Here is a 232,104-nt window from a genome sequence, read left to right on the forward strand (position 1 = left end):
CGCACTGGAGCTCAGATCAGACGAACCGAAGAAGCAGTACGAGTTGGCTGGCTACATGGAAGGTAATAAGGCTTTCCCGTTTGCTGAGACAGGTCTTGACACTCATGCTGTGTCAAAACACACATTCCACACTGAAATCATTATCCAGTTCACAGCTCATTTTGCCGCCTTGTTCATATAACTGTCAACTTTGATTTATTACCAATTAATGTGATGTTTGAAAGTTGGGGATTTTGCAGAGTTTGTGGTATCAGACCTATAAAGCTGGCATTTATATTTGAGTTAGAACGGTAAAACCAAACTGTAAACGATAAACCAAAATGCCTTTCACATAATAATGAACAATGGTGGTTTATAGTTCTGCTATTAACTTGGGTGATTATAGACATTGTAATGATCAGGTACGTTTCTGTGGTTTAAAGGCACACTCCACTTTTTTTGAAAATAGGCTCAATTTACAACTCCCCTAGAGTTAAACAATTGAGTTTTACAGTTTTTGAATCTATTCAGCTGATCTCCGGGTCTGACTGTAGCACTTTTAGCATAGCTTACATAGATCATTGAATCAGATTAGACTGTTAGCATCTTGCTCAAAAATGACCAAAGAGTTTAGATATTTTTCCTATTTAAAACTTAACTTATTTGTAGTTACACCGTGCACTAAGACCGACAGAAAATGAAAAGTTGCTATTTTCTAGACCGATATGGCTAGGAACTATACTCTCATTCCGGCGTAATAATCAAGGAACTAAAAACTTGCTGCACTCTGTGCAAGCAAGTGGTCTCGTTGGTTATGTTGACAGAAGTTAGCCTATTTTCAGGCACTGCATAATATCATTGTGCCTGCTGCACCCATGGTACGGCAGCAAAGTTCCTTGATTATTACACCAGAATGAGAGTATATTTCCTAGCCATATCGGCCTAGAAAATGGCAACTTTTCATTTTCCTTCGGTCTTAGTACACAGTGTAACTACAGAAGAGTCAAGTTGTAAATAGGAAAAATATCAAAACTCTTTGGTCATTTTTGAGCGAGATGCTAACGGGTCTAATCTGATTCAATGATCAATGCTAAAAGTGCTACCGCCAGACGCGGAGATTGGCTGAATGGAATCGAAAATGGTAAAACTCAACTGTTTAACTCTAGGGGAGTTGGAAAATGAGCCTACGTTCAAAAAAAGTGGAGTGTTCCTTTTTAGGGTACAGAATTTGAGTGCAGTGATACAGATAAACTGATAACAATGTTCATGTTATTAGATAAAACACTTTTTTTTGTGTTCAGAAGAACACAAGAAGTTTTATAACATTATTAGTGTCTGTACAGTCAATTTTGATCAATTTAATGCATCCTTGCCAAAAAAAAAATCTTAATCACCCCAGACCTTTAAATGGTGTATAATAGTGTATAATTGTGAATGATATAAAATTATTAGATTTATATTTTTCAGCCAGTGTTTAACTTCAAAGTTAAATTAAATATAAAAAAAGGCTGAAACTAATGTGCATGCACAATTAAATATTCAGTATCACCCAATATATTGACCAATACAAATTTAACCTAGAAACTTAGAAAAAAAAATATAGATATCGTTAGTAATGACATCTTACTCAAACACACCTCAACTGCATTCTGTAATTCAAAATATCAAGGGGATCGTTCGGTTCTCTGACCCTCTATAGACAGCAAGGGTACTTGCCACGGTCAACAGAAATGTAGTAAGGACATTGTTAAAATAGTCTCTATTTTTTCTTTTCAAACAGTAAGTATTCTCGTAGCTTCATAAAATTACAGTTGAACCACTGATGTCACATGGACTATTTAAACAGTGTCCTACTACGTTTCTGTGCCTTGACCGTGGTAGTACCCGTGCTGTCTATGCAAGGTCAGAAAGCTCTCCGATTTTATCAAAATAACAAAAAGTCTTATGGGTTTGGAACGACATGAGGGTAAGTAATTAATGCCAGAATTTTCATTTTTGAGTGAACTATCTCTTTAAGGGTACTGAACAGAATGTATTAATGACAAAGTGATAATTGTGTGTTGCAGACTTAGAACTGGGGAATGTTCTGCTTTTTCCTATTGATGACAAACAGTCAAGGCTCAGTGGAAGAGACTATGTAAGTTGGCAAGCTGTTTGTGTCTTTAATCTGCTGTTAATTATTTTAATCATTAATTTATTTAATCATTTTGTGCCTCCTGTTTCTCTAGCTGGCACTGATAGTTGCTCAGCAGAGGGATAAAGCCAACAATTTGTCAGGCATTCGGCTCACTGCCTTGGATGAGGGCCTCAAGAAGATCTACAGAGAAGCCAAACAAAAGAAGGGTACTTAGCGCTCATTTGTAAAACTAGTTGGTTGCAATGACGTGGCTTCTTTTGTTCACCTTATAAACAAATGGATTTGGGATTGAAATCTGTTGGAGATGGGTATTACAGCTACCATTGAAGTGCACATCTGTGCTGTAAACCTAAGTTCACTGCACACCCCTTTTTAGTTATCATAAAGGTTTGATGTGATTGTTTCCAAGAGGTGGATTAATTTCAAAACACTTAGAAAAGCTAACTCCCAAGGCATAATAAAAACATCTATATTATCTTCAGATTTAAGATGACTCATATGCAACTATTACAAAAGGTTCAAATGCTCACTGATGCTTCAGAAGAAAACAGTGCATTAAGGGTGAAAACCTTTTGAATTTGAAGATCAGGGTAAATTTAATTTATTTTGTCTTCAGGAAAACATGTAAGTATCTTAGCTTCTGAAGGGCAGTACTAAATGAAAAAAATGTGATATTTAGGCAAAATAAGAAAAATGTACTTCTTCCAAAAATCTTCATTCCATACGAAAGTTTACACCCCCCGGCTCTTAATGCGTCGTTTTTCGTTCTGAAGCATCAGTGAGCGTTTGAACCTTCTATAATTGTTGCATATGAGGGCCTTAGTTGTCCTCAGTGTGAAAATTTTCAAATACACAAAAATGGGTATGAAAAATGTGGGACCTGAAGGATTTTTCTAAAGAACAGTGGGCAGTTTAACTGTTTAGGACAAACAAGGGACTCATGAACAACTATCACTAAAAAAAAAACAAAAACAAAAAAAAAAAAAAAACAGCTGTGAATCATTCAGGTAACAACACAGTATTAAGAATCAAGTGTATGTAAACTTTTGAATGAGGTCATTTTTATAAATTCTATTATTTTATAAAACTTATTTTCTTTTGTGGACTATATGTAAACATCTTTTATGTGAAATATCTTATTCAGGTCAGTACTAAATAAAAAATAATATGAATTTTGTATGATCCCTTTTATTTTGGTAAAATAATGAACATTTTGCAGATTCTGCAAGGTGTATGTACACATTTGACCTCAGCTGTATGTAATTTAGCAGCTGTCATTTTAAATGGCTGATCAAGCCTTAGGGATCTTTTACACAGGCTGTGTTTTTATTCAACTATGCTGCTTTTCCATAGTTTTTCTGTGTAAACATGCACTGGGCAGACATATTTGCCCATTAGAGTCTGTGCATGACGGCACAAACTCTGCGCTCAACTAAAAAGAAGTTAAACTTTGAAGAAAACGTTCTGTCTAAATGTCTATTTAGTAAACATTTTCTGTGTTTTGTTCAACAGCAAGTGTCCATCTGCCTCGGATTGGTCACTCCACTAAAGGCTTCAACTGGTATGGTACAGAGAGACTCATTCGCAAGCACCTGGCCACCAAAGGCATCTCCACGTTTATGTATCCTACCCAGAGAAGAATTGAATAAATTGCCCTAATTTTTCTTAAAAAATGCATGCTAGTTGTGATGAGTGGGGCAGGGCCGAGAGCCGTGGGAACGGAACAAGGCTGGTGGAGTATAACGATAAGGAGCGACACCTGCGCCACTCGTCACACTAGTAAAAACGATGAACTAAAGTTGTGCTTTCCTCTTAATAACAAAAAAAAACAGCAGTTAAGAAAGCATCTATTAATAGTGACGGCACTCCAGTCAAATCTTGTCATTTATTTATTATTTTGTCACTTTTAATTAGAATTACAATTTCAGTTTTACTGTAAAGCAGCTCTCCAGGTTAGTTCATGTTTTTACTCGCATCTGGCCTTGAAAAATGAATCGGAGAACATTTCCACACCAAGGTAGGCGGAGCCCCAGAACACACCTGCCTGTTACGTAATCTCCACAGACGAATAGTAGTTTGAAGGTGGCAATTAGTTGGCATAAACTTCACTGGAAAATTTACTTTGGCAGAATGTTTTGAACTCCCAAAACGAATTCCAAATTTAGTTTTGCCTGATTTTGCGTTTGATTGAAGCAACAAGCATCTTTTGTTATCCTTGACTTGTTTTTCAGCTACTATTATAAACGAGCCACTTCACACTCATCTACAGTTTCTTCCTCCACATGCACAGCTACTCCATCAACATCACACTCAGACCCAGCAGCATCCTCGCCATCTGGGTCCCCACACTCCTCCAGTCCCCTTGGTAACACCGAAGACCTTTCAAAGTTATCAAAACTCTCTACTACATCACACGAAGGTCAGGGCGCACCAGGGTTGGCTGATTTCATGAGAGGTGTTCATGTTTACTTCTACAACATGGCTGCTACAGAGAAGAAGAAGCTTGGCCGATACCTTATCGCATATCTTTTCACATTCCAAAGCAACCAAACCACAACACTAAACCTGTCTTTATTATATTATAAGCTAATAAGTGTATTCTTTAACATTTCTGCACATATGACGGTGATGAAGAGGATCTCATGAGCTCACATGTTACTCATATTGTAGGAGAGGTGGAAAGTCCTATCCATAAACAGGTAGTTCAATCAAAACTAACTTTTAAAAGAGATTTTAATTTGCCTAATCGAATTCATTGAGATTATAATTTTGGCTAGATTTAGTAACCGCAATATGCCATGCATTGTTTTTCTCTTTCAGGAACTGCAAGATCTATTGTATCGGTACCCTCAGGCTCTGCTTGTAAAGAAAAAGTGGCTGGAGTCTTGCTTTGCTAGCCAAAGGAAAGTCAGTGTGTCTAAATATGTAATTAGGTTAACCTGACAAAGCTCCTCCTACGTTCCTGAGAACTGACTGATCAAATCAGTTTGCCTTAGGTTTATTTACAATCACATTTATTATCTATTTAGAGTTTGAAATGAACTGGCCTGTTCCAGTATATCAAGTTACGGCTATTATCTTAGTATCATAGTGTGGATCGAATAATGCTTTTTATTTAAAGGGAAATAACAGCAGGGGTTTCACACTTTTACAGTATTTACTCTCAGTGCATGTAAAACTTTTACATTATTCAGCCTTTTTCTATGAAAAAAAAGAATGCAACATCTGTATTACATACTGTTATAAATCAAATTCGCAGATGAAGATGTAAAAGCTGTTCAGTGTCAGATCTCAGATGTCAGTTTTACTCAGAAATGCATTGCACTAAAAACCAAACCACAGATGTCTACGATAACGTGAGCGGTATCAGATGTCTGTGACAGCTTGTGTTTCTGGAAAGTCTTTTTGGCCTTTTCTTTTAATAATAATAAAAGGAACCTCCATGTCGTTTATCCTTGTTTTAAACCACAGTGATATAGTCCTAGTAAATCATGTTTTTGGGCCCTATGGTTTGTCATTTTAACAACATCTGTTCACTTTCTGGTCTAAGACAAAGTGTGACTCAAAAATAAATTCTTGGTGCTGCAGTTTACCTTTCATTTTTAGTGAAATTGTACATATCTGTATAGATGTCAAATGCTGTTTTTAGTTTTCAGACAGTATTGTAAACTAAATTAGCAATATTGTGGTCAGTAACGGCAACTAATATATTAATAGTCGAATCAGAATGTTAATTATTTATCATATTAGTTATTATTGGTATTGTCGCCAATTTTGTTCTTAACTCAAAAGTCAAACACACAGATTTACAAACACACTGCGATTGGCTTCTTCAGAATAATTACAAAGAATCTGATTAAAAGAGCAAATCGTTCATCACTAGTTTTTGTTTTGTTGAAGGCAGACAAAAAAACCGCTCTGGGTTGAGGATGTGCTTTCTGGGAAGTGGGCGGAATTTGCGGTGTGAATAGGCAGGTGTTGAGAAACTTCCAAACAGTATGTACTGCGACTGCTAACATTACAGCTCGTGTGCTTTATGTAATGTCCAACGGTTTTGTTCACTGATATTCCAGAGTTATTGAAATTAAACATTTCACACGACAAAATTTGCTGATCAGCCTACAGGTATGTACGTGTTTTATCTGGCTTACGTGACGTCAGCGTACAGTTCGTCACGGACAACGTTGACGTGTAATAATATAAGAGCTGAGTGTGACTTTTATACACGTGTTGTCTTTATTATGTCGTATTTAAGCTTTTAATTTTATAAGACTTTAGTTCTGGGAGGTGTTACCTGTATAGTAATGTAGTACAAAGTTAGAGCGAAATGTGAGACTTTTTTTTTTTTTTTTTTTTACCCGAGTATGTTATGTAGCCCTGCGGCAGTGACCGTTTTAACTAACCTGAACTAGACACGTTGAGAACACGAAATATTTACAAAATAAATAAAATAAATAGAATATCTTATGCAATGTATTATGACATAGAGTCATTTACTGTACAACTGTTCAGAAAGAAGAATTACATGAGTTTTTGTAACTCACTGTTGTCAGTATGCATTTCTATGTTTTAGTCAATGAAGAAATGATGTATTATGTATTTTTTTGTTGTTGTTTTTTTCACTGTTATGCTAATGAAAGACATTATGTATATTAGTATCCTCTCCCCATTTGTGATACCTGTGATTTCCCATGTCTCATTTTGGTTTCCACTGCACATTAAGGTGTTTTCCACTGATGATGTAAAGTGCACTATATTTCATACTGTAAGTTAAGAGAAAAAGCTAGAGAGAGGGAGAGAAAAAAAAAAATCCCCTTTGCATAATTGTGGGTTCCTGTATTTCAGTAGCGAAAGGTTTTTCGTTTTTCATAAATGCAGTTTTATTTAACAGGGGGATCATCGTTCAAGTCGTTACCTGTGTTCATTTCTTATTAATTTATTGCAGATTTGTGTGCTGACTGGGGATATGGAATGGCTGCATCTCTTTTGTGTTAGGCACAAGAATGATGCCTTCATCGCAGTGCTTACAATATAGGTAAAATATACATCTCACAATGACATAATTGTTATTAAGGTACTCTATATAGACAAAAAGTATTGGAACACAAGTCTTAATTGTATTCAGGTGCTCAATATTTTGAGTCTGAAGCACCTTGAAAAATTTGGCACAGTGAATTCAAGTGTGGTAATGTGATAGGATGCCTCCTTTGGGATAAAACTGTGAAATTTCATTCCTGCTAGATTTTTGACGGTCAACTGTAAGTAGTATTTTTTTAAAAAAAAAATGTAAGCATTAGGAACAGCAGCGTAAAGCCACGGTGCAGGAAAGTCACCAACACTGTGCTGATTTGATTTCATAGTTGAAGAGTTCAGTGGTTGGATGTCTGAGTTTGGTGTGGAAGAACTTGACTGGCCCACACAGAGCTCTGACCCCAACCCCCCTTGAACACATTTGGGATTAACTGGAACAGAGATTGCAAGCCAGGCCTTCTCGTCCCACATCAGGGCCTGACCTCACAAAGGCTCTGTGAATGGGATGAATTGGCAAAAGTTCTGACAGAAACACTCAAATCTTGTGGAAAGCCTTGCCTTAAGAATGGAAGATGTTGAACAGTAAGATTTTTAATTTTTTTAAGTCTCTTCTGCTCACCAAGCCTGCATTTTTTAAATCCAAAGTACAGCAAAAAAAAAAAGTAATATATTAACTATTTAAAATAACCTTTTTCTATTTAAATATATTTTAAAATGTAGTTTATTCCTAAAATTTCAAAGCTGAATTTTTAGCATCATTACTCCAGTCACATGATCTTTCAGAAATCAGTCTAATATTCTAATTTGCTGCTCAAGAAAAAAAAAGTATTATTATTATTATGCTGAAAACAGCAGAGTAGAATTTTTTCAGGTTTCTTTGATGAATAGAAAGTTCAGTTTAATACTGATAATAATAAAACACGTTTCTTGAACAGCAAATCAGCAAATTAGAATGATTTCTGAAGGATTATGTGACACTGAAGACTGGAGTAGTGATGCTGAAAATTTAGAATAAATTACATTTTAAAAGTTATTTTAAATAATAAAAATGTTTCACAATATTACTGGTTTTGCTGTGTTTTGGATCAAATAAATGCAGGCTTGCTGAGCAGAAGAAATATACCTTACTGTTCAAAAACTTTTGACTGGCAGTGTAGATGGTCTCCCAATTCCAGATATTAATGTCTATCTATTTAGAATGGAAAGTTTTTAATCCCTGTTGGTATAATGGTCAGGTGTCTCAATACTTTAGTCATATAGTTTGTTCCAATTTTGTATTCCAAAGGCAGTTTGCAGCCAACTGAATTTAATTTGCTTAGCAAAACCAGTTTTTACTTGCATTTGGCGACTTCCCAGTGCTAGTTTTGTTACCGTATAACATTTGAAACATGATTACTGTTTTCTGTTCTTCTATAATGAAAAGTTTTTAAAAGATAAGTCCCATGCTGCACGCACTTTCAGAGCTTGCAGGTTTCTTAATACAAAAAGAATTTGTAAACTGCAATTTTAACACATTTATAGATCTTAATAGTATTGTTTTACTTTTCTTTTTTTTACTTTTTATTGTAATTCCGTCAAAAGACAATCATCAAATTAATAGCTATAATCGTATTCAATTTACAGCCCTAGTTTGAAACATTTAAACAGTAACACTTTACATTAAGGTTCATTAGTTAAAGGGGTCATTGGATGCTAAGTTCACTTTTACATGCTGTTTGAACATTAATGTGTGTTGTCAGTGTATGTACAAATCTACTCTGTAATGGTAAAAATCTATGCAGTGGTTTTTATTAATTAATCTGTAAAAATAATATCCCCTTTTTTCAAATCGAGCCATTCTCAGATTCCTGTCATTGTGGCGTCACACCCACAGAGGCCACTCCCACTATAGTTGATTGACATGAGTGTCTTACCTCAGATCAGTTGTAACAGTCCAACCTTCATGTTTTGATGCCGGAGCAGGGATGTAAGTTAGACATGAATTGAGCGATTGAGGTGTTGTGTTGCTGGATGTAATAACGAACGTAGTGGTCGTCATTTACTCCCGACATCTGAGCTGCTGAAGATGCAGTAGATTATGTTTGTTTGTGAAGGGAATGCGCCTCCCGATCTACATATATCCGTCTATGTTTGCGCAAATCATTCGTGATCCAGCTTCACTTACGGCAGAAGTGACTATAAGGGGTTTTTATGAACGTTTGCGATCGCCTTTCCTAATAATGTGCTAGTTAGCAAGTTTAACGGCTAAATGCGGCTAAAGTAAACAGGCTCGTCAATCCACAAAGAGAAGAGAGGGGCGGGGCGAGCAGAGCTCATTTGCATTTAAAGCAGCCTTGACCAGAATTAGATGATTTTTGCAGAGCTCATTTTGGCAAGGTAAAAAGGGTGTTGTTTTACGCTATCATTGAGATTTTTTAACCAAAGTACATTATAGACTACAGAATTATATCAGCTTGTGGAAAATGGGCATCCGATGACCCCTTTAACATTAATGTTAATTTCAAACATGAACAAATAATGAACGACTATTTTAATAAACTAACATTAACGAAGATTAATAAATATTGCAATAAATTTATTATTCATTGTTTGTTCATGTTAGTTAATACATTAACTAATGTTAACAAATGACACCTTATTGTAAAATGTTACCATAAATACATTTGCATTGTGTTGTCTTTCCATTTTTATTTTAAACATTTATTTTATATGTTTGAAATTATATTTAGTGTGGCAATTGAATTTAAAATGTTTTTAATAATCTAATAGTGATTAAAAAAACAATAAGATACTTAAAGATACTTTGGTACAATGAAAATATAAAAATACATTTCTGAGGTATTAAACCACACTTAAACATTATTCAAACATTTTGGTCTGACAGCCTTATTCTGGCACCAGTTGTTCTTAAAATGCCTAAAGAAGGTTTTTAGGCTGAAACTGCTGTTTCAATAAATATTAGGAAATCTGCTAGCTATAGTCGTTTTTTGGATATTTGGATTATGCAGTCATTGTGTTAATTTTCAAATGTTGATTTCTTTCAAATGTTGATTGAGCAAGAGTACTCAAGAACTCTTGTTTTCTTTTCCCACATTACCTAGGTATATTTCACCATTTGCCCACTACAGTTTACAATCCCTCAACTTTCCAGAAGAGAACGACGAAACTATGGAGAAAATTGTTACTGAGGACTCCATCTGTCACTCAGACTCCACCGATTCCCAGCTCTCTCTCGCTGACTGTTGTTTGTCTGGAAATGAGTCGTCTTTGAGTTCACAGGCTGACTTCACGGATATCTGCAGAGACAGAAAGACCAGCTACAGATCCACGCAGACCAGCTACAGCCCTTACCAGCCCCCGCTAGGTCTGCCTTCCGGATACAATCCCCAGACGCCCTTTCCTAGTCAGACGGAAGCATGTCTGAGTACACTAGAGCCGCACAACATAGACCTGCTCCGCTCCAGTTCCGTAGGCAGCAGTTCGGTGGAATACCCTAGTGGCAACATGCCCTCTTGCTTAGTGTCTGGAAATTACTGCAGTTATTCTGGTGATTCCAGCTACTCTTGCTCTCCAGACAGGCACAGTCTGGGAGAAGGAAGTCTAGAACAGCCGCGTTCACTGCACTCTATCCCAACTGCATTTGCGCAACACAGCTGCTGCATGCCCCCGCATCCCTGCGGGTCCCGCGGGTCCCGCGGGTCCCGCTGGCCGCCATGCTGTAGTCAGTATCCTGTGGATGTGTATCAAATGGATCAGGGCTCTCATTACAGGCCATATTACCACATGCCCTGTTGGCCTTCACGTAAGTCCTGGTTCTTTGTTAAAATTCCATGTCTCTTATGAATGACTCATAAGTGAGTCAGTTTCTGTCTTTTACATGGAACTTGTTCAGTTGTTACTTAAGGCAGATGAGGCATAATTCCAACATTTATAAGCCTATTGAAATTAAAATTACCTTATAGTATGTGATGAGTTCTTTATCAAATGGCTTTATCAACCTCTATTCAACCTGTTTCAACCAGGTAAATTGCATTACATTTGTGCAGTTATACTGTCAGATTATGTAACCAATTTCCATTTTAGATGTGATACCCATCTTAGAAAATGAAACATTTAAATATATGAATTAGATAATGGTCACCACTACACTTTGAAGCATATTCCCCAAGCATTGCATCAGTTTATGTGCAGTGCTCAAACCTACATTTTATTCACTGACTACCCACAATATAGTTTAGACTAATGTTAAATGTACTGAAATAGCACTAAACCATAATTAAGTTAAGTCATTGTCAATCTTTTTTATTGAAAAGCATACTTTCTGTGTAAAGTACAGTATAAACATAAGAAGTAGCTGCATTTGCTGTACTCTCTTAATTGCATAACAAAAAAAACGACATGGTATAAATTCCTGGTTTATTAAACAAAAATTTGTATATGTAAGTATATCTTACTGTCCACTGACAGTCTGTCTAACATGTATTTTTGAGTTGACATGTAAAATTGAGTTGAAAACTGATTGGTTGCCCCTACTGTATGACCAATGGCATTTTTTAACGTGGTAAACAAATGGATAAGGAAATCATTTGACAAAATGACAAAGAAAAGCAACTGGCAAAATGCAGTTTACAATGCATTCAAAACTGACTTATAATTTACTATTATTTAAATTTTTTTTTTCATGTCAATTTATTTTCTCACTTAAAATTCTTTGTAATCTTTTATTGTTTTATTAACCTTTTATTTTAAAACATGCACTAGATGATTTAAAGGAGAAGTCCACTTCCAGAACAAAAATTTACAGATAATTTACTCAACCCCTTGTCATCCAAGATGTTCATGTCTTTCTTTCTGCAGTTGATAAGAAATTGTTTCTTGAGGAAAACATTCCCAAATATAGTGGACTTTCAATGGTGCCCCCAAATTTGAACTTCCAAAATGCAGTTTAAAAGCAGCTTCAAATGGCTCTAAACGGTCCCAGTCGACGAAGAAGGGTCTTATCTAGCAAAACGATTGGTCATTTTTGAAACAAATTGACAATTTAAATACTGTTTAACCTCAAACGCTCGTCTTGTTTAAGTCTGCGTGAATGGTTTCCGGTTCAATACGGTCAATATAGTTAGGGTATGTCAAAAAACTCCCATCTCGTTTTCTTTCCCAACTTCAAAATCATCCTACATCGCTGCAGAAGTACTGACCCAGTGTTTACAATTTGAACATGCAGAGAAGATCAAACGCCCTTCACAAAAAACGGTAAAACAGCGATGTAGGACAATTTTGACGTCGAAGAAGAAAACGAGACGGGAGTTTTTCGACATACCCTAACTGTATTGACCTGGATTACACGGACTACACATGCACATCGCAGAGACAAGACCAGTCAAGCGTTTGAGGTTAAAAAATGACATATCGTTTTGCTAGATAAGACCCATCTTCCTCAGCTGGGATTGCTTAGAGCCATTTGAAGCTGCATTTAAACTGGATTTTGGAAGTTCAAACTTGGGGGTACCATTGAAGTCCACTATATGGAGAAAAATTCGGGAATGTTTTCCTCAAGAATGTTTCCAACATGTTCATGTTCTTTCTTCAGCCATAAAGAAATTATGTTTTTTGAGGGAAACATTTCAGGATTTTTCTTTCCATATAATGGACTGCTATGGCGCCCCGAGTTTGAACTTCCAAAATGCGGCTTCAAACGATACCAAATACAGTTGTAAACGATCCCAACCGAGGAAGAAGGGTCTTATCTAGCAAAACGATTGGTCATTTTCATTAAAAAAAATACAATTTAAATACTTTTTAATCTCAAACGCTCATCTTGTCTTGCTCTCCCTGAACCCTGTGTATTCTGGTTCAAGACAGTTAGGGTATATCGAAAAACTCCAATCGTATTTTCTCTCTGAACTTCAAAAATCATTTCAAAATCATCCTACATCGCCACAAAAGTACCAACCCAGATGAACATGCAGAGAAGATCAAACACCCTTAACAAAAAAGGCAAAACAGCGATATAGGAACATTTTGAAATTGAGGGAGAACATGAGATGGGAATTTTTCGACATACCCTAACTATCATGAACCGGAAAAAACAGTTCAGGCAGAGTAAGACAAGATGAGTGTTTCACATTAAAAAGTATAAAAAATTGTATTATTTTTATGAAAATAACCGATCGTTTCGTTAGATAAGACCCTACTTCGTCTGGGATCATTTACATCCGCATTTGGGATCGTTTAAAGCCACATTTAAACTGCCTTTTGGAAGTTCAAATTCGGGGCACCATTGAAGTCCACTATATGGAAAAAAAATCCTGAAATGTTGTCCTCAAAACACATAATTTCTTTATGACTGAAGAAAGAAAGACATGAACATCTTGGATGACAAGGGGTGAGTACATTATCTGTCAATTTTTGTTCTAGAAGTAGACTTCTCCTTTAAGTAAGTAAAAGCTGACAGAGACTATTGCTTCAAAATACTTTATTTTTTCTGGACAAGTAACATCTTTAGCACAAGTCAAGGCTTAATGTCGAGCCCTGTGCAGATTAATGCCTCACTCACTTCAATCATTTCATCTCTAACAGGTCCTGACAACAGCAGACAATCAGCCTTAGAGTTCACTCATAGGTAATGTGTGATAGTGGTGAGTTTTACTGCACAGTGTATGTAAGACAACTAGTCTTGTGTTGTACTGTAAGTGATTTAATAAGTTGCTGATTCTCACTGACCAATTAAACTTAGCTGTCTGAGGTCTTTATCCAAATGCTTTTATGTTTCGCAGTGGCCACACCTCTCCTCACCCTCGAGCTAAACTAACCCCAAGCACAGCCCCTCTATCCCTGGAGCAAAGTAAGTGTGCACACTATTGTTGAGCAATGACACATTTGAGAAAGATGTACAGTATATGCCAGTAACATCAGACTATATAAGTCACCTGATTATAAAGTGTTTATCAAAAAGTGTTCATGTGGTAAACCTGCTATATGTACAAAAGATACTGTACTTTCACTAATATAATATAATCTTGAGTTTTATGTTCTTTTTTACTCTTCATTATTCCAGGGAAGGTGTTTGTTACTTACGAAGCAGACAGTGAAAAACATGTCAAAGAGATCATCAACTTTGTCGCCCTACTGAGACACAACGGCTTCTACACTCACGTAAGACAAGCAACCTGTACCAGACATTGCCTTGCAGCCATGCTTGTCTCCTGATATGGGGTCTGCCAGAGATCATCTTCAATCTCTATGTTCTTTTTGCGCAGATTGACATGTTTGAACAACAGTTCAAAAGCATAAGCAAGATTGACTTCATGGAGAGATACATCAGCGAAGTAAGTAAAAACCAGGTCTGCTAGTATTTCAGAGAGCGTGTTTTTCCTAGTTTGACTTACGCAGTAGAAGATCTAGTCCACATCGCAGCTTATTCTGGCCAAGAACCACCTACCGGAAAAGTTTGTATGAAAACTCTGAAGCAACCCAAAGTTTTGAGACAGGCTTATTGGAAAGAGGATATCGCAGTAATAGACCAGTGTGAAAAAATAAATAATTAATGACACAGCAGTCTCTGCGAACACAGAAAACACTAGAAAAATAGTGGAAGATGTATGTAGATGGATTGAATGGATAGAGAGTGAATGTGTGATTTAATATTTTAGAAATTTACTGTTGTGATGGCAAAGCTGAATTATTTCAGCCATTACTCCAGTCTTTAGAGCCAAAAAAAATCATTCTAATATGCTGACTTGGTGCTAAATTTTTAATAGTGGTTCTTATTATTATCTATATAATGAAAACTTGCATTACAAAATCCAAAATATTATTCCGAAATACACCACCAGTCAAAAGTTTTTAAACAGTAAGATTTGTAATGTTTTTTTAAAGTAGCTTTTCTGTTCACCATACCTGCATTTAATGGATCCAAAGTACAGCAAAAACAGTACAATTTTGAAATATTTTTACTATTTAAAATAACTCTTTTTTTATTTAAATATATTTAAATTAATGTAATTTATTCCTGTGATCAAATATACATTTTCAGCATTTATTTGAAATAAAAAGCTTTTGTAACATTATACACTATACCGTTCAAAATCTTGAAATCAGTATAATTTTTTTTTATAGAGGGGATTATAGGAATTAATACTTTTATTAAGTGATGACAAAGACATTTATAATGTTACAAAAGATTTCTATTTCAGATAAATACTGTTCTTCTAATTTCATTGCACACAGACTGAAGCAGTTTAAGTCTTTGCTTCTTTTAATTGTGATGATTTTGGCTCACATTTAACAAAAACCCTCTCAACAAATTAGAATACTTCATAAGATCAATAAAAAAACATTTTAGTGAATTGTTGACCTTCTGGAAAGTATGTTCATTTACAGTATATGTACTCAATACTTGGCAGAGGCTCCTTTTGCTTTAATTACTGCCTCAATTTGGCGTGGAATGGAGGTGATCAGTCTGTGGCACTGCTGAGGTGGTATGGAAGCCCAGGTTTCTTTGACAGTGGCCTTCAGCTCATCAGCATTTTTTGGTCTCTTGTTTCTCGTTTTCCTCTTGACAATACCCCATAGATTCTCTATGGAATTCAGGTCTGGTAAATCTGCTGGCCAGTCAAGCACACCAACACCATGGTCATTTAACCAAATTTTGGTGCTTTTGGCAGCGTGGGCAGGTGCCAAATCCTGCTGGAAATGAAATCAGCATCTTTAAAAAGTTGGTCAGCAGAAGGAAGCATGAAGTGCTCTAAAATGTCTTGGTAAACGGGTGCAGTGACTTTGGTTTTCAAAAAACACAGTCCATTTCTTGTGAAGTTCACCCAAATTCTTGAATCGACTTTGCTTGACAAGCCTCTCAAGGCTGTGGTTCTCTCGGTTGGTTGTGCATCTCTTTCTTTCCCACCTTTTCCTTCCACTCAACTTTCTGTTAACATGCTTGGATACAGCACTCTGTGAACAGCCAGCTTCTTTGGCAATGAATGTCTGTGGCTTACCTTCCTTGTGAAGGGTGTCAATGATTGTCTTCTGGACAAGTGATTGTGTAGCCTAGTGAACCAAACTGAGAGACCATTTTAAAGGCTCAGGAAACCTTTGCAGGTGTTTTGAGTTGATTAGCTGATTGGCATGTCATCATATTCTAATTTGTTGAGATAGTGAATTGGTGGGTTTTTGTTAAATGTTGGCCAAAATCATCACAATTAAAAGAACCAAAGACTTAAACTACTTCAGTCTGTGTGCATTGCAGTTGAAATGTTTATTTACAACTGCAGTTGTCTATTTATTTATATATGTATGTATTTATTTATTTTCCTGAATATACTTTCACTGTCATTAGTGAAGTTTATACATGTATCCTTGGCATCTAAAAAAATTCAGTTGAACTCTTTAACCTTTTAAATAGAACAGGGCGCAGCTGGGAAAACTTGTTCAGTGGTTACATTTATACAGCAGTGTTTACTATTGAATTGCAAACAGTGGAAGAACTAATATCGCTGTTTATGGTCAACACATACAGCCTGTTGTGGGGTCTTCAGCTCTCACAACTCTCACATTTTTTAGTTCACTGGCATTTTATGTCTGATAAAATGTCACCATTTAACCTTATAAACTTTATAAATGCCAAGATTTGGTCTCTGACATATAGTTGAACATACTATCACATTCCCTTTCAAATGAATGTCCACAAGTAGCTGCTTTTGGGTGATTTCATTTGTGCTAAGAAACTGAACAGGTACAATGTCAGTGTGTTTTTCCTGTTTGTGTTCAATGATATTTGCTTCTAAATGGATACAGCTAGTAGTTTAAGCTTGTTTGTTGAAAGTATGTTGGCAGGAAACAATCCAACAGAACTTTTAATTTTATGCATCTTGAGGAGGAAGAAAAGAGACCATTTAATAAAAAACCATGTAACCGTGAAACATGTAATTTTAATTAAGAACTGAAGTGGGGGAGGACATATTTCTGGCATCATTTTCTTACGGTGTCACACAGTTACAAGAAAACTGTCTGCTGTACTGAGAACGACAAACCTTGTATGTCTAATTTTAGTAGAGTGTCTGAAATAATTGTTCCCTCTTGTCAATTCAGTTGTCTAATTTTGCATTTTTGTGTTCTGTTATGCACAGAAAGACTATCTGATCATCATAGTCATTAGTCCGAAGTACCACGAGATTGTGACCAATGCTTCGTTTTGCATGGAAAACGATGAAACGCTCAACACCGTCTACATACACAAACAGGTACAACTTAAGTGAAAACAATCTAGGTTTTTCTTTATTTTTCTTGTCAGGTGACTCATAAAAGCACTTTGTGTTTTAGTTACAAAACGAGTTCATTCAAAACGGTGCCAGGAATTACAGATTCATCCCCATCTTGTTTCCTGGTGCCAGGAAGGTAAAACTGCATCTCCAGTTACTTTTAAACCCAGACAGGATGTTAGTTTTTGAACAAGTACTTGCTCAAGGAGCCAAAATACTAATGTGCGATGAACTATTATGATAACAGCAATAGACATCTGTGGTTGTTTGTACAAGTACTATAGTAACACCCAAAGGATTGCTCCATTGGATTCCACTTAAATCCAGTTCAGATGTAATGACGCCTTGTTTGTTAGTTTACAACATTTCTGTGTCTGTTTCCGTCTGTCAGTGCCACGTTCCTTCATGGCTTCAAAGCACACAAATCTTCACCTGGCCCAGAGACCGTGATGACATTCTTCGTCGACTCATGCGTGTTGAGAAGTACAACCCTCCACCCATAGGAGAGCTGCCCACCATTGTCTCCATCCCCATATAGTTGGTTAGATTTGCTTTTTGTATGTAGACCCATAATATGTCAGGCATGGTATTTGTTTTGTTTGTCCCTCTGAGCTACTAGATGGGTGTTCAGTATGTTAAAATCCCTAAAGCCATTGTTAGTTGATGTAATCCTTGTAGACAACTCATGTCTTAATTAATATTTCACCACATGTGGTTAATGAGTAAGTCAGAATGTGTCCCGACAAATATAGAAGAACTGCAAATGTAGTTACAGTTGAAGTCAAAAGTTTACATACACCTTGCAGAATCTGCAAAACATTAACTGCTTTACCAAAATAAGAAGGATCATACAAAATGCATGTTATTTTTTTTTTTTTAGTACTGACCTTCAGCATTTCATTGTGTTCAGATCCAACTTTTCAGGACAACGGAGGGACTCATATGTAATTATTACAGAAGGTTCAAACACTCACTGATGCATCAGAAGGAAACAATGCATTAAGTGGGGTGAAAACTTTTTTAATTTGAAGATCAGGATAAATGTAACTTATTTTGTTTTCTGGGAAACATGTAAGTGTCTTCTGTAGCTTCTGAAGGGCAGTACTAAATGAAAAAAAATATGATACTTAGGCAAAATTAGAAAAATGTACATATTTTCATTCTGTTCAAAAGTTTACACCCCCTGTCTCTTAATGCATTGTTTTCCCTTCTGGAACATCAGTGAGCATTTGAACCTTCTGTAATACTTATATATGAGTCACTCAGTTGTCCTCAGTGTAAAAAGATGGATCTCAAAATCATACAGTCATTATCGGAAAGGGTTCAAATAAACAAAAATGCTGAAATTTGTGGGACTTGAAGGACTTTTCTGAAGAACAGCAGGCAGTTTAACTGTTCAGGGCAAACAAGGGACTCATGAACAACTTTAACTAAAACACAGCTGTGGATCATTCAGGTAACAACACAGTATTAAGAATCAAGCATATGTAAACTTGAACGGGGTCATTTTTATAAATTCAACTATTATATTCTCTTGTGGACTATATGTAAACACCTTTTATGTGAAATATCTTATTCAGGTCAGTACTAAATAGAGAATAACATGCATTTTGTATGATCCCTATTATTTTGGTAAAATGATTAACATTTTGCAGATTCTGCAAGGTGTGTGTAAACTTTTTACTTAAAATGTACATGAGTTTGAGTGCCATGATTTTTGAAGTTAGCTCAGTTTTTTCTTTACTTTGTATTAAGCAGTGTAGTGATGTGCTTTCCACAGAAGTTGCTTTTCAAACCTAGCAGCTTTCTGATGGTCATTGTCACAAATCCATGTAACCAACGTGAACTCATTGCGAAATCTGCATGGGGAAATCTTTTGCTCAATGCCAAGTTCCTGATTTCTATTAAAATGACTGGATTTTTCCACAAACATTCGACAAACAACGATAGTGAGCACACTTTTTTTTTATCATGCTTCTTTGCTTTTGTGTGAGCCTGAAAAGAACTTGCTTCTACATTATCTTCACACACTTCATAGTTTGTTATAACAAACCACTTCTATGTTGTGTCTTTGAATTTCCGTATGAGTCATTAGTAATCCGCCGGGGAAAAAAAACGTTTATATTGTCTGCGTCACATTGAGATTTTATGGTCATTCATGTTCTTACAACAACAACATGCCTTGTTTTTAAAAACCTATAAACCCTTAATAATAAATGAAAGAATTCAGTTTGCTATACAACTTTTACAAGAATAGACATAAGGGCTGTGAGAGACAAAAATACAACTTATCTCAACTCAACTTTTATATATATATATATATAGAGCGTGCACTAATTTTCAATTTCTTCGGCTCACCAACCCTGCATTTATTTGATTCAAAGTACAGCTTAAACAGTAAAATGTTGTAATGTTTTTCAAAATATTCTAAAAATGTTTTTAAAATATCTTTTCTATTGAATGTTTTAAAATGTCATTTATTCCTGTGATTTCAGAGTTTTTAGCATCATTACTCCAGTCACATGATCCTTCAGAAATCATTCTAATGTTCTAATTTGCTGCTCAAAAACATTTATTATTATGTTGAAAACAGCTGAGTAAATTTTTTTCGGGTTTCTCTGATTAATAGAAAGTTCAGAAGAACAGCATCTTTCTGTTCATCAAAAAATTGCGAAAAATGTACTCAACTGTTTTAAATATTGATAATAAATGTTTCTTGAACAGCAAATCAGCATATTAGAATATTTCTGATGTGACACTGAAGACTGGAGTAATGATGCTGAAAATGTATCTTTGATCACAGGAATAAATTACATTTTAAAATATATTCAAATAGATAGCAGTTCTTTTAATATTTTACAATATTACTGCTTTTGCTGTATTTTGGATCAAATAAATGCAGTCTTGGTGAGTAGAAGCGAATTCTTTAAAATGCATTAAAAATCTTCTGTTCAAAAACTTTTGACTGGTAGTGTACTTTAAAAACATCAGGAGTTGAACCAAATGTTCTACAGTACAGATTCAATCAAAATCACTACAGTCACAGAATAATATTCAATTCTTTAAATACCAATACATTTCAGCAAGAAGGGTGATCTTAGACAAAGTAGGAGCCTGTTCTAAAGTTTAGGATCTGCTATTTAAAAAAAAAAATGCATGTACAGTTTAATGTAGCGTGTTATTGAATACACTGGTGTTGTTGGTTCAAAGCCAAGAAGTGAACTGAGTTAAAGCTTGGGATTTATTTATTAGATAATAATGAATGTATGTTTATGCAATTGCAGTTGGCTATAAAAAAATATGGCATGGCATGCAGAACAGTACATACCTGAGGCTATAACCACATGCTCTAGAGGCTCAAAATTCCTCACTCCTCACTCAAAAAAAAAAAAAAAAATGTTCTATCCCCACACAGACTTTTAATACTGTTTGTAGCAATCCAAGACTGGTGGACATGCACATCCTTTATCAAACAAGCAAAGTTAATGAACTGACATGCAAGGTAGGTTGTTTTTGGATAAAAGCATCTGTAAATGTAAAGTACGAAATTTACAATGGAACTATTAGTATTTCAGAGGAATTTCACATATATATTCATATATAATTTCATATATATATATATATATATATATATATAAAATAGCGGGCGCTGACTTTTTTGTAAATTATTTGGGTCCATCTTCCAGTGTCATTCGCTTCCTGTACAAAACCGCTCGTTTTGCTGCTTGATATTGCAAACAGGTGTGTCGTACTATATTATTTTAATGTATTATCTTAATTATGAACATACTGGTTTGTAGTACAGACAGTTTTACCGCTTTCTACATGTTGTTATTATTTTTCCACAGCGGCTAATGTACCGGAAGTCTCGTACCTTCACAGAAAACGGCTTGCTTCCGCATTGAAAAATAAGGTGGATATGTCTTTTCCCCAACATTATTTTAAGGGTCACCTTTTTAAAGTTTGGCAGCCCCAGTCAACATCCACTTCAGTTTTTATGTAACAGAGTGAAACGTCTTCATTTGTGTTCAATGGAATAACGACACTCGGTGAGTAACGTTAAATGATGTCCGACTTTTCCTTTACGGGTGAAATGTTTCTTAAAAGCTTCTGAACTAAACCTATATCAACACGCCTGTCAAAACTTGTCGAAATCTCAAAAACAACTGTCAAGCCGAATGAAATATGGGAGAGCTCAATCCATTTAGTTTGTCTTCAAGGAGTTACTGAAGGTTAATTAAGCCCCATTAAACAAAGTGTAACCCTTCCTATTGAGGCTTATCAGAAATGAATTATTATAAATCAGCCGTAACAATATAATCAAGAGGATTTGGTCATAGAGAGACTGACATAATCCTCATATGAACAATATTAGCAGTATCCAAAAATGATTTGCTGAGAAAAAATGGTTATCAGTTTGTAATTAAAATGAGATGAGAAACAGAATGATTGATTAGTCGACGCAGTGACAGAAAAGGTTATGGGAACAGGATCTCCAACGTAGTCTTTTTATAGCTGGTTAATTTCTAGATGAAACAAGTTAATTCCAAGAATATGTCATCCATCAATTACACCATAGCTCTGTGGAATATTTTGAGGCCTTGTCAGTTACAATATGAAGTGACTGTTTTCACACCTTCTGGTTCATTTGGAATATCTACTAGTTTAATCATCAGCTGCAGGGTAAAACTGCTGTTCTTTGCTTTGTTGTGCCTTAAGATGGCACTCTTTACATGTGCTATTAGATGTTCAATAAGATATCTGATGGAAGGCCTACTTTCTAAGACATTATTGTAGTGGATACCGGGGCTAGTTGTCACACTTTTCACTCCAGTGAATATTTTTCAAAATAGGTTTGTTTTTGCAAGTCAGTTTACAAAAATCAAATGTATAATCACTTACCTTATAGTGTTATTAGAAATCAGAGCATTTTTATCATTTTTATCCAGGAATAACGAATACAACAGCAAGGCAGTTTTTTTTTTTTTTTTTAAATGTCCATTTTCCCAAATTTAAAAAATGTAGATATATGAAAATCTTTTGTAATTATTACAATAATTTGAAATTGTAGGTATTATGTTATGTTTCTATGGAATGTTATTATGGAAGTTTGTTATAAAGCACACTGAAAAAAACTATGCAGAAACACTACAGTAAATTTAAATCTAGTAAATTTCACCAAAAAATGTCAAAGAAATAGTACATTGAATTAAATATGATTTGTTTTAAGTAATACTTTTTTTATGACCAAAATGCTCTTTATTTTTAGCCAGTGCAGTTAAGATAATGGCTACAAAAATGCTTTTATGCTCAATGGCTTTTGTATTTACTGAGATTATTTGTCCTTTTAAGCATTATTTTATATTATTGTGTGATTCTATTACACTGTAAAAAATAAAAAACACAATTTGTTGAGTCAGCTTAAAATAATTTGTTACCCTGCTGCCTTAAAATTTTAAGTGCAGTCAACTAAAATAAGTTTAGTCAACTTGAAATGTTAAGTTGTACTAAGTAACAACTTAGATATTTGTGTTTGCTGCCTCAAAAATTTAAGTTGATTCAACTCAAATATCTAAGTTGTCACTTAGTATAATTTAACATTTCAAGTTGAATAAACTTTTCTGAGTTGACTGAACTTAAAATTTTAAGGCAGCCAGGATTTTAAGTTGATTCAACAAATTGTTTTTTACAGTGTAGGGCTGTCAATCAATTAATCACAATTAATCGCATACTAAATAAAAGTTTGAGTTTGCCTAATATATGTGTGTGTACTGTGTGTAATTATTATGTATATATAAATATAAACACATTCAGGTATATATTTAGGAAATATTTACAATTTATGTATTTATTGTAATTTTTATAGAATTTACATTATATGTAAATAAAAGTATTTTGTACATAAATAGCATATTTCTCCTGAATGTGTTTGTATTTATATATACATACATAATAATTACACACAGTACACACACATATATTAGGCAAACTCAAACTTTTATTTTGTATGTGATTAATAACGTTTTGGAAGTTTATTATAAAATATTACCACAGTCATAAATTTTAGCCAGCACAAGAGAGATCATTTGTTTTTTAATTAGATAGTTTTTATATATATATATATATATATATATATAATCTGTTTTTTGTGTCCTCCAGTTACACTGAAGTCCACGGTGGAAAAAGAAACGTAATGTTTAATTTTCCTTTCTAATAACAAATCGATACCGCTGGTGGAAAAAATACTGTACTGTACATTATAGCATTCTGACCTAATTAGAAAATAATCCATGATAAAAGAATCTGCATTGCCGTGGCAATCCTTCAGGGGGCAGTATGTCATCAGGTCTTTGTTTGAGATAGTTTTCAGTTCCACCCAGAATTGAAGGTTTCACACATTCTATTTTTACACTGCTGAATAATTCAATACAGAGCCATATATGATCAGTGACATTTCCTCTTTTCTAGCAGTCTGACAATGGGGTTGCATCACTTGATCCTCGATGTGAAGTCTAGAAAGTGATATACAGCTGTGAAACTATGAATAGCTTTGTTCTAGGACACAAAATGACATTAATGAATATACAAACGATGACCTAAAAAGCACCCTCGATGTTCAACTTCAATTGACTCTCTGTTTACGGAGATGATATAATGATGCGAAATGATGCTGTCATAATAGATTTCTTTGAGCATGTTCCGTAACTGTCCATTGCCATGCTACTGAAGCCCCACTAGATCAGTGACAGAGTATTTCATCATTAAATTCCAATTTAATATGTTCTTTATGGCAAATAAGGACAGGAATATCAAAGGAGGAAACGAACTCTCCCAGGAAGAAAAAGGAGTGTTCAAATCACATTTTTGACGCTTCCAAAGGCCCCGTATTTCTTTCTTTTTGATTGCATTTGGTGGGAGCGTTTTATAGGAGTTACTTCAGTAAGTATCAGGGGAGTAATTCCGCGCATGAAATCACGGCTGCTGTTTTGTTCCTGCAAGGGGAAGCCGGGTGATCCTTAAACTTGCCAAGTGTTGTTGCCATGGTAACATCACAGTTCATCAAGGTTCAGTGCAATAAAAGGAGTCAAAGTTTAAATGACAATTAGGGGCCGACGCAAACTGCTAAGTAATGATACAATAACACGCTATTATTCAACAACTAACTCTAACGAAATCATACTGAAACTAAATCAGACTGTATGTAGCCACGCCCCATTTCAGCACTGTGCTCTTATGAAAAGATAAGATCTTGTGAATTTATGAATGAAATGCTCATTTTAAATATCTTTCCAGTCTACTGACATTTGTTATGACATCTGCTTTAAACATTACATTGCTCATGATCATGAGAATAACATTGTTACTAATTATTTTTTTCAGTAACGAGTAATCAAACAAATTACTGTTTCCTGTTACAACGCCGTTACCGTTACTGACAATAAAATGTACAGTTACTATAATTTATTATAATATTATAATTTTATTTTTCAGTTTATCTGAATGGATGCACAGCGTACCTGTATTTGACGAACGGTAAACTGTAAAGGCACACGACTAGCCATCGCTTTGTCTCACACACACGCATGCAGAATTGACACGCTACATGTAAACGATATTCTTAGCTGTATTTCCCTGTCAAATAACAGAATTCCTTTGGAATCCCCAGCTTTTAAGAACTGCTGTTTCTAATGTGCAAACGGCAATCTCATTGGTTAGCGCTCACATATTATCGTCCCCATTTTGATTTCAACAAATCAATTCGAGCGAACGCAGACAACGTGATTAATATTCATGAATCCAAAAGCTCATTAATCCATAGTGCGCTTTATATTGTTATTAGTAGAAGAATTCGTAGTAGTTTTGTTATCTTATCAGTATTATTTGTAGTTTTTTCTCTTTTTGATAGAAACACTAAATTACAAACAATATCTTAAGCACCACCACCAGTCCTGAGTTCAGTCAACATGACAAATATGCATTCATACATGGTTATTCTAATTCCGTTAATTACTACAGTTTAATGCTAAATTATCGTAATGTCATATTATAATGCTTGACTGACTGATGCTAAGTGTCAGATATATATACACATTTACATTACAGTACATTAGGACATTTAGCAAATGCTTTTATCCAAACAAACTTACAAAAGAGGACAATGGAAGCAATCAAAATCAACAAAAGAGCAAAAGGTTTTTTTTTTAAATTATGTAATAAATAAAAAGAAAGCAAATAGAATAGAAAAAGAAAAAGCAAGCTAGTGAAAAAATAGCTACTATATAAAATAGTACAATATATTATATAATATATAAACTACATAATATTATATATTATATAATATGTCAAATAGTATATTAGATATTAAGATATATTATTATATTGTACTAAGATTTCTCATGAGTAAACTAAAAAAATCATTAATTTCATTTAAATTTCATTCATTTAACATATTTAATATTGGGGGCATCCAAGTTATTTGACATAATTTAATTTTTACACAATACAATTTACTTTCCCTGGTAATTAGTTACTTTTATAATGATGTAACTCAGTTACTATTTGTGAGAAGTTACTAACTATAACTAATTACTTTTTAAAAGTGACATGTCCAACACTGCTCATGATAACTCATTAACTCTACAAGTAAATCCACGTCACTAGCTAATTCCTCTTTGACAGCAATGCCATAAATATACAGATGGTGCATCCAACATTGCAGGTACTATAAGTACTATTTTTGAATTTGCACTTACTTTGCCTATGTTGAACAGGTGTGTTTTGTATAGAATAAATATCACCATATCGGCGACACAGAACGTAAACAATGCCATTGAACCAAACGGAACTCGAACGTATCGCTGCTGAAAATGATCAATTATTGTCATGTTTTGGGCTCTACTAATCGGTCAGACCGAGAAAATCATTTGGAGTACTATAGACTGCCAAACCAAGGAAAAGAATCCAAAAGACTGTCTGAGGAACAAAAGGCGTTTGTGGTTGGCCAAACTGAACTAGGATTTCCAAGGCAAGAATCTTGACAACATTCATGTTTGTTCTTATCATTTCCAGTCAGGTAGGTGAAATATTCGGCTAATATCTTAATTAATACTGCTCGTACGTATCTTTACCCCCTATTAAATTTAGTTTGTCAAAATATTGTGCTCTTTCCTCCTTACTAGGTCCTTCTCTATATAATTTAGCAGCTTCCACACGTTTTTGTCTGTGGTTTAGACAGCATAAATTAGCAGAACAATGTATTCAGTAGTACATTCAGCAATTGGGCAATCGGTATGTTGTTGTTCAACAGTACAATTCATTGACCACATGGTATTTCTGTCCCTCACAGCTTCGTTTTCATCGGTCAAAAATTAAACATGGCACTACTTAAAGTAAATGTTATTATTGCTGTAAGTTATAGGCTGACCAGTTTTCTACATAGGAAGGCAACCAACAGATACACTTAGATTTCCTAACTGTGCCTGTTATCATTCTCACTACGTGGACCTCATTTTGGTCAGCGGAATATAAAATGTGTTGTTCACAGCAGGTGAGATTCGGCTGAGAAAACTAAATATGCGGCCGGCACATCCAAGGAACCCTCCGGCTCATTTGCCTGGGTGTTTTTTCCTGTGACTCACAAAGGAAAAGGCATTACAACTCTCTATAACAACTGACAAAGAAGCTTTACCCCATTACATCAATGCAGTCAAGCTCAAAACTCAATGCTTAGGTCAGTCCTGTGTTCAAGGGCCTCCTCCAGAAAAATAACTGAGTCTACAGCAGCAGTCTTTTGGGAAAAGCCTTCATCTCTTGCCCTGTGGGAAACAATGAAAGCTGAAATGAGACAAAAATCAAAGTAGTCATCTTCCCAGACCTGCTCTTCACTCAAGAGCGGAATGAGTCCTGACAAAAACGATTGAACTGGGTAAAATGTGTCTTTCTGTATTACTGGTGACTGTCGGATCTTCCTGACCTGTAATGAATTCATTTCTAATATTATTTTGTATTAAGAGACTGTGTGCCATCAGTAATTAAACCTGCAGTACGGGAAAGAAACCGCACCCAGGAAAAAAGCGAAATTCCAGTTTAAACCAATTTGATTCCAATTTATAAATCATTCCAGAGTTCCTCAGAGACAAACCCTCAGAATCACTCTATCTCTTTCTGAAGCCATGTTTCACAGTTCATTTTATACTTTCTGTTTTCAAGAGCTACGAAGGGAGAGGAAGAGGCAGGTGTTTTCTGGGAATGAAAATAAGTCACTATCAGTTACAAGGACTACTTTCAGTTATAGGCTATTGCGTATTTATATTTAGCAGACATTTTATGCATATCATTATTAAAACTAATCACTATAGCACGTGGGTGCAATAAAAAATGTCAGCAGGTTGCCAGAGTTTAACCATAAAAAATCTGGTAGCAACATTTCAAGTTTTACAAATTGAAATTAGTACTGCAACTACTCCTCCACTCTATTTGAGAATTCGATTTTATCCTCTATAGCCGAGTGTGTAGAGTAAATACCGGAAGTGGCACATTCCACATATTAAACCAATTTCAAAATCATAATAAAGCATAATGCTATTTAGAATTTACAAACGCTACGATTTCATTAAATAAATACATGCATGCAGGTTAAATATATGCGCTTATATGTGCATCCCTTCCCAGTAAATGCTTCTCTACAAACTGTTATCATTTACATGTGTGGAGCATCTCAAACTCCATCTCTGCATGTTGTTGCCAGTTAGGGTTTATTATATGGTTCATCTGGGAACACAACGTGCGCTATTTCATCAGATTTGTAAGGAATTGTAATTTTGTAATTTATAAACCTACACAAACACAGGAGAATACAGCAGTAGCTTTCTCAATATGCTAACTGTTGCTACTCAAAACTAGCACAATCTCATTTTGAGGGGAATCCCCCGTTAAACATTGCATTCCAGGAGGTATAATATACGTTGTTTTGTTGGGGTTCCCCAGCTAAATTCTTATTTCTGGGACTAAATATGACGTTATTGGGGTTGCTTCAACCCCGGACATAAAAAACAACCCGCAGCAACAGTGTTAAAGTAGCCCAATTCCGAGGGAAAATCATGGACCTGGTTTCAAAATAAAAGCTAAAACCATCACTCTGAGTTTACACGTTTTGATAGTCACATATTCAGGGGCTGTAGTGTTTCTATCATAAAGAAATGACCAGTTATTAAAGATTAAATGAACATTTGAATTAAATGATGTTGAGTCAATATTAAACACGGATTAGATTGAGCAGAAAAGTGCAAGCGCCCTCTGCAGGCATTTGATAAAATGCATAATGTGCATTAGTTCTATTGTTTATAATACATTATGTATTCTAAGTTTTTTTTTTTTCAACAAAACCATATGATTACTTTCTTTGATACTTTATTTGAACTAATTATTATTGCCTCATTGCTATTATATATGTATTTTAAGTCATTTCAAAGGCAATGGTTCACTTTTATTTTTACTACAAAAAAATAATTTATAATTATCCCATTACTCGATTAATCATCAGAATAATCAACAGATACTCGATTACCAAAATAATTGTTAGTAACAGCCCTAATTTAAATTAAAGTTAGTAGAAACATCTATATTTAATTAACAGAAATAATGTTAATAAATCTTTATAATATACTAAAAAATCCAGAAAAAAAATAGCTTTTCCTATATAGATAGATATATAGGTGCATAGTGTCAATTTACTGTTTTTTTTTATTGTAAATTATAAGACGATTTGTTCTTCACTATCAGAAACTGTACATTTAATAGTATTTTTGCTGTTAAATTACATAAAATGTCTTTTTGGACCTATTATCGTTTTTCATTATATAGATTAAGATTACTGCTGACCAATTAATTAATTTTTTACTGTAGGTCTTACCATTAAAATTTGGATTTTTTACAGTTCAATAAACAAGATGCTACATAGCTTACATTTTACTGACATATTGCCAGTTAGCTCATATTTTTACCCCAACCACATTTACATTCAGAAAACCACAGTCAGTAACTGTTCTGTAATGAAAGATATACAGTCTTAAAATGACTCTTTATTACATTTCAAATACAATCCTAAAGAGGAAATAGGCCATATATCCCATGGTTCCAAGCAGCCAACATCAAAAAATATTTTTGGGTTTTAAAATTTATTAAAATATAATTCAGTATAAACTCTGCCTTCTAAAACATATCACAAACTGTCCTTATTCCTGTCTTGCTGTGCCCTAAGGCCAAGAATTGACATGAATGGCTGTCCATTATAAATGAGCACAGTATAGAAAACTGGGTCAGTGAATGAAAGGTGAAGGATTACATACATATTCTGCTTACGTGATGGAGGTCAGAAGAACTATCACCTCATCTATCTATCTATCTATCTATCTACCTATATATCTATCTATCTATCTATCTATCTACCTATATTCTTTATATTCTTAAACTGAAGGCCACAATAAAACCTGTATTTTTATAACATAAGGGAAGAGTATCACACCAGCCTCCAATTAAACCAAAGTCTGCCACTTCTCTCCGGCTGAAAAAGGCAGATTTAAAATAGCAGAAAAACACTGCTGCCCTACCGTGACCCCGTCCTGTTATAGGGGATGAAAGAGAGAGAGAAAGAAACGAGGAAGATGGATTAATTACCACAGTCACTTTCCACTGTCTGTCCAGGGGAATCTCTATAGGAATGTGGGTCCACCCAGACCCCTGCTGCTCTCTCCATCTGTTCAGCACAGCTCACTCCCTCAACAGTAGGAATATCAAAAGGTGCCTCGTTTCTGATGTGCCTTAATTTCGGGGAGAGTAGAGTGTCAAGGATGTGGGGAGGTTGTCTTCTGGCTGCAAGATCAATCATTTCTGTACCGTAGGCTTTACTGTTGCATCCGTTGTTTGTATTTATTTATTTCTGTATCTAATACTTTTATTTAATGTTTAATCATTTTGGCACAGAGAGGATTTTCTTTTTCATGAAAATGCTAGTTCATATTATCACAAATTTTGTTCTTTCTGGGAATATTTTTTCTCAGCTTGTGGTGTTCCCTATGGTAGCATGTTTCAGCCACTGAATTAAAAAAACATAAATAAAAAAAAAGTTACTGTGACTTACTGAGTTACTGTTTTTATCTCTGACTTTTTTCCTCAGAATTGCATGATATAAACTCAAAATTGTGAGTTCTAAAGTCAGAATTGCATGATATAAACTCGTAATTGCAATATGTAAAGTCAAAATTGTGTGATATAAACTCGCAATTGGAAGTTATAAAGTCAAAATTGCATGATATAGTCACAATTCCAACTTTCTCAGAATTGCATGACATAAACTCACAATTGCGAGTTCTAAAGTCAGAATTGCAAGATATATAGTCACAATTCTGACATTTTTTTATATCCTGCATATCTGCAAAATCCCACAATTCTGACTTTTTTTCTCAGAATTACGTGATATAAACGTGCAATTGTGAGTTATAAAGTCAGAATTTCAAGATATAGTCACAATTCTGACTTTCTCAGAATTGCATGATATAAACTCACAATTGTGAGTTCTATAGTCAGAATTGCATGACATAAACTCGTAATTGCGATATATAAAGTCAGAATTGTGATATAAACTCACAATTGTGAGTTAAAGTCAGAATTGCAAGATAAATATCACAATTCCAACTTTTTCTCCGAAATGCATGATATAAACTCGTAATTGCAATATATAAAGTCAGAATTGTGTGATATAAACTCACAATTGCGAGTTATAAAGTCAGAATTGCAAGATATAAAGTGACAGTTCTGACCATTTTTTATATCCCGCATATCTGCAATATCTCGCAATTCTGAATTTTTTTCTCAGAATTACGTGATATAAACTTGCAATTGCGAGTTATAAAGTCAGGATTTCAAGATATAGTCACAATTCAGACTTTTCAGAATTGCATGACATAAACTAACAAATGGACTAAACAAATTTTGTTCTTTTTTTTTTTTTTTTGGCTTTTTTTCTTAGCTTGTGGTGTTCCCTACGGAAGCCTGTTTCTGCCACTGAATAAAAAAAATGTTACTGTGACTTTTTATCTCACAATTCTGACTTTTTGCCTCAGAATTGCATGATATAAACTCACAATTACGAATTATAAACTCAGAAATGCAAAATATAAATTCACAGTTCCAACTTTTTCTCAGAATTGCATGTCAAACTCACAATTGCGAGTTATAAAGTCAGAATTGCAAGATATAGTCATATTTCCGACTTTTTCTCAGAATTGCGTGACAAACTTACAACTGCGAGTTATAAAGTCAGAATTGCAACTCCAATTCTGACATTTTTCTCAGAATTGTGAGATATAAACTTGCAGTTGCGAGTTCTAAAGTTTATATCTCAAAATTCTGACTTAACCCGCAATTGCATGTATTCTGAGAAAAAGTCACAATTCTGAGATATTAACTTATAATCAGAATTGTGAGTTAATATATTTTTAATATTTTATATCATGTAATTCTGAGAAAAAAGTCAGAATTGTCAGTTTGTATCATGCAGTTCTTAGAAAAACATGTAAACTCGCAATTACGAGAGAAAAAGTCAGAGAAGAAGTCACAATTACCTTTTTAAATTTTTTATTCAGTGGCGGAAATGCGCTTTCATAGTTCCCTGTCAAAAATGACCGGCCAACAAAATATTGCTTAGAAATGTCTTGTTACACTATATTATTACTAAATATTGGATTCAGTCTTTTTATCAACTTCTTTCTTTCAGTTAGCATTGGCTTTGTATTTCATAGCCTTTTTGAGTGAACATTGCTAAAATGATCCAGAAATAATGTTTATTTTTTTCTGATCAAAAATTGAGTTCCAATAAATCAACACCTGTGCTAATTGAACGAAATCAAGTTGACAAAAAGACTGAATCTAAGATTTATGACAATAGCATAATGACAGCAATTTTTAAAAGGCTGGTGATTTTAGACCAAAAACCACCAAATTAGGTGCTGATTTTCAGCATAGCACAAAGGTTATTTTTTCATAATAGAGAGCATTATCATGTCTCATGGCTGGATTCCGTCTGTCGTCAATTTAATTTCACCTTCTGCACACTTTTCACAGAAGGGATGAGATCAGGAGATGGCGGTCTGACAAATGATAAATGGGTGCACATTTATTTTCTGCTAACTTCCCTGAACTGTACCAGTGAGCCCTGTAAAGATGTGGTGTGAATTTGCTTTATACAAGCGCATATGAAACGCCACAAGTAATTTTCAAGTATTTGCCGAATGTCATTTAGAAGGAAACTTGTGGGGACACCGTGTTACAAATCTGCAGAATCTGAAAATGAGACATTCGAACTGCAGGTGGCCTCCAAAGATGACTGAATGTGGTGACACTACAAGGTGACATATTTCCAGGTCATTGCTTTGATGAAGTAGAAGGGGGAAATGAGGGTGTTGATCATAACCTCAGCCAGCCAAAAATATCTATTTCAGGGCTGGAAAGTTGTTCTCTAAGCGGATATATATGGAATACAAGTCTGATTTGCAAAATGAAAGTCATAACGGCAAAAGATGTACAGCTCATATTCGAATATCCGATGATGTGCTACAAGCGGCCTTTCCTAAAAAAGATTTTACAGCAGTATCTCTATTTATCTCAAGTTAAAATATAACGCTCATTTGGAAGTCTCCATGAAAATTAATAAAGAGTTCAATAATTCAATGTGAATAAAACTATTTGCCGTTTGCCCTTGTGAATCCTCTGTGCTACTTTTTTTTTTAGTATGTACATGATTGATGGACCTCTGTGTGCTTTGAATGAGAACTTTTGATCATTTGGAACAGAAATAGGAACATTTGCACACATGGATGATCAAACTGAAAGGAGACCCCTTTCCTTTCTACGTACCTACACCAGGAGCCAAATGTTTTTCCACATCATTTTAACTTAAATCAGTAGAATAATGAATTTTACATTTCACTGCCTTCCTCTCTTCCTTTTAACAGTTCGTAGAAGCGTGCTATCATTGACTGGCAAGCCGCAATCTCTTGGGATTACAGTACTTTGTTTAATAAATGTCCCGTATAATAGAATCACAATCTATGTATTGAGATGCAAGTATACAACATCTAGCGGTTTAATATTCATGATCTTCAAGATGATGGTTTTAAATATTTATCATATTTTGAAAATCGTAGAATATCATCAGTATTCAGAGAAGTAAGTCGGCCCGAGCCCCAGCAGTAATCACCTGGCTGAGAGGTTTAAGTTATAACTTTATGATAACAGAATAGGTAATTTAGCAGTTCTTTGTTATTCCCTGCGGTCATTATATGCGATATATTAAAAGGAGCTCTAAGCGAAGGTGATGTGGGTTTTGGCATAAATGGATTTGAAAAAAATGGACGCCGTTATTGGAGAAGGCAGTGAGCAGCTTGAAAAGATTAACGATTTGATCCTGATTCTGTCATAATAGGACACTGGTAAATTTGTTGTCTTGAATGCATAATGGCCCAGGTTAACACGGCACCTTTGTTGTCACGTTATCCGTGAACCTGTGAATGCGGCTGAGAAAAATAACACTAATTCGCAGAGGAGACATCAGATGGTACTCTGAAAACGATGCAAGCGCAGTCACGTCAGTCGAGAGTTGGCTATGAATTGCGTGCCTGGTAGAAGGCGACAAAAAAATCAGGCCTAATTATAATGCAAGCTGCGATTCGCATTTTGAAAAAAGAATTAGTACTATAGCCGGAGAATAATAAAAGTAGCAAATCAAGCCATATCCCTGCCGCTTGTTTTCACACGAGCAGGGTATGATCACAGAAAGCATGTTGAATGTGAAACATTCAAACCTCCATTCAAAGAGCGTCCCAGAGGGCACATAACTGTCTTTGTCATCCACAAGTATCTTTGAATCTTGGAAGACGCCGAGGTCCCTCTGCAGAGGAAAGAGAATACCTGGTTGAAATGCATCAGCTGCATTTAAATGAAGCCAAAGTGAGGAAATCAATTCAGGTGGTAAACTGAATTTACCACATGGAAACACCAGCATCCATTTAAATTGGCAAGTAAACCTCAGTGCATCTCCTGAACGGGCTCAGCGAAGATGAAATGGACTCCAACCGGCTCTTCAACTATAGCACTATATGGCTGTTTACTTATGCTCTGCTTGTGTGTCTGCAGATATTGGGCCCTTACCGCAGGGACCCCACTGGAATTGAATAGCATTTCTCCTCACACAAACATGTTCACCTCCATTGCTTTTGCTCCACGGTGGCTCGGCGAAATTGTCAGGCACTACAAATAAAAGCTCATGCTTATGTGGCAGGTGAAGCGGACAAAAACAACATGTGTGGATAAAGAGTTCTCCTGAACGTGAGGTGCGAATCGTCAATGTGCCCACCTTTAAACGGCATTCAGAATGCCTGGAGGCCTTTTATCTGGCCTGTCTGCCTTGCCCCATCACTTCTCATTATCTTCTGCTGAATATCACAATCTAGCCAATTCCAGACTGAATAAGTCGCTTCCTGCCTTCTCCTAAGGTTTATTTGCCAGCCACAGGAGCGAGAAGGGAAGAGGCTAGATATTGCTGGTCATTTCCTGAACTACTCACAGCTCTCAGATGTATTTTATTTCCTGTTTTAATGAGCCCCTTGACAGCTACCGCTAAAAATGCTTGCAGTGTGAGCTTTGCCTTCGACGCTGGGTATCTCTGTGTACGGAGGAAAGCAAACTACTAATCAGAGATATGGTCTTGCGCAGAGAGCTACTTCATTTTTTTTTCGTTAGACCAATGAGGCCTATCGATCTGAATTAGGTATTCTGAAATGATCAGGCCACACAAAAGATCTTTGAGAGTATTCGAAAAGACTGCCGGAGGGCAGTCCTTCTTGTCTTTGAATGTGAGAAGGTCACCACATTCATATGAATATATTGATCTTTGCAAAACGTGTGACATGGCCTCTTTAAATAGCTTCGTCCTCCCTATGCACAGACAGACAAAGTTTTTAGTTTAGAAGGTGAAAATTCATTCAAAGTGTGCAGTCACAGAGAAATTTCGTAAATTTTCACTGGCAAAAAAGGTTAATTGTCTATTATCACTAGTGTAGTGATGTACGAAGTACAGCTCTTACAGAATACTTTCAAACTAAGTTTTATGTTGGTCAACATTGAATCCGAGTGACCAACTTGAACCTGTGTTGAGAAACTTTGCACCCTCATGCGAAATTCCTGATCACGTAGATTGAAATGATTAGTGTGTCCGCATTATATTTTGTCAATGGAATTGCTAGGGCTGGGTATTGACACAAATTTCACGATTTATAAACCAGCAAAGGACCAGCTTAAACCAGCATCAAAACCTACCTAACCAGCATCCCAGCATCAAAATATACCTACTAGCATATGCTAGTTTTTTCACCAGGGTTGTGAATACACTCTTCCCTTTCAACTTGTCAAGCATAGAGAATCCATATACATATACACAAACAAATATATATATGTATATATATATACTGCCCTCCAAAAGTTTAGAAACACCCCTGGCAAAGTGTGGTTTTGGACGATATTTTGGACAAGCATAAATCCTCATAATTTTTTGGTGCAAATACATTAAAGTAACTTGACTTTATCATTGAAGACCAGCAATAATAATTTTAATTTTGATTACATAATAATGGCAATACATACATGTCAAATATACATGTGTTGTCGCCTATCAGTGCAAAATTATCACAAATTAAAAAGGATTCATGCCAATATTGTCCAAAACCCCACTTTTCTACGACATTTCCAAACTTTTGGAGGGCAGTCCAGTACTGTTTAGTAAAACTGAGTAAAATGAATGTATATGATGCAACAGAATTTGGACTAATAATAATTTTAAAAAAGGAAAAAAAAAAGACTGCATTGTAACATAAGCATAAAGAAAGTCTAATTTGCTGCACCAAGACCTTATAGTCATTGTTTCAGTATTGTATTACTATGGACTTTCAGCTCAAGGCAATGGATCTAAATTGCATTTACGTTGAGCTCTGATAAAGCTGCTCTAGGTCTAAGTGCACTGTGGGTAGTCTACCTTTCCATGTGAGAGGGTCAGGCAGATTAAAACCTGCTTTGAAAATCCCAGTCTTCCGCAGCACTATCTGCAGGGGAAACTCAGTCTCTCTGATCACTGGCTTTAAATGAGATGTAAAATTAACTTCCAGTCTGGCATATGAAGGTCAGACTCTTGAAGTGGTTCTTTCAGTGAAACACTGTCTATTTTCATTGGAAAAATTCCCCTGGGCATGTGTTGTAATTTAGAAAAGGGAACTGACAGTGTGGTTTTCAGTATTTTTCACACACATATTGTAGCTTTTATTGTATTCAAAAAAGTTGCGCTAAAAACAGTTCATCAAAAAATAGAAATAAATTAAATACTTATGAATAATAGAAAAAAAATCTCTTTTTTAACTTTTACTTACACAAACATCTTCCAAGTTTATACTTTGAAGACACAATGTTCTAGTGTATTTTGAAAGTTTTTTATGTTAAAATCAAAGAACTGCAAGGACTCCAACTGTGACCAACTGTGTTTGTACTGGTGGGCAATATCCTGTTGGCATCCACTGTCACTCTCTTTGATGATGCCAGTTGAGCATAACGCAGGATAAAATTTTCTTTTTCATTTTGGCAGAACAATAACTGTCAGTGTGGTGGATCTTTTGCATGCATAACTAAATTCATCCTATGATCATCTTTCTTCAATAGACCATCTCTGTTTACAGAAATGAAACCTTCTGATGAACATATTAACGTTCTGAATACATCTTTAAACTACTCTCATTATGCATTAATTACATCGTGCTTGCCGTGACTCCAGCTACTAATCAAAAGTGAAAATGTCATCAAAATGCCACCTTGATAATCAAAAATAGTAATACCATTCTTGTTTATCTCAGCTGTATAAACACTAAAAATCATTTCATGAATGTACTGCATTATTTACACAGGGCAGAATCCTTCTAAGTCTCTGAAACTAATACAATTTGACTTCATAACTTCGATCTTTCAAGACTTGGAATTTTACAGTTTCAGTCAATGTGATTATGACTGTTTTGATTTGCCAAGCAGCATATACAATGAATAATTTCTGAAATGTATTTCTCCAACCACATCAACCAGTCAACATGCAATGTTTAAGAGAAGGTTATCTCTAATGACCCCATTTGTCACTGTTTGATACATCTTAAAGGTCATTCTTGGATCTTGAGATTAATTGAAGATATAAATCAAATACTTCAAAGCTAGCTGGCCTTGATTTCCACCTCAAAAATAATGAAATGTTTTGTTAAAATTATAATAAAATAATAATAAAATCCCATCAGTTTTCATTAAATAAACTTAACTTTTTTACTAATATTATCGTCATCATTTGTTTCTGCCACAAAAAATGTAAAATCATGTATGTGTTACCACATAAATCAATGATTTAAAAAAGCATTTTTGGCAAATCCAGTTAATTTACCTTATAAATAACGTTATGACTGTTTGTGCTAGCTGTGGTGTGATCTCCTTAAAACTTTGCTTGCGTTGTGAGGAGTTCTATCATATGACATGAATATTGCGTGTATGTGTGAAAAACCGATATCGCCCCCCCAGTGGCTGATTTCTTCCAAATTTCTCATAGACCTTTGGGGCTGTGAGCCAAATGGGCCCACCGTGTTTCGTTCCAATCAGCCTCCGTTAACCTTGTCTAATAGGTCCTCAAACTTCATCGGCCAATGGCGGCTATGTTTTTTTTTGAGATACACAAATGTCCTTATAGACACTTATGGCACTTTGGACCAAGACCGTGCTCAGCCATTGGTGGTGCAGTTACAGCCATTTTTATGTTTTTCTCTCTTATAGATTCACCAAGTGGCCAAGCTTTGTGATTCTTGTCCTGTAACCTCAGATTGAGCTCTTACATAAGTGTTCTGAGTTTGGTGAAGATATCTCATTCCGTTCAAGAGTTATAGGCATTTTACTAAAAGTGGCCCTGCCCCTTTCAAACATTTTGGCGCTCCTTTGAAACCGTGACTCAAAAGTTTAACTTTTTTTTTGATAATTATTGATATTCACACTTAATCTTTCTGCATTGGCTTAGTTCTGATCGGGCGAAAAACCTAGGGCTACTTTACAAAAGTAGTTTTTCCAGAAAATCCGAAATACCCGAAAATTTCACTAGGCTCACTATCAAATCTGAGGCATGCGTTTTGTCCGGCATGAGCCAAGGACAAGTCTCTACGACTTAAGGTTTGGTCTGCACGATCAGTTTTACGTGGAGATTACTGATCCTTGGTCATTTAAACAATTACAATAAGGTTTCAGTGCTATGTGCTTGAACCCCTAAAAATTTAAAAAAGGTATTATGACTTTGTATTTCAAATTTCTGACTTTCATTTTCACAATTACAAGTTTATATCTTGCAATTCTAAATTCACAGGCATATCTCGCAATTCTGACTTTTTTAAATTAAAATTGCAAGAAAAAAAAAACAGAACTCAGAAAATCTGAATCAAGAAACCAGCTTCCAAGCACTGTATCGGCACTTTGGGAACTTTATTCTAACCATCAAATTCAAGGATGATTAATATCTGAATAGTTGCACTGTATACAGATGTTCTCTGAGTCTGACTGCATAACATAACGTTTATTGTTGAGTGCACTGCTCTTCTAGTTGCTCTGCCCATTCCAGTTAAGTTACTGCAGGGTGCACAAATCATTCCTGGACTGCTCATGTCAAGCATGTAACCGATGTCATGCAAGTGTGAGGAAAAAATATTCTGTGATATAAGCCTCCAGCCAGGCTTACTTTTCAGTAGCTAGTTCATGAAGAGATGCAACTTTCCCCTCTGACTACTTTATTCTTTTTAACTTTGAATCATTGGCATAAAGCTTGTTTAATACTCTGTGGTATAAAATAATGACTATGGAGTCTAAATGTGTTTCTTTCTTATAAAGGTTTTGGTAAGACGGCACAAAACAAAAGACCCTGCCACTGTGGTAGAATCCTGAGCGTCATTTATCTTGTCCATTATTTCAGGAGCTGCATTGTGTAAAAGTGTGAAAAGCTCCCATTTCCCTCACATCTTCACAGAGTTGTGTTGAGGATGGGGAGTAATAATAATCACAGCTTTCATGCATGAGCAGGTAGACTCAGTTCTGTGTGCTTGAGAGAATTTCAAAAGTCATTTCAGTTATTAAGTGACTGGTTTTGCTGTATTGTTTTGTCTTAGGTTACTTTAGCATGGATGAGTGGACTCCTTTGATCAAGCCTTAAACTCGTTCTTTCAACCGGGAAGACTGGGAGCAATTGTAATGGGGGTAATTGTGACACACCAAATTTCTTCAATCAAATATAAGCCAGAGTAAAGACACTTGCTTGGTAAAGTCTGAGAAAAAGGATTGATTGATTTTGAGGTATGATTTCTTTATAAATTTATTTTATCGTATTGTTCATATATGTGACCCTGGACCACAAACCCTTAAGTAACACTTAAGTAGTCTTAAGTAGCACAGGTATATTTGTAGCAATAGTCAAAAATACATTGCATGGGTCGAAATTATAGATTTTTTTTTTTTTTTTGTCAAAAATCATTGGAACATTAAGTAAAGATCATGTTCCAGGAAGATATTTTTTAGATTTCCTACCATAAATATATCAAAAACTGAACCACAAGTAATATGATTTAATTGGTTATCACTTGTAGGTGACACTGTTATCAAATCGATGTGGTGTGTTCAGTGTGAGGTGACAATGACGCACACAAAGTTTAGTGTCAATATGTCAAAGTTTTGAAAAGATAAAGCCTCAGAGACATTTTGGCATCATGACTCAAATTTGTTGCATTGCTATACAAAAACGGTTTTGTCTATCAACACAAAATCCATAACTTTATGTCAGAACAGTCTGAAGACGATCTGACTCGATTTTGGTGAAAATCGGACCAAAGGTCGTAGAGGAGTTTGAAAAAGAGGTTTTCAACATATATCAAAATGACAGACAGGAAGTTCGACCAGCTATGGCATAATTAGTATGTATGTTGTCGGCATGACCCAGGGAATGTTTTGAGACCAGTTTCATTACAATATGCTAATGCAAACAAAAGCTATTAGCATATTTTTATTATTAATGATTAATGAATGGTTTTTCACTCTTGACCAACAGGTGGCGCTGTTACCAAATTGTTGTGGCATGGTCAGTGTGAGGTGACAATGGCACATGCAAAGTTTGGTGTAAATTTGTCAAAGCTTTGCAGAGATGCAGGCTCAGATGCAGTTTGGCATCTTTCCAGCAAATTCGTTGATGCGTTAACTGAAAACTGTTTTGTATTTTCAAACAAAATCCATAACTTTTTGCCAGCATGGTCTGAAGATGATCCAAGTCAAATTTGGTGACAATTAGACCAACGGTCTAGGTAGGAGGTTGACCCTGGTGAAAAAACCAGCAATACCTATGCTGGTAGGTATGTTTTGATGCTGGTTTAAGTTGGTCCTTTGCTGGTTTATGCTGGTCCTTAGTTGGTTTATGCTGGTCCTTGACCAGCAACATAACCAGCATAAACCGGCAAAGGACTAGCATAAACCAGCATCAAAACATACCTAATCAGCATATGCTGTTTTTTTCACCAGGGGAAAAAGTACGTTTTGAACATTACGTTTAGCCAATTTTGGCATAATTGTTATCGATGTTCTCTGCATGATCCAAGGAATATATTGAGATCACTTTCATTACAATAGGCCAATTTAATCAAATGTTATTAGCATTTTTTTAATTTCTTTATAACTTTCGGCCACAAGGCCAAACTATTTGAGTACTGTTAGGGCATGGTGCCGAAGGTACAGTTGTGAGTTTTGTAACAATACGCTAATGTGTTCGTAAAATATAGCATTTTACAATAAAATTCTAAATGGCTGACATGGGAAAATTGGGTATGGTTTGACTCGGCATGCTCCTCCGAATCTTTTTGCCAGCATGGTCTGAAGATTATCTGAGCCAATTTTGGTAAAAATCAGACAAACCGTCTAGGACGAGTTCCAAAAAAGTAGGTTTTATGAACTATTAAAAATAGAGAAAAAACTAAACCTTACAATTTTTAAATTTTGGTGTCCAACTGACTCGGCATGAGCCAAGGAATCAATGGAAAAAGAATTTTCTTTCCAGACCTTATGGTTCAAGTTTAAAGTTATTAGCATAAAATGATTGAAAATTTGGACAAGTGGTGGCGCTAGAGTTTGAGTTACAGACTTCAAACTTATTATGGTTAATGTTGAGACTGTCCTCTACTCTACTAGTGTGCCAAATTTCACAACTTTCCCGCAAGTGGTTCTATGGGCTGCTATAGAGCCAAGAGCAGAAGAAGAAAAAAAAGAAGAAAGCCAACGGATACAATACTAATAATACTACTAGTTTAGTTATTTATTAAATCAGTTATTTAGATATGATTTTGATTATTAAAATTTGTTAAAAATAAAATATAATTTCTGTTAAACTTTTAATAAATTGCTGTTAAATAGTGTAAATTTTAGGAATTCAATTAATTAGACATGCTTTTTGATTAATAAACTTTAATTTAGCCATTAAAACAGATTCTAGAATAATTAAAACGGCAAAAAGAATGGAATCTGGAAAAAAATGAAATGGAATTTGAGGAAAAATAAAACTGACTTCATGTGCCCTAGCTCTTATTTAAGGTACAGTGGATTGATATAATTTATTTTTTAAATTTTCATAATTTATTTGTATTAATGCAATGTTATGATGTAATATCCTCATTATAAATCTAGTTATTTTGGTACATATAAATATTACTCAGGCAAGCATGTTTGCAGAAGTCTGTGAGTTATGATTGAAAGTGTAAAAATTATAATTGGCCCGGTCTGTCATAGCAGGTGAAAAACATCATGATTATGTTTAGATTCTTTTAACCTTCGAATTATATTTTTTCTGTCTCCATTATTCTCAGTAACCCCTAAACCAATATCTCATTGTCAATATTCTCAATAAAGTTGCCACTTTCAAAAAAAAAAGAAGTGTGTTTAATATGCATGTATTCTCGCGCTATTCAAACATCAGGCATGATGCTAGAATTACCTAGTAATGAGTGTTTGGCTTTTGGCAGAGTAAATGATTAGCACAGACCAACTATGCCAGTCCAATTTAGATACAGAATGGAATGAAGGGACTTTGGTTGCCATTAACGCTAATGACATTCAGGCAATTATATCCAAACCATGTCTTTCCCAATTAAAAGAAAAATACTCAACAGGAGCAGGTTCAAAATGCTTTTATCAGAGCCATTTTACAAATGGCCCAACCATGTCAGTGAGTCAACAGTAAATATATTCCTTATTAGACAAATCCATTAGTCGCAGGATGCACAATCTATAAAACTAAAACTAATGTGTATAAAGCCAGTCTAGGCGCAGACTTGTACCTTAGATCCTCATCTAAAACCTTTGGTGCCACCAACACTGAATGTTGCGCAATTGCACAGTACGTCGAGTGTATTATTTAAAATAAAGAAGGCAGTACCACAGACCGCAGAGAGAAAAGTAACAAAGAAAATAGATTTTTTGAAAGGAAACAAACAGTACAGAATACAGAGCGAGATGATGGAAAGGAAATCAAAGGAATGGTCATCATGAGGAGAAAATGAAAACATTCACCGTGCACATGAAAACTACAAGCACAATATATCCCTTATCAAAGCACGTCTGTACACCTTGTGGATTCTTCAACAACCTGGACCTCACTATCAAAGACAGGCGAATGTGAGCGAGCAAACAAGTAGTCGCTGTTGTGGAAAGTGCAGCGTTTCAGATGCAGCCAAATAAAGAGGAAAAACTTGCGAGGAGTGTGTGAAATTCCCCTAGCTTATTACTGAAAATGCTGATCTGGTCCTCATTTTACATTTAAACTATACTAGCTATACTCTACCGTGACTCCTAAAACCATACTGCTTTTCGTCTTAAAGAGGCTATAGAGGAAAAGCACTGACGATTATAGCCTTGAGCAGCAAGGGAAAAAAGAAAAATGTAGGTTACTTTAATGAAAGATTTCGGTGTAGCCTATAGCTGCTATTGTGGGATGTGTCAACCATTATTTTAGCTGTGAATGATTTTTCCTTCAAGCACTTCCTTTGTTCTAGAGCAATGGCTTTCAACTGGTGTGCCGCAAGTCTGTAATGATTGGGTCACGGACATCAGAGGAAAAAATTCTCAATGCAGATAATAAAATGGAAGTATCTAATTGTGTGTAGCATTGATCGCAAAATTAAACTGGCTTGCCAACATTCAAAAGGCAGAAAATACTTCCCATACCTTTAGTTTTTGACGTCTAATCTTATGACCTGTCAAAAATTGGCTTACCAACATTTAAAAGGCAGAAAATACTTTTGTTGGTGACAAGTTATGACCTAGACCTACTAGGAATTCATTATTTGGCATATGTATAACAGTTAATAACAGATCTTCGCCATATTTAATTTTTGACATGAATGGAAATGAGGCTGTGAGGGATAGAAGCACAGTGCATAGATTGTACTATTGCTTAACAAGATGCTAATTGTACAGATGATGAAACGTTTTTCCAAAAAAAAATTTATACAGCATCTGCCAATGTAAAGACTGTAAGTCTATCCATCACATAAATTCATTATGTGGCGTAAGGCTTGCTTATTACATGGCTTGCAGGAATACTTCATTTTGATTGGTCAGTTTTGAATTTCAACACAATCAATTAGGGAATTAAAGCCAAACCCTTTCACTTTGCATAGTAAGCAAGTATATAAATACACTTAACACACTCTCATGCAGTTTGTGTCTATTTTATGTGCAAATTGGTGGCTAATTCGTATGATGTTATTTCTAGCTTTCTTACGATCTGTTAATGCCCCGTGGACGGTTAGGTTTGGACCTTCATGATTTTTTTTTTTTCTTAAAATCATGTAAATATATATGTTTTCTTATGAGATGTTGTTTGTGTGCACTACGTATAACTAGAGTTGGAGACAATTTTGAGAGAGGCCCCGATTTCTCACAACACCAAACTCGCTCCCTTGTTACATACAAATGCAACTGGCAATAGACTTAAAAATAAAGGTGCTTTGAAAGGTTCTTCGCATTAATGCCATAGAAGAACCATTTTTGGTTCCACAAAGAATCATTAGGTCCACGGTTCTTTAAAGAACCGTCTCTTTCTTACTTTTTATAATCTGAAAAACTTTCTTTCGCCACAAAGAACCTTTTGTGAAGCAGAAAGGTTCTTCAGATGTTAAAGGTTCTTTGTGGAACCATTTAGACAAAAAAGGTTCTTATATGGCATCGTGAAGTACCTTTATTTTTAAGAGTGTAGTTGTGAAAATGAGGAGGACTTCGGTATTAATATTAGGTCTACTGCAGCTAAAGCTGCAATTTTGCATGTTGTTGCAAGGTCAATTGTTTCATATTGTTTGGGCTATTTTAGCAGAAGATTTAAGATATATGCATAATTGTAAAGTCATTTAAATTCAGATATACTGTATATTTATGCCCCCATACTGCACGTATTTATTTTATGACTAGTGGATAGTTGACCTAAAAATGGAAATTCTGGCAATTATTACTCACCCTCATGTTGTTCCAAACCCATAATACTTTAGTTCATCTTCAGATCACAAATGAAGATATGAAGAGTTCATTTGCAAAAACAGATAACTCTTTTCAATTTTAAAAAATCATGTTTTTTCATTGTTCATTCCAATTAATCTTAATCAAACTGCAGTTGGGTTATTTTGATTAAGTAAAAATAACATTTGATTAGTAAAAAAAATACAGCTAACTAACACAATAAAACACAATAAAACATGAACAGTTATCTGTTTTTGCAAAAAAAAAAAAAAAAAAAAAAAAAAAGATATTTTGGTAGTACTTTATTGTACATGTACTTACTATAGTAATTACAATAACTAGGTAATCACTAGGTACTAACCCTAAACCTAACCCTACCCATGTACTTTGTACATGTACTTTAAAATAAAGTGCAACCAATATTTTAGATGAAATCCAAGAGCTTTCTGACACTGCATAGACCACAACGCAACGTTCAAGGTTCAAGAAAGGTAGTAAGAGCATTGTTAAAATAGACTGTGTAACATCACTGGTTCAACCATAATGCTATGAAGCTATGAGAATATTTTTTGTGTAAAGAAAATAATGACTTTATCTTCTGTGTAAATCTTTGCTGCCATTCACGAGAATACCACGTTCTGACATAGTCTATCTCTCTTAGTTCATTGTTGGTATATTCTGGTTCAAATTAGTAAGGCCAGGCAAAAAATTACAATCTTGATAACACACAAACATCTCAGAGACGTCTATTTGATGTCTGCGTTTACATCTGGAAGAAGTATTTTTTAGACTGTTTGTTCATCTGCAATACATCTATAGGATGTTTCCTATCAGATGTCAAATAGACGTCTTTTAGACGTCTTTAAGATGTTTATAATTTAGAATGTATATAAAGCTGACATAATACAGACGTCTGTCAGATGTTTGTACACAGCAGAAGCCTTCTAGATCAAGTGACCTTTAACAGACATCTTGCAGATGTACGTGTGCTATCTGGGAAGTCATCATCACTGTCGAATGTTTACAAAAGACTATTTTATGTACAGCATACATCTTCTTCTGCTTGCAAACAAGGGACAGCGAGTTCTACATCGTGATACTTTCCTGAACGCACGGCGAAGACTGACAAACAAATCAACAAATTGTTGTATAAAGACCTTTTTGTGCACAAAAAGTATTTTTGTAGCTTCAAAACATTACGGTTGAACCAGTAATGTCACATGGACTATTTTATCGATGTCCTTACTACCTTTCTTTGCCTTGAGTGTGGTAGTTTCGTTTCTGTCTACGAAGGGTCAGAAAGCTCCCGGATTTCATCAAAAATATCTTAATTTGTGTTTCGAAGATGAACAAGGTCTTACAAGTTTGGAAGGACATGAGTAATTAATGACAGAATTTGTATTTTTTGGGTGACTGTCCCTTTAAGCATTCTAACGGGGTTATGTAATATCAGTAAATGGTAAATCTTTAATTTTAAGGACATTTTTGTTTACTTTGGCAATATTATATAAACAACACAAAAAGCACTTGGTCTAAGAGAATTATGAAATCGGAAAAATGGACGAGACATCCAGCATGCAGTAACTTCTCGAAACAAACAGCAGCATGGCTGCATGGGCCACCGATGACACAAACAAGATCTGACCTGTGTCATTTTACATCTTGCCCTTTTCATCGACTCGTTTTTGGAGACGTCACACGCAATAGGCTAATAGAAAACAAAGTGCGTGTTTGCAGGAGGACGTCTCGAGCTTGCAGGGCGCTAAAGCCCGGGTGGTCAAAACTCACTCATTTAAATAGTATTGCCGTATCAAGAATAACCACCCGCTTAACTGCTCCATCACGAGCTACAGGGAACAGGTTGCCTGGGAAACGGCCGCATGGCAACAGGATCAGAGCCGGGGGGTTGTCTGCTGCTAGCTCTGCTCCCGTTTCCCATTTCCTCACTAGATGGTGTGCAAGCCACTGGAGAGTCGACTTCCTCCCGCGGTCAGGTTCCGATCAAAACAAATCTGGGAAACTACACGGAACGCCATTTCTCGGGGTTTTCGCGGAGGATTATTATATTTTCATCCAGATACTTATATTTTTATTTTTGATAACGGCGCGGATCGTGCTCCATTCGGCGGTGATGGACATAATGATTGCAGTGCAGGATGCGTGCGTCTCCGGTCAGTGGCTCACCGCTATAATTCTTAGTCTTTGCTGCTTTTTACCATCGTGTTTGCCCGCTGGACAAACTGTGGACTATGCGTCCAGCGAGAGCGTGGTCAGCAGACAGGGAGACACCGCGCTGCTCAGGTAAGGAGACTCAAGTCACTGTAGAAGTGTTCAAACTAAACTTGGCTGGCACCTGCCTCAGTCGCACTGCTCTGCTCGCAGTTTTGTAAACAACGCTCGGCAGATCCCCCCAGTGCCGCTCCGTCACTTTTATTTGGGTCACAAACCCTGCTCATTCCCACACAGACCAGAACACTTTGGGACCGTGATGATTTTTTCCGAAATATTCTCGAGTTTGGGAGATGAGCTGGCTCGGTTATAGATTTTTAAAGTCTAGGGTCCTGATTATCTCTATGAGGGGTTGCATAAGGAGCTGGGGAAGGGGGTAGACTTTTGTAAACCCCGCCAAGCGGAACACTTTGCACAATTACAATGAAGTCATTCATGATTCCCACCGTCCGAAAGAGCCCCAAGAATGTTTGCGTTGTGAAAATAAAATAAAGTTGCACACGATTATATGCGGGGTTAATGGGCGATCTGAGTCACGTCAAGTTATGAGTAGTTTGTAATAAACATGTTAACAAAATTCCAACCCATCCGCGTTTATTGAAAGCTTTTTCATGGGTGTGTCTGACGGTAACTGATGCAAGTGTCTAACGCCAAGTTTTAATTTTATTTAAGTTTCGCAAGTCGATTCTTGACGTTTGCTGCTGGATGTTATACTCTAATTTAAATAAAATATTTTTTAAAAAATATCAGTCATAGGGAGTCTATGCATTTTTCTGCTTAGTAATTGATCCAAACGTCGTTTATATATCGTCTTCCGCGAAATCTAACTTTCAAAATCATTTGAAACATTTTTATATGCGTTAGTATACACGCTTGACTGTTTGCAATTGTAGCGTGTCCCCCTTTTCATTTCTAAATATGTTTAAGCACAGAACCTCTATTAATGGGAAGTTCGATTCATTTCCCAGAGTCGGTTCTTTCGAACAGTTCATTTCAGTGAACCTGTTCAAAAACCCATTTAGCAATTCTTTTACGTAAGTGCGTCATCACGTAGTGCGAAACACCCTGGCGCGGCACGTTGCATCCTCTAAAAGTAATATGTAAATACTATAGTTACTACAGTTTTCTGGTTTTGTTATTCACGTAGATGTTTATTATAATGTCACGTCTTCCAGTGCATTATGCTGTAGCCAAAATAGTTAAGTGATTTAGAACCTGATATTTGTGTTTCAGTACATTACATTCATTAAATTCAGTTAGGCTACATCTCTCAGCATGCTTTAAAATAAAATATTATTTATGAAAAACTGTCAGCTGACTCATCGGGTGTCAGCTTGTTACAAATCGCACAAGACAGAGACACTTCACTGTTTAAAGAGTCAGTGACTGCAGAACTACTCAGAATGATTCAGTCCGATTCGTGAACTAATCGTCCAAAGCCGGTTTATTGAATCGGTCAAACGATTCATTGAAAAGATCCGACTCAAAAGAACCTACAAGAGGTATCATTAGAGTTTACTACATAACTCTTTGTTTTATGTAATCCTGGGGAAATGTATAAAAGCTATGTAAGTTCTTAAGTAATGGTTGTTATGTTATCTATTTGTGTTGGTTGCGTCAAGCTATCTACTGAAAAACTCACCCACTGTTATGATGTCAGTGAGGTAGAGCTTTGTGGGAAAAAAAAATGATGGACCATCACCCTTTGTTCGCTCCTTGTTGCCTCAAAATTGTTTGCTTGGCTTTAAGTGACAGTCAATTTCTACCATTGGTTATGTTTAGCAGGCTATTCAGACATCAGTTTTGCACCTTGCTGTTTTTTGCCAGAAAGCCTTGATTGTTATCTTAGTTTTTTTCCCTTATCCCCGCTTTGACTAAAATACACCCTAGAATGTTTTTTATATTGTTGTTACATTTTCAGAAGTGAAGGTACTTATGCCAAGTATTTTCAGTGTGACAACATTATTGTATCTCAGAATTGGGTAAGAAATTGTAATGGGAGGCTATTGTGCACTGTGAATAGGGCTGTCATGAGTGTCCCAGATGATCAGAGAATGTCAGTTGGTGGTCTGTGAATGCTTAGTGCCTGCACTTTAAACGTGTCCCTCACCGGCGTCAGTGTTACATGGAGACGTGGGTGGGAACCTGCTCCTTTTCTCTTCAGGCCACACCTCTTAACTGTCAGTGCTGATTAATCGGAAGGATGTTACTGTGAGATTTTCTCCTCTGTTTTATCTCTTCTGTTGTATTATTAACTTGAACACCAACATTTTAACCATAGTGGTGTGCTCTGTAAAATATTTAATGGATGAGGTTGAATTCATTGATGCTTTGCTGATGTACATCCAGTTATTACAGAGGGATTGTATCCATTGTGTATACTGGTATTGATATCTATCTACAACCAGCTTCTCTTGAATTTTGCTTTATTTGTGAAATCGTGCTGTTTTCAACACAACATGATCATAAATTGAAGCACGTAGGTATTGAAGAGAATATTTAGGATTTAAAATGTTAATGACTTCTTAGAGTATATCTAATCTCTCTTTATCCTTGGCATTGTTGGTCTCTTGAGCTGAAGAGCATAAATTATGACAAATACTGTGATCTCCCGTAAATGGTTCTTGACTTTGTGCCAGTAAGCCCACGTTTAATATTTGCAGTTTGGCTGCAATATATCAACATACTGTGTACTACAGATATGATGCCAGTGGTACATCTTAACATTATAATGTTAACATTATCATGTTTTTTTTTTTTTAAATAACGTACAGTTTGAGATTATCAGCTTTTATATTTAGTGTGCCACCGAGGAGTCTGAATTCTGTGTGGTTTTACACACTGCTCTTAAATATAGAGAAAGCCCTGGATATTAAAGTTGATTCAGAAAGCTGTAGAAAGCCAGGCAGGAACTTAACATTATCTGACATTCACCAGCTATGAAAGCAAAATGTTACTCTTTGTTAAAGCAACTGCATGTATAGAAAACAGAAAATATAAAAGAATGTGGTTCAATATATATATATATATACACACATAGTGTTGGGTAGTAACTTATATGTAGTCTGGATTACAGAAAAAAGTAATTGTAATTAGATTTAATATAAGTTACTTTTTATTGATTGCATGATATTATTCACAATGTGTAGTGATTATACCTAATTTTTAATTTTATCTTTTTGATTTTCCTTATAAAAAGCCTATCGATTATGTAAGTTCAGAAAGTCTTGTAGTAATTGTTTATTTTAGGGCTGTCAAACAACTAATCGCGATTAATCACATACAAAATAAAAGTTTGAGTTTGCCTAATATATGTGTGTGCACTGTGTGTAATTATTATGTATATATAAATACACACAAATTAATGTATATATTTAAGAGAAATATGTTATTTATGTACAAAATATTTTTATTTATATATAATATCAATTATTTCAAAATTATAATAACTACATATAATTGTAAATATTTCTTAAATATATACATGAATGTGTTTGTATTTATATATACATAATAATTACACACAATACACACACATATATTAGGCAAACTCAAACTTTTATTTTGTATGCGATTAATCGCGATTAATCATTTGACAGCCCTAGTTTATTTTATTTTATTATAAGCGTTTCATCAACTTATGAACCCCAGTTTGGGAAACCATGATATAATGTAGGCTGATGTTTATTGCACTTCATGTTGTTTGATAGTAAAGAACAGAATATATTTTATTTCTCTTCTCCAGTTTATTTCTGTGGCAGTATAATTGCAATATTTTAATGGAATATTGCTAAAGAAGCCCCCTTTCCCAATTGTGGGGGAGGTCATGAGTCTCAGGATAAAATATGCAGAAAAAAATAATCATTGCCACCAGATAATGGTTATCTTCAAAGCAATTATACCTGAAGCACTTCTGAAAAAAAACAGTAGTGCCTTTCAAGTAGATTTAACCTCCCTTCTCCTCAACCTGTCACTGATTTTCATGGCTTTTGATGAAGCAGGCTCACTAGATACCAGATAAGCTTCTTTGTCCCTCAGGTGCTAGACACCCACTCTACTCTCAAACTGGAGAGCACACGGGCCTGCGCCGTTCACCTTAACAGTAATCCCGTCATGAGTCCTTACCAAATGCACTGTTAATATTGAAGACTTATTTGTCATTGGCTCCGTGCTATATGGCATTGAGTTTCGTTTGACTTCAATGGAGTCGACATTTGTTAATATTTGGCTTAAATGTTTCTCATATTCTCTGTGCAGCATTAAAAGGAAACTGTGTCTCAATTCATTTGTGCAGTGCATTGCCATGGCTGCAGGTTTTTAAATGGAGTCATGTAAGCAAGCCTTAAATTAGTCCCTGTCATTTGCATAATGAATCAATGTGTGCGGATTGCACGTGGCTGTAAATGTTAAGTAGAGCCGAGTAATTGGAGGGACTGCATTGGTAATTATTAGTGAATAGAATACAAAGCAGTGAAGCAGATCAATAGCATTTAGGCTTTCTTTCCCCCTCTGAGAGCTTAATGTGACATATCGCTATGTTGGCCAACAAAGATATCAAAAATTGCTTGATGTAAGGCAATGTTGATTGCGGTTTCCCTTGTAGAATGGAAAAAAGTAATATTCTGGATGGTTGGGCTCTTTTATGAGGATTATTTATTTAACATAGATTCCTGTTTCAGCTACCAAATTGTGTAATGATATGTTGGAACCATAAACTCTCAGATATAGCTTGTTAGTCCAGTGTAATTTTCCAAAAATTAATTGTGTTTATTTGGCTTTGCTTTTATTGCTTTTATTCGAAGCTACTGGCAGTGTATTCAAGGTAAACATTTTCATCAAAATGCTTGCTTCCTGAAAACTAAACCCAGAACTGTATAGTCTAGCCCCTTAGAGTTTCTGTAGAGTTCATATGTCTCAGACAGATTAAAAGGTCACGCATTCAAATATTTTAAATATCAGTTTGTGTGCTGCTAGGCTGCTGCTAAGACATTTGGCGAGGCTTCACACTGAGTCTGGTAGTTTTCAAATTTTTGAATGGCCATTGACCACATTTGTGTTACATAACAGACCCAGATTTCCAGCTGGATGGCGGTTGCAGTTTTACTTTGTTAGTGTCTGTGAAAAACACAGGGCAGTATCATGTTGACAACACTGTGTCTTCCAGAAACTATTTTTAAATCTGAACTGAGAAGATATATGTACAGAATATATAGCATAATCTGTGATGCTTGTTTGGTTTGCATTAATCTTTTTGAGTAACCTTTTGATTACATTCAAAAAATGAATTGAGTTCTTATTTAACATGTAAATGTATTAATCACTAGAAATCCATTCTTAGAAATCCACAGCCCAATATTCAGTTATCAAGACAATTTCATTTAGTACAACCTAAATGTTGTAGAATATTACACACAATAAAGGATTACTCCACTTCCAGAATAAACATTTCCTTATAATTTACTCACCCCCATGTCATCTTCAGTCGTAAAGAAATTAGTTTTTTTAAGGAAAACATTCCAGGATTATATATAGTGTACTTCAATGGTGCTCAACATTTTGAAGGTTAAAAATGCTGGTTCAGTGCAGCTTTAAATGGCTCTACATGATCCCAGCCAAGGAATGACGAAATGATCAGTCATTATCTTTAAAAAAAATTATATTTATATGCTTTTTAACCACAAATGCTTGTCACAAATGAGCTCTGCGATGCTCATACGTACTCTGTGCACTCCGGTTTGAGACAGTGTTGGTCGTAAACTCCCATCTCATTTTCTCCTCCAACTTCAAAATCGCCCTACATCGCTGTTTTACCTTCTTTGTAATGGGCACTTGAGCTTCTTTGCACGTTCACTTTGTAAACACTGGGTCGGCACTTCTGCAGCAATGTAGGACGATTTTAAAGATGGAGGAAAAAATGAGTTGGGAGTTTTTCGACCTACCCTAACTGTCTTGAACCGGACTGCACGCATGAGCATCGCAGAGCTAGACAAGATGAGAATTTAAAGGAGAAGTCCACTTCCAGAACACCATCACTCACCCCCTTGTCATCCAAGATGTTCATGTCTTTCTTTCTTCAGTCGTAAAGAAATTATGTTTTTTTGAGGGAAACATTTCAGGATTTTTCTCCATATAATGGACTGGTATGGTGCCCCGAGTTTGAACTTCCAAAATGCAGTTTAAATGTGGCTTCAAACGATCCCAAATGTGGTTGTAAAAGATCCTAGGCGAGGAAGAAGGGTCTTATCTAGCAAAACAATCAGTTATTTTCATTAAAAAAATACAATTAAAATACTTTTTAATCTCAGACGCTCATCTTGTCTTGCTCTCCTTGAACTCGTGTATTCTGGCTCAAAACAGTTAGGGTATGTCGAAAAACTTCAATCGTATTTTCCCCCTTAACTTCAAAAATCATTTCAGAATCATCCTACATCACTGCAGAAATGCCGACCCAGTCCTTGCAAAGAGAACATGCAAAGAAGATCAAACATCCTTAAACAAAAAGGGAAAACAGTGATATAAGACAATTTTGAAGTTGAGGGAGAACATGAGATGAGAATTCTTCGGCATACCCTAAAAAGCGTTTGACATTAAAAAATATATAAACTGTGTTATTTTTATGAAAATAGCCAATCGATTCGCTAGATAAGACCCTTTTTCCTTGGCTGGGATCATTTACAACCGCATTTGGGATTGTTTGAAGCCGTATTTAAACTGCATTTTGGAAGTTTAAAATTGGGGCACCATACCAGTCCATTATATGGAGAAAAATCCTGAAATGTTTTCCTCAAAAAACATAATTTCTTTACGGCTAAAGAAAGAAAGACATGAACATCTTGGATGACAAGGGGTTAGTACATTATCTGTCAATTTTTGTTCTGGAAGTGGATTTCTCCTTTAAGGTTAAAAAGTATATAAATTGTACATTATTTTAGAAGATAATTGATCGTTTCACTAGATAAGACCCTTATTCCTCGGCTAGGTTTAGAGCCCTTTGAAGCTGCATTGAAGTTACATTCAGTCTGTTGAGCACCATTGAAGTCCACTATATCCTGGAATGTTTTCCTCAGAAAACCTAATTTCTTTGAAAGCTGAAAAAAGAAAGACATGAATCTTGGATCTTCCATCTTGGATAACATGGAATTGAGTAAATTATCAGGAAAGTTATTTTGGACATCGGAGGCCCATTTTGTACAAATTGGTATGATTCTTTAGGGTCTTTATGCAACATACTTTGATTAAAATTCCTAAATGGTTGTGTAAAACAACGCTTTTTTACCTTGTCAAAAACAGCTCTGTTCACAGCAACCCATTTCGGTGCATGTCTCTTTAAATGTAATGAGCTACTGCTCACCCCGCCCCTCTCTTCCATTTTTGGTGTATTCGCGGCACTTTACAGTCAAAAACAAAGCTAAATCACTGCGTCCTCAGTGGCTTTGATGTTGGGGGAAAATGGAAATGACGCTTATGTTCACGTTGACATCCAACTACAAAACACCTGCATTGCTTATGTGACATTGTGGCTACAGCTGCTTGAACACAGGGAAAATGGCGGACAACGTACAACCCGCTGAGGATGGAAATTTTAATTTAATAATATTTAATAATATTAATACGGGACAGTCCATCAGTGGTTGTGGGTGGGGCTGCAAACACCATTTAAAAGTAAATTTTGCATCCGATGTCCCCTTTAAGTTGACATAATGATCAACATTATAATGTCAGCGAACTAATCAACTAATCAAACTAATCAAAGAAACAAAAGTAGATCATGTGATGTCCCATTTATGGCTGCATTGTGATTTTTGTCCTTTGGGACTCATTGTGCACAAAAACATCAATTCACCATTTCAAGCAAAGTTCTGCCTAGCAAGACTTTAAATGAACTGTCACCCGCAAGCTTGATCAAAACATTAAAATGGAAAACTAATGAGAAATAAACTCGTCTGGAAAGTTGCATGCCTGACAGGTTTGTTCAACAGCTTCTGCAGTATGAGTGACACCTTACCAGCACGACAGTTCTGGACGTTCATAAATTGAACCAATTCTGGGCAGTTATCAGTGGCTAATTTAGTGGACCACAGTCTCAAGGAAGGAATTTGCAAGGTTGTCCAATTAGCGGTGAAAAGTGTTGGGTTGTGAGTGCATGTCAGCAGGGAAGAGAGGGCCAGTGGAGGCGTGTCATCAATCATCTCAACAGCTTTGCCTCTGCATTCTTGGCAGACTGGAGGCCCTGCTCAGACTGGGAATGCCACACCATCATCACATGCTGTCAGCTGCTAAGATGCCCGCCATTTCTTCCAAATATTTTTTCATGCTTCGCATATCTCGCTTTGTTTTCACGCTGCCTAATAGGTCACGTAATGTCGCATTTTCCATTTGTCAGAACCAGAGAGGATTGGCATTATGACACAATATTAGCCGTTAGGAAGTGAGCTTATTTATGAAATGAAAGCAGTTGCCTCTTGAGAGACGGCAGCGCCTGGTTTCCTTCAAGAACATGAGACTTTTAATTGCAGCTGTCAAAACCCAACCGACATGAACAATGGCATTTAATTTGTACCAGCTCACTACTTTTAACTTTTAGATCACCCAACTTTTCTTTGTTGGTGGGTCTCTGATGTTTTAAAGGTGTTTGGTACTTCTGAAAACAGCCGGGGACTCTTTAAAAGGCCATTAGTGAAATTGTGGTAAAAACAGAGTACTCAAACTGCAATTATTTAAGTGCTGTGCTGAGCTGAGAATATGTTTTAGTCAGGAGAACAAACCCACAATGCTTGCCATTGTTCACACATTGTGGATAGTGCAAAAGGCTTCTATTATTGTGCCAGTTGGATAGTGCTCATGTGCTACATGAATTTATAAGATAATGGGGTAGTTCACCCAAAAATGAAAAATCTGTCATCGTTTACGTACCCTCGTCTTCGTCTTCTGTGAAACTCAAAAGAAGCTAATCTTTCAGTTGTTTTTGTCCATACATACAATTTAGTGGAGTCCAAAACATTTGACCCCACTGTAGGGCCCTATGATTTCTGCGATGGAGAAAATGCAGAGGGAATTGCGGAATCCAGTCATAAAAATAAAATTTACTGTATAACGCGAAATGGGATGAATAAATCAAAAGTACATTGCAAAAAAAATTCCATAAAATTTGCGTTAAAAAATGGCAGCTGTGGTTGCCAGAATTTTACCGTAAAAAATATGGTAGCAGCGTTTTTGGTTTAATGGTTTTAACTTAAATTTTACATTTAAATACCATAATTTAAAGAACTGATATAATGTTAATATACCAACTTACTGAAGTACTGAAATCTGTTTTGTACTGTTGTAATACACTGATAACCACCAAAAGCAGGTCGTGATTAGAAAGTCACATGAACCAAAGCCCATCACAAGCAGCTTTTAAATATTAACATATATAGAAGGTGCACAGTGTCATCAACACAAACACTAAACACTATCATGGTAACACACATGAAACTGAAATAATGCAATAAACATTAATTTAACAACATTAGGTGTAACGTACAACCCTAATGTACAAAACTGATAAGAAGAAGAGACGTTATTTCAACAAAAAACATCAAATTTGGAATTCTGGGAATGTCCATTTACAGGTACTTACTGTAAATTATGCTTTTTCACTTCCAAAAACGGTATACTACCGTAATATTACATGTAATGTCCAAGCCAGTTTTTCATCGTATATAGTAGGGTAACTTACCGTTAATCATTTAACAGTTTGTTACTGTAGTATTTTTAAATTCACGGTCATTTTTTACAGTGTAGGTCAGTACACTTACGTCAAAATGCATAGGACTAGTGTCTGTGAATATTAAACTGTAAAAAGACTATTTAAATATGAATCCTGAATGTTCTGCATGTCTCTGTGTGAATGAATGGCACAGACATGCGGTTTCGTTTACTGCACACATACTGAAGCATGCATGACGCTCGCTGTGTTTTCAGCCTCTGCCAGCTCAAAATATGAGTACATAAACATCTCTAGAATCTCTAAAACTGGTCTAAGAATCATTTCATGAGCATTTTACCATTTTTAAAGCAAGCAACACTTTAAAATAAAAGTTCGGTTTAACTTGAAGAAACTGTGACAGAAATATATTACTTAATGTAATGATAGGACTACCACTACTACTACTAATAATACAATGATTAAAACATAATTTTTTTAAGGAATATTTACCAGAGAAATTATTTACCAGAATGTATTTACCAGAAAAATGTAAATACACAACACAGTGTTTCTGAAAAAAAAGAAAGAAATGAAATATTTTTTTTTAAATATATATAAAATCAGCTAATTAGAGATGCTTTTGATTATTAAAATTTAATAAAACCATTCAAATGGAATCCAGAAAATTAATGGTAACCACAGAATTTGATAAAAATAAAACTGAATTTGAGAGAGAGACAAAAAAAAAACTTATTTCACAGGGCCTTAAAAATTGGATTTTTGTTAAACTTTTAATAAATTGCTGTGAAATTGTATACACTGCTCTCCAAAAGTTTGGAAACACCCCTGGCAAAGTGTGGTTTTGGACGATATCAGCATAAATCCTTATAATTTTTTTGGTGCAAATACATTAAAGTAACTTGCCATTATCACAGAAGACCAGCAATAATAATTTTCATTTTGATTACATAATGTCAAAGTCAGACATGCCCCTTTGCCAGCTGTGATGCCTGGTTACTGGTTTAAACTTGGCCCAGGTTTTTAAAAGATTTTTGGGTCAGCACACCTTCAACAGTTGATTGCCAATTAAGTTTAGAATACAGTGAATTTAGGCCCAGATTATGCAGAGCTGCATAGTTTTTTTCTATGTATAATTTTATATTGTTTTCTATATATAAAATATGTTTTCGTAGTTTGTGTTGCCCCTGATCAGTGCAAAATTATCACAAATTAAAACCCCACTTTCTAGGGCGTTTCAAAACTTTTGGAGGGCATTGTATGTCTCATGATTTCAATTAATTACACCTGTTTTTTATTAATATTTTTTTATTTAACCATTCAAACAAAGTCTAAAAAAGTAAAAACGGAATCCAGCAAAATTAAAATGGAAAAAATGGAATTTGGAAAAAAATAAAATGTAATTTGTATGGTATGTAAAAAAACACTGTGTGTTATCCAGAAGAAAAAGAGAGTCATACAGGTTTGAGGCTGAGTAAATAATGACCGATTTATATTTTTGGGTGCACTGTCCCTTGTTATGTAAACGCCTACCAAGGTGTTTGAACTAGTGTTAGATAGCAGAGGCTATCTAGTGCATGTCCATAGGGTGTGTTGCCATGGTTACCGTGGCCGGGTGTCATTTTCTGTATCGGGAACACAGGCGCTCCGAAGAAACCAGTGAGAGTCTCTAATATACATCATGTTGCTCAGTGTTTTTTAAAGACATCTTAGCATGGCCGCATTTTTAACGGATCTTCTGTTGATTCAGCCTCCCTTCTCCGCAGCATTTCAATTTTCCCCTATTGCAGCATCCCAGCACCTATCATAGTCCCTTTAAAGAAAATGGTCCCCCCTGTTGACTCTCATCTAGTATTGAAATGCTCTGCAATTGTTTCTCTATTTGACTGTCAGCATGGTGTAATATTTTCCACTCTTCTTTGGCACTATGCTGTTACAGCGTAGCCGGCTTGTTGTTAAAATGCTTTTGTATGTGAACGCATTAATGTTTTAATCACGCTGATTACATTTTAGTGTTGCTAATCCCTTTGCTCTGTAGCTGTATCTGATTAAAGCATTCTCACATGCACTAGTTACTCGATGAATGTAAGTGTGCTTTCAAATCTCAGTTATGAATCAAAGACCTTTGTGGGACAAACGTTAAGCTGGGCGTAATCTCTGCCAAATGGTCTCACAGAAAGCTTACCCAAGGAGGTTCGGTCTCTGCCAAAAACGCAGCCAATGTGAGCGAAGAACGCTCATTAAATTTCCTTATTCATCTACCCTCCATCCCTTTCAAATTAGGGGGTCTTAAAATGCACGCCTTCGCGTTAGACGTCTTCGTCTCGCTATGAACGCCAACCTGGCACGTATCTTCGGTTTGTAGTTTGTTATGTCATGATCCATCAGCGAAGCTGATTTTTCTGACAGTTAGCACCTTCAATACTAGCACGAAAACCACAAAGAACGAGTTTCCTTCGCTCGCTGCGTCTTCTTTTGAAGTGCTGAGATGATATCTCCCAGTGCAAAGGAAACATCGGGCTGAGTGATCGAGTTTTCTATAGCCTAGTTCTTCCACTACATTAGGTGGCAAAGGGTGTGCTGGCTTGCAAGAAATATGTCACTTAAGGAAGGCAGTGAGCAGAATTAGGTCATGCAAAATATGCCAGGGTCCCAGCGGGCCCTCACACGTATAATTTATCCAGTATTTGTTGTAGGAATTAGAATTAAAGTTGCGAGACGCTTGCCCATCTCTGTTGATTTATTCACATGGTGTTCGTCTCAACAGGGTTTGAGTTTTATACAGTGCTGAGAGCTTCTTGTTCGCATATGCTGTTTGTCATGTTCAATTCAGTTCAGTGATATTTGCACGCCACTTGTCATAATTTAAATCATTCCAAAGCAGCTTTACAAAGAATTCAATTCAAATCATCCTGGACGGAACCACTTGTGTATAATTATTGTAATGATAGCTTTTGTAATAGCTTTTGGGGTATAATTATAAGGCCTAATAGAGTGGCATCACTGTATTTAGCTGCATATATGGAACAAACCGATGCGTCTCTTCTACTTTCACAGTGCGACACTCTGCCAGTTTTAACCCGGTATCAGAGAGATTGTCACAAAAGATTACAGAAAAGCTGCACCTCCTAAAAGCTGAAAATACTGCCTAGTTGAACACACTTGAAACCTGATGATAGACTGGAGCTACAAGAAAATGGCAAAAAAGGCTAAGGACAGATTTCATGCACCTCAATAGCTAGAATATATATATTGTGAAAGTTACAGAGAAGCCTAAATCTTTTATTTAATGTGGAGGTAAAAGCACTTTATTTTTATTTTATGTTATTATTATGTTATTCTATATTATGTACGCTGCCGCTCAAAAGTTTGCTATCAATATATACTGTCTATACTACACTGTCCTATCAAAAATTTATGTGAAAATGCAAAAAAAAAAAAAAAAAAAAAATATATATATATATATATATATATATATATATATATATATATATATATATATAAAAATGTGTATATATATGTTTATTCCTGTGATGCAAAGCTAAATTTTCATCAGCTGTTACTCCAGTCTTAAGTGTCACATGATCCTTCCATTGATTTACTATCGATGTTGGAAACAGTGGTGCTGCCTAATATTTTTTTTGGAACATTTAATACTTTTTTTCAGGATTCTTTGATCAATAAAAGGTTAAAAAGAACAGCATTTGTTTAAAATAATCATTAAACTACTGTACTGTTTGGGGTCAGTACATTTTTATTCTTTCTTTTTTTGAAAGAAATTAATACTTTTATGCACCATTGATGTGTTAAATTGATACAAAATAATAGTATAGATTTACATTGTTAGAAAGGATTTATATGTTGAATAAATGCTGTTCTTTTTAACTTATTCAACAAAGAATCCTGAAAAAAAGAATCACAGGTTTCAAAAAAATATTCGATTTCCAACATTAATATTTTAATAATAAATCAGCATATTAGAATGATTTCTAAAGGATCATTTGACACTTAAGACTGGAGTAACAGCTGATGAAAATTCAGCGTTGCATCACAGGAATAAATTATATTTTAAAGTATATTAAAATAAAAACCATTATTTTATATTGTAATAACATTTCACAATATTACTGTTTTTTTCTGTATTTTTGAACGAATAAATGCAGCCTTGATGAGCATAAGAGACTTTACAACATTACTAGTCTTACTGATCCCAAACTTTTAAGCGGCGCTGTATATTATTAATATATAATATATTAATAAAGGTTAGGCCTATATTTGTAATCCTTTGAGTACATATAACTTATTATTATATATTTGCTCTGAAATGGCTTAAAGGGTTAGTTCACCCAAAAATGAAGATGCTGTCATTAATTGCTCACCCTCATGTCGTTACATCAAAAATATCTCAATTTGTGTTCTGAAGATGAACGAAGATCTTACAGGTTTGGAACAACATGAGGATGAGTAATTAATGACAGAATTTTCATTTTTAGGTAATCTATCCCTTTTACCCTCTAGTAAATCTCTCATAAAATGTGACTAAATAATGTTTGTCTTTAGCTACTGGCTAATAGATTGTTAGATTTCACTTTCCACTGCTTTATTGGCTTATAATAAGTTTAGCACAGACATATTTTTGCAGCATGTTTTGCCCTATGACTGCTTTGCAGTAGAACCTTGTGACAGAGCATTTGACAGGAAACAGTACACAAACTCATTAATGAGAGTGTGAATAGAGCCGTGGAATATTTAAATAAAGCAAAAGTACATCTAATCAGTTGCAGACAGTTGCGTTTCCCCTCTTCATCTTTACATCTTTGCAGGGATGTGTTTTTTGAGACGTTAAATAATGCCACAAATACCAGTGAATTAACTACCTTGCACCTTAGTAAATCACCTTGCGGTACTCATTTAAATATGCTTCTCTCATAAATTTTGTATCTAAAAAAGGGAAACTCATACAAATGCATATACAGTAAGGTTAAAAAATAACTGTCATCGCACACGTTTCACTGCTTTTAGTATTAGCATTTTTACTATTATTTTAAGGTTATTGCTAGTCAAGTCTGGCAAATAAACTAAAATATTTACTGGCTAATGGAAATTAAAAACAAGGATTTTTAAAATTTTGAAGAAAAAAATTCTAGAGATTGCCTGTTTGGAATGCAAGTGAACATTATTTCAAGTCATGATTATTTCATATGCACCAACAGTCATTAATTATTGCTGTTTATTGCTAAAACATTATAAAACATAAAAAATACCACACAGGAACTTTTATTAAAGGGGTCATCGGATGTCCATTGTCAACAAGTTGAAATGATTCTTTAGGGACTTAATGAAAAACTTATAACACACTTTGGTTAACACTTCTCATATGGTTGTGTAAAACAACACCCTTTATACCTTGTCAAAAACAGTTTTGTTCTCAGCGACCCATTTCGGTGCATGTCCCTTTAAATCCTAATGAGCTCTGCTCACCCCGCCCCTCTATTCTGTGGGGTGATGAGCAGTTCTTTGAGAGACTGTTTACTTTAGCCGCATTTAGCTGTGAGACTTGCTAACTAACACATTATTAGGAAAGGCGATTTGCAAAGATTCATAAAAAAACCTTATACTGACACAACAATCGTGTAGGTGAAGCTGGATCACGAATGAATCATGTGAACACGCATTTAGGTATATCTAGGGGCACATTTCCTTAAAAAACAAAAGTAATCCTCTGCATAAATAATGACTGCTATGTTCATTATTACATCCAACAACAAAACACCTCAATCGCTTAGGAGACATTCTTGTCTACTCCTGCTCCAGCGTCGAAACAGTGGAAGACTGTTTACAGCTCCCTCAGGGCGGGTCTACACCAACAATCGTGGGAGTGGCCTTGCAAAACTACACCACTCTGCCAAGAATCTGTGCACAGCTTGATCTGAGAAAGTGGTAATGATTTATGGGGATTTTTGTCATTGTAGGGTGGTTGTGTACACACACTGCCAACACATTTATGTTCAAACAACATGTAAGAGTGAATTTTGCATCCAGTGACCCCTTTAAATGATTATGCTATTCAATTTTGACTTTTAATGCAGATTAAAAGTTAATTAAAATCATTGCAATATTCATAATTGGTTAGATGAGTTAATACTGCCGTTCAGTATGTCCCCATCATATATGCCTGTGTCTTCTTATAATTAAAATAGGCTTAAATATTAAAAGTTTATTAGGAAATAATTTCTCATTTACCTGAATTTAATTTCTTTATTAGCAATGGATCATTTATGAATCATTCTTAGGACTTTATTTCCTGTTAATTCTTTTTATCCTGTTAATTGTTTTTAATTTTCTATTAATTAAGATATGTAGTAGTTAATACAGTTTAAGTGCCAGAGCTATTAGTGCAAGTCTGGTATGAGTAATTTCACGCAAATGTCAACCTTACCATGAAAAAAAATGTTTTACCAAAGGTTTTTACTATACTGATAGCACAGATGTCAACATTTGGTGGTTCAAATACCCATGTGAGGTCTCTCTTAAAGTCTTTAAAGCATTTTTTTTATTTTTAGTGCATGATTTTCCATAGTCTGGTAAGAGCTATTTTCAGGCTTGTCACGTCCATAACAGTACATATTCCTCATAAATTGACACATCAAAATTAAAATAAAGTAACAATTATATATATATATATATATATATATATACTCTGTTTGTTGGGTATTGCGTCTGGTTTGTGCATTTTAATTTGCAGAAATCCTACAAAGTATGTAGTCTATCAAAACGGTGTCCTTTTTTTGTCACATCCATATCACATGATTATTTCCCTTTTTTAACATAGAAAACTCGTGCATAGACTGATATTTTTCTGATGTTTAGACTCTATCAACAAGGGTTTATTAAAACATAATTATTTATACGTATACTATTTTATAGAAATACTCCCTTTTTTCAAGTTTAGGTAAGGTACTGCAATAGGAATGAACTGCATAATTTTATATTGCCAACTAATTTAGTACAAATATATGCAATACTCCACCCAGCCCTGATTATTAGAGAGAATAGGATCTCTCCATGAAATTAACAGTAATTGGAATGATACATTTGTCTGGCATAAAACCAAAACTCAGCCAAAATGGCTTCAGGCAAAAAGCAACAATCATGATTTATTGCAAAATTCTGACATATGATTGATGATAACTGATTTAGACAAATTTTAGATTTAATGAAAATATGGCTCACCATGATGCCCTGCTCTCTGACTTACATATAAAACGAATAAAACACCAAACGCACAATTAAAATCAAGTCAAACTGTAAGTCAATGCATATTCAGAACAGTCACGTTGACAGGAAAGTGTTGTTATTATCCTACAAAAGCTTCTTAGGTGAGTGGAATCCGAACATGATGTAAATCCAAATGGAAACTTTAAATTTGTCCTTTGAGAGGTAACACTGTAATAACCATAACTATTAGCTGTCTGATGGTTTGGACTGGAGCACAGATGGCTAGGGGAGGCAGAGATCCCTAGTGGATTATTTGATGTATTTTTGCCGGTTTTGAATGGGTAATTTTGACACAGGAGATACAGTGTTCATTTGAAATAGCAGATGTTGAGATAATATTGTGCATGCATGTGAGAGTATGCGTATGTGTGTGCGAGAGATAGAGGTAAATGGTAGTTAGCTACAACATAATGTGCATTTTGCTTCATTTATTAAAACAGCCTAAAAAAAAAACCAAAAAAACTTTGTCCTTTGGAAATCATGAACTGTGTGCACTAAGTCAGCATTTTAATAGCTTTTCCACATTCAGTCATCTTTATTAGTTTGGCCATTGTTTGGCATTTGGCAGCCAATAGCTTCGGTTTCCATGTCCACGTACATCCAGATGTAATTATCATCATTTCTCATTGCTAAAGGCACTTATGGGAATGTCGCCAGTTGGTTTTCAACACATTAGAGACAATATTATAGCTTGGCTTTGACATTTAATCTGGTGTTGAGAACTTGTGGCACATTGTGAGACAAGATTTGTTGGCTGTGATCGACTTAATCTTATTTTAATCCTTGGTCTTCACAAAAGAGTACCTCTTTTGCTTTAGCTCTTTGGCACACGTAAAATCAACAGTGAGGTCAACATCAGGCAGGCACATATGTCTTATGAAAGGGAAAAAAATAGTGGGGAAAAAAAAAGAAATGCTCCATTGAGGTTTGAGGAGGATGCTGCAATCCCAGTGACATTCTGTTCACGGATCTCTCTGATGTTCTTTTTAAATGTCATTTCTAATACAATTTGCTCTAGTAATGCAATTTTCATGTATATAGTATGTCAGCATTTTGCTGATGTTGAAGTCAACACGATACCAAAATTGACCCTATTTACTTGTTCCTGCTCTTATTGTGAGAGATTCATCTTTGCATGCTATTGTCTTTCTAATCTTTAATCAAAATGTAATAACTTGCTCCGTCTCTGAAACGACTTCTCATTTTGCCTGACATCGTCATGAGCAGCGGGGGGGAAAAAAGCCAAACATGCTTTAGATACAGTCTGCTGCTAGCTGCAGCCACTGTATGAAACACAGAGATGGCTGGAAGGTGCATTTTCAGCTGTTTCCTTCCCAAAACCCTGTTCCCTATTCCCATTCCCAAACTACCCTGGTTATGTGCCTGCTGGCTTGAATTGTTCCGCTTTGAAGAAGGAAGAATATCAGTGAGGCTGCAGTTCAGTTTGAGGCATTTCACTCCTGAATGCTTCCACAATTTGATCATAAAATGGAGTTTGCAGGCATTTTTCAAGTATCAGGTTTTAGTAAAAAAATATGTTGAAAATATTGCTGTTTACTATTATACTTCTAATATGTGTTGTATATACACTATCATTTGGAAGCTTTTAAAAAAGCATTTATGTCGAAACGTAATATTGTGCAATATTATTACAATCTAACATAACTGTTTTATATTTTAATGACTGTTCTATTTTAATGCTGTTTGTGATGGCAAAGCTGTAACTTTTCTTATTAACGTTGTTTTTATGGAAACAGTTATGCATTTATAACTGGATTCTTTCATTTAAGAAAGTTCAAAAGATTTTTTTAAAATGAAAACATGAATGTAACATCATAAATGTCTTTGCTTTCACATTTGATCAGTTTAATGCATGCCTCACTCTTAAAAATAAAGGTTTTTTGTTGGCATCAGTGGTTCTTGAACATCCAAAAGGTTCTTTATAGTCGAAAATGTTCTTCAAGATGATTCGTTCAGGAACTGTTCACTGAAAGGTTCTTTGGGGAACCAAAAATGGTTCTTTTATGGCATCACTGCAAAAATACCCTTTTGGAACCTTTATTTTTAAGAGTGTTGGTGAATAAAAATACTAATTTTAGTCAAATTTCTGACCCCAAACGTTTCAATAACAGGGAAACAAAAGAGCTTTCTCAAATAAACACTGTATTTTCAGAATTGTTTAAATCTTTGGAATTCATCCCGAAGGCCTTGCCTGGAAACATACCTTTAGTGAATCATTCAGCTGGAAGGGCTGATCAGAAGAACAAAAGAAATCTGGGTCAATCCGAAATGAAAAGAAAATCCAGTTTAGATTACAGAAAACACCCTGTACATCTGTAGGTAGAATGGCAACTGTAATTGGTGGAGCTCAGCGTTAGTCTCTGCTTTAAGGGAAAAAAAAATACAGATTCAGCGTGTTTAACTTACCTTGGCACGCTTCTTCAGATGCCTCAAATCCAAAAACTCACACTTTGAGCCAAAGCAAAACAAAGGCCTCCTGAATCAGAACTCCTGCTTTTCAGAAATCATGTTTTGAATCAGAAAATACCAGATGAAGACCTAATCAGTGTTCCACAATGTGAAAAGCCTCAATGGATTCTGAAGAGATCATGAGATGAAAAATCCCACCATGAGTGTGAAGAGGTTTGCCCTCATGAGTTTCACAGAGCAGTGCTTTGAAGAGATGAATAAAGGTAATTAAGGGAAATTTTGGGGAAAGAGGAAGAACAAACATGACTTGATTACGGTCTCTTCTCTCTGCTGTTTTGAGACTTTGAGAGCAGATGCTTATTTAGATTTGTAACAATGCACATTGGCCTGAAAATACATATTTGAGTGCGAAATACATAGGGCTGCAGTGTTATTTTGGGGCGGGAAGAGTGGGGTAAGATGCGTCAGTAAGTAAACTGGTATTTTTACCCTATACAGCTGCCTGCGATTTGAGAGAAAAGTGATATTTTATGAAAAGTAATGTTTTTTTCATAATGAAAATCTGCTTTGCATGTCAAAATACATTTTCTACATGGTAGGTCAGACGTCAAAGCACATATATGTCTAAAAATATATCATACATATTACAAATGTAAAGCCAAGCTAAACCATGGCTAAAAATTAGCCATGAATTATTAAAGAAAGCAGTCAGCATATGGTTCAGTTACAGCTAAATTAAATTTTTATGAATCAGAATGCATGTCTAATTATTTGAAATCATGAAACTTTTACAATTTAATAGCAATTTGATAAAAGTTTGACAAAAATTACACTTTTAAAGCCTATGAAATATGTGACCCTGGACCACAAAACCAGTCTTAAGTCGCTGGGGTATACAAGTAGCAATAGCCAAAAATACATTGCATGGGTCAAAATTATTGATTTTTCTTTTATGCCAAAAATCATTTGGAAGTTAAGTAAAGATCATGTTTCATGAAGCTATTTAGTAAAATTCCTACTGTAAATGTATCAAAACTTAATTTTTGATTAGTAATATGCATTCGTTAGAGCTTCATTTGGGCAACTTTAAAGGTGATTTTCTCAATATTTTGATTTTTTTGCACCCTCAGATTCCATATATTCAAATAGTCGTATCTCGGCCAAATATTGTCCTAGCTTAACAAACCATACATCAATGGAAAACTTGTTTATTCAGCTTTCAGATGAAAAAATGTAACCTTATGACTGGTTTTGTGGTCCAGGGTCACATATGTTATTTTATTTTATTTTATTTTTTACCAAATCCTGTTTTCCATTAATTGTTTGGATTTCATTTTAATTGTTTCATTAAACTGTAATAATCAAAAGCATCTCAAATTAATTGATTTTGTAATAAATAAATAAATAATTATTTTATTTCTTTCTTTGTTTTCCAGCAATACTGTGTTGTGTATTTGCTAAATAAATTCTGTTAAATATTTTTTTTCTGGTAAATATTCCTTAAAAATAATATTTTAATAATAATTTTGTTATTAGTAGTAGTACTATCATTGCATTAAACAATATATTTCTGTCACAATTTCTTCAAGTTAAACCAAACTTTTATTTTGACAGGTTTCTGTGAAGACCTTTAAGTTTCTATTTGTTTTTTGATATAATGACAGTTTTTCTCAAAAGAAACAGTAAAATGCTAGAGATTGTTTATGTGTTCATGTACATATATAGTGAGACGGCAGAGGCTGAAAACACAGCAAGCGTCACACGCGCTTCAGTCACACAGTATTTACAGGATTCATATTTAAATAGTCTTTTTGCGGTTTAATATTCACTGACACTAGTCCATGTCATGTTTTGATTTACCCATGCTCACCTACTCCAAAAGTTGTCAAATTCCATGACATTCCGTGTCATACAGTGAAATCTGTTTTATGACAAGATTCCACAATTCCATCTGTGTTTTCCACATCGCGGAAATCGCAGGGCCCTATAACTGTTAAATAAATGGTTCACCTAAAAAATTAAAATCATTTTAATCATTAAAATCATTAAAATCATCATTTCCTCACCCTCACGTTCTAAACCTGCATGAGTTTCTTTTGAGGTAAATTAATAGTTGATGGTCCTCATTGACTTCCATAGTATTGTAAAAACTATGGAAGTCAGAGAGACCATCAACTGTTTGATTGGAAGTCATGGGTCTAGCTAGCCACTATTGAAACAAGGTGAAAACGCACACACTCACACACAAATCCTACAGTCCAAGAGTTCAAAGACCAGCACATGCTAGTAGGCACATGAAATCAGCTTTGAACCTTTCCACCTGTTCGTTCTAGGCGGCACAAAGGAAATATAGCACATGTGGAGGTCCACACTCTTTCTTTCACAGTGGCCTACACCTCAGTAGGAAGCACTTATGCCTTTGTGAGGAGTTATTGTGAGGTATGTCCGAGTAGATCTCTGTAGTGCTTTGACACCAGCTATCCTGCTGTTTCAGGGGTTAGAAATGGTGATGAAACCTTCAGTGTCAGTGATGTAGAGCAGTATGCCTGAGGAGCTTTTACAAGGAAATCAAAAGAGTTTAGCTTGTAGCAAATTATTTAGAATTGATAAGTTTGTATTACTGGTCTATTGAGTTTTTGCTTTTATGAATGTTAATATCATTTAACTGTAGTGCTAGTAGCGGTTTGTAAAATATTTGTTCTATGTTCTGTAATTAAAATGAACAATTTCTTTCTTTGCAATTTTCATGTATTTTTCATGTTCAATTTTAATATTATTCCTTCGCAAATTTTAACTGATTAAAACTGATTAAAAACTGTCACCCTCAGGTCGTTCCAAACCTGTAAGACTGTTAAACAGTTTTGGTTACCAGTGACTTCTGTTGAATGGGCAAAAAGCAAAGTAAGTGGAAAAAAAGCAAAGAGAATTTTCTTAAAATATATATGTTCAACAGAGAGAAAAAAAAAACCAATACAGATGTGGAATGACATGAGGGTGAGACAGGTTTTTAGGTGAACTGTCCCTTTTCAACCTTCAACGGACACCTTGGCAATTGAACCGCCATTAGCTAGTAATTTTTTTAGTGTAATCTATATATATATATATATATGTTTGTAAAATGGCACAGCTTTTTAAATATCTGAAAGTACACTCTAAACATCAGTCAGTCAAGCATTATAATGTGATAATGGTAGAACTTTAGTAATTAGAATTAAAACTTGGTAACCATGTATGAATGCATAGGAGTCATTTTAAATTAGGACTGGTGGTGGTGTTTTTTTGGTCATTCACTGTTTCTGTAAAAAAAAAAGGGAAAAAATAACAATAAAACTGATAATAATAATAATAATAATAATAATAATAATTATTATTATTATTATTATACAACAGCACAATATAAAACGCACTAAGGATTAATGAGCTGCTAGGTTCATGAATATTAATCAGGTTGTGTGCGTTCGCTTGAACTGATTTGCTGAAATCACAACAGGGACCGTAATAGTGAGCACCAGCCAATGAGATTGTCGTTTGCGCATTAGTTCCGCCTACTACCCCAGAAACCGGCAGTTCTTAAAAGCTGAAGAATTCCAAAGGAACGTTATTTTGATAGGAAAATACGACAAAGAATATCGTTTCCGTGTTCTACTTGTTACGGCTCGGTAGTTTCCGGTTAGGGTTCAGCGCACCTAGTTACGTACAGACAGATTTTCATGAGAACGCAGATTATTACTGCATTTTAGGGCTGGCATTTATTTAAAATACAATTAATTATATTCTCTGCGTTAACATGAATCACCCTTAACCTTCTGAAATGTTATAATGTGCATTATGAATAATAAATAAATATATTTCCCCACTAACCTGATGCATTCTCATGAATAGTATTTTTTCTTTTACTGATCATATTTCATACCTGATGAATGTACAGTTTTGGTTTTAGTAAAAGATCGGTTTATGTTGGATTAAAACTTAACGTTCCGTTGAGTTTGGAAAATTTTGTACACAGTATTCATCAGAATATGTCTTCTCCTGTCTCTGAAAATTTCCGAATTTTAAATCATCCCGCAAACTCTCATTTTATTAGGGGTTTAAATCAACTAGATGATTCCAGCGCATTGAAAATGTATATGACCGGAAATAACTGAGCCGTAAGATTTCAGAACGGAAGAGCGTCACAAGGCTCAGTGCAAGTAGTCCATTCAGCATAGTATGTAAGACTCTCTCGCTCTCTCTCTCTCTGTGTGTGTGAGACAATGTGACGGCGAGTCATGCACCTTCATACTAGAGTTTACGGTACGTCAAATACAGGTACACTGTGCATCCATTGAGATGAACTGAAAAAATAACACAGGTCGCTTGACAGAGAATGAAACACTGAAGCGCTCAGTCACTGTTCGGCGAGTGAAAATATATCTGTGCTAAACTTCTACTTCGCATCCAACTCACACACTGGCGAGTAAAATCTGAAAATTTATTAGCCAGTGGCTAACATTAGACATGAATTAGTCACCCAGAGTAAAGATTTAGTCGCATATGTGAGTGATTTATTTGCAATGTAGAGGGTTGCTTTTAATATTTTTTGTTAAGGTTTAGGAAAAAAGTTAAATAATGTACAGCATATTGATATTAACACTATAGGGGAGCGTGACAATGAAGTTAAAGATATGCAGGCTTTATTTAAGAGCATAGTCAAACAGGCGTGGTCAAACAACATCATCAGTCGACCATATTGGCGGCACGGAAAGTAAACAATGCCACTGAACCAAACAAAACTCACATATTTTGCTGATTATTGCTGCTGAAAATGGTCAATTATTGACATGTTTTGGGCTGTACTAATTGGTTGGACTGGGAAAAACATTTGAAGGGCAATAGATTACCAAAAGTTATAACAAAGCAAAGAGAAGAGTGCAAAAAACTGTCTGAGGAACAAAAGGCGTTTGTGGTTGCCCAAACTGAACCAGGATTAGGCTAATATCCTAATTAATACTGCTCGTATGTATCTTTGCCATCTATTAACTTTAGTCAAAATATTGTGCCCTTTTCTGTTCATGAAGTCCTTCTCTATATGATTTAGCGGCTTCCACACATTTTTTCTGTGGTTTAGACAGCATAAATTACCAACGTATTCAGTAGAACATTTACCATCCAATCCATGCTGTTGTTTACATCCGAGTTTGACCAAATCTGACGTGAGTGAAAATCCTCTATTTCCAGGGTGAGACAAAAGAGTAATCCAATAAACAGGCAAAGGTCAGGGCTGGCAGCAAACAATCAAATAAAAAACAAAACAAGGGAAACAGTCCAAGGTCATGGAACAAAGACCAAGCAAGGCAAAAACACAGAAACTAGGAAAGGCTGAGGAATGCTGGTACGAAACAAACAAACAATACTCAGCTCTGTGTGTGAAAGAGTGCATCTTAAATAGTCCCACTGATTGTCACTGATGAGTCCGTGATCAGTTCATAGGCTGGGGTGTCTGTGAAATGGAGTCTGGGGGTGAGCAGAAGGAACAGCAAGGATCAGATTCATAACAGTAATTAATATTATATTATTAATAATATAATATCGATATTATAAAATGATAGTAAAGGGGTAGTTCACCCATAATAACAATAATAATAATAATTCTCACATCATTTGCTTACCCTCATGTCTTTTCAAACATGTATGACTTCCTTTCTTCAAGTGTATCTTCAAGTATATTTTGTAATATCTCCAGTAGTATGTCTCCCCAACATAAAAAATAGTCTGATAATACTGCCATGGAATATGGAAATTACATTAGATGTTTAAGAGCATTGAACATTTCAAATGAAAAATTGTTAATGGACTATTAACATTTGCAAAATCCTAATAATGTATTTCCATGTTCTGTAGTAGTTGTGCGTGTTTGGGTGAACATTTCATCTGAAGTCATGGTTATATATGTGATCCTGGACCATAAAACCAGTCATAAGGGTCAATTTTAGAGAGATTTATACATAAATATAAATAATAAATAATGAATAAATAAGCCTTCCAATGATTTGTGGTTTGTTAGGATAGGACAATATTTGGCTGAGATACAACTGTTTGAAAATCTGGAATGCAAAAAAAAATCTAAATATTGAGAAAATCGCTTTTAAAGATGTCCAAATAAAGTTCTTAGCAATGCATATTACTAATCAATAATAAGGTTTTAATATATTTACAGTAGGAAATCTACAAAATATCTTCATGGAACATGATCTTTTCTTAATACCCTAATGTTTTTTGGCATAAAAGAAAAATCGATAATTTTGACCAATACAGTGTATTGTTGGCTACTGCTACAAATATACCCATGCTACTTACAATTGGTTTTGTGGTCCAGGGTCACATATGTGTGCTTAGTATTTATTTATTTAAGTGGAAAAACTGTAGCATCTCATATCTCTTGTGGCATTAATGTTAATGTGAGCAATATATCATCTCTATTTTCGTTAATTAGTTATGCTCATGAATATAGGCCTACATAAGTTATACTCTGTTGTCTGTCATTGAAATTCAAGGATGTGGCTTGCATGAACTGGACAAATTATGACATATCGCTAATACTTCAGATAGTTTGCCATACATTTCAGATTTAAGATGGTACTAACAATAACGATAATTAATATTTTAATAGTTGCTTTTCTTTGATTTACAACATTGTACACAACATGCAATTATACATTATGAAATGCTTTTAATTTAGGAGGTTGTATTCTAGCAGCATCAATAAATTTTTAATAAGATCTGCTCTAAATCACATTCTCCAGTGGGCCTTTCTCATGCATAATGGTAACTCAACTGTATCGTTTTAAATCCTGTCTCATCATTCTGTTTACACTTTTTAACAAACCCAGCATTTTGAATGCCATGAGAACACATTTAGCACTTTTCCAAAAGATCCAGTCAACTTTGAGAAACTGAGCTGAGACCTGCGAGGTACTGACGGATATGTTGACTCCCATTTCACCTGTAACCTCAAGAGCATCCTGTGTGAATAACTCACAGCTTAGACACTCAGACCAGTGCTGACAAACAACAAATAGATGTTAGACGTGAAAACAGATTGAAGTTCCAAGCTGTCTTTTTTCGTTTGTTTGCATGGTTTGCTGTTCTGAAGTCCTGTGTTTCGAGGTTAGAACTGTCAATTTGAAGACGTCATGTTTAAATGAGTACAGGGATCCAAACAAAATGGGATGACCTTGAAACAAAATCAAAAACATGGCATGTCATGCAACCTGTCCATGTTGGCATCTGCATAATTTGGCTTCTGCAATGTGACGGAGGGATTTGGACCAAAATACGGTGGAGTTTAATTGGGCCGCGTGGCTTTTGATGTCAACAACAAAAGATATGGGAAGCGTATTCTCCTTTCTCCTTAAGCGTTTTCTTGAAATGTTGTTGAGCCTATTTAATTTGCTGTCCTAAATGCATGATTCTACAGTTACTTGCATTTTATTATCTGCATTTAACAATGTTTTTTCTGTGCTGTTTTAGAACAGACCTACGGCCAATTTTTGGGTCATGACCCACCAGCTGGGAACCACTGCTTTAAATATTAAACAGTTATTTTGTTGTTGTTGTTGCTTTTAATGGTATCTTTTGTGTACACCAGGGAATGGTGTAGTTTGTATGATTTGCAGATAGTGTTTATTATTCAGTAAGAGTTTAAAGGGATAGTTTACCCAAAAATGAAAATTCTGTCATTAAATTCTCACCCTCATGTCGTTCCAAAACCGAAAGACCTTCGTTCATCTTCGGAACACAAATTAAGATATGTTTGATGAAATCCGAGAACTTTCTGACTGCATAGACAGCAATGCAACTGACTCGTTCAAGGCCCAGAAAGGTAGTAAGAATATTGTTAAAATAGTCCATGTGACATCAGTGGTTCAACCTTAATTTTATGAAGCTATGAGAATACTTTTTGTGCGCAAAGAAAACAAAAATAACGACTTTATTCAACAATTTCTTTTAACCTTCTTCTTCTAATTTCTTCTAATACTTAACATAAAATGAAGATCCGAACCATTTTTTGTTTGTCTGGAGTGTTATATGTGGAAAGACGGGTTGTTTCTTGACAGTTTTTTGTAAACTGCAAAAATTAGCCACAGTGATCAGCTAGTAAATCATATTCTTGGTCTGTATATTCTCGATCTGTGTATATCTGAAATTACATTCATAATCTCATCTCATGCTGATGTTATGATATGCGTTGTCCTTGTCCGTAGTCCCCCTGCAGTCACAAGTTTTATCCCTTAAACTCATCTTTGATAATCAAAATGACATATTTAATCATTTTTCCCATGAAAATAGTGTTTTCATGCCTTGAATATAGCTCTACATCCTTACCTCATTTAGTATACGTGGACTCATGAATATGCAAATTAGTCTCCGCTGAAACTGATTCTGGAAAAGAGGAAGAGCAAGTTACAGTGTCACCTACAAGTCAGTGTATTAGAATGGTAATGCATTTTATGTATCGCTTTCTACAACCTCAGCTAATAATATATTGCTAATAGTACAAAAACCATCTCACACAGCAAATGATATGGAAAGCCTCACCTTGCAAATCGACAGGACTGGTTACATTTGGACATGGTTTGTCTTGAAGCATATTACAAATGCATGTAAACAATGTTAAAAGCTTGATTTTCACCACAGGGGGTCTTTAATTGTCTGCTTTCTTTTTGGTTTCAGATGCTACCTGTTGGATGGGATCTCAAAAGGAGCATGGTTGAATCGTTCCAGTATCATTTACGCAGGGAATGACAAGTGGTCAGGGGATCCTCGCGTGTCCATCGTATCAAATGTGGGGGATAAACACGAATACAGCTTACAGATACAGAAAGTGGATGTAACGGACGAGGGCTTGTACACCTGCTCGATACAGAGTGAACGCAATCTGCGCCCAAAACTCATTCAGTTAATTGTAAAAGGTGAGTGTTTCATCAACAACTGCTTGTTTTGTCATGGTTTGGATGTTTTTTGTTGATAAAAAACTAAATTTAGCATTATATTAGCACCTAGTTTGGTTTTTAGTTGTAATGCATCAGTGCATCAGTAGCATTTTTCCTCTTTACTGATCATTTTTATTAATACTGATGATAAATTTGTTTACAACCATCTTCATGATACTATATTTTGACTTCAAAGGACCCAAACGCACTGTCAGAATGCTCAAAATGTTTTGAATCTCTAGGCCACTGCATGTAATTCTATGCTACTGCTTAAAGGAGAACTCCACTTCCAGAACAACAATTTACAAATAATTTACTCACCCTCTTGTCATCCAAGATGTTCATGTCTTTCTGTCTACAGTCGTAAAGAAATTAAGGTTTTTGAGGAAAGCTTTTCAGGATTTTTCTCCATATAATGGACTTCATTGGTGCCCCGATTTTGAACTTCCAAAATGTAGTTTAAATGCAGCTTCAAATGGATCTAAACTATCCCAGCTGAGGAAGAAGGGTCTTATCTAGCGAAACGATCTGTAATTTTTTTTTAAAATAAAAATTTGTATACTTTTTAAGCACAAAAGCTTGTGTAGCACAGGCTCTGGGATGCACGTCCACGACGCTACGAATCACGTCTAAGTTCATCGTCTGTGTACTCTGGCTCAAAAAGGTAGAGTATTTTGGAGATATGGATTGAATGTGTTACTAATGATTATGAAATCGTCAAACATTAGTAAAAACCTTTTTACTGTTTCATTATGTAAATAGGGATTCTAGCTCTAGATGTGTGCGCCCCCCCTTTTAAGGAGTTAGAGTAAAGTCTGTGAATTAGCCTATAGACTATATATAGCAGTTGGAGTGCAGGATCGAGTGTGAGATTTTATGTTATGTAACATAATGATTAAACACTGCTGTGTTCAAGTGGATCTAAGTGTACATTTTATGGGGTTTGATTGTTAATGTTATATGTATTGATGAATTTTCATCTTCGTGGTGAGCAAACAAATCAAAAGTAACTGTAAATTGTAAGTGACTCCATTTGTGGTCTAAATTTATGGAGGAAAATTTTTTTTCTCTATCCTGCACAGCAGCATAATTGTCCATGATAATTGTCCATGATAATGTCCATGTGGAATACCATTTTACATCATAGTAGTCCGTGCAAATGGCCACTCTGCAAGACTCGTGTTTTTTTTATTGTGTTAAATGGGCATTGGTTAATATGGTGTATTGTTATTTTTTAGTGAGGGAAAACATTCATTCTACTGTTAGCTTTGCTTATTATCATTGGCCATCTATTCTAATCGATATGTTTTAACTCCCTGACTGAATGGTTATTAGGAGAAAATTCCATCGATGTTGTTCTTTGAACAAACCTCCAATTGCCAGCTACAAATATTGGCATAAAGCTTTACATGTCTGCCTGATAATCCCCTCTTCTTAGTGAATATGCATAACCGTGAGGTCTGCCCTCAGAACTTGTGTACAGAAGCTTTATGTGTATGAAGAAAATAATCAGCTTTCGATATAAACAGGCAATTAAAATAAATGACAGCGGAGGTCAGGTATGCTATTTATGCATCTTGTTTTTCTTGAGAGGTTTTTTCAAAATAAAAACTAGTTCTGCAAATCAGCTAGGGATCATGCTATTATAATATCTCATAACTATATTACCTCACATTTTTAATTATTTTTTATTAAATGTAAGTTAATCTAATTTTCTTGGTTAAATAAACTATATCTTACACTATCTGAATAAAATGTAATTTTATGTAATTCATAGGCTATTCTATTTGTTAAAACCAAGGGTAAATCAGTTTAGTGTTTTTAAGCATTTTATGTTTATTCCAAAATAATAACTCAAGGCAGTAACAATTTAAAAAATATACATTTTATTTAAACAATAATATGTTTTATTTATGAACTGATGTTCAGCTGTTCTTTTTCATAACAAACTAATTTTCAGGTCATCAGTCATCAAAGTTCTGTATATATTTGTTACAGACGCAGAGATTTACCTTTACCTTGAGCTGAATGCACACTAACAAACCCCACAGATCATGTTTTCAGGCCGTTTGGAGTTTGATTTTGACTTGTCAAAGTGGTGATGTCTAAGTGTGTGAGGTGTGTACTTTTTTATTTAGTCTTCCCATTAACACTATTATATTGTTCATTCAGTCTGATTCACAAATGCAGAACGTGCACGAACACGAGGCGGGATTTATAGCATGAACCAATCACAGCCAATCATAACCAGTCATATCCAATCATATCGCAATGGAGGCATTGCCTCCTCTAACATGACTTTCCCCATTCAGGTGTGAGAGACGCTGTAACATTATCAGCTTGGTGTTGCAGTATATAAATAATATAATATACACATATTATATGTAGTATATACATAATATCCTAATGATTTTTGGCATAAAGGACAAATCAATCATTTTGACCCATACAATGTCTTGTTGGCTATTGCTACAAATATGCCAATGCTACTTATGACTGGTTTTGTGGTCCAGGGTCACATATATTGCAACGTATATATACATATGCAATATACTTACTAATATGTATTGACTTTTTTTATTACTTCAGAAGTATTTCACTAGCTTTTTCAATTTAGCCACCTATTAGCTTAATAACAGCTCTGCACAATCTGGGCATTCTCTCAAGCAGTTTCATGAGGTGCCACCTGGGATGCTTTTTAAATTATATTGAAGGAGTTCCCATGTATTCTGGTTCCCTTGTTGGCTGCTTTTCCTTTACTATCTGTTCCAACTCTTTTAAAATTATTAGCTCATTTAAACTGGTTGCAGTTTTAGTTTTATAGAGAAATTCATATTTAGGCACAATATGTGTTTGCTGCAACACATACGTAAAACTGAGAATTTTAATGAATATTTCATTACTCTTTTGAGCCGTTATGCAGATATTTGTTTGGTCCCTGGCTTCATCTCACATCCTAGTCATTTAATGATGGATATTTGTCTAAATTCTCCAGTTGTGTTTCTTTTACAGGGTGGTGTATACGGTGGACACCTCAGTAGGAGGTGCTGACTCTCAGCAGTGGCAAATTTGCTATTTTCTATCCGCATAAATCCACTGTCTATAATTAACTAGAGAAAGATCACTGCAAGCACCCTAACCCTCCTTGAGATAAAGCAAACTAATACAGGCCAATCATATCTGAAGATGTGTAGTTTTAGAGGCCGTAACCTGTAGCCCGTTCGCCGAGTCTCTTCTATGTAATTATAATCAACAAAATGAATGTCCTCCTTTTTCACTCTCTTAGCCAAAGGCTGTTTCGTGATCATGATGGATCTTTTGTCCTTAATAGAATCCATTACTTGCATGTATCTCTACATGATCTAGGATAATTAATAAGCACTGGTAAGAAAATATACAAGCGCTGTTGGGGTAATGACAACAACTAAAGCGAGAGAGCAAAAGCGACAAGAAACACATGATGAACAGCAGTCTTGTAATAGGAATCGGTGAGAGGTAAACTTAATCTCCTGCAGAATTGTATCAAAAACGAAATTGCTAGATTGACTCTTACAGTGGCACAAATCCTGGAACGCCAAATCGTATGTAATACGATTAAAACGTCTTATTTGTCCTTTATGAAATTTGAACAGACTGTACTCGCGGTCTCTTCGAGCTCTCTTGATGTATCCTGAACATTTGTGCGGACCAAACGGTTTTGCTAGGTCATTTTTTCTAGCCGACGGGTCAATACTGGGCATCATCAGAGAATGAGTGTGCTTGTTTGTTTTGTAGGGATCGAATGAGGATAGCCCACACACATTTTTCGGAGAATAATCACCTATCTTCTCCACCACTTAAATCTTAGCCTTGTTTACCAGACAGTACCATTTGTCATAGTCCACAGTGAGTCACCATTAAATAGAGCAGTTTGAGACCAACGCATTATTCTTTTATAGATGTGCTCGGTAAGTGAATGACAGATCAAATGTATTGCTATTCTGCACATACACCCTATATATCTAACTTAGCTGAATATTAGGAGAGATGGTCTGTTTGTCATCAGCAACCTCCATTTTGTTTATTGTGGAAGGTGAATCAAAGAAATAAGGGAGCTTGGCACTGCGTATGTTTCAGTATTGCGGCAAAAAAAAAAAAAAAGAAAAGACTTTTCTGTTGTGCCGTCTTTTGAAGTGAATGACTTCTGTGGACTTCTGTAATCAATTATGAACATTGATTATCATGGCATATAGAGAGAGGTAGCTCTACATTTCAAGGGCTTCTCATCCTTTTTAATGCTGAACTTCCAAGGTTTTTGAAGTCATACAAAAGCTTTTTTCATGAACACTGAAAATTTAAGTCGTTATTCACATAAAATCTAGTACTCATGCTAATGCTCTTGTCCTTTGTGGTTTGGAGTGAAATAAAATGTTCTCTGTTTCACATAGTGAAAAAAACTGGTGTGTCATGTTCAGTTACATAAGTGACATTAACCAGGCTCGATTGTGCCAGTGACATCATGATGCAGTTGTAATTTGTTACTTCAGTGTTAAAGGGGACATCAGATGCCCATTTTCCACAAGTTGGTATGATTCTTTATACATGTCTGCAACATACTTTGGTTAAAATTCCTTAATAGTTATGTAAAACGACACCTTTTTTACCCTTTTGTCAAAAACAGCTCTATTCACACCGAATAATTTCATGTCTAATGCATGTCTCTTTAAATGATAATGAGATACTGCTGACTCCGCCCCTCTCTTCCGTTTTTTGTTTATTCGGTGGTGCATTACCCTCAAAAAACAAAACTAATCCACTGCAGCCTCAATGGCTGGACAGGACAGGGTCGTAAAAATTCTGTCATAATCTATTATTACCTGTAATTTTAAATTTCATATTTTAATTCTAATAACACAGTTAATTGCTTTTTTTGTTCACATTTTCATTTTTAATCACGACCCTACAGGACGACGGCGCAATGTTTAAACAAAATAATTTTGGTCTATGCTGTTTTCAGCTGATGAATGAACAGTACACAGTGCGCCTTCCTTCCAATAAATAGCAATAGGCTAGGCTTTGTGTTACTTTTGATATGAAAAATTTTAAATTCTGTCCTTTTCATTAGGAAATTCAAGCAATAAATACCGTTTTGGTGCTCTTTAATGTGGCGTGATAGATCGTTGTAGCTTGTGTGTACTCGCCTTCGCGTAATCATAGTACATAGCATTCGTGACAGTTTCGTTTTTGTTCTGGATCTTGTGCTCTGCTGCCAGACTGGAGCGCACTCGCCACCAGCTGGACAGGGGTGGGAATTACAGCGACAGTTTACAATAGATCACCCTCAGTGTAATCTGTCAAAGTGACGGACTGCCTTCAGATTTTTACTTCACTGATGTACATACAAGGAATAAATACTTGAAGTATATTTAATTGAGTTAATTGATAGACAAGGGGAAAAGCTTTGACACGTAACATAGCCTATATTTGCTGAGTTTCAGTTCAGTTTTGTGACAGAAAGGAAACTCAAATGGCAGAAAGCAAAATTCTATTTGTTTTTTGTTTAAGTTGATTTTGCTGGTATGAGGAAAGTTGAAGTAATCGCACCGGCACACACCGGCACATAAAACATATCAGTTCCAGGCTTCTAGCATTGCTAACTTGACAGCGCAGTTGGTACTTTATCACAGTAAAACACAATGAACCAAACATCAGCGACTGAATGCGACTGAAGTACAAAGTCTGTAATTTACATAAAAAATAGTAGTTTAGCATTTGGATGCATCGCAAATATGGAAATGTTATGGAATGTTTGGATTTGTGCCGAATGAGACAGTTGAGTGCACAAGCCTTTAAAGTATAGCCTATGTATGCATGTATGTATATTATATATCAAGCAACATTGGTATCACACGTTTGAAGTTCCCCAGTCCAACCTGCTGACTTTTTTTTTTTTGTGAAACATCATTAAGCTAGGTTAAGATGTTTTGAACTTCATCTAAAATGTCGTGAAATATTAAACCTCATTTTAGATTCTGTACCAGGGAGTCTGCACCTCACAGCAACTCTGCAAAGTCTTTAATGTGAAAGTTGATCCTTTCATGAATCCCTAATATTCCCCTCACTGATATCTCTGTTCATACTGTAAGCACGCCTGCTTATAGATTGAACTGATACAATGTGCTGGAGAACAAAGCAACTTGTCTATGGCAGAATGTTTCTTGTGTACCTTTTATATTGTATTAATATCTAAAAGGAGAGATGGATAAATGACCAAACCTATATTCTCAAACAGCCCCGGGATATTAGAAATGTAATATTTTTTATATATTTTGCATTAAAGGGCTATATTTTCAATTAACTCTTCAAATGGACACGTTGTACCAGGAGAGCTCGTGTACTGGGTCGTGCACATTCTCACTGTCTCGCGTTGCGTGGCATTACCAACTGAAGAAATCCCAGTGGGTAAGAGCAGCCTGTCAGGGTTTGTGTTTTGTTTCTGTCTATGACACCTAATTAGGGATCTAAGTTGGTTGGTTTTAGCAGCCTTCAGGTTGTATGGGGAATTGGGAACCACTATGAATGAATGTTGAATCTGGCAGTTTTGCAAGTGTAGCATATTTCTACTTTCAGCCACATGAGTATATTTAAAATGCATGTGCATATTTGTATCACAGTATAGTGGCTGGATCAAAATATTCAGTATTTCCCTGTAATGGTGTGCATGGATGAATCATAAGGATTATTCCCAGCATGCACTCTGTTTTAAAACCTGTTGAAGGATTAGATCACTTCCAGAATGAAAATGTCCTGATAATTTACTCACCTCCATATCATCCAAGATGTTCATGTCTTTCTTTCTTCAGCTGAAAAGAAATGAAGGTTTTTGGGGAAAACATTCCAGGATTGTTCTCCATATAGTGGACTTCACTGGGGATCAGTGGGTTGAAAGTCCAAATTCAAAGGGCTCCCAGACAAGGAATAAGAATCTTATGAAGCAGATCAGCCATTTTCTATAAAAATTAAAATTTATATACTTTTTAACCATAAATGCTTGTCTTGCACCAGCTCGACTTCACACATTACGTAGTCACGTTGGAAATTTCACGCATGACATAGGAGGAAGTACTGACCCAATGTTACAAAGCGAACGTGCAAAAAAAGTTAAACGCCCTTTACAAAAAAAGGTAAAACAACGATGTTGGACAATTTTGAGAGTGGAGGACAAAATGAGATGAGATGAGTTTTTCGCCCTAACCTACCTTTCTAAACTGAAGTACACAGACAAAGAACTAACCACACTTAAAGGAGAAGTTCACTTGCAGAACAAAAATTTCCAGATAATTTACTCACTCCCTTGTCAAAGATGTTCATGTCTTTCTTTCTTCAGTTGTAAAGAAATGATGTTTCTTGAGGAAAACATTTCAGAAATGTTCTCAGTATAGTGGACTTCTATGGTGCTTGCGAGTTTGAACTTCCAAAATGCATTTTAATGTAGCTAAAACTGCATTCAAGAAATTAAAGAAACGTAATTTCTTTACGACTGAAGAAAGAAAGACATGAACATCTTTGATGACAAGGGGGTGAGTAAATTATCTGTAAATTTTTGTTCTGGAAGTGAACTCCTCCTTTAACTTTTCCAATGTGATCTTGTAATGTGTGAAGGCGTGTATGCGCGTCGCAGAGCTAGTGCAAGATAAACATTTGTGGCCGTTGTTTAGCTAGACAAGACCATTATTCCTCAGCTGGGATAGTGCAGAGCCCTTTGAAGCTACGTTGAAACTGCAATTTGGACTTTCAGCCTGCTGATCCCCATTGAAGTCCACTATATGGAGAAAAATCCTGGAACGTTTTCCTCAAAAATCTTAATTTCTTTAGGTTGACTGAAATTAGGAAGACATGAACATCTTGAATAACATGGGGTTAAGTAAATTATCAGGACATTTTTATTCTGGAAGTGAACTAATCCTTTAGCTGGCTATTTAAGAAATAGTTCATAGTTCAATTCAAATTTGCTGAAAATTTACTCACCCTCGGGCCATCCAAGATGAATATGCTTGTTCACTGGAACAGACTTGGAGAAATTTAGCAGTACCTCACTTGCCCACCAATGGACCCACTGTAGTGAAAGGGTGCCATCAGAATGAGAGTCCAAACAGCTGATAGAAGCATCACAATAGTCTACAAGTCACTTAAAATATGTGAAATATTAAAATATGAGTCCTCTGTCAATAAATATGTGAGTGATGTAAGAGAACAACATGGCGTGGACTTTTTCACAAATATTGTCAATACTGTCATTCTCATGGTTCCCATTCACTACAGAGGATCCATTGGTGATCAGGTGTTATTTGTCTGAATTACCTACACCTAACCCCACCCATAAACCTACCCATCACTGAAATCGTACAAATTCGTATGAGTGAGGTCGCACGAATTCATATGAATTAGCCATCTCGTAAACGTACGAATTGGTCATGAGATAGTGTTGGCAAATCTAAAGCAAATTTTTATTTTTGGGTAAACTATTCCTTTAAGGCAGCATCTCAACTGATTTGAAATGCCCTGCCAACATGAGGCTAATTTGGTGTTAGCGTGTTGCTAGACTAACAAAATAATACTCTAATAAGAATAAAAATACAAACAGTAACACACACAAATATTGAGTATAATTGCTGTTTTTTTTAAAATTAGACTGAATTGTTTTTTTATCAATGTTTTAAGTGATGCATAAATTATATGCACCATCTTATAACACCTTCTTTTTTCTTTTGGTTTAGAAAAAGAATGCATCTTAGAAGGCAGCATAATCATGCTTCCTACCTTTTTAAACAACCGTAGCATTGGGTTTGTGCCTATGATTTCTTCAAGTGCTGTCTATGTTGGCAGCTCGCTAGCTTTTGGAACAGAGCCGCATTGTGAGTCACAAGGGTTGTTCAGGACAAACAAGAGCTTATTATTATGTTTAAAGTTGTCACCCTCGGGTTCCCTTTTAGTTTAAACTAGATTCAATGAATGCAATATGTCATTCCTACTTGCATCTTAACTGAAATCATGGAATGTTTTGTCTTACAAGTAGTTCATAACAAAATTATCAGACTGGGGACAAGATAATTTTTTTGGTTCTGAATGTGTCTTTTGAATGTTTTTATATTGTATTATTTGACTCCAAACCACAGTACATTTGCATCAGCGATATGAGCCTAGTGCTCATGAGTACTATCGCAACTGTTTACTATAGCTACATAATGCTGTATCTCTAGAGGAGAAGGCGAAAGAAATGGAAACACTTACCTTTTCTTACTTCCTTTGTTTTCACTACCATAAAGAAAAGTGCACAAACAGCACTTATTTGTCTTATTTGTAGGAGAAATGAAAAATGCAACTGCTAAAATGCAATTTCTGTGGAGAATAGTAGCAATTAGAAATACATTATTGTGTAACAGACATTTCTACGTCATCAACATTGGTTCACTTCCACAAATTAGACCCTATTGCATTCAAACCAACTGCGTGTTGTGCTGAAGTCCAAATGAACCATCCCTCCTCCAGGCAGCCTGTGCATGCCAAAGTTCATAAAAAAGAAAAAAAAATAACTAAAAGCACACTAAAAGTGTGAAAACTCATAAACTCTGCTGATTTCAACAGTAATGTAGTAATGTTTTACTCTGTCATTTAAATATAAGTCAGCAGTTCTTGTGGAAAGGACAGGGAAAATTAACTTACAATGGTCTCTGTGTATTTTTGGCATGGCGTGCAACAGATATTAAAGGTTAATGAAGGCCTCAGCTGTGCAGTAGCCTGCATCTTTTATATTACTGCCTATTCCACTGGTAATTTACCACGTAGAGGCCTCATATATAATCAAAATTCACCTCGTTTACGATAAAAAATATATTTATATATGGGTAACTGACAAATAGGCAGTAATGCTTTTTTTTGTAAAAGTCCATTTTTGTAGAAGAAATGCATATTTATGTAGTGAAGTCTGATCTTTGAGTGTGTGTATATATATATATATATATATATATATATATAGATATAGATATATATAGATATATATATATATATATATATATATATATACTAAACTGTACTATAAATTTGTCCTATGGTGTGACATAGCAAAAATAGCAAACAAAAAACTCTTAATAATATACAAATAGCATGAGAAAGATTTATGGTCATTGTTAGACACTTATTTTCATATAGTGTTATTTATTTAATATGAAAATATAATTAACATCATGACTTGTTGGACAATTTCAAGACAAACTTTGACAACAAGACAAACTTTACTGTCATCCATTCAAAACTGCTGAAAATGATACCATTTTAAGATGAGTGATATTTATATCTCCCCTATTGCAATACATAACTTTGTTTTTAAAAGATATTTTGAGATAAAAACAAATCTGCGTTTCTTCTATGTGTGTCACACCACAGGACATTACGTCACACCATAGGACATTATATCACACTAAAGGACAGAAATGGTAGTTATCAAAGTATTTCTATTTAATTTTGAACATGCCAAAGGAGAAAGACTAATTTCTAATTTCTAATCCCTCAGTTTCTAATTTCTCTCCCTCAATTCTTTCTGTTTCAAAAACGAAGTATGAAATTTTATAACAGTATAGTTTTTCATAGTTTAATGTAATTATTGCATTTAAAAACACAGAAAATGATAAAAAAAAAAATAGTAAAAAGTAGTTAAACAAATCCTATTTAATTATTTAAAATGCTTCTTAAAGAGACCTTGTCTTTTGTCCTATGGTGTGACAGTACAGGCGTCACACCAGAGGACATTTTCTGTCACACCATAGGATGTTTCAGCCTTTTGTGTCAATTAATGACCTCGCTATTCCGAGCTAACCTGTCATTAGCGGTTAGCAAGATACATTTGCAAAATTTTCCATGATTATGTAGTTTAAAATACAGTTTTTAGTTTAAAAAAAAAAATTTAAGTGTGTCACACCAAAGGACAACAAAATGTAACACTTTTGTAGTGGTTCCAAAAATGTTAAATATTTGAACAATTCTGAGACAAAAATTTACCGAGATCACATGTCATAGGCTTGACATGGGGCTTCAGTAACATGATCGTGAATGTGGTCCTTCAACTAATTACATTTTTCTCTTAAATTGGACGATTTAAAATCAGGACATGGTTTTCAGAGACAAAATGGCTTTCAGAAATATATGGATGAAAAAAATGATTGCCGTTAACTAAAATAGACACTTGTACAATTATGCCAGAGGTGTTTATTAACATTTCTATGCTTTTCTTTTTTTAATTTATAAAAGTTGTAATTTATTGAACCATGCTTGAGACAGTCACGTCATAGGACAATTTTGACTTCTGGCTCAAAAACTAAAAAAATTGAATGGCACTGCAGCTTTTATAACAGGTCTATGAGGGACAAAGAAATGTTTAACGATTTACTGAATTTTAAATAATATTAATTAAGTTCATTTTTATCTTGTGGGACAGTGAAAATGCCATGTCACGTCAACAACCCATATATAGTTCATTTATTGTACATCAGCCTTAACTTTTTTTTTTTGTGTTTTTTCATTCCTTTGCAGCCGGAAGACAACAAATAGATAAGACCGCATCTGATTTCTTTGCCTGTCTCTCCTCGGCTCTTTGCCTGTGCTAGTCTGCATTATGACAGGAGCCCAGTTTTCCCTCAGCGCTGTAATTGGAATGTGGGCTGGCAGTAGGTGTGAAGCAATGGGGTCTTGGAATTGGGTGGCAGCAGTCAGCCCTGGAGAACCTGTCAGAATTTATAGAAAGGCAAGCCATGTACTCCACTTTATTCAGAAGAAACTCTGCATTTTAATAGCTGTAAGCGTTTCAGTAATTCAAGGTGGCGTCATTAGAGGCTTATTTATTCACTCTGGGGCTGAGAGACTGATAATGCCTCCCCCATCAGCTGTGGCAGCTCCATCTCAGCGCCTCCCGCCGAGGAGAGGAGGGAGAATTAGAGTGGAATGGGCAAACATGACAATCGTGCAGCAGTTAATGAATTAAACGGAAAACAAAGCATCAGGTTGTCTTGAATAGGGCCTTGGGGTAGGGCTTTAGCGTTGTCTTGTTTTTCTCTTGTCATCATTACCCCACCATTCGAACAGACTGAGTGGAAATAAACAGGTCTAAAATAACCACGGCCGAAAGCGTCGAGCTTGACGCTCGGAAAGGATTCACAGAAGTCAAATCGTGGTCAGACCTTGAGCTTGAGATTAAATAACACGTGCTTTCATTATGAACTTAGTGATAGTTAAAAGAGCATACCGGGATAGGTTGTTGACCTTTGCATCTGTTTATGCCGCCGTGTTCAGTGAAGTGTCGAGGCGTACCGGTCCTCTCGGCTTTTCAGCTGCTTGAAAAAACAGAGAGGGTTTCATTTCATCTGATAATATACTCTGTATTCACAGGTGGTACACAGAAGACCAGTAATGAAAGTCAAAACTGTCTCGGGCTGTAATGAGAGATATTCCTTCAATGCGCCAAATCCTCTGGACTTTTTATGCCGCCAACTTATAAGATGAAAAAGCTCAATTGTTTCAACACAATTTTGCTGTTATTGCATTGTAGAAGTAAAGAAGTGTCTGCAAAAAGAAAAAAACAGTAATAAAAGACTTCAAATCTCAAGGTGAGCATTTACCGGGAAAGTTCTAGAATATATGGCAAGATGATGAAACATGTTCAGTTTAAAGATCTGCAGAGGCCCCACATCTCATTTAAGAGGCCGGTACCTGACTCCTCAGGCATTGACTAATAGGGTCTTGATCCTGTTGAAGGCAGATATGATCAGCAGACGAATGCAACATTTTCCATTTGTGCTATCAGTGAATGTGGACATTTGTCAACAGTGGGAGGAAGTTCAAGTAAACCTGCAGTGGGGAGCATGACGGTCAGAGAAGTGCTTTCAAACAAAGAAAGGGTTCATTAGAATTTCAACTCAACCATTTAGTGGCAGCAGATTACAAAAACCAAGATAAGAAAAAACGAAACTGAAGATCAAATAGTGGAGGAGTAAATAATGTTGCTGTTTCTTTGCAAGGTGACAAATGCCTCAATGTTTGGTGTCCTTTTGCTTGGAAAGAAGTAATAGCGCCATTTCTTTGAAAACTTGGATGTCCTTTTTAGCATGCTTTTAGAGGATTTTATTTTGATTCTGTGTCTAATTGATTTTTCTCAGATGAGTATTGATTATTCTATAATAGTGATAGTTCATGATTATTATATATATTGTGTCTGGTTATGCATAGATGCAATGGGGGAGTCTGCCTGTTAGAAGAACTGTTAAACGAGAAGTCCACTTCCAGAACAAAAATTGACAGATAATATACTAACCCCTTGTCATCCAAGATGTTCATGTCTTTCTTTCTTCAGCCATAAAGAAATTATGTTTTGTTAAGGGAAACATTTCAGGATTTTGCTCTATATAATGGACTGCTATGGTGCCCCGATTTTGAACTTCCAAAATGCAGCTTCAAACGATCCCAATGCGATTGTAAACGATCCCAGTCGAGGAAGAAGGGTCCTATCTAGCGAAACGATTAGTTATTTTCATAAAAATAATACAATTTATATACTTTCTAATGTCAAACGCTCGTCTTGGTCATTTTAGGAATTATCTCCATATAATGGACTTCTATGGTGCCCATGAGTTTGAAGTTCCAAAATGTAGTTTAAATACAGCTTCAAGGGGCTCTAAACATTCCCAGCTAAGGAAGAAGGGTCTTATCTAACCAAACGATCTGTTTTTTCTAAACAAATTGACAATTTATATAGCGCAATTTATATAGCGACTTGTATAAAGCGAATGCGTAGTCTGTGTATTCCAGGTCAATACAGTTAGGATATGTCGAAAAACTCCCATCTCATTTTCTTCTCCAATTTCAAAATCATTCTACATTGCTGCAGAAGTACCGATTCAGTGTTTACAAAGTGAACGTGCAAAGAAAATCAAACGCCCTTTACAAAATAAGGTAAAACAGCGATGTATGTGCGTGACAGAGAATAGACAGGTTAAAGCTTCTGAGGTTAAAAAGTATATAAAATGTCAATTTGTTTTAAAAATGACAGATCGTTTCTGAGAGTGAACTTGTTTTTTAAATAAAATAAAAGTTTTAGTACAAGAACATATATACTGTAAATAGCTCTTGAGAAAGTCTGGTCATTATACAAGCATCTTTATGGTGTTTAGAGTACAGTAGTCAACATTTGAAGTGGATCAAAACCTTTCATCAAAGTTGTCCTATATAGCAATACCCATTCTCGTCTTAGGACAACTCTGATTAACTTTTATGATCCACTTCAAATGTTGACTACTATAATATATTGGGATTAGGAAGTCAAAAAAGACTAAGAAGCAGTCTAGTTAAATGCAATCGACTTCAAACAACCTGGCACAGAATCATAGCCGGACCTCAAAAAATGAACAAAGGGAATAGCTGATTTTGCAGACTCCTGACAGTTTATTGCCTTTTTATGTAGGAAAGCAAAACTAGGAGGTGAGACATTTATTCATAAACCCCTTGACAACTGACGTGGTGGTTTTGAGAAAGAGTGGAGGCCCTGTGTGATGAAAGGTGGTATAAAGACAGATTTACTTATAGATTGTTTTCTTTTAGTTTAGTATGAGGTGCACCATGACACAAAATATCATGCAAAAGTGGCTAGTTACCCTCTGTATGTCTATGAATGTAATAAAATGATAGATGTTCATGGAATTTGGCACACTCACTTATTAAGTCATTCTAAAGACAAATTACAGATTTTTGTAAGGTTTGGTCCAGCTGTAACAATGAAAATGACTTTTGCGTTGGACCTTATTGGGATAAAGTGGTATTGTGTTTGGACCCTGATAATTGCTGCTTCTGGCTGTACTGGCTCATTCTTGTTGACTCACTAGATCCTGTTTTTTGCCATTAAGCTCGTTTGCAGCTTTGCGTTTCTAACTGTTTGTTTTGTTTCACAGTTCCTCCCAAAATCTATGACATTTCATCGGACATTACGGTAAACGAAGGCAGCAATGTTTCACTCATCTGCTCAGCCAGTGGGAAACCAGAGCCCAAAATCTCTTGGAGACACATCTCCCCATCAGGTGAGTTCAAATCAGTTAAAATACGTCACAATACGTTGAATTTGACACTGACTTTAAAATACAGTAAAAATGTCTGTCCAAGGCTCAGAAGATTATGGCGATGAGACTAACATTTCTCTATAATTAATTGAGTTTAGGAAAAGGCTTTTAATCAATTATCGCTTTAATTTGCTGTTATTCTCAGAAAGGCTTATTAGTTAGTTATCACTTTTCTGCAGGGTAAACAACATGTGAGGATACATTAACCTCATCTTTACCTTTCGTAGTTTATATTCAGCCATTAAAGCAAAAAAATTTGGCACATTTTCAAAGCGAATTGAAAATTCAGTGCACAGCAGTATTTTTGAGTGCTTGTGAATTTTTATTGAAGTCTGCTTCACTTATCTTTGGACTGCCATATTTATTTCATTCTCCAGTGTATTTTGTGATCAAATTGCTTTTTGAGATTCTGATCAAAAGACTTTGAAGTGTCATGAAACCACTACTTACCAAAGGTAGGATACTTCAAATTATAAAACCCCTTAAAACCAGATGAGAAGTGCATCAGTAATTTAAAAAAAAAAAAAAAAACAACTTCAAACAACCATCCTGCATATGGTGAACTTTCACTTTTGGTCAACAGAATCAGTCTGGCCCAGATGTGACACTGAAAGCCATTTGTCTGAACTATTCTTCTTCAGGCTAATTAACTTCTGTGTGGGCAGAGAGGATGACAATAAGCAAGAGCCAGTGTCAAAAGAAACCTTTTTTCTTCTACTGATGGTTGTGATGTGCTGTAAAGATTTTATTTAAACACAATATTTAAACACAGTGATATTGTCAAGGGTTCACATGCTGATAGAGAAAGTCAAAACGACACAAAATATGCATAAAACTTAAGGTTATATGAAACTACCATGTTTTTTTTTCTTTGGATAAGCTGACATATTCAGACTGAATATATTGTTACTACAGTATTTGGTGCACATATGGCAGCACTGTCGTAATAGTCAGAGCTGTTATTACAGTAGCTCCTGGACTGTGATTTCCAGTAGTTTTTGAATGACCCTGCAGGAGGCTGAACCCGCAACCGAGCGCCCCTGGATTTAATTGCTGAAATACTCTGTGTAGTGCAGTTGGCCTCATACATTTTTTGATGTGTGTGTCATCAGACCTTTGACTTCTGTGCCTCTCATTATTGCTTACATTATAGACTTTTCATCAATATAAATGGGGTAATTACTCTTAAAGACCTTTTAAAGACATTATGTATTTAAGCCCTCTCAACGACCTCTGACTTGTAATGATGAACAGATTTCAATCTGACTCAAAGGTTTTGTCCCCAAGAAGCATTTGCTGTAAATGGTAGTTGGCTGAGCAGCTTGATCACATTAGTATGCTGAAAAGGATAATTCACCTAAAAAAAAATACCAAGAAAAAGAAAAGACTATCATTTGTTGTTGTTCAAAACCCGTAAGACTTTGGTTAATCTTCAAAACACAAATGAAGATATTTTTAATGAAAATTGAGCAGTTTATGAATCACATATGGTAAAAAAAAAAAGCCTAAATTAATTTTGTTCATCATATAAAGGAATCATGTCTAATAAATCTGTAAAGTAACTGAAAAAGTACTGGCAGCTCATTACCAGACATTATGCAAGAATTTTACGAACATTTCTATTAACCATAAAACAGTGAAGAGCCAAACTAAAAATACAGATAAAACACCTGTAAAAAATGATTGTGGAAAATTCCTTGGATTCCAATATGGATGTACTGACATCATCTAAAATGAAAATGTTTAGAACTTTAGACAAATAAGCGTTTTTTAGTCTGAATCATTTCTAATATAAATCCTGTATATATTTGTATAGTCACATTTTACTATGATACACAGTACAGAATGAAATGGATAAAATGTCAGATTGCATAAATACATTAAATAAATATGATGTTGTTGAACATTTTTAATGTAATTGATTAAATACAATAAAATCAACCTATTAATTTCATAAATTCAATAATTACATAATTAAAGCTGTTCGTGAGCAAAATGCTTGTTTTAAATGTTGTCAGTAGTTACAGTTGAGGTCGAAAGTTGACATTCACCTTGCAAAATAAGAGGGATCATACAAAATGCATGTTATTTTTTATTTAGTACTGACCTGAAAAAGATATTTAACATTAAAAAGGTTTACATATAGTCCACGAGAGAAAATAATAGTTGAATTTATAAAAATGACCCTGTTCAAAAGTTTTCATACACTTGATTCTTAATAGTGTTTTTACCTGAATGATCCACAGCTGTGTTTTTTGTTTAGTGATAGCTAAAGTGATGATCAGTTAAACTGCCCGCTGTTCTTCAGAAAAATTCTTCCGGTACATCTTGGAGATGTCTTTTTGATGTCTGCATTTACATCTGCAAGACGTATTTTTTAGATTGTTTGCTCATCTGCAATACGTCTATAGGACATTTCCTATCAGAGACATCTATTAGATGTCTTTGAGATGTTTATGATTTAGAATGCATGTAAAACTGACATCTTACAGATGTCTGTCAGATGTTTGTACAAAGCAAATGCTTTCCAGATCATGTGATCTTTAACAGACATCTTGCACGCATACGGGTGCTATCTGTGCTGTTAGATGTCAGTTTTACATACATTCTAAACCATAAACATCTTAAAGACATCTAAATGACGTCTATTTGACATCTGATAGGAGACGTCCTACTTAGCACACGTCTGTCTGCAAGATGTCTGTTAAAGATCACTTGATCTGGAAAGCATCTGCTGTGTACAAACATCTGACAGACATCTAGTAGATGTCTATTTGACATCTGGTAGGAAACGTCCTATAGACGTATAGCAGATGAGCAAACCCCCCTGATGGCACAGGTACATCTCAGAGACGTCTATTTGATGTCTGCATTTACATCTGCAGGATATATTTTTTAGAATGTTTGCTCATCTGCAGTACGTCTGTTGGACGTTTCATATCAGATGTCAAATATATGTCTTTAAGATGTTTATGATTTAGAATGTATATAAAACTGACATCTTACAGACGTCTGCCAGATATTTGTACACAGCAGATACTTTCCAGATCAAGTGATCTTTAACAGACATCTTGCAGACGTATGTGTGCTATCTGTGACTCTCAAAAATGCATCCAGATGTAAATGCAGAAGTTAAATAGATGTCTCCGTGATCAAGGTATAGACGTATTGCAGATGAGCAAACACTCTAAAAAATACATCTTGCAGATGTATATGCAGACGTCAAATAGATGTCTCCGTGATGCACGTGTGCTATCAGGGAAGTACACAGTACACTCTCTCACCACTGTGAATTTAAAATAAGACCTAAAGAACTTAAAATAAGCAATTCCTTGTCTAAGCTTTAAATCACACTCTTTTAATACTTTCAGTACTCAGGGCATTTAAAATTGCTTTACAGACAAGATTTCAAATGCTGTAGACTAGATGAAGATAGATTCTAAAATAAGCCATATAGAGACGTATTGAGGCTACAGGGCGGCCTCATGCTCTCTGTACAGACTGGCCCGGCACGCTTGATCCCAAACATGCTTTCATAAGCTTTTTCCATTGTGATTTAAGGCCTCGGGATATATGGAACTCTGACCTTTCAAATAGCTGACTATAACACTTCAGATTTGATTTTTTTTCTCATATGATAAGGCTACGCTAAAGCGTTCAATTGTCCTTTGTCAATCCTTTGTTCGTGCCTCTGCCTCCCAAAATTGTCTTTACTCTGGTTTATTGTTTCCTGAACAATAGCTCTGTACTCGGCACTGACAGCCTGTCTAAACATCGCCAAATGGTTTCAATACAATGACCGGTTCTTAAAAAGTGCTCGGACAGATATTCAGCAATTGTTTTGGGGCACTTTGGGACAATGAGGAGGCTATCAGGGTTAAGGTGAGATACCGGGAATGGAAAATGGAGGCGGTTCAGGTGCGTGTGCGAGATGGAGAGAGTGTAGCGAATATGTGTGACGGTTGAATGATGGTTGATGGTTCATTGCTGACAACTCAATGAATGCCTGGGGGAAGCCACTCATAATGCAACATTTGGGCTGCCGCAGTATTCTCTCATGGGTTAACGGAAGCGATGAACAGAGAACTGCCACCTTAGCCCATAATGTATTCTTCACCAGCGCTCATCATATCAGCAGCAGGCAGACCTCAAGGAAATGTACTTTGTGCTCTCCACACAATGTGGGAAAGTGCTTACTGAGACTGCACTTAACACAGAGCAATGTGGAATCCTAGATTAACCTTGCTGTGATTTGGCTAATTTGGTTGGAGTGACATTTCCCAGAGGCTACGACAAGTCTCTCTTGAGCTTTCCAAATAACTCTTAACACACACAATTCGTGAGGCGGTCATGATTGAGGATGATAAGGGGCAAGTTTACATTTGAATACATTTCTGGCACGTAATCTGTGTCCATTAAGCCTTTAAAATGCTCCAGTTTGTGTTTTTTTTTGGTTTATAGTAAACATGTTGGTTGCAATAACAAAGGTTGATTTCACAAAGGCATCCATTCTTTATTAAATGTCACTAAACCGTGGTAATTTCCTCTTTTGGTGTAATCAGTAAGATAAATGATGGCTCATTGTGAAGTCTCTGTTAGGAAAAAGAAAATAAATCACTGAAGTAAGGGAATTCTGGAGTGAGTTAATCACTGATAAAGATCCCTCTGGTTTTAGCTGGAGGAAGAAATATGGTTGTAGTTGTAGTCAATGTTTGTTAATTTCGTAAGTTTGGCTTTTACCTGGAAACAGTTGTTTTGTTAATGTAATCATTGTCATTGCCCTGAATAAGTAAATATCATTAAGTGTGTGTTAAGTGATATCTGTAAATAAATAGCGTTTTTTGGCAGAAACAACATTTTTCTTGGCTATTTTTGCTCAAGGTCATTTTTAGAAGATAGTTAAAGTCAGTTTTCTTCATGTTCACACAGGTGTTTTAGCACCTAATTAAAATGAACTGTTATTTAAAAAAAGATATTGAGAAATATTTAGCTTAAAGTATGCACATGCTGTTTTTATTTTAATATAAGTGCCACTTAGCATTTTGCGATCTAATGCAGTTTCATTTATACATTTTAAAGACAAAAACATATTTCAGTTTTAGTCATTTTGTTATGTGGTTTTTAATATTTATATTTAGTTTATTTTTATTTTAGTTTTAGCAATTATAGCCCTTTAACTTTCATTTGTTTTCAGTCAGTTACCATGTAATATGTGACCCTGTACCATGAAATCAGTCATAAGTAGCACAGGTATATTTGTAGCAATAGCCAACAATACACTTATTGATTTTTCTTTTATGCCAAAAATCATTAGGATGTTAAGTAAAGATCACGTTCCATGAAGATATTTTGTAAATTTCCTACCGTAAATATATCAAAACTTACTTTTTGATTAATAATATGTATTATTAAAAACTTCATTTGGACAACTTTAAGGGCGATTTTCTCACAATTTAGATTTTTTTTTACACCCTCAGATTCCAGATTTTTAAATAGTTGTATCTCGGCTAAATATTGTCCTATCCTAACAAATACATCAATGGAAAGTTTATGTATTCAGCTTTCAGATGATGTATATATGATGTATACCCTTACCCTTAAAATACTTCCTAAGAAAAGCATGCAAAATGCTGCTTGGCTCAGATCTTGTATTTGTGCTTTGTTAAAGGCTGTTATATGTCATGCTAAACACCTTGTAGTTTTAATGGTGAAAAAAAACACCACTCTTAAAAGTATGGGTGAACAATCTCTATGATGATTTGTTTTCTTTGCTCTAATGTCCTATTCGCCTTTTCATCCTTGTATAGCCAAATATGGCTTGTTTTCCATGAATATGTTTGATACAATTTATCCTATTTTACAGTCTTTGCCTCTATTCATTTGTAAAACATTGGGAGCCAAATAGCACCTTGTCAGCTCAGATACACGTCTTAGTCACTTCCTTGATAACCGCAAAGAAAACTATTTTGCTCAATTGTTCAGTTTGTTACCTGCTACACAGATGTAATTGTTTTCATGCAACACACAAATATTTATGCAAATTACAAAAGGATGGAATAATTCGGACTTGGAGCTCTTGTGTTTCGATTTGTGTTGTAGCAGCTAGTCAGAATGATACTTGTTCAAGGAATAGGCCAAAATGTAAGATTATGAGAGAAGTATTGAAGCCTGATTTATGAAAGAATCATTCTTTTAAGTCATATCCTTTCAATGAATCAGTTGATTCACTTTATGATCTGAATGATTATTTCGTGATTGATTAATCTGTTGACAGCTCACCGAATGGCTTCAGAATTCGCTTTTGTGTTCTTTTTAAAGTTCAAAAGCTCCAATGACTATTTTTTGTAACTGGATGGAAAAATGCAGACAGAATATTATCATTTTCTTTTTTGGGCGAACTATCCCTTTAAAGCTTTCTTGATGTCGAGTCTTGAAGCTCTGTGATGATTTACAAAAGACTTGGTGAAAACACACCCCTCCTAAAGCCTCTCCATCCTCCTTTTTTTTGCATCGCTCTCCTTGCTTTTTTTTTTTGTTCCATGGGGGTTTTGCTGAGTCAGAGGCTTCTCATCCGTATGCCAGTGCAGGATTTACCTCTCTGTGCCATGAGAAAGATTCACCCCACTGTAAAGTGTGATATAAATAGGTTTCACTGAGGAATATTACAATAAGGTTGGATCTTGGTCTGGGGAACCTGGGGAGGTTTTTAGTCCAATAGAAGCGTGGCAGCCCCACGCTGTGCTATATTGCCTCTCATTACTCAAGGACCTCAAGTCATATTTGTCATATTGGCACAGTTCTGATTTCCTCACAGTATTTGACGCCAGTAATATTCCTCCCTGTGTGAATAAGAGTCACAGGGGAGATGCTTCCCCCTGGATGTCTTGCCAACAAAGCAATTATGTGCCTTAATAAAGCTTTTTTCCATTTTCTGGGTGCACTTGGGCTTCTTTTACTGGCTGTTGAGATTCGATGGTGTTTGTACCTTTAAGCATATAGCCATTAATTAACACATGCCTGCAGAAGAACGTTTCTGAAGGATTGCGCTTGTTTATTTTCTTATGTTCACAGCCAGGAAGTACGAAAGCGGGGAGTATTTAAATATCACAGGCATCACTCGGGATCAAGCAGGGGACTATGAGTGCGGTGCCGAAAACGACATTGCTTCACCCGACACCAAGACCGTGAGAGTCACAGTCAACTGTGAGTACCATATACTACTTCTTTTGTTTCTGTTTGTTTACTGTCAAACAGTGTAGAATCACATGCACAATGACATTGAGTCTTTTTCCCCTCTTACTGGAGATTGCAACTCTGTTCCATAACCTAGTGAGGCTGTCAACTGTCTACTGCATCCTAACTGAAATGGGACTTTGTAAGTGACCGATTTGGAAAGCTCTACATAGGCAGCAACTCCATGCATCATATAAATAGCAGTCTTCTTGAAAAGCACACAGGAAACTTGCCTCACGGGTGATTTAAATAGACCGGTGTTAGCACGTTGCTAAGCTAACGGCACAGTATTCTAATAGAATGTGTTGACATCTTTTTTAAATTATACTAGTTTAGCAACACTGAATGAAATATAAATAAATGATATATAATAATAATACATTATAATATTAATAATGTAACACTATATATTATCATATTGGTCACACATTAGATTAGGGACCAGTTGACCTATTAGTAAGCCCCGCCCTTTCTTAGTTACCGTTGCTCACTCGGACAAACAAATGGAATTACTAACATGTTTTTGATAAATTTGGGACACAGAAGAACCATCATTCAAGTGGGACTTAAAGGAGAAGTCCACTTCCAAAACAAAGATTCACCCCCTTGTCATCCAAGATGTTCATATCTTTCTTTCTTCAGTCGTAAAGAAATTGTTTTTTGAGCAAAACATTTCAGCATTTTTCTCCATATAATGGACTGGTATGGTGCCCCGATTTTGATCTTTCAAAATGCAGTTTAAATGCGGCTTAAAACGATCCCAAATGCGGTTGTAAATGATCCCAGCTGAGGAAGAAGAGTCTTATCTAGCGAAACAATCTGTTATTTTCATAAAAATAATAGAATTTATATACTTTTTATTCTCAAATGCTCATCTTGCCTTGCTCCGTTTGAACTGTGTATTCTGTCTCAAGACAGTTAGGGTATGTCGAAAAACTCACACACAAGGGGGTGAGTAAATTATATGTGATTCTTTGTTTTGGAAGTGGACTATACCTCCTTTAAAGGAGAAGTTCACATCCAGAACAAAAACGTACAGTTGACTTACCCCCTTGTTCCCTGTGTTCATGTCTTTTTTTCTTCAGTCGTGAAGTAATTATGTTTTTTGGGGAAAACACTTCAGGATTTCTCTCCATATAGCGGACTTCTATGGTGCCCCCAAGTTTGAACTTCCAAAATGCAGTTTAAATGCAGCTTCAAAGGACTCTAAACGATCTCAGCCGAGGAAGAAGGTTCTCATATAGCAAAATGATTGGTTATGTTCTAAAAAAATTGACAGTTTATTTACTTTTTAACTTCAAATGCTCATCTTGTCTAGCTCTGCATCAACGGTTCATGACAGGTAAGGTATGTCGAAAAACTTCCATCTTATTTTCTTCTCCAATTTCAAAATCGTCCCACATCACTGTTTTATCCTTTTTGTAAAGGCTGTTTGATCTTCAATTTTAAAATTGGAGGGAAAATGAGATGGGAGTTTTTTGACCTACCCTAATATCTGCCTCAATGGTTCTTTGTGGAACCAAAATGGTGCTTCTATGACATCGCTGTGAAGAACGTTTTAAAGCACCTTTATTTTTAAGAGTGTACCTTGATGAAGCACAAGATGGCATTACCGTTCTGCTTGAGCAGGTGAAAAATGTAACTTATTGAGAGTATGGCAACCAAAAAATGAACGTTTCGTCTTCAGTGTGTTTGGGGTTGAATGCTTAGGGACATTTTGCTCTGTTTTGGTTGGGTTTGGGAAATGAAATAAAATAAATTCCATAATCCTCTCAGTGTACCTGGAATCAATGTTAAAAGTACCCCAGGCATATTGTTTTTCATTTTTTTTCATCAAAATGATGAAAGCTTCAGATCTTCCAGTGTTTCTCTGTGGTGCTGAAATGTAAAGATGTCCGAGTTCAGGTCCCTGTGCAGCTGATACTCAACAGCCATTGGTTCATCTGCGTTCGAGGGGAGGATCTTACCAATAGGTCAGTTATCACTAACTAAGTGTTAACTATGACTTTAACTACTTGCCTTAATAAACTCCCAATTTGTGGCTTATTAAGTTTAGGTATGGATAGGATTAATGGATCTAAAATATGGTAATGCACAATAAGGCATTAATGTGTGCTTTATAATACTAATAATCAGCCAATATGCTAGCTAATTAGCAAGTAATAAATAGTGAGAATTGGTCCTTAAAATAAAGTGTTACCATTATATTTAAATTAATATAATTATAGGTAATTATAGTTAACTAAAAATGTTATTTCGAATAAAATAAGAATGAACTGAATTAAATTATAATATAAAACACTTTTTTTAGCTAGTTGCTTACATTTCTCATCTTTATTTAGTTTAACTTGATGTATCAAAATCAACATAGGCTCATTGGAAATACGTGCCTCTATATACATTTCTGCAAAACTGAAACGTAACGTTACCTATATGTACAAATCACTGTTTCCAATTGAAATGATCACTGGAGTCTGTGAAACTCTGACAACTTTTATTTCTTTTCACACACAGTTTTGATTAAAGCCTAATTTTCACACAGAATATATTATTATGGCTTAAAAACAATTTTAACATCCTGCACGATTTGAAAACTGATACTTTTGAGTCTTGTTTTCACATATACAGCTTCATATGAGTTTTCTAATTTAGTAGGTTTGCTCGGTAGCTCACGCTATACAGCGTTGCACTTGAGTGATGAAGAACTCAGGTACAACTAAACAGCTCAAATCCGCATTTGAAAGTTAAAATAGCACAGTTGCATCAACAAATGCGTTTTTATATCACTTTTTCAATTGTTAACACTATAGGTTTAGGTTTGGTTCGGTGTAGGGGATATTTCTAACATGATAGAACATTAACCTTTAGCGACACTACCTAGATATTTAAATTTTGAATAGCCGTAATACGTATCGCAAGCAGCGTAATAAAAACGCAGCAGTATGTGCCTGTACTAACGTAATAAAAATGTGCCACAATCACGTATTGAACATGTATTTTAGCGCCACTCTCTGGACATTTCACTTTGAAACTGCTGCGAAATGTGGTATGTAATTACAGTGTTGCAAAAATGTATGTAGAGTCACGTATTTCCAGTGAGACTGGGTTGATCAAAATTACTAAAACTAAAATTGAACTAAAAACTATATGGACATACATAATAAAGACCATAAAAAAAAAAAACTAAAAATGACAAACATAATTACTATTAATAAAAATTTTAATAGTATCTTAAGTATATCAAGTACTAAAATAAAGCTGATTTCTATATAATTACATAACATATAATGTATTATAATTTAGAATCAATATTTCTGTCATCCACCTTGAATTCAGAATCAGCTCAACGCAGCGCATTTTGAAGTTGTTGTTTTCGCAAAGAATACATTTCGAATTTGTCCTCTGTAGGCAGCTCACAAGAATTTGAAACAGGACTACAGGCATACTTCTGTATTTTCAAGGTAGGAAATTAGAATAGAATTCATGGTCCTGGAGTTTCTTAATATTTAACGAGAGAATTCCCTTTTTTGTCTGGGATGGGATGATTAATTTTCAGTGAGGAATGGTCTCAGTGTTATACGGAGTCTTCTATTATGCAGGTAATGAGTCTCTCAAAGTGTGAAAAGACAGTAATGAGCACTCCAAGCATTAATGAATTATACTGACTTTACCCATCATGCTCATAGTGAGGATCTGCCTCCTACCAAATACAAGGGGAAGGACACTTGACAGTTTCTCTTCCTCCTCTTTTTTTCTTTTAAGTCATTTTGTCTCATCTGCGGTCACAGGGATCATTAATCTCTTTGTCTCCGTATATACCATATGCTGAATCACGGCACAGCGAGAGCACATAAATCAGATAGGCCGACATTCACACCAGAATAAATGTGGCGTTCAGACCATCAAACGCCAGCTCCCTTTACTATCATGCAAACACAGACTAATGGGCAGATAACCACTTGGAAATGTCAAGATTTGAGCAGGAATGGCTAGATGACAAGGATGAAGTCATAAGTCATATCACATCTCCTCCCCGTCGATTGTATTGACACACTCTAATGAGGAGTGAAGCTGAGAAGATAGAGAAACGGCTCAGTGCTGAGTCTGCTGGGCCGCAATTCTGCAGCTTAATGACCATTTTCAATGAGCTATCCATTTATTTTATAGCCACTATTTTTGCTCTATTCTGCATGTCTTTGAGTTTATCGGGTTGGATGGAGGCAAGGGGTCAGAGTTTGTTTGCTTAACATGGCCCAGTTCGCCCCTGCGGGTAGATTTCATATCTGTACCATCTGGGGGCATAATTCTCCACTGACAGCCATTCAGATGTACCCATGTATTCTGATGAAATGACATTTTTACATATATAAGCAATATCACACGAGTAGTGTGCTATATGGCAGTACATTGGCACAGTTGTGCCTCGGCTATAGTGGCCATAGTTAATTATAGCGTTTATACAGCAGTTTGATGGCACGAGTGTAAAACACAGAAGAAACCACAACGGAGTGTCTTTAAAAACCCTCTTTTGTGCGAACTACTTCCTTCTGCCTCAGATTCAAATCTCAAGTTGACAGTTTAACAGCTGAGCCCAAGCCTCTGTTACTAATTTGAAAACGTCACTTTAGAGCTAGTAACAAAGGAATGCTCAGTTGCTTCATTGAAAGCTTATTGTATTACTGTATTAAAAGCACACTGTATTATGGAGGGTTGAGTATTATGAGAGAGAAATGGAGTGAGCGAGTGTGATTACCTGCATCTGATACAGCATTCATTCTTCAGCTCATTCTCATATTCACAATAAAACATCAGTTTGAATGTCAGCTGATGAAAGCGATATCTATCCATTTTATCGGTTAAGAGTGATTTCCGATGACAGCGCTGTTGTGATTGTCATGCGCATTTTTTCAGTAAAGCCAGTAGTAAATCTCCAGCACCTGCTTTCAGATGGAGCTGTAATTTACTGAAAAGCTACGCCATATTGTGTTCATTATCTCAGACGATTTAATCGCGATTATGAAATCGAAAGCAATCGTTTGCGTTAATTAATAAGTGAACGACAGCTCTGTGTAGAAATGCTGCTTCATCTGAAAGCTCGTAAAATTTTACCACATTTAATAACATGTTTTTACTCCAAACTCACTTCATAACATCAGTTGAGTGTTTGAAATAAATCCTTCTGTGAGATACTGTGGCTTTTTACACAGAATAAGGCACGCATAGTATTCGTAGTATTTAAGCAGTAATAAAGGCATTGTATTATTATATACTGTATTATAAGGAAAATTATACTAAGAACTCAGATAAACCATGCGTTGTTGTAGTCGTGTATTTATTAGTCACGTTGAATCAATGAAAACGTTAAATCTGTTTATTCAGCTGCAGTGATTGTGATTTCCTGGGTGTCTTCCTCTGCGTTTCCACGCAAAAGCGCCCTCTTGCCTTCGGATGGAGATTTACTGCCAATCACAGAACCATGTCTCACTGAAAGATACGCATGACAATTGCAGTTTTTGATTAATCGCGATTGTGATTTCATTTCATTTTATCGTGCAGCCCTTCTTTTAATATAAAAGTCTTTACTGCTGACTCACTCATAAAAACCCTTGTCGCCTTCTAACAGTGGAATAATGGAACTAAAATCACAAACACACACAATACTAAATACTATTATTAAATACTACTACTATAAAATATTATTTATTGAATAATAATATTTAATAAAAAACAGCAGCCATCATAAAAGTTACTAGGCAATTCAGTGAAAACAATTGAAGTTACATAAAATATAACGTGATGAGATTTCGCCCTCAGCCAAATCTGTTTGCTCTGGAACAAATAATAGATTAATGAGACCAAACACTGCCCGTTAGATTTCCCCAAAACTAATTATATCTAATGTCACTATGGAAACTTTAGAGCCAGCGGCAAATTCCAGAAGAGCTGAACCGAGGTAAGGCTGCTCTCGGGAGGTTCATGAGGGCTGAATGCCTGCTGACGCCCTGGAGCTCACATCTCTGAAAACGTCAAAGCAAATTTTCAAACAGACATTATCTTTATTAACAACCTGAAGTCTAAACAAGTACATTCTCACCTAAAAACTCAGAGAATTAGTTTTATTTATAAAATTATACTGGATTTGGGTGTCCGCCATGACACTCGCTGTGATAAATATATATACATTCTTTTTGTAAATGTGTTTTGTGGTGCTGTCAGCCAATCAACATTGTCATGACATTTTCCTGTGGCTCTGAAGTGATTAGTCACATGGCATTTACACTAACGGATGGCTTTCTTCAGGTATTATAGACCACCCTAGAACCAGGAGATGGAGGTTCCGGTTGATTCACAGTGATTTACAGTGACAGCTAATGGAAGCAGTAACAGCAGATCCTGTTCCCCTTCACAACACTCTGTTTTAGAGCAGGAAAGGGGATAGACATAATCCCGATGTATCAATCAAAGCACTTTTACCCACTACAGCTGGGTGAAAAATTAGCTGGAATGGAGGTGCCAATGCTGGGTTTAGAAGAGAAGTGTTATCTCACCATTATGTCCCAAAATAAAAGTGAGAAGGATGCGAGAGGACTACTCTGCCAGTGCCCAATGCCTTGCTCAAAGAAATCCTCGATGTGAAATGTGCAGAGCTAATAGGATTTTATTCAACCACACGACAATCCAAAAAAAAAAAATCTCTGCATTATAGTGTAGTAATATATGCTGTACTGTATTTCCGGATATTACCAGTGTAATGTGGTGGTTATGATTTCAGTTTTATATGTTATTCAAGTATTATTCTGAGTTTAGGTTGGTAATTAATTTCAACCAAGCTAGTTGTAAATAAAGTCTTTCATGAAATCTTGAAAACCATGTAAAATGTTGCATGGGCTATAGAACTATTTATGATGTGACATCCGTGACACTTTCTTTGTATTTGTAGTTTTATTAGCCTTACATTAATACAGATAGTGTGACTCGACTCTGACATTTCAAGGGTAATCAGCGTAATTAAATACACGCTAAAATAATCCGGTTTGAAAATAATTACAGCTTTTAGGTATGTGCGGAACTGACCTTCAGGTTAATTGCAGATTATGGCTACTAATTGAAATAAGCTAATTTATTTGATGAAAACTAATTCTGTGCATGTGTTTTAATGCATTTAAAGCATGTATGTGTCAGTCGTAACTTTATTACAGCCACAAGGACTTGCGCCAGTGACTGGACTCCTTTTTGCGTCAGTATTTATCTCAGAAGTAAATTGTAGAAAACTGTGAATAGGATGTTTTTTGCTTTTCAGGTATTTACGCCAAAATAATTTCTAAACGAAGACTTACAGGTCAATGCCAGAATCTTTGTAGGAGCTGTAACTGTAGACTTGCGGTAAATAATAGCCCAACGGACCCATGTGTGACAAACACCTTGAATCATTTACTGTTATTGTTGCTACTCGTTCCCTAGTGAGTCCTCAGATAGTCTTCTGTCAGCATTCTGTGAAAGTCATGTAGATCACTCAGCTAACTGAAATAGTGTTAACACTTTAAATGCCCATTATGACCTTCCGTTTATAACCTTCATATGTAACCTCCATTCATGAAAAAAACCCATGTTGTTATTGTTCCGGTCAGTGCGGCGATTGTATCTCTGGGTAAGCATGATGAAATTCGGGCCTCTCGTAAACATTGCCCAGACCTGGTGCTCAGTTCCAGCCAAATTAAACATTTAGAAAAAAAATAAATAAAAAAGCCTTTGGCTTACCAGGGTTGTGCTGCAGTGAGAGTTGAACTGACAGTGCCTTTTAAATTACAGAATTAGAACTGAATTTAGTTAGGTGAGGAGCTGACATTTTTACTTGGATATTTATAATGTGTATGTATAATGTTCATAATGTAATTGTTCATATATTATAAATATACCGGTAGACATGATTAGCCGGTAGAAATTTGTCAACCTGTAGTGGTTTTGGACTATCACGCTCACGTAACATTGCTGTGCTACGTGGTCACGAAAGCTTATCGTTTGCACATGTTTTTAAGCATTGTGGTTTAAAAACAAGTGATTTTAAGCCGTTGAAACGCAATCAGCAGCAAAAGTGAATTCATGCGCGCTCTGTTTGTGGTTTTGCCACTTTATGGGCCTTGAACGGATTAATACGCGCACTTGTATGCGTCAAAATGCCCATCTTTGCAAGTGTCCTCATAAACACAGTAATTAAGGACTTAAATGAAATCAGACAGCTGAGAAAGAAAACCATGTAACAGTGTACTGGATTCTGGGCAGCTCTTAAACTGACAGCAGTCTAATATTTCTGCTGTCTGTCATTCTTGCTAATCAAATGACAAAAGAGAGAAAATCTCTCACTGCTCTTGAAGAAATATATATTTAATTTACATTAAAATAAAAATAAATAAAATAGAGTATCTTTATTAATTGGATTACTTTATACAATGTATGTGGCTTTTTTTTTTTTTTTTTTTTTTTTTTTTTGGTCCTGTTGCTTGTAATAAGTTTCTTATTTAATCGCTGGCTGTTTACTTGTCCTCAGTGAGCTTAAGTTTTTTTTTAGTATTAGTTTTTTTGTGATATTGACACTGGTAACAAGAATTCTGAAATTTCTATGGTATTAAAAAATGTATTTAAAGACTGTATTTAAAGCAAAAATTACTACAGTCAAACCAAAAATTATTCAGACACCAGATATAATTTGTGATATTTTTACTAGTTCATTTATGTACAATAAGTGAGGGTAGCAAAATAAAGTAATATATTATACCCAAAAATTCTTCATATGGTAGACTACCAGTAAAATTGATACAGATTTGGGACCAAAACCTCTTCAGACACTTTGGCATGATCATGTTTTGCTTTAAGTGTTTTTTCTCTAATTTCTACTTCAACAAAGTATTGATCGTTGTTTAAATTTTGTTGTAGTAACAGTGAATTTTTGGTTGATTGTAATCCATTACATATCTTTCTATCAAAGTTATCTGACCTTATAAAGATTTGTTCTAACACAGTTTAACAGAGTTCTAGTCACATTTTATTGCCATTTTCTAGCGAATAATTGTGATAATGTGAGAAATTTTGAAGGTGTCTGAATAAATTTTGGTATGACTGTAAGATTTTGGTCATATCGCTCACTCCTAATATATAATGTAAAATAGTATACAATGATGTAAAATATGTCTATGTGTGGATCTTTAAACAATGCATTTTAACAAAAATTGTACTTTTTTAATTATCTGCTAGGACATTATCTATTAATTTTACAACACACAATGCAGTAGAAAACTCAAAATACAGGTAAAAAGTCATAGAGATACAGAAAATAATGTTCATATTAGTACAGTAGAACAGTTTACTGTTTATATATATTTTTCAACTCATAAATTGAAAGGTAATTACATTTTGTTCAGTCCTGCTGCATTCAGTTATACAATTTACCATGACTTTGTTTTTGCATCAACTCTTGCATTTTAAATCTACACTGTTCTGATGTGAAATTAGATGTCATGAAGTTCAATTTGTCTTGTCTGTTATGACTGTGTGCTACAGTGTTCCTATTTTCCTGTTGGAATTCGCACCAGATGTTTAGCTTTAAGTTCTACTTTCATACAAGCGCTGCCTCTGAAGACATCAAGGAAAAGAAATATATAAATAAGACAGATTAGGTGATGTCACGTCGCTCACAGATGTTAGGATGTTTATGCAAAAAGCAATTGGTAGAGCTTCGGAGCGGCAGTGTAATGCCTTTGCTTCATATGTCATTTTGTCAAGACACATTTTAAACTAATGTGTCCTGGAACAACCACTTTGTTCCGCAAATTACAAAGACATAGTCTATTTACATTCAGATTTCACCTTCTTTTAAACCTCCCAGTGGTTTATAAAGGAATTAGTAGTCACGGAGGGGTTGGTGTTATTGTGTTGCGTAAGAGGTTGATTTAAGCTCTATAGCTTCATGAATGATTAGTGAAATACTAATCTTTAATGGATGTTAATCTTGAGCTGGATAGGGTCATATATATTTTTATATATGTTTGTTTTGTACATTTTAATCATGATGCATTAAAGGAGAAGTCCACTTCCTAAACAACAATTTACAGATAATGTACTCACCCCCTTGTCATCCAAGATGTTCATGTCTTTCTTTCGTCAGTTGTAAAGAAATTATGTTTTTTGAGGAAAACACTTCAGGATTTTTCTCCATATAATGGACTGCTATGGTGCCCCAAGTTTGCACTTCAAAAATGCAGTTTAAATGCGCCTTCAAACGATCCCAAATGCGGTCTAGCGAAATGATCGGTTATTTTCATAAAAATAATACAAGATATATACTTTTTAATGTCAACGCTCTTCTTGTCTTGCTCTGCCTGAACTCTGTGTATTCTGGCTCAAGACAGTTATGGTATGTCGAAAAATTTTCTCTCTCAACTTCTAAATCGTCCTATATCGCTTTTGGGATCGTTTAAAGCCGCATTTAAACTGCATTTTGGGAGTTCAAACTCGGGCACCATAGCAGTCCATTATATGGAGAAAATTCCTAAAATGTTTTCCTCAAAAAAACACAATTTCTTTACGACTGAAGAAAGACAGACATGAACATCTTGGATAACAAGGGGGTGAGCACAAAAATATGAAAATATGAAAGGTACCTAGACACGCCCCTTGTCTGCCACTGGTTGACCAAACAGATAGCCCCGCCCCAAACTCACACCATTGGTTGAGGTAATGTTGTTGTGTTCAGATGTGTGTAAACGAACATTCTCCATTCATTGTAATTGCATGGAAAACAACAACCACATTTATAGGCTATGTATTTTCAGTGTAATGGCAAAACTTGTAATTGTCCATTTCTCAAATAGATGTGTTTACATGGCGGTTTCCTGTTATTGTCCTAATGAGGCCAAGAGTCCACTTCTGCACACTGTGTAAACATAGTCATTGACTAAGAGGTTATAGTGCAGCTTAAACTTCAGCTTTAATTTGAGGTTATTTAAACAATCTGTGAACAATGTCGCAATTACTGTCCCTTTTTCATGCATTCTTTCCATTTTAAATTGGCTGTTCAGCCAGTTGTTTTTTGGCCAAGTGTGTGTCGTTGCATTTTTCATGCACAAGAAAGCTGTCAGAAAGTCGTGAGTTAATTTTCAGCATTTGCATTTCGAGTCTGTTGCTGGAGTTTCTCAACATGAGGACCAAAGACATGTCAGTTCTGATAAAGCGTGTTGTCATTAAGCCGAACAGCAGGATAAACTGATCAGAGGCAATGCAGGTATGTCCAAATCACCTGTTTGAAAAACGCAGAACACGGAAAAAAGGAGTGCTTGTGATCCAAAGCATACCACCCTATTTGTGAGACATGGCTGTGTGCTATGCCCCAGGCATGTACGGCTAATTCTGTCTCCCTTGACTTTAGTGATGTGATTGCTTATTAATGTAATGCGAGCTGTAATGAAGATGAATGCTGCTAATGCAACCAAGGAGTTTTTCAGAGCCCAAAAGACGAATAGTCTTGACCAACCAAGTCATTGCCTTGCTTAATCCAATTGAGCCTGTTTTTCACTCACTGAAGACAATTGAACATGCCTTTCAAATGCTCAAAACAAATTCCTGTTACTCACTGAATGCTTGGGGATTTACTACTAAGTATGTAATAAGGTTAATTCATTTAGGGCTTTTAGTTATTGTAGTTAAAAAATGTTACTTAAAATAAACATTAACTGAAAAAAAATTGTTTTATTTCAACTGAATGCCAAGGCATAATTTCTCATTTTTACTAAAATCCAATTGATTTAAAATGAATAAAACTAAAATAATAAAAATAATCATAATAATAAACAAACCCACAATAAAATTACTAAAGCTTTATATATAAATATAAAAATAAAAACTAATTAAAAATTGTAATAGCATCCTCACTGTAATAGGTCTCATTGTTTATACGTAGGTATTAATACTAGGGCTTTCAGTCGATTAAAATTTTTAATCTAATTAATTACATGATGTTTTGATTAATTAATCTAATTAATCACAAAATTAATTTGACTGGGAAAATGATCACAAAAGATTATTTAAAGCTATTTTTGTGTTAACTGAGAAAGTATTTAGTAGACATTACAAATTGTAGCTTTAGAAAGAAATATTTTATTTGATTCAACACTAAATTTATTACACATAAACATTTAGGCTGCAACAGCCGTAAAGATAATTTGAGAAACATCTCAGTATTTTTTGTTTATTCAATGAAAGTCATTGGTAACCAAAACAGCTTTAACTAACAGTCTTTAGAATTTCTTTTTCTATGTTCCACAAAAGAAAGGTTTGAAATGACATGAGGGTGAGAAAATCATGACAGAATTAATTTTTTTTATCCCATTTTTAACTATCCCATTATTTACTTATTTATTTTTTTTAATTCTTATTTTATTTTTTATTTATTTTATATATGTGACAAAACACATAAAGGGGCATTTTTTGCACCAATATCTTGAATTTTAGGGCATAACTGCATTTATGGATTTATGGACAGTCAACTATATTAAATATAAGATGACATAACAGCATGGGGGCGGGGTTAGCGTGTTAACTGCATTAAAATATTTGAGTTGCGTTATTTTTTCATAACGAATTAAGTTAACACATTACAATGACAGCCCTAATTAGTACATAACATTTACAAGCACAAAACATACATTTTTGTAAGTTTTTGTTGATGCCAAAACTTAAAATTTACACATACTTCAACAGTTAAAATGTACAAATCGCTACATATTTTTAGCTAAAAAAGTAAACTATTTATGTTTGTTTTATATCATTCATTTTGATCATTTTATCAATATGCGATTTAGATTTTTAGACCCATTAACCTACCCCTAAACCTATCCATTTTATAGTGAATATAAAAGGATATAAAATGCAATTGACCGAAATATGCAGGAAATGACCATTTTAGTAACTATTTAGTTGTAAAAATATTTTTTTAAAGTTGCTAATCCCACTCCTATCTCTAAACCTAACCATAACTATTTCTGTACAGTATAAGAAAAACATGACAGACAGATAAGTGTGATCATTTGTTCATTTACAAAAATGTCAAAAGAAATACCAAAACGAATCTAAATGATGACGCAATGCAGCCTTAGTCCTCTCTGGCGGAATACAGTAGATTTGTGTGAGGAGCAGAGCAGAATTTAAGTTGTTGATCGTTGAAAATGGTAAAGAGCGAAATGATATCATTATATATTAAGTAAATGAGTAAACAATTTAATAATGCTTTTAAAAACAAAAGGTCATTGATATGGCAACTAAAAACAATAATAATAAAATTAATGCCGTGATTTCAATGTTCATAAGGATTCATTTTTGTCGTCAATATGCTGAAAATACGTAAGTATTTGTAAAAACGCAAGTAAATGTTTATAGTGTCTATAAAAATGTAAGTAAATGTCTGTTTTGTAGAACCACATATTGCGTAAAATACATACAAATTATAATGAGATTACGTTGTAGTATCTCAGTGTTACTAAAATAACAGTAACAGGGGTTCAGCTTTGAGGAAATAAATACTCTCAAATTAAATCTGGCTGTTTTCTCTTTAATCTTATGGTGATTGTATACAGGTCATAACAACAGTCAATAGTGCATATACACTGTAAAAAACTATTTGTTGAGTCAACTTAAAATAATTTGTAACCTGGCTGCTTCAGTTCAGTCAACTCAAAAAAAAGTTTATTCAACTTGAAATGTTAAATTATACTAAGCGATAACTTGGATATTTGAGTTGAATCAACTTAAAATTTTAAGGCAGCTGGGTTACTTACCCATCTGTTAAGTTTAGCAAACACAAATATCTAAGTTGTTACTTAGTACAACTTAACATTTCAGGTTGAATAAACTTATTTTAGTTGACTGAACTTAAAATTTTAAGGCAGCAGGGTAACAAATTATTTTAAGCTGGCTCAACAAATTGTGTTTTTTATTTTTTACAGTGTAGTCTGTGCTGCAGTAATAAACCAACATCAAAATGGCTCCATTTGTCTCTGAATAGACATAATTTTGAGCTGCAAGAGAATCAACATTTTTTACTTTAGGTTCATGTGTTTGTAACATCTCCATCTGCGCTGTCTAATATTAGCATCATGCATTTGTATTACACTGGAGTTTCTATTCATTGTGCTAAATTTCTCACTTTCACAGCTATTATTGCCTGAACTGTGTGTATTTAAAAAGTCAAGGCTTCATCAGGGTTTTCCTCATTTGTATTCACCTTATTTGTGGTATTTGTAAATGCAGTTAAAGACTTTATGCTGTTACTGGCTTGACATTTTACTCTAATGATTATATTCATGCACGGACACATGCATTTATGATTTGACATATTCGAATCACTGAAAGAATTTTCAACTTGTACAGCTGTATTCATCGGGTTATGCGGTACATTGCAGCCAACCAAGCATATGTTAAAAGCAAGGCCCGATTTTATGGAACATTGAGATTTATCAGAGAAGAAATGCACTGTTACTTGGCACAGTCCAATGGTGACCCATCATTTCTGTATGATTTGAAGTGTGACTGAAATCGTGGACGGTTTCCCAGTCGAGAAATGGCAAATGTAGATTTGTGAAAATTCCTGAACGTTGTAAAGCAATAAAAGGACCTCTTTGTCTGCAAGACTGGATAAGAAGGATACGGGGGAGGCCCTTGGATGGCATTCAGTGTCATTTTACTTCAGTAGAAACCTAACATAAAAAACTAGCCAGAAGAAGTCAATCTTAACAGTTGTCCAGGGCTTACAATAGGCTTTTGAAATCAATGAATGACATTACCTCTCTTCCAAAACCTACTGAACTGCCTTGCTGTCTGCTGCATACATAGGCAGCAGTTGATTTCAGTAGTTGCTGCTAAGATGTTGCTAAGCTAACGGCACAACATTACTATATAAAAACCATAAAAGCAAAAATTTTGAGTAAAATAATCTACATTTAAATTTTTTATTTCATTTTTAGAATATGCTACTTATACTGGAAAATAATCAAAGATGTAAATAAAACAAATTATTGGAGTACGATACAAGAAAATACTATTTAGTGTTTCTTTGTTTTAAAATTCTTTAAAGTTCTTTTTCCTTAGCACATATTTTAGCAATTATCCAAAATTGGATATCATTTGCAAAATTCATCCAAAACATTTTGATTTCAGATATTCTTACCATGAAAATGGTACTTTAAATCAATTACCAGGCTCATCTCCCTAGTTTGAAGTATCATATAACAATTTATTAACCAAATTTTTTTCAAATCTAGACAAAATACATATCATTAGAAAGGCCTGAACTTTGAATTTCCATATTCCAAGGTTATTATTTGACTATTTTGTGACAGAAATTTATCAATTTATGACAGGAAAATGCATTAAAATAAATGAAATCTCACAGAAACCTACATTTTTGTGATGTCAACTTCAAATTTGGAACATAGACAAATGGCTTTGGTTTTATGGCAATTTTATATTTCAAAATATGTTGTAGAATATTTATTTAACTTGCTGTTACAGTTAAAAAAAAAACAATTTGTTGAGTCAACTTAAAATGTTTTGTTACCCTACTGCCTAAACTTTTATGTTCAGTCAACTCTAAGTTTAGTCAACTTAAAATGTTAAGTTGTATTAAGTTTGTATTGGTTTGTTAAACTTAAAAGCTGGGTAAGTTACCCAGCTGCCTTAACTTTTAAGTTGAATCAACTCAAATATCTAAGTTGTCACTTAGTACAACTCAACATTTCAAGTTGACAAAACTTTTGAGTTGACTGAACTTAAAATTCAACAACAGATTATTTTAAGTTAACTCAAATTGTTTTTTTGTTTGTTTTTACAGTGTGCTTGCTGTTTCTTTGTAATTACTTGTGAAATTTATTAGCAATTTCTGTGTAAAAATGTTTCTACACCATTTTTTTCAGCCTGTCTTGTAGTTCTGGCATGCACTGGACACACATATTGCTTTGTCCTTCACCATCTGCTGTGATGTAAATGTCGGTTGAAACTAGAAATTAAAAGTAATGAAAGGCCTCACTGACTGAACCACTCACCCCCCAAAGCTGCAAACTATGTACCTCTGACGCACATGCTAACCGAAGACCGTAATGCATTTCCATAGATGGCTCTCTGAATTATACGCCTTTGATATTATAAGGCCTCGCAGACAAATAACGGCTTGTCTGGAGTGCCCATCTTGACTGCACAGTACAATATGGCTCCTATTCTTCAGCATGATAGGTTAAAAGCCAATTTGTCTATTTACATAGATTTGTGACACTGTGGCTAATGATTTCATTCAACTCAATACTTTTCTCCACAGTGCATATTCTCTGTGGGACATACAAAGCCAGTGTTCCCTTAGCATGAGTGTTATTTATAAGGATTGGATGTGTTAGAGAAAGAACATGATGTTATTCTTGAATTTTAAATGGAAAACTTAATGAATTAATAAATCTCGGCTGCTAAACCCAGTGCTGGCGAACAGAATGGGACAATGAGGTGGAGACAGCAATTGAAGCAGTCTCTCTGTTTATAAGCTGATAAGTCATGGACTGATGAGTCCATTCCTTAATTGTGAAGAAAACTCATTTTAGCCTCTGGCTGAAGAGGTGGGTTATTAATTGATCTTGTAATTAAAATAACATGTTATATTTGTTGGGAGGATAAAGGTGCAAGACTGTATAAATCATCCCTTCCTCTGAAGCGTCATGTGATAAATTAATTATTGTTGCTTGGGAGATGTGCCAGTTAGTCATTCTGTACATCCACCCGACAACAACATCAGTGAACTTTAAAGTCAGACATGCTGTGATGTTGTGGAACTTATTAGGAGGAAAAATAATAAACTGGATTAGCATGCAGTTTCAGTTCAAACCACTAACCTCTGGCTTCAGTGTGATAATAGAAAATCCTTTTGAACTTGATTTAACTGGTGCTCCTATTAAATGTTTTCCCTTGAAAGATCAGGTTATACCAAGCCTAGATTTATCCCAACAATAAAAATATCATTCAATAGCAGTCTATTTTGAATTAGTCAACCAGCGTTTTGGTACGTGTCAAATCTGTGCATGAAAGACGAATCACAGGCGCCGAACCCTAGGAAACCTTGTTTGGCATATATTGACGTATTCACCGATTTGCGAGGTGCTGTGTTCACAGGTATTCTAAAACATAATCTCTGCCTTGTCATTTTAATTTGCGTTTGTGATCAAGCCGCAACTGGCAAATTTGTCAAACAGTAAGCCCCGCAGCATCCATTTTTCATGCCAACTTTGCTATTTTCAGACCCTCCCATCTGGTACGAGCTTAGAAACTCACCAATGATTTACAGTTGCACTCTTTTGTTATGAAGCCTGTAAATGACTGGGATTGTAGGGCTTTTGTGGTTTTTGCATTAGCAAATGCTGGTGCGTGATTGCTATAATGAGAACTCCTTAAAAGACTGATGTAATTGAATCTTAGAAGCTGTGCTATGAGTTTTAATGATTTTTGTGTGGATTAATACATTAGGATTTGTGCTGTCTAAACAGAGATATATAACAGTATAGTTCACCCAAAAATGAATTTTCTGTCATGATTTACTCACCCTCATGTCGTACCAAACATTTATGACATATAGTCAACCCTCTACAATGCGAGTAAATCACTCACGTATGTGACTAAATCTTCACTCTGGACAACTAAATGATGTCTAGCGTTAGCCATTGGCTAATAAATTGTTCGATTTTACTCACCAGTGTGTGAGTTGGAGGTGAGTTGTGCTATTTTTCAGTTCATCTCAATGGATGCGTAGTGTACCTGTATTTGACGTGCCGTAAACTCTACTGTTAAGGCGCACGACTCGCTTTCACTTTGCTGGGAGCACTGTTTTTCACACACATGTGAAGAAAGAGAGCGAGAGTCTTACATACCATGCAGAATTGACATATGCTACATGTAAACAATATTCTTTGTTGCATTTTCCTGTCGAGTTCATTTGGAATTCTTCATCTTTTAAAGGGGACATCAGATGCCTATTTTCCACAAACTGGTATGATTCTTTAGGGTCTTAATGAAAACTTTATAACATACTTTAGTTAAAATTTCTCAGCAAACACCTTTTTTACCTTGTCAGAATCTGCCCTGTTCAGAGCGAGCCATTCTGTTGCATGTTCCTTTAAATGCTAATGAGCTGTTCTCACCCCATGTATAAATCTTCTAAACTAATGAATTTAAAGTAACTCCTTTAAATGAATTTAAACTAACTCCTCATAGAGATTTAAACAGATCAACACCAAATTTGCTCAGTGTAATCTAAAGCCCTTTGTGACGTTACATTGTGAGGATCTTGAGTTTTTGTTGAAGCACGTGTGCGTGGCTGCCTGACAAACTTTGATATTTCGCCATGAAACAGGAAGTTGTTATAATTCAGGTATGCAATGTCCGATCAGCCCCAAAATTCACATGTTTGATATGAGTCTTGTCCTGAACACATGCCGTGCCCATATTCAGTTATAGTCATAGTGCCTCCTGCAGGCAACAGGAAGTGGCATGTTTTATGCTCTAACAAACTCCTCACAGAGAATTAATGACATCAGCATTATATTCCGTCTACTCTAAAGGCCTCAAAACTAGCCCAAAAGTAGCCTAATCACATTTTGAGGGGGGTCCACCATTAAAAATCGCGTTCTGGGGGAAAATACACATTTTTTTGGTGGGGTTCCCCTTGGTAAAGTTAGCATTCCAGGGGCTAAATATGACGCTACTGTCGCTTCAACCCGTGGACATGGAAAAACAACCTGCGGCAACAGTGTTAACATAGCCCAATACCGCGGCTGCCGTATTGGGTTCAATATTTCGCCATGGGAATAGGAGGTGTTGTACCTCAGCCATGAAATGTCCGATCTACCTCGATAAGGATCCTGGCTTGAACACATCTAAATATTATAATACAATATTCAGTTATAACCATTGGACCATGTTGACTGTCATTGTATGGATAGTTCAAAATGTTCTTCAAAATATCATCTTAATTGTTTTTGTTATGTATGCTGTGCTGATTCTTGTTATGAAAACTTTTTATCCAAAAGCAGTCAAGTGAGAATTTTGTCTTTTGGCACATCAGTTCTAAATTTAAGCTTTATTTATTTGATTCAATTTTTTTACCATAATACGATGTATCCAAAGACTAGCTGAAACATTCACTTCTGTTGTGGTTGAAAATATATATTTCGATGTTTGAAATTGGATGAGTTGCATAAATTCTCTCCCTCCGGACCCTTTATCACTGCAGTATATGTGCTCAAACGATTTTAATTAATGTGAAAAGTTGTGGTTGCAGTTGTGGCTAATGCTTTGTTTTCCTCCCTGGGTAGTTCTTGCTAATGCAGCTTTATAATGAACTGGATCATCCCTCAGTGAGGACAGATGCAGTGGTTTGTTAGATAGGAGAAGTTAGCTGTGTGGATATATATCAGAGCCAGCTTCTCTTGTGCTATTAGGCAGCCTGCCAAGGCATGCCAATAGCTTACAATACAGCACAAATCTCAGTGATGAATGACACAGACAGATACATACCATATCTCACCCTCAGCAGATTTCAGCTGCTCTCAAATCTCTTGTTTTTATGTGCAAAACACATAAGCTGAATTAACTTGAAATCCACTTGTGTAACCTCCAGTATGGAGGTGTTTTTGCAGATTTGAGGCATGTACACACATACAACAGACGCGTTGATGTTTCTAGTAAATGCACACTTGGAGTCTCTCACGTTGGCTCTATATGCAGAGAATTTTCTGGTTCTGCTTCTGAATGCCGTATTATAGCATCCAAATCCATTTAAAGTAAGCTCACACTGATTAATGGGCCAGAGAAGGTGTGAAATATTTCGACTGCATCCCAACTGAAATGTCAGGTAGTGTGGCAAATGTTTGAAGCGAACGGGGCAAGAGATTCAGTTTTCTGTTAAAGCCTGAACTTGGCATCACAAATCCAGACGCTCTCATATCACCTGACACCTGATTTGAATTGCCAAAATATTCCTCTCTGCAGAAACTGACAGCTCTAAATATTCGTTTGCATGTATTTCAAATTGCTTTTGACACTTTGCGTCAAGTTATAGAGTATGATTATAAATGAAGAATGTATTGAATGTATTGAATCATCAGCTTAGAGATGTGTGTGTAATTGAATTCCATTATCACCTTGATTCATAAACATTTTATGGTGTGTGGACCCTGTGTATCCTCTGTCTTTTAGTCAACATGGAATCAAAATTGATCTTATTTACATTATTTTAGTTATGATACTTACATCATATTCACTTTATTATGTTATGTATCTTGTAATTACGGGTTGACGAATATGTGTTTATCAGAGCAGATGCCAATACCGGCTATTACAGATCAAGTAGACAGATAAGCGATATTTTGAACTGATATATATATATATATATATATATATATATGTCTGGGGTAAAAATGAAAATGAATGTCAAAATTAAGAATAACAAGGGCTCTGACAAAAACTTCGTTTAAATGCTTATAATTGGTTTATCGGCAAATCTGTTTTTAAAATGACAGGCTGATAATCGATCAACCCCTACTTGTAATTTGATTCAATTCTCATATATATACATACATACAAATTTTGAATAATTAGGGTTTTTTAAAATGCTTTTCGAAGATCTTATGCTTATCAAGGTTGCATTTATTTCATTTGTAACCCTTTACAATAAGGTGTCATAATACATAATGTGTTAACTAACACAAATGAGCAATTAACAATATATTTATGACACTATTTATTAATTTTTGTTAATGTTAGTTCATAAAAAAAACATGATCTGGTGCCGTTAATTGTTTGTTCATGTTAGTTTACAGTGCAGTAACTAAAGTTAACAAAAACAATTTGTGATTTTAAAAATGCATTAGTAAATGCTGAAATTAACATGAACAAAGATTAATAATGCTGTAGAAGTATTGTTTATATAAGTTCATGTTAACTAAAGTAGTAAACTAATGTTGCGTGTATATATATATATATACATATTTTTTTTTTTTTTTTTTAACGTAGTCGTGATACACTAGCATTCAAAATTTTTAGGTAAGTATGATTAAAGTAGGGGCAAAAAAAAAGTTAATATAATGATTTTATTCAACAAAGATGCATTAAATTGATCAGAAGTGAAAATAAAGACATTATTAATCTTATATACTGTAAAGAATCCTGTTTTCAACATTAAAAATAAGAAATATTTCTAATCATTTGTAACAGCATAAACCACTATTTAGGCATTGTTTTAGCAAACTCTATATCATGTGTCCACTTTCATAATCTAACCCCACCTTTCCTATTTGCTCATGTTTCACTCATCCTCACAGACATACATCAGATTACTGAAGTAAAATGGGTTCTAAACTGCATTTCACTTTGATTTTAAATTCTCTGCACTCTCAGCCTTGTCCTTTCCGCACCCATATATTATAGGCTCAGCAGTCATTTGTCCTCGCCTTTGTCATCAGCAATGTGTTCCTTTAATCTCTTATTTTATGTTATCCTTAAATCTTATGCTAGCCTGCTTCTGTGATGTTCAGGTTATGTAATGCTCCCTAGGCATTTTCATGGGCTGATGCCTGTACTGTAAATGCATGATCCAGCCAAAGCACAAGATTCATCCGTTGCCACTTTTTTGGATCAGACAGTCCTCTCTTCCAACATATGCCAAAACTCTGTATTCAAGCTGCGTTGATGTGTCACACTGCTATTTTCATACCTTCCCAGGAGATTGTGCAGTGAAGAAATGATGAGCAGCACAATATCACAGAACAAAATTCTCAACACAGTGATTACAATGACAGATATCCATGTTCTTTAGACATGCTTCTCACCATTTTTGATTTCTAGGAGTATAAAGAGTCATGGAAATTTCTTATTGAAAATAATTATTATTTAATTCAAGTGACTGGTACCTGACGTGCAAATGGTACTGTATACTGTATTTTTTTTTTTTCTAATCACAGTGAATAATGTTTCTCCCTCACAGTCATTTAACTAGAAAAATAGTGAGTTTTTTCTCACACTTACTGTTTCAAGCTTTGAATTTCAAATGCTGCGAATGAGTTTTCCCGATATGTGAAATGAGAGAAACTCTCACTTCCAGGTGCAATGCGGGGAAGCTCATGCCTTTACATTTGTTAAATGATGTAATGTGTCTACGTGACATGAAGCCCAAAGTCTGAGAACATCATTCCTAAAAACCCCTTGTTACTGTTCTCACCACAATGGTGGAAATTTCTTTTCAGCCCTCAGAAAACATGAAACGTATTACAGTGAAGGCCTGGAGAACTTCATACCTTCAACTGTGGAGTTATAGAAGGGAATGTCAAAAATTCAATCAGGAAAAAATAGTCTGAACACAGACCTCAATAACTTGCAGGTGATTTTCAAAGAACGAGTTGCCTGGAATATAAATGTCCCCCACTCAAATTCAGACATAGCAAGTAATTTAACGCTAGCTAGAAAGACATAAGTGGATCACCTGCTTGAAGGGAGTTATTTTCAGATTTTTTTTTTTTTTCTATATCGTGTTCAACTTAGTATTCTGTACAGGCCTGCTTTATTTGTGTGTATATTAAGTATTATGTTATTTCTTTCATAGCCTTTTTCTGCATGTCATTTTGTATTTGAACACACGCCATTCTAGTAGCTGTTTACTCCTGCTATAAGAAATAATATACAGTGAAGATTTATGTATGATAAACATTTCTCTTTTTCCATTGAGAGAGGATTGTTGCGTCTTGACTAGCTGGAAAATAAAAATTCAGCCTGTAGTTAAAGCTCTCTCACTGACACCGCGCGAGAGATTTACACTGCATTTGTGAACATGAAAGGGCCCTCATTTTACATGCACATATTCAGAGAACCTTCCTCAGCTCCCCAGCCTTTGAACAGCCATTAAACAATTTATCACTGAGCAGTTCATTTCATTTCTCCAACCCTTGGGACGAATGGTATTTCTCAGCATTGCACCCATAAGATTTACACGTGTTGACCACTCTGAATCTTGTTGCTAATTCGTATCTCTCTCTTTCACATGACTGCAAATGAAAACTTTGCGTTTTAGAAGGATTTTCCCTCTCTGGCTCGGAGGGTTAGTTTATTTGAGTTAGCTTATTATGTGTGTGTTCACTCTTCCCCTAAATCACATTGGGTTTTATTTTCTTTCTGTAGTTCCTCCAGCAATCCATGAGATGAGAAGTCACGGGGTTCGACCCGGTCAGATTGCCCTGCTGAGATGTGAGGCAGCAGCTGTCCCCTCTCCAGTCTTTGAGTGGTACAAGGGAGAGAAAAGGTAAAACCAAGAGTGATAAATGATAAAAGCCTTCATTTCATTAGCTTAGCCGTACAGTGATCATTTGTCATACATTATGCATGTTAAGTGAGTTTATTTGTGATTCAGAATGCTCACCGGAGAGAAGGTTAACGTCGGTCGAGGCCGCTTTTTGTGGCAAGCGCGTCTGCGTAAAAATGCAATGTTTTGATCAGTATTCATTTGCAGTCAGTACTTTTGTTGAATCCACAGAATAATTACAGTACAATTAAACTGTACAGCACCACTTTTTGAGAATTTCGCCTTAGGTTTAATCGCCGAACGCTGATCTAAAGCTGTATTACAGTCTTTAGTAGTATTAGTTTAATAGCTATGGATCTGCAGCTTATCAAATATGACAAAGTGTCTTATTAAACAGTCTTAATTTCGGAAGATAGTCACTCTTGGCACAGCGTAAGCTCTTGAAAATCACTTTTGCAACTTAACCGTCATTTTTAACTTTTAATTAAAGTCACACACTTCTGGCGAAAATAATCTAACTTTCTAAAAGAGCTCTGAAGCAAGCCATATGAGCCATTTGAGCAACACAAAAACATGTCTTAATTGAGAAGTCAGCTTTATGTGTTATTTCAAGTGTTGGTTTTAACACATTATGTTTTTTATTTTGTGTGTTGACTTTCTGAAAGGAAATTCTAGTGTTTGCATTCAGGGAAGGAATAGTTTTAGGGCTGCCTCAGCTGTGTTGAAATGAAATGTCAAATCAGATCCATGTTTAACTCTGCCATTGTCATGACACTCAGTAAGCTTCTAGTTTTCTGTCAGCTGTGTACAAGTATCAGCACATAATGTGGCTTTCAATTTTTGCAGTCTAAAGTTGGCTACAGACAGTTAAGTAGATGTAAGAGAGATAAGACCAATCACAATTCAATATGCAAATGAATGCAAGAAAGAACGCCAATATGCAAATATTCATCACTGTCAACACAATGAAAAGCACTGGCTCACTGCTAGTTATTCCAATTTATTGACAACATTTCAACCTCTTTCTGGGGCTGTCGGTTTTTTTTGGGTTTTTAGGTTTTTTTTGTCATTTTCTGTGAGCATTTTTTGTGGCTGTGCACTAGCATTTTTTCTAAATGTGTATATGTTATTTTTAGGTTTCTACATGTGCAGTGCCAAACATTCTTCACTATGCCAGTGGGAGATTTTTAGAATTTAGTTAAAAATTAAATGAAGAATTTATAAAAACTAAAAAATTAAACCCAAAAATGAAAATTCTGTCATTAATTATTCACCCTCATGTTGTACCAATACCTTCGTTCATCTTCAGAACACAAATGAAGATATTTTTGATGAAATCCGAGAGATTTCTGACCCTGCATAGACAGAACATTCAAGGCACAGAAAGGTAGTAAGGACATCTATAAAATAGTCCATGTGACCTCAGTATTCTAGTCACTTCATAACATTAAGGTTGAACCGCTGATTTCACATGGACTATTTTAACGATGTTCTTACTACCTTTCTGGACCTTGAACGTTTCAGTTGTGTTGCAACTTGCAGGGCCAGAAAGCTCTCGGATTTCTTCAAAAATATCTTAGCTTGTGTTCTGAAAATGAATGAAGGTCTTGCGGGTTTGCAACGACATGAGGGTGAGTAATTAATCGGAATGTAACGATATCAAAATGTCACGATATGATAATATCACAATATGAAGTCCACGATATGATATTTATTTCAATATAAAAAGACAGAAAGTTTTGAAAAGAAAATTTTGTACATTTTAAAGTTAAGTTCTTCTATCTAATGCACTTTAAGAGTTCAAAATAAGAGCTTCAACGAAAACTTGACTCAACCCTCATTTTATTTGTAATATACTGTCTCAGTCTAATTTACATTCACACTGGTGTTTTGGGAAGCCAAACAAATTAGAATATAATAATAATATTAACTACAGTGACAGTGTATGTTTTACAATATCCATATATTATAAAACAATCGCACTGCAAAATAAATGAAAATGAGTCTTATAAATATTTTTTTCTTTAAACTACAGTAGGGAAATTACAATACTTCTTACCTAATTTCTACAATGAAAGAGATATTTTGAATTTGGACTGCAGTAACATTACCCATTTAAACCGCTAGCTGTCAGCAATTCATATTGTACTTTTAAGGCTTTAATTTTAACGGAAACAGCCGGAGAGCTTTTATTTTGAAGAAAAACTCCACCTTCAGTGAAAACTTACTAAACGTGTCTCACTACAAATCTAGTTGAATGCTGTAATCATCTGCCGTGAAAATAAAGCATAATTGATGGTCGTTGCATTCTCAAATGTGCGCTAAACTCACAGCCCATCCAATAAACGAGTTCACTGCATTCATTCACTGTGAACGGAGCCGTTCTGAGGTGTGGAAAACACCGGATCACAGGCTGATCGCCTGAATGAAGTGTGCGCTTCACTTTGAAACACACAGCAAAAACAGACTTGATGAAGGGATTAATCTATATTTTTGATAGATACTATGTCAAAGCATAATCCCCCAAAACACACTTTAAAGACCTTTTATGTTAGAATAAGAAGTTTACATATATTTTAAACAACTTTTTGCTTTGGAAGACCCATTGTTTCATATCAACATGTGACCACGACGATCACAATATCACAATATTGATAATATCATTACATCCCTAGTAATTAATGACAGAATTTTCATTTTTTGATGAACTATCCCTTTAAGGCTGACTTATATGGAGTCTAGCTGAATAAATCACTGTGTAGATTAAAAAAAACAGCACTGTTAATAACATTTGATTATGTTTTCAAACAGCCATATTAAGAAACTGTTATGAACTGTGGTAATAAAATGAGAAAATAAATCAGAGGTAGGCTCAAGTCTGCTTCTAAATACACCATTTTAATACAGTTACATTAAAGTAGAAATACGTACAAACCTATATATGTTAGGAAGCTCTGTCTTACTATCTTAACCCTGCATTTTAATTGTATGTTTGTATAACCTCATCACTAGTAAAGAGCATTCCAAGTCTTCGCACCAATCAGCGTTGACTCAAGTGGTGGTTCTTGAATTTAAATACCAAATTACCCCATTACCCGTCATTTACCCACTCTTGCTGAGTACGATCTGAATCAGCAGTTCACACTGTGCTAATTGTAATTATAGGCTTCACTCAATTTATTCAAATTGCAAAGGAGGCTTATTGGCATTGGGTCTGTACTCCGTTTAATCTAAGGCTTTACATTGAACATTGTTGATAAACTGTCTGTTTCACTGTATTTGTCTGAATGTGCCTACTCAATGCTGAACTAACAGCTGAGAGGCACAGGAAACAATAGTTAAAGAGAGACCAAGTTGAAGAAACAGACACAAATGATGCAGAGTCAGGAGCTGGTTTTGTTGTAATAAGATAAAATAATCATGAGAAATGATAATCGTGAGTTAAATGTATGTACGTTTTTCTAAATGTATTCCTAAATGATAGTTGGGTCTCTAAATGAGATATTTTTGCAATGGAAAGCACTTGTAAAATTGCGACTCCCTTAAATATAGTTCTGTTTTTCAGTTTATGTAATTCTTTGCTAATAACAGGGGCTGAACAGAATGTTATACTGTAGCAAGGTAATTCCAAAAAGTTTTTAAAAATATTTTTGTGTATAATGGCCAATAATAACACTCAGATACAGTGGTAGCAGTGGTCTTTTGTTTAAAGAAAAGTTTTTGTTCTAATTTAAGCAAGTGTCTGCAGGAGACAAGCTGCTTGAGAGTTAGGGGACAAAAGGTCAGCACATCGCTTTACCTGCGAGAGTAACGTGGATGACCTAAAGTCAGGACTCTCAAGAGCCACTGCAGCTGAACTTTAGACCTTGACAAAGCTACGATCCATGTGCATATTTTTCTGCTTCTGATTTTCCCTTTAGCTATTCCCTCAGGACCAGGGACAGTTGTAACATTTTTTACATTTTCCTTCATAACTCACAGACTAGCATATATCTACCTGCCATCTTTTGGTGTAAGCAACATTAATTTGTGTCAAAAACCAAACAAAAATCACTGTCTTATCATCCTTTATAGCAGTGTAACACCTCAGGGTAACAGTATTACTGTTTTAATATTTATTCATATCTTTAAATAGTTTTCACATTTACTTGGTGCTAATTCTTTTGCTTTTCGAGAATTATTCGTATTTAACCCTTATGTTCTTTATGTCTTTATTATTGGGGTTCCAGATTGGGGAAAAAATCATTTCGGAACAATCATCTTATAAGTTCTTGTTACCTAAGAAAATCCCAGTTTCAGATATTATTGATCAACTCTAATCATCAGTTCTATAAAGTATGCATGTACCTTTAAAAAATACTGTTATTAAGAATAATAATAGTTCAAAATAGTACAAATAGTAAAATAGTTTTGACCAGCAAAAACAGTTAAAAAAAAAGTATGAAACAAAAAAATATGGTAAAACAAAGTAGAAAAAAAGTAGAAAAGGCTGCATTTACCAAAAATACAATAAAAATGTCCAATATTATTACAATATAAAATTAATGTTTTCTATTTTAATGTATTTTAAAATGTAATTACTTCTGTAATGGCAAAGCTGACTTTTCAGCAGCCATTACTCTAGTCTTTAGTGTCACATGATCCTTTAAAAATCATACTAATTTGCTGATTTGGTGCTCAAGAAACATTTATTATACTTACGGCTTATTTTAGGGCTGTCAAACGATTAATTGCGATTAATCGCATACAAAATAAAAGTTTGAGTTTGCCTAATATATGTGTGTGTACTGTGTGTAATTATTATGTTTATATAAATACAAACACATTCATATATATATATATTGAAAGAAATATTTAGAAGTATATGTATTTAGTATAATTTTTATATCATTTAAATTATATATAAATAAAAATATTTTGTACTAACACATTTCTCTTAAATATAACACATTTGAAGCTAACCCTAACCCTGCAGTACACACACAGATATTAGGCAAACTCAAACTTTTATTTTAATTGCGATTAATCGTATGACAGCCCTGATGTAAAAATATTTACTGTCACTCTTGAAAAATAAGTTTTAACCGTAGTTTTAATCGAAGTTTTTTTGCTGTGACCAACAGTGTGACCAAATGTTTTTTTTTTCCAAAGTTCTGGTATATAGCCTGTCTGCATGTATAAATGAGAAGTGCTACTAAAAATATTTTTTTGATGGATGGATTTATAGCATGCCACACTGCAGAAGGTGTCACCGCTTGACGTGTCATGTCAACTCCTGGTCTTATTTTCAGGATTAACATGGGCCAAGGAATAGACATCAAGAACCTCAGCTCCAGATCAGTTCTCACAGTGAAGAACATGACACAGGATCGCTATGGCAACTACACCTGTGTGGCCGTCAACAGGTTGGGAACAGCCAACGCCAGTGTGCCTCTGATTCGTAAGTAACAAGCATTACTCTCCCCTGGCTAACTGTTGTTGTGCTGGTAGTTGCTTTCTCACATAAGCTGTTACAGTCGTCGCAGAGCTCCGCAGAGAAAACGCAGTGTTTTCCCCCCCATCTTTAATGCATATGTTGCAGAGGAAATGAGAGGAGATGCTACTCAAATAGGTCATTGTTTTGGAGCCTGAAGTTTTCTGTGAAGCATTTTCAAAGAGAGATGCAATTTCTTTGAGCAGTTTGTTTGAAACACTTAGTGTTTTTCTGATTCAGTGGTCTCTGAGTCAATAATAAAAATAAGTGGGCTAACAAAATAAACAAATGAAAATAAAAAACAACAACAACAACAAAAAAAACTAGTAGTGGTCTTAAAAGCAGCAGATGGGAAAGTTAAGTCCCCTGCTTTTAAATGAAGCATATCAAAGGCCCAGCTGAGATGAAAAATTCCAGTATCTTTCACGTTCTACTGAAGACCGACAGTCTGTGATGCGAGAAACCCAGAATAGACCAGAAAGCTGCATCTTCTCCTCCCACCAGACTTACTTCGTACCTCTTATTTTCCTCATCGCTAATGAAAAGGAAACCTACCCTACTGTGCTCCTAATGAGAAATGGCAAGCAATTCCTCCACAGCACACACATCTCCACATCTGTAGAGATTGCAAATGCAAGAGCTGGGCATCGTTGCCTTGGACTAAATTGCTGTTATAATATTGGTCAATAAGTATTGATGAAGCAAAGGTGGATTCAGGGACACATTAATATTTAATGGAGGACCTCAACCTCAGAGACAAGGTGCGGAGTGCTAATCAAAGTGCAGTGTTTGATTTTCTCCTCAGCATGAAGAAACCTATCATTTCGCTCTATTTTTAGCCCGGCGTATGATTTCCGCCCTCATATTTTATACCTTGTATTGATTGAAAGTGTTTCTTAGATTATTCCCACACATTTGTTTTGTTGTCTCCTCGTCCCAGACATACAGTATCCTCAGCTGAACACTGTACTCGCAGAATTAACTACTTTCCCCCTGCGGAACCAAATGGGTCATTTATCGTACGGTACGTCTGCCAACATCAAGGTGATTGAGTGCTTTTGGCATCTACATAGGGTATTTAGCATAGTGAAATGCTCTTTAATGGCATGGGCGTCCATTAAAGGTCTTCTGTGACAAAGTAAAAAGGAAAAGGGGGTAAATGCCAATATTGCATTTCACTAGGAAGTTTAGGTAGGACTTGAATGTCAAGATTTGCAGTTGAAGTCATAAGTGTACATACACCTTTTTTACCAAAATAAGAGGGATCATACAAAATGCATGTTATTTTTTTATTTTGTACTGACCAGAATGAGATATAGACATAAAAAACATTTACATACAGTCCACAAAGAAAATAATAGTTAAATTTATAAAAATGACCCTGTTCAAAAGTTTACACACTCTTGATTCTTAATACTGTTGTTACCAGAATGATCCACAGCTGTGTTTTTGATAAGTGATAGTTGTTCATGAGGCCCTTGTTTGTCCTGAAAAAAAAAAAACAGCTAAAACCAGCCTAGGCTGGTTGGCTGGTCTTAGCTGGTTTAAGCTGGAAATTAGCTGGTTTTAGCTGGTCTCCCAGCCTGGCCAGGCTGGTTTTAGCTGGTTGTTCCAGCTGGTCTCCCAGCCTGACCAGCTAAGACCACCCTGGCCAGCTAAGGAAGTGGCCAACCCCCCTAAACCAGCCTGCTGACCAGCTATGACCAGCTAAGACCAGGTTGGATGACCAGCTAAAACCAGCCAACCAGCTTAGGCTGGTTTTAGCTGTTTTTTCAGGAGGGGTTCTTCAGAAAAATCTTTCAGGTACCACAAACTCTTTGGTTTTTTTAGCAATGCCTTTAGCAAGGCCTTTCCAGCAATGACTGTATGATTTTGAGATCCATCTTTTTACACTGAAGGCAACTGAGAGGCTCATATGCAACAATTACAGAAGGTTCAAATGCTCACTGATGCTCCAGAAGGAAACCCAGTGCATTAAAAGCCATGGGGTGAAAACTTTTGAACAATGAAGAATGAAGAATGACGATGTGTACATTTTTCTTATTTCTTATTTTTCTTATCATATTGTTTTCATTTAGTACTGCACTTTATAAGCTAAATAAGTACTTACATGTTTCCCAGAAGACAAAATAAGTTACATTTATCCTGATCTTCAAATTCAAAAAGTTTTCACCCCCCAGCTCTTATAGCATTGGGTTACCTTCTGAAGCATCAGTGAGCGTTTGAACCTTCTGTAATGGTTGCACACTGTATGCGTCCCTCAGTTGTCCTCTGTGTGAAACGATGTAGGGCCCTATGAAATCCGTTTTATTTTTTCAGTTTTAAAATTCATGTTTTTTCTGTTTTAATTTTTCTGGATTCCTTTTTTTTCCGTTTTAATTTTTATCAACTCCTTTTTAATGGTTTAATTAAATTTTATTAATCAAAGAGCATGTCTAATTAATTAAAATCATGAAACTTAAACAATTTCACATCAGTTTAATAAAGGTTTAACAAAAATTACATGTTTAGGACCCTATGAAATGTTTTGTTTTTTCTCACCATATGTTTTATTGTTATCAAATTCTGTGTTTTAGCATGTCTAATTATTTGAATGCATACTTAATTTATTCAAATTTCAAAATAGCCTTATTAAAGTTTTTTTTTTACCCCTCAGAAATTCTGTGTTGTGTATTTAAAATATTCTGGTTATCGAAGGCATAAAACATTTATTGAAAATTAAGCAAACTTTTTTTTTGGCAAAAAAGAGGAATTTATTATTAAAATTAAAACATGCAAAAATGTTGTGTGATTATACACTAAAAAAAGAATGTTTGTTTCATTTCAGTAATAGTAATAGTAGTAATATATTTCTGGCACAGTGTCTTCAAGTTAAACCAGACTTTTATTTTGACGGGTTGCCATATCTACCGTTACATTTCTGTGTGTATATGATATGATGCTAGTTTTCCTAAAATGGAACGGTCAAACGCTGAAATCACTGCGAGCGTCATGCGCGTTTCAGTGTGTGTAGTAAACAAAACCGCTCGTTTGCTACATTCATTAAAACAGAGACACGTAGAACATGCAGGATTCACATTTAAATTGTATTTTTGTGGCGTAATATTTACAGATACTAGTCCATATTGTGGTTTGATTTAAGTGTATTGACCTACTTTTGATTAATTCATTCAAACTTTGACAAATTCCGTGACATTCCGCGTTATTCAGTAAATTCCGTTTTTATGACTGGATTCTGCGATTCCGTCCGTATTTTCCGCATCGCGGAAATCATAGTGCCCTAAAGATGGACCTCAAAATCATAGTCATTGCTGGAAAAAGGCTTCTCTTACTCTGCTCCCGCCTTTAGTGTTCATTTTAACTAGAAGTTGCAGTAATTTGTACATATAGGTTTTTTCTGTTTTGCAGAAATGTATATAGAGGCACGTATTTCCAATGAGCCTATATTGTTTTTTTATTGTCTTTATCTTAAGTGGTCCAGTATTACCACTAAAAGAGAGCTGGTGCACGAGTCTCAACTACATTAGGTCCTCATTGGCCTGAATATTTTATTCCTCATTGTTTTGTGCTTCACATAAAGTGCGTGTTTGAATGTAATTCTTAACAGCAGAATTAGAATGTTAACTGACATTATGCTTAAGAGATTAAATTTTCATTAAGAAAAAGTGCGCTTTCATGAAACGTTGGCGTTGGCATGCACTTTGCTAATGACGTTACAGTCAGATACGCTCCGAGATCGAACCGCATGTTTAAAAGTGCATTATTTAAGCCTTACCAATTGCCAAATGACCACAATATAGCTAATGGCCTTGGTTGCAATAGTCAGAGACAGATTCTGTTCTGTAGATATAAAAAATGCATGTCAAAGCAACACACTCAGTCAGTCTTTGTTTTCCCCAACGTCTCAATGGGAATTCATTAGTGTGAAAGATATTAACTCTCAAGGATGAGTTTAGCACTACTAGTAATTGACTATAATGAAAATAATCTCACAGAATGCTGAGTTTTAGTGCATACAGCTGGGGCAAATGATTGCGTAAGTTGATAAAGAGCCACAGATTTCTCAGCGTCATACTATGCTGTCACAGTGTTGTAGTTATACAGTATTTTTCCATCTGTGAGCACACATTCCTTAATGTGACAATGCAGATTTATGGTTTTGTGAGGTAACGAATGTCTGGTTAGAGGGTCTCTTTTGTTGTGTCTGACCATGTGTCTGACCATTGTCTGTGAAAACCAGTTCACTGAACAGGCTCTTTTTGAAAAACGAAAATCTTCAGGCATTGGGCAAAGGTGATGAATTTAACAAATGGATGTTTGTAATGTTGTGTTGAGAAAAATGGGTGATGCGTTGCACGTGGGGTACGAATTAGAGTGACTTGACATTTACGTGGTTCTTTCTCCATTACTCACTGTCATCACATTTGATTGGACTTTTGGCCCTTTTTGCACCTGGCATTAAAGTGCGCTTTTGATGATCGGATCACGATCGGATAGCATTTAACCGCATTGAATGCACCCAGGGCACATTGTGATCGGATCACTGCAACCACATTCGAATACGGTCAGCATTTGAGGTTGTTTTTAATATAACAATATATTATCCTCCACAACTTCAGCAGCAGAAGTTCTTTTTGACTTACCCGACACCTGTGTTGCAGTTTATTGTCTTTTTTATTCTGTTTTACACTGTGGTTTTTGGATCCGGTCAGCCAATTTAATGAACAATATCCCATGAATTGTTCCACTGCACTACACTTGAAATCTCTCATTTCTCTCCTCAAATCCTCACTCTCGTCTCTCACCCGAGCTGTTTTCGCGTGGGCGCTTTAAAACTTTATTTTCCACCCTTTTCTTCACTTCTAATCCCTATTAGCATCCTTTACTCTGGGAATGTTTCTCTAAAGCAGCCAAACGCAATAGACCAAATGGCTTTTTTTAATCTGCGAGCATTTTGAATTACCCGTGTTGTACAAATTCGGTAAACGATGGAGATTTTTTGGTTAAAGCAACCTCTGATGTAACCACCAAGTGTGAAGAGGGCCAATACGTCCTTTAATTTTCATTTATGAGGGTTAACGTAAGTGGACTGCGACACTTAGCTTTGATGTTTGCTTTAGTGCTGGCCAAAGATTAAACGCGATTAATCACATCCAAAATCCAAAATTCAAAAAGTTTTGTATACATGATATATGTGTACTGTGCATATTTATTATGTATATGTAAAGACACACATACAGTATATATTTTGAAAATGTTTACATGTATATATTTATATTCATATAATTTATATTATATATAAATATATGTAATATATAAACATAACATATTTTTCTTAAATATTTACATGCATGTGTGTGTATTTATATACAGTACACAATAAAAATACACAGTACACATATTATGTACTCAAAAAAAACAAATTTTGGATGCGATTAATCGCAATTAATCGTTACCCAGCACTAGTTTGCTTTGCTTTCAGATTGTTGATGTGAAAAGTGTGCATGTGGGGATTTTCATGTTATGCATATTGCTAAATGCAGCATATTTTCATCGAAACAGTGAAATGTAAGTGCGTTAACACAGCCTAACTTTTTCTTTTTTGTCTTGCATAACGTACACAAGTTTGTATGCATGAGGTAAATGTGTCTCGCACGTTGTAGCAAGGTACATCGCAAGCCTGCTGTTTTCCATATCTGGCTTGTTTTCCTGTCTGAGCGTTTCTGCAGCTCTTTCTTCTACATTTTGCTGTCCCGACTGTAAGGAGCAAAGATTTTGTTGTCCTTAATTGGCAGATTTCGTCAGCTCTGTAATCCAAGCTATCTTTCCCCCCTTATTTTTGCTTATAGCACAGTGTAGGCTTTGCCGAATAATCTCCTCCAACCTGTCATTGGAGTATGACTAAAACAGACTAGAAACACTCATAGCTGAAGAAGCTTTCAGCCTGCCTTGATAAAGCCTCCACATCTTCTGCAGGCACCGGCTAATGGAAGCCTTGTTCATTTGCCATGCCTATCAATCACAACCTCAGTGTCATCTTTTCATATCTCGCCGTTTCTTCTTGTCCTGGTTTTCCTTTACCGCTCTTGCTGAGTTGTGCCGGATGTTGTTGTCGTGGTTACCATACTGTGACCCTGTCTGAGTCACAGGGTGGAGGCATAAAAGAAGGGATGAAATGGAAGGTGAACTAGAACAGAAGATATGATGTCAATTTATTCTCATGAATATCGTTTTCTCCAGGCTGGGAAACTCATGCATTCATCTTGCCGTTCAGCCAGCCTTCCTGATCCTATTCTTATTTCCCCATCAATCATATATCAGGTTGCCTAGCCCCCACCCCCCACCCCAAGCACCTCTACTTGCACTGTAAAGAACTGCCAAATACAGACTGTGCACAATTTATGCTGATACATTTAAGTGCTGTGTTAAGTGCCCTTGGATTATGAATCCGATTGGTTGGTAAATGCACTATGATACTCTAGTTCTTTCAAACACAATTGAAACAAACTTCTACATTCAAAAATGCTGGGTTAAAACAACCCAACTTGGGTTATTTGGCAACCCAGCGCTGGGTAAATATTGGACAGAACACATGCTGGGTTATTTTGAACCAGCTGGTTGGGTTAAATGTTTTTACCAAACATGCTGCGTTATTTTATTTAAGTCAGATATTGTTAAAATGTATTATAATGCTGGTTTAAAATGGACTGGAACTTTTAAAAACACACACAGAGTTACTAGAGGCAACAGCAATAATTAAAAGATAAACATTTATTATTAAGCAACAACACAGAGACAAAATGCAAGACAAATTGAGTTTATTAGGGTGAATACAGCATAGTTTACAATATTGCATACATTTAAACTCGTTTAACAATCAGTTTAGACATAAAAATTGCAATATTTAAAAGTAGAATTTTTAATTTTAGTGTATTCACCCATTCTCTGTAATCGTTTTTTATGGAAGTAGCACTAATTCTCATGCTGGTGTGTCAGTGGAGTCTGAGCCGGTGAAGGGCTGCTGTTTGCCGGGTTAACTGCGAACTTCAGACCGTGGCCTCGCGTTTCACTCGTAGCTGAAAGATTCCCATAAACAAATAGTACTGACATTAGAGAACACATTTTAACATCAAATTAAATTATAATGAATAAAATCCATTTATTTTATGCAAGGCAAAAGGCGTTTCCATCCTCCAAACAACCGCTGCTGACGCAGCTGCCTGACATCTCGTCCATATGTTGCGTTGCGTGAAATAATACAATTTACAGCACAGTAAAAACTTTATAAACCAAATAAAATGTATGCAAACCTTTATTTCGCTGAAGAAGTGCAAATCGGCAGTGCTGAAAATCAATCTCTCCTACAGAGGACTCAAAAAGCCAGCACTCTGACTGATTGTAAATCAGAAGCTGGGTTGTTTCGTCTGAGACAGGCTTGACCCAGCGGCTGTGTAGAAAAAAATAACCCAGCGTTAAAAATTACCCAGCAACTTACAGAAAAACTATCCAGCATCTGGGTAAAAAGTATTAAAAATAACCCAAAAAAATGACCCAACAATTTGAAACCAGCTTTTGGATTAAAAAATAACCCAGTACCTGGGTAAGAATATAAAAATGACCCAACGGGCGGAACCCATCATTTGGGTTTAAAAAAAAAAAAAAAACAGCATAGCCAAACCTTTTACTATATTGTAAAGTGTGGTCTGCATTGCGGTATAACTGGCAGCCTTTGTAATAGCTAAAAAAAAATTATAAAGCTAAAAATGGATGTAAATAATGAGTCTAGCCAAATGTAATAAGCACTGATTATTTTACAGACATAACTGGAAAGTAAGCAGAATATACAGTTATATTCATAGATATCAAGTTTACTTGCTTCTAAGTGCCTCAAACGAAACTCTGGGATATCTTTCCAATTTGATGCCAGCAACTTTGCAAACTTTGGCAAGTCTGGTGATTTGATCTTACTGAAAAGCGCTTATTGTATCAGCCGTGTAAACTTGACTTTGTGCCCTGCATAAAACCAGCCAATCAGATTAAAGCTTGCCAAACTGAGAAAGTGCTTTCCAGTGCCTATGCATCACACATTTGGCGAAATGGTGTGTGGATGTGCTGTTGAGATGGAGATTGCAAATGTTATTACATTAACCCATTTTCTTGCTGTTCTCTTGTTGTGCATACTATATGAGAGATTGGTGTTATACTGTATTTTCTTGTTGAGGTTGCATTTTGTTGTCTTCATTTGCAGTGGTTTTGAAGCTCTAATCAAATTCAGTCCGGCACTGAAAAGGACAGGCGAACAGATGGACTGACATTTATCTTTCTCATTGACTTTTATCTTGTATTACAACAGTCATCATTTTGACGTCTCAAAGGGTGCCGCCTCGCCGTTTGCAGGCTGAATGTGCAGCGAGCAGGTCCTTGAAAAATAAGGTGTTTGTGATGCAGAGAATCTGTTTTGGCTATAAAACACCTCCTGTCCAATCATTAACGGAGACAGCGGTTAAAACCGCCTGAAGAAACAGGCAATCCTTGCGATGCGTCTGACCATGCATGAAAGATAGAAGGTTTAGCCTTTCAAAGATGCAGCCAAAGTTTTTCTTCATCAGTACTGTGCATTGTGCTTATGAAGATTAGAGAAAATTAGCCCCTTCAAATAATTCATTTTGACCTTCAAGTTCTAAAATCCATCGTTAAGGGGTTGGCGTAAAATAACTGAATTCATGCGCAGCTCATGGTCTCGTTTGTAATTCTCATTCTTATAGTCTCAGAGTGGTCTAACAATGCGCAGCAGATAGCACTCCACTCGTATCTTGGCAATTTACGTTTCTGTGAATTGTACAGAAGCTGGATGTTCTTCTCTTTGTGAAGAGAAAAAGGAAAAAATGAGATGTTATTATGGAATGAAATGCAATTCCTCCCACCATGATGATGTGTTTTTTTCCTTGCAAGTGAGAACAGAGGTCATCCAGTGTACACATCAATCTGCTTTTACATGAATGCAATGCAGGCTGCTCCATTGCTCTATACAGTACCTGAATATTACACATCATGCAATACTGTAATACAATGACTGAGAGCTTCACATTAAAAGAAATGTCACAAATCACATTGCGGCGTTCATCTGATATTAACTGAGGGAGAAGAAATCTTTTTAGAGCTGCTTGAAGACTATGATGAGCAACATGATCTTTGTTTTACAAGAACTATAGGTTTAGCAGAATAAAAATTGCAATGTAGGCCAAATTTGCTAAGAATGAGAAACATGAATATTAATAATTAAAAACTCTGAAAGGAAGCCAAGGATTTGTACCCATACACTGAAGTATCATTACTAAAGATTAATGAATTTTAAGAAAGCAATGAATTTTATTCATTTATTTTTGCCAGAACATATTGGTCTTTCTTCAGTTAAAGGTTGTATAGTTTTTTTTAAACCAGGAAATGATTTTTATTAAAACTAGCAGAGCTTTTTATCCTTGTGTGAAGGTTACAATTGAACCATCTTGGAAACATCTTTTGTCATCTTAAACCGTGAAAAAATGATAATCTATCCAAAAAGTAATCATAAAATATGTTTTTTATTTGAATATCTGTATATGAATTTTCACAAAATCAAACTAGTTTACATTTCTTGTCTAAATAGCTATTTTTTTAATGCAATTAAACATCATTAATGCAATGCTTAAATGATGCGTAAAATGATTGTGTACTGTATGTAGTAAACATAAAATGCTAGCTATGAAATTAACCTTAGCAGGACAAGTATTTTATAGCAAAAATATTCATCCTTCCATATTCTTGCCTTAATAGCAAAAATATTTGAAATGCAATTTCAATACAGAATAAATTGTGATTTGAGATATGGTGGAAATAACATTTATTGATGGGTAAAACATAAAATTACAGAATTTTCCCGTCATATGTGACTCTGGACCACAAAATCAGTCTGGTATATTTGTAGCAATAGCCAAAAATACATTGTTTTAAAGTTATAATTTCAAATAATGCCAAAAATCATTAAGATATTAAGCAAAGATCATGTTCCATGATATTTTGTAAATTTCCTATCGTAAATATACATTTTTGATTAGTAATATGCATTGCTAAGAACTTCATTTGGACAACTTTAAAAGCGATTTTCTCAATATTTAGATTTTTTGCACCCTCAGATTCCAGATTTTCAGATTCCAAATATTGTCATATCCTAACAAACCACACATTAATGGAAAGCTTATTTATTCAGCTTTCAGAGAATGCATAAATGTCAATTTCAAAAAATTGACCCTTATGACTGGTTTTGTGGTCCTAAGTAGGGATGGCGAAAACTAAAAAATTTCTTGACCGACCACCGAGCCTCATTAGCCGGTTGAAACCGGTTAACCGATTAGTTTAAAATATGGTACGCTATTTGAAATAACAGCCATTTCGAGCCGCGCCTGCAATTTCGCAACTCTGTCGCATCTCTCTGCCGCTCTGCCTCCCGCACACACACACACACACACACTGCCACTCACGTCACTTTTTTAAAATCCCCTACAGCGCGAAACATGAGTCCCGCAAACGCGGCGCCGAAGAGCTTGTTGTATGTAATCGTAGGACAAATGGCTCCTTAGTTTCAAATGGTTTGGGTACAAGGTGATCGCTTTGAAAATAAAGGCGTTTGTCTAGGTTAGAAGCTCATTTGAAACATTGCCACGGCTCATTTAAGAAAATGACAGCTCCGAAGAGACGCCGCTCTAACCTCGAGTGTTTTAGCCTGTTGCCTTTACTTTTCGCAAACCTTGTGAGCGCGCGAACCCAAACGCTGTGACCTCGCGCCAAATGTTTTTATTGGTTTATTAAGTACAAACAGGCGAGTTATGAAAAATTGAGTGTGAGGGATAATTTGTTCACTTAACACAAAAAGATGAGGAATGAGATGGCTAACTGTAGTAGCGTATAGTCCTCTGTCTATAATAGCCTAATTTAGATATCACTTTTTTTTTTAACCGACTACCGACAACTTTGACCGGTTAACGTTGATACGGTCAACCACCGGTCAAACGGTCATCGGTTAACATCCCTAGTCCTAAGCAGCGTATACAGTGTTGTACAAAGTTAACGAACAAAATAGATTAACTAGTGAAAGTTTGATTTCTCAAATTCCACTGTGCCAAAAGTATAGGTCATACATCTATAAATAAATATAAGAATGTTCTATATTGTTCTTTATTATGTTAGTATTATTATAGAATCTTTATGGAAACTTTCAGTGAAACTTCAGCTTTTGCTTCCTTCTCTAAATTTGCTTGTGTACGCTTTCTCTGATTTACAGTGAAATGTCAGTTTATTCCCAAAGCGTGCAATGCTGTCAGTGTTGATGATCACTCCAGGTTGCATGTCTGTGCGCTTAACATGAACGGCAACTGAAAGGCGGTAACACACATCGCCTGTGTTTTCACACACACACACACACACACACACACACACACACACACACACTGTTTCAACCCTGCCCCTGAACCTGCGAACAGTAATGATGTGAACTGTCTCTAGGCGCTGTGATTTCAACTCCAGGGCTCTCAATTTAGCAAAGGGCTTACCAGAGAGAAGCCTCTGTTGAGGTCATTACACCCCTTAATCACAAAGTCACTCTTACTGTACGGAGTCACTCTAATGTTGATTTGAACAATAAAGGAGAAAACACACTTTTTTTTTTTCAATGTTCAGTTCATCTTTCATGTCACAACGGATTTTGAAAGGGAAGGATAACATTTTTTTGACAAATGTCCAGATGGTTTGATTGTGGCCTGAGTATTTTTTTTTCTTTCTTTTAAAAAAAAAAAAATGTCCAGCGTCTGTCACGCAACCGCTTTAGTAATATGTTGTTCATGTGATTTTATAAATAAGATAAAGGTTCATTAAATTTGATGAAGGTGAGCAGACGTACAACTATAAATAAATAAATAGTTGTTTTTAACATTTGAATGCCATTGCACAAGATAACAAAATATTGAACCAAGTGGAATTTTGTTAAAAAGAAAATAGCACAAAGTCCTTCTTTTTGAATAAAACATTCACAAAATAAAGTTTGCTTGGTTTTAAATTATAAATAATAGATCAGAATTAAGATACAGTTGGACACTTGGTGAAATAAAGGGATACTTCTTTCAGCAATGAAACTTTTGTGGTTATTTATTCATTGTACTTCTTTTCTCTGTATAACACAAAAGAATAGATTTTGAAAAACATTGTCTAGATAACCTTGGACCTCACTGACTTTCATTATATGCAAAAAAAACTAACAAAAAAACTAAGAAGTATCTTCTTTTGTGCTCCAAAAATTACAATTCTGTCATTTACTCACTGTCATATCATTCCAAACCTGTATGGCTTTTTCTTTGTGACAGAAGGAGATACATTTTGAGAAATGTGATTTTTTCTTTTTCCCTACATTGTCAGTTCTGTGGAAGCCTTTTTCCGCCACTGAAAAAAAGTTATATTTTTATCTCGAAATTCTGACTTTTTTTTTTTTTCAGAAATGCATGATATAAAGAATTGTGACACAATTGCGAGTTACAAAGTCAGAATTGCGAGATAACGTCACAATTCTGACTTTTATCTCTCAGAATTATGACGTAAACTCGCAATTATGAGTTATAACGTCACAATTGCAAGATACAAACTTGCAATTCTGAGAAATAGTCAGAATTACGTGATATAAACTCGCAATTGCAAGTTATAAAGTCAGAATTGCGAGATATAGTCACAATTCTGAGAAGTGAAGTCAGAATTGTGAGATATAAACAAAATTTTCTGAACATATCAGTCTTTTTTTTCTCATCATAATTGGACTATAACTCGCAATTGTGAGTTTGTATCTCATAATTCTTAAATGAAAAAAAAAAGTCAGTATTGTGAGCTACAAACTCGCAATTGCGAGAAAAAAGTCAGAATTGCAAGATAAAAATTTACAATTTGACTTTTTTCGCGCAAAGGCGAGTTTGTATCCCTCAATTCATTTTTTTTTCCTCGTAGTTGTGAGTTATAAAGTCAGAACTGCGAGAGACAAACTTGCAATTCTGAGAAATTAATTCGCAATAAAGTTAGAATTGCCACTTAATTTCTCAGAATAGTGTTTGTCTCACAATTCTGACTTTATAACTCACAACTGCAAGTTTATATCACGCTATTCTGAGAAAAAAGTCCTGCGAGATGTAAATTCACATTTGTGAGAAAAATCTGAATTGTGAGATAAAGAGTTATTTTTTATTCAGTGGTGGAGAAGAAAGTAAGTCAGAGATTTGGAACAACATGAGCGCGAGTAAATAATGACAGAATTTTCATTTTTGAGTAAACTCCCTTTAAAGACAGACATGCTAAAATTAGTTTGATTCACTTCCATTCAAACGCATGTGAACGTGGGAGACTGCAAACACACAAGTAGAGTTATACCTTTCAGTGTTTTCAAAGCTGCATGTTTTGCATTGTTGTGGGAAGGTGGAGTAGACAATAGAATTTGAGGTGTATTATTTATTAGATGTATTCTTTGACACGCTTACAACCCTGTGTGACCTTTAGTGTGTATATACATCTGTGTTTACTCTACAAGGGCACTTGTATGAACTTACAGGGAAATGATTTCATACATCTGCTACAAATGACCTTGAGACCATGTGGTTAACAGTAATGGATAAGAAATGAAGTTAGCCACTTTTGTTTGCAGATGCCACTTGGTTTAATATTTTGGATCTAATGCAATGACAGCCTGACCTTTTTAAGTGTCTAAATACATTTGCTCTGGCTGTGGATGGATTCATTTTTCATTTTTCATATTTGACTCTTATGTTCATGTATCAGCAGATGGAAAATGTGAAGACATTTGTGTTTCTGTAAATCTCCCCCAGATCTAGACGTATCCCCCCAGTTAAGTTTTAATTACCATCAGTTAAGTAACTCGCTGGAAAATATTGAGCCTATATGAGATTAAAAATGGATTGACATTAAAGTCCTGCTTTTAACATTTCCCAAAAAGGGAGCTGGGGCAATTGAGAGAGTACGATATCTATTAATAATATGAAAACTATATTACATCGTCATGATTAAATGACTGTCTGCTAGGTGCAAATTTAATTTCATGTGTTAATTGAGCTGAGCTTCATTCCGGTTCGTTGAATTGAGTGATGCTCAGAAGCTTCTAATTTGGAGTATCAAAGATCAGCGATCATAATATGATTTGAAACCGACTCCGCTGAAAACTCTCTGAACATAAAAACCGAACAAAACCCAATTGAACATTACATTTTGATCAAAATGATCAAGCTCAGCAGGGATTTGTTTTATTTTGTGGTTTAAAGGGCCCTTTTATTGCCCGTTGACCATAGAAGCAAAATTTTCACACCCTTTTTTTTCCAGTCTTTACATGTTTTTGTTCTCTTTTCCCTTCTTTTGGGTCTTCATTATGTTAATAATATATAAATGTCCTCTTTTCCCTCTCCCCTTCTTTTCCTGTAGCAATTATTGAACCCACAACAACTAGTGCTGTCTCAAGTCCAGGTCAGTATATGTCACATGCTGTACGCAGCTCAGTAAGGGATTCGAAATGCTGCACTAACCAAAAATGACCTCTTCTTCATTGCAATTTCTCCTTCTCTCGATTGGCCAGGATGCCTGCTGGCGTTCAGCTTTGTGTGTTGTCACTTTATTTTCTTTTTTTTTTCTAGGGCTGTCAATCGGTTATTTTTAAATGGAAGAAATTACATCAGTTAATTCATCCATTATTAGTGTTTGCTGAGAAAGTACTTGCCATGATTCAGCTCTTAAAAATGTCATTTAGAATTGAAATGTAAATGTAATTTTATAATACAAATGTGATAATTTACTTATTTAAATAAAAAAAAATGTAATACACTATTCATTAAAACAAATTCATTTTGGTATGTGTATTGATAAAACTAAACGTATTTCTAGTATGTGTTATTTGTTAAAGTATGGAAGCCCGTTTCCGCCACTGAATAAAAAATAAAAAAGGTAATTGCGACTTTTTATCTTACAATTCTGACTTTTTTTCTCGCAATGTCGAGTTTACATCTCGCAAGTCTGTTTTTCTCAGAACTGTGAGATATAAACACACAATTACGAGTTATAAAGTCAGAATTGCTAAATGTAAAGTCAGAACTGCGGGATATAAACTCACAATTCTGAATTTTTCTCAGTTGTGATTTTGTATCTCGCAATTCTGACTTTTTTTCTCAGAATTATGAGATACAAACTCGCAATTGCGAGTCATAAAGTCTAGCTATGAGGAGAAAAAAAGGCTTTTGTTCAGAAACTTGTGAGTTAATATTTCACAATTCTGACTTTATTTCTCAGAATTGTGAATTTACATCTCAGAATTCTGACTTTATAACTCACAATTGCGAGTTTATATCATGCAATTGCAACTTTATTTCTCGGGAATTGCGATTTTTATATCACGCAATTCTGATTTTTTTTTTCTCACAATTTCGAGTCACATCTCGCAAGTCTGACTTTTTTTTCTCAGAACTGTGAGATATAAACGGACAATTGCGAGTTATAAGGTCAGAATAGCTAAATATAAAGTCAGAACTGCGGGATATAAACTCACAATTATGAGATACAAACTCACAATTGCGAGTTATAAAGTCCAGTTATGAGGAGAAAAAAAAGAATGATATGTTCAGAAAAGTTTATATCACACAATTCTGACTTCATTTCTCAGAATTGTGACTTTATCTCGGAATTCTGACTTTATAACTTGCAATTGCAAGTTTATATCATGCAATTGCGACTTTATTTCTCGGAATTGCAAGTTTATATCACACAATTCTGACTTTTTTTCTCCGAATTGTGAGATATAAAAGCACAATTGCAAGTTATAAAGTCAGAATTGCGAGATATAAACCTGCAATTTTTTCTCAAAATTGTGAGTTTGTATCTCGCAATTCTGACTTTTTTTCTCAGAATTATGAGATACAAACTCGCAATTGCGAGTTATAAAGTCCACTTACGAGGAGAAAAAAAAAAGACTGATATGTTCAGAGAATTGTGAGTTTAAATCTCACATTTCTGACTTAATAACTCACAATTGCCAGTTTATATCGCACAATTCTGACTTTATAACTCACAATTGTGAGATTATATCACACAGTTCTAAGGAAAAAAAGACAAAATTGTGAGATTACAAGTCGCAATATCCTTTTTTTTATTTTTTATTCAGTGTCGGAAACAGGCTTCCATATTAAAGAGATAGTCACCCAAAAATTTAAATTATCCTATGATTTACTCACCCTAAACCCATCCTAGGTGAATGAGGATTTATAAAGAAAAACATCAGAGGATTTCGATGCTGAGAGGAAACAGTTTTTCGTTTGATGTAAACAAAATTCAGTTCTCACAAGACTAGCATAATCTCATCAGAGCTAAAACACCACTCTCTCGTGAACGCGAGTACGACAGTTAGCAGAAGCCAGAGATTGCGGTCTATAAATTTTTAAATATGGAAATTTTTCTTACACAAAAGCATCACTTCGCTTTAGAAGGCCTTTATTAACCTCCTAGAGCCGTGTGGAGTACTTTTTATGATGGATGGATGGACTTTTTGGGCTTCAAAATCTCAACACCCATTCGCTGCCATTATAATGGTGCATTCACACCAGACGCGAATGAAGCGTTATGCGCGAGTGATTTACAGGTTAAGTCAATGCAAAGATGCAATAGACATCCTGCGGCACAAATGACGCGGCGCAAATTGAGCATTTCGGGCGTTTGACGCACGACACGTGACGCATGATTCACGCAAGTAAAAAAATCAGAAATTTGGCGAATATTCGCACAGCGTTAACCAATCAGGAGCTTGCTCTAGTAGTGACATGATTACGACGTAGCAGGCGGAAAAATCCGAAACAACAGTGGAGGGCAAAATCATCGTCACTGTATGTGGATACCTGGAACTGTATGATACATCTTCGTACTTTTATAGAAACAGGAATAAAAAGGATCTTGCTTGGAAGAAAGTGAGTGAGGAGGTCGGACAATCTGGTAAGTTGTAAAAAACGCTCTTTACTCAATTTGAGCTGTATACATATTGATAGACTAATCTGATGGACCCAGACACGGCATCGAACGAGTCTACGCCGTTTTCAGCCTTCCATAGCACACAAAGCGCAGCTACCCTCTTAACCATTTCGCAGTGAGACTGGAGCCGCCTGGCAGAAGCCCCTCCCATGACACAAATTTGCGTCTGTTGTGAAGTGAATTTCACGCGCAAATGAAGCGAGTAAACTCAAAATGTTCAAGCGCCCAACTACGCGCGAATAGCACGATTTATTCGCGCAAGTCATGTCCGGTGTGAACGCACCGTAAAGCTTGGAAGTTTAATATAACTCTGATTGTATTTGTCTGAAAGAAGAAAGTCATATACACCTAGGATGGCTTGAGGGTGAGTAACTCATGGTAATTTTCATTTTTGGGTGAACTGTTCCTTTAACATTTATGGCTATAAAAACCTGTCAAATTCTAAATGCTCTTACTATCACTCATCTGTTCTCTCGTTACAAGTTAGTGAGTGGTTTACATTTTGAGACATTTTGTGACATTTCCAAAAGAGTTTCTTGGAGTTCTTGGTTCAGTGATTCACTGAGTTGTAGTCTTAAGAACCATCTAGACTGACTCAGTCTAGTTCTGAATCAAATCAACTGAATCATTTAAAGATCCAAATCAAAAAACTAATTTGTTAGCAAATTAGATGTCAGCAAAAAAGGTGTTAAGGCATTACTTTTGTTTCTTTAGCTGCGTTATTTTCTTAATAATTGATCACTTTCAATAAAAACGAGGTAAATTGACAGCCCTAATTTTTCCACTTTATTTTTTTGTGTTTCTTTGTGTTTTATTTCTTTAACTTGTGGCATTGCACAGTACAGCACTGACACCCCTCTGAGCGAGCACTGTGGCGTTATGGTGGGCACTGTCATGTGTAGCGCTGGGGCGAGTGGCTTTCCTAAACGCTGACTGCTTCTCTCTGGCTTCCTCATTCTCTGCTTTAGTGCGGGCTGCATGAAGGGCGGGATATTGATAATACGCCTCCTCGACTTCTCTCTTTTATTTGTTGTCTGCCATTTTCTCTCCTCCTGAGCAGCAACTGATTCCGCCGCCTCTGAACGTCTCTCACTATCTATGGCGTCGCTGTGTTTTCGCTGTTGTGCTCTTTACTGAAATCACAGACCATGATATTCTCTTTCTGGGGGGGCGTGGAGTATGTATGTGTGTGTGTATTAAAGAGATAGTTCACCCAAAAATTAAAATTCTGTCATTATTTACTCACCTTCATGTTGTTTCAAACACATATGACTTTCTTCATTCTTGTAACACAGAAGAACAGTTTTATGGAATTGCATTGGTCGTTGTTGGATATATCTTGTCCGCTATTAAATATTTAATTGCGCATGCTTATTTTTTCTATTTTACATTTAGATTACGCTTGCCATCATCTAATGTTCACTAATAACACTAATAATGTAACACTGTTAAATTTACTCTCTAACAAAAATCTCAAAATTAATATCAGTTATTTACACTGTACATTATATGCTGTAAATTGCTTTTAGCATTTATAACAACTGATTTTATTTTTAATTTATTTAGGCAAAATAGTGTAGAATTTTATTATTAATTTTAATATTTAATATCTTAATATCCTGTTGAACAGTTATTGGAACAAAACATGAAAATAATTATTGGTTTAACGTTAATGCAATCTGTTAGTTTAGCTGCTGAATACAAGCTTACACAGTGCACTGTTGGTTACAGTATTTTCTTTTAATTCATTTTTTTAAATAATTTCTTTATTTTTGAAAATGCCATAATAGGGTTACAGAAATTGCTTATCATTTTTATTTTCCATTATTGGTAACACTTTACAATAAGATATCATTTGTTAACATTAGTTAATGTATCAGCTAACATGAACGAATGATGAGCAATACATTTATTACACTATTTATTAGTCTTTGTTAATGTCAGTTAATAAAAAGTTAGTTCAGAGTGCATTAACTAATGTTGATAAAACACTTGTTTTAATAATGCATTACTAAATGGTGATATTAACATTAACTAAGATGAATAAATGCTGAGGAGGTATTGTTCATTCTTAGTTCATGTTAACTAATGTTAACTAATGAAACTTGTTGTAAAGTGTTACCCAGTTATTTTAGTCAAAAATATGTAAAATAAATATAATAGTGATTATTATTTTTTACGTTATTTACTATATTCAGTCAAAGCTGGGTAGATTACGCACAAATTTTAATCTGGTACTGATTCCAAATTACATGAAAAAAATTGTAGTTAGTAATCCATTACATTATACATTTTAGGTAATATAATCAGATTACTTTTAACTTAACTTGTTTATCACATTGATTTAAATAGGATAATCTTGTACCATATTGATATGAAAATACAAAGAGTAAGAAAATATATTCCATTTGATATTATTAACAACATGAAGTGCATTACATATTACATTACGTCAAGGTTTCTCAAACTGGTTTTTGTGAAGGAACTCCAGGGGGTTTATTAGTTTAATGAAAAGCTATTAATTAATTATATTAATTAATTAAAAAAAAAATTAATTAAATCATTTTAAAATCAAAATAAAATCTTACTAAAAAAAAATTAAACATTGTATTTGGTTACCTGGATGTCATATTATCATAACCAACGTCAGAGAACCAATGATGCAAAGGTGATACTTAATTATTAAAATATTATTTTAAAATCTCAGGGGTACTTAAAGTCACTATATTAGGTGAAAAAAGATCAGATGAAAAAAAGTTTGTGAATTTGTGCATTTTAATGTGTTTGAAAGACAAAAGCCTTCCAAAGACATAGAAATAAATGGTTTAAATAACCTACGGAGTGATAAATCAAGTAAAAATCTATATTCATCAGTTCAACACACTTTGTAAATCAAATGCTGTGTCGCCACCTGACTAGTGACTGATCTTTGTGTGAATGTCTACAAAACTGGAAGACTTTCTCAGTGTATATATGGAGTAGGTTATTTTAAAAAGGGAAATTAGAGAATTAGAGAGAATCAACAAATTATGAATAATTTATTGCTGTTGTGTACATAATATGTAATCATGTAATCCATAAAAAAGTAACTGTAGTCTGATTACGAGTATTTTAAAGTGTATTTTAATCTAATTACAAGTACCTAATTTTTGGAATCTGATTACGCAATCCAGATTACATGTCATCATTTACTACCCAGCTCTGTAGTCAATTAAGTTAAATGGTACAGTATCATATATAACAGTCATTGGCCACCATGCTCTTTAAGATATTGCAGCAAAAAATCCATATCTGTCGACCACTAATCATAAGACTTGTGCGCTGTATTGCAAATCTTCTGAAACCTACAATAGCTCTGTGTGCGGAACAGTCAAAAAAAAGGGCTGAATTAAAAATATTTTTGTGTCCAGAATGACCAGTAGATTCTTCAAAAGCTCTCCTTTTGTGGACCACTATGATTGTGAATAAATGATAACAGAGTTTATATCTTTTGGTTGAACTATTCATTTAAAACATATCTTTTAAAAGCCAGTGTGAAAATGTAATCCCTCAAATGGGATACATTACTTCCCCTAATGCTTTCTCTTTAGCACCTAAACTCTGACATATACGACACAATGCACACGCTAACGATGTGTGTGTTATGTGTTGCATTGCATGACTGTTCTTAGCCACAATGAGTATCATTTAGCGTTACAGATCTTAATGCATTTTCATACTCCATTTTACGGATATGCCACTGTATTAGTAGGTATACCATTTGTGTGGAATGGATATAATTAGCCATGGGGTCCTCTCACTGCCAGAGTTTAGACCTTTGCTAGTGTGTAGCCCTTAACTTTCATTTGATGCAACGCTTGCAGAACAAATGACAATTTCATGGTCCACTGCAGTAGCGGCAGTATCAATCGCTGAGATAAACTGTCTCGACGTCCCACTGTTCTTGTTTTGTTCCAAGTTCCAAATTGTATTTCTAGTTAATTTTGTGCTGTCCTAGTTGAGCGACTTGGCCGAGAGAGGATAGTGTGAATTCCTCGCAACAGGTGCACTACTTATTTGACAAATGAATTAATAAATGCTAATTATCTTTTGACATCTCTTCACAGGAGGGTTGGATTATGTGTATTCAGAAAGAAGCAATACATACGGTATGCAAACGCAATGATGTATAGAAATGTATGTGAGCATGTATAAAGGGAGACCGGGGCTAGATGTCATTTGTAATTTTTTAATTACAATATTCATAGACCATTTTGTCTCTCATAATTGTTTTATTGATTGAATTTGCTTTAAAAACTGTTAGGCTTTATATTGGCAGGTTCTGTTGTGACAACTCATTGCCTCTGCATGTGGTCGCAGAAAAAAAGATCTTTTATCCTGGATGATAACGATGAAATTTTATTTATATTTAATAGCTTTTTTTGTAGCTAAATACAAAAATGGAGGTTGGAGGTTAGCCCCAGTCTCCCCTGTATATGAATACAATTAAAACATTGCACAATAGCTATTAAATCCAGTTTTTACTTTGTATGTGTGAGATATTTTGTATTTTCTAGAATGGAAACAGGAGGAGATGTTAGATCTTTACAGAACAGAAGCTTGTCGATACCTGCTCATAGTTCTTTTGCGTGATTTTGAACCATTTTGGCCTTTCTTTACACATTTACAACTGCGCTAAAAATGGCTATAATTGACTGTGAAAATCAATCCCTAGTTCACACGCAGTGTGCGCTTTTCTCCAAACACACTGCCAATACTTTTGTGTTTCTCTGCGTGTTGGCTGAAATAGCAGCTACATTCAGACATGCTTTTGATTCCACTGAAAACCAACCTGTCTTTTATCGGTAGTCCTTCTGACAAATAGTTTAGACAGCTTCCACACAAAGTGAGATTTATGAAGCATTTGTGCTATTGGGATTCATACAAGATTTATTCGCTGAAATAGTGTGTGTTTCATTTAAACAAAAAATAAATAAAAAAATATTGAGAGCACAGGCCACAATACTGAAGTTATGATTTATGTTTCCCTTGATGTTTTGTCACATGGATTGTACTTAAGTTGTCCTTTAGAGAAAGTGCAACTATAAATGATTGGATTTCTTGCTTCTGTACCCTATAGGTATATACTGCACATAGTGCTGAACAGGGGTGTGCGACATATATAATCTATGATTATATTGGAAATGTTGTTTAAACAATATGCGATTTGACATTATCAAACAAAAACACACCCAGAGAGTGCAGTATACACTATGAGATGTAGGTTATAAAACACAAAATACAATACTTTTAAAATACATTCAGAATTCCCCAAAAATCAAGATAAGAGGGCAAATATCCCCTCGTATGACTTTCTTGTCTTTTGTGTTTTTTGTGTTTTTTTCCAAATAGCAGTATGATTGCAAATGTCATACTGATTTTATAAAACAGTCCAGTAAGCAAGAATGTTCATTGACTTACATTATAAACACAAGTTCCTGTTTTGCTCTGTGGTAGACGAAAAAAGTTCGTCAACAGCAGAACTGTTTTGCATCTCTGAGCAACACACGACGGCGTTTCGTTACTGAATAAGTCAGACGTTTGAACGAATCGGTTGAATGAATGACTCACTCATGTAGTGATTTGCCGCCACCTGTTGGCGAATTTAGGTGTAGTATGTTTTCCCTTTTTTTTCCCAAAATTGTTTTACATATCACTATTGAACGTTTTGTTTTTAAAACATCAAAACATTATGCATTTTTATTTGTAACTGCAGGTTAACTGCTTTCATGTCTTACATTAAACAGTCTGTGTAAATGCAGAATGTATTGCAAAGACAAATTTAGTTTGATAACAGCCCTATAGTGTCTTACTATTTGAATTTATTTGAATAAATGTAATAATTTTATACAAAAGATGATGCATGCTTTTAAAATTTTCTTTAAAAAAGGTAAAAATGCCCATATAAGATAAAAATCAATGTACACTTTTTGGAAAATTTGTGTTTCTCCAGCAAACTAGTCACTGCACAGAATATGAATAATATCAAAAGCTTTGGGAGTCAACTTTCCACAGCAGTCCTAAATCTGTGAAAGCACCAGCTTAATAACATGCTCAGCAAAATGTCATGTAATTATAGTTATCGACAAAATTCCAGAAAATATTGTAGGTTACTTGAAAATTGTAGTCCATTTCTGATTATAAAATACATGAGAAAATTGTAGTTACTGTAGTAACGTAATCTAATAATTACTCATTTTAGGTAATTAATTAATTAGTTCTGAGTACTTTTTGATTACTTTTAAATTATTGTGTACCATATTGATATAAAAATAAAAAAAAAGACTAATGAAAGAAAATATATTCCATTCTTTATCAACAACATGAAATGCATTAAACATTACAGTACACCAGGGTTTCACAAAATGGGGTTAATGAAAGAACTGCAGGGGTTTTTTGAGTTGATGAAAAGCTATGATTAATGAAATCATAAAAATTTAAAATTAAAATGAATAAATTATTTGAAAATCAAAACAAAACAACTAAACACTAAAAAAAGAAATATCTGTGACTGTGAAAGTGATACTGTAAACGTGTTAAGTCATTGAAAAATTTACTATCTCTGGGGTCTTCAAGTAAATAATTTAGGTAAAAGGGTATTTGCTGACACAAAAAAAAATGTATCTCTGCATTTCACAAATAAACATGAAAACAGCAATGACATTACATGTTGAAGGTTTTCCAGGTTTGAAATATTTTTGTCCAGGCTTCTGTCCAAATCTGTAATTGGTGAAGGTTACTGGATATGAAGACATATTTAGTAACTTGAATAATTATTATTTGTCTCATACATGGTCCAATTGACTCAGAAATGCTTTTGTCAAATTTATTTACGTAATATTTACATGGCCATTCTATATTGTAAATATAGTCAGAGCTAAATGTTACGACACTCAGTAGGATTTTTTTAGAAAGAAAAATTCAAAAGAGAATATTAATCAACACATTATGAATAATTTACTGCTATTGTGTGAATAATATATAATCATGTAATCCATAATAAAGTTACTGTAATCTGATTAGGAGCACTTTAAAACATAATATAATTCAATTGCAAGTACTTTTTGTAATCTGATTACTTACATGTAATCATTTACTACCCAGCACTGATGGTATATAATCATAACCTTATTTCTGGTTGAGAGATTTAGTGCTTTTATGCTGTTGTGAATTTTGCAAAAGAGAAATTATTCAAAGAAAGTGGAATATTTAAAAAATGAATCTTTTTACAGGGAGGTTTTTGAGGATCTCAATTTGACACTTTGTCCACATTCAATTGTCTTCTTTTGATCCCATTCTTCATACCTCCAAATGAGCTTAGTTACAGGGCTTAATCATGTTTAAGAGCATAACTATAGCTCTGATATCCTGCCCAACTGTGTCTCATTCACCATATCAACAAACGAGGTTATTAGTTGGATGTCATTAGTTTGACATTGCGTTTTTTTCTTCCTCTGAGACTCACATCCCTAATTTTTGTGTCTACAAAACAAAGCAATTACCGCTGTCAGCAGATCAAAATCCTCGCCTTTTTTGTTCTTTCAGCATCACAAATGAAACTTTCACTTTTTATCTCCAGCATGAACTAATCTGGCAAACTTGATGGAATAGTGTTGTCAGTTTTTTTCTTGTGAACTGTTACAACGCTGCGCACCAAATCCTTGCAGTGGATTCCAAGCATATGGGAGAACATATGCCAAGCATGCATGGTGCATGAATACTGATTATTATTGCAAACACAGGGCCTTTTTGACCAAAATGAGCATCAGCGTGAGAGAGAGTTATTGCCCATGGACATGTGCTTGCTTAGAATGGAGATGTGGTTATAATTAGGTTGTTTACCTCGGATATGGTCTGCATTGAAATAGTGAGGAGATATTATTTTTGTGGTCCATACTTAGGTTTTATTTTTAGTTAACTTTAGTTGGCATAAATGCATTCTCTCATTTTAATTTTGGTTCATTTTTTGTATTATTTCATTGAAATGTGAACATTTCACCAGCTAATTATCCACTCAGTCAGTGAAGAATGTCTCAGCTATTTTATGACACACATATTGTCCTGTTTTTACAAAATATATAAATAAATATATATCAATACTTTAATATTTAAAATAAAAAAATCAATCAGTTAATTAATTAATTAAATAAAATTGAATAGCCGAAGGTTGAAAAGCAGTAAAGGATGTTATACACTACCATACAAAAGTTTGAGGTTGGTACATTTTAATTGTTTAATTTCAATGCTTTTACAGGAGTCTTTTATGTTCACCAAGGCTGCTTTCATTTTTTCAAGATACAGTAAAATATATATATATATATATATAGTCATGTGAAAAATTGAATTTGATGGTTTTCTGTATCAGGACATAATAAAAAATTATCTGGTCTTTGGCAGGTCTTAAAATTTGGAAAATAAATCCTCAGATAAACATCATCACATGACATATCTTAAGTGTCATTATATATTTAAGAAAAATACAGCCAAAAGGGAAAGGCTATGTGTGACAAAGTTATGACACCCTATGAGTCAGTTGCCTGTAGATCCACTTTTAGCAGCGATAACTTGAAGCATTCATTGTCTGTGTGACTTTATCAGTCTCTCACATCGTTCTGGAGGAATTTGGACCACTCTTCTTTTCAAAGTTGCTCCAGTTTATTGAGGTTTGTGGGCATTTGCTTATGCACAGCTCTCACCACAGCATTTGAGTCACAATGAGCTCTGGACTTGGACTGGGCTATTGCAACACCTTGATATTTTTCTTTTCAGCCATTCTATTGTAGATTTACTGGTGTGCTTGGGATCATTGTCCTGTTGCATGACCCAATTTTGCCCCATCTTTAGATGTCGGACAGATGCTCTCACATTTGACTCTAGAACACTTTGATATACAGAGGAGTTCATGGCCAGCTCAATGACTGTGAGGTGCCCAGGTCCCGTGGCTACAAAACAAGCCCAAAATTATCAGCCCTCCTCCAGCATGCTTGTCTTTTGGTATGAGGTGTTTGTGCTGATATGCTCTATAGGTTTTCACCAAACTTGGCACTGTGCATTATGGCCAGACATCTCCACTTCGGTCTTGTCTGTTCAAAGGACATTATTCTAGAACTTCTGTTTTGTTCAGATGCAAATTTGCAGAACTAAACGGTCCTGCAATGTTTTTTTTTTTTAGATAGAAGAGGCTTTCTTCTGCCAAGCCTTTCAAACATGCCATTTTTGTGCCATATTTTTCTAATGGTATTATCATGAACTTTATCATTTAACATGTTAACTGAGGCCTGTAGAGTCTGAGGTGTAGTTTTTGGGTTGTCTGCCATTTCTCTGTGCTTTACACGGTCTGATCTTGATTGATGGCAGCAACAATTGCTTCTCTACGATGATTGCTGATGTCTTACCTCCTTGGCATTGTGTTAACACACACCTGAAGTCTCCAGACCAGCAAACTGCCAAAGCTTATGCTTTTATAGAGGCGCTCAGACTTGCTAATGATCAGTTAATCAAAGGTATTTGATTGGCAGTGCTCGACTGTTATTTACCCTCTTAATTCGATTGTTAACAGTAAGGGTGTCCTAACTTTGTCACACATGGCTTTTCCATTTTGGCTTCAATTTTGTTCAGTAAATAATAACACGGTGCAATTTCTCATGTGTTGTTGTCCATCTGAAATTTTAAGACCAGCCAAGGACCAGTTTTTTTTAATTATGTCCTGATATGGAAAAACATGGAATTCAATAGGGTGTCCTAACTTTTTTTTTACTTTTTGCTTTTTGTTTTTTTCAGGAATTTTTGATGAATGGAATGTTCAAAAGCACAGCTTTTTATTAGAAATCTTTTCTTACATTTTAAATTTCTTTCCTGTCAATTTCACATGTCCTTGCTAAATAAAAGTATTAATTCCTTGAAAATAAATAAATAAATGAATAAGTATTACTCTCTTTTAAAAGGTAGTGTGTAATTTCATGCATCTAGGGCTCTTGAGCTCAGATTAATCTACTTTTTTTTTATTTATTTACTTTAATACTCTTAAACTTTCTAGCGTTTTTCTTAACTTAAAAAGTGCCTCTCAAGCACTAAAACCACTAAAGTCATTTATCCTGTCATTTTATCTCTGCCTTGCAGAAATGTGCTATTTTTGTGAAGAGGGCTCACACATGTGGAATCTCCTCTTGTAGTGTTTTATAGTGTGCCAGATTTGAATAGAACACTTTATATGAAACTTTTAATCACAGCGATTAAAACATTTTGTAATCACCTCATCTTTATGACGCATGTATGATGGAATACAAAAGCAGTTACTGAACCTTTTCCATATAAAAGTAAATGATGACCAGTGACTGTCAAGCTTCTAAAAGACAAAAATGACCATGTTTGTCACTGAATACCGTAACATTTTAATCTGTTCCTCACACAAAATGATCATATGGCTCATGCAGCACGGGAGTAACATAGTACTTATGGCTACGTTTTGGAGAGTGTGAGTAGATTATGACAATTTTCATTTTTTGATCTATCCCTATCCCTAGATCCCTAATCTATCCCTTTAGCATATTTTAATTAAATTGGTAAATATGGTTGCAAATGTAATGTGCTTATAAAAGACGGCATGCTGAGGCAACTCCTTCTTTCAAAACTAATTGTCCAGCATCACAATTTATTCCCATGTGTCAATTATTTTAGAATAAGTGAATCATTATCATTGTCACTCTGATAATCAATCTCAGTTAAATGAGAATCAAGTCCAGAATGTGTAATATTCATGTCAACTTAGGTTTGTCAAGATGGACAGTCATTTCAGTCTAGTAATGTTAGCATTTGGTAACTTCAATGCAGTGTTAGTTTTGACAGCAAATTGTGATTTAGTCTTAGACATAGTCTTTTGACTAAAATGCCATTTAGTCTGTCGTATTTTAGTCATATGAAAAGTTTTTAGTTTTAGTCTAGTTTTAGTCTACTAAATATCATAAGATTTAAGATTTTTAAGGTCAACTAAATCTGCAGAAGATTTAGGCCGGGCACACACTACAGGATTTTTAGCCCAATTTTGCCCAGATTTTCTGCTCCCCAGAATCGGAGCAAAAATCTTGCAGAGCACCTCAATCGGTCCCACAGATGCCACAGATGTCGCAAGTTTTGAGGAAGCGTGCAATTGGCATGCTGACTGCAGGAAAGTCCACCAGAGCTGTTGCCCGTGAATTGAATGTTCATGTCTCTACCATAAGCTGTCTCCAAAGGTGTTTCAGAGAATTTGGCAGTACATCCAACCGGCCTCACAACCGCAGACCACATGTAACCACACCAGCCCAAGACCTCCACATCCAGCACCTCCAAGAACGTCTGAGACCAGCCACCCGGACAGCTGTGTAACCGACTTGAGTGGGCAAATGCTCACATTCGATGGCGTCTGGCACTTTGGAGAGGTGTTCTCTTCACGGATGAATTCCGGGTTTCACTGTACAGGGCAGATGGCAGACATCGTGTATGGCGTTGTGTGGGTGAGCGGTTTGCTGATGTCAACGTTGTCGATCGAGTGGCCCACGGTGCCGGTGGGGTTATGGTATGGGCAACGAACACAGGTGCATTTTGTTGATGGCATTTTGAATGCACAGAGATACCCTGACAAGATCCTGAGGCCCATTGTTGTGCCATTTATCCACGACCATCACCTCATGTTTCAGCATGATAATGCACAGCCCCATGTTGCAAGGATCTTTACACAATTCCTGGAAGCTGAAAACATCCCAGTTCATGCATGGCCAGCATACTCACTGGACATGTCACCCATTGAGCATGTTTGGGATGTTCTGGATCAGCGTATACGACAGCGTGTTCCAGTTCCTGCCAATATCCAGCAACTTCGCACAGCCATTGAAGAGGAGTGGACCAACTCTTTGCAAAGGAGATGTGTTGCACTGCGTAAGGCAAACGGTGGTCACACCAGATACTGACTGGTTTTCGGACTCCCCCAATACAGTAAAACTGTACATTTTAGAGTAGCCTTTTATTGTGGCCAGCCTAAGGCACACCTGTACAATAATCATGCTGTCTAATCAGCATCTTGATATGCCACACCTGTGAGGTGGATGGATTATCTCGGCAAAGGAGATGTGCTCACTAACACAGATTTAGACAGATTTGTGAACAATATTTGAGAGAAATAGGCTTTTTGTGTACATAGAAAAAGTCTTAGATCTTTGAGTTCAGCTCACGAAAAATGGGGGCAAAAACTAAAGTGTTGCATTTGTAATTTTGGTCAGTATATGTAAACATTAGTTGCTGAAATGCCGATCTGTTGCGTAAGATCACATGAGGCGCTCCCTCCAGCATTAAAATCTTAATATCTTGTAGTGTGTGATGCGCCGCAATTTCTACATTTTTGTAGTGCGTGCATGTTTAGAATTTCAGGGAAGATAATCTGCAAAGATTCTCCTTATGTGTGCACTGCAACCAGATTTTATAATTGATTAGGATTTTAAAAATCCTGTAGTGTGAGCCCAGCTTTAGTCTGCTAAAATCCAATGGGTTTAGTTACAGGTAATGCATTTATTAAGCATTTCTCTAAAATTACCAAACTCACTGTATAGGTTTAATATTAAGGTTTTATTATGATAAACACCAATTTAACTGCGGTGACATGCAACATGCCTTTATATTAAAATTAAATAAAAACACTTCTCATAAAGAAACAAGAACATGGTTTTCTTTTCAATTAAATACCAATGATTATATAGGCTAATTATCCATTCTTTGTAACAACTTGTCAAGGCACTGCAAACTGTTGGTTTCTACTTTGATGTTTCTATTTTTAAAAATGTAAAAAATTATACATTTTTTAAACTTAGACCCATATATCAGTATGATATTATTATTTTATTTTACTCCAGTTCATTTTAAAATTAACACTTTCTTTCAGCAAGGACACATTAAATTGATTCAAATGAACAGACCTCTACATTGTTACAAAAATATTTGTATTCTTGTGGACAATATTTGACAAAGAATTCTAAAAAATGTATCACAGTTTCAAATGTTTTCAACATTGATAATAATAATAAGTTTTTTGCTATTTTTTTTTATTATTGCAGCCTTGGCGAGCATAAGAGTCTTTTCAAAAACTTTTAAAAAATCATACTGACCCCAAAATCTTGACAGTAATGTGTGTGTATGTGTGTATACATACATCCAAGTATTCTAGTTAAAAATCAAGTGAAATGTTGGACCTGATACATCCCACATGAAGGGCAAAGTATGCTTCAGGCTTGCTGTGAAATTTGGCATTATATTTGGTATTAAAATTCACTTTGACACTCCAAAGTTCAATATTAATGAGTTCAGAATTTTTAGCTTACCTGGCTGTCGTTCAGCCACTATCCACATATCAGTCTTTTTTTATTTGTTTAATCCTTCAGGCTCGTGGTCTCCCGGCACTCCGTGAACTCTCTCAGAATGGACCGCACGGGGCATAGTGGCCTATCGGGGAATAATCCTGTTTAGCGATTCTTTCAGGTGCGCTTATCAGATTTATGCTGCATCAGGAAGGGCGAGATCAACGGAGGGAGAGACCCCTTGTAAAGACTTGATGTGGTGCTACCTGACCTTCATTTTGCTTCGCGTTATAAAAAAAACGCCACCATTTCTGGTTGCGGATGATAAGCTCGTGGCATGTCATAAATCTTTCTTGACCTCTAGATTCTAAACAGGCATGGCTAGAGCAATAATGCTTGCATTCAATATGGTTCAACTGGAGTCTCATGTGTGCTTTTGTGGAAGACATCCCCAGTCTAAATGATCCTGTGTTTACATGAGCCCTCGGAATAGCTCAAAAATCAATACTGTGCCCTGTTCTGCATACTGATGCGCTTTGCTTTGATCTCGCATTCAGGGGCATACAGTGAATCGGTTTAATTGTACATCACAGAAAAGCTTTCTTCTGTGTTTCACTATGTTGCTTTTCTTTTAATGCTTATGCACCAATGGATGAACTCCCTGATCAAATTTTGTACCAGTAATACTCTGTGGAAGATTTCTTGTAAAATCGATGACTCTCAGCCTTAATTATTTTAGTTTCAATGTATCTATGTGTGTTTTAGAATCAGAATGAGTTTTGTTCGAGCTTCACCCACACAAGGAATTTGAATTGGGAACAAAGCTTGCGGTACAGAAATAAAACACCATGGATTATAGAAGAAAACTATATTTGCAGGGTAGTATGAACAAGATTATACGAATACAAGTGTACAAAGAGCGGCTATATATAGATATGTGAAGCAGAAAATGAATATGTGCAGGGCAGATGGATCTGTATAGCTAGTATGAATATGAAGAAATAGAAATGTCAAACAAAAGTTAAAAATGTTATGCATATCGCACAGTTGGGTTTGTGCAGGTATTATGTATAAATATGAATTTACATATTGCACATTAATTTTATCATTTACTAGAGATGTGCCCAAATTTTCAGTTTTGCACGGGTTTCCAAATTAACACTCAATGACCGCCAATTGCAAGTAAAAATTGGCTTCATGGAGAAAAGAAAACAAACTTGTACAGTGCGCCAGTTGGCCAGTGGCTTTCTTTTCTTCAGATCCCCATGTGGCAACACATATGTGAAATATACCTCATGTCACCAAAACAAAAATATGACAATGTATTAATATATTAACTAACATGAACAAACAATGAACAATACATATGTGATCCTTAACCACAAAACCTGTCTCAAGTGACGGGTATATTTGTAGCAATAGCCAAAAATGCATTGTATGGGTCAAAATGATCAATTTCTCTTTTATGCCAAAAATCATTAGGATATTAAGTAAAGATCATGTTCCATGAAGATATTTTGTAAGTTTCCTACCGTAAATATATCAAAACTTAATTTTTGATTAGTAATATGCTTTGCTATGAACTTCATTTGGACAAATTTAGAGAAATCATATACAGTATTACATAAATAATACCTGTTATACTTATGTCTTATGTCTTAAAATAATATTTGCAATTACCTGAGTCAGATATTGAATCTGAACAATTTGATTCAGTAAGGATCCATCAGACTGATCATTTTGAACTCCAAAGAACAGGCTCATAAGAGTCATTAGTTCAGAAAATTGGACTACATTGGTCAGACGCATTGTATGTTTATTTTTGTGTGCAGCCCACAAGGACAACTCAATACAAAGACGCTTTCTGTTACTATTTCACGGTACACAGATTTTATTGCATCACATTCAATACAGACACAACTCGGGTAAAATATGATTTCTTTTGCTGTGGCGCTGACGATTTAGTTCTCAAATATGCAAGGAAAATAAATGCTAAAAACTTTATCAAGAGCAAAAATAGGCCAGTATATTAATAAAACAATAATGCAAATTCCAGTTTCGTGACCAGTAAGCAATATTTATGAGCATAAATTATCTGTCGTTGCCAGGTGTGGCAAAAAAAAAGTATATTTTGGACCTTGGTTCTGCATATTTGTGTGTTGTTTTGCCACTAATGTTGCTTTCATCATTTTCCACATGCATAAATTAGCATCTAAGCACACTAAACACGCCGGAACTGTCCTCGCCAAAGTATTCCGAGTTCTGTGAGCCAGCGCTGTGTCTCTTTTTTTCTACCTACACTAAACACAAACGAAAACATGCATTTTTCATGCGCTAAAATCTCCTACCAGGGGCAAAAATGCACTCTTCCTCTTGTGAAGATTAATCTTTAGCCTTGAGCTCTGTACCCTCTCTGAGATGTCATGTTCCGCCACAAATGGGCAATAGCAAAGGATCACTCGCATCCAGTCCATTCTGCTATACTGAATCACCCCCACCTTTCCTTCCCATCTCTCTCTCTCTCCCTCTCCTACGCTCAATTATCTGTGCTTCTCCTACATGCACTCTCGGCCTGATTATCTCACCCACTCTGGGGCTCCTTCACTGGGCTGTCCATTAAATGGTATCCGTAGCTTCTCTCTCCCTTCCCCCCACACACAACCAGCACCAGCTCTGCACAAAAGCATCACGGCACAAACAAGTGCCTGGGTGCAAAGGATGAGCAGGTTAATGTTGAGGTAAATGCAAAAGCTTTGAAAAAAAAATCAGCGGAGAGGAAATTTTTCAGTGAAATCTCACATGCATTTAGTTTGTAATACCTAGACAACATATGCCAGCAGAGCTGAAAACATTGCTTTTTCGGGGGCTTCGGGGGAAATGTATATGCGAGCACCTGCTCAGGATTGACGAGATGTTACATGGAACTTCCTTTGTTTTGACAGGGTCCCATCTCCTCTCTGTCTTATCGCTTAATTCTCCTTCCTTCTCTCCCTTCTGCTCTTGATCTCAAAGAAAAGCTTTTATCTTGTCAGTCCCATTTTAGTCCCATCTTGAATATTACCTTTCGTCCTTTCTGTCTGTCTAAATACATAATACATATGCACATACACAGACTGACATGGATTTGACATGTATTGCTTTGTTTACATTTTTATTTCGTTTTTTCCTACAGGCACTTGTAGTCCAATTTTTTTTTTTTTATTGATTAATTTATTGAATAAAATGTCAATATCCTTTGTCTTGATGATGCTAATTATATACTGTTTTATCCTAAATAAATGTAAATAATATGTTCATACATTTTACATAATTGTACAAAATTGCTTGATTGGAAATGCAGTAAATCTCATACACATAAAACAATAAAATATATTTAGTGAGTGTATGTGTTATTCAAAATATAATATGTGACCCTGGACCACAAAACCAGTCATTAGGGTCATTTTTTTTTTAATTGAGATTTATACGTCATCTTAAAAAAAGAGGAAAATATAAGCTTTCCATTGATCTATTTGTTATGATTTGTATTTTTTATGATAGGGCAATATTTGCCCGAGATACAACAATTTGAAAATTTGGAATCTGAGGGTGCAAAAAAAATCAAAATATTGGCATAAAATGAAAATTAATAATTTTAACCCATACAATGTTATTGTTGGCTATTGCTACAAATATATCCATCTGACTTATGACAATTTAACACATCCTTGCTGAATAAAATTTCTTTAAAAAAAAGAAAGAATAAATATTTCCTGACTCCAAACTTTTGAACAATTTTGTACATTTAAAAAAAAATTATATTTTAAATAAAAGCTATTCTTTTTCGAAGAATCCTGAAAAAATTGTCACAGGTTCCAAAATATATATATATACAGCACTACTGTTTCTAGCACTGATAATAAATCAGCATATTAGAATGATTTCTGAAAGATCATGTGACACTGAATACTGAAGTAATGACTCAGATTTGATCACAGGAATAAATTCAAATTTAATGTATATTAAAATAGAAAAAAAATATTTTAGATTGTAATAATATTTCAAAATATTACATTTTTTAATCAAATAAATGCAGCCTTGATTAGCATAAACATTAATTCATTCATTTAAATTAAAAACATTCAAAATCTTACTGATCCCAAACTTTTGAACAGCAGTGTCGATAGATGGAGATAAAGATGAATGAAGAAACTTTATTAGATACAGATGATTCCACATCTGAATCTTAATTTGTGAAAAAAATGTACTGTATATAAATTGTTTTTTATGATGGATTTTCATATTTTAACACTGAAAGAGATAAGTAATGGATGAGAAGATTTGTTTTTGCCCAAATTTTAATGTAATCTTCAGAACAAAACTGAAATCTGTTTGTTTTACCAAAAAAAAAGAAACTCTTGCACATAAATGTGTCAGAAGTTGAAGAAACACTCATTATTATACTACATGCCTACAGCAAAAGGCCATGGTCTGTGTTTCTTCCTTTTCGACATTTGAACGTTATTCAAATTTATACTAACGATGGCCTACTAATTTAAGATGCGCATGGTATTGTCTTTAAATGATAATGTCATAGGGAGTGTCATTAGGAAGTTGGTTTTCAGTGCTCTTTCATGTAGCTAAGCTGAAGGGGGAAATAATGTTCTTTCAGCGTGATTTCAAGCCGCAAACTAATGGATCTCACTTGGAGAATGTTTTACATTTTTCTTTTTCTTTTTTTCCCAGAGTGCAAAAACCCCTGATGAGTCAATAACTCTCAATCTGTTTCTCACTGACGCCGTTTACAATATGTGTGGAATGGTTTTTATGACATGAGAATGATAGTGTCAGTGGATAGCTCTTTGTTGATGATACAGTAGTTACACTGTGAAGATGCATAATCGCTCCTGTCATTCTTGCCAGAAAGCATTTTTTGTTCAGCCATCTAAACGCGGCCCAGATTTACTGGGCTTTAGCTGAGAACAAACTTTGTTTTTATGCAAAAAAATTATTCCATAGCCACTAATGGTGATGGCGTTCTCAGAGAACAAACGCTCTAGGCTATTTTAAGGTTTTGTGGATGAACGATTCGCAGTTCTCACGTTGGTGAGGTTAGCGGAGACAACTTGTAGCCGAGAGATTAATTCAGACTTTCAAGTTGTCACGCCAACAGTGCTCTTGTTATCTTGCTGTGTCTAAAATGGCCTCTGAACCTCAGGGCTTGTATTTATAAGAATATATTTCCTACCTTATTTACATGTTTGAGGGATTGAAATTCTTTGCCTCAGAATGATGAAATGGGAAAGTTGCATCATAAAGCTATTGTCCTCCTTACTACAATCACAGCTGCGCCACACAGGGCCTCATTAAATGACCGTTTCACTGCATGGAAAATGGCAGTAAAAGCGCTGAAGAGCATTTGATTGAAAGGAAATTCTAAACTGACCTCGGTGAAATGGCATGAATAAGTCGCTTCGTTTAAGGAAATACACAGTCGTCTGCCAGCAGCCTGTGGAAAAAAAGCTGTTTTAGATGCAGTAACAAAACAAAAATCTACAATAGTTCACAAGCCAACCTATGAAAGTTAGGAGGAACTGATGTAAAGGTAAAATGCAGGATTATTGAAAATAAGCTGCTGTTCAGCCACACTGACATTTGTTTGTTTCTTACATGAGTTATTTTGGTAAAACGAAAATAATTCATCACAGAGAAGGGATATATGTAATATGCTAGCTAGATCTAGATCATTCTTCACTGACGTGACTTGCATTAAAATGGTGTATACTTTCATTACGCAGACTTTTACAGTCTTATTAAAGTCAGGATTCTTTCCAGTCATTATAGCCTGAGAATCTCACTCTCCTCTAGAATAATCTCTGGCTAGATTTTTTTTCTTATTCTGCTGTCCAATTATCTCTGAAGCCCAGTGAGGCAGGTTGTGCTCTCTCGTGAACGTGGCAAAACCTCCGTCACTCTTCACCTTTTCCCCGTCTCTCTCTCTGTCTTTCATTTCGTCTCTCTACCAGCTGCTCCACCCATCCCCAGACTTCCCTGCTCACTCACCATTGCAGAACTGAAATCCTGCTCACTTTACCTGAACCATAAACAAGCCTTATTAAGACACGCTTTACAGCCATGTTGTGGCAAGGATAGATTTAGTTATTGCGATAGTTCATCCATAAATGAAAATTCAGTCATTATTTACTCACCCTCGTGTTGTTCCGAACTCGTATGACTTTCTTTCTTTGGACCCCTTTGGCTTTCCATACAGTGGAACTCAGTGGGTTTCATTCAACACTGGACTTCACTGACTTTCTATCACAGACAGACATTCTGTCAGAAAAAAAGGGTATATTTTAATTTTTGCTGTAGATGTTCCTTGAAATTTTAATCTGTTCCTCATATAACCCATCGGAGGACAGAAAGTAATTTCATTTTTGGTCGGTCATTATTTACTCACCCTTGTGTTGTTCCAAACCTGTATGACTTTCTGTTTTTGGACCCCATTGGGTTTCCATGCGGTGGAAGTCAGTTGGGTCCGAACAACACTGGACTCCACTAACTTTCTATCACAGAAAGACATTTTGTCAGAAAAAAAGACTAAATTAACATTTTTGCTATAGCATACGAGTTCCTCTTGTAACCCATCAGAGGACAGAAAGTCTCTTCATTTTTGGTTGGTCATTTTTTACTCACCCTCGTGTTCTTCTAAACCTGTATGACTTTCTGTTTTTGGACCCCATTGGGTTTCCATGCGGTGGAAGTCAGTTGGGTCCGAACAACACTGGACTCCACTAACTTTCTATCACAGACAGACATTTTGTCAGAAAAAAAGACTAAATTAACATTTTTGCTACCTGTTCTCCATGTAACCCGTCAGAGGACAGAATGTAATTTCGTTTTTGGTCGGTCATTATTTACTCACCCTCATGTTGCTCCAAATCTGTATGACTTTCTTTCTTTGGACCCCGTTGTCTTTCCATACAGTGAAAGTCAATGGGGTCCAAAGAACAATGGATTCCACAGACTTTCTATCACAGACAGACATCTTATCAGAAAAAAAATAATAATAATAATTTTAATTTTTACAACATTATTTACTCACCCTTATGTTGTTCCAAACCTGTATGACTTTTAAAAAGATACATTTTAATTTTTGCTATAGTTGTTCCCTGAAATTTCAGTCTGTTCTTCATATAGCCCATCAGAGGACAGAAAGTCACAGACTTGTGTTGAACAACACCCTTGTGTTGTTCCAAACCAGTATGTTTTTTCTTTTTTAGACCATTAGCTTTCTATACAATGAAAGTCAATGGGGTCCAAACAACACTGGACTCCACTGACTTTCTATCACAGACAGACATTTTATCACAAAAAGGACTAAATTTAAATTCTTGCTATAGCTATTCCTTGAAATTTCAATCTGTTTTTCATATAACCCATCAGCGGACAGAAAGTCATTTCATTTTTGGTCGGTCATTATTTACTCACCATCGTGTTGTTCCAAACCTGTATGACTTTCTTTCTTTGGACCCCATTGGCTTTCTATACAGTGGAAGTCAATTGGGTCCAAACAACACTGGACTCCACTAACTTTCTATCACAGAAAGACATTCAGTCAGAAAAAAAAGACTAAATTAAAATTGTTGCTATTTGTTCTCCATGTAACCCATCAGCGGACAGAAAGTCATTTCGTTTTTGGTCGCTCATTATTTACTCACCCTCGTGTTGTTCCAAACCTGTATGACTTTCTTACTTTGGACCCCGTTGGCTTTCTATACAGTGAAAGTCAATGGGGTCCAAACAACACTGGATTCCACAGACTTTCTATCACAGATATTTATTCAAAAAAAAAAAAAAAAAAGTTTTCATTTTTGCTATAGCTATTCCTTGAAATTTTAATCTGTTCCTCATATAACCCATCAAAAGACAGAAAGTCATTTCATTTTTGGTTGGTCATTATTTACTCACCCTTGTGTTGTTCCAAGGCTGTATGACTTCCTTTCTTTGGACAGCATTGGCTTTCCATACAGTAGAAGTCAATGGGGTCCAAACAACACTAAACTCCACAAAAAAGACTTTGCTATTGAAACTCTTTGAAATTTCAATACTGTCTGCATATCAGATGATAGAAAGTCATTTTGTTTTTTATTTAACTGTTTTTAAACCCAAACTATATATTAATGCATATGCAAGGGTATATGTTTTTTTTTGTTGTTTGTTTTTTATTTTGCAATAATCAGTTGGTTTACAAGGTGACAACACTGTGCCAACCCACTGTTTCATAGTTGAAAAAGTAATAAAGGAGACAGAACAACAAAAATCTACTGGAGACGCAACAATACCAGACACTTGCATTGAAAAGCGTTTGTGTGCGGGGTTAAAAGTTAGACAAAGACATTTTTATCAGAAATAACTTCTGGAGAGAAGTTGCAGACAGTACAAGGATGAAACTTTATTGTGCATATGCATCGAGTGCCTGTGTTTGAAAGGTTATGCGTTTGGCTGTACACATACAAGCGTTTGTGTTAACATTGCGGTAAACTTTGGGCTTAAGATTGTGTCGTGGTGATGACAAATGCAGTATTACTCATTTCAGATATATGTATTTGTTCAAAAAAGTCAAGACATTTACGTACACCCTTTATTTTTATTCCTTTCTTTGCCTTTTAACATGGAGAACTACAGAAAAATGGATAGAGAGCGCTGGAATGACATTTGTACATATTGCAGACCAGATTCGAACCTGCGTTTCTGTGAACGCGACTGTTTTTAAATGTCATGAGCACAGCCAGGCAAAAATGCTTTTTTTCTCCACATGATTGTGAAAGTTAATGTAATTTTACAGACAGCTGTTCCAGTTTAAAATGTGATGTGTGTAATTGTTTTGATGTTAAAATACTTTCTCCTATCACAGCTTAATATGCAAAGACAACTATAAGTAAGCCATTTATCGGTTGATTTCCTTGAAAAGTGTAAACACTTTGGCATTATCAAAACATTGCTCTGCTTGTTTGAGCAGCCCGACAACAGCAACACTGGCTGAACCAATGACGTGAGTTTGAGGCGTGGCTACCTGTTTGACTGACCAATGACATACAAGGGGTTTGTTTGGGTAGCCAGTGAGGTTTTTTCCAACTCTGCGAATCAGGATCTTCAAAATGCAGATGATATTTCCACTATAGTAACACGCACTGAAAGATGTTTTTTTTGTTTTTGTTTTTTTTGTAAGCTTTATTGCTGTAGTTACTGATCTAATTCCTTCATCAAGCCAATCACCTCTCGCTCTTTCTCTCTCGCTTTCCCTCGGCTGGAATGGGTGCTTCTTTAATCAGATCTCTTTAATCACAGATATCGTGCACTTCATCATCATAAGCTCTAAACATATTTTTTTAACTTCAAATTAAAAAATATGCCTTGAGGCCTCGGCTCTCCCAAGGGCTCAACATTTTCATTTTCTAAACACCTCAGATAACATCAAGACTACACACAGGCATGCAAAACTCTACTTGGGATGTGTCATTTTCTCTTTCTGCGCTGTGTGAAAGATTAAGGTCAGTAAGCAGTGTGATCTCTTTGACAAGAGATCTTAAGGTGCGATTCCCAAGACTTTGTTGCCGCCAAAGTTCCAAACGCCGTTTTGAGGATCCCGCCAGAATGAGACTAGTCAAACAGTCGACATTAATAAGTCCCGTCTTACATCCTGTCCACACTGACAACGCTAATTTGTATGCGAAGGATTGGCAGACACTTTTGTCTGAGCTGCTTTGAGAAAAGAGGATTAGCGAGTTTGCTTTGCTTTCGTTTTTATAGTGTTTTACTGTCACAGAGGCTCTTGAGCGTTACAGCGTTACCCCGGTGGTTCTCTCTCATGCGCCGTCGTCAAAGTGAAACGGAGGAGTATTAAAACCTTGACTTCCCTCACCCGAGTGTTTTGCGGTTCTTGGGGGGGGGCTTTTTTATTATTATTCCCAGAGATATGTTTGCTACCTTGGGTTGTTTATTTCTAACGGCTGTACATGTTTTCCATGAGATTAGTTTTTGATAGTGTGTCCTTTCTTTTCTTTGTTGACATTTGGATGATTGAAGTGGGTTTATTCTTTAGATGAATAGCAGGTCTTTTTGGAGCGCTGAGACGGAGGTGTCGCTCACTGTCTGGGGAGAGAAGAGGGAAAACAGTTTCACTTAAAGAGACTTTATTTTACAAGCAGATGTCAGATATTGTTTGGTGCTAGTATAAACTCACAATCTATTGATACACAGAGTGTGGCATTTCAACCGCGTTAGCATTTGGTTCCTTTTGGGTTTGCCTCCTCCAAGGGTTAATCTCAATCACAGTTATTCAAATAACTATAATTGGATTTTTCGATCATCCTGAGAGAAGAGCATAATTTGTTTTTGTCTTGTATTGGTTTCTTTCGATGTCTTTAATGAAGGACCCTGTGGGTGGTGCGTTTGTTTGGATGCCACATTCATGCACTCCGTCTCTCAGCGGCAAGATATGAAACTATTATCTGAGTTTTGCTTCACGGTCATGCCACAAATAAGACCAAGGAGCAGCCTAATTGTCGTAAAATTAGCTACATTTCTCTTGACTAAGAAAAAAAAACATTAATTAATTAAAAATACTGATGTCATGAAGACAGATACTCAAAGTGCTTGCGATGGTAAAAGTATACTTATTTATTTTTCAAATCCTTATATTTATGGTTTAGTTTGGAAGAAGGGTCATATTAAAGGGATCGTTCACCCAGTAATGAAAACTGTCATTAGTTACTTACCTTTATGTTGGTCCGTAAGACCTTTGTTCATCTACGAATTTAGATATTTTTTAAAAAATCCGACAGCTTTATGATCCTCTGTAGACAGAACAGGTCCTACCACATTCAAGGCACAGAAAATATCTTAAAGGGATCTTTTTATGCTTTTTTACAACTTGATTTTATTTTGGGGTGTACTAGAACATGCTCTCATGCTGGGTGGTTCGAAAAACACATTATTTTTCACATAATTTACATTATTACTATACCTTTCTCCCCAGCCTGGCACAAATGGCTCGATTAGTTCTGGGTTTGATGAATGCCCGCCTTCCGAAAAACAAAACGTGTTGTGATTGGTTAGTTGTCCCAGTGCGTTGTGATTGGCGAACAGATTAGACTGTGTTTGCCAAAGCAGGAAGTTCCATCTGCTGCGTTATAGTTAAGGATATATTAAGTTGATGCTACAGTAGTGTTGATTCCTACTATACAGTATCGTCAGCCTGTGAGATCGCCAACACACGATATTATCTTGCTAATTTATTTAATTATTTACATACTTAGTTCCATCACTCAAAACTAGCTCCAGCATAAGGCTAAAACCCAACCATTCAAATTTCCATAGGTGGGATTTATTTTAATGATATTCTAATGAGCTTTGTGACATCACAACACCCGGAAAACAACGCTGTAGTTCAAACAAGCCGTTCGTTGTAGTTCTTGAAAAGGGATTTTTAAAAAAATGAAATATCTCCCTTTAAAGTGGACTTTGAGAATTGTGTGGACTTTGAGAATTGAAACCTAGCCAGAATTGTAGATTTTTTTATGCCCAAACATACACACCACACACCGACTAAAATTCAAAAAGTGAAAAAGCATAATAGGACCCCTTTAATTGGTGTTCCGAAGATGAGTGAAGGTGTTACGGGTTTAGAACGACATGAGAGTGAGTAATTAATGACAGAATTTTCATTTTTGAGTAAACTAACCCTTTAAATCCTATCTATAGAGAAATGTGTGATTTAAAGTTTTATTCTGCAGGACAAACAATTTAATATGTAGTCAACACTATTTTACAGCTCAAGAAAAGGTTTTAATCTCGAGGTAAGATACCTCACTTTTTTATTCAGATTTTTTTTTTGTAATGTATTTTATTACTTTGTTTACATTGAAAAAATCAACAATCTTTGTTAAAGAAATATGTGGCGTGTTAGTATTTTTAATGCTTTGTATATGTATACATACATTCATACAGCACCTAACGCGTTGCCCTCATATGATTTCTATGTCAAGAAAGCAATTTTCAAGCCCAAGTCTTTGAAGTTGTCACAAAGAAAAGAGAAAAAACATCTATACTATATAATTTTTGAAATTATAATGAGGAAAATTCTGTCAGTATAAATGAATACTTTTGTGCACAGGTTTTAAACTCTTTTTAAATCAAGATTACTTCTTGATTTTGGTTTATTTGTATGTTTAATTATTCTTAAATATAATTCAAACCACTTAGTGGTTTGACTCATATTGTTCACTATTCTAATCATTTATGCTGTTACCACCAACAATGTCAAATTTAAAAAAAAAAAAAACTTTGGGAAAGTCAATTTTGAAGTAGCTGTATGAATAATTACTGAAATTAAAACAAACCAAAATCTTTTTTTCTTTTTTCTTCCTCTTAAGAGCAGCAAGGATGTTTTGTTTTTTTTTTTGGTAATTTTGCACAATAGTCCGAGGTACTGAAGCTACTGTAGAATACCTGAAAGGTTTACCGCTCTCTGTTTTGAAAGAGCATATTAATTGACAGTGAACCACCACAAAATTGGATTTTCATTATGATGGGAAAACTGACACTTTCAAAAATGCTTGTGAACATTTTATCATTAGCTTCCTGGCAGAAGGCAATTTGGCTGCTACCTGGAGATTAACAATACCTCAAACACCACAAATCTTATTCATGAACATAACTTATTCGAAGGGCTTTGTCAGTTCTATAATGTAGAAATAGGACTCTGTGCAGAGAGGAGTGGAACAAGCAGATGAATACTGGAAAACACTGAATTTGACTTTACTCAGAAGAGAATCTGTTGTCTTGCACAAGAAGAGCCCTAAAGGTACTTGTCGCTGTGATCAAGGGGTCAGGGTTTGTCTGGTCTGCATGGCCCTCGTAGCCCCTGCTGGTGATGCCATAACTGTCTGGCAGTGAAAAGCATCCCAATATAGCTGTGTATTCAAACTGAATAAAACAGATAGTGTATGTTGTGTATTGTTGTTGTGTTATGTTTTATGCTATGTAGGATCAGAAATTAGCTGAGTAACTGATTTCCTAGGGTATTTTTTACCTGTTTATTTTTTTATAATTATATAATGTACCTCTCTTGTTTTTATGTCAGATATTTACATGTAATTAATTCATTAAATAAATTAGAATACTGTAGTCCTGTTTTAAATATTTTATGTTGGGGGAATCTTTGTTAATTTTGGTGGCATTTTCTCACCTTTCTGTTATGTATTCTCAACACACGTTTGAGTTCTTTTTAAGTGTTCATGCAATGTTTATGTACAGCTTGTGAGCTTAAATGTTACTTTCACCTACAGAATACCTAGAGTATAGAGTCTCTGTGTTGTTTCTCCAGCTCTAGTCTTGATTTTTCCCAGCGGTGGATGTATTTCTGACAGGGCTGCAATGTAATTTGCACCACGGTTGCCAGAGGGGGTCGTAGAAAGGGTCAATATCCCAGCCTAATTTGTCAGGAATCATCAAGTAAGGCTGATCAATAATTTTTGACCCCTTCCAGAAAGGCTCAAACACAAAGGTATAAAGCACTTCCTGGCCTGAAGCGATGGGAGTTTGACAGCATCCATATCAAGCTAAAGTGCATGTGTCACTGTGGGGAGTTTGGTATTTATGCAGTGCTGTAAGTCCCACAGATAGTGTCAGAGTGCCTGAAAGGATAGAGCAACGGAAGAAAGGATAGACTGGATTTGATGGTGATAACATTTGAAGGTTTGTGTGCACGGAAGTGCTTGTTTGTGAGAGTCATTGTAGCTGTTGTAGAGACTTTCTGGTGCTAGCAGTCCTGTCAATCAATATGGCCTACAGGCCCGGCTACATGAATTTTAAATTAAAACAAACAGCAACAGAAATAGATAACTCTTGAGGTCCCACGTTTCATCTTTCATGAGATACGGCGTCTGACCCAAAAGCTTCCAGAGTCCAACACTCTAATGGTCCGATATCAGATAAAACATGAGAAAACCACTAGGCAAATGTTCAGCAAATAATGTAACTTCTAGCTTATCTTGAGAATACAGTTTGTTTGCCTGTGGTAATGGTTTGTTGCATTACGTGGCTAAAAGCACCATTTCCCGCATCCGTACAGCGGTGAGAATTGTTTGCGAAAAACCATCCTGAACCGAGAAGAAGAATAGAAAGGAATAATACATATATTAAATTGATTTTTAGTATTCAGCAGGTGATCTTTGCGCTCTCAGAAGTGCATAACACAAATGAATACGACTCACTTGAGGACACTACGGCTTTCATCCGTGTTTTCCCAGGGCTGTGCACAATAGGGTCCCGAGTTTCATCCTCATGTAATTGACTCATATTTCATGCGTTGGAGTTTGAAGTATCTGATGATAAGAAAGCATGATCGCAGATAAAAGCTTGAAGTGGCTATTGCTGTTTAAAACATGTAAATTTTGTATATATGCTAATTAGTGAATCTCCTCCCAACATTGCATATTTTAACTTCAGTCTCCATAAAGCATAACTGGGCTTAGTGCATGACTGTGCTTAGGGAAATTTTATATTGCATATTAAATTCTACACAGTTGGTGGTATTATATTCGGCATTACATGCTGTGTTTAATGTTATGCTTCTTTTATATAAAATAATAAATTCTTTATGTAAATGAGTAGTTGAAATGTCAAGCAGTGACAAGAGTGTCATGTACAGTGAAATGCTGTCCAATGCTAATAAATATTTACACTACCATTTAAAGGGATAGTTCAGCCAGAAATGTAAATTCTGTCATTAATTACTCACCCTCATGTCGTTCCAAACCCGTAAGACCTTCGTTCATCCTTGGAACACAAATTGAGATATTTATGATGAAATCCGAGAGCTTTCTGACCCTGCTTAGACAGCAATGCAACTACCACATTCAAGGCCCAGAAAGGCAGTAAGGACATCATTAAAACAGTCCATGTGACATCAGTGGTTTAACCATAATTTTATGAAGCTTAGAGAATGCTTTGTGTGCACAAAGAAAACAAAAATAAAAACTTTATTCAACAATTTCTTCTCTTCCATGTCCATGCACCAGCAGCACCACAAGTATGCCTCATGATATTCTCGTTGATGGCGGCGAAGACTGACAGGAAAAGGACAAATTGTTCAATAAAGTCGTTATTTTTGTTTTCTAATAATCTAATGGACATGTTATACAGTTGAAGTCAAAAGTTTACATACACCGTGCAGAATCTGCAAAATGTTATTTATTTTACCGAAATATGAGGGATCTTACAAAATGCATGTTGTTTTTTTATTTAATACTGACCTGAATAAGATATTTTACATTAAAGATGTTTACATATAGTCTACAACAGAAAATAATAGTTGAATTTATAAAAAACGACCCTGTTCAAAAGTTTACTTACACTTGATTCTTAATACTGTGTTGTTACCTGAATGATCCACAGCTGTGTTTTCTTTTTTTTGTTTAGTGATAGTTGTTCATGAGTCCCTTGTTTGTCCGTCTTTTCACACTGAGGACGGCTGAGGGATTCATATGCAGCTATTACAGAAGGTTGAAAGGCTCACTGATGCTTCAGAAGAAAAATAAGCCAGGGGTGTAAACATTTGAACAGAATGAGAATGTGTACAGTACATTTTTCTTATTTTGCCTAAATATCATACATTTTTTTCATGTTTCCCAGAAGTGTTTCAAAAAGTTTTCACCCCAAGCATTGTGTTTCCTTCTGAAGCATCAGTAAGCGTTTGAACCTTACGTAATAGTTGCGCATGAGGCCCTCAGTTGTCATCAGTGTGAAAAGAAAATCATATAGAAATCTCAAAATCATACAGTCATTGTTGGAAAGGGTTCAAATACACAAAAATACTGAAAAACCAAAGAATTTGTGGGACCTGAAGGATTTTTCTGAAGAACTGCAGGCAGTTTAACTGTTCAGGTCAAACAAGGGACTCATGAACAACTATCACTAAACAAAAAAAAACAGCTGTGGATCATTCAGGTAACAACACAGTATTGTATGTAAACGTCTTTTATGTGAAATATCTTATTCAGGTCAGTACTAAATAAAAAATAACATGCATTTTGTATGATCTCTCTTATTTTGGTTAAATATTAACATTTTGCAGATTCTGTATGTCATCTCCCCTCCCAAAAAGCATATTTATACCAGTCTCACAGCATGATTGAGAAGTGAATATGCGATACAAGGAATCTCAAACAGTTGCATTTCAGTGCAGAGTTTTTCATTAGTCGTCTCTCATGATGAGGAGGGGGGAAGAATGGACAAATGGCCAGATTATACCAGCACTGGCTGATTCAGCAATGAAGCCTTGCGTTACTGCTCCAATTCATGGTACTCATTATTTACGCCACCCATGGGACGCTTGTTGATGAAGGAGGCAAAGACACCGAATCTCCCATGTTTACTCCACAGCAGATGTGTTTCCTTTTTGTTTTTCCAGAGGATTCTCAAAGAGCTCTGTGACGTCTTTAGCACACTGCGATTTAATCAAAACCCAGTAGGCATAATTATGTGCTGGAAATAGTGGCGTTTAAAATGCGGCGCAATGATCAATCGATACATTGGGTCAATTACAGGCAATAACTTCACGCTTCCTCGCTCAGAACAGACAAGGATGAGCATGAAACGTGCTTTGAGGGAAAAGAATGTTCGGTGAAATTTAAAAAGTGACTAGACAGCAGATGGTTATCACACAAAATATGTCTCTATTTAAGGAAGTCCAGTATGTAAGCGCCACCTGTGCTGAAAAGTGCATTTAATAAAGGAAGTGAAATGAAATGTCTTTTTGTTGTTTCTGCATTGTCTGCCGCAGTCTCGTATCAAAAAGAGTTCCTGCTGTGTTGGTGTTCAGGTGAAGCTCAAGGCCAGGCAGAGACGCAGTCGAGTCTTATTCACTACCAGCATGTCAGGTGAACTCCTTCTGCGTACAATATTGAAATGAGCTTTTACTCAGCGCTGAATCTGAAATTAGCTCATTTTTATCTCATCAGACCATCACGCATAGCGTTAGGCTCTATTTATGATAATGCATTCCTGGGATTTCAAACCCATTATCATTATCACAGCAGAAACATCATAAACATTTGTGTCAAAAATAACAACCTCTTTCAGTGCCCCAAGTTGTAGAAAGGTGGTTAACTCAAAACTGATCAGACAGTTACACAGACACTTGACTTTGTGCAAGTGCTATTCAATTTTGACTCATAGTTGTGGCTTGTTCACCATGTGTTTGTTCTGTCAATTGCTGTTCAGACTGTAATTGCGGGCGTTGGGTTTTTGTTTTATGTACTAAATCATTTATTCTCATTGTTAGAAACTCTTTGTGCAGGTTCTATTGTTTCTTTGTTTCGCTTTCTTTCAAAACAGTTCTAAAAGTGCCATGTTTTATAGACATGGAATTCTTTTAAGAACCACATACACTTCAGCAATTAAATATAAGAGAGATGAAAATTACATAGCAATAACATTGGAGTTAATACATGTGTCAGTGTTTCCTGAGAAAGCCCATAAACATAATTCTCTGACGTTGCATTACTTTAGAAGTGAATATGTTGTGTATGATTAAACATCAGCCTTTATCTGGCCTACAGTCCGTAGGACTCCATTTTTGCACATTCCCTCTGTGCTATTATTTTAATTGTAGGTCTGCATGAATCAGTCAGACTGGCATCTTTTTCCGTCTTGTCATGTCTTGTTGTTCTGACTGACGTCTTTGGCTGTGTTAAGTTTGAAGTAATTTAATATAGAAAAACATGTCTCGAAACCCCTGCGTTCTGTTCCATTTTGTTTGCTCCTCCATCCAGCTGTTTTTGAATTCAATAACGGTGCGAACAGCCCCTTACTCATTCTGTGCTGCTTAATTATACTAAATTAATGTGTTAAATTGACAACCCTAATGAATAAATGAAGAAATCTTTCTTTCATTGCAGTGTTCTGATTTCACGGATAAGGAAAGAACTTCATTATAGTTTTTCTGTCGCATTCTTTAAATGACTAAATAGGGTTTTTGAATATTAGAGCTTTCAGACAATTACTTTTTTTTTAAATCAGATTAAATGCATGATATTCATATTAATTCATCGGATTATATAAAGGCATACTGACGTGATAAAATCACATTTATCAGTATTTTCATAAAAAAAAAAAAAGAGCGGTGTGAACAGGGCCGTAATTATAATGGTCTGTTTAATTGGGCTAAATGAGTATGTTAAAATGACAGCCCTAATTAGTATATAAAGCTTTCTTTCTGATGCTGTTTCATTGCAGATTTAAGATAAGTACTCCTAGCCAAGTTTTCTAACCTTCAAGTGCACGCGGTGCAATAATGGAACCGACCGGCTGGGTGTTTGTGCGAAAGCAAGCCGAGAAAAAACAAAACGTTTTTCATGTTTGTTCTATTATGAGGCAGGGAATTAGGTAGTTTATCATATGGAGAGCAGAAACACTGAAAGAGGACTTAAAGGGAATATTTGTCAAATCCAAGATTGGAGATGTGGGATTTACGCCAGTTTGCCAAGGACTCGGCAGAAGCTTAGGCCCGCGTGGTGAGGCTTTCTCTGGAGGCAGTAGAGGGAACAATAGGCCACTGATTGATGGTCAAGGACATTGAACCCTTCTCTCGAAGCCACAGAAGACTAGCCTCAAGGGAGAAGGGCTGCAGCCAGCCGTCGTCTGCAGATTACCTGGAGATACGGCCACCCTCACATAACTGCTATTGAGATGATTGCTTTCATTTAATTATGTAAACTGCTGTTTCGTTTGCCGCTGCTGTGCTGCATGCGGTTTAGGGAGGAATGGTTCTGAATTTGCACAACAGTATGAATTTAAAGCAGTTGACTTTATGTATATCGAATATTATTTAATTTATTAGACAATGAACCAACATTAATATTGCTAAGGGCCATCAGGGTTGTGCAAAATGTAGAATCAAAAAATTGCCTCCCTTTCAATTCATGAGGTCAAGTTTGAAAGGACTTGGCCATGCCTCACAGGAAATTGAAGTGGAATTTGATTTGAAATGACAGGAAGTAGAATGTACTGAATGGCAGTTCAAAGAAATTCAATTTAATGGCATTTTGGGAAATGTTTTTTTCACCCTGGTCCATAAATCTGTTCCACTGTACGGCCTATAAAATATTATAAACACTTTCAAAAGGCTGTCAAGCCACTATTCAAAGTTTTTCTTGACAAACTTTCCATTTTTTTGTTAATAATTTGATTTATTGGGGTTATATTAAGTTCTTTTAATTTTGGTTTATCTACACTATTGTTCAAAATATAAACTACAAAAAACAGTAAAACATATTATATAATATAAATTATTAATATAAATATTATTAAAATTAAAATTAAAAATTACTATTTTTTTAAAGTTCTAATCTATTTCTGTGATAGCGAAGCTGAATTTGCAATGCAGTGAGTCACATGATCTTCAGAAAAAAAAAAAATTTATTTAATTATATATATATATATATATATATATATATATGAAGAGAAAACAGATAACAATTTTCAAAAGTCATGTTTTTTCATTGTGCATTCCAATTAATCTTTTCCTGTGATGACAGCATCATTACTCCAGTGTCGCATGATCCTTCAGAAGTCATTGTATTATGCTGATTTATTATCAGTGTTTCGAAACAGTTTGCTTAGTATTTTTTTGTACCTGTGATACTTTTTTCAGGAATCTTTGATGAATAAAAAGTTTAAAAGAGCAGCATTTTTTTTAAATAAAAATCTTTTCTAATAATATACACTACCGTTCAAATGTTTGAGGTCAGTAAATTTGTATTCTTTCTTTTTTTTTTTTTTTTTTGAAAGAAATCAATATTTTATTCAACAAGGTTGAGTAAAATAGATAATAAAAAAAGCGATAGCAAAGACTTACATTGATTTCTATCTTGAATAAAAGCTGTTCTATTTAACATAATCAAAAAATCCTGAAAAAAGTATCACAGGTTCCAAAAATATATTTCACAGCACAACTGTTACCAGCATTAATAATTCTAATAATAAATCAGCATATTAGAATGACGGCTGATGAAAATTTTCCTTTGCTTCACAGGAAGAAATTATATTTTAAAGTAGATTAACATAGAAACCATTTCATTTAAATAGTAATAACATTTCAAAATATTACAGTTTTTTTCTGTGTTTGATCCAATAAATGTAGCCTTGATGAGCGTAAGAAACAAGTCGTACTGATCCCATTTATATTTTTAGATAAATAGAAAATTCAAAAGAACAGCATTTGTTTAAAATAGAAGTCTTTTGTAACATTTTAAAAATGCCTTCCCTGTTACTTCTGATCAATTGAACACATTCTTGCTAAATGAATTAATTTCTTTAAAAAAAAAAAAAAAAAGTATTGACCTTAGACATTTGAATGGCAGTGTGCTTTTAATTATTCACATTTCAGTACTAATTCCTCAAATTCAAATCAGGAATTGACTATTCAGAACCAAAACTATCCATTTTAGAGTAATACAATAAAAACAGAAACTGTGGAAATAGTCTTATTATAACTGTAACTTGTTTTATCACAGCACAAGAGTGGCACAAAGAGAGAGAGCGCTGAATGGAAGGATGAAATTCATTAAGCAGCTTAACGATGGGTCTTGTGCCCCTTAAAAGGAATGGTGGGACTCAAACTAGCAGCTGATTATAGGGTGGCAGCCCCTCTTTTTATTCTGCGCTGTGTCACACCAACAACATTATGCCTAAAAGAACTTAAGCTGTTAACTAAATCAACCAAAACAAATACACAAAGTAGAACACAAGAGAGCTCTCATTTGCTTTAATTGGAGTCTTGTACTTTTATATAGGCTGCGTGAAAACTTCTGCCTGTGGCCTTTAGATCATTATGCAGAATTATAAAACGTGTCCTCTTCATAATCATACGAAGGGAAGGTTTCACATGCTTTAGATGGAGTGCACAACCATGATTTAGACGCACATGACTGATTACTCCCTGATCCGAACTTAATGAGGAAATTGACGCTCTTGCATCTGAAGATATGCCGTCTTTAGACGTTAATCCGACGACTTGTTTTTAAGTGCAAAATGTCATGGCGTTCCTAATACCTGTGGTAACTTCACTGTGTGCGACCGCCATGTTGTTGCAAAAGCCAGTGCAATAACCTCTTTTCTCACTGTATTTACACTCTTTAGATTTAAAGCAGAGTAATCACAAGGCAGCCACTGTCTGGATGGGGAGGGGTTGAGTTAATTAAAATGGCAAGTGCAGTAACAACCTGCACCGTCACAACAACAGACTGATTTAGACGCAGTGGGATATTAAACAGCTCCCTAACTCGCACAATGCAGCCAGGCAGGTAATATTGGTGCTTTCCTTAATTGCTTCTATAGTGCCAGATGATAGGATGTTTCTGGCGCGACCCTGAATCATCGCCGACGTTCCAGTAGCTATTAGTCCGACGGGGCGCTGGAAAGAAATATACTGTAGGGACAAAGCGTTTCGTCCTTTTACCTTTCACAGGCCATATGGCGTTGTTTGTTTTGTTTTTTTTGACAAAGAGCGCTTATAGTTAGATACTGCAGCAGGTGCCTATAGCCTAAATGATTCTGTTCCATTGGTAGCGCTGTGCACACTCTGTGGCTCTGGCAAAGGGGCCAGCGCAGGATGTGAGCTGTTGCCATGGTTACCGGCTCCACTCTCTCTGCCTAGCAAAAACTGTGTCATTATCCGGTGCTTTGGATGGAGGCAGAATGAAGCCGCAGTGTACAGGGCAGTTTGCTCTGCTCGTTTCCTGACCATGCATCTCACACGCATCATCACAATTTGCATCATTTTCGATCTCATATAGCCATTTCTGATACGCCGGGCTTCCCATTGCAGGTGGCTGTAATTTTTTGGTATGAAGATTTTTAAGCAACACTGGTAATTTCAAGCCGTAAAAGCTGGAATGGGAGAGAAAATGGATGCGCGGCTTTTCATCTGAGCTTTGAGCTCCCATTTTTTGCAATTCGTGAGAGGACTTGTCACAAAGCAATTATTTTATCAACCTTCCATGCACAAACTTATTACTGTCAGATGTGCTATTTGATGCCGTGATTCGCCTTATTGTGGTTTTCAATGCGGGAAAACAGTTCAAACGAATGAATCCATATCATAATGACTCCATTAGATGCTGTCATCACATGTATTCGCAAATAGCGCGCACAACCAAAAATTTGTTGGATGTAAAAGAAAGTCAGTGGTACCAGCCAGGACACATAATCTCCTGAGTGTGTATGTGTGTCTGTGTGTGATGTACTAATCTCCTTAGGTAGGCCAGTGTCTGTCATTAACAGAGCTGTGAAACAAAAACTCTCATGAAGATGAATGCCTGTACACTCTCACACCTGTTCTGAAGCGCCTCTCCTGAGTACTACACTCAAGTTGTTTTGCTTCGGGGACAGACCTGAAGGCTTTCAGCCACTGAGATCTGTGCTGGCTGAGAAAATATGAGCACGCCTAGCGTCAGCACAGGCTTATCTGTGGGGTTTGCTAAGGCAAGCATCACTGTTACTGTTGCTCATGCTTGGGGATTAAACTTTGCCTCGTACCATGCTACGGACATGAATAATACTCTTTTGACTATCGTCCATTGAGCAACCGCACAGCAACATACAAACAGTCACTCAGTGTGTCCTGGTGTTAAAAATGCATCCCGTTATTTCTTGTTGCCATCAGAATATTCTTAGTCTCCCAGAGTGTAACGGCCAGGAAGCAAGACAGGCACAATTTCTGTGTTATTTTGAGTTTATTGTTCTAATACAAGAGTATTTATAGACATATTGAGGGGTGGTGAACCTCTCATCCAACAAAATATGCAATATCTACATGCGTCCTATAAACCAAAGACATGTTTTTATATAGAATGGAATATTAAAAAAAGATCTGAGTGTACTGAACTTCTTATCAGATGGATCCTGTTATTCAAACAGATTGTTGTAAAACGGATAAAAAACAAGAGGTATAATGCTAAAAACAAAAAGTATAGGGAGGAGGAATACAGATGGGAGGAGGAAGACAGGATGAGAAACAACAGGAGGAAACATAGGGGAAAAGGGAGAAGGAACACAAACAAGCACAGTCTCATTGCTCACTCTCATTTTGTTCCAAACCCATAAGACCTTCATTCATCTTCAGAAACGCCAATTAAGATATTTTTCATAAAATCTGAGAGCTTTCTGACCCTGCGTAGACACCAATGCAACTACCACGTTCGAGGCCCTGAAAGGTAAGGACATCATCCAGGAAATAGCCCATGTGACATCAGTGGTTCAACCGTAATGTTATGAAGTTAGGAGAATACTTTTGTGCATAAAGAAAACAAAAACAGTGTCTTGGTTCAACACTTTCTCCTCTTTTGAGTTTCCGACGCTCGTTCACAAAAGTACCATGATGCAGGAGCTGCCGTTCTGACGTAGTTCATCGTCTGTATGTTCTGGTTCAAATTAATAAGGGTGTGGCTAAAAATTGCAAGTCATCCTCTCTGCTCAAATCTTCAGACATGTTTACAAAGACTATGTCAGAACATGTGACGTAATATTCTTGAATGTTTATCAAAGACTGGCACAGAAGAGAAGTTATTAAATAAAGTTGTTATTTTTGTTTTCTTTGTACACTAAAAGTATTCTCGTAGCTTCATAAGATTCTACCAATCTGATCTCATGACGAAAACGTACCTGTGGAAACTTTTGCAAGACGTGAAATTCATAGCGCCATGTACGTTTCATGACAAATTTGATGTGAAATGTCCACTGAGTGACGCTAAAAGAGTGTTCGTTTTCTCCCCAGAAGAGATGAATGTACATATGGTAAGTTGGTTTTGTATGTGTCTTGAAATATCTGTTGGGTGGCGCTATAACTAATGCTTCATGACATTTTAAAATAACGTACCATCTGCACTACACCTAAATCTACTCGATAGTATGAACAAAAGTGAATGTGATGTAAAAACGCATTACAAGCATGCCGTTTTAGCTTGTTTTTCGATCTCTCATCTTTCAGCTTTTTTATCGTGAGTCATGTTTTCCACGGAATTCGTATAACTCTATAACTATATCGCTATAACTCTAATGCTCTGTGACATTTTAAAACAATGATCTATCTGCACTACACCTAAACTTAGTATAAACAAAAGTATGAACAAAAGCAAATGTGACGTAAAAATGCAATCATGTCGTTTTAACTTGTTTTTCGTTCTCTCATATGTCAGATCTTTCATCGTGAGTCATGTTTTTCACAGAATTCGTATAACTCTGTAACTATAACGCTGAACTCTTATTCTCTGTGATGTTTTAAAATAACGTACCATCTGCACTTTACCTAAACCTACTCAATAGTATGAACAAAAGTAAATGTGATGTAAAAACACAATCACAAGCATGCCGTTTTAGCTTGTTTTTCAATCTGTGATCAATCAGCTCTTTCATCGTAAGTCATGTTTTTCACGAATTCCGCATCCCAAGTCCAGTTCCGTGCCGGCTGAGCTACCAAGGAAGCTTATGTCTGGTGCTGTGCCCACACTGTAAAAAACAATTTGTTGAGTCAACTTAAAATAATTTGTAACCTGGCTGCCTTAAAATTTTAAGTTCAGTCAACTCAAAAAAAAGTTTGTTAAATTATACTAAGTGGCAACTTAGATATTTGAGTTGAATCAACCTAAAATTTTAAGGCAGCTGGGTTACTTACAAATATCGTTGTTGTTTCTTAGTACAACTTAACATTTCAAGTTGACTAAACTTATTTTAGTTGACTGAACTTAAAATTTTAAGGCAGCAGGGTAACAAATTATTGTAAGCTGACTCAACAAATTGTGTTTTTTATTTTTTACAGTGCATTTTTGACCCCCTGCCAAATTATTACCCCCTCTTGCTACATGCCTAATCCTAACCTCACCCCTACACCTAACACTAAAACTACCAATACTAGGGGATTAGTAATCTGGTGGGGGGTCACAATTCGGCACAATACCGGAAAGCGAAACATATGGAGCTGTAATCATAACTGTGTACGAAAACGATAACAAGTGCTCGCTGTTTTACTGCCTCTAGTGTTAATTTCTGATGGAATTTGCAGTGATATGTATTGGTACCTGATCATGAGATCAGGTAGAACATTATAGTTGAACCACTGATGTCACATGGACTATTTTAACCATGTCCTTCCTATCTTTCTGGGCCATAAATGTGGTAGTTGCATTGCTGTATATGCAGGAACAGAAAGCTCTCATATTTCATCAAAAATATCTTAATTTGTGTTCCGAAGATGAACAAACGTCAAAGGCAGGGGTTTGGAACGATATGAGGGTGAGTAATTAATGACACAATTTTCATTTTTGGTCTAACTACCCGTTTTTAAGAATCATATAGAGTTCCTCAGTTCCTCAGCAACTGCATAGCAGTGCCCCTGGCGAGCATCCAGAGCACCCTAGCAAAGGACAGAGCAATGTGCTCATAACATCTTAACAGCTGCATAGCAACTCCTTGGCAACCACCCAGAACACCCTAGCAACTGCATAGAAACGTGCCAATACTGGCATCCACCCAGAACAGCCTAGAAGCATGTCGGCTTGTTTTGTATGCATTTTAAAAAATATTTTATGCGAATACATTTTTATTATAGATGAAACGGGTTCAAAGGTAAAAGCAGAGAAAGCAACATGATCACATCTTTGAGATGAATTGTTACGCCCTTATTTTGAAGTGCCCAGCATGGGTTTGAAACAAGGCGTCTTATTGAAGGACTCCTTCCGGCATGCGAGCTCGTCGCGAGTCTTGATTTGAGAGCGTGAAGGCAGGCAGCGTGAGCTCCGCTCATATGAAAAGGGAGGAGGTACTGCTTGACTGAGACTATGAGTCGCTGCCAGGAGAGAGGGAGAATCTGCTAATCAGCGTGTGTCTCTGCTCTGTTGTTTACAGCACCCAACACCGCTCCGTATGGAAGTACAGGAGGCGCTGAAGTCCTGCTGGCCTGCCGGTACCTGATCCTGGCTCTCTCTTCTCTCGTCAGCGTTTACTAGCCCTGGGGACGGCCATACACAATGACTGTAAAGAACCCTTTTGAGCATTTACAGATCCTTTGACATTGCTGATGGCTGGATCCAATCTGGTACAGTGTGTTTGGAAAGCAGCGAGGGATTTTAATCAGCATTGCTTATGTTGGGATGGTAATTTTCTTCTGTGGTGTTTGTCATCATGTAAATACATACAGTTTTAGGGGGTTGGTTTTCTTTCTCTTGTCTTATTTTCTATTCTTTTCTTATTTTCTTTTCCTGATTTCCCACTTTGTGAATCAGCACACATTGTCCCCTTCGAACGCTCACAAATGAGCCAAAATCAGGCTTTGAAAATAGCGAGGGTGTGTGGCATTAGTGTCTTTGTTATTGAAAAAGGAAAGACACCCTAGTGTGCCACCTTGCTCACCGTGCTGGTACATCATTCACACGCCCATAAAGCGAGCAAAATGTTTAAATAATACGGTTTTTGGTGAGCTCATTTAAATCCGGTGAACCAAGAAGCACTGTTTAAGATTTCACAAAGGGAGAGATATTGAAATTGATATCAAATACAGTCAAAGGCGAAGTGCAGCTTTAGTTTAATACGCTAATGTGCATGGTTTTTCCACAGAGACAGTGAAATATGATTATTCATTTTCTGGACCAAAACTAAAGCCATACCTCAATGGTTTAGACCTCTGGGCTATAGACCCCAATTGCATTTAACTGAATTATGCAGAGTACGATCATAAACCTTTCTAGTTATTCTATAAGTACGTGAATTAGTTGTTTTACTGCAGGAAAAATTCCTAGATTGCACTGGAGATTTAAATATGTAAACGTATGAGAGAAATTTGCTTCTTTGTGAGCCTAATTGTAAAATTAAAATGAGCCTCATGCAGTGGTCAAAAGGGTATAAAACAGCAACGCAGATTTACAGAGCTGTCCTTTTTGCCCTGGGGGGCTTTAAAATAGGAGAAAACGGAATAGAGAACATTTCTGTGCTGCATTTGATGTTATATTAAAAAAGATATCAAATAAAAATAGCGCATAAAACACATTCTTTAGTTGGCAGCATGCAAAATATTGTACCAGGCCAGTCCAAAGTAAAAAGTGGAGGGAAAGTGGGTCATATTTGATGTGCACTTTGATTAAATGAGGAAATTATGAACAGTGTCTAATGGAACTTATCTGACGATCATTCAAATCATTATTGGCTTTTTTTCCTTTCATTTTATGGAGTATGTTTTATGGTTGTAATCATTTGAACAGATTTTTATAATGTATTAACATATTACCTGCTTTGCTTCTGTCAGTGTGAAATAGTTTTGAATAGGGAAGCAGAAAAAAAAAGAATATGCACTTCCCTTGTGGGGACACTATGAGACTTTCAAGTGTGGATCCAAACATGTGAATGAATATTATTTCAAAATACGTATGCAGTATGGCATAGTTTACAATGTTGTCTTTCATTTTAGATGCCACAACTGTTGTTGATTCTTGTCAAACGAGTAGAAGTTGGAAAAAAGAACCGTTTGTAATCAAATAATCTACTTTTAACTCAGAGGGTGTGAACCAGTCATACGGTATAATAGAAAACGAGTCACGTGTGTGTATATTCGAAGAAAGTAGAACTCATTTTATCTTATTGGTAGAGCCAGTGTCTAGGTTTAGTTTAACCTCTACCCTAGTTCCCACACACTTGTTGTATACTAAGATGTGCAGAAATTATAAATGTGCTGCATGTCAAATTAATATGTATGTTAAGGTGGCCACTTACCATAAATCGATAATTTGAGAACAAACCAGTTTGGAGGCTGCTTTGACTTAATGAAATGTGTTCTGCACTACTGAACATCACTAGACCTGTCTGTTGAGCTATGATGAAATGTTCTTTTCATGTGAAAGTCATCACAGAATCGTTTCTGCTCAGTGTGCAATACTGGGTCCTTTCCTATGGACTGCATTTAGACTATTTGGTTAACAAGTTTACATTCTTTTGGTACATTATTTTTAATGACAGGAAGACATGAGATTTTCTTTCGAAGAATCAGTCACAGAATCATATAGGCCTCACCTATATGTCCCTTCGCTTATTACAGTCCCGAAAGCCTCAAAGATCAAACCGAGGGATGTTAAATATTTTAATGGCCATGACGGCCTGGCTCTCGCCATTGTGATGTAAAAAGTAACATTGCACTTGCTTATCATTATCACGAAACTCCATAATCGCAGATTAGGGACACCAATAGCTTGCATTTCATTTCGTGAAATAACATTTTGACTCCACTCTAGAAGCAAGTACTGTATAAAATGTGCCTTTAAAAGTATTAATTGATATGATCTGTTGCCATTCCATGTCAAACGCCATGTCTAAGCCTCACGCATTTGCCATTCATAGCTAGCATACTAGACGAATCAGTGTTGCGCAGTATTCAGTCCAAACTAAAAGCTGATAAAAGGGGCATTTTTTTTTAAATCGTCTAGCAATTTGAGTTGTGTAAAGATATAAAAGTAGCACATGCTCTTTTAATAAATATTGTGAGTCAAACCCTAACAAAGAGCTCATTAAAGCATCATTAAAGCTGTGTAAGTGGATATCAAGATAAAAAAAGCAGACAAGAGCATTCATGCATGCATAATTCTGAAAGTTACAGCCTTTCAAAAGAGTCGGTAAATAACAGGCAAATGTGCTGCAAATTTCTCTCTGAGCATCTAATGACTTGATAATCACATTCCTGGACATGCATTAATATTCAATGACGAGTTGCGAAACCTCACGTCAGGCGAGCGCTAATTCACAGAGTTGTGACAGACATAAGGAACCTGCGGTCATGAAAACCCGATAGGCCGGTGCTATTTTGGAAAAGGTTCAAATTACTGCAAGCAGCACGGTGTGTTGTGGCCCGAGGAGACCCCTTGGGTTCCAACACCTTCCCGGAGTCATCGCCGTGTGGGATGAGGTAGCAATTTCGGTACTTTTTAAAAAACCCTACAGTACGTATAAGAAAGACTTGGACGGTGGACGTGCAACCGCACGCGTATGGTCCAAAAAGCCCAAACATTTAAGATACTTCGTCTCCTATCTCGAGCGAAGCTGCTGGCGAGACAGAATGAGGGTGGTAGGCGGTATTTCAATGATTAAAAACCTGTCAGCTCCATCTCTGTCTTGGCCAGACTCTTTTGAAAGTCGGTTTGAGAGTGCTGTGTGTGCGGTCAGGGGAGGTGATTCTTCTGACCTGGCAGTTAATAAAATTCTTCCTGTGCCTTTGTCAGTTTCTGGAGGATGATTTTGTGGAGTGCTGGAGGGTGCTGCATTAACCAGCTGTGAGCGCTCACTCTCCCAGCAGCACTCTGGCAGGGCTGACAGTAATCTACATAAACCTCTGTCCTTTTCAAAACGCCTGCCAGTAATTGCAGTTTTGCAGTATTCTAATTGACTCCACGGAGCACCGTAAAGAACAAAAACCTATAATCCTTCGCGAAGCCCATTTGGTTCGCGGCTATTGTGTTAAACCTTCGAATGATACGAAACTGATGACAAATGAAGCGGCCGCCATGACTGTACTTAGCCGGTAGAAACATTCATTGGCAAAATATTTGTCTGGATAATAAAGTAGCTGCCAAACTGAGAATGAGTGGATTCTAAAGCTTTTTTGTTTTGTTTTGTTTTTTTTTCCTCTCCTCGCCATCAAGTGTTTGTCAGCCCCCTCGCTCATTATTTTCACTGAGCTGGAAAATAAGTTAGCCAAGCACTGATGCAGTGGTTTTGATAATGCTAAGGATTTAGCAGAACCACCGTTTGTGTCTCATCAGGAGAAACGTTTTACTTGAAAAGCAAGGGATCCGTTTAGAACGCGAGTCCGGGGTTTTATAAAAACACTGTTCTCTGTTATTCACTGTTATGTCTCATTAGATGTTGGTTGGCCTGGTAATTGTTGCTAGCTGTCTTGAATGGCATGGACTATTTGTGTTGGCACCGTTCATATCTTAAGCCGTTATTTTGTGAAGTGAAATAGGTCCACCAGTGAAACCACCCGTCTGCTACTGAGTAATTGAGCACAGAGGACACCCGCCAGAACGATCCAAATTTACACTAACGCTTTTTGGAAACATTCGGTGAGCTTTGGTTACTTTTGTATATACATGTTTATTTGATTTCGGTACTTTTGATTTTGTTTCGTTCAATTTGGTGACTAAGTAAACTGGACATTGTAACCATATTGGGATGGCTGTACTTTTATTTCCTCAACTCTTGAAGCTGAAATTTCTGTGATGAGAAATTTGAAATGGTCATCTTTACTTACATGTGTATGGAGATACTTTAGCCACCAGGGATATAGTTGTATATTTTAGGCTCTAGATCACTGGAATGACATATATGGCTTTAAGTGGCATTGATATATATTGATATTTGTCAAGAAAAAAAAAAAGAATCATATACTTTAATTACTTTAAAGCTTACATTGTGTATAGCACGTATGCAAGTTCATTTTCATCATGTTTGATGTAATTTTGTAGCAGTGGTTTGATACTAATAAAGTTGGAAGTTGGTGATGGAACTGTGAAATGTGCTTTACATGAAATGTTATTCTTTTAAAATGTACCTGAAAAAGTCATCTGCATATGATATAATTAAGCAAGAACACAACATGGTGTTTTATTGCATTTAAAATAAATATGAATACATTCAATTAATTTCCAGTCATTAAGAATACAGACTTTCATGCCAGACTACTGCTTCCCACGTAAGTGAACAATGTTGCACTGTAATAAAGTGAAAACAACTAATTTGTTAGCTCATTTGTTAGTTAATTTGTTTATTTTGTCTGTCCCTTTCAGTCAAGTGCCATAGAGAGACCCATTTAAAAGTGATTTTTGCCATTTGAAAGCACCCAAACAAACACAACCATACCCTAACAGGACCTTGCCCCTATGTTGATATCTCCGCCCCACAAATACGTACACAACCCCGGCATAACGACGATGGCGGAAACAAGCGAAGATGACACATGCATATTCAAACAAAAGCCAACACAGATAAGTTGTCTGAAACAATGCAAAATCACAGTTACTCACCTAGCAAAAAGAAACAACGCAACTTCGGTGTCCGATTCTAGCCCTTATAGCTTCATGAGCTCTATCCACCGCTTAAAGGCTGCTCCGATATTCACGTGGGTCCTACCTCTTGCCTGATCATAACCCTTCTTTTTAATGTTTTGTTTCTCTGATATTATCCTATTTTTTATCTGCTATTTCTCTCTATCTATAGTCAATCTGCTAATATCTTCCTGTAAACTGAAATTGAGTGCTGTCTTCTCTTTATCAGTACAAGACACGCCCCTTACTGCTGATTGGCTACAAGTGTGTTTTGGGACACAGCGGTCAAAGCGTTTTTTAAAAATTGCTTTGTGCACCTTTAAAGTGCATTTACACCACAGTGGTGATCATGTAGGTGACAGTAGCCATGTTTCCATCACCCTGTTTTCATGTGCATTTGGAAGTATTACATCAGAAACTAGTGATGGAAACGGCAAATTTAAAGAAAAAAATCGTAATTTGCAAAAAAAGTTTTTACGCTCACTTGAGGTGGTTGTTGACTTGTGCAAAAAAAAAAAGGGGTTAAACGGGTCATCAGATGCCCATTTTCCACAAGTTAATGTGATTCTTTAGGGTCTTAATGAGAAGTCTATAACATACTTTGATTAGAATTTCTCAGTGGTAGTGTAAAAAACACCCTTTTACCTGCATAAAAAACCTTATACTCACTTCTTCTGTAGGTGAAGCTGGATCACGAACATAAGCGTAAATCATGGGGGGACGGGAGAGATAGGACCCCCCCATCTGAGAGCTGTCCCCCCTAAAAATATCATTACAGGCGATTGTGTAAGTAGTAAAACAATATAAACGCAAAAAAGCTTCAGAAAGTTCAGAAATATTTTGAATCCCCCCTCACTTGCCTAACAGTGGTTTGGTCCACTGCTTTCCCCCTTTACCGGTACATAGTCCGGTGGATGAGAGGAAAGTTCTTCAGTAATTGTGTGTAAGTAGCTTAGTCTGTCAAGGCTATTTTATTCACTTTAAACATCGGGTGAAGTGATTCTTTCTCTTCAATACAGATGATGCTGGATCAATAATAAATTAGTCCGACTGACCCTTTTAATGCAAATAATGGGAGATGGAAATGCATTTTGTGAATAAATTCCTCCATGCACATCAAAAAAAGTCAGCTTTGTGCTATGGGATGACCTAACTGACTAACCCGTGGACCGATCATGTTGCACAGCATCTGAAATGTTATGGTCATTCATCAAAGTATGTCTATATAATTGCCTCCCAGAACTGTCTTACACGACTGCGTTTTCCAACAGCAGGCTTCCACCTCCGAAGCAATGACAACATTTATTGTATTTCCTCTGTTCGCTCTGAGGAACAAGTAATTTATTATATATGGAAATGATGATATTCAGTGGCTTCTCCTACTTTTCTTGGTGATATTTATTGTTATTTTATCAAGAAGTGTCAATTTTGTTCTCTTTAACTCGTTATTCGCAAATGTTTTATATGACTTTGCAAACAGCTTGATTGATAGGCGATCTGACCAATCATAACACCGAATCTGCCATTCTGTCCAACAAACTAATCAGACAGGAGGGTAGATTAACTTTGGTGGAGTTAAACTTGAAACATTGTGTACTGACGTCTTTCCGTGGTTTAAATGAAATACGTTCTGATGTTCATTCATGTTTCTTACGTGTTTTAAGAAAAGAAGAAAAGACAATCGGTTCACGTGTCATTGATCTGATAAGGCAATACAGCGATCTGTCATGACACATTAAGGAGCCACAAAATGGTATTTATTGTTTGAGTATCTTAAAAATTGAATTTTAAAGCTAAGACTTTGTTTCGTACTAAAACTAACAGTTTCCTCTTTGCTTCGTAATTTTCACTGCACCTAGTTTGAGAGCGGCATTGTTTGTCGGACATAGCAACAGTAACTAAAGAGGGCAGGTTTTTGCAAAGGGTCAATTGTGCGCATAAATTCAATTCGCAACTTTGGATGAAAACCCGGCTAGTGACATTTTCTCTCATTTTCTATAGTAGCACTCCTCGTGCAATACGATTTTTTTCCTGGTTTTCATGTTAACATTCCTCTTTTGGTTTCTCATCAGGAACATAATGTACTGGCGGGTCTGTTGAAGTCTAAAGAGTTAATCCCCGTCTATTTGAATTTCCATGTCAGTGGTGCATGGCCTGCTACACTAGGATCCAAGCGGCGCCTCATGGGAGAAAGCGTTTTATGTGTGCTGGAAACAAGCTGACCTCCTGCTGCACTAGATGAAAAACCTAAATTGCCAAAAAAGACCATTCCCAAGTGACTACATTTGGTTACATCTTGTGCAATTCATGTTTATAGAGTTCATTCTGCAGTAAAAACCTTTCACCTTTCGTGGTGAAAAACACGTTGTGTAAGCGCGGTCACAATGTGAATCATACCCAGAGTTTAGTGTGGAAATGATTTAGTACTCTGAGTCTGTCAGCCTCCTCCCACATCCCCATGACAGATGTCCACACTGCAGCATATTTATCTTTCATTTGGAGATCAGGCCAGGTCATTTTCAATGGCCCTCTTAAAGCCTCAGTTAATGGCCCACGTCGCAGTGTTCCTTCAACTTCAAGAAAAGGCTGCACTGAATAAAGAACATCAGTGAGCGGAGGTGTAACGTCGCAGCGTTTTTGTTTTGCATTTGTTTATTTTTCACACAATACGTCTTCACTTTTCATGTATTTCTACATTTAGTGAGTTTATCTTGTTTATCTGCTGTGATGTTGCAATTTTTTTTTTTGCAATTTTTATAGCCAGATTAAATAAAAAAAAACAGATGAAAGAATTAACTTCACGGATAGTCTTCCAACTGCTGCTCTCACCTCAGGAGGGTGGTGGTCATGTGTGATAGTGATTTCGCCCCTGTAGCTCAATTCTAATTGGTTAAAGCAATGGTGTTGCAAATCACTCTGTGTGACAACACTCCCCAGTCTCCCCTACTAAGTACAGCTCCAAACCAACAGTAGTCATAGATCAGTGATCCTCCCTGCTGTAATCACAATCAATAATGGAATTATTATTTTTTTGATGTTGAGTATAAAATGGTTTTCAAATCATTGCTTGTATTCAGGCAATGTGGAAATTGTTTTTATGGCTTTAGTTTCCATTGATGAGAATATTTGGTTTAAACTTGATCTAGGGTGATTTCATAAGAAAATAATAGTGTTTGAAATTATGGAAACGTATGATTTTGGGGGAAATAGGCGTTATGTTCCACCCAACTCCTAAACCTAACCGTCAGTTGTATGAAAATGTACAAAATAGATTTTACAAGTTTCCAGAAAGTAAAAAAAAAAGATACACTACCAGTCAAAAGTTTTTGAACAGTAAGAGTTTTAATGTTTTTTAAAGAAGTCTCTTCTGCTCACCAAGCCTCTATTTATTTGATTGAATGTACAGCAAAAACAGTAAAATTCTGTAATGTTTTTACTATTTAAATATATTGTAAAATGTAATTTATTCCTGTGATTTCAAAGCTGAATTTTAGCATCATTACTCCAGTCACATGATCTTTCAGAATCATTCTAATATTAAGATTTTCTGCTCAAAAACATTTATTATTATGTTGAAAACACTAAGTAATTTTTTTTCAGGTTTCTTTGATGAATAGAAAGTTCAGAGGAACAGCTTTTATTACAAATAGAAGTCTTTTGTAACATTATAAATGTCTTTACCATCACTTTTGATTAATTTAAAGCATTCTTGCTAAATTAAAATATTAATTTCTGTAATTTCTTCCCCATTGTTTGAAACATTATACACTATTGAATGGTAGTGTATAATGTTACAAAAGCTTTTGCTGAAAAAAATGTATCTAACTGTTTTAAATATTGAAAATAATAATAATAAATGTTTCTTGAACATCAAATCAGCATATTAGATTGATTTCAGAAGGATCATGTGACGCTGGAGACTGAAGTAATGATGCTGAAAATGTATCTTTGATCGCAGGAATAAATAACATTTTAAATATATATTTAAATAGAAAACAGTTATTTTAAATAGTAAAATATTTCAGGTTTTTTTTTTTTTTTTTGCTGTACTTACTGTTCAAAAACTTTTGACTGGAAATGTATACATTGCCATGACAGTGCGTTGCTTTAACTGTAAATTTATATGTAAATGTCAAATGTTAGCAGAAACATCAAATCATCCTATTCTTGATTTAAAAAATCTGTTCACCCTATTTCATGCATGAGCAAAACTGGCATTAGCATATATCAGCCTAATTTAGAATTTAGGTTGCGCCTCAAATGTTATACCATTATAAATAATGACATAAATAGTACAATATGCTGATTTGACTTGGAGCTTGGAGGAAATGTGCTGAAAACAAACCTAAAGAAGTCTCTCAGATACATCATTCATTGGTCTCCCAGCACAGAAGATACCACCTTTACACAATAATTCTCCCAGTTTTTACAATTTCCCCATTCCTTTGTGTTTCCGAGTCTCGTGTTTCTCTTATCTACAGCTGTCCTCCACTGGAGGTTCTTTCAGGGATGTGATTTCTGCAGTGGACTAATAAGATTGAATTGGTGTGAGTTGGCTTCTCGTCGATCTTCTCCATGTGCAGACGGAGGGGGAGAGAGTGGCAGGAGAACACCTGCAAGCGGATTAATGAGGGAGAGACTGCTCTCCGAGCTGCCCATCCTACTCGCGCTAATTAATCCTGCTGGTCATTAGCAATAACGGTTAGCTTCATTCAAATACCAGGCATTTTATTTTATCTCCATACTCAAACTTGCACAGTAACTCTGCCCTGATTAACATACAAGCTGAGATGATGAGGGCAGAGGTTATATATGAATTCCGTCATTATTTACTTACTCATTTTAACTGCACCTTCAGGCCATCTAAGATGTGGATGAGTTTGTTTCTTCATCAGAACTGGAGAAATTTAGCATTACAGTTCATCAATTAACGTCTGGTGAAGTAAAAAGTTGCGTGTTTGTAAACAAATCATAAATAAATTCATCAAGATGTTTTTAACTTTAACCCATTGCTTCAACTTAAAATATAATAGATCTGAATGAGAAATAGACCAAATATAAGGGTCATGCTATAATTACGGGTGCATTTAGAATTTGACAATGTGAAGAAAAGTGTGTTCCTTTTTCCCAAAAGCCCAAACATGACCCTACATAGCTGCTTTGAAACAATCTATATTGTATAACGTGCAATATAAATAAAGGTGATCTGTAGGAATACGTGCATAAAATGCCATCTATGTTCGCTACTGTCCACCATGTTACCTTTACTGGGTAACACAGTTGACAGGTAACTTAGTTGACATTTTTTTGTGTTTTGGGCCTATACTCATCACAGAAGCTTAGAACTGCTGAGCATATGGTATGTTTAAAAATATATTTTTATAAGTTTTAGTTAAATTATCTTGCTAAGATTTGCAGCAATAATACTTGTGTAACACTGTTGACAGTCAATTAATCCACTCTTGACACAGTTTTGCTATTTTAACCAATATTAGGGGAAAGGGAGAAAACATAACTTCTAGTGTTTCATCCATATGCTTCTAGAGGAAATATCATCATACTGTGCAAATTTTGCGAGAATGGGACAAACCATTCATTTTTGAGGGGGGGCTTTTTTTAGTGGGTAACTTAGTCGACAATGGTTTTTCAGACACAAGTAAAACATTATATCACAATAAACACTTATTGTTTTTGAAGCACACACCCAAATGTCTTAATAACCTAATCTAACCGAAGGCAAACTATGAAATTAATTTATATTTGAGGTCATTTTCATGCTTAAATGCAGAGTAGATTGAGCAACTTTACAAAATCGGACAGCTGAATACCAGGGGTTTTAGGTGATGTAAACATCATTTTTGACAAAGATATGGCTTTTTCAACATATAGTAGTGTGATTGGGACAAATATAATTGTGTACTAGAAAATTAAGCATCAGGGCTTTATATTGATGAAAATATATTAAAAATATACTTCACGGACATGAGATGTACCCACAATTATAGAATGACCCATAAATCTTTATTAACTAATTAACTTCCATTGAGCTGTGAACACCAGAATCACCTCAAACGAATCACTGATTCAGTGAGTTGACTTGAGAACAGAATCAGCAAATGAATCATTCTTTTGAGCTGTACTTTTGAATGAACTGGTTGATATTCATAATAAGTTACCAGCTCACTGCATGAAAAAAATATCAGTTAAGAATGGCTTAAAGGATAGTTCACCCAAAAATGAAAATTCTGTCATTTATTACTCACCCTCTTGTCCCTCCAAACCTGTAAGACCTTCATTCATCTTCAGAACACAACTTAAGATATTTCTGACCCTGGAAGAGAAATTGTTGAAGAAAAAGTCATTATTTTTGTTTTGTTTGCGCACAAAATGTATTCTCGTAGCTTCTTAATATTACGGTTGAACCCCTGATGTCACATGGACTATTTTAACAATGTGTCTACTACCTTTCTAGGCCTTGAACTTGGTAGTTGAAAGATCTCAGATTTCATCAAAAATATCTTAATTTGTGTTCCGAAGATGAATGAACGTCTTGGGTATGAAGGTAAGTAATTAATTGACAGAATTTTCATTTTTGGGTGAACTATTCCTTTAAGTTGTATTGTAATCCAGAATATGGTAATCTTTTTTTTTTTTTTTAAGTTTTTGGTTATTTTTGGAATTGAATAACCATTATGATCTATCATTGCATGGAAAAGACATGCTAAGATTCTTCAAAAGACCACGTTTTTGTTTCTAAAAATGAAAGAAAATCATATGGATTTAGAACAACACAACTGTGAGTAAGAAAGAGAGTTTCATTTTGGGCAATAAACTATCTCCATAGTTTGAAAAGAGATTTGCGAGACTTGTGCGGATGTGAAAAATATGGCTATTTCCGTTTGTGAGTATGTACGTGTGTGCACGGCAGGATTTAAATAGATCTCTTAACACCCCCTTACACACAGACGCATACACACTTTCTGTCTTTCTCTATATGCTTGCCTTATTGCTATGCTCATGGCAGATGAGAAGCAACTCCACACAGAGAAGAGCAAGAACGAGAAAGGACGTGTGAGGGAGAGACTGAAGCGGTGAGGGAGGGAGCCGTCACACAGAGCGCTTCCTAAAATCATGTTACTGTGTCATTATCCCACCTCTGCTCTCTTCCCAGCAATCATATTTGGAGAACATCTTTCAGGAGCTCTCAGTGCCACAACAACTGGTAAGCATGGCTAATGGAAATTTAATCAGTGACAAGAGTGGAGAATCAGTCATAATGCATGTCAAACTGAATGCACCCCGATAAGGAATAACAGAGAGATGCAAATAGTGGTTAAGGGAGGCTTCGCTGACAGACTGATAATGCCCTCGTACTTCCTGCGGCAAGCGCCGAAGGCTGTTTTATGTTTGTGAGTGTTTTATTTAGAGCGTGGTTTATGAATGTTCTTTTTCTTTCATTGATTTTAATGCCGCAAATATGAGCACTCCAGCAAAACCAGAAGGCGCAAGGATGCAAATAGCCCTCTGTTTATGTTTTTTCATTAAAGCAATAAGAGCCAATCTAATTAGGACGTCAAGATTTCAAGCAGTTGTTCCTTGGCTGCTTGTTTGTTTGGATGGTTTTCATTTTTCATACTTTCTCCAGGCAGAACCTTGTAAGATTAAACCAATAAATTGATGCAAAACTTGGGGTTAAATTGACTACACATGACAAAACCTAAACAAATCCCTCTTATCCCATTTCAACTTCCCCACTGGTAAACAGAGCGCTATCTTGTTCCACCAAAGAATTGCCATGAGCAAGACGCCGCACAAAAACGCAATCTACAAAGGAACAAAACTGGGATGCTCCACCAGCACACCATGCACACTTCGTGTCTCAACTTACCCATAAAGAAGGTTTCTCAAGGCTAGAATCATGCAAACGCTCAATAAGAGTTTCGAGTCAAGCTTGCGTGAACGTGAATGGTATTTAACCCTCTCTGTCGTCGTGCTTTGATCCTGTAAGCCGTGGCCTGTAACAGGTTTCATTTGAACATTGCTAGAACATTGTAGACTTAGTATGTAATAATTTGTATTATATTAATTACTTGAATGTTGAAATTCACTGGTAGCTTAAATATGTTGTGATACAATACTGCATGTTCAAATATATGGATATCAGATGAGTTTAGTAACAAAGTGTCTGATTTACACAAGTACTGAGGGTTGACTTTCACTATGCATCACTGTTTTTAAAATCAAATTAATAGGTTCTACTGTTACACCACTACTTTGTTTCCATTGTAAACCACAAAAAATTATAGCAGGAATGTAGCAGTGATAGTCAAAGTCAATTCTCGACTCTTTTGAATCTGTAAAACTGGTTCGCAAAGATGTTTAAATGATTCATTTCACAAACCTGAATCTAAATCTCAAGAGAAGCTCACTGGATAATGCATCACACAACAGATCTTTCAACCCAATTTCATGAAAAAACTGAATTTTAACTACTAATTTATAAGATGTGAATCATATGAAAATGTTTTTTTAAAAAGTAATTATTAATTGTTGTACAAATTAGCCACCAATTTGCCATTATTTAAAAAAATATTAAAAATTGCTGAGATTGAGTTGGACCTCCACAGAGGAATGAGAAGAGGCTATTCATTTAATTTTTATTCTGTGTTTATGGCTATAAATGAACATTCTCACTTTATATTAGTTGGCTTTAACTAATATGTACTTGCATTTAAATTATTAATTTGATACAATGCACTTATTGTGTACATACCTGTTTTTACGTTGTACTTACATTTAAAAAATTACCTGCATGTAATTACATCTGTGCATGTGTAATTTCTGTAATTACATTTATATTTACACTATTGACCCATCCCTTACATCTTAACCCACCCTTAAATCTACCCATACCACCAAACTTGTCTCTAACCTTCCCCGTACCCCACCTCAATAGCAGCTAAAGTGTTGTGCAATACAATTTGAACACAAAAAGTACATTGTACTTATTTTTGATGAAAGTACATTAGTAGTTAAGACCACCTAATATAAAATGAGATCGTAACACAAGTCTCCCACGTTTTTTAGAACTAATTGTATTTGAAGATAGCATATTCATAAGAAAAATAATAAAATGGCCTTACCATTTATGTTTAACCAAAGCGTCATGCATGAATCAGCAATGATCAGATGCAGGGAGACTAAACAAATCCCGCTGCTCGCATTATACTTGCGTGGAACATGGAGGAAATCAGTTTGATTTGCTTTTCCGTTTAAGATTAAGAAGTGATTATGAAGTATGAAAAATGTAACGTGCACAGCAAGAAGCAACACTGTTGCTAAGAATACTCATTAAATACACATCAAGAAAATTGATACAAACTATTAAGTTGTAATTACATATATAGGTCTGAAACTCCACAACAAGGATAATATAGACTGCGCACTTAAAAATAAAGATTCTTAATTGGTTTTGATGGTTCCATGAAGAACCTTTTAACATCTATAGAATCTTTTCATTGTACAAAAGGTTCTTTAGATTATTAAAATGCTCTTCATTCTGAGAGGGGAAAAAAAGGTTCTTTAAAGGAATAGTTCACCCAAAAATGAAAATTATGTAATTAATTACTTACCCTCATATTGTTGCAAACCCATAAGACGTTCGTTCATCTTCAGAACACAAATTAAGATATTTTTGATGAAATCCAAGAGCTTTCTACCCCTGCGTAGATAGCAACACATCTACAACATTCAAGGACCAGAAAGGTAGTAAGGACATCGTTAAAGTCCATGTGACATCAGTGGTTCAACATAATTTTATATCTATTTAGTCTAAATGCAAGTAACATGTCTTGTTGGCAGAGGCTATTTACACTAACCCTGCCCACCAACGTGTGATATACTTATGAAAAGTTGAAAATAAAGTAATGGTTAGGGTTAGGATAGATGTAGGGAGGGCTTATTGTCCCAATGAGGCAGCATCCATTTAATAATTTGAATTAAAACTATAATTTACACACAATATGTTATTATTGCATGCTGTTTTATAATGTCTGTAATGTTTATAATCCTTATTTTAGCATAGTGTAAATAGCATCTATCGCTGTTTGCACTTAGTGTAAACAGCATATATCGCTAAGAAAATGTTATTTTCACTTAGTGTAAATAGCATCTATTGCTATTTACACTTAGTGCAAATAGCCGCTGCCATAATTTTATGAAGCTATGAGGATACTTGTTGTGCGCAAAGAAAATAAAAACAACTTTATTTAACAATTTCTTCTCTTCAATGAACATGCATTTTTTGGGGTGAACTTTAGGAAATGTTTACTTGAAAGGTTTTTTGGGAAGCCCAAAATTATCCTTCTGTGGCATGCCTGCAAAAATCGCATTTTGGGAACTTTTGTTTTAAATAGTGCAATCTAAATTTTTCTTAGCTTTTTTTGTGGTATTATTTACCCTCATAGAACTATGAATAATGCTCCCTTCATTAACATCATACTAGACGTTTGTTCCTCTTAACTGATGTCGTACTTGATATCATTTGCCATTATCATTTTCTTTGAGTAGCCATTACAGCTATTCAACCTTTAAACTTAAATCAGTCAAAACTGTGGGTGTGGGTTGATTCCTCTCTTTTTAATGCGACACAAGCTTCGTCAGTTCTCGGGGCAATCGCTTTTTTTAGAAAGACCTAACAACCTGCTTAAATGCTCTCTGGGGTACATGTACCTCTGATTGGGAATCACAGCTTAAGCCTGAAAAAGAGTTTGCCGGCTATAGTCTTGATCTTCATTATAATGACATGCTACCACAACCCATAAGGATGGCAAACTGTGCTGTGTAAGTTATCACACGCAAATCATCTGCAGCAAACAGGAAAATGTGAAATGGAGAAAATGGGAGGAGGGTCTCCTCCTCCTGCACTGTGACAGAGGAGGAGACCCATTATGGATGGGATCCAAGAAGGTTTATATTCTGGTGTTGGCACATCCAGACAAAGCTCTTTGATGCAGGGTATGCGTGTTCGAGTTCATATTTATTAATTGAGCATATGGCTGACAGTGTGAGTATTATCTGCAGTTTGAGAAATGATGTGATGTTGGTGGCACTATACACACATTATGGATTCCACAAACTGAGGTGAGTGGCTGGCCAGCAGACAATACATAATGAGTAAATCATAACCAGCTATTGGCAGTGTTTTAATTGCATGGCCTTATTTTGTTGTTACGCTGACCTTGTGTATTTTTCCAGCAATGTGAAAAGTAGATTTAATTGGTATACCAATGTGGTTTTATTGAACTTTAAGTGTAATACTATATGATGATGGCACCTCTAACAGCTGCGCCAGTTGGGTTGTCAGGGGCTAATGGGATCAGCCAATGTCTGGATGTCAGATTAGGCAAAGACAAATGAGCTGTACATAGCCCTACCTCTACATTGAGACTGTAAGTGGCTGTAAGTTTCTGTTAACATAATCATCATTCATAGTCAGGGTTTTAATCCACTTTACCTGCTATTTCCAAGTATTTTATTGAAGCCCACCTTTACTTACTTAACTTACTTTCAAATTAATTGAAGCCAACCTTTAATTAACTTACTTTTGAATCAATATATCATTGGTTCAGAAGCTTATGGGTCAGTGAGATTGATTGATTTATTTATGTATGCTTTTTTTGTTGTTGTTTTTTTTTTTCAAGAAAAATTGCACGTATTAGGTGGCCTTAATTACTATGTACTTACATCAAAATGCGTTTATATTGTGTTGCGCATACACTTTTGCTGCTATTGAAGTGGGATACAGGTAAGGTTAGAAACAGGTTAATGGTGATAATGGTAGGTTTAAAGGTGAGATAAGGTGTAAGAGATGGGTCAACAGTGTTTATAAATGTTCTTACAGAAATTACAGATCTAATTACATGCGGGTATTTGTTTTAAATATAAGAACAGTGTAAAAACATGTACAGTTGAGGTCAAACGTTTATATAAACCTTGCAGAACCTGCAAAATGTTAATTATTTTTCCAAAATAAGAGGGATCATACAAAATGGATGTTATTTTTTTATGTAGTACTGACCTGAATAAGATATTTCACATAAAAGACGTTTACACATAGTCCATGAGAGAAAATCATAGTTGAATATATAAAATGACCCCGTTCAAAAGTTTAATACTGATTCTTAATACTGTTTTGTCACCTGAATGATCCACAGCTGTGTTTTTTTGTTTAGTGATAGCTGTTCACAAGTCCCTTGTTTGTCCTGAACAGTTAAACCGCCACTGTTCTTCAGAAAAATCTTTGGTTTTTCAGCATTTTTGTGTATTTGAACCCTTTCCAGCAATGACTGTATGATTTTGAGATCCACCTTTTCACACTGAGGACAACTGAGGGACTCATATGCAACTATTACAGAAGGTTCAAACGCTCACTGATGCTTCAGAAAGAAACGCAATGCGTTAAGAGCCGGGGGAGTAAACTTTTGAACAGAATGTTTCTTATTTTGCCTAAAAATCATATTTTTCATTTAGTACTTCCCTCCAGTAGCTACAGAAGATACTTGCATGTATCCCAGTAGACAAATTAAATTCAATTTACCCTGATCTTCAAATTTAAAAAGTTTTCTGAAGTAGGTTTCATTTGAACCTTCTGTAATAGTTGCAAATGAGTTCTTCAGTTGTCCTCAGTGTGAAAAGATGGATCTCAATATCATACAGTCATTGTTGGAAAGGGTTCAAATACACAAAAATGCTGAAAAACCAAAGAATTTGTGGGACCTAAAGGATTTTTCTGAAGAACAGCGGGCAGTTTAACTGTTAGGACAGAAAAGTGACTCATTAACAACTATCACTAAAATCATTCAGGTAACAACATTGTATTAAAAATCAAACACATGTAAAAAAAAAAAAAGTAACTGTTATTTTCTCTTGTGGACTACATGTAAACGTAAAAAAAAAAAAAAAAAACTATTTAGGTCAGTACTAAATAAAAAATAACATGCATTTTGTTTGATCCTTCTTATTTTGATAAAATAATTAACATTTTACAGATTCTGAAAGGTGTATGTAAACTTTTGGCCTCAACTGTATGTACACAATAAGTGCCTTGTATCAAATTATTAATTTAAATAAGTACATAGTAGTTAAGGCCACCAAATATAAAGTGGGACCAAAATTGATACTTTTATTCAGCAAGGATACATTAAATTGACCAGAAATTACAGTATTTTACTTTGATGGGTAGCACTTTAGTATAGGGATCATATTATTAGCATATTGGCTGTTTATTAGTACTTATAAAGCTCATATTCTGCATGACCATATTCTATATCCCTAATCCTATCCAATACCTTAACTTAACAACTACCCCACTAACTATTAACAAGTGTCAAATTAGTTGTTTATTAAGGCAAAAGTCATAGTTAATGGTTTGTTAATACCAAAAATTGGACTTCTATTTCTAGATTTCTATGTTAAATTATATACTGTTGTTTTAAACTTGATATTCATCAAAGAATGTATCACAGTCTCTGCAAACATATCAGTGATTATCAGTATCTATTGTTGATGATAATAAGAACAACAATTCAGCTTTGCCATCAGGAATAAATTACATTTTAAAATATATTACAATAAAAACAGCTATTTTAAACCATAATATTTCACAAAATCAAGCAATACTATTAAAACCAAACCACAATACCAACCACAAACTTTAGTTATAATAGTGATAATTTAGTAGTAATAGTGTTTACATATCAATCATGTATTTTTGGCATAATTTAAATGTTTACATTTTTTGGAGTGAGACGTTATTATTAGATATGGCCCTGGGCTTACCATTAAAACAAATCCATTTTCATCAGACTAAAAAATCCAGGGCTGACTGAAGCTAAACTCAAGCTTACCCAGGTAGCCACTTAAACCTGCTTTGTGACAATGTGTTTGAATAGACACCAAAAGAGTGTCACCCTGCACTCTAACAAAAATGAGCCTCTATTTCAGGTTGATTATGTCTCTTCTTCTGATATATGCAGACTCTTCCCATGCAGTCACCGTATGGCCATTGAGCAGGGATGCCCTCCACATTAGATGTAATTCACACTTCAACTTCAGTCAAGCACCATCAGCAGCTAAAACCCTGGATTGCCTGTGAATAAAATCATAGTCATACTCTGTGCAAAATGTCGCCTCAGTAACGTTAAGCGGTATTCATAATTCCGCATAATTCCAAGTGCACTGCTTACAGATTCAATGAATATGTTTAACACAAATCTGTAAACTGTCAGCGGCTGGATTGTGACAGATCCACAAAGTTTAGTCATTGTGTGTGTGTGAACAGGGCGGCATTAAACAACACAATATCATGGTGTATTTAAAGGTTTTTTATAATCAGGATTATGGAGTCTGGATCAAACCAAATGTGTCCTGTTTGATTTATCCATATCCCTCACTGTGATTTAATCTAGGTTTATTCATTAAAGGTAACATGGTATTTTCTAACATAATCTTCTGGCCTTTTGTTTAACCACAGTCTGTGGGGAGAAGGTCATAATGTAGGATAAATCTGATAGTTCCTGAGAGGCTCTGATCACTGGCATTTTTGTGCCAATAACTTGAGCTATAAATGCCATGTGCATCACTCAAGAGAAGCAGGGAAATACATAATATATAGGGTTTAAAAAAAGGGCATAAAACATATGAAATAAGATCTCAAAGGTCTTCACTACAACACGCCAAAATAAATGTTTGGTTTAATTTGAAGATATTGTAACAGAAATATTTTACTGTTGTACAGCAGAATGTATTATCTAATATAATAATAGCAATACTAATATAGTTCATTAAAACATAACTTAAGAACTTATCACACAATATCTCATCCATGTTTTCATTTAATTTGATTAGATCTTGAAAGTGTAATTACGTTGTTAAATTGCATTCATTGGTAATGCATTTGCGGTAAATCATAAAACAGAATTCAAAAATATTAAAACAGTCAAAACAGAATTTCTGGAAAATAAAACACATTTTTTTAGATTTTAAAAATAATGTTTTATGAGTTCAATGAATTAGACTTTGTTTTATTATTTAATTTCATTTAATCATTAAAACATAAAGTCCTAGGGCCATAAATATAGTATTACACAACATATTTCAATATTATATTATATTATATTATATTATATTATCTTGTAATATATTGAATGTGACCCTGGGCCACAAAACCAGTCACAAGGCTCAATTTTTGGAAATATATTTTCATACATAATCTGAAAGCTAAATAAATAGGCTTTCCATTGATGTATGGTTGTTAGAACAGGACAATATTTGGACGAGATACAACTATTTGAAAATCTGCAATCTGAGGGTGCAAAAAAATCTAAATATTGAGAAAATCACCTTTAAAGTTGTCCAAATTAAATTCTTAGCAATGCATATTACTAATCAAAAATTAAGTTTTGATATATTTACTGTAAGAAAATTTAAAAATATCTTCATGGAACATGATTTTTAGTTCATATCCTAATTATTTTTGGCATAAAAGACAAATCGATAATTTTGACCTATACAATGTATTTTTGGCTATTGCTCCAAATGTGCCCGTGCTGCTTAAGACTGTTTTTGGTACAGGGTCACATATTATATTATATTATATTATATTATATATTACAATCCATAAATACTTTGGAATGGACGTCGATAAAGACACTTTTTAGTCCCGATGGTGTTGCTAACTGGGCGATGCTAAGCAGACAAACCTTGAATCCTTGCTTTCCACATCACAAAAGAGCATATTGCAGGAAATTATATGTTGCATCATGTAAAACTGCTCTTAACAAGTGAGATAAAGCGATAGAAGTCTCAAACATGAAGTATACCTATTCAGAATCAAATGCTCTCTTCAGAAGCAGCTGTTGATGTTATTTCCCAGGTATAGTTGTTTCAGGGAGTATCACACACTGTCATTAACACTAATGGAGCTGTCACACTGACTGCAAAAATGGCCCTGGAGTCAGCTAGCTGTTCAATGCATACCTTTAAGGCCTGTCTGACTTTTCTTGTCTGTTTTGTTGCTGACATACAATTACTTACCGACTTCCCGTCAAGTGATGTGTATGTGTTTACAAAATTGTGTCTGTGGTGTTACAATGGCATCAATAATCTATAGAGTTGCTTTCTTCCTCCTAAGAGCTACAATAGATTGGTTGCTCTTATGTTGAATTTGCCAAGCTTTCCCTTAACGCACGCAGACAAACTATTTTTTATTTTTTTCTTTATTTCTTTCCTACCTTTTGGCACTAAACAAATTTGAGCCTCAATGGAGACCAAATTGATTTATGTCAACAATATGGATGGGGATTCTCTAGTCAAACTCCTGCCCTCTTTCTGTGGAAAACTCAAGGTTTCCCTCATTCCGGGAAGTCTTGTAACAGATTTGATTCATAACTTTGCTCATCTGATTTGCCAACATGCACTCGTTTATCTCCTTTTATTAATATAAGGACAGAGATACGGCCACTGTGACATGGAAATATTTAAATAAGATGAATATCCTAGCAAGCCAGTGATTTGAACATTATTCAGCTAGAAACCATATCACTTCCATATGGAGTCCTGCTGGAATGAGCTAAGATGAATGTTTTTAATGTATTCTTGTACTAACATATGTTTATCTGTTTTTCTGTAAAATAACCTTGTCACTAATCACACGAAGCACAGAAACAAATACTAGTAATAAAACTATAGTGCTGGCTTCAAACAGCTGGTTTAAAGATGTTTTGAAGCCAACATTTTATATGTATAATATTATATATAATTATATAGTTTGAATGTTATTTTTATTTAGATTTTTAATTCTATAATTTTATTACACATTTATTAAAAAAAATTGCTTCACTTCCAGAATAAAAATTTCTTGATAATTTACTCACCCCTAGGTCATCCAAGATGTTCATGTCTTTCTTTTCTCAGTTGAAAAGAAATTAAGGTTTTTGAGGAAAATATTCCAGGATTTTTCTTCATATAGTGGACTTAAATGGTGGCCAATTGGTTGAAGGTCCAAACTGCGGTTTTAATGCAGTTTTAAAGGGCTCTACACAACACATTCTCTCTCCCAACTCATCACATATTGACACTTGGTCAGGACCCCTTGTTGTCACTTTTTGACACACAGGGTACCCCTTTTATCATCATGATTAAATTACATATTGGGTAATAATTTTGCCATTATTGCATATATGTTGGGGTGTGTGTTTTTTTTTTTTCAGTGTAAACAGTCAAAACTATTTTTTTACATTACATTATTTACACATTTATGAGCATGTAACCCAACCCCTGCCCTTAAACCTAACCATTTGTCAATATTAAACACAGTATATAACAGGCAGATACAACTACAGTCACAATTTATTTAAAAAGTATTAATATCCCAAGTTTTCTGAGGCAAAATGATTGATTCTGAGAGGAATAGACACGATTGCCGCCTCTATCTGCCGTAAGGCTCATCCTGTATGCAGACGGCGCACAAATTTAAAAATTGCCGCCAGAGGAAGCGTTAAATCAGCTTTGGTTGTGAAATGCCATTGGCTCTTGTGTGTCCCGTGACCAACTGCATCATGCTAAACAAGTTTGGGAGTTTTTTTTTTTTATGTGATATGTATCTTCAGATATTAATGTATTCATGTATCTTCAGCTATTAAAACTTTATGATTTACTCTGTTCTTTGCATAACGATATCAGAAAATATCTGTCACTGTACTTTTATTTGCCTGTTGCGTGTTTTATATTGTTCAGAAGTGGGTAGGTTTAGGGTAGGGATGGGGTTAGGTGCTCCAAAATATCTAATTAAATTTATATGAAATGATTTTTTTTGCAAATGCATGCAAACCATTAAATGCGACGCATAATACAAACAACTAAAAGCAATGGAGGACCCTGCATGTCCAAAAGTGATGCTAAAGGGTTCCCTGAGCATAAAAAAGTGATGCCAAGGGGTACTGACCGATGTGTGGGGAATGTTGCTCTACACGATCCCAGCTAAGGAATAATCTTATCTACTGAACGATTGGTCATTTTCTAAAAAAGTTGAAAACGTATGTACTTTTAAACCACAAATCTCAACCTCACACATTACGTAATCAAGCACATGTGACGTAGGTGAAAGTACCGACCCAGTGTTTACAAAACGAATGTGCAAAGAAAGTCGAATGCCCTTTACAAAAAAAGGTAAAACAAGGGTTTTTCACCCTACCCTACATTTTTGAACTGAAGTACACAGATGAAGAACTTTTCCACAGTGATTACATAATGTGTAAAGACGCGCATCGCAGAGCTAATGTAAGACGAGCATTTGTGGTTAAATGTCAGTTCGTTTTGCTAGATAAGACCATTATTCCTCGGCTGGGATTGTGTGGAGTTCTTTGAAGCTATATTGAAACTGGAATTTGGACCTTCAACCCATTGGCCACCATTGAAATCCACTATATGGAGAAAAATCTTGGAATGTTTTCCTCAAAAACTTTAATTTCTTTTTGACTGAAGAAAGAAAGACATGAACATCTTGGATGACGTGTGTAAATTATCAGGACATTTTTATTCTGGAAGTGAAAAAAAAATATCATTAGATTTTTACACGAGTTTCATGAATTAATGTTTAAATTACCTGAAAAGCCTATAATAGGCTGTTTAATGGCAGTCTTTGTTGTAACAACACACCCCATAAGGTGTCAACAAAAGGTCAAAATGAGTTCTTTTTTTCTGGGTGAAAATCAATAGCTCAGAACAAAAGTTCAATAGCTTTTTTGTAGCCTATAGACTTTAAAGTATGGGCCTGTACAGAAATTGACTTTCACTAAGAAATATTCACCTGAGTAAAAAGTGTGACAATTAGCCACGGTCTCCTCTACTTTATGAGGTGTAAAGATGTGTAAAAGCATAAATTCTCAACGCTTTAAATCATTGTTAGGATGTAGAGAATTTAAATTAGCCAGTATAATAAATATACCTGATAAAATATGCTCAGTTTCGCAGTCTCAAGACACAATTATTATAATGATATTTAAATTTTTTTGACAGATTTTTTCAATCATGCCTTCGGGGACATCTACCATCCGTTTCAGCAACAGTGCAAAGAAAAAAAAATAAAACATTTTTGCTAATTTATTTCAGGAATGTCTCCAGGGGGATCTGAAAATGACTACATTTCCTCTTTGCTACCAAAGGCTCTGTGTATTGGAAAGTCATCCATTTCAATGGCTTTATTTTCCCTGTGTTAACTCAGGCCATCCGTATGCAGAAAAACACTCTGTGAAATAAATGTCACACTTTAATGAAAGATAAAGGCTTAAAGTAGTGAAACAATAAGATCCATCATTGTGACAGATGAGAGACAGAGAGATTAACATTCTTCGGCAAGAGATTACATCACAATGAATGAACAGTTGTGGGTTTTTTTTCTTTTAGCCGCACAATAAAAAAAAAGTGAGTAGGGACTAGCGCATAGAGAAAAGAGTTTAGGCCAGGCTCCGTCACACACCAGACATTGATTTGTGGTGAGTTCAATACTGTTCAGTGGTGGACGAAGTACGCAAGTTGAGTACTTGAGTAAAAGTACAGATACATATAATAAAATATTACTCCAGTAAAAGTAAAAGTGCTCCTCCTTTAATTTTACTCGAGTGAAAGTACAAAAGTACCCGATTTTTTATGTACTCAAGTAAAAAAGTACTGAAAGATTTATTTTGCAATTTTATATAGACTACTTGATTGAATTTTATATTAGCACATATTTTTTTATAATCCTACTGCTCAAAATACCTGGGATTTTTCCAAAAAATACATTTTTGTTGTTGATATGGACTATGTTGATAAGAGTGATGTAGTAATATTCAATATGAACCTTACACTGCGATGTACCTGAGAGAAGATTTGACCATCAAATTTTCACCAGTAAGAAAAAGTGTTTTAAAGCTTGTTTTGCATAATGTCACAGTTATATATGACATGAGAATAAGGCCTGAAGTTAGCAAGAACATTTTAAGGAAAATATAATTATATTTTCATAATGATTTTTCCTTTCAAATATTGTATGTGTAAAAACGCCCCTGGCCAAATGCACCCAGAGGGCATCACTTTCCACTTTGATAATTACTGTAGTTACCATGTTCTGAGCATGACATCCTTTTTCTCTCAGATGTAATCTATCTAGGTGGTTGAATAAAAATATGTGGACTTCATATCTAAAAATTACCTCAACTTAGCACCAGCAAGCAGCTAGACAGTTTGCATCAGCTAACAATATTTACTTATTTTCAGTATGGTTTAATAAACATTCATATCTGTCTACTCTAGCTGATCCAAACAATATAAAATTTTATGCTGTTGCTAAACAATATAAAAACAGACGTCACGTAGGGCTACAAGCGTAGCATTTTAATAAAACTGCTAACGTTACATTAGCGAGGAATATGAACGTGCATGAGTTATTTTATTTAAGCTGTTATTTAAATTTTTCATTTTTAATGTGTCTGAATTCAAGCATTTCAGTGCGCTTAAACAGATCACCTTTTACAGCAGATGTAATTCACAAACAACGAACAGCTTTGAACTAAATATGATTTTCAGTTATAATAATTAATCCTAAAATTAGACATTAGTAACTTACTTTTCGCAGCATCAGTCGCGCGCGCACAAGATCTCCCGGTTCTTACTTGTGAATTCAGTTGACTGGAGACTCGCTCTAAACGGATCATTTGAATCAGTGAGTTGTCGACTCGAGAACAGCTGCAATCGGATCATTCCAATTCGTCAATGAATCGTTTGGCGCGATTGGCGAATAAATTTAACAGGTTCGTTGAAAAGAATCAGTTTGTTCATGAATCAGACACCGCTTGTGCGTCTCAGAGCACGTGATATATTATAAGGAGTAACGATGTGTTTATGAAATGTAGTGAAGTAAAAAGTACGATCTTACGCTTTGGAATGTAGTGAAGTAAAAGTGAAAGTTACTCAAAATAAAACTACTCCAGTAAAGTAGAGATACTTGAAAAATGTACTTAAGTACAGTAACGAACTACAACTACTTCGTTACTGCCCACCACTGATACTGTTATCATTTTCTTCTGTTTAATCTTGGTCTGGAGTGGCCGATAGCCATCTGAAACACTTTCAGACAAATCGGAATGCATCCTCCCATCGCTATGGATATTTCCCAAGGTCATCGTTCCTCAGACGCCACCCGGCATTTCAGAAAACACCTGCTGTTGGAAATATTAATGCAGCCACACTATAATAACAGTAAATTCGAATCTGCTGGCTGTCCATTCTTATTCAACGGTAATGGGTTTGACTTGTTATCTTCTTGAAACCGTACCACCTGATCCAATTACTCGGAGACCCTGCTTTTCCTTTTTATCCAGTTCGGAAAACTGACTAACCCCAGCGTTAAAAAATAAAAATAAAAACACCAGTCTAAGAGCAAGATCGAACACGGACGACGGCGACCAAACAATCCTAATATTCACACTGCATCATCTGGGCTGTAAATGATACTTGTGGGAATAAATTGGATTTCAGCTCCGCTAACACAAACGAGAAGTAATTTATTGCCATTGCACATAGTTTTCGCAATTTACACAGTTTTGTGAAGACGTTACATCAGATACATAATGTGTGTCTAGCCTTAACTTTAATATTAGCTATGCAGAGCTAGTACAGAGGACATAAATCAGTGCACTAGGTGGTGATCAAAAATACAACACTTCCTGAAATAGTCTGTTTATCTATGCCAGCTTCTGCATGCAGCTTGGCATTTAAATCATCGGATATAGGCCCATATGCATGTTGTTATGTAACTGATGTTATGGTCTCAAAATTCACTTTTTCCTGTGACCCCAACTGCAAAAGTCCATATGCTTACTCAGCACGAATGAGTCATGATTCTTCAACCTCCATTATCATGAAAAGAGGATTTGCTGTTGCATGTGTTGCATGTGTATTTCTTCCCAGGCGCTGGTAGGCACTTTTCACGAAGACAGGCCTGATTTTTAAACTTTTTTAATCAAATGGTTAGCTAATAGGGTGCTTAACCTTTAGAAAATGATCGTTGGAGCCCTCAGGAGGTCAAATGAAATATTATATACATTTTTTCTTTTTTATTCCAATTGCTGTACTGGCAGCACTGTTATCAAAAACTGGGACTAAATGCAGTCTAAATGCAAATTAGAAACCTTATTTGTGTGATTTTTGCACTCTTCCTGCAATAACCGGTTAATAGTTATCAAAATTAAATATAAACAATATTTTATAAATGAGAAAACTGACAGACGCTTGGGCTGGGAAAAATAACACATTCATTTCTGTTAATAACATTAGCTGTTTAATGTGTTAAAGTAATTAATTAGTAAAGTATACAGGTTTTTTTCACTAAGTGTGGCTAGTGTTAAATGCTCGTGCTATTTGTGCTATTTTATTCTATCTTGCATGTTGCAGTCTTCTTAATGAAGCCACACAGGTAAACGTGAATACTTGCAAAACTGACACCATATAGAAACAATCAAACCTCGTTTAAAAATAGCAAGACTAAATATTTTAATGAGCAATTTTATAACTTATTTATCAGTGTGAAATAAACAGAGTGGATGGAGTGACAGAAACATCTTAACTTATGTCTCAAAAATGAATTGTTAAATGAGAAATGTAAATTAATTATTATTACAGGTTAATAGGATGATTGTTACTGTTGTTAAAAATAAATAAAAACAATAGTAGGCTAATTTGCAGTTAATTAAATCTTATTAATTATTCTTGGATGACTGTAATTAGTCTATTCATCCTCAGATAAGATAAAAACATATTTGTCAGATGTATTTATAGAAAGAAAAATGTCATTAAACACGTACTATGTGAAATATAATTGCTTTATGTTGATCCAACACTAATTTAGAGATTCAGTGTGTAATTAGTGTATAATTTATGGTTACAAACTTTAGTGAACACTACCAGTCAAAAGTTTTTGAACAGTAAGATTTAAAGATCAAGCCTTTTTTGATCCAAAATACAGCAAAAACAGTACATTTAGAATTTTTTTACTATTTAAAACATTTGTTTTTTATTTGAATATATTTTAAAATGTAATTTATGTGTAATTCCTGTGATCACATGATCCTTCAAATGATTCTAATATGCTGATTTGCTGTTCAAGAAAAAAAAAATATTATAAATATTTAAAACAATTGAGTAGATTTTTTCAGGATTATTTGATGAAAGATCCAATGATCAGCATTTATCGTAAATAAAAAGCTTTTGTAACATTATAACACTATATAATTCAAAGACTTGACTTGGAATCAGTATTTTTTTTTTTTTTTTTTTTTGGGGTCAAAAGTGATGATAGAGACATTTATAATTTTAGAAAATAGTTCTATTCATCAAAGAAACCTGAAAGCAGCAAATCAGAATATTAGAATGATTTCTGAAGAATCATGTGACTGGAGTAATGATGCTAAAAATTCAGCTTTGAAATCGCAGGAATAAATTGCATTTTAAAATGTATTCAAATAGAAAACAGTTATTTTAAATAGTAAAAATATTTCAAAATGTTACTGTTTTTGCTGTACTTCGGATCAAATAAATGCAGGCTTGGTGAGCGGAAGAGACTTCTTTAAAAAGCATTAAAAATCTTACTGTTCAAAAACTTTTGACTGGTAGTGTTGGTGCGATTAATAGTGATTATTCACAGAAACATATGCGAATAAGTAGTTTGTTTAAATCACACAATAGTTTAATACACATTTTATAGTTCTTACAAAACAGTTTAAATAAGAAAACATGGTATTTGTGCCTCTAATGTTTTTTATAAAGGTCAAGTGGCACCAAAGTGTCTGTGAGGAGTCCCTCCAGCTGCGATTTAGATCTAGTGAAATGTATTAAAAATGGCTGAGACAAAGATCTTGAAAAGATAAAGCTGCATACAGTTTATGCATCTTTTCTGATGGTGTTTCGTCATGTATTCAGGGCGGTTAAGCAAAGCCGTACTACCCCTACAAATGAGCTCTAGATCTAGATGTCTAAAAATGCCCCTTGAGGAAATAAACATGCTAACCAGCACTGCATCTCAAGCACAGTTAGCGCTATTGTTTTGGCCTCTCTTGACTGAAATTATCTAGACAGTGCAGTGCACCTTTCAAGACACTGCCCGTCTAAAAATACTGACAGGGAGGCAAGCCCTAAGGCTAACACACCATCACTAAACAAGCCAAACCTTCACTCCACTTTTCGGCTGACTCTTGTCCTTTCTTCCATTTTCCCCAGCTGTGTCATCTCGACATCACAAGACTTGACATTTGCACAGGTAATATAATGAGACCTGTTCCTGTTATTGGGAAACTAATGCATTTTGAGCCCGGGCTATTTTTCACTTGACATTTACATACATTAATACCTGATTAGCTCAATGCCAGCTTGCATTTTGAGCCCGCGTGGAAATAGGGTTTTATTCCTTCCGACGCTTTTACACTTTTTTTTTAATTACTCCAGCGCTAAATCTAATGCAGAGTGTTTACGAGTATTTAGAAGGCTCTTGCGGGGGGAGATTAGCTCTGCCGAATTACCGATCAAACAATCTGAACTCTGATCTCAGTTTATGAGCTAGCAGCGCTTTATGCCTGACATTTTTTAAGATGGAGCGGCCGATAGAGATCAGATTCTTCCTCTGTCATGCAGGCTCTTAAGAACATCAAGGCCGTATCAGCTATCATATCACCTCATATTTTTAAAACCAATTTCGTTTCAAAAGAAGTGCGTCAGCGCTGCATTTTTGTCAGATCTGTGCCAAATTCCTTCATTCTCCTACGGTATAATAAGGTTATGTTTGCCGAATGGTTTAAGAAAAAGCGTCTTCTATTGAAATCTGTCAAAGTCAGTTAAATGTCAGGCTCTTCAGCGATGCTTCCGTTTTTCAGATTTCTTCAGGAACGCTTTGCAAATATTTTCCCGTTCGGGATCAATTAGCCGTCAATCCCTGAGTGCACCTTCATTGATAGTTGAATACATTTTCAATAATCTCTGAGGCAACTAATCCTATCAAATGTATTAATTTGCTCTTGGTGCGAGCCCAATGCGCTGATCTTTTTTAATTAGTGAGTAATTGGCGCTTAATGTGATGTAGTAAGAGAGCCATTGAATGTGGCGCCGTGAGGGGACGGCGGCATAGATTCCATTGTGCATGAATGAATAACGCCATTGATCCGTCAGGCTTGTGACAGGCAGTCGGCTCGGGCAGGGGAGTCAAAAGCATGTTTGTATGCCAGTCGTCTGTACATAAGCACGGCTTGTAATCAGGTGGAATCTAATTAACCTTTTCTCCGTAATGATTGTTAAAGTGACTCTCATGACAAAGGCTTTCAGAGGATAGTCGCTGACAACAGCGTGGCCACTTTCGAACTGCGAAGGTCCCGGTGAAGTATCTGAGGGCTGCGAAACGTATATGAGCCAGTGACTGTGAAATCTCCCGCCGCTCGGAAACAGTGGCGAGTGAAAATCATTGACTTAAATGCTAATTTACTGCTTCGAATGATTCATTCGGCTCACGATCGGAGCGTAGAGACGCTCTGCGGTCATCAGTCATGCTTAGTTCTTTTAGTCAGCCTGAGTTTATCTACACAAACAACTTGTAATGACATTTAATGGAATAGAATAACGCTGGGGCAAGGGGAGTGCTATTGATCCAATTTAGCCGATTCATTTCATAAGTATAGATTATTGCTTGTAAACTCCTGCTTTGTGATATCCCCTTATTCATATGCGCAATAACTGGGGCGAATTCTCAAAGCCTGCGATAATGATTTGGACATGAGAAGAGGATAATGAAGGCCTGTGGCACATGATCTGACTACCTTAGAGTGATTTCCTTTAATAAGAAGCAAATCTGTGTTTCTCACTTCCACTCTCTCTTGGATGAATATGACCTGTCGAATCGCTCAGCTCCCGCAGTCTGACAATATAATTTATACTTTGCAACGGTAATTTCTTCAATGCAGTCGTGAGTCTGAAATACAAATTAGGAGCGGGCGTGCGATTAACTCCAATCACAAACACTTGTGGTAGGCCATCTGAAGTAAAAATTCTTCTCTCGGTAATCAAACCAAATAATCCACGCGGCACAATAGCCGGCTTCCTGCTTTCGTTAACCCTGAACGGCAAAGAAACGACAGGTGAAATCGGAAGGCGCTAACTAGTCATTAGCATACGCCGAGGGTGGATTTGCAAAAGCCTCTCTTGTGTGCTGTTGCTTCGTCTGCTCCATCTGCCCGTTTCCGTCTCGGCTGCTTTAATGGCTGTATAAAAGTATGAAAAAGAGCACAGTGACAGTTCCAAAGTAGATCCCCCACCCTTCTTTCCCCCTCAGAGCGATTAAAGAGCGAATGTGAGGTGGTGACAGTTCTGGCTTTTGATCATGTTGCCTGTCAGTGGAGTGTTGACTGCTGGGGAGTCTGGCCAGGTAGTAGTCTTATAAAGGGGCACATCATGAGGCAGAAAGAAAGAAAGACTTTGGCAAATCAATGCTTGCAGCTCTTCAAAGGAAAGACAAAGGCTACTCTCTGAGTTTCGGCTGGATTGTGTTCGTTTAGCTAATATTCAGCACGTTTTAACATCCGGGTTGAAAGCGGCCTAGTGTAATATATAATGATATATATTGTTTGTGGTGTGGGTTTGCAATACCTAGTAGTTGTGTTCGGTTTCATGAATTGGAAGACATAAATCATACCTAATCCTTTCATAATATGTGACACTAAGCTGGGAAAGTAAATACAAATGAGAGGATGTAGCCAGCATGGGTGGCTGCTGGATTCAGGTACTCATTATAATATCAATGTGAAAGGAAATTCAGTGTGGTAATAAAAAGTAGACAGAGAAAAATAATAGTATTCCAGAATGAATAATTGATGTGGGCTATACGAAGATGCTGTAATGTGCTTTGCTTATTTCAACACTGGGTCTGCACTATGGGCCAGACTGCAATGAGAGAACGGTAAAACAAATATCTGATGTGGCAATTAATTGTCTTGTTCTTAATAACATTGCTGTCTACACATAGACAACGTGTGTGAATAACATACTCTGAGATATGTGAAGTGTGCATGAAATGTGATGAATTATTACTGATCTCATTTCGGAATATCTAGACCAGTGAATCTGAAGTGGTGGGTTGTGACCCAAAAATGAGTCACAGGTCAGTTCTAATAGTATACAGCAAGAGAGAAACAATGCTATATGCTAATATTACAATTCAGCTAACCCTATTGTCATTCTCAATTGTCATTTTTCAATCAAACTCATTTGCATTTGGCTGCAAATTCATCTGCAGCTTATTATTAGTATTATCAGCTTAGTATTAGCATGTCAAATTAAACAGATGCCAACACGGACAGGTTGGTTGACAGTCCCTCATCAAGTAAAATACAACCAAGACATTAAGTATGAATTCACATACAATGAGAATGAAGATCACTTTTGTTTTATGTCTGACTGCAGAGAGAAATGATAGATGTACAGTTGTGCTCATAAGTTTATATTACAAAATGTTTACAATTGTTAATAATAAAGCCGGAGGTTGTATTTTGTTTTTTGTCTTCTGGGAAACATGTAAGTATTTATGTAGCTTCTGAAGTGCAGTATTAAATGAAAGTAATATCAAACAAGACATTTATTCATCATCCTGTTTAAAGATTTACACCCCCCGGCTCTTAATGCATTGTGTTGCCTTCTTGAGCATCAGTAAATGTTTTCACCTTTTCTAATAGTTGTCCCTCAGTTGTCCTCATTGTGAAAAGATGGATCTCAAAATCATACAGTCACTGTTGGAAAGGGTTGCAGAAGATGCTGACAAACCAAAAACTGTGCAGGAGCTGGAGGACAGAAGAACTGTACAAAACATAAAAACAGTTTATGATTATATGGATCATCCATGAAAAGACACACAGTATTAAAGGAGAAGTCCACTTCCAGAACAACAGTTTACAGATAATGTGCTCACCTCCTTGTCATCCAAGATGTTCATGTCTTTATTTCTTCAGTAGTAAAGAAATTGTGTTTTTTGAGGAAAACTTTTCAGGATTTTTCTCCATATAATGGATTGAGATGGTGAACTTGGAAGTTTGAACTTCCAAAATGCAGTTTAAATGCGGCTACAAACGAGCCCAAATGTGGTTGTAAACAATCCCAGCCCAGGAAGAAAGGTCTTATCTAGCGAAACGATTGGTTATTTTCTTTTAAAAAATACAATTTGAATACTTTTTAACCTCAAACGCTCATCTTGTCTTACTCTCCCTGGACTCTGTGTATTCTGGCTCAAGACAGTTAGGGTATGTCGAAAAATCGTATCTTCTCCCTCAACTTCAAAAATAATTTCAAAATCATACTACATCGCTGCAGAAGTTCTGACTCTTTCCGAGTCTTTGCAAAGTGAACATGCAAAGAAGATCAAACACCCTTAACAAAAAAGGTAAAATAGCGATGTAGGGCGATTTTGAAGTTGAGGTAGAACATGAGATGGGAGTTTTTCGACATTCCCATAACTGTCATGAACTGGAAAAAAACAGAGGCCGGGAAGAGTGAGACAAGACATGCATTTGACATTAAAAAGTATATAAATTGTATTATTTTTGTTAAAATAGCTGATCGTTTCGCTAGATAACTCGGGGCACCGTATCAGTCCATTATATGGAGTAAAATCCTGAAATGTTTTCCTCAAAAAACATAATGAAGAAAGATAGACTGAAGAAAGAAAGACATGAACATCTTGGATGACAAGGGGGTGAGTACATTATCTGTAAATTGTTGTTCTAGAAGTGGACTTCTCCTTTAAGATTCAAGGGTATGTAAACTTTTGAACTGGGTTATTTTTATAAATTCAGTTATTATTTTGTATATGTTTACATAAACATATATGTATGTTTATATATAAACATCTGTTATGTGAAATAACTTATTCAGGACAGTACTAAATTAAAAATAAGATGCAATTTTTATTATCCAACTTATTTTGTTAAAATAGCATATTTGCATATTCTGCAAGGTGTATGTAAACTTTTGAGCACAAGTGTATTTACTATAACCGAACTAAACTAAAATTGTCAATTTTCCATTTTAATTTTGCAAATTATTGGGCAAAATTTCTGATGTTAAGGACTAAGGTGCTTACTTCCTCACAATTATAGTTCCCATGTAAAATCTGTATTCTAAAACGTATGAAGATATATGCAATGAAGATTTTTAGGTTTATAGAAAACATCAGGTGAAAGACCTTTTATACTTTTGCCATTAAAAAAAGCTTTCTCGCTGAATCTCATCTCTTATTATTTTGAAGAAAGCGGCCAAACAAAATTACATCTCACATAAAAGCTCAGATGTAAAATGCTGGATTCTGACTGCTTTTTCCTCCCATTCATCAGGGTTTTTAATGTAATCTGCAGAAATCAGCTACGGTGTGTCTGGAATTCACACTTTCTTTTATAGAGGTTGAGAAAACCACCATATAAAAGGTGGGGGGGAAAGTCTCCTGTCATGTCCAAACGAGCTAAAAGCATGTATTTAATTTCCTTCTGAAATGAAAGAAAGTGAGAAGTAAAAGACTGTCTCCAAAGGTCACACTTGTTTTAGCAATTTTCAGAGAGATTAAAACTATGTCACTTATTGTACTAAAACTCCATTATATTATGCCGTCATTGCAACACCTCATTAATCCCAAGCATTAGGCTCCCTATAAATGCAAGATGTTGTGCTGTTAGTCTGAGAGCATCTTTACCACAGCACAAGTTACTTTACAGCTCTTGTCTGAACATGTTCCCTCATAACTATCAAGGCATGAAAGAGACAATAAACCTGAACATCACAAGTTGAATTGAAGATGATAAAACGCCACTGTTTAGCGTGATGGGATTTAAAAATTGCATTCTGACACAAGCTCCTTTGTGCTCCGGTGGGTAATTAGAAAGTGTGCACTACAGTCGCGCAAATTAAAAAATAAATAAATAAGTGAAGGGTAGAAGCTTGGCATGGTTCCCCAGGGTATCCATTAAAGGATGTTTTCTTGAATTGAGGTTAGGTGCATTGATCTCTGTCGAGACTGGCGAAGCTGGGAGTTAACGTTCCTGGCTGCAAGCATGACTCATTTCATACATTATTCCAATTAAATCGCTGTGAATCATGGCCTCTTGGGCTGGGAATGTACCGAACTCGTCACGATGGCCCCTGTCACTTTCCGGTCATATTTCTCACATTCGACATAAAAGACAGTCGAGTGCATTAAAATGAACAGAAAGAATAATGCTTTCCCTATTCTTTTTATAAAACATCTTTGTCATCTTATCATATCTCACCACCAGAAAATGTCTGCTTGGATTTGGTACAAGCATCAGTTTTGTCTTGATGGATGGTATTCGGTGTAAAACAGACATGTAATTTGTAATGTGTGATGCAACAAGGTTATTTAGCTAGTAATACTATGTGCTGTGTTGCTGGAGGAACCCGGTTTGTTATTAGGTGAAGGACATTCAAGACACGTTCTCAGGCTATTCATGGAGATATCAGTCATCTTTTTTCAGTTACATATTATATCATCTGAGGCAATTGTATATAAATGTCTCTTAAACAACAATCTGATTGCCTTCTGGAGCCCTCAACCTGGTTAAAATCAATTGCTTTATGGCATATTTTCAGTGCTATGCCAAACATGTGCCAATTTCACAGAAAACTGCCTTGGGTAGCATTTATTTACTGCATACCTGAGCACCTGTCCTCTGGAGATAAGTGCAGATATGTATTTTTTAAAAATCCTTAAGCATTTGTAAAACATGTCGGACCAGATTTTTCTGTTTTCCTCAGTGTAGTTGAACAAAGTATTTGCCCTTTCGCCCTACTTTTTCTTATCTTTAAGTGAAATATGATGACTCAGTATGGCCACTAAGCTCTTTGAGGGTTTTTCCACTTAGAAATTCATGATCATTTGTTTAACCTGAACACTTCTGCAGCTGCTGCTGCTGCTTAACATATTCTGGTCTGACAACAAACATCAATTTGATAATTGATCCAGTTTAAATTATTAAAGAATATAAATAAGACTGATAAACAACATAAAGACTGTTCCAGTGGACACTAAGCTAGTCTTCATTTAAAAATACATAATTTCCTTATTTTTAATACAAATAATGTTGTTAAAGAACTGTGTGTGTGTGTGTGTGTGTGTGTGCGTGTGTGCGTTTTCTTTCATATGTAACTTCATATGTAAATTTAATGCTGCCTTTGTACTTTTGATTGAACTGCCTAGCAACTTTTATAATGGCTGTTGTTGTTTATTAAATATTATTAATTAATTAATAATATTCTATATAAATAATAGTAGTATTTAAAAATAATAGTATTTAGTATTGGGAAATGGTGTGTATAGATGGCGACAAGAGACAGTTTTTATGAGTCTGCAGTAAAGACTTATATTGAAAAAGACTGAAACACGGTTTTGAACAAGCATCAACACCTTGTAGCTAACAAATACACTGAGCAGCACTGTCATCATGTGAAAGGATAGTATGACAAAGATATCACTTTCCTCAGCGGACATTCAAACGAATGTTTTATTGTGAATATGACCTTGAGCTGAAGAATGAATGCTGTATCAGATGCAGGTAATTACGCTCACTCCATCTCTCTCTCATAGTACTCTACTACACATAATACAGTGAGCTTTTAATACAGTAATACAACAAGCTTTCAAGGAAGGAACTCAACGTTCCTTCCTTACTTGTTCTAAAGTGACGTTTTCAAATTAGTAACAGAGGCTTGGGCTCAGCTGTTAAACTGTCAACTTGAGATTTGAATCCATGGCAGAAGGAAGAAGGTCGCACAAAAGAGGGTTTTTAAAGACACTCCATTGTTATTTCTTATGTATTTACACACTCTTGCCATTGAACTGTTGTATAAAAGAAATATCACATTACCTACGGCCGAATCACAGCCATGCAGCCATGTCACACAGCTACGAGTGTAATATTGCTCATATATCAAATGCTTATATATTCATGTACTATACCAATACATATATGCATAGATTGTGTAATACTGAACACAACTAAATTGTCATTTATGTATTTACTTACTGACTTAGCAATTTACTTACGAATATTTAGATAAAAATGTGTTGCCAGTATCATAATTTGGAGGAAAATACCTTAGGTAAAGACATTCTGTGTTGTTGTGTCCTTCGAGATAAATCTGTCCAGCATCATGTTAATACTCCAAGGTTTTTGCATTTTCATTCAGTTTACTTAATCAGGTCATTTTCTGAATATCCTCAGCAAAACTGAATCTTTCGAGAAGTATTTTTATTATGTTAGCTTGTCATGTAACATTCAGAAGTACTGTGCGTGCCTGACTTTTATAGATGCTTAAGTCATCAAACTTGCTCTCTTGAAAGCTGCCAATTTTGTCTCCCTCTTAAGAAGTGCTAATCAGACAGCCACAGTAGTATGTGCGGAAAAATCGATGACATTTAAAATGCTAGTTTTAGTGCTGAGGTGCTGTAATTTTGTCATCCAGACCACTCTGACACTGATTACACTAACAGCGAACAGAAATCTGAAAACCACATTGTAATTCTCTTTATTTAGCCTGGTTAAAATATGGGACACATTATATTTTAGCATTTCCATTCAGTTTTATTTGCCTTTAGGATTCTGCGACATTAAAACCTGATGTATCATTACTCACAAAAAGGCTTTACAAATGTTTACACCAAGAGCATTTACAAAGTAATCCAATCAATCCTTCTAATGTGCAAATAATGCCCTGTAATTAGTGAACTTCTATCAAATAGTTTCCATTTTATTTCCAACAGAACAAACACAAGTTTCATCCATTTTACTCCGGTGAATATATCTTGGGGTAACTTTATTTTTAAAGGTCCGTTTTCTATTGCTATATACATTGACTTTAAAAACAATTCCTCTGTTATTGCTCAGGAAAACAGATATAGTTCATTGAACGGAGGTTAACATTTATGAAAACATTCCTCAGTAGAAGAGAATGCTGTCACACTGTATGGGGTAAGTTGTCACAGTAAAACCTGCTATTAAACTGTCAATTATACGCGTTTTGGCTAAATTTAACAGTACAACAATTATGAAATGCTAAGTAATTCATGCAGTAGCATACAGAAATATCAAACCATTGTTATAACCAATAAAAACTGAGATTCATATAACTTTTTTCTCTCTCTTTTATATAAACCTTACAGTTATTTATAATTCTCGTGACATCTCTGACTATTTGAATGAACTAATGATCTCCTAAGCCCTTTATCGTTTTAAACGTGTTAAAATTATGAATAAAAGTGTTGCCAATTTCAATCATCTCAGAATGATTAGAATTTTAAGCCTATATATGATTCCATTTGTCGTGGGTTAGAAGGGTCACTGCATTTTGCATGGAAAATTGGAGAGCCTCCTACAAAACATCATCTGAGAAAATCTCACGGGTATATTTATGCATTCCAAAATGCAAATGGACTCTGCTAATTTAGTAGAACTGAAGATTATTCGACATGGCTGTAATTTTGTGGGCTCATCTCATCAGATAAAACTTGCTTTTTTTATGTAGCAGAGGGCAAAATGTGTTTTACTAACAAGCTGTTTTAAATGCTCTTTGCCACGTCTCAGTGGTGGCAAGTGTTCCTTACAGTTCCTCAGATCTATCGATTATCTGGCTGACGAAGACATCAAGATCAGGCCGTCCTGTTTTTTGTCGGCATAAGCAGGTCTTTGCATTCTCAGCCAGTGCTCATGTGTGTGCAAGTTCCCTAATGATGCCCCGCTCCTGTCACACAAACATTTAAAACAAACCACTCCGAGCAAGGGAGTGCAACTCAACACAGCTGCTCTCCTCATCTCTGATTGGCCCCGTTGCTGTTACTTGGGGAGAAACTAAATGTCATGGCCGAAAGGTGGAGAATAAATGATACAGAAGTGTCAGGAGCACCTGCACTCCAAAAGAACCTTCAAACCGTCCACGGGGATACCAAAGATTGATTCGCCAAGGCATGTTACACCACGTTTTCTTTTTTCATTCCACATTTGTTTTTATTAATAAGAAGATAACAGCTCCCATATGATGCCCTAGAACTGTTTAACCATTTGAATCATTTCAATGGCACAATTTTTAAATTCATCACCTAAACTGCCTTTCTGTTTTAATTATCCACTCAAGGACCTTGCAACCAGGCTGTCTAATAAAATTCACAATGGATCTCTAAAGGACGACAATCCATTTTAATCCTACATGTAATTAAGACAAGGGGTTATGGGGTCAGAGCTGTTGTTGACAGGCAGACAGAAAGCTATTTCAGTACAGCTGCCTAAGCGAAGCTTATGTGTCATACCTTCAAACTAACAAAAATAACTAAACCTAGTAATAAATTAGCATATTTTTTTACACAGACTGTTTCACTTATAAAAATGTAGGATTTATAAAATATCCACAGAATCTGTCAAACGTTCACGACAGCGAGCATGTAATAAAAATAGCAACTGTTTAACAGATTTTATGGATATTTGATAGCAACGCAATTAAATTTTTTAACTCGATTATTATTGATCAGTAGCGCCGTCCAGCTGTCTGATATGTCCTAAATGTGTGGTCACATTTACCACTGCACAGTCATTTCAATTGTAATCTGTGCAGTCAGGTTTTTTTGCATGAAGGAGAGAAATCTCCACATATAGCTGTGAAATTTCAGCAAAATTTTGCTAATGTGATGCACCTTTAAGGGAGAGTTCACCCAAAAATGAAAATTACCCCATGATTTATTCACCCTCAAGCTATCCTAGGTGTATATGACTTTCTTCTTTCAGACGAATACAATCGGATTTATATTAAAAAAATGACCTGGCTCTTCCAAGCTTTATAGGGTACAGTGGTGCTAAAGGCACACCTTAAGAAAAAATGTGATGTTCACTGCACCTAAAATGTATAATCGCAGAAAAAATATGTTTGTTTGTGTTGAACATTTATGGGGCAGCAGATTTTGTGTGATAATAAATTACACAAGTTGTTTATTTTGTTTCAAAATCAAAAGGCAAAAGGCACAAGTTAATACTTTTTAAAAAAAAAACAATCACTTTAGCAAAGTTTTTTTGTATTTTTTGCTTAAAAAATAAAGATTCAGTTTTGTTCAATAAATATATTGTCATTAAAATTATGTTAATATAAAAATATATTTTAAAATACAGGAACAAAATCATTTTAAAAAAAGATTCTGAAAGCATTGAAGGATGTCCTATAATAATTTAATATAGATTTACAGTAGAAACAAATTATATTTTATTATGTGATATGATTAATATCATCTTTTTAAATATGATGGTTTTATTCTAAACGTGGTGATTATCTCTAAGATGGACACCCAACGTAATATATGATATTTACCATCTGAATATAATCATGTCTTGTCAACAAATGGAAAAGACTCCCAACTATTAATTATCACGTAAATTACTGTACCTTTCAGCCCTACAGCAGGAGCACTTGTTACCACAAATACCAAACTTTTACATATTTTTTAGTTATTTAAGAAATGTTGCTTTTATTATCTTAAACAAAACTAAAAATCATTAAGAAGACATTTGTCTCAAACAATATGCATTCATTTTAGCGCTTCTCATTTGCTACTTAAATCTACAAAATCAAATATTAGATCAAGTAAGCGCAGAATCAACTTTGCGGTGCTGCCCACGATCGCATCACGGATCGGACGAATTTGCACATGTATCTTGAAAAGCGAATGTTTTGAAAAGTGCTACGCCACGTTTTTGTGCCATCTAGTGGTTTAGAGGAAAAAAAGGCGCTTTTTACCCCAGGGCGCTTTTAGCCCCATTGTACCCTAATGTCAGCGAACGAGGGTCGAGATTTTGACACCCAAAAAAGTGCATTCATCCATTATAAAGTACACTCCACATGGCTCCGTGGGGCTAATAAAGGCCTTCTGAAGTTAAGCAATGCGTTTTTGTAAGAAAAATATCTATAATTAAAATGTACCTCTAAAACCCTTATCTCTAGCTTCTGTTCACTGTCGTACACACATTCACAAGTGACTGGCGTTCTAGCGGATGATTACGTAGGGACGTAATTGCTCATGGTTGCTCACAGTTTCGATATGGTTCGTTACAAGCTAACTTGAGTGAAAAAGGACTATACTGTCATAAAAATAAAAAAAAATTAATAAAAGAAAAGAACAAATAATCTAACTACAAGCAACAGCACAAATAAATACAGTAAAGCAAAGATACAAATAAAATAAACAGTGCTTTTCAGGTTTTTAGGTAGGTCTAACATTAGTTTTTAGGTACAGAAAGTAATTACATGTAAAATAACTTTACATATTTGACTGTATAAACGAAAGATTAATCTTTATTAAAATTACAAAAGCTATTCAGTCAAGAGCAGTGAGTGATTTCCTTCTTTCGTTGTTTGATTAACATTACGAAAGTGCTGTCGCTTTAAGATAATGCACGGATCAAGTGCGTGTCAAACCGCTTGTGGGTGGAGGACAGTACGGTTCGATTTTTACTGTTTTACTAAGAACTGTTACACCCCTAGTAGCACGTTGGTGTAAGTTGCAGTAAGAATATGCTAGTCTTGTGAGAACCAAGTTTTAGCTATACTCTACATTTTATGTCTTAAAATGATGTGTTTCTTTAACATAGCTAAAGTTGCATTTTTCAAACTATACCTACGTCCTACATCATCTGCTGAAATGACACTCTCTTGTGAACATGTGTACAACAGTTAGCGGAAGATAGAGATTAGCCCTGTGGAGTACTTTTTATGATGGATGGACACACTTTTTTGGGCTTCAAAATCTTGTCCTCCATTCACTGCCAGTGTACAGCTTGGAAGAGCCAGGACATTTTTTAATAAAACTCAGACTGTATTTGTCTGAAAGAAGAAAGTCATACATCTAGGATGACATGAGGGTAAGTAAATCATGGGCTAATTTTCATTTTTGGGTAAACTATCTCTTTAATATACATGTTTGTTGATACACACGCTGTTTATCAGACCGCCGATCTCGGTAACTGAAACTGGCACTGCTTTCATGTCTCTCATATCACATTTCTTACAAATCTCATTTATGTTGTGTCACAGTTATTGATTATATCAAGAGAGATCTCAGAGGACGTATTTATTAATATTACTTTAAGACTGCTCCGTTGTTCTTCTTGTCAATAAGCTGACTGTTTTGTACATTGTAATGTACAATTTTTTCCTTGCTTTAGAATTAAGCTTTAGAACTGTTTCCTGTTCGTATTGAATCTAGCTTGATTCTTGATTTATTTTGTGTTCATCTTGGTGGTTCTTTAGGATTCAGATCATTTTAGTCCAAATCCATAGTTTCATTTCCACAATTATTTATCTGCTAAGTAGCCGCCAGTATCCTGATCAGTCTGTCATGGTTTATTTCACAGCACTGTACATTATTCCTTACATATAACTCAAAAGCAGTAGTTTCTGTGAATAGTGTTTGCTTTTGCCTCCTATACTGTGTTTTGTAGGTCAGAGAGTGAGTTGAACAAAAAATAAACCAGAACAGTTATGTGTAATTATTTCCATTGATCAGCTCTATTTCAAAATTCATCGAAAAGCCATTAGTTTAAAAAATCTCTCACTTCCCAATTCTCTCCATTCTTCAGCGCTCCCTTTAAGGAGCCATGCTCTGTATCCTAGCAACAAGGCTCACTCTCTCATAGATCTGCAGTGTCTGTGGCAAAGGGTGAGTGCATAGTTACCATCTCATTTCACTGACATGTCACTTGCATGCTTATAAAATACAGCTCGCAACAAACTTATCCTTGCATTCTACTGTGCAAGTAATTGTTCGGGAGCTCAAAGACTGTTGGTAATTGATGAAAAAGTGTCTTTTCTTCTGGCGCTCCTACAAACCCATTGGACTTACCATTTCATAAAAGGCATTGTTCTGTTTAAAGTAGTATTTTGTAGTAGCGCAATAAAATGTCATTTCTGAGAGTTAAGGGAACTGAAAGAATACATAATAAGTAATCATTATAAGATGACTGCCAGAAGTAATGAATATGAGAAGTGTTGCTCCAGAGAATATTAATCCTGAAATTGTTTCACAGAGAAAACCCCTATAACCAAAATCAAAATTAATTATGGGATTGAGGTATGATTTGTACAAATATGAAATTCATTTATTCAACAGTTATCAAGAGTGGCATAGCAGGTCTTTTTTTGCCGTTTCAATAAGATAACTTGTATTGTGGAATAATTCTCTGTGGTTTGCAGCATCAAATGAGTTTTCAGCCCTTCCACGCAGCGCTCTAAGAAAAGCTCATCAGGCCATGCGGTGTAGCGGCAAACCCCTTCAGGCAAGGAACTGACCCTTCACTGCTGGCTTTTGTGTTCACACTCCTGCCGAACTCACTGGGGAAGAAAGACCAGGTCAGTCTGAAAGTGCAAATGACACTTCAGTCTCTGTTGATTGCAACACTGAAAAAAATGTATTGAGGATTAATGATATCTCCCAGTGAGACAGGAGTAGCCTAGATTAGCATATGGAGTGGCAAAATTATGGTCAGTCTCATTCATGTTTTAAAGAGGCATTTCTTTACTAAGAAAGGAGTTGCTAAAAATATCATGATTTCAGGCCTGCGCAAAACAGAATGTATAACTTAACTCCTTTTCAATTTAGAAGTTAGAATTCAGTTTAAACTAGCCACACCCCATTTGATGTTGAATTGAAGGGATAATTCATCTAAAAATGCACATTCTGTCACCCTCATGTCGTTTCAAACCCGTATGACTTTACTTCTTCTGTGGAGCACAAAAGAAGAATTGTACTGGTTGCTCTTTCCTTGCAATTATTCCCCATGGGACTGAAGCTTTCAAGTCTCAGAAAAGAACTCAAAAGCACCATAAAAGTGGTCCATAAGTCTCTTGCTCTATATTCCAGGCCTTCTGAAGTCTGAATTTACTGAATTGCAATTCAAACAAACCTTGTAAGCCTGCTTTATTTTGTTTGGCTTCGCATTTCGAAGAATATGGGGTAAATTAAACCGTCTAGAAAATGATGTTTGCCCACCATAGTCGAAGTTAAAGCTGATTTATGAAAAAGAACGATAACATTTTTCATGCTGAAATAGTATCATTTTTAAATAAATTCAAAAATAATAAAAAACATTTTGTGGCTCTTTTATGTGTTGTGACAAATCTCTGTAGTGCCTCAGTTCAAGCGGCACGTGAAGCAATCATCTCTTCCTCTTTACTAGTTGTAGCATGAAATAAACATGAGTGAACATCAGAAGTAGGGCTGCACGATAAATCGCATGCGATATCCATGTGGATCTTGTCAGTAAAGACGGTTCTGTAATCAGTAGTAAATCTCCATCACGTACGTGCTTTCAGATAGAGCAGCGTTTACTACACAGAGCCATAGTTCACTGACAAGCTATGCAAAACTACGAAGATGATATCATCAATATTATACATTGATGTTATCAAATCGCGCTGCGATAATAAAGTTGCTTGCAAGGCTTGTCAGTGAACTATGGCTCTTTGTAGTAAATGCTGCTACATCTGAAAGCATGTCAAAATACCACATTTAATAACATGTTTTTACTCCAAACTTACTTCATAACGTCAATCAAGTGTCTGAAATAAATCCTTCAGCAGTAATAAAAGCTGTCGATGAGCATTGCATTTATATATACTTCATTATACTGAAAATTATAAGAACTCAGATTAACTGTATACTGTCGTAGTCGTGTGTTTAATAGTCACTTTCAATTAATGAAAGCTGTTAAATCTTCTGTTTAAATCAGCTGCAGTGATTTGTATTTCCTGGATTTCTTCTGCGGGGTGTATTTGAAGTTTCCTCTGGCCTTCTTTCCTTTGATGCTAAGATGCTCCAAATTTCAGGTGCATCTTCTAATCAACAATCAACAATTACAATTTCTAATTAAAACAACAGAATAAGAAAAAGTAGAATAAGAATAAGTTACCAATCAAATTAAATCAGTATTAACAAAATTAATTTGCACTACAGAGGTGTATTTTCATGTTTATTGAGGTTTAGAGGTGAAATGAGTGCAATCAAATTCAAAAATTCATGTTGAGATTAATGTTTTAAATATAAAAATTTGAATACATAAATATTAAATAATTTAAATAACTGAAAAGATACTTTAAAAATGAAAGTAAAACTGCCAGTAGGTGGCAGCAAGTCACTGATTTAATTACTAAATCATTAATTCATTTAATTCATTGGAACAGCTGATTCATTCAGGAATGAAACAAGTGACTGTCGTTATGAATGGGAAATTGAATCATTGACTCACTAGATTCATTTAAAAACGCAAGTTCATTCATAAACGACACAACGGTGTGTTTGAATGGAGATGCGCAGGGGCTCAGTTGTGACTTTTTTTTTTTTTTTTTACTATTTTTGACAATGAAATAGAACAAAATCAGGCAATAGTGTTATAGTCAGACGATGTAAGTCAGTTAATATTAACTTCTTGTTTATTTAACTGTTGTATTAAATCAATATCTCAGATGCCGATTTACTACTGATCACAGAACCGTGCTTCACTGACTAGATGTGGGCATAAATATCGCAGCTTTTCCTAATATCGATTGCGATATTATCGCGATTGAAGTCCAACGACATTAATCTACTCTCCTGTCTGATTTGTTTTTTCGGACAAAAATGGCAGAATCTGCGTTATGATTGGTCAGACTGCCTGTCAGTCAAACTCCCTCAGAAGGGTTTTTGGAATTTTAGAATTTAAAGAGCATTTTAATCTCAATTCAATTCTGAATGTCTTATTATCAATATGGTAATCATTAATATGATTATGGTAATCCTTCAGCACAGTAGTTTACATCAAAGTACTGAGGTACTATAGATATGTCATTGTATGGTTACACAAAAGATAAAAGGTTAGTTTCATATCAGTCCTTATGTAACATAGTCCATTTTCCTTTATTCCCTTTATTGAAATATAACACATGCATTTTACCAAGGGCCAAAACAACGATTTATAACATGTTGCAGTGGCAAATACCAAAGCAGCAATGGCCCTTATTGGATTTGTTCTTTGTTTATGCAAAAAGCTTTGTTTAATCCTGCATATTATTCTCTTTCATCATTGTGTTTGCAATGACATGAGGCACCATGTTTTTCTTGAGCACAAAGAATTATTTGCTTTTCTGGTTTTATTTTTTTCTTTCCTACAATTATGACTAACATGGATAGTTGTAACTTTGGGACCGACTTCATAGCATTTATATTTAGAGCAGAATTAGCATTTCCAACGCTTGTTTTTAGTATTAAAGCTTTCAGGTGTATTGTGAAGGCAATAGTATTGTAGCAAAGATATAAATGTAATCACCTTAAACTACCTTCAGGCATGTTGTGGGTGGTGTTTCCTCCAAGAACTAGCTGTTGCTATATATTGTTATAAGTGCTGTTTCTGTCTAAGTTTACATACACAATATTCTTTAATTGTCTTTTTTCTGGTGAGAGTGATAAAATAACCTTGGTTATTAACTCAATATGTCAATGGTTTCAGGAAGAAAATGGATTTGTGATGACAGAGTCAGTATCCTAGTGTTTGAATTACGCTGTGTGAAGCGGTGTGCGCCTAGGGCAGGAAACAGCTGCCCTCCCTCTGGCTTCATTGATCTGAAATTTCACCCCTGGATTGAAGAGCAACTTTTATTATTTAGTTTTAATTACCCCCTCAACCCTCTCTCACACAGGTTAGTGTAGAGACATAATCCCCCAGAGGGTCAGCAGCCAACTGGAGCTCCCGGGACCCGCACATACTGACTGTGAAGGACAGCGAAATAGACCTGTCAGGCACGGCTTAAAGCTTGCCAAAGCTTTGAAAGAAGGAGGAATAGTAGAGAATGAACGTGAACTGGGTGCTCGAGATTATACGGCGCTCTTTCGGCGGGTGAACGAAAGGATTTGACGACGGCCGAAATTTATCTGATGTACATGATGGTACTTCAGCTCTGAAGACAACAATGCCTCTTCCCGGCTTTCCAGTCCTCCAGGTACTCTTTCACGGACAGAGGCTAGTAAATGGCCTAATGGAGTACAATTATAACTCTGGAATTATGCATCCATTAGCGGTTGAAATGGCTATTTGAATTTAATTTATAGGCGAGACGTTAAGATCATTACCGCCTCCTTTTTACACACCGGGGCCAATTTCGCCATTGCTCAAACACCGGTTGCAGTCTTATTTATTCTTTCATTGACTCTTATGCAGAATGAAAAAGCACAATGATTCCCTAAACGTTAGTGACAGAGTACAGCGGTGCTTTGTGATTGCAATTGTAGATGTTTTTAAGCAGGTAATGCATAAGGTGCATCTCTTGTCAAGAAAAATCAGACTGTTTATTGGATTATGATTTTAAGGAATTTGTACATTTGAATCGAAAGGGTGTGATCTTTGCAACGTACAGTCGCTCTGTTATTAAATTGCACATTTGCTGCTTATTTTGCAGCAGGCATTATCCCCATGACGGAAATCTAGGAAAGTATTAAAGGGTGGAGAGAGAAAAATTGCAGCACACAATCCTGGCTGCATCTCCAAACAGTAATAATTTGGCAATAATGGGCAATTCATTGCTTGATTCTTTGATGTATTTCCGACTTAATAATCTCAAAGCAAGGCCGAACCTCAAAGGGTTTTGCAGACTGCATAGAAAAGCACTGAAGCCAGCCTTTTATGGCTGCCTACTCATATCAGCAAGCTCTCTTTGTTTCCTTCCCCGACATAAAAGATCATATTGAATTCAATTATAGCCAACCGCTACGGCCAAAGTTGCCTGTTTACTTGTGGCTCAATAATTCCGCCGCAGTCACATTGTCCGTCTGATTAAAAATGTCAGCGGAGTCTCATAAGTGACAGATGGACTTAGATATTGTTCCTTGGTATTTTTAGTGCAGAAACAGGTGTGTGTTTCCAGGGAGCGCTGCGAGATTCGGTCTTGGTCTGCTAGCGATGAGGCGCGTGAGCGTGAGCGACCGGAGCCTTGCCCTCCTTGTCAAAAACGGGATGGTGTCCGCCGGTCATTTTTGTCAGAGTACAGCCTGATTTGCCAGCCGTGATTGTCGAAAGCTGCTGTCGACACAAGTGCGAGGTGTTATGGAGACACCAATCAGGCTGACAGATCTGAGCGTGGTGAGGGAACTGCCTGAGCTCATTTTCAAACATCAGGAGAATGAGCAGACAAGAGGGTGTCTTTGACTTTGCCAAACCCCTCAGTGAGGTGAAACGGCTTTGCGGCTGAAGTGTTTCTGAAGCCCCCTGAAGACCTTATCCATCTGTTCCCCCCGGCCTCTCTACTCCCACTTGTCATTCACAGAGTAAACAAACAATCTAGGGCTTATTTATCCTGGACACTGCAGGCCACCAGATACCGAAATCTTACACTGCCTCCATGCCATTTTATTGGCCTGTAAGGAGTCCCAGATCAATGACAGACACAGATTTCACAGGTCCATGTGGTGAAATGGAGTATTTAAAGGTCTTCCAAAGAAACATCATGAATATTCAAGCTGATTTTTAAGCCAAGTACATTTGAATGC

The 232,104-nt window shown here is 35.5% G+C and overlaps 3 protein-coding genes and 1 long non-coding RNA gene across 8 annotated transcripts in view; 3 read left to right on the plus strand and 1 right to left on the minus strand.

The window, feature by feature from the left end:
* The window catches only part of chd1l (chromodomain helicase DNA binding protein 1-like), an 18,011-nt gene extending 12,443 nt beyond the window's left edge, over window positions 1-5,568 (plus strand). Inside the window, exons 19-25 of the mRNA XM_051112892.1 lie at window positions 1-62; window positions 2,046-2,116; window positions 2,208-2,322; window positions 3,629-3,737; window positions 4,348-4,637; window positions 4,733-4,815; window positions 4,937-5,568. The exon at window positions 1-62 is cut by the window's left edge and continues 37 nt beyond it. Of these exons, the coding sequence (XP_050968849.1) occupies window positions 1-62; window positions 2,046-2,116; window positions 2,208-2,322; window positions 3,629-3,737; window positions 4,348-4,637; window positions 4,733-4,815; window positions 4,937-5,059 (853 nt within the window). The 3' untranslated portion in view covers window positions 5,060-5,568. The remainder of the gene's footprint in view (window positions 63-2,045; window positions 2,117-2,207; window positions 2,323-3,628; window positions 3,738-4,347; window positions 4,638-4,732; window positions 4,816-4,936) is intronic.
* Window positions 5,569-5,709: 141 nt separating this feature from the next.
* Window positions 5,710-19,374, plus strand: traf3ip2l (TRAF3 interacting protein 2-like). Its single transcript, XM_051112893.1, has 10 exons — window positions 5,710-6,241; window positions 7,062-7,151; window positions 10,249-10,949; window positions 13,727-13,769; window positions 13,924-13,991; window positions 14,205-14,302; window positions 14,407-14,475; window positions 17,272-17,385; window positions 17,465-17,539; window positions 17,795-19,374. Exons 2-10 carry the CDS (start codon window positions 7,120-7,122, stop codon window positions 17,939-17,941), a joined length of 1,347 nt encoding a protein of 448 aa, XP_050968850.1. The 5' UTR covers window positions 5,710-6,241; window positions 7,062-7,119; the 3' UTR covers window positions 17,942-19,374.
* A 27,392-nt stretch (window positions 19,375-46,766) lies between these two features.
* On the plus strand, window positions 46,767-188,026 carry negr1 (neuronal growth regulator 1). Of its 3 annotated transcripts, XM_051111970.1 has the most exons (9): window positions 46,767-47,346; window positions 75,404-75,642; window positions 90,633-90,758; window positions 97,869-98,000; window positions 121,275-121,395; window positions 126,687-126,835; window positions 141,365-141,406; window positions 148,054-148,095; window positions 183,256-188,026. In XM_051111970.1, exons 1-9 carry the CDS (start codon window positions 47,177-47,179, stop codon window positions 183,354-183,356), a joined length of 1,122 nt encoding a protein of 373 aa, XP_050967927.1. In that variant the 5' UTR covers window positions 46,767-47,176; the 3' UTR covers window positions 183,357-188,026. The 3 variants fall into 3 exon arrangements, with proteins under 3 accessions (XP_050967927.1, XP_050967928.1, XP_050967929.1); XM_051111971.1 differs by lacking the exon at window positions 148,054-148,095 and having other exon boundaries at window positions 46,768-47,346; XM_051111972.1 differs by lacking the exons at window positions 141,365-141,406; window positions 148,054-148,095 and having other exon boundaries at window positions 46,772-47,346.
* LOC127166584 (uncharacterized) lies at window positions 71,373-85,077 on the minus strand. 3 transcript variants are annotated; one of them, XR_007827920.1, is made up of 6 exons: window positions 84,934-85,077; window positions 84,463-84,536; window positions 83,671-83,758; window positions 75,056-75,112; window positions 72,340-72,451; window positions 71,373-72,184 (listed from the first exon to the last, which is right to left on the minus strand). It is a non-coding gene; the product is annotated as an uncharacterized LOC127166584 (long non-coding RNA). The 3 variants fall into 3 exon arrangements; XR_007827921.1 differs by lacking the exon at window positions 84,463-84,536 and having other exon boundaries at window positions 84,934-85,040; XR_007827922.1 differs by lacking the exons at window positions 71,373-72,184; window positions 72,340-72,451 and adding an exon at window positions 73,092-73,904.
* Window positions 188,027-232,104: the final 44,078 nt, after the last annotated feature.

The sequence above is a fragment of the Labeo rohita genome, chromosome 6, assembly GCF_022985175.1.
Source record: "Labeo rohita strain BAU-BD-2019 chromosome 6, IGBB_LRoh.1.0, whole genome shotgun sequence".
Classification (NCBI taxonomy): Eukaryota; Metazoa; Chordata; class Actinopteri; order Cypriniformes; family Cyprinidae; genus Labeo; species Labeo rohita.

Excerpts from the sequence above, each read along its gene's own strand:
- traf3ip2l (XM_051112893.1), top strand. The coding sequence starts at position 7,120 with ATGATGCCTTCATCGCAGTGCTTACAATATAG. Across the intron at positions 10,950-13,726 it reads CATGCCCTGTTGGCCTTCAC|GTCCTGACAACAGCAGACAA; the intron begins GTAAGTCCTGGT and ends CATCTCTAACAG. Across the intron at positions 14,476-17,271 it reads TGGAGAGATACATCAGCGAA|AAAGACTATCTGATCATCAT; the intron begins GTAAGTAAAAAC and ends TGTTATGCACAG.
- negr1 (XM_051111970.1), top strand. The coding sequence starts at position 47,177 with ATGGACATAATGATTGCAGTGCAGGATGCGTGCGTCTCCGGTCAGTGG. Across the intron at positions 98,001-121,274 it reads CGTGAGAGTCACAGTCAACT|TTCCTCCAGCAATCCATGAG; the intron begins GTGAGTACCATA and ends TTCTTTCTGTAG. Across the intron at positions 121,396-126,686 it reads TGGTACAAGGGAGAGAAAAG|GATTAACATGGGCCAAGGAA; the intron begins GTAAAACCAAGA and ends TCTTATTTTCAG.